General features: G+C 36.4%; 7 protein-coding genes across 22 annotated transcripts in view; 5 read left to right on the forward strand and 2 right to left on the reverse strand.

Annotated features, from left to right (window-relative positions):
* Nucleotides 1-8,089: 8,089 nt before the first annotated feature.
* pax5 (paired box 5) lies at nt 8,090-68,401 on the reverse strand. 3 transcript variants are annotated; one of them, XM_089132347.1, is made up of 11 exons: nt 68,046-68,401; nt 59,094-59,259; nt 54,611-54,808; nt 53,339-53,403; nt 51,151-51,276; nt 41,694-41,794; nt 27,698-27,827; nt 21,601-21,702; nt 13,176-13,262; nt 11,336-11,422; nt 8,090-8,902 (listed from the first exon to the last, which is right to left on the reverse strand). In XM_089132347.1, the coding sequence occupies exons 1-11, from the start codon at nt 68,089-68,091 to the stop codon at nt 8,820-8,822; spliced, it is 1,191 nt and encodes a 396-aa protein (XP_088988473.1). In that variant the 5' UTR covers nt 68,092-68,401; the 3' UTR covers nt 8,090-8,819. The 3 variants fall into 3 exon arrangements, with proteins under 3 accessions (XP_088988473.1, XP_088988471.1, XP_088988472.1); XM_089132345.1 differs by having other exon boundaries at nt 41,613-41,794; XM_089132346.1 differs by lacking the exon at nt 68,046-68,401 and adding an exon at nt 63,295-64,520 and having other exon boundaries at nt 41,613-41,794.
* Nucleotides 68,402-74,473: 6,072 nt separating this feature from the next.
* Nucleotides 74,474-140,947, forward strand: zcchc7 (zinc finger, CCHC domain containing 7). 2 transcript variants are annotated; one of them, XM_039693010.2, is made up of 9 exons: nt 74,474-74,587; nt 76,200-76,798; nt 116,538-116,596; nt 116,774-116,911; nt 117,716-117,886; nt 120,514-120,549; nt 137,908-138,003; nt 139,668-139,785; nt 139,867-140,947. In XM_039693010.2, the coding sequence occupies exons 2-9, from the start codon at nt 76,213-76,215 to the stop codon at nt 140,430-140,432; spliced, it is 1,770 nt and encodes a 589-aa protein (XP_039548944.2). In that variant the 5' UTR covers nt 74,474-74,587; nt 76,200-76,212; the 3' UTR covers nt 140,433-140,947. The 2 variants fall into 2 exon arrangements, with proteins under 2 accessions (XP_039548944.2, XP_039548935.2); XM_039693001.2 differs by lacking the exon at nt 74,474-74,587 and adding an exon at nt 75,784-75,924.
* Nucleotides 140,948-150,244: 9,297 nt separating this feature from the next.
* Nucleotides 150,245-162,431, forward strand: adamtsl7 (ADAMTS-like 7). 2 transcript variants are annotated; one of them, XM_039692933.2, is made up of 12 exons: nt 150,245-150,589; nt 152,703-152,886; nt 154,484-154,659; nt 155,028-155,139; nt 155,637-155,801; nt 156,207-156,336; nt 156,943-157,156; nt 158,229-158,402; nt 158,476-158,652; nt 160,252-160,431; nt 160,520-160,664; nt 162,037-162,431. In XM_039692933.2, exons 1-12 carry the CDS (start codon nt 150,440-150,442, stop codon nt 162,174-162,176), a joined length of 1,947 nt encoding a protein of 648 aa, XP_039548867.2. In that variant the 5' UTR covers nt 150,245-150,439; the 3' UTR covers nt 162,177-162,431. The 2 variants fall into 2 exon arrangements, with proteins under 2 accessions (XP_039548867.2, XP_088988474.1); XM_089132348.1 differs by having other exon boundaries at nt 150,249-150,589; nt 155,634-155,801.
* Nucleotides 162,432-163,592: 1,161 nt separating this feature from the next.
* On the reverse strand, nt 163,593-171,093 carry primpol (primase and polymerase (DNA-directed)). 6 transcript variants are annotated; one of them, XM_039692945.2, is made up of 14 exons: nt 170,958-171,093; nt 170,402-170,599; nt 170,214-170,308; nt 169,922-170,060; nt 169,503-169,650; nt 169,291-169,342; nt 169,014-169,150; nt 167,908-168,070; nt 167,722-167,816; nt 166,002-166,088; nt 165,737-165,845; nt 165,564-165,646; nt 165,223-165,269; nt 163,593-165,119 (listed from the first exon to the last, which is right to left on the reverse strand). In XM_039692945.2, the coding sequence occupies exons 2-14, from the start codon at nt 170,582-170,584 to the stop codon at nt 164,883-164,885; spliced, it is 1,575 nt and encodes a 524-aa protein (XP_039548879.2). In that variant the 5' UTR covers nt 170,585-170,599; nt 170,958-171,093; the 3' UTR covers nt 163,593-164,882. The 6 variants fall into 6 exon arrangements, with proteins under 6 accessions (XP_039548879.2, XP_039548894.2, XP_039548887.2 ...); XM_039692960.2 differs by having other exon boundaries at nt 170,402-170,637; XM_039692953.2 differs by having other exon boundaries at nt 170,975-171,091.
* Nucleotides 171,094-171,149: 56 nt separating this feature from the next.
* ncapd3 (non-SMC condensin II complex, subunit D3) lies at nt 171,150-187,267 on the forward strand. Of its 5 annotated transcripts, none has more exons than XM_039692867.2 (35): nt 171,150-171,480; nt 171,882-172,033; nt 172,149-172,311; nt 172,477-172,652; nt 172,827-172,997; nt 173,291-173,352; nt 174,090-174,177; nt 174,255-174,388; nt 174,533-174,605; nt 175,011-175,136; nt 175,240-175,492; nt 175,614-175,652; nt 175,740-175,847; nt 175,947-176,020; nt 177,042-177,176; nt 178,250-178,470; nt 178,574-178,765; nt 178,966-179,063; nt 179,831-179,940; nt 180,091-180,198; nt 181,474-181,582; nt 181,816-181,917; nt 182,004-182,242; nt 182,341-182,420; nt 182,521-182,658; nt 182,764-182,897; nt 183,790-183,986; nt 184,063-184,173; nt 185,267-185,437; nt 185,562-185,695; nt 185,875-185,942; nt 186,185-186,226; nt 186,327-186,389; nt 186,517-186,580; nt 187,003-187,267. In XM_039692867.2, the coding sequence occupies exons 1-35, from the start codon at nt 171,333-171,335 to the stop codon at nt 187,073-187,075; spliced, it is 4,356 nt and encodes a 1,451-aa protein (XP_039548801.2). In that variant the 5' UTR covers nt 171,150-171,332; the 3' UTR covers nt 187,076-187,267. The 5 variants fall into 5 exon arrangements, with proteins under 5 accessions (XP_039548801.2, XP_039548831.2, XP_039548820.2 ...); XM_039692897.2 differs by having other exon boundaries at nt 180,094-180,198; XM_039692886.2 differs by having other exon boundaries at nt 175,617-175,652.
* Nucleotides 187,268-188,976: 1,709 nt separating this feature from the next.
* wdr19 (WD repeat domain 19) lies at nt 188,977-218,385 on the forward strand. Of its 3 annotated transcripts, XM_039692854.2 has the most exons (37): nt 188,977-189,063; nt 189,462-189,553; nt 189,639-189,704; nt 189,808-189,933; nt 190,039-190,154; nt 190,640-190,755; nt 190,863-190,943; nt 192,761-192,873; nt 193,932-194,105; nt 194,585-194,655; nt 194,754-194,926; nt 196,718-196,832; nt 197,521-197,627; nt 197,721-197,843; nt 198,901-199,050; nt 199,442-199,589; nt 199,896-200,103; nt 200,304-200,463; nt 202,208-202,318; nt 202,392-202,501; nt 205,455-205,512; nt 205,888-206,034; nt 206,493-206,575; nt 206,683-206,766; nt 207,283-207,429; nt 207,612-207,736; nt 208,344-208,453; nt 208,658-208,726; nt 209,377-209,454; nt 210,928-211,024; nt 212,036-212,160; nt 213,666-213,747; nt 214,144-214,294; nt 214,795-214,918; nt 215,195-215,271; nt 215,367-215,508; nt 216,349-218,385. In XM_039692854.2, exons 1-36 carry the CDS (start codon nt 189,058-189,060, stop codon nt 215,479-215,481), a joined length of 4,038 nt encoding a protein of 1,345 aa, XP_039548788.1. In that variant the 5' UTR covers nt 188,977-189,057; the 3' UTR covers nt 215,482-215,508; nt 216,349-218,385. The 3 variants fall into 3 exon arrangements, with proteins under 3 accessions (XP_039548788.1, XP_039548779.1, XP_088988477.1); XM_039692845.2 differs by having other exon boundaries at nt 215,367-218,385; XM_089132351.1 differs by lacking the exons at nt 188,977-189,063; nt 189,462-189,553; nt 189,639-189,704; ... (2 more) ...; nt 190,640-190,755; nt 190,863-190,943 and adding exons at nt 191,221-191,370; nt 191,503-191,636 and having other exon boundaries at nt 215,367-218,385.
* The window catches only part of glrba (glycine receptor, beta a), a 29,166-nt gene continuing 4,724 nt past the window's right edge, over nt 215,370-239,811 (forward strand). The window contains exons 1-9 of the mRNA XM_089132352.1: nt 215,370-215,508; nt 221,328-221,453; nt 221,957-222,063; nt 223,964-224,031; nt 224,756-224,982; nt 227,766-227,848; nt 227,996-228,136; nt 232,793-232,945; nt 234,277-234,425. Of these exons, the coding sequence (XP_088988478.1) occupies nt 215,501-215,508; nt 221,328-221,453; nt 221,957-222,063; nt 223,964-224,031; nt 224,756-224,982; nt 227,766-227,848; nt 227,996-228,136; nt 232,793-232,945; nt 234,277-234,425 (1,062 nt within the window). The 5' untranslated portion in view covers nt 215,370-215,500. The remainder of the gene's footprint in view (nt 215,509-221,327; nt 221,454-221,956; nt 222,064-223,963; nt 224,032-224,755; nt 224,983-227,765; nt 227,849-227,995; nt 228,137-232,792; nt 232,946-234,276; nt 234,426-239,811) is intronic.

The raw sequence follows: 239,811 nt of genomic DNA on the forward strand, positions 1-239,811 counted from the left end.
GGTAGGGGCTACATTCTTTGGAATGGTTTGGAACGACATGAGGGTGAGTAAATGATGACAGAATTCTATTTTTTTGGGTGAACTGTCTCTTCAAATGATACTATATCTCACAGTGTGTTTGTTATTTAAACCTTTATCTCATTTAATTTTTTATAGTTTTTTCTCTCTCTAAGGTAGAAATAGGCTTCCATAACTTCCATTGGGTTCAAGTTACACATTTTCATCAACATTTGCTTCCTGACATCTAAACCCACAACCTTGGTGTTGCAAACATGTTACATGCCCTCAACACAAATCCTTTGTTATTCACTAGAAAATGTGAAACATATGAACAGACCTTTCAATAACAACTAACTTCTTTGGGGATTTAAAAGTTTTAAATAAGAGCTACAGTAGTACTAAACTTTTTATGGAGGGGAATTCACTTTCCTGTAAAGGACTGTTCACCTCTTGGCCTCCCCTAAGGCCCACTCAAGACCATCATGTGTGAATGTGAGAGAAAAAAGAAACTGCAACTCTTAGTAATCAAGTTCCTCAAGTTGCTTGTGTATGAGGGGAAGAGCACATGTGCGTTCTCGTGTAAGCATGTGTGTGTACGTCGATGTGTGCGCCTGCAAGTGTCATCACCTGCACGTCAGCTTTATACTCCTGTCTTAATAAGACTCTTGCAATTACCTTACCAGCACCCTCCATTTCCACTCACACACACACAGAAGTAGCTGCTCTGTGAGTGACGTTAATTTGCATGGCTTCTTGGCCCTCTAATGGCTATCTCTCCCACTTGCGCTCTACTCGCAGAGCAAGAGCAAATAAAATAGACAGGAAAAATAAAAATGTCATGATTATTTATTTAATCAGGCTTGAAGAAGCCAGTCTAATGAAGAGAAAGAAAATGTGTCCAACACAGATGATTCGTTTTAGTTTGTAGACTAAAATTCAGTTCTGAATTATATTTATCTTCATATTGGTGTATGCACTCAATTATTGCTCCCTGTGTCTTATTAAGGCTACTGTGGTGTGGATGTAATTAACAAATGTGGATAACATTCACAGGTTTTCCCTTTCCATATTTACTAAAGTATTTACTTTAAATGCACGTCATTTGTGTAACTGTGATATAATTATCAACTGCATAATGAAAAGTTTTTGATGGCCAAGCACCATTCCTAAAGTCCTTGCATACAGTCCAACATCACTTGAACCTGTTTGTGCCAGCGCCGTCTCATCCCAAGACGTCATATAACGGACCATACGTCAACATCCGCCGTTTTAGGGTACCCTTTAACGTCGGTTAGATGACGTTATCGGATCCTAACCCCACCCCAGACCTAAACCTACCCCGTCACCTAACTGACGTTAAAGGTAAAGCGTCAGTTGTATGACGTGACGTCCCAGGATCGTCATGTAACTGACCTGTTTGTGTTTGTGCAAATGACTGTCAATTGGTGCATTTGGGGAACTTTCTGCATGTTACATCATTACACCAGTAGGAAGCAATGAGTGAGTGAGTCATTGAACAATTTACTCAACCGCTTCACTCAAAACACAAGGCAATATCACACTCCTAATGATGCTGGTGGTCTGAATATTATCTTATAATTTTTGTCCATCCATTGAAAGTCCATGCAACCCAACATTTTCAAGCACCAAAAAGTACATAAAGACATCATACAAGTTATAATATAGGCTTTTATTCACATATAAACACTGATCAACGCATAGCGCATCAAATATGGCAAACAAGCTCAATTATGTATGCTTGAGGCATGAGAACAAATCTCTTTTGTTTGCTTTTTTTTTGAAATTTCCAGCTTATGTTTACTGTACTTGATGTGCTCCGCTATATAAAGCAATAGTGTATTTACGTTCGAGTTTTGGCCAAATTATGTTAATGTGATATTCACATTAATAAAATGGCTATTAATGAATGTGCATATAGCTCATTTGTGACTATTTAAAAAAAAAATAACATTGATTCTTAAATGGAATTTAATGGGGCCAGCACAACAGGAGTCCATGTTGTCATGATGCTGGTCTTTGTTTTCATCAGGGATGTTCAGCTGGTGGTACTACATTGCTTGGTAATTATGCCCATTATATTTGAAGTAATCCCTGAGCAAATATCTGTAAGAAATCAGAAAAGGTGTATTGGCTTGGTTTGGAGAATCAATTTACGAGTTACGTATAAGGTTTTGTGGGACACAGCTTCACATTTAGCTAAGCAACTTCTGGATGCTTTAATGAGCTTTAGAAAGGGCTGCTAGGAGAGAATGATCCACTATCAAGAATATCCAGAGTCACAAAAGTACACACCTGAGGAACTCCTCTGCATTGAAGTGCTCATTCATCATGTTATCTGGCTGAGACTCAAGCTCTGTAGAAATCACAATTTGCCACTGTGCTTCTAATCTGGGAATGCACCCAAGACCTGAAATGCCAACCTGGCAAACTAGGTATTCGGGCAGTGACCCAAAACTGTTACTGAATGTGTGTGAGAGACATGGTAACCTGGCACGCGACCAAATCCCAGCTGGTGCTGAGTGTGTATCCAGCTGGGCTGAAGCTGTTTTTCATGTGTGTGTGGCGTGTTGTTGTTGTATTGCAGTTTGTGGTCCATTATCACCCCGTTAAGACCTCCTGTGGACCAGGCCACAAGCCAAAATTGAAGCGCTGGTAAGCTCCATTCGCGCAAAGTGGGGAGGTTGTTTTTATGCAGCTCTATAGAGGGAAGTAGATTCATTTCAACTTTTGTGTAGAAACACTGCAGTTGTTGCCTTTTAAACATTTTATGAAACCTGTATCATATAGTTCTATAGCCTACATGTCTGTAGCAATATAATTTCACATATGTGTGTGTGTGTATATATATATATATATATATATATTATTTTTTGGGCTCAAATTGTTAATTTCTACACATCATAAGGAGATATGCTTGCATCCTTGAAAATAAGCTCCGTATTAATGGCAGTGTTTTTTTTTTTTTTTCAAGTCATTCACTTTACCACAAACAACCCCAATTCCATATCTAATATACATTTCCCCTTCCCTCTATGTGTGTGAACTACTACATAACTGAGGAAAGACCCATATCATGAAAGCCAAGCTTTTTTGATTAATACTAATACAACCTGTGAACTTAAAAAATTACTTTTATTCTGATGAACCAATAAAATTATGGCCAATATTTACAAATAATTACTTCTTAGTTTCACATTACAATATACGTAAATTGATAATTCACAAACAACATTCACTCATATGCACATACACAGAGTAGCCTATGACCCTGTATCAGGGATTAGGAGGAATGCCAGACAATTGAATAACCCTGAACAACAGTAAAACAAACAAATAAAATCATAATAATACAAATAATAATATAACTATAACAATATAATTCCATTAGAAAATCAATATCAAATCACATTTATTTCCAGCTTGTGGACAGACTTTAATTAAATGAAGAAATAAGCTAAGTCATGAAGAACCAAAAAAGATTGAAATCAAGTGGCATGATATCTTTGGCAAAGTTTGTTCCGCAGTAAATACATTCAAATATTAAGACAACACACGACACGCAGAGAAAAAACACCAAGAGATTTTTACTACTAGAAAATTCAATAAAAAACATATACATTTCTTAAAGAAGTTCATTCATTTACTCATTGCAAATATCTGTTGCCTTCATCTTTCTGACATGTTGTTTATTTCATAATTTGACTTTTTTTTTTTTTTTTTGCACCAGAGAATACTTTTAAACCAGGCATCTCTAACTTTGGTGGATGCTACAGATATGTTATTGGTCTCAATTTTTTTTTCTTTCTTTTTCTTTTTCTTTTGAATTGAACTGATTGCTGTTATCAAATTCGTCAAAACGTTTCAAACTTTCTTAAAATCTTTTACCTTTACTTCAAAAACCGAGTAAAAAATACTTATGAACCCATTGGGAAAGAAACTATTAGCAAGTAATTACAGAATGAGCTTCCGATTGTACACAGAAGGCCACAATAAGGTGATAACCAAGTCCTCTGTTTTGAAAAGTCTGCTTTTTTTAATCTGGGAAACATTTAATGTTGATCTGGCCGTACTGCTTGTAGAATCAGTTACCAAATATATTACTGTTTTAGGATTGTTAACCAATTTTTGTTTATTTCGGAAATATTTTTTGACTCCTGAACTGAGGAAAACTGCGAGACGCTATAGCTAATTAAGGGCTGTTCCCACAAGGCAGGTTCACTGGATGAATGTGTATCTAGCCTCTACTTTGGAAACATTTTCAATTTGGAGTCATATTTAGATAGTAAACTACTTTGTTTTAAGGTATATTTGAAAGCCTGTCATATATTTAGCCACATTTTAGTGAATGAGAAAAATAAGACTACTTAAATGAACATGCACGCCAATTATCTAAAACCAAGATAATTTATGAATGCTATTTATAACTTGAGTGCACGTGATTCAACTGAAATGTGCAATGGGAAACATGTAATAAAAGGCTAAAATAAATTAACTGCTTTTGAAAGATATTGATAAGTTGGGATATTTCCTTGCCACCAAAATTACAATTACAATATAATCTTCTCCGAGAAAATGGGGTTTTCTTATAAAGGTGATCAACGGCTAACTTTTAGAATTTCTAATCCTGATGGCATTGGAGGAAGGGGTTAGGAAGATCTAATGAGATTAAAGGTGCACCAGAGAGGAAACGGGAGTAAAATGGGGGTGGGGTGCAAATAAGAAATTGAAATAAGAGGGGATGAGAAAAGAGAAAGGAGTGTTCTTCGATTTTGCTGGTGCAGCAGGTTTTGATCATGTCGATGGAGTGTACATGACCTGACGAAGGACAAAAGGACTGCATGCGTGTGTTTAATTTTGTATCTCTCTACTTTAAGCCAACAGAAATACACATAGCCACTACTTAAACAAAACATGTCAGATAAATGGACAGGTAATCCCTTCATAATTAGTCTAACATTCATTCTTATTCTCAAGGGATAGGCCCAGCAAACAAATTGAGGTTCTGGGAACATTCTGGGAACGTTAGTTTTTGGTTGCCAGAACGTTCCTAGAACTTACCCTTAAAGGGATACTCCACTTTTTTTTGGAAATATGCTCCCTTTTACAGCTCCCCTAGAGTTAAACAGTTGAGTTTTACCGTTTTCGAATATATTCAGCCGATTTTCTGATATTTAGAAGAATATTAGTAACCAGACAGTTTCTGGTCTCATTGACTTCCATAGTAGGAATACTATGGAAGTCAATGAGACCAGAAACTGTCTGTTTACTGATATTCTTCTAAATATCAGAAAATCGGCCGAATGGATTCGAAAACGGTAAAACCTGGGGGAGTGGTAAAATAAGCCTATTTCCAAAAAAAGTGGAGTATCCCTTTAAGGTTAAGGGAACGTTTCCAGAACATTCTCTTTACGTTATAAAAATGGAACCTAAAAATAACCTACATGGAACGTTCCTATAACGTTCCCAAAAAAATAACCTCATGGGACCAATCGGAACCGTTAGGGGAACGTTCTGTGTTTGCTGGGGTTCACCCTCACATCATTCTAAACCTGTATGGATATACATATCAAAATATATTTTGAAAAATTTGTCATTGTTTTTATTGTCGATGCAATGAAAGTCAAAGTGGTACAATGTTATCTTGGAACGACATGAGGGTGAGTAAATGATGACAGAAGTATCATTTTTTTATGTGAACTTTCACTTTAAGACAAAGGAATTCATTCTCTTGTACACTCCTAGAAAAAAGGTTCAGTGGGGTTCTTGAAATGATGTTAATAAGCTGTTTAATTCATACAATTTAATAAAATAAAATAAAAAATGACGCTTGTTAAAACCCTTTAAAGTTTTATATAGAACCTTTTCTTCTAAGAGTGTACCCTGTTATATCATCCGAAAATAAAACAGCTTTTCGGTCTCGGAATATGTGGATTTTGCTAATCATTTTGCTATTAGTTTACTAAAATGTTTTAGTCTCATTTAATCTGTTTTTAGTGTAAATTACTTGTCAGTACAATATTGTATATAATAGAACAATGTTTATTTTAATGGATAATAATATCTCACTTTCTTTTAGAATATTTAATAGATCATATGAGTGTCATCTTTCCCACTCTAGTTTGTTTGCTGGAACTAGTTTTAATTACTTTGTTAAATTGGCATGTAAAAAAACGCAGTTAAAAATCGTGGGCAGTGGCATCGGTTGATTGATTGGTTGGCTAAGCTCTGATCTCATTATGTCATGCAGACAGCTTCGCAATTTAGTGACGTGTGGTCATTCTTGGATGACTCAGTAGAAAAATAAAGGCACTGTCCTTGATTTCAGCTGGTGTATTTCAGGTTCATAATGCCTCAGACTAAAAGTTTAAAAGGTCAAAGTTCACCAGTAGTCATTAGTGGTGAACGGCATCAAGGGTTTCTTTAGAGTTGCATAACTTGCAACTTATGGTCTACAAACAAATCCTATTACTACTTTACAGTCCAGAGCAACAACATAAAAACATAAAAACTATCAACTTCTATATATATATATATTCATAGGTTTGTCTTTTTTTATTATTATTTCACATCAAAATTTTGGTGCTTGCGACTCACTACTACAACTACAGTGTTCTCCTTTTTCGAAAGCTACTCAGCAATGCACAGTGTATTGAAAAAAAAAAAGAAGAAAACAAGGAAATCAAGAACTGGGAACACTCATCACAGACAATAGCTAAATAAAGCACACTTTTTGTCTTTGCTCGTCTACTAGAATCTAAAGTTAGATATCAATATATTAGTCAATAATGATATCAAAAGCTCTTGTCATTGTAAATGATAGATGTACAGGATATCTTAGACAGACAAATAGGGATGAATGTACAGCATTAATGTTGCTACATAGAGAGTTTGGTAAGGCCTCCACCTTGGTCTCATGCATTGTCTTGGCGCAGTATGGATGAAGGGAATATTCAAAAACAAATGCACTCGTAGAGAATAACCAAAAAAAAAGGTCATTTCCGGATAACAGATTTGCCACTTTGTGCTTTTAAGAGTGTCTATTCGCACTACTAAAGAGTATCTTTGGGGAGGCTAAGGAGACGTTTTGAACGGACAGACAGTATGACATCACTTCCTGTAAGGGACATTAGCATCAGTGTTCCCCTTCTGAAATGTAGCGACTTTACAAAAGTTTGTCAGCACTTCAATACCAGCAAGCTCTGTTAATTGCAACTGATTTGCGTTTGGAATGAAACGTCAGGGGTTTGAAAAGAGAACCAGCTACGTATTCCACGGCAACATCTTTAGCTAGCAGTAGCATTGTAGCATTTGTCTGCAGTAAACTTTTACACACAATTATATATATTACTCTCCATCATAAATAGCTATAAATCTTACCAATGTACAGTTGAATAAGGGTATTCTGTACATACGTAAATAGTATTTATCTACACTGAGGAAGGAGAGGAGTCTTTAAAATACAGTGCTCTCATTCGTGCTTTAATGCTGATATTTTCCAACTTAATGACTGAAATCACAACAGTCCCATTTATATGCGTCGCATCGCACTAATACTAAACTTCCATCTTATTTAAGAAGTCCATTATGCTTGAATGGTACCTAGATTAGAATTTAGGGCTCGAATATTCTTGTGCTTGCGCATCAGGGCTAATTTCAGAATTTTTCAGTAATCTCTCTCCTAACTCTACAGTAATAACACTCCTATTTCAAATGGAAGCATCCCATGATCAATGGTGAAATGGGTCTGTCCTTCACGCTGGCTAATTTTAAAGTAAATAATGCCAATATTCCGACCTGAGATATCTGTCCAACTCTGTTGAATCTCCTTTCACTTGATACTTAAGGTTCTCTCCAAATCAATTCATGGTTTTAGCAAACTAGTAAAACCGTCTAGTCAAGTTTAATAAGACAGATTATGATGCCACATTCACACAGTAGATGAAATGACTCAAATGAACTCAAATCACATAGGTCATCTCAAGCTGCCACTAGTAGATTGTCTGGTACCAACTCCCAACACCTGATCATCTCTATAAGAACAGACTGCATAGAGATGCAAAGACGATAGGATAAGCAAGGCTTTAATGACAGAAGATAAATTAAAAGCAATAACAGATTTAGGGTACTACGTTTACACGACAGCAGTGTACTAAAAACGGAAACGTTTGTCCTTTGCGTTTTTTTTTTTGCGTAAAGGCAACTATGTTGTCAAAACAATTCCTGTTCCGCGCAAATTCCTAAAAAGCTGTATTCTGCAGGCCAGGCCAGTAGTTGGCGATGTCACTTTAAGAAACACTACGCACCGTTAGTCTGAACATGTAATATGCATGCGCATGATGTCACCATTTTCACAAATTTACGTTTTTGTAATTTACACGGAGACGATAATGGTATCATTTTCAAAAGCTTGCGTTTTCAGGCCGTGTAAATGAATGGTCAAAACGCATAAAAAGTCTTCCGTTTTTAGTTGAAAACGGTGTCATGTAAACAGCCCCTTAGTGTGAGGAGAGACCACAGGAATACAGGTGAATGGGTGTATACTTTCCACTAATGGACAGAAATTAGACACATCAGCTGAAGCTACTGATTGGACCATTGATTGTAATTGGCAGGAAAACATTGTCACCTCTTCTTTCTTTCTTTTTTTCTTTCTCCATTCTCCTTCCTGCTGCTCCTCCACTTCTTTTCTTCCATATGTAGGCAGTCTCATGTGAGGGTTATCAATCCATTTTCACTCCTCTTTTTTGTTTTTGTTTCTCCCACTCCTTCACCATTCCTCTTCTCCTCTGCTCGGCTGGTCAGTGACGGTCATAGGCAGTGGCAGTGGCAGTAGCTGCCGTTCCTGGTCCCCGTGTGGCTGCGCTGTAGTAGTATGGAGATCCTACAAGGGAAATGAAAAAAGTCGTCAGTCGTCTGATATACAAATGGCCCCCATGCATCTAATAACTCAATAAAATTTTTTAGAAATAGAAATATTTTGTGGCATTATACACATCTTTACTTTTTTATTTTGATCAATTGAATGCATCTTTCCTGAATAAATAATAATAAAAAAAAAAATTGGCCCCAATAAATAAAACAATTTAACCAAATTGTTTTGGCGCTGCATTTATTTCATGCACTCCTGTTAATTATCTGAAATCAACAGCAGTTAAAGATTACATTAAAAATAATGCTAAATAAAAAGCAATGCCTTCAATACAACAAATACATATGATTAAAGGATGATGGATTTACAGCCCAGGGTACTTTTGATTTATCAGTCCACCACAATCATGTCACCCTTCCACTTATTTGAAATGACACCATCATCATCAGCTCAGTTTCTGCTGGGAAAAGACCATTTCTGCTCTATAAGACACATGATCCTTCTTGATCAGTCTGTGTTGGCATTAAGTGCTGATGGACCCCTTAGACCCAGAAATGTCTTTAGTATCATATTTAGTTTTAGCAGGAATTGTGTTTCTTTATTCCACACAGAGACAGCAGGCATGAGCGAAGGGTATAACAGAGTGCAGGGACAGCAACGCTGCTTAGTCTTTATTGCCGGAGGTAAAGAGTTTGAAATTGGGAGAAATATGTTGGAGAAATATGGCGAATGTGTGTTTGTCTTCCCTGGAAATGAAGCGTATATGAGTGTGATTAAGGGCCAATCCCAATTCTACCCCTTACCCCTTCACTTTCCCCTTCCCCTCCATTTTGCGCGTCCACGTGAAGGGGTAGGGCTGTCCCAATTCTCTTTTGGTTGGAGGGGGAGGGCTAGGGTGAAGGGCCAGATAGCCCTTCAAACGAAGATTTTTCGGGAGCACACTTCAAACGAAGGGGTATGAGAAGTGTCACTGCTAACCCAGGCTGGCTGCCCAAGCGACAAAGGAGACCCATAAATTTAAGTATTTGTGGCTTTAATAAGTATTATAACGACAAATAATGATTTGCTGTATGTTACATTCAATATTGTGTTCATATTTACGGTCAGTTTCTTCACAGAAACGTTTGTAAAAAAAATCGCTAAAATTACTGTAGTTTGCTAACGACAGTCCCGCAACATATTTTCGTTGTCTCCGTTGTTTCCTGCGAACTTCACAAGATGCAAGAAAATAGCTGTAACCCATGCGACTGAGATAACTGCAGCTGTCGACGGCATCTTGGAAGTTGTGATAAACATCGGCGCATCTCCTGTGACGTAGGCGCTAGCGACGACTTATAATGACGTTTAACGGAGGCGTAGTGGTGTCCCATTTCTTAGGGGAATATTTTCACCCCTACGCATTGCCACTCTGTTTCAAGGGTCAAGGGGAAGGCGAAGGGGTAGGGCTAGGGGAAAGGGAAGGGGTAAGGGGTAGAATTGGGATTGGCCCTAAGTACGTAGCTTTTGTGTTTGGGAGCGTGAGATATATCACAATGTCATAGATACTATGGATATATTTCAAATATTCTTTTAAACTATATCAAAGTCCTTTTAGGCAAGTCATGCCACTCGGCCGCCATCTTAGCAACGCCTCCGGGCAGTTATTTCAGACTAACAAGACCATGCTCCTATCTAAATGAATGGGCAGAGAGTCTGAACTGCACTTTCACTGGTCACCAAGACATAAAAACTGTATGTATAGAAACAACAGTAAAATATGATTAAAATCACTGAAAAAGTTTGATGACTTTGCCCAAAATAAGGTTTAAAACTTGCTTGACTGTTAAAAGCAGACATGTGCATACAACCGCCATCTTTGGCGTTATGGGTTTTCCCTATATAGTTGTATTAAGGATTGAAGAAGTGGCATGTCTCTATATAAATAGTCTCTGACTATATTCACAATTATTTTGCTGACAACAAGATTATGCAACATTATGATTATTGCAATGATTAATAGTACTTTTTTGTGACCAGTAAGTTTAAGTAGACTAGTTTCACCATTCTTCCTTGACTCACTACTAAGATGAGAAAATGGAGATTTCAATAAAACGATATATCCCAGCCCTAATAGACACTGAACTTTGGCTAGGAGCACTTCACACAAACACTGTCAAACTTCTGTCAAATCAGGGTCTCTTTCTTGACACACAAAGCAAAAAAATCATGAAATCTCCAAGGAGCCCCTTGTCCATTGGGAACGTTAAGGTCAGCTCTGTGGCTCTCTCTTACACACATATTACTGTTTTTAAGCCTATGCTCCTTCACCTTGCTCTTGACAGATGTGTCAGTCTGGGGTTTTGCTGATCGGGGCAGGTCCTTCTAAAACACTTACTCTGTGCACCATAAATACAAAAACACATGACATACCCACATCCCCCTCTGATGGCATGGGTGTTTTGGTACCTGTGGGTTGTGGGGTTTGGCCGGAGAATAGACCCGATGAAGCTGCTCTCTCCGAGCCCAGTAAAGAACCGTACTCCTGCTGGAACACTGAGGAGAAAGTGCACACAAATACAACAATAAGTTTATAGTTCACAGAAAATGCAGTTACTTTAGAAGCATATCTATGAATGAAGCCTTTGTAAAGCACTCTTAAGCCAATCCATTTTATTTTCCATTTGAAAGAATAGTTCACCCAAAAATGAAAATTCTGTCTCGCATATGTCCATCCAAACTGGTATTTTGTTATTTATAGAATCTTTTCCATATACAGTGGTCATGCTGATTTGGTGCTCAAGAAAAAATCTATTTTTATTAAAGGGATACTCCACTTTTTTTGGAAATAGGCTCATTTTACAACTCCCCCAGAGTTAAACAGTTGAGTTTTATCGTTTTCGAATCTATTCAGCCGAGTTTCTGATATTTAGAAGAATATCAGAAAAGCCTTGTTCACACTGCATGATTTTAAAACGTCGGGCTGAACTGTGCGATTCACACTACATGACCTGCTCTCAGTGAAATCAGGAGTGTTCAAGTTGTTTAGCTGTTCACACCACACAACACAACGTGATTGATCCACAACAGGAGGTAACTCACTACACGAGTTGACAACGCACTACACAGAGATACAACCACGATCGGATGATAAGAGCAAATCATTTGTGACTCTAGAGAGCTGTTTGTTTCAGTACTATGTTACGGTCTAAATCCTGAAAATAATCAAATAAATAACGAGTTGACAACTCTGTCACCCAACGATTCTATCTTGTCTACAAACCACGTTTTGTCACGAAAAACACACAATAAATAAATAAATAAATATTGCGCCAATACCCAGCGAAGAAGAGAACACAACGCGTGAATATGGACGTCAGACAGAAACTAGTGCTGCACACTGCGCGACAATCTGCTCTGAGGGAAAAAAGAAAAAGAAAAACTAAGATTTACCTGGTGTCCTCAAACCATGCATTGCTATGATTGGCTGTACTCATGACATCACTGAGTTTGAGTCGCGCGACGGCTCTGGATATCTAGCAAGCTAGATATTTTTCTGGGCTCGGCGACGTGTCTGCGAGGCGTCTGTAAGCGTTTTCGCTGCGTTGTTGGCTCTTTCATATTAACAGATTGGCAAGCGTTCATCGTCCGCTAATCCCCCGCGATTTGTACGCGATAACACCCTGACCTGTTGGCAAGCTCAAGGATTTGCAAATCGGGCATAAATCGGGCTTAAAATCCTGTAGTGTGAATTTAGCATAACCAGACAGTTTCTGGTCTCATTGACTACCATAGTATATATTTTTTCCTACAACGGAAGTCGTAGACCAGAAACTGTCTGAGCCTATTTACAAAAAAAGTGGAGTATCCCTTTAATGTTGCAAACAGTTTTTTTTTTTTTGAAAACCCTGATATTTTGCATCCTTGGTGAAAACAATATAATAAAAACAAAACTAGGCCTATTAGTTTTGATCAAAAGAGAATAAAAAAAATCATACTGACCACAACATTTCAAATGGTAATGTATAAGTTATACATAAGCTTTATGTGTGAAACAAACAGAAGTTGTTAAATTTTCCGATAATCTTCCTTTTCACTTTTCAGTTATATTTGTAGATAGAGTCACAATTAACATTTAATTTGTTTTCTTATTCTGAGGCAGAAACCGGCTTCCATACGATGGTAAGTAAATAATGACAGAATAATCATTTTGGGTGAATTATTCTTTAAAGTACATTATTACAAAAGCATAGGCTGAGAAAGTTTGCTCCATCACTGTCCTGACAGTTCAGCTTTTAGCAGTTTTTACCTAGTAGACTGGGGTTTGCGAATCTCCAAGAATCATTGTATGTCGAATACTGTGGATGGGAGTATGGACTGCCAGAGAAATCTCCTCCTGAAATTTAAGTAAAGACAATAAAAATATTAGATAAGCATGTAAATTGTTCAGTCAGTCTGCAGGTTGATTTTACATCCCATACAGCAGTGTGTAGGAGCCTAAAAGTTCCAATTGGCTAGGTGAAAGTGTCGATTTGTGACAGTTTTTCTCCTCCATTGCTTCAGTGTAGTTTTCCCTTTATCTCCATGTCTCTTTCTCTCCCTCTTTTCCCATCTCCCTCGTTCTCCGTTTCCCTGGGGAACACTTTCCCTTTGCTGGCTGTCACAAAATCAGAGGCCCCAACTCTCTCGCTCTCTCTTTCCCTCCATCTCTCGCTCTGTCGGTTCTGCCTGGCTGGTTTTGTGCCCCCCTCCCCTGTGTGTCAGCCCCCCTGCTGAAAGAGAGGAAGCAACAGAACGAAAGAGAAGGACAGGAGAAATAAGCGATACACTCTGAGAGAAAGTGGAGGAAGAGGATCCAGTAGATATAGGGAGAGAAGAAAAGGCATACTAATCCATTTTTCACCATAAATCCATCATATCTGAGAGCTGTAAATAAGCATTTAAGGCATTCGTGCTCAGTTTGTTTTAGCTTTGGAGTTTTACCAATAATTCTCATCTTTCTTTTTTCAGATTATTTCTTTTTAATGATATCAATGTACTCAAAATAACTGATTAAATACAAGCTGTGCAAAATGCTAACTGGGGTTTTAAGCAAGCTAACAAGACACTTATGGTTCCATGAAGAACCTATAACGTCCATGGGAACTTTTCAATGTAAAAAAGGTTCTTTGGGTTATTAAATGTTATTCAAACTAAGAAAAATCTTTATTTTTTTAGATTGTTGAAGTCACAATAACAAGAAATGTTAGAAACCGGTAAAAAAATAGCTTCTTTTTATGATAAATTTCAATTGAGAGAGCAAGTTTTCATAATTTCTACAACTAACTACTTTGTTGTAGAAATACTGTACTTTGTTGAACATTTAAGTGAACTTTAATTCAAAAACTTTTTATTTAAAGCAACATCACAATTTGTATTGTTTCTGAAGAGTTAAATAACTAGTTATCTGATTTAAGAGACTAATATTGTTTCTACTGAGAATAGGAAATAAATGAGGGTTTAGTAAGATTATTTATAGATAAATACTTTTATTTAGCATTGACACATTAACCTGATCAAAAGGTAAACACATATAATGTTACAAAATAATACAATTTTAAATAAATGATGTTCTTTTGAACTTTTTATTCATCAAACAATCGTGGAAAAAGGCATCACAGTTTCCACAAATATTTTGCCTTCATTGATTATAAGAAATGTTTCTTGAGCGCCAAATCAGCATATTAGAAGGATTGTGTACATGAATATAAAAAAGCACACGCATACTGTGTATATTACATATAATAATAGGGATAAGTGATGGGGGGCAGGAAGGGTGGGATGACTATGTTGGAAGGAGGGAGGGGTATTATTAAGCATTTTTTTTGTTGTTTCTTAAGGTAAAAAACGAAACTGGAGAACTATTCCACTTCTTGTCAAATGTAACATGCTTCATCCTCCAATAAAAGATTTATACAAAAGAATAGGGATACGTGAACATGAAATTATATGTGAGAATATTGCCTTCAAAGTAATTAAAATGTGACATCAAGACAGAATAAAAACACAATTGAAGGTAAATGAAATGGGATTATCTAAAGTGCATGTCTGGAGCTTTGTTCCTACTCTTAACCTTCAGCATGCTCGTGGATGGGATCGTTGGCATGGTTACCTCTTCTCTGTCAACTCTGCGCCACAGCGTATACACCGTGTCAGGTTGTTTAGGGAAGATGCTCGGGAAAGCGAGGGGGATGACTTATGGACGGAGAAGAAAATAGGGATGGGGTCTCCCCAGCGAGAGAGATGGGTTGCAAGGTCATATATGCTTGTCAGAAGTGGGGGAAACATGGGGGATTCAGTCGGAGGGAAATACGAGACAAGGTTACGGATCTTGCTCTGAAGAGAGGGGACCCGACAAGACCCTACGAGTCACTGTGGCAACCGGGGAGAGCTTCGACAGAGACGCCCGTGTGACAGACTGGAGATACGACAAGGGACATGTTGTTGTTTTGGCTTGGGTTTGTTTTGTTGTGTTCAGGGAGTTGATACAAGGGTTGGCGAACAATCCTTCATCGTAGACCTTTTGTTTTTTTATACCAGTCTATTTGTCTTTTTGCACAAGAGATTTTCCACTATATCACTTGTTACCTTTCACTTGATATTGAAGATAAACAAGCACATATGTTACCTACACTTTGATGAGACATTAAGAGAGAATTGAATTACTGAGTAGCTTTATTAGAACTGAAATCCCTTACAATTTAGCTTGGTAAGCCACATTTGCGAAGAGAACAGTTGGTGATTAAACTATTTTTCATTCTTTTACATATTACACTAAGATAAGTTTTCATTCATGTGCCTGTGTTACTTGTTTGTCCCTTGTCCATTTCATTGGTTGCTACAAATTAGTCTCATTTAGTTGCCTTTGTGTATACTCCCTGTTTTGTTCAGTTCTTTGTCGGTCATCGAATTAGGCTGAATATATGTATATGTATATTAATCTGGATACATTTGAAAACTGTTTTCATTACAAAATTACATTACAAAATGCTCCCTGTCCACACTAGCGTTTGCAGGCATTTTATAAAAGTTTCTCATCCACACTGAAACAAAAATTCAAATTGCTGCGCATGAGAAAAAGCTCACTGAGATGATACAGATGGAAGAGACTTAATAAAGTTCTCATGCTATTCTTCTGGCAGGATCATTTTATTAAGCAAAATATCTCCCCATTCACTGATGTTTCCAGGTCGCACTCACTCACCAATACTGTATGTTTGGTCTAAAACGCAACCGCTCTCATGTTTTGGCCCAGGACAGCAATTGTGAGTACATTTTCTGAGTAACAGATCTTTAGCCACTGGGTGAAATTGAATTGCACATAACAGGCACAATAGAGCTATAAACATGCATATCCATCGGTTCAATGCGTCACATGACTAAACATGCGTAATCGTTTTCAAATACCTCCGTTTTCACAGTCCACACTACAATGCAACGCGTTTTCAAAAAGCTTAGGCTAGTTTTCCGAGGACAAAAACGCCATCTCGGTGAAAATTGGAAAGCCAAAACACAGAGAAAAAGATTTTTTTCCAACAAAAACGTAGTGTGGACAATGCCTTAGTATATTGTATGTGTCGTTTCTCTCCCGAGATTCTCCAGTGTGTTCTGTTAGCTTAACAAAGACAGTCATTCGTGTTTGATTGCCACAGAGCTGTGACAGAATGACCAACCATCAAAAAGAGTATTATAATATGGATTCTCCATTCCAAAACGGTTGTTCTTTTGGAGGGGATAGCAGAGGGGATCCTGGATTTGTACCATGAGGCACGGTGGGATGATGAGGCTCTGATGTTCATAATTTGGAGTGGGTTGGATGACATGGGTGTGTGGATCCTCCTTCACAGTGTAAGTTGTTGATGACACCATCAACTTAGACTCCTGCACGCCTGTACCATCACCAGAAGCCATCTCCTTGCCTGGTCCTGCTAGCCCGGAGAGCCATGGAACTCAAGGACGATCTTCTGCCCTGGACCCAGCGACAATGCCTGAACTTACCAAGGAACCGGAGCCCAAGCCAGTGCTAGCTATGGACCATGGGCTTGAGCCACCTGCATCCATGGAGCTACTGTAGAGTCAGCAATCTCATTCATTCCAAAGCCAGAGCTAGATGCAATGTCCATCCCGTGGCCGGAGCCCATCGTCAGATCAACCCCAGAGATGGTGGTGTTGAGACAATCCACACCTGATCCAGTCAAGGAGCTCATTGATTTTTTACCGTTATTCGCACCCCTGAACTTGCAATCCTCAGTCTGCTCCAAATAAACAGGTTGACGACTCCTTTAAGCTCTCCCTCTCTTTACCACTAGCACGGCTCTGTAAGGTGGGTCCCAGGTCTCCACCGCGGACCGTCAGCACTTCAGTTCTGCCTTGGCTCTGTGCTCCCTCAACTCTACCGTGGTCCGCAGTCGTGTGCAGTAGTGAATTTGCATTATTTGTAAGGATGGAAGTTATCTTAAAGATATGCACAGATGCATTCTAGCTAATGTGATAAGGCATTTTTTTGTTTTTTCTTCAAAAAAATAAAACTCTTAAGTAAATGAAACAGTTTATGTTAGTATGCAAGTTAATTTAGATACCAGTGACATTTATAAAGTAACATTACTAAAGGTTGCACAACTTTTAGCAAGAAATGATTATCTATCATATTTTTTATGTAAAAAGCTCTGATACTGTCACATGTGCACAACAACCACCATGTGCTCTTAAAGTAAAGGCACTCTTCAAAAGATAGTTCTTTTAACTCTTTCCCCACCGTTGACGGAAATTTATGCCTTTCTGTATTTTCACTGTTATATGGTAGGGGGCGTTATTATGCTTCTTCTGAATCTACTAATAAAAAGCAGCAGATGCAAACCATATAATATGTAAGCATATGCATATGTAAAATAATGCGATCGATCATCAACATTAAACACCATATACTGTAAATCAAAACTGATTAATGTTACTGTGTGAAATGTTGACCCAGGACACGCTATAAGACTTGGCAAGCTTGGGGGGCGTTGATGGACTTGACCTACTCAATCTATATGTTTTGATAATCATTCTGAATCCGATCCAGATGTAATCTTTTGACAAAAACAATTTTCTTTTTTGCTCAAAACATTTTTTTATTGAACTATACCCACATTCAAGAGTTGATAAAGTAATGCAAGAAGCTAGAATAAAACATGTTTGTTTTTGTATTTTTTTTTTTTTAAGCAGAGGGTTTAATGGGTTTAGGGTAGATATTCAAATTCATGTTCAGATATTATGTTCAAATTCAGATATTCATACAACAAAATATTGTGGTGGCCATGAAACTTTTGTGAAAATGGCCAACAATGCTGGTGGTGGCTGGCAACTTTTTTTTTTTTTTTTTTTTAACGCTGGTGGCGAAAGAATTAATAAGTTAAATTTAGCTATAAAACAATGTCCCTTTAAGATAAAAATGTTTAATATATTTAATTATTTCTGACTGTTTTAAAAGATCATTTAGCAGCCAATACTGCAACTTTACTGCAATACTGCATCTGTTGGTGCATTCGTCATCGAGGATGTTTCATTTCACGAAAGTGGCCATTATAAAATTGATTGTCATTCCTAATGAGCCATAAATTGCTGTAATTTATTTCGTACTTTAGATTGTAATGGTTATTTTTTCTGAAATGAGGCAGCCTCAATGATGCATGCAGCTAAAAAAATGTGTACTCCAGAGGGGGCGCAGCCTTGAAATACTGCAGGGTGTCAAGCAATTTCGACTACAATTCTCTATTCATCAATGACTAAATGGATCAACCCAAAAATACGATTCAAAATTGTTAAATGTGTTCCAATGACAACACCAAAACCATTTACAATTGACTATAGCCCTTAAAGGGATAGTTCACTTTGAAAATAATTTTTGATATGTTTTACCTCAAGGGCATCCAAGATGTAGGTGACTTTGTTTCCACAGTATTTTCAATTTTGACATTTTTCGGTCAAACCGTTGTTGTCTGTCAGTCATATAATGGAGGTTTAGGGGGTCCACGTCAAAGAACATGCACAGAGAAGTCAAAATTAAACATGATTTAATGACTTGTAAATGTAAGTACACATTGATGGCCTAAGACACGAAACGAGCGGTTTGTGTGAGAAAACGAACAGTATTTATATCGTTTTTACCTCGTGTAATCACATTCACATCCAGGTGATCTGAATCAGTTGTGCAATGCCCAACTGAATCATGTTTAATGTTCCTCCGGAAGTAATCGCTTGCGTCTGTCATTCAATATTTACACGGAGAAGTTTTACCTTTCACTAAACATATTTAGATAGACCTAAATCGTCTTCTATTGCGATTTCCTGTATATCTAAATATGTTTAGATCTTCACAGTGAAAGGTAAAACTTCTGAAATCTCTGTGTAAACAATGAGTGACGTCGACGCTTCCGGCAAAACGTCGGGCATGGTTCTTGGTCGTGACTGTGATTATACGAGGTAAAAACTATATAAATACTGTTCGTTTTCTCACACAAACCGCTCGTTTCGTGTCTTAGGCCATCAATGTGTACTTACATTCACGAGTCATTAAATCATGTTTAATTTTGACTTCTCTGTGCACGCTCTTTGAGATGGACCCACTAAACCTGCATTATATGACTGACAGACAACACCGGTTTGACCGAAAAATGTCAGAATTGAAAATTTCAGAATTGAAAAACACCTACATCTTGGATGCCCTTGAGGTAAGCTAAAACATATGAAAAATTAATTTCAAAGTGAACTATCCCTTTAACCATTAAAAAAAACATAACAAAAATATATATTTTTTTTATTTTAATAAGAAATAGATGCGTATTTTTCATTTAATTTCAAATCATGTCGGATGAAGAAAACATTTGTTCAAGTTAGTATTATTTAAAGCTACATGCATCCATGTAAACGGTATTCAAAGCCATTTGTGTTTGTGAATATGAATATCCAATAATGAGAAAATCCGTGTGTATTTCTGTGATTCTGAAGTGGCATGTGGATTAAAAAAATAGCTAAAAGAAAGGAGGCCGAGGGAGTCTCCAGGAGAATGAATGAATTAGTCAAGGGTCAGCGATGATTCTCATTAAAAACAAATTACTGATGTTGAGAAGGGACAGCTGTGTGACTGGGGTCTAATAGTCCAGCCACTCCTGCTGAAGACTCAAAGCTAGTCCACCCGCCCCACACTCTGCCAACCACCCAACAACACCCCCACCCTTCTCCATCCCAAAACCCCCTGGGAGTGCTGTCAACCTGGCAGATGGGGGGAGACAGGAAGTGGCAAAGACAAGACCCCCTCCCACTGGGACCTCAACTGAAATAAAGCAGAGGTGAAGAGGGGGTATTGGGAGAGTGACTACAGCAGGAAGAGCGAGAGAGGGTGAGAGAGAAAGAATGAGGGTGGCACATGTATGAAAATTAGCTATCTATTAGTTTTGTCATCAATCCCTTCTTCAGCAATATGCCTCAATCCACTATGATGGGAAAAACTTCTCTGTCTGTACACTACAATCAGAAGTTTGGAATAATTAAGATTTGTTAATGGAGCCATCTTAAAAAATAGTCTCGATAAGTCAAACCACGAACGTCGTGCTGAGTGATCTGAACTGTATGAAGTTCAGCGAACTTCTGAACTGTATGATCGGCGTTCAGGGATTGACTTATCGAGACTATTTTTTAAGATGGCGCCGTCTGTATACGCGAAGTGAACTGTCTTCATAAAGTATCTTCTTATTAAACGGTCTGTACACTTACAAAGTTCTCAATGCTTCGTTTTGCATGTATGGAGCCTCATTATGTTACTGCGTTAGTGTGGGGCTATTTTGAGCCTTGTTAGTGGTATAAACTAGCGATTTCTTTTTACTTAGTCAATGCCCCCATTACTAGCGTTATAAGCTAAACAGTTTTTAGAGATAAAACTCTTTACATTCGATTATCATGAAAACAAATCTCAGAGAACGGTTGACTATGTACCGATGTTTTATTAGACCAAAGGTTCATTGTTCGCCGGAGTTCTCCTTTAAGAGTCTCTTATGCTCTCCAAGGCTAAATTTATTTGATCATTTATACAATAAAAAAGTATTATTTTGAAAGATTATTAAAATTTAAAATAATTGTTTTCTATTTGAATATATTTTGAAATGCATAATTACTCCAGTCTTCAGTGTCACATGATCTGATTTGGTGCTCACAAAAACTAACAGTTCAATAATTAACGTTTTTGTTGCTTGATATATTTTTGTGGAAATCCTGATATGCACTACCTTTCAAAACTTTGCGGTAAGTAAAATTGATATTTTATTCAGCAAGGATGCTTCAAATTTAAATTCTTTTTTTTTTTCACATAAATGCTGTTCTTTTCAATTTTCTTTCATCAAAAATTCCAAAAAAAATGTTTTCCACAAAAAAAGATTAAACTGTTTTTAACATCGACCATTTTCGTCATGATTAATAACTGAGTACCGATCATTTCTGAGCACCAAATCAGCATTGATTTCTGAAGGATCATGTGACACTGAAAACTAGAGTAATGATGTGGAACATGCACAGGAATAACTTGCATTTTAAAATATATTAAAATAGAAAACTGTTATTTAAAATTGTAATGATATTTACTATTATTTCTGATATATTACTGTTTTAAGCAAACCGTAAATAGCTTATGTGGTTAGTAATAGTAATTGGTTGAGACTCACCAGGTACCATCCCTGTGAGGGAGGGTGTGGAGTAACTACCCTGCCCAGTTGGAGGAACATGAGGAGGGTAACCAGGGAGCGTGGTGCTGGCCAGGTCACGACCTGTAAATATAGAAAAAAAGAGCATTTCTAGCATGATTAGCATCAACTCCATAGGGAAAAGTTTATTGATCTAACTTGTCAGTGAGTCATTCCAATCACCACAACCTTTTATGAAGCAATTTCTCCTGTAATTGTTCAGTTAACAAGTCCTTAACCTTTTTATCCGCCTGTTAGTTGTGACGCAAAGGAATACTTTTTTTAAGGTCCAAGCCTCTACTCCGTTTTACTGTAAAATACTATATCAACAGACATTTATTAGCACAATAGCACACCTTTAAGCTCCGCTTTTAAAAAAACAAACAAGCAAAAAACAGTCTACAGGGTCAATATTTTATTATATAAGCACTGTTTGTTTTTGAGGTGTAATAGAACGTTTGGAAATGAAACCGATGACGTGAGGTCAGACTTACTATACTGTAACAAACAGAGATTCTGATAAATATCCTACAATGAGTTTCTATGTGGAATCAACATTAAATAATTTTTTTTCATTATAAATAAATACATAAAACATTTGAAAACAACAAAGGCCTGTCATCATGGAACGAAGGTTCTTGTTTTAATTTCCGACCAAAAGTATGAGTATGATATTGCTTTTACGCAACAGTACAAAAAACTAAAAGTTAATATTGAAATATACTTCGTTACTTTGTGAATTTTTGTTCCGCAAATGAACAATTTCCAAATGAAGCCTAACCCGAAGTGACAGTTGTCAGTCTCTGACACAGTAATGATGTTCCTAAATGAATCTGGCGTTTTGAATGAATCTGTTGAATAAATTATATTTAATGGCTCACTCATAAACACGCCACTTTTCGCCACAAATTGGCGTATTAATATAACCTGAGGAACACTCAGGTTGGAGTGTTACAGCACTCTTTGGAGCATTTTTAGAAGTGTGCATACATTTATGACCATTTTTCTTATTAATAAAGTTTCAATTAAAGACTAGTGTAATTTAAAAGCCGCAAGTGTTCACATTTCAAAGCCAATGAAACTTGGATCTATGCTGTAGCTTATTAAATCTGATAAGTGACATCTCATGAGCTTGGTAAACTAGCAACATCCTGTATAACCATTCTGATTAATACAGCCATCTCATTTTATGTCACATCACAAATCTGCCTTTGCCCCAGTAATAGTGTCTCTGGTATAATTATACACTGATGTATGACAGGGTCTGGTTGTCTCTACTGTTAGTGTAAAAAAAATACATGTCCTGTGTCACCCTCAGGCCTGAGAGGAAATAAAAAGAGAGAATCACGTCATTGAAATTGAAAGGTAAAAAATGAAGCTCTTTAGGCACAGGTAACTGACTCACATGTGGCAACAGTCACTATAGACTAAGACAATTGATTAGAGTTAATTAAAAAACAAACAAGGATGTATTATTGAAAATATTAACAAGAGATTTAACTTGTCCATTTTACAAAGATCACTGGGCAGTTTCTAAATTTAATTCTCTCTCTCTCTCTCTTTCTCTCTCTCTCTCTCTCTCTCTTTCTGTTGTATGGATGTATAACTGTATTAGGCTACATGACATGGCTGTCAGAGTGAATCATCTCTCAGTCTGCACATGGTGCTGATCTGTAGACTGCAGCCCATTCATCATAATAAACACCATCACCCTCAGTTCATCCATCCTCTTCAACACGCCACCATTTAAGCCGCTGTAGGGCCTGTGAGGTGGAGGGAGGCGAGAACAGAATCAGAGGAGGGAATACTTTATCAGAGCTTAAAAAACATGATAGAGAAGATGAGAGAATGAATAAGAGCGATTGAGGCAAGGTGGAGAATAACTGGAGGAAAAGGAGCATTAGGATGGGAAGAGGTGAAAAGTGTGGACAGAGAAATATTTCAAATACCCATTTTTGTGTGACCTTTGGATAAAATAAACTCATTGTTCAGTGACTGTTTCTATGTTTGCAGGTATGTGAAGTTGAAAATGATATAACAGTCAAGAAAACATATACATTTTTAAAATATGTTAAAAAAGACGATTCCGGTCCTCGAATCTGATTGCTCAAGCAGAGTTCCAACAGCACTGAAACAAACAGTTTTTCAGTTATACCTCTTTCTGCTGGTTACATCATTACGTCGGTGGGTTGCTGCAAGTGACTGTCTTTACGAGTTGAGTCTACCGATTGTTCAAAAGCGCTAATTCATTCAAGAATGACACAAGGGAGCTGTCTTTATGAATAAGTCATTGAATCATTCACTCAACAGGGGCTGGATTCACAAAACATTATTAAAATTATTCTTATCAGCCATTTAAGAAAAGAACTCAAGAATAGTTCATATAAAAGAATATTTTGTTTTCTCAAAAAAAGACTCTTTAAATCAATTATTGTAAATAACCTCTTAAAGTTAGAATATTATTGTCTTAATTTCTTAAATGAAAGATGTTGTTTACTGAATTTATTGGTCTGTTTCGAATATCAAGGATTTTTTAAATAACACAAATAAGAGGTACTTAACACCAAAGTCATTTTCTTGTTAAGATTAAAATAAAATCAGGAACATTCTGACAAACTTCTTACACTGTAAAAAAAATATTTTTGGTTTATCTTAAAAAAATAAGAAACCTGGTAGCCTTAAAATTTTAAGTTCATTGAAATGGAAAAATTGAGTTAATACAATGGAGATTAATTTAATCACTAGAAACTCAAAATATTATGTTATCTGAACTACATAAATGATCTAAGTTGATTTGACAAAAGAAAAAATGTTGTGATTACAAATCATGAAAATATTTTTTTTTACATTGTAGAATTTCTTAACTTCTCTCTTAAAAAGATTTTCATGAATCCAGCCAGGTTCGTTTACAAATGGGAACAAAAACGAAATACCACCTACTGTGTTGCTCAGAGTTGCACATGTTTAGTTCTTCTGCTTTTAACATTTGAAACTATTTTAATGTACCTAACCAAAACAGACAAACTTGCAATATCTACCAATACAAACTTGAAAATTGAAATTGCAGTGATATTGCTTATTGGGGGTGTAATGGTACACGTATTCTTACCAATTTTTTTTTTTGTTATGGGTCTTTCTGTTTGGTACGTAGTTGTATCGAACGAATATAGTGTGTACAGAACTGTAAATGTTTAAAATTCATGCAAGAATTCCATTTTGCATAAAGGATTATCAAGACAGCAAGCGAGTCTACTGTATGTTTAACTTCGCAAAGACGCAGACTTAAATAAACGAGTGCGCGTCAAATAGGCGAAGCGGATTAGAAGGGGAGCACAATAATTCTAACCTTATCCTTAAATATTTTGCAAACATATTTTGAATCTAAAAGTGTAAGCACTTCAAATCCCTTCCACAATTACAACAGCACCATACACTGACAGACTCTTTTATTAAAAGACAAACATACTGTTTAATAAAAATACTTTTTCTCATGCTGTTCCGAAAACAGCAAGCAGCAAAACTGTAAATGTTTCCAACATTTAAAATATATATGTGACCACTTGTCCCAGTGAAAATGTACCTTGCCCAGACCTTACACAGTTACATAGAGTCTCACTCTCTCTCTGTTCTGCTGGTTGCCATGTTAGGGAGTTATCCATGTTAGGTGACAGGAAGACATTAGTGAAGTCTGGATACTAATCCACTCTGGGTCAGTGGACAGGGCAACAGCGAGGGACCGAGAGAGAGAGATGGACTATTCAGAGGTAGAACAGACAAGGCCTCGTCCTCTGAGAGACATTGTCAGAAGAGAGAAGAATGAAAGAGGGTAGACAGGAAAAAAATGTTCTTGTCCAAAAGAGATCAAATCTGGGTCCGGTGGGTAGTTCACATGCTGTGACACATTGAGCAGTGGTGCTAATGTGGTCAATGCAAGTTTGAGTCCGGCTTGTGTCACCCAGAAAAAAGCAACAACCATTCATTCATATTTAATTGTATTTGCATGACTGTATGATTTGTAAATTGATTTAAAAAATGATCATTTTTATTTTTTGTGATCTGCCAATAGGGGGCGCCATTATGCAAACATGAGGAACTCAATCCAGTCTTTTCACATGGTCCATTATGAGACAAGCTCTGCTTGTAATCCATTCTGGCTCTCTGTCCTTCTACACACACGCTCACACACACACACACACCGTGTAGATGTACAGGTTTCGCTCTACCTTGTCAGATGGTGCACAAATCCCAATTCCATGATTCCCTCGTTAGGGCTCCTGTCCAAGCAGCTCTTAATTAGCGCTCCCTTACTCCCAAATGGAGTGAGCGAGTAAGGGAGAGGAGGAGATGTGTATATAGTAATTACAGGTCTCCATCCACTCCCTCTGTCCCTTAGGAAATAGAGTCTGAATCTGAATCACTGAGCACTGTTTAACAGGTCTGATAACACTCATCTCACCCCTGGGCTGCCCACAGCAAGCTGAACCACAATCAGGTGGTTCTACTTCATGTTTAACACAGCTATTATAACAGGAAAGCCTTGCGGATCTCAGATCAGCACTTCAGCTGTTAGCTCTTACTGGAAGGAATGAGGTTGGTTTTTATTTTACTTTTCTGTTTGCTATAAAAAAGGTCATACACTGTAAAATATATATATTGTTGGTTTAACTTAAAAAAGTAACCTGGTTGCCTTAAAATTTTAAGTTGATTTAACTGGAGTTAATACAATGAAGGAGATCAATTTAATCATCAGAAACTCAAAATAATAAGTTATCTCAACTAAATAAATTATTTAAGTTGATTCGACAAAAGAAAAAATGTTGCGATAACAAATCTTGAAAATACTTTTTACAGTAAACACTGCTTTAGAGAAATGCTGTACCATACCTTTGACAAGTTCTTTTTATATATAGATTTTAATGTTGTACCCTTATCCTGAACTTAAACTCAAACTCAAGTCAAATTATGCAAATTGTGTGAAATTATTATTTAATTGTGCAAATTGGTCTTATTTTGAAATGCAAAAGTAATTTCCATCACAGAATGCTATTACGTAATTTGCTCATAATTTGAGATGTGGTGAAAATGACACTATTGTGGGAATTGTCATTACTCCATGATGCATGTACAGTAAGTGTACTGTTGGATGTTATTGGACAAATCAAATTAATTAATTAAATAAAAAAAGTCTCACTTTTTTAATGAATTGTTAAGTATAAAACATGTTTTGATAAATTTAAGCCTTACCTGGTTTGCTTGTTGAATGCATTCAAATGACATTTATTTTTATTTATCCTCTAAACACAGCTATAGATGTGCATAAACATTAATTACTTGTAGTTACTACTACTAGTTATAGAAATGATCAAATCTGATGTATGCCCTGTCTGAAAGTGCAACTTCCCAGATTTTCAACCCGCTTTGTATTGTTACAATGTCGGTAGTATGTGTAAATGAACAATATTTACTTGTTTACTGGTGGTAACCAAAAGTAAACATTTACTCTTTGAATTCTTGGACCTGGGAACAATACAAGTTGGTACCATCATTACTAAAAGTTTGCTAAGAGGTATTTCCTACTAAAGCAAGTTGGTATTTGACTATGGTAAGCGTATCCATAGCAGACTGGTGGGAGTGACCTTGGATGGCAACTTGCCCAGTGAATTATGAGCATTGTTTTCTACCTATTTGGCAAAAGGTAGCCTATTTGAACCTATTTTTCAAGTAGCAATGATTTCCAAAAGGTTTCCACCTATCTATTGTATACGCAGCCAAGTTTTATTGAAAGCTCATTTTGCCAGCAGTCATGCTGGCATTTCAACATTTAGTCACATGTAAATCAACATCATGGATCAAGGTTGAACCATTGTTGAAGTTTGTTTCGCGATGATATTTCAACATTCAGGTGACTGAAAATGTTGACGGTTGGTAGTGCAGACTGTAGTTAGAGTTTTTCTCATGTAGCTCCAGTTGTGCTCACTGTCGTTAGCAATCGAAATAAACTGTAAAGGTTGGTCACATGCTGACTGGGATGGGTTGCAAACATCTGGAAAGAAGTTTTTATTTTATATAGTTTGCTTACCGGACACTAGTGGATACGATTGAGGTCCCGCAACAGTGGAACCCAACTCTGCTCCTGTCTGATTGGCCAAGCTGTTCTTCATCTCCTCCAATCCACCAGCCAGAGATGCCATAGCCGAGTAATCAGACGTCTATGGAAACAGATTTCATTAGATGGCTATATTGGAAGAAAATCAACTTCATGCATTTACTTTGTATGTTAACCCTCATCTGTTCTGCTCACTGTTTGCATGTGTATCCAAAATATAATAACACACAGGTACATAGTCAACACTAATGAGTAGAGGTGGCACAGATTCAGGTGATGTATGTGGCCGACCTCAGACTGACCCCGCTTGTGTGCTTTCATGACCAATTACTTACAATGATCTCTGTCCCACCCCACACCCACAGCGATTTATCTCCATTGGTGGTAATGGGGTTTGTCACTCAGGTGTGGATGTGGTTTGATGGCAGAGTTTGGAAAGTGGATGTCGCTTCTGTTTTAGTGCAGGAGGAGGTTATTAATAACCCTGATTAGGTGTGAATTAAACTTCAACAAAATCCTGATGATACACCTGCCCCTGCTGTTACCGTACAGTCTGTGCTCTTATACTATTGGAAATAATCTTTTTCAGAACTGATTCCATTTGGGATCAAAAGACAAAATACTTGTACCACATACTTTGATTTCAAGGTTGTGGCTTTAAACACGTTTAAAATTTGCAGTCTTTCTCTTCAGGAAAAAAAAAAAAGTCAAAGTTTTCTTCACTAAACCACAATTCATTGCTTTCATCAATTGTGATGTAACAAATATTCCTGTATTTCTTTTCAATAGGGAGTGGGAGTTTCCTCTAAATGACCTAAGAGACAATTGTCAAATTCTTATCTAATACACAGGTTAAGCAGGATGTTTGTTTATGTTTGTGTATGAATGTATGTGTGTATCCCAGTGACCCCTTAAACACCTCAGTGCTCATCACCACGGCGAGGGCAGTAGACTGTGACCTTACCAATCACAGCTCAGGCCGTCCACTTCCTCTCTCTCTCTCTCTCTCTTTTCATCCCTGACTCCTTCCCACTGTCTATTTCTCTCTGTTTCAGTCATTCAGTCTGAGATAGGCATTTCCTCTCTATTTATGCAGCTCGCACCCACCCCCTCATCATGTGTGTATGTAGATGGGAAGGTTAGCGCTAGTAATTGGGGATTATGAAGTTTGGCCCTACCTCTGACAGCAGCCTAGTGAAGATGGATGATTCTCATTTTAGCCTGTAAATGTTGTCAATTCTGAAGCTACGCAACCCATCAGCGACCATGATGCATAAACACACACACACACACACGCATTTCACATATAGACGTGGCACACATACACCACAGCTGGGGCAGAGATTGGAGCGAGGCCAGACGTAGAGAGAGGATAAGGTTGGTAAAAATGGCTGTCAACAAGGAATGGAGTTTGTAAAATAAATTGAGATGAAAAGAAGAAAAAAAGGGTAAGAGAAATACCAAAAAAAAAAAAAAACTTTAATTGATTTTGACTAAATAACAAGCGCACAGCCTTACTGAAACTTCCATTTCAACTGTATTCCTTGTTCTCACAATTTCTCTCTGGGGTCACGGTTTTCTCGGGGGTCGTTTTTGACACAGCCCCTCTGTAATGGCTCTCCTCTTCGCGCACATCAATAACAGATGAGGCCCCTAATCGCGCGACACCAAAATAATTTCACCCCAACCCGCAGCCACATTTACATAATAGTATTTCCTCTCAGATGCTCTTTCTCTCTTCCATTCCCTCTATCTCCCTTCCTCTATTTTCCCCTCAGCTTGTACGCATTGTCTCCTAGAAGTGCCTGTAAACTGCACTATGTGTGTGTGGAACTGAGACAGAGTGATGGGGGAGGTATTTAGCAGTGCATGCAGTATTAAATGAGCCTGACTGGCAGGGAGGCATTTATTGGTGAGCTCCTCTGGAGCAAAGAGTCGCGGCTCTCAGCATGTATAACACACGCGCACACACAATTTTAAATGCTTTATTTGAGACAATGTTATTTCCATAGCTTTTTGGATAAAGATTATATTTAAAGGCACAATGTCATCATTTACATCATTTACTTTTTGAAGAACGTTTCAGCAGTTTTTGTCCATGAAATGACAATGAAAGTAAGTGGGGTCCAAAACAACATTGGACAACATTGTATAGCAACATATCTTCTTTTTTGTTTGCTGAAGAAAGAAGGACATACAGGTTTGTAAAGACTTGAGTAAATGACTGACAACAGAATGTTTATTTTTTACACACCGTTAAGTATTGACGGTGTTTAATTTTAAGTAACAATCTTTACATGAGCTCACTTATGTTTTCTTTTTTTATTATTACTGTAGAAAGAGTACGGGAAATGATAGAGAGAATAGGATAAGGACACAAGACTCAAACTCCACATGAAGGGCTTTCGCGCCGAAGGAACCTACTCATAGTTCCTAGAACTATTGGCGGAAGTGCCTGCTTTTTGGCGTATTCACACCACAGGAACTGGACACCTTTTGAGGAACTAAATTAGCTCCTAATTCAGAGTAGGGTCTAACCCACCACAGTAGGAACTACCTGTGACGCAAGTGTGCGCTGATTAGCCGAAACACCATTCATTCTCCATTTAAAAAAAAAGCTGTGTACACACACAGATCATAGCTAATATATTTACTCCACTAACTAACTAATCTCGAACATGGAAAACGGTGATAGATGGACCTCTCAACCTTTACACTAGTCAAGTCAAGTCAAATTTATTTATATAGCGCTTTTCACAATACAGATTGTATCAAAGCAGCTTCACAGTGATAACATGAAAGTAGTACAACACAGATCAATAATATTGTTAAATATTAAATATTAAATAACCCCAACTAAGCAAGCCAAAAGCAAGGCGACAATGGCAAGGAACCAAAACTCCATCTGATAGCTCTATAGCTCTTTCTTCTTCAACACTAAGAAGAAAATCTGACGCGACTTTTAGGGAACCAAGCAAACCATGATTATGTGTTTGTGCTCAGCTAGCAACATTTGGCAACAACCACACTGCAAACGCTAATACTTTTTCATATACTGTCTACTTACTTTGTATAACAATTCTATCTAATAACATATTAGACAAGACTGTGAAACAGATCGGTCTTTGTCAGACACGTGGGTTTGTTGTGTGTGACGTCACCGCGGCGCCATTTTTTAGGTATCGCTACTGACTGAGCATTGAAGAGATTACGAAAGTAGGGATAACAAGTAAATAACTCGCAAATCTGCAGGAGCACAAGAAAACTGAGAAAATGCCGTACTGCAATAAACTCAATAAATATGGCAGGTACCGAGAAATTGTCATCTATTCAGAACATAGATCCATATATGAGTGCTGATCCCGCATTGCTTTCTCATTCTCATATTTGAGCATTGTCAACTATCTTGTTTATGGTATAAGTGCATATCACGTTACCAGTGAACAATTTAAAAACTATACATCTCTTAAAGCCCGTGGACATTTCACCAAGTTATTGTATCCTTCGGTAGGAATGTAAATAAATCCTGTAAAGTTAGTAACAGCAAAGATAGGTTTGCTGTATTGATGATGATGATAGTTTCATGTTAAGGATGGTTTTTTTTGAAAAAAAGAATGAAAAAAAACTATTCTCCAACAACAGAATACCTCAGCATCGATACCTTACAAATGGCGGCTACGCCCATAATGCGAGTGTGACGTCACTTGACAAAGACCGATTGTAAAATAAAGATGGAGAATGGGAACACTGAGTTACTACTGGCGGTATGCAACCAGGAAAATGGTTCTGGGGGAACATTTAGTTCTTGGGGAACTACTTTGTTTGCTAGTGCCTAGAACTAAGTTTCTAGAACTACCTGGTGCGAAAGGCCCTATACACATCATGGCTCCGTAACTGCTATGGTGTAGGGGACTGATCATCTGCTTGTGACATGTGCAACACAGGTTCAACGTGCCTATGGCTAAATTTATGCAAAATTATATTACATACTTCTAGCAGGTTTCAAAGTGAAATGTCCTATGAGTGGTGCTCTTTTTAATCGGTAACAGATGTGAACACATTTTTTTAGTTGTTAGTTTTGTTGAAACTTTTTTGTTGTAATGTTGTAAGGTGAGTGGCGCTAAAATATTAATGCTCGATTGCATTTGAAACTGACATGCCACCTACGCTAATTCCTACTCTATACCTAAACCAATAGTGTTAACAAAAGCTTTTTCATCATGACTTGTGTTACAAAGGACATGGGTGCAATGCTGTACCAGGTGAGCTACCAAGCAAGTTTACTACATCAAAATATCTATACATATGGAGCTGAATATGTGTGGCAAATTTATTAGTTTACAAATCATGCACTATGGGTGATCTGTATGTTCACTTATGTTCTAAGTAATTTTTTTTAATTGATATTTTAAAAAAAATGCCCCTTGTAATCATAATTTTGCGAAAAGTAATCAAAGTTGTTGGTTTTTACTGCCACTATGTTGATTTCAGCTGGAAACTTCAGTAAATTGTATTTATAGTTACATTTTTGGAGTTTTGCAAAAATGGAGGCATGACCTGCTTCATGTCCCATTCCCCGGCCCATATATTATCCTTAATCTTGTACTTTTGCTATACTTTCATATAATATAAAAGCAAAAGCCCCCAAAATGAAAATGCTTTGGCCCGAGTAAGTCAAACACAACTGCGTGCATTTTTTTTTTTTTTTGCTCTGATCTCAATATTTTCTATTTTCCTCTAAAGTTTGTTTTTATGAATTAATATATTCTGGTGCCTTTTTCTCTTTGGTCTCTTGGTCTGAGTAATTAGACCAAAAAGCTGAGTAATTAGTTCAGTCTAAGGGTTGTTGGGCTGTTGATGTATCTTTGGCATAATATAAAGAGAAGGAAAGAGGAAATTCAAATGAAAAGACTCTCACGAGCGTGCAGTTTTATATGCCCCCCCTTGAAGTGCAGGACACTAATTAATAGATCTGCCAGTGCTTAATGGTCCTTCCAGCACCACAAACTGGGAGATGGAGAGAGCAAATGAGAGGAGAAGTGAAAAAAATGGAAAAGAGGTGGAGAAAGGGTGCGGGAGGGGAGGATGAAAGATGAAAAAATAAATTTCATCACTATAGATATAGTTTGTGGGTAAATTTATTGGTGGAGAGAAAAGAGAAACAACATTTTATGTTTACCATCACAGCAGATGGGGGATAAATAGGTATTTAATTATACATATATATATATATATATATATATATATATACTTTTTTCTTGCTGTGTATGTAAAACTTCCAATGATCCAATGAGGTATATACGTAGTACATGGAGCTTTTTGATCTTGATGTAACTTGCTCAGCCATCATATCATCCTCACCTGTCACAGTACAGACTCACAGGATCTACTGACTTTAAGTATCAATCAGACATAAATATCAAGTGACCAATTATTAATTGGCCATCCCCTTCCGGTCAACCACCATGGGACCTTTTTTCGGAAAAATATTATATGGTAGTCAATGGCGAGAGACAACAAATATTTTGATCTCGTTTGAATTGTGCCCTGAATTACACATATGATGTTTGTCAATTTAAAACATACATTTTAAAGTAAAGAAAGTCGCAGTTTGATGTAAAACCGTTGAGGTAAGACTGCTACGTGTTATGTCTTCATGACAAGAAGCACAAGCTAGTAGAATTCTCTCAATAAACTTTTTAATAACTGATGTACAAGCAGAATAACATGCAAGCACATGTAAGCACAAGCACAGTGTTCACTCTCCTTCTTCACTCTTTTACTACAGCACATATCTCTCAGCTAAGGCGCTTGAGTGCCACCTAGTGGATTATTAACGTAAGGATATCACATTTTCCCTTCTTAGTTAAATGAATTCTTCCTGTAGCCAACAATTGACATGAAATATAAACAAAGAAAATCCAACCCGTAATGTATCAACAATTTCACAAGTATAAGAATACACTAAGCAACACATTACATGAATACAAAGGTGCATTTAAACAATGTGAACAAAACTACTCAACTGCTATTCAGTCCTTGAATATTTATGCGTGTGTAATGTGTGCAAAAGTCCATGTCAATTTCTGAGACTAATAAACATAGTCCTTTAGCCAACCTGGCTCACGTCTTTGACGTGTCCCACGTGAACAAGCATCAGAAGACACTGAGTTTCCAGACAGTGGAACTTGAGAAGGAATCAGGTTTCCTGCATTTGTGGTCAGTCTATTATCTGTTGCATTAGTCGGCACAGATGCAAGACACGATGCATGCCACTTCTTTCCATCATCCAAGAGGTAGGTGTAAGGACCAACTTTTTCTCTAACCTCAACTGGAGGAGTGAATCGTGGGTGTCCTTTTGGTACATGCACTGACTTTTTTATACGCACTTTATCCCCTTTTCGGAAAGAAGAATGATGCACTCGATGCTTGTTATCGAAACGAGATTTCATGACATCCTGACGTGCTGAAACGCGTTTCTGCAGCTCTTTAGATTCACGGCCAGAAGGTGAGGGTTTCAGAACATTGAGGCGAGTACGCATTTTCCTCCCATGAAGCAATTCAAAGGGGGAAACACCTGTCACAGCATGAGGTGTAGCACGATAGATTTGCAGGAAGTCAGTTACTGTTTCTTTCCATGGTGCTGATTGTAGGATTGCTGATTGAATTGTACTTTTCAGAACTCTGTGGAAGCGTTCAATAGCTCCATTCGCAGCCGGATGATACACTGATGTGCGAATGTGCTTAATATCTCTGTTTTTCAGGAAAGCCGCGAACTCTGGCGAAGTAAACTGAGGCCCATTATCACTCACCAGAGTGGTCGGGTTCCCATGTCTGCTGAAGACGGAGGTAAGAAAAGCAATCACCTGTTTTGTTGCAATAGATGCAGTAAAGGCTACCTCAGGCCATTTACTATAGTAGTCAGTGAGTGTCAGAGCGTATCGACAGTCCCAGACAGCAGTCTCGAAAGGACCCACAATGTCTATTCCCAGCTTTTCCCAAGGTGCAGATGGTAACGGAACAGGCTGGAGGGGCACAGCAGAGGTTTTCGCAGTTTTGTCCAGGGAAAGACATAACTGACAAGCGGTAATCTTTTGTTCCACAAGTGTGTCCATTCTGGGCCACCAATACATGTCACGCAGGCGTTGCTTTGTTCTTACAATCCCCTGGTGGCCTTCATGTGCAATGCGAATCAGTGACTCACGAAGTTCTCCAGGTACCACCAGTCTAGACCCTCTAAACACAAAATCAGCTTGCACACTGAACTCATGTCTCAGTTTGTAATATGGGCGTAGAACAGGATCCAGAGCAGCAGAAGATGGAGGCCATCCACGGGTAATTTGTGTGCGAAGTGCAGAGAGTTCCGAACAACTAGCAGAGGCAGCAGCAAATTCATCCTGAGATATGGCAGTCGGACCAGTGGACAGGAAAGCAACAAATTCGGGCTCTGTATCTGGCTCAGCATCCGAAGTCAGAGGCAAGGGCAGGCGGGACAAACAGTCTGCAGTGTAATTTTGAGATCCAGCACGATACTCAACAGTGTAATTAAAACAGAGCAACCGAGCAGCCCACCGAGCTATGCGCATGCCAGCTCTATCAGTCCCTTTTGTGGTCAGTAACGTCGTCAAGGCTTGATGGTCAGTCCGCAGAGTAAATTTGCGACCCCACAGGTATGTCCGCCACTTCTCCACTGCCCAAACGCATGCCAGAGCCTCCTTTTCGACAGTGGAGTATTTTTGTTCAGCTGGGGTGAGTGTTCTGGATGCAAAAGCGACAGTACGTTCTTGACCATCAGTGCTTATTTGTGCAAAGACACCACCTAGTCCGTAGGCAGACGCATCAGTAGAAATGACCACTGGCAGCCCCGGGTCAAACAGTGCAAGAGCAGGACTGTTTACAAGAAGCTTTTTGACTTCAGCTAAGCTTTGTTGAGCTTCATCGGACCAATGAAATCCACTCTCATCTCTCAGGCAAGCACGCAGAGGCATCACTACGGAAGCGAAATTAGGAATGAACTTGTTGTACCATGAGAGAAGACCCAGCAGGGAACGTAACTGAACAGCATCTGATGGCGCAGGTGCATTGATTATTGCAGAGAGATGTTCCTGATCCAGCTGAATACCCTGTGATGTCACCATATGTCCTAAAAACTTCAAGCTCTTTTTTCTGAATTGACATTTAGACTCATTCAACACCAACCCAGCATCTTTGAGACGTTGCAGCACATTCTCTAGTGCTTGATCATGCTCCTGTAGTGAGCGTCCCCACACGATGATGTCATCTAGATAGTTCGCAACGTTCTGGAGTCCTTTTAGAATGACAACCATCATCTTTTGGAATGCAGATGGAGCGGATGCCAAACCATAAGGTACCCTGCGGAACCTGAAGAGGCCCTCGTGCGTAATGAATGCGGTTAGGTCCCGGCTGTCGTCATGAAGAGGTACCTGATGATATGCACTTTCTAAGTCGATAGTTGAAAATACAGTTGCACCTTGCAGTAATGTCATCATCTCCTCCATGTGTGGCAATGGGTAGCTGTCTACTATAACTGCCTTGTTGGGCCCTCGCAGATCCACACACATGCGGATGCCCCCTGTTTTCTTTTGGACCACAACAATTGGTGAAACCCATGGAGAGGAGTCAATTCTTTCAATTACACCAGCATGCAAGAGTCGTTCCAGTTCGGCGGAAACAGCATCTCTGACAGAAAAAGGTAAGCGACGCAATTTGTGTCTGACAGGAGGAACAGAGTCAGAAATGTTTACCTTGTGTGTAAAGTTTTTTACACAGCCCAATGCAGTACGCTGTGACGGAGGAGTGGAGAGGGCACAAACTGAAGCGGATTGTGGTGGCGGCAGCACAGTGTTTCCGTCAAATCGAAGCTGGAGTCCCTTAATCAGGTCCATGCCTAACAAGGCTGTGCCATTGTCAACAATGAAGAAATGTGCAGGGCAGGTAATGCCATATTTAGACACTGTTGCAGGTAAACATCCAAGCACTGAAATTGGTTCTTGCAAGTAAGTGACTAAACGGGCAGATGGTGCTTGTAATGGCACAGTGCGAAAGTGCTGCTCATACAATTGTTTCGGCAGAATGGACACTGATGAACCAGAGTCGACTGTGAGTTGAAGAGACACAGGTGTAACAGCACACATAGCATTTATAGTTACATCACACATCAAGCGATCAGATGTTCCAGGTAGATGGAGAACACAAACCTCTGGTAATTCAACTGAATGCACTGAACGAGTAGGAGCAGAACGGCAGACACGTGCAAAATGTCCAGTCTTATTACAATTTTTACATTTAGCAGATGCAGCAGGGCAGTTCTGTGCGTTTGCAAGATGTCCAGTGGACCCACAGCGAAAGCATGTCCGAGCTGAAGAAGCAGTATGAGGTTTTGATGAGGTACGTGTTTTGAATTTGGCCTTTGAATGCTGTCGTTCAGACACAGAGGTTGCATGTATGGCTTGTACTGGAGCAGAAGTACTTGTAGTCATCGATTTTGCCTGTGCATCAGCGGCCTCTAGCTGCGTGGAAATTGTAATTGCAGTCTCTAGTGTCAATTTAGATTCCATTAATAATCTTTCCCGAATGCGAGGGTTAGCAATATTCTCTACCAGCTGGTCACGCAGCATATCATCAAGACTGTCATCAAATTCACATGTAGTTGCCAAATCTCTCAATGCAGCAATATATTGCAGTACCGTTTCATCTGTCCTCTGCACTCGTTTCCTGAAGGCATGTCTTTCCACGACCACATTTCGTTTTGGAATGAAATGCTCCTTCAAAGCTTTAACAGCAGATGCAAGATTGTCACCGGTATCAGGCAATGTATAAAATAGTCTCTGACCTTCAGTTCCGAGGCAATGAAGAAGTAAAGCCCGTTTTCTGGCTTCTGGCCAGGAATCTCCAGTAGCATTGATGACTAGCATGTAATTCTCAAACATCCTCAGCCATGTTACAAGTGGTATAGCAGGCTCACCGGGACAAGGCAAAAATGGACTGGGAAACGGAGCACTAACTGATGCCATCCTCAGGAAATCTTGTGAGAATAAATCCCATCCTCGTCGCCAATTTTGTTATGTCTTCATGACAAGAAGCACAAGCTAGTAGAATTCTCTCAATAAACTTTTTAATAACTGATGTACAAGCAGAATAACATGCAAGCACATGTAAGCACAAGCACAGTGTTCACTCTCCTTCTTCACTCTTTTACTACAGCACATATCTCTCAGCTAAGGCGCTTGAGTGCCACCTAGTGGATTATTAACGTAAGGATATCACACTACGTAATTACAAAGACTACAAACCCCAAAGGCGCACATTTCTCTCAATGTAGCTAACTTTACTGAGGCTAATGTCTGTCATTGTTTCTATAGTCTTACGTTATAATCGTAGCGTTACGCCGTCATGCCTGAGTGTTTTGTTCCAAACTGCACACACACGAGCAGCGGATCTTGCTCGTTGTTTCGCTTCCCGGGAGATGTAGTTCATTAAGCGATTTTCACATAAAGCTAAATGTTACTCTTCTGTTTTATGACAAACTGCAACGTTTTTGACTTTCAGTATTATCTTTTAAATTGACAAACATCATATGTGTAATTCAGGGCACAGTTCAGACTGAATAAAAAGATTATTGTCTCTTGCCATTGACTACCACACATATTTTTTCCGAAATAAGGACCCATGAGCCGGAAGCGGAGGGGCGGGACTTAGGCTCTCTATAGGAATTATGCTGCCTTTAAGTGGTATCGGAATTATTGTAAATATGAATTTCTTAGTTGGAAATTGGACACGAATGGACTCTCACGTCGTATAAACTTTGACACAGTTGAGAACTATTGCTATAGTGACTGTTAAGTTATTTTTTTTACACATCTACATTCCTTTCTCTTGCCATTATTACAGTCATGTATATTTACATAATAACCATTTGATGCATGTTGTATGCATTTTATACAGCAGAGAGCTTTATTTGATCTTAGAAACACTCCTAGAAACGATTCCAACTCAAACCTTCCAACTTGAAGGTTTTAAATTTGATTGAAAGATTTTTCAGAAGCTAAGTGGTGGTGACGTTGAAGTCATGTGACCATGGTGTAGTTCATTAATAGACTAAATAGCTTTTACCTCTGACGATTGTATTTAGGGTTCAAAATTCATAAAAACTTTGTTCATTTGCAAGGATTATACGAACAACCTGTGTAAGATGAACTTGTTGGTCACCTGTTCCTTCGCTTTTTGTCGAAGGAAACATAGTGATGCTATTTCCGGGTTGGTCTAAAAAATATGTCATCCTCCAGAATGGATGGATGGGTTAATGAATGGGTGGATGGATGAATATCGCTACATTGAAGTCATGTGACCATGGTGTAGTTCATTAATAGACTATGTAGCTTTTACCTCTGACAATTGTATATAGGCTTCAAAATTCAAACTTTGTTCATTTGCAAGGTTCATTTCTGCAATAATCCAAAAGCCAGTGGGAAAATCCTCTTTTCTTTTTGTCGAAGGAAAGAGAGTGATGCTATTTCCGGGTTGGTCTAAAAAATATGTCATCCTCCAGAATGGATGGATGGGTTAATGAATGGATGGATGGATGAATATCGCTACTTCGAAATGGCTGAAAGACATGCTGTGCCACCATGAGGTTTAGTTACAACATCCAAAAGAAAGGGATAACATGTTGGATTTCTGACATCAGAAAGATGCAGAAGTTTGGAATAAGACTTGAAGTTTGAATTCTGAAAGTTGCATTTCATTTTCATAGTACTCTTATTTTAAAAGAGATGGGAAGATTCAAATATCATGATTTGACTTAAAATGACAGGTGCTGAATAAACAGATTATTTGAGAATACAATTATTTGACAGTAATCCGATTGATTTGGTCATATTAAATAAAATTCATTCATTTTGATGTCACTACATGAAGCACACTCATACCTTATCTAAGAAAATGGTGTAATCACATCATTGTTTTTGTAATTGAGCCCTTATGTAACCAAATTAAAACAGCAGCTACAGGGAAAAAGAACTAAATCAAGTCCCAAGTTCATTTCCTGCCTCTGTTAGACACAAACACACTCAACAGATTCGAGCTCTCTATTATTTCTCTCTCCTTCAGCAACATTCACAGGTTAGACTGTCAGCGGAGGGAAAACAACCTGCCAGTCAATCACCTAAGACCGTTTAGCATACCTCTCTCATACAATCTAATTTCTAAAAAAAAAAAGAGACAGCTCCAGATTCCCAGTTCTCAGTTTGTCTGATCGTTTGTGCCACAACAAACCTGACTCACACACACACCCAGGGGATGTGGATTGACCCTAAGGTTAATGCCCTGCTCAGTAGCCTTTGACCCTGCCAGCCTCAGCGCTCAGTGGTGAAATGGACAGAGGAATTATGGGGTCTTTCAGACAAGTCTATAGAACTCTGACACTGGCCTTGTGTGAGTGTGTGTGTGTGTGCCTGAATGAATGTGGGGGGGATAGCATTTGACTTTTGAGTGACATCTTTGACTGACTGTTCTTGTGGACAGTTTTTATGCAATGTGATCGTTTGTTTGTGCATGCAGCTGTACTTTTGCATCTTGTCTGCTATGTGTTAGCATTTACACAAACCCAGCACTGACCAGAATGGAAACGACAGGCCCATTTTGATCCAAAAGGGATTCCCCTCTCCAAAAATGGCAAAAAAAAGTGTCTAAATCGCTGTGGTATAAATAGTCTATTCACAAGTTGGCCAGCCCAGTGAAGTCACACTATTCGAAGATCATTTGCTATAAACTGCAACTGTTGTCATCACGTACCCTCCCTCATGTCGCTCTAAATTTAGGCCCTAGGTCACTCTTTTCAGAATGTCAAAGCTGCTATTTTTCATTCAATGAATGTGCAGTAGCTCTCCAGTTTATTTGCAATTAAACACTACCGGTCAAAAGAAAAAATATTTTAAAGCTGCATTTTTATTTGACCAAATATAAAGTAAAAACAGTAATATTTTTTTTTTTTAAATCTATCTGAAAATATTTTTTAAAATGTAATCCACTGTAAAAAAATATTTTCAAGATTTGTTATCACAACATTTTTTTCTTAATTTATTTAGTTGAGATAACTTATTATTTTGAGTTTCTGATGATTAAATGAATCTCCTTCATTGTATTAACACACTTTTTCCAGTTCAATCAACTTAAAATTTTAAGACAACCAGGTTACATACTTTTTTAAGTTAAACCAACAATATTTTTTTTTCAATGTGTAATGGCAAAGTTGAAAATTCAGCAGCTATTACTTCAGTCTTCAGTCAACATGATCCTTCAGAAATCATTCTGATATTGCGATTTTGTGCTTGGGTGATGATTTATGTTATGTTTTATCTCAAATATGTGAGTCACCCAGGACTGCCACTAGTGCCTGTTTAAAAATGATGTGGACAGCAGTTAAAAGAAATGATCCTAAAAGCTCATTTATGAACATTAACATTTATGAAACCCTCGTCTTACAGTATGAAATATTTTTGTGATGATAATAATTACAGAATGTACCTAATGTGGACATAGAAACATAATTCCATGTGTGTGAGTAACTTTTGCAAGCTAATAAACAAGTGTTTGCTACTTAACCCTAAACCTCTACACATTGCTGGGACTTAATCTCACCCTAAAACTCGATAGAGGACAGATCAGCACCAGCGGGGTCAAGGCCCCAGAATTAGCTTAAAGAGGTGAAAGGTCAGCATTAGCTTCAGTGTGGGGGCACATAGGTCAACAGCAGGGTTGGGACAGGGTCAAGAAATATTGGCAGCCAGGCAAGGGCAAGCTTGAGTTTTCAGAGGAGGTGCACACAACCACTGTGGCAGGAGACACGCCCCTACCCCCCAGCCCTTACCTGGGCGGGCTTGTAGCTGATGCTGTCAGGGACGGGGTAAATGTCGGGATAGGGCTGTTGATCAAAGACATGGTCCAATACCTCGAGCTGCTGCGGCGTAAAGAGCTCTCCGCGCATCTGCTTCCGCAAGAAGTCCCGCCCTGAATGGGCGTGGCCATTCGCCAAAGGAGAATCCTGTAGAGCTGGAGAGAGATTCACACAGATTTTATGAAGTAGTAATAATATACAAAGTAAAATGGACAAAAGTAGGACATTTAAGAATCAGAGTGCATATTAAGCACAAGCCATGTGTTTTGGATGTAATAATAATAATAAACCAACTTACAATAAGGTTCTATACATGAATTCACCATTATTTTGTTTATTGTTAATCTATGGGTGTTTCAACTTCAGGCACTTTTATGCGCCAGGGTTTGATTTTTATTCGAACCAATAGATTTCAACTTTTATTTAAAGGATCCTTTTATCGTTTATTTTTGCTAATTTATAAATGGCTTTTAAGTTTAGATTTTATTATCGGAGTCTTGTCCCCAGCCCAGACTTTTAATAATATAATAAAAATTCAAATTCATCATAAAAAAATATTATAACATTTTTAGATCTATGATAATCTAAACAAAAGTTGAAGAATTTTCATAAATATTTCAAATATTACAGCTGTCTATTAGTTTTGATGTCATTTCCACCACACCAAAAATTCTGCTCCTATAAAAAAATAAATAAAAAAATAAAGTACTTGTAGGCCAAGGAAACAACAGTCAATAAAAATATGCTTGAGATGAAAAATGAGACGTGGTGTTTGAAGAAAACGTCTAATAATGAAAGTAAGCACATACTTTGAGAAGAATATTTGGTTTCACTTTATTTTGATGTTCCCTTTTACACATTCTGTTATCTATAAGTAATGTTACACCTACATGTCTATACTCGTCTCATTAGAGTGTTATAGAGTATTAATAGACTGGTAGGGTTAGGGATAGAATAAGTTGACATGTACTTCCAAAGTTACTAGTCAGAAGTATGTCTTTGAGGACGCATCATTAAGAGTTGGCAGATAATAAGCAGACAGTCTACTAATACTCTAATGAGAGTTAGTTGACATGTAGTTGCAAAGTTACTTATAGTCAACAGAATGTTCAAAAGGGACCATCAGAATAAAGTGTTACCGAATATTTTTATTGGCACCGTATCCAATCAAAATGTCATTTTTTTTAAATTATGCAAAAATTGTGACAATATTATTTGATTTTGTGTAAATAGTTGAAAAATTTTTTCCATAGGAGATTTAGAATATAGGTTTAGAACGATATTAGGGTGAGTAAATGTGAACTATCATTTGTTGACTTAAATAATGGTACCAAACCATCTTACAAGTCAACCACTTTAATCTAATTTGTTTTAACATAGGCTAATTGTGAGGATCAGAAACTCTAGCTGCATCCTAAATTGTATGTAGTATGTACTACATATACCTATATGAACTTACTTAACCGTTACAATCGCCATGTTAGCATTGTCATGTGACCATATGGCATAATTTGGTTTGCCAATCATGACTTCTCTCCCATGGCCAAATGGGATAGTAAAGTGTCCATTGGATGCACACATCAGAATCGCTCCATAGTATGTCATGGGTACTTTCTCACTCTTTTATGATCACTGCGAATTTTCACGTTTTTTTGCCTGCTATATAGTAGGCTAGAGAAGGGGAGAAACGGGGCCTGACATATGAATTATAATAGTGATTTATTTCTCTTTGTCATCAGGATCATAAAGGTACTTGAACTTTTTTTCAAAACCAACAGACAGAGTCAAGCACACATACAGGCACACAAACAGATTCCTGGACTTGTGTCGTCCTCTCTGAGCGAGTGTTAAGGCAGCGTGTGAGTCAGTTATTACTGGGCTGTTGAGTTTCTGAAGAGACAATTATAAGAGCTGAGAAAGCTACAGCCCTCAAATGATTACAAGGTGAGAAAAGAGAGAGAGAGGGGGGGATGAAAAAAGAAGAATAGAAACGAAAATCCCTGATATAGAGCCAATTCATTTCTTCAAAATGCCTCTGAGAGGTTATTCTAGGGAGTTTGAGTCAGAGGCCAGAGCAATCCCCACAAAACGAGAAAGAGAGAGAGAGAGATGGAGGGATAGAAGGATAAAATTCCAGGCAGACAAAGCTGCTATCCTAACATTCCCCTTTCCTCCTTCATTTGAACACAGAAATCGATCCATTTGAATGTGAATTCAGATCCAGTTTACTGCCGCCTGCGGTTATTTAAAAGAAAGATCTGCTAGTCACTGATGGCGTGAAGGTCCCATGTGTCTCTAATACACCTCAACGCCAGGACTTACTTAAATGCTCTCTCTCTCACAGACACACACACAGAACGCACAGAGAGTGTATGATCTCCAGTGTTTTGACCCTCTTAATCCCAGCGGTCAGTGTGTCTGATAGAATTCAATTGATCAATCATGTCTGTGAGATGGCACCATTTCAGCAGGTTTATTGCTTTCCACTCTTCTCAAAGACTGTCCACTGACGGCACACACACACACACACATACACAAAAGATGGATGAAAGGTTGGATCTTGGTTTTGAAAAGAAGGGCTGTTTGTAAACCCCAACTCTCAGGAGTGTTTGTGTGCTTCGCTTATATTTGTGCACATGGTTGTTTATTTATGCATCAGTAGGGACTAAAACATCTGAGACCACTAGGGAAAAATGCATTTATTTAGCATTCTAATTTCATACAACATTTTCCTCATTACAAATTGTACTATCAGATAAATACCGATAAAGGATTTTGAAGGCCGATACCGATACAAATATTTGTTGGTTTTAAAATCCGATATTCCGATATATTGGCCGATATTTTTTTCCAGAAACGCGCAACAAAACATTACAGTAACAGATTTCCCTAACATTAGTTATTTGTAGTTATTTATGAATTTTAACTAAAATAATTTGATAATGCATTTTAAAAAGAAACTTGTTTTGTCACAACAGAACAGACTGTTGAAAGTGGCATTAGCTAGCTTTGTGGTTAGCTTGTCTCTGATGAGCCATAATTTAGCAATGGATAACGTCACACTGCAAATTGTAAAATATACATTTTCAATATAACAGGCCAAGGAGAGATGATACGTCTCTGTCACGCGCTATTAAAGAAATACTTCAGTCACATTGTCAAAAGTTAAAAGGACAGTCAGTCAACTACACTGTAACAACGTAACGTAACTATTACTAGCTAATTCTGCTTCACTCTCGGCTTATTTAACAGCAGCAAAACTGGACATGATGGTCACAAATTTTGTCATGCTTATTTGAGAACTGATGGGCATGTTCTTTTAATTGTTATTCAAGCAATGTAATGAGTGTTGCCAACAGGGACTGTGTAGAGTGCCCTCTGGTGGACAAACTATACAACTCCAACACTCATGACATGGTTCAAACGTGTTTCGTCCATTTTTATTTTATTTTTGAAATATTCATTTATCAGCCATTATAACTGCCGATACCGATAGTTTGGAAAATGCCTAATATCGGACGATATATCGGTCTGGCTCTAATTTCTTTGTAATTGGGTTTTCCCCTTTTCTTTCAGAGACAGCAGCACTCAAGCTGTCATAAATTCCATAATTTGTTAATTATATATTATATTATATATTTTCTTTTTCATCATAACTTTCTGTTGTGTTTCAAAATCCTAATCAAAACCCTTACAGGTTTCAATAAACCAAGTCTTAGATTTTAATCCCACTGAAACATCTATAAAGATGCAGTCATATTAATGAAATTTCACCAGATTTCACAGAGCAAAAAAAAAGTCTATTGTCAAAAGTGTAGCGATGTATGAAGCACAGCTCACACAGAAGTCAAATTCAAACCAAGCAGCTTTCTATTGGTCAACGTGGCTGACTTGAACCCATTACAAAATCTGTGTGGGGAAATCTTTTGCCCTCATGCGAAATCCCCAATCACATGGATTCCTATTGAAGTCACTGTGTGAAATGTGAAGAACAACAGCAAATGTGACTGCACCTTAGACGTAAGAACATATGCCTATTGTTTCTTCCAAAGCTTCAGGCGTCCACAAACATATCCTAAAACATAGCCATTGAGTGTCAAAACATTATATGGACTTTTTTTAGTTGTTATTATTACACAGATACGTGTTTATCTGTGACTGCTTGCGTGTATATTATGTGTGTAACTTTCACAGTGTCAGCCACCATGTGTGAAATGCAATTTCAGACACATCTGGAGACGCACTCAGCCATATCAGAGCAAAAGAGAGACAGTAAGAAGAGAGGTCGCCGATATAGCTATTTTTCACCAAATTTAAACAAACACCATACCAGCATCATGGTTAACCAACCTTCCTCGTGTTAAGTTTCGAACCCCACAAACCCACACGCACACAAACAGAATCATTGGTCTTAGGTATTCAGATGTTCTCTGGCCTTTTGTCTTTCAGCCTCTGAACCTGCTATAGGGAACCACTCTCTGTAACCAGACACAATACAGCCCAGCTGCATTCAGGGTTAACCCCACTATTCACACACACACACACAGAAGGAGAACGGAGGAGAGGCATCTTCCTTGCTTCAAAAGCAGAAACAATAGCAACAATGAGATCACCGTTGTGCCCCCTCTGTCTTTTTCTGTCTTCCTCTCTCTTTCTCTCAGGGGTGAGGTTGAAGGTTTTTGGTGCAGAAAAAACTGTTTGGCTGATTTCTTATGCAATTGTGTGTGTTTGTGTTTGTGTGTGTGTGTGTGTGTGTGTGTGTGTGTGTGTGTGCGCGCGCGTGTGCCAACCTTGACAGATCAAAGTATAAGTCTCTGAAAGGAGGATACCAACCTTTAACAAATCCCACTGTTATCATCTATCCCCTATCCTCCCTCTCTCCCTCTCTCTCTCTCACTCAACCTCTCTTTCACAATCCCCCCACCTTATTAAAAATTTCCCTATCTTCCATTCAGAATATTCCGAGATAAAAATGACTGAAATGAAACTGGACAAGAAGTGAACATATTAAACAGCAGAGGAAATCACGTCTGTCCTGATGATGTCCACTGCCAATGCAAACATCCCGGTTTGGTTTGTGAAATTGAACAGAATAACAACCATAAATGTGTATAATTTTTCTGTTTAACTTTTTTCCGCCCTTCACTTGTTGAAATTTTTTACATTAAAGGAAGGTTTCTTTATTGTTTCAGGGGGCAAAGAGAACATTGTCCGACCCCTTCTGCCCCGTACCACAGGCCTCCTGTCTTTCTTTATTCTATTTCTCCTTTCCTCCACTCCTCCCCTCGTCTATTCCTCCTCCGTTCTTAGAGAATGGGCAGACACAATGCTTCTGTTCTAGAGGCCCCACGAGTCAAGTTCTCTCTTTCAGATCACTTCCCTTGGGTCAAAGGGCACCAGTGGGCTTTCCCCAAACACACACACACACACACACTAAGCCATCCAAACCCTCTGCCACTTCCTTTCCTGCTTGTGTGCAGCTGGAAATCATGGTGTCTTGCTTCACTAAACATGTATTTGGTCTCCCTCTCCCTTTTTGAAAGCATTACCACTCAGCATAGAAATTCCTAGTGTTACATAGATGCAATTTACTGAAGTACATGAAAAACATCTTTATTTAATTTCTCACTTTTGCAGCCTGGGTATCGATAGAAATTTCCCAATTCAACACTGATTCACAAGCTCTGTTTCAGTTATAATGTCCATTTTGCAAACATATAAGAAAGAAAATTCTCTCTCTGCTAATGCTGTATATTATACAGGGCAGTGATTCAGACTGATTGAAATGAGTAACTGATATTTTATTCATTAAAACCATTCATTAAAACAACCGGCTAACAAAAGTCAATCACTTTCTGAATTGAGCTACTCTGGTTGCGATGTTTTAATTCACTAAAAAGAACCTGTTCATATGACTCATTCATTTTAGGAATCGGTTTACACTTTTCATGCAGTATGTTTTTGATTCACTATAAAGAGCAAGGTTATAAGAGTAATTTTTTGTTGCAGGAATTGGTACACTTTTCACGCTGTATGTTTTTGATTCATTACAAAGAACAAGCTTAACCGAGTCATTCGTTGCAGTAATTGGTCTACACTCACTGTTAGACCTTACCAGGTTTTTTACAGTAAAATACTGGCAACACTGTTGCCAGTAATTTACTGTAAAAATGCACTAAAACTCAAGTTAACTAAAAAACACAACTTATTAGTTTTAGTGCATTTTTACAGTAAATTACTGGCAACAGTGTTGCCAGTATTTTACTGTAAAAAAAACCTGGTAAGGTCTAACAGTACTGGTCTCACTCTATGCTTTTGATTCACTAAAAAGAATCAGCTCATGAGACTTATTCACTTCAGGAATCGCTTACACTGGTCACACTGTATGTTTTTGATTCACTAAAAAAAGATGTCTCATAAGACTCATTTCTTTTATGTACTGTTTTTTCGTGCTGTATGTTTTTGAATCACTAAAATGAGCTGGCTCATAAGACTTGTTCGCTTTAGGAATCGTTTACACTGGTTGTGGTATTTGTTTCTGATTCACTATACTGTAAATAACTGACTCATAAGAGTCATTTGTATGCATGTGCAAATTGTTTGTTATACAAAGTTTTGGCGGTGTTTGAGAAAAGTATTCATGTCATTTGAAAGATGTAGTCAATAGTCATTGAATGCATTTTCTGCTTACTGTAAGCAATGCTAAATAATCCACAATTTTCCCACATAGACTGCTGTTGTGCTGAGTGTGTGAAGAGGTTTAAAAAGGTGATCAAAATATTGAGAAATGGGTCCTATCGATTTGTAAAAGAAGTGTAAATCACAATCTGTAAAGCATCCATCCTACTCTTTCTCAATTTGACAAATAATGACCATGCTCCTTAACACGTGTCTTATACTTCTTAAAATTTGCAAGCAGTGTAGGTTTCTAGCTGCCAAAACTATCGCTCATGTTACTTTATGCCTTTAGCAAACCCATGAGAACGGCCCAGACGTACTCACACACACACACACACACACACACACACTGCAAAACATCACAGCACTGACCACCCGCAGTTTCACCACGTCAATTAAACACACAAATTCATTTAGTAGCCCCTCCCTCCCTGCTGGATGTGATGTGTTGCATTAATTAAAGTGGCAGACGTCGGCCTAATTGGAGCTTGGATGAACGTTGATGTTTGTGTGTGTGTGTGTGTATTCAGCTAAGCCAGTCAGCTTACAAAGTTGTATTGCATCTATACTTTATGCAGTTGCCTTATGCAGTTTATACAATTTTAACTTGAGTAGTATTATTGTATTATGTGTTTGTATTTACAATAATAGTAGATAAGATAGATAGCATAACGATAGATAGATAGATAGATAGATAGATAGATAGATAGATAGATAGATAGATAGATAGATAGATAGATAGATAGATAGATAGATGGATGGATGGATGGATGGATGGATGGATGGATGGATGGATGGATGGATGGATGGATGGATGGATGGATGGATGGATGGATGGATGGATGGATGGATGGATGGATGGATGGATGGATGGATGGATGGATGGATGGATGGATGGATGGATGGATGGATTAATGGATGGATGGATGGATGGATGGATGGATGGATGGATGGATGGATGGATGGATGGATGGATGGATGGATGGATGGATGGATAGATAGATAGATAGATAGATAGATAGATAGATAGATAGATAGATAGATAGATAGATAGATAGATAGATAGATAGATAGATAGATAGATAGATAGATAGATAGATAGATAGATAGATAGATAGATAGATAGATAGATAGATGTCGGCTGGCGAAATATTTATTCTACATATTTACATACATATTATTTCTAAACTGCAAAATGAAAGTGTGCTAAATAGAAATGAATCTTCTATTGTTGATGTCTGGTATTTCATATCGTGTGTGAGAGTATGTGGATGACATCTGGAGTTCCCTCATGTACTGCAGGGGTCTGCCAAGCAATGGCTTTTTAATAGACATGTGTGCAAACACACACATACACATGCACATCCACATGCACACACTGTGCCTCCCCTGGATAGAGATGTTTATCTAAGACGTGCCAGCGGTGTCCAATCCCCCACCTACTCTGATGCATCTGTCAATGTTCAGCAACTTCCATCTGTGCTCTGTGTGTGCTTGTGTCTATGTGTGTGTGTATTAATATGACATTATGCAGAAAGAAAGAAAGAAAGAAAGAAAGAAAGAAAGAAAGAAAGAAAGAAAGAAAGAAAGAAAGAAAGAAAGAAAGAAAGAAAGAAAGAAAGAAAGAAAGAAAGAAAGAAAGAAAGAAAGAAAGAAAGAAAGAAAGAAAGAAAGAAAGAAAGAATACATGGTGTAATTGAATTTTTGTTCTGTAATTGCAGGTCTACATTATGTCTCATTAGTGTCCTGCATGAAATAAAACAGCATGAATAACACTTTAAAGGGCATATTGCAGGTTAGACTAGAGGACCCAACGAGTCAATGTACTCACCCTCATGTTGTTGCAAACCTGTATGAGTTTCTTTCTTCTGCTAAACACAAATGAAGATATTTTGAAGAGTGATTGGAACAAACAGTTGTTAGACACCATTGACTTCCATAGTAGAAAAAAAAAATATTATGGAAGTCGATGGTGCCAAAGAACTGTTTGTTCCAATCACTCTTCAAAATATCTTCATTTGTGTTTAGCAGAAGAAAGAAACTCATACAGGTTTGCAACAACTTGAGGGTGAGTAAATTATGACAGAATTTTCATTTTTGGGTGGAGTATCCCTTTAACCTTTCATATGGTATATTCATACAAGGTTATATATTAATTTAGATTTTTTTGTTTTACCTGTGATATGCTCTTTAAAGGGATTGTTCACTTTGGAATAAATTTTTGATATGTTTTAGCTTACCAAGATGTAGGTGTCTTTGTTTCCACAGTATTTTCAATTTTGATATTTTTAGGTCAAACTGTTCTTGTCTGTCAGTCATATAATGGAGGTATGTGGGGTCCACCCTGGGTCCACCTCAAAGAGCATGCACAGAGAAGTCCAAATTAAACATGTTGAAACGTTGTTGTTGTTTTTTCCGCAATTCCGGCGCTTGTGCAGATCGAAGCGCCCGTGCCTTCAGATCACTTGGACGTGGCTGTGGTTACAAGAGGTAAAAATGATATAAATCTTTTTCTCACACAAACCGCTCATTTCGTGTCTCAGGCCATCAGTGTGTACTTACATTCACGAGTCATTAAATCATGTTTCATTTGGACTTCTCTGTGCATGCTCTTTGAGGTGTACCCCATACACCTCCATTATATGACTGACAGACAAGAACGATTTGACCTAAAAATATCAAAATTGAAAATACTGTGGAAACAAAGACACCTACATCTTGGATGCCCTTGAGGTAAGCTAAAACATGTCAAAAATTAATTTCAAAGCCAACTATCCCTTTAGTTTAGAGTAGATGTTCTGTTCCCGAAAACAAAGCTCACACATCGACTTACTTTCGTCTCTCTTCCGCTTGCTTGCATCGGCAGGTGAGCTAATTCCCAGAATTCCACTGATAGAGTAGGAGGAGCCTGCAGTGTCACTGGTTACTGAGGATACCTGGGTCACTGCCACTGTAGAGGCTAGAAAGTTACAGAGAGTTACACAAATGTCCCAAAACAAAGTGCTGCTCATCGTGCTGACAGGACCTTCCCATTGGAAAGAATAAACTGTGATAAAGAAAACTTCAGGTGTCCTCTATGTCATTTTTTTCTGTATGTTGGTTGTACCACATTATTTTTTGGTTGCACAACATGACTTTTTTTCAAATATTAAAAACCTGTGAGTCCATTTTTGTCATATGCAACAGTCTTCAAAACATATTTCTTGTTTTCCACAGAAGCAAGAAATGCAGACAGGTTTGGAATGACATGAGGGTGAATAAATAATGACAGTTTTTTGGGGGTAACTATTCTTTAAATAAAGCTTTCTTTTCAAGAATATTATTTGAATGAGTTTTATTTTATTTTATTTTTTTGTTATAATAGCAGAAACTCTAACATTTTTACTTTATGCCCCAAAAATATATCCAAATTTTAAATTAAAATATATTCATAGTTCAAAAAGAACATAAATCGCTCAGAATTTGTAATATGATCTATTATCCATTAATATTTTGTATTGAACTGGTGTAACCTGCGATATCATCTTCCATTTTTATTCCATTTTAATCATAGGTTGGATTTCCAGGTGATGCATGGAATGGGCAAGTGTGTATCTGTGTAAATATCCCTGGACAGAATTGGGTTTTATGTGATTCTAGCCTCTGCCTAGTTAAAGCTTCCAGCCCAATGTCTTTTGTTGATATGTGTGGTGTTTTTGAGTTTTGTTTATCCTCTCGTGGTTCTTGGCCCAGCGTTTTCCCTGTTAAAGACCTTTCACCAAAAACTGCTGTCACTCTATTCTAGCAGCGTGCTGCCGCCCAAGGATAAGATGCTAACAAGCTAACAGCTTTTCGACATGTCTGGCTGTCTGTGAGGTCTTGGCAGTAAGGGACGAGGCCACAAAGTCTTCTCTCTGTCAACCCTTCATTCTCCTCTCTCTCTCTCTCCTCTTTATCTCACTTCCTGTCAGCTGACGTACAGCCTGAGTGACAGTACAGTGGCCCCAAGGGGACACTAAGGTGTAGAGATGAGGCTAATCCCACATCCCAACAGACTGTGCTAAAATGGAGAAGGTGGGAAAAAAGAAAAACAAATCGCTCGGAGAAAAGATAAACGCCTTTGCTCGCCCGCCGCTCTCGTTTGCTAACCAGGTGGAAAATGTAATGAATGCATATCCATCCATTTTTTACCCCTGATTTATCGTTTCAATTATCTGATTCTCTTATTCTTTTGCACTTTTTCCCCCCCTCACGTCAAGGAATGGAAACCCGAAGCGAGCGCTTTATATTCAAGATCCCTAAATTTCAATTTTCCGCCTGAGTATGAGAACTATTTATCATCATAATCTGAAGGAGACAGAGAACTGGCAAGCGTTGTGCGTGTGAAATTAATTTAGATTAAGCGGAGGTGTGCGATTATGAAGATTACTGACAGTGAGACAAACACAGTTCAATAGTTTATTAACTGCCGACGGGAGTTTTCCTCATAAACTGGTCTCAGACCATTTTTTAGAGACTCCCCTTTGGTTTTTGGAGGCGGCATTTTGAGTGTCAGGGATTTAAGGATGTAATCAAACGTTGAAGATTGAGGATATCTAAATGTAAATGTTTCAAAATCTCAAATCTCAGTCCCCCTCAATGTCTAGCATTGGTATACGACACTGCCTAGATCATTTTCATAGGGTATACTGGTGTGGTGAAACTTTTTTATTCCAGTTTTCAGTTACTTGATCCTTCAGAAATCATTCTAATAAAGTGTTGAAAACAGTCGTGCTGCTTAATTTATTTTTTTATTTTTATTTTTTATTTTTTGCGGAGACTCTGATACTTTTTTTTTCGGATTATTTTATAACATTTTAAATGCATTTACTGTCCCTTTTAATCAAGTTTTAATCAATCACTGCAGAATAAAAGTATTAGTCAAAATGTTGAATGGTAGGCCTACTTTTTTTATTTATTTTTAAAATCAAAATATGTTTCTAAAATTATCCATAGTGAGGAATTTGAAATATGACAAAAGTAAATGTGACATTGACTCTTACCTAAATTATGGGCAGAGATCGCTCCTGATTGGCCAGGTGGTTGCTGGACTTTAGTGCGAATTATCCTGCGGCAAAGAAAGAGCAAACAGGAATTAGACATTATGGTGTGTTTGAGGTTTACTATGCAAGGTGCTATGTGTAGGGGTGTGTGGGTACTGTATATGCTTTAATATAAGTATGCAAGCACGTGATGTGTGTGTGTGTGTGTGTGTGAAGTGGCTCATGCAGGCTGACATGGCAGCAGAGTCTCACACTTCCTGCATGGCTGCTCAAGCAAAGCACCTTTCCCCTCTCTGCCTCCCCCCTCTCTCTCTTTCTCTCTCTCTCACACACAATCTCTCTCTCTCTCTCTCTCACACAATCTCTCTCTCTCAGAGAAAGATTGTCATTGTACACATGCTGTTGAAGCAGTAAACTGGACACTGCTCATGAATATGTGTCTTTTTATTCCACTAACTCAGTCAGTCCTGTTGTTTTTCTCTATCCTCCTCCATTCTTTCTATCTATTATCCATGCATTTCTATATCCCTTTTCTGAAGTAACCAACTATTTCACGTTTGTACACATACGTTTTTGAAATAAGTCTTATACTCAATAAGGCTGCATTTATTTGATCAAAAACACATATTGTAAACAATAACCAGAAATATTGTAAAATATTATTACAATTTAAAATAATTGTTTTCTATTTGATTATTTTTTCATATGTAATTAGTTCCTGTGATGCAAAGCTGAATTTTCAGCAGCAATTACTGTCTTCAGTGTCACATGATCCCTCAGAAATAATTTTAATGTGCTAAATTGGTGCTCAAGAAACATTTCTTATTATAATCTATGTTGAAAACAGTTGCGCTGCTTAATATTTTGGTGGAAACTGTGATCTTTTTTTTTTTTCAGGGTTCTTTGATGAATAGAAAGTTCAGAAGAACAGCATTTATTTTAAATAGAATATTTTTGTAACATTATAATGGATTTACTGTTAATTTAATGCTCAAAAGTATTCATTTCCTCAAAAAACGCAAATTTTACTGACCCCAAAGTTTTGAACAGTAATTTACAGGCTTTATGCATGTTTGGAAAGTGAAGCAATGGCAAAAACAAATTCAGAAAAACACGCTTCAAACAAGTTCAAAACCCAATCAAATCTTAAAAGGTTCAATCTTAAGTCACTCCCTTATATTTTAAGGAAATCAAATTGACACTTAGGCCTAAACAATTTTGTGTCAAGTTGAATGGATAATGAAAATATTTTAACAGTGCACACACACACACCTGTTGATTGAGCTGACACTGGGCACGCTGTCATTATCACACACTCTCTCAGCCAGCAGTCTGTCTCGGATCTCCCAGGCAAACATGGTGGGGTTTTGGCGTTTGTAATCAGCGATTTTGTCGACGACTTTGGGTGTAGCAACCTTTGGTTTGGAGCCTCCGATCACCCCTGGTCTGATGCTGCCTGTCTCATAGTACCTGTGGAGCAAATGGACTGAGAGTTGTATTTAACCAGGCAAGATAAACAGAGAGTTCTGGCATAGTAGGCCTATAATGCCTTGCGGTCAGCGTGCAGCAGGTTAGCCAACTAGTAACACAGACACCATGAACAACACCTTTCACAAACCTGAAATAAATAATCAATCTGTTCAGCCAATTAAAAAATAAAAAATAATCTTGTTTAAAGGTGCTAAGTGATGTCAGGTGACGTTTAAAGTATTTTCAAACAAAACGGAGGCTAGAAAGACCCTCCCTCCTCCTCATTCGCGCTCTGACCCCCCCAAACCCCACCCCCAGTGCCTTCTTGTCAGTAATTGGCTGGAACAGTTTGTTATGTTTTGTGGAGCAGGTTGCCGCAATTTGTTTTTGTTGCCATTTGTGTTTTCTGGGTTGTCTGCATATACCGCACTTTTTTACAGTGTGTTTAGGGGACAGGCAGCTAGCGGATAGTAAAGAGATGTTTGCTGTATGTGACAAAAAAAAAGTTTTGGCCTAAAACACAGCCCATTCTCACCCCCAAGGCGTCACTTAACTGGGGAAGCATTTGGACATGCTTCAATATCTGACGCTTTAGGCGCCCTTTAGCGTCAGTTAGATGACGCCCTAGGATCGCGTGTACCCTACCCCCACCCCACACCTAAACCTAACCGCGTCCTCTAACTGACGCTTTCCTTTAGCGTCAGTTAGATGACGCCGTAGGATCGCGTCATGTAAGTGACGCTAAAGGGCGCCTAAAACGTCAAATATTGAAGCATGGTCAAAGGTGACGCCTTGGGGTGAGAATGCGTTGTAAAAAAACGTGTGACATTGCTTAGTGCACCTTTAAGCCATACACAGAGGAATTCTGAAATACATCCTGGTCTAAATTCTGATTGAAGCCATGCAGATAAATTCACACCTGTGTCCACACATTCTATATTAATTCATCTATGGTAAGTGTAAACCCCCCAAAAAATCAATTACTCACCCTCATTTCGCTTCAAACCCTTAAGACCAAGTTCATCTTGGGAACACAAATGAAGATCTTTTTGATGAAATCTATGAACTTTCTGCCCCTCCATCGACAGAAACGCCACTTTCCACAAAGTTCATAAAGAGATTGTAAAAGTAATCCGTGTGAATTGAGCGGTTTAGTCCAAATTTTCTGGAGAGATACGATCGGTTTATATGATGAACAGTTTGAATTTAGGCTTTTATTGACATCTAAACATTGATCAGTGAACATAAATAGAAGCTCAACTGAACCTGCTTGACGTGCGAGAACAAACCTCTTGCGGAAGCTAGAACTGCTGCGTAACACACATCATTGGTTCTTGCACGTCAAGCGGCCAGCGCAGTCTCATCCCAAGACGTCATATGACTGATGTCTTGGGACGTCTTTTGACCATACGTCAACATCCGCCTTTTTAGGGTACCCTTAAACGTCGGTTAGATGACGTTATCGGATCCTAACCTACCCCAGACCTAAACCTACCCCTAAACCTACCCCGTCACCTAACTGACATTAAAGGTAAAGCGGCAGTTGTATGACGGCCCTGGATCACTACGTTATCTCACGACCAATTCGTACGAATTCGTACGAGTGATTAAAAAGTGGCTAATTCGTACTAATTCATACGACCTCACTCGTATGAATTCGTACGATTTGTCCAAACCCACGTGATGGGGGTAGGTTTAGGGGCGGGGTCAGGGGTAGGTCATTCGTACGAATTCATACAAATTGGCCATTTCGTAAAATATGTAAGATTTAGCAAAAACGTACTAATTCGTACGAGTGAGGTCGTACGAATAGTTACGAATTAGCCACCTCGTAAAATTTGTACGAATTTAACCGACGTTTAAGGGTACCCTAAAAAGACAAAAGACGTCAAAGACAAAAGATGAGACTGTGTTAAAGCAACCATGCTTGAGCTTCTGTTTACCACAACTGATGTGTGAGTTGATTCATGTTTATATGTAATAAAACTAAAAACTAAATGATAGTTAGTTACTCAATTCTTATGGATTAGTTTTACGAACTCTTAAATAACTTTGGCATCAAAGTGGTAGTTGTGTAGACTGTCAACGGAGGGACAGAAAGCTCTCAGATTTCATCAAAAAGATCTTCATTTGTTTTCCGAAGATGAAAGAAAGTCTAACGGGTTTGGAACGACATGAGGCTGAGTAAATAATGAACCATCCCTTTAAGCAAATCATGGTGGAATAATCATTGAGTTAAATATTAATATATTATTATATATTTTTAATTTTAAGACATTTATTGAAAATATTAAAATATATTTAAAATGAGATCATTTGGTGAATAATCATTATTTAAATAGATTCATATTAATGCATTCTAATATGCTTGTTAATTTTCTTATTATTATAAATTCCGAAAACAGTTGTGATGCTTAGTATTTTCGTGGATTCTTTGATGAATAGAAAGACATTTATTTGAAATAAAAAATATTTTGTAACAATGTAAATGATTTAACTATTTTTGTTCAATCCTTGCTCAATAAAAGTATTAATTTATTACAAATAAAAAATATCTTACCTCAAACTTTTGAACTGTATGTGTGTATATTATGAAATTGATATATGATATAATTCATTATTTAATGCATTTATTAACCATTTGAAAATGTATTGAATATCTGATGATTAATTAATTAATTAATGTAATCTTGAAAATTTGTGTCTCATATATTAGCTTTTTCTTGTGTTTTATGAAGCATCCAGCCCGGCTATGCATTACAGTAATTTCACCAAGGTAAATGGGGTTTTAGGTGCTCTGCTTCATCATGCATGGCTAGATTTAGTTAATGTCCTACACACAAAGATAAAGCGTACAGCACAGCCATGAAAAGTTCACCAAAATTAGCATGCAGAAAATTCCCTCATTACAAGAGAGCCGAGTTAGTCATACGCCTTATTTACTCAAACCTCACTTGCAGCCCACATATTAGTGTGTTTTCTGCCTGAGCAGTAAGAGGGAGGGAAGATATTACCACACACACACACACACACACACACGCACACACAGAGAGCGCTGCAGTAACGGTTGAGTGAGTTGGACCGGGGCTGGGGGAAGAGGGCTGAGGCAAAGGAGAACAATGCGAAACACATTTTTTTGATATAGCTAAAGGCTCTAGCACTAATCCACACCTTTATCCATTCAAATTCTGCCCTCCCCCTTAACCCCTTCCTCCCTCTCCTTCTCTCTTTCCTCCTCTCTCTCTCCCTTTCTCTGTCCTTCCAGCCATCCCTCCCTCCTCAGGAGACGTATGGTGCCCAGTGTCATTTTGATGCAAATGTAAAATGTGATGAATCTTTTCTTTTTTTGTCCCAGAAAGAAAAGACGGCGCTTTGACTTTGGCTTCGGTGCGAGATTTCAGAATTACTGAATTTCAACGTGTCTCCTTTGAAAGGAACCGCTGAGTCAGCCTCAAGTTGAACCAAAGGCAGAGGGAATATCAGCCGTATGGCCGGCATTCATCAGTGTATGGATATTTTGGAAATTGATATTTATTATGGATTATGTATCAGTTGACTTTGATGAAAGAATGGAAGGATGGTTGGAAAGCTTTTAAAGGCAACAAATAGACACTGACTCCACTGTTTGAATGCAATAGAGGACATTAAGCTGGTTTCCCAGGCAATGATTAAGCCTAGTTCTGGAGAAAATAGCACAGGCAATGGAGATTCTCCATTCAAAATCCTCTTCGATTTGGGACAAAGCAAACTCTGTCTGTGGGAACTAATCCATATTATTCACCAATGCAATGTTATGTGAAATAATCATACAATATCTTGAGAAACTGACTTTATACTGACATAGAGCTCTATAGAATGTGTCTAGTCACATGTTGCAAGTTGCATCCACTCTCTTATATAATATTTTAATAGTTTACAGTTTGAGATAAAGTGCTACATACTTTTTAAGTCTCTTATACTCATCAAGGCTGCATGTATTTGATCAAAAATAGAATAAAACAGTATAATAATAGATTATTTTCCATTTTAATATATCTTGTTGATGCTCAAGAACCATTTCTTATTATTATCAATGTTGAAAATGGTTGTGCTGCTTAATATTTTTCAAGTTAGAGTGATTATTTCAAGATTGTTTGAGGAATAGACAGTTCAACAGAATCACACACATACTTTGGTGCTATGATACTGAATGATGTATGATTAGGGTTAGAGTTTATATATATATATATATAAACACACACTTATACATGCTTCTGTTTGACATTTTCTTATAAGCAGAACTCACCTGCCCAGTATCTTGCTGACGCAGCCGTGGCTGACCCGGAGCTGGCGGGAGATGTCACATGGACGTACGCCCTGATGGGCCAACTCCACTATCCTCTGCCGCACCACGTCAGGCAAGGGCCGCCCGTTGACAAACACCCCACCCAGCTGATTCACCCCTCCATGCCCTGTGGACACAGACAGCAATAAAAGGACACTGAGCAAATCATATCATCCTTAAATACAGAAGCTTTCACATAGCAGGCAAAAGGTGTTGCTGTCCCACCCTGGTGTGTGCGCGCGACCTGAAGGTTACGATTCATTATTCAGTCTCTTCCTCTCCTCTTTACCATATCTGCCCCTGGTGGTCACCTAGAGAATTGCACATGACCTCCTCGCTCAAGTTTGTTTTTGTATATGGTCTATAATTGTAGTGGAGTCTTTTTTTGCACAGTGGGTGGTGGGCTTAGACTTTTGGATATTTTCTTTCATTCTTGTACTGTATATATTCATTAGAATTCAGTATCTTATCATCATTTCAGTGCAGAAGTCTTTGTGGTAATCCAGCCCAATCTGCCATATTAACATACTGATTGCTTCAGAAGGGGAACACACAAACACACATTTACACACACAAAGGGACTGGGGGATCTGTTAATCCGAGCTACAGGGTAATGGATCTTAAATACATCCGGGCAGGCGATATCAAAAAGACCTAACTGGCCTTGTGTCCTCATAACTATATATAAGTTCGGCTAAAAGAAAATTAATACCCAGCTATGTGTCATTTTCATTCTCTCAAGGCAGTGAGCTGCTTTTTAATGAAGTTCCTTTACTGAGTGATTTGACCTCTGAGAGGTCTCTAGAAGTCTGATTTCAGTTTCATTTGACCGCTTTTCTATTTCGTTTTGCTTCAGTTTCCTTTTTCTTTAACAGTTTATTATTTAAAAACTTACTGACAAAGTCACAAGGTCAATTAGCTCAGTTGATTTTAAAGATGTACATTAAAAATTAGGTGCGCAAACTTTTTTATGATTAAATGTGTTTGTGTATATATATATTATTATATAATTTTGCTTAATCCCCACAGTTTCAATGTAATAAACAGCATCACATATGTGTCCTTAAGAAATACACACAGTGAAAAGCATCAGACAAACATTTGAAAGTCGAGTATAAAATGATTCTTCCTGTGGATGGCCTTAGGTTTTTAAATTTGGATAACTTAGAGAGTTTTTAGATCAGTTTATGTTGAAATTCTAATACTTTAGTCAAGTCAAGTCATATTTATTTATATAGCGCTTTTTACAATACAGATTGTATCAAAGAAGCTTCACAGTGATAACATGAAAGTAATACAACACAGATCAATAATATTGTTGAATATTAAATGTCCCCAAATGTTTAGTTGGAAACTTTTTCTCTGCAACTAATCACCAGTTAAGCACTGATTTACAGTTAGTTATGATGACATATTATTAATATATGCACACTGATCAAGCATGTATTTAAGTGTAGCCTATATGAGATATGTGTTTGTTTGAATATGAGAGCGTAGAGAAATAAGGCTGCCAAGGATTAAATGAAACAAGCTATTCAGATGTGATCTAACCCAGACTTTTCTTCAGCAAATACTGCAAGCTTATAAATCGAAGTGTTCCTAGAGCTTTGATTGATTTCGAGGCAGGTTCCGTTTAGAAATGGCGAGAGCGGCTGAAAGACATTCATGCTCCCCCATCCAGAAAATAAACCCGATTAGAGACGCTGCTCCATTACGATCCGCTATCGGCCGCCTCGGTTAAACCAAACGCCAGCAAAGCGACGTGACATCAGGCGTGCTTTAACAAACACACTCGAGAGAAAAAAGAAAAGAAACAACTACGGGACTACCTTCATTCATGCAGGGTAAATGCATTGTTTTCGAGAATGAATGCATGCATAATTTGTAAGTAAAATCACAGATATATACATTTTAAAAATAAAAAGAGTCTGATTTATCTTGTAGGCTATAGTAAAAAAGAAAATACTTTTAAACATAGGTTATAAAGTCCAGTAGCCTAAGCGTTTAGGTTTCCTGGATTAAAAAGTTTTAAAGAGATTTAATATGGTCATATAGTCATAAACTACTCTAGACTGTGTACATCATAACAGGTTGATTATTTATATTTTGTCATTGTTTACTCACGTAGCATATCATTACCTATTAATAATTAATGTCTCACTGCATATAGCCTATTATTTATTTTATTCACTAATAATGAATTTTTGCATAATTTACGTAAAATTGTAAAAAGAAAAGAATACTGTTTAAAAAAATAAATAAATAACCGATACCAAAAAAAAAAAAACAAGAGAAACTCAGAGCACAGAAACTAAAGATGACACTTCAGAAATTCCAGCAAAAAAAAAAAAAAAAAAAAAAAAGAATCTTAGCAAACTTCAATGCTTCACTCCTAAGTAAGACTGAATTAGTCATTTTTTTCGATAGACAATGACAATTTCGTATTTATTTATTTTTTTATTTAATTCGTGTTTAAATAAAAACAGATAAAACACTGTTAGAAGTCTTTGGCAAAATTAATAGCCTACGACTGCTATAGCATACGCATTCATAGCTCGTGTCAATTTTGGGTAAAACTTTACCAATTTATACGACCAACTAGTGACCTAATAACAACTGTAACATAGCTTATAATTTACTGCACCAGGTGTTAAATATTGTAACTTACATTGTACGATAGTTTACACTTTTTATGGTTATTTAAAACCTGCAAAGTCGTATGAATAAACATGAGAAAGATAAACAGCCTATGAGTTTAAAACATCATAAAGTCTTCTTCCTGTCTCTGCAACGTCAGTGAGAGTTTCTTTCCTCATAGTCTCGCAGTTTCTTGGCACAGACAGTCCATTCTTAAAGCTTGCACCGTTTGACATTTTCGGTGTAATCGTTTTACCCCGTGGATTGTGTTGAGATATTGTGGCAGAGAGGAAACGTGATTCGTTCTAGCTTCTGAAATGTGTATACATCTAATCCACCGTTTCATTCACCATGCCAATTGATGTCATTTCACATAGACGTGCGTGTGTAAGAGTGGGTGGGTGCGCGCATATTTGAGTTTTGCAGGTTTATTCATCGATGAGAGAGAGAGAAAGAAAGAATGAGCGAGCGAGCGAGGATCAGGAGGAGAGAGAGATCACAATTGCATTTTCAGGGTGCATAATATGTGATTGGCAGCTTGGTTTGGGTAACAAAGACATTGCAATTCTCGGTTTTCAAAAAAAAAATTCTTACAAATTAAAGATACGCTGGTTTTTCATAAATAACTAATAAATATTTAATGATTATTAAAACAATAAAAAGTGTGTCTTGCACACTGAAAATGCTCATTCATAATTAAGTAAAATAATGAAGCTGTTGTTTGCTGCTTGCACGCTGACTGCAACACGTATAATAAAGAGCAGGGAAAGAGAAAAGGGGCCCTTAACGCTGCTATCTTGGGGGACCACCGGTGTCCGCCATGTCACGAATGAGTGACCACACATCTCTCCGCCACAGTGAGCAACTTCAGCTTTCGTTTTTAACCTCACAAGTGGCCTGTTTACAGCTACTCTCGCGCAATGTATTTAAAGGTTACGGAGCCTGTTTGCCATATCCTCAGGCTCAGCTGCGGTTCAAGTTCAGTTTGTGTCCGCTGCTCTGCTGGCCTTGGCCGCGATCTCTTCCCCCTCTCTTCCCCCCTGGGATTGTCAAGCAGGCTAAAGCTCTAACAAAGCAATCCGGTTCTTAGAATGCCAAAACAATCGGACCAAACAGCAAAAAAACGTCACATTGATTTATTTAAGACAGTTGCCTTATTCAAGTTTGCACATGCTTTGATTTCATTAGATGTAATCGGTGTTTACTCTTAAAAATAAAGGTTTCAAAAGGTGGGAACCATTTTTGGTTCCCCAAAGAACCTTCAGGTCATCAGTTCTTCAAAGAACCATTTTTTCTTAGTGTGAAAAACACTTAAAAAAAAAAACCTTTCAAGAACGTTTTGTGGAATGTAGAGATTTCAAGGTTCTTCATGGAACTAATGCCAATAAAGAACCGTAAAGAATGTAGCCTATATTTTGTTATCCTATTTATTTAATAAATAATAATAAAAAATAAAAAAAACATTCTGGGAACTTTGAAAGAAATCAACTATTTGAAAGCAGTTACTGAACGACGGTGAACTTACTGTGCATCGCTGCGAACGGGTCGTGTTTGCAGTGGATTTCCATCGTTTAGCAGGACAGGCCCTCCGTTAAAAAGAAGCAAAAAGTCTTTAATGTCCAGTACTTTTTCTTTTAAAGGTTTGTGCGTTTGTAGTCAGTCCGTTCTGCTCGGAAATGTCTCTTTTAAACGCAGTTTCAGCTGTTTAGAAGTCCAAAGAAACTTTGGTTGGAAAATAAACAATTGACCCTGAAGACCTATGGCCTATCAAGAGTAAAAGTAGGCTAGTTTTTGTGAATTGCGTGGAGGGACTAAAAAATGATAATTTAATAAATAATCATTTATCTTGTCCGTCATAAATTAGTCTACAAAAATAAGCAAAAAGGCGGTCCGGGCACAACCCTGCAGGGTCACACAACTGCTTCTGCGGCCCAACATCCAGAGTGAACTAACTCAGACATCTGTAGGGATTCATCAAAATGGCATATCAAGAAAAGTCCTGGCATGTACCAATTTTAATATTAGTCCGAACAGTCTTCTTAAGCTTTAGATAAAAATGTAGAAGTCTCGTTTCCAAGCTCTATCTTGACATCCTCGCTCCACTGACCGTGACCCGTGAACTGTGACCGAGGTTCGCACTGTCAGAGCGCGTCCCTTCCAGGGATATGTAAAATCCTGGTGAGGTTTCTGAGAAACCCAAACATTTACTTCATGTTTAACGGATCTTCACATAAACGCGATTTCCTTGCATCTTCTAATTGCTCAAATCGCGCCCTCAGACTCTCTTTAAAAAAAAGAAAAGAAAAGAAAGAAAATATGCAGATTACTCCGACAGCACGAAGATCCCCAAACAATAGATATACGACCGTAGACATATAAAATTAAAAAGTACTTGGTGTGAACCCCGAATCAAAATGTTTGCCAAAGTTAAACAGAAAATGATAAATAGCCATTGCGCAAAGCATTTGAACTTGAAAAAAAAATGTCCAAGAAATGTCGTGAAGAAGAAACAGGTTTTATCAAGTTTTGACCCGCGTAAAAATCCACGGAAAGTCTCAGTTGACTGGTATGGCGGTGTAGTTTTTCTCTCCCGTCGCAATTGATGTCCGCCGAACGGTGTTCTTCCAGTGTGAGAAGCAGTGGTCGAGCCTCCAGTCCTTACCGCGCAAACACTGCACGAGCGCACGGCGCGTTTCAGAACCTGCTCTCTTGTGGACAGCGCCAAAGCTACAGCGCTCTGAATCTACTACCGAGCCCGAGCGAGACTGTCAATCAAGAGAAGTCTACCTATCCGAGCGCTGCACCTCTGCCGTCACAATCGCCCTGAGTCGCGCTCAGATAAAGACGACACCGATTGGCTAACACTGAACCAATATGAGAGTGGCGTGCTGTCCCAATTGTGCACCGACAAATAGGGAGTCTTGAATCGAAGTTGGTTCTCTGGCTTCGCTGATCCCATGTCTAATTTCAATTAAGGAAGGTGATAAAATTGAAATTCTTAAATATCCGTTAGCTCTTTTTTTTCAGTCATTCAATTAATAAATGGTTAATAATTGGGTATTGCGTCATTATATGTTTTCAACTGTAAATAACCTTTGTTAAATCATTATTTAAAAAATGCTTGACAACTGACGGATTGCAGCATTTTCTGAGCTACATGGATATAAAAGATAATGATACATAAAAAATAAATGAAAATATTTTCTCACTGTTGTATTTACACATTATTAGAAATTATAAATGATGTCGCACGTGCAGTTGCGACTGCTGTTTGGTGTCTTTGACAAAAGTTTTAATATTGTTATTTAGTAAAAAAAATAAATAATAATAATTAAAAAAGACTTTAAAAGGTTTAACAATTTCATCATTCATAATGAAATCTATTCGTTTTTATTTTTTTATTTACCTATTTATGAGGTTTCTTTCCAACAACAAAATAATCTCCCTACATGTTTGACGGACGAGCGCTGTACCACACAGACTTTTGCTCTATCCTAAATAATTTTTCATTACCAGCCCTAAAAACAGATATTAAGTTAAGTTTAGTTGACTTAGAAACTATGGTGTTTTTAAATAATGATTATACAGTAATTGCCGTGGTGTCTAGCATCATGGTAATCAGTGCAATACACTTTTAATTATTATTATTATTTTTTTTAAGAAACCAGTAGGCTATTATTTCATTCATTCGTTCATTTGATTTTTTTTATATAATTACCGTTATGTAGGCTATATTTATTTGTGTCCTTCATTAATTTATAGGCCTATACAAAAAAGTCAAAATATAAATAGGCCTAAGTCAAAACATAAAACGACTAATCATGTTATTCAACGTGTTACATTCAGATGTTAAATTGCCTATATATTTAAAGGAACACCCAAACCTTAACTCTTCTAAAACTCCATTGTTTTGATTGAGAACACTTTGGGGCAAATTTCCGTGCATATTCTGCGACTAGTCACATCTAGAGATCAAAGATACAATTATGTTATATATGGATTTGCCTGGTCAGAATAATGTAATATTTAAGTCACTGTAATCCTATGGTAGGCTACCTTCAAAATGCATGTGCTCAGCTCACATATTCGCTACATTCTGTGAAGGAGAGATTCCTCCGTGGTGCGCCATAAGTGCCACGAGGGGGCGAACCTTTGGTCTCTTATGAAGAAGCTCCATCGCGCGCAAACACACACACCACACACACACACACCGCGCGCACACACAGCCTATGCGCACGCACACTTATAGACTTGTGAAATTATAGCAACTAGACGTTTTGCAATGTTAAAAAAGGCCTAAGCGCTATTTGCAGATATTTTGTATTCCGTTTTTAATCTCATTAGACGTTTAAATATGTGTGTCGCTGTTTTGTTTTGAAGAGACAAACGCAGCCCTCAAATAAACATTAACTATGGCTATTTTATAACTTTATGATTCATTTTAAATTAGAGATTAAATATTTTCGCATAAATTATTTGAATTATTGTAGGCTCCTTTTGTCTCTCAATTTCCATGTGTTTAACTGTGGCCCACGTGACTAAATGCTCTCAAATTCTGTCTTTCTTGAGGAAATGCTTGCTTATAACAGTTGCCCAAATTTTTTGCTATAGCTTCACAAATTAAATATAAAAACAACTAAAACATAGCTGATCATTTGTAGCCTACAGTTTGCTTCTGTCTTGGAATTTATATATATATATATATATATATATATACCTTTTTTTCTAAATCATTAACATAATCCATTATTGAGATAGGCCAGTGTTTTTTTTTTTTTAAGACAAAATGATTTAGGGTTTAGGATTCGGGTTATTAAAGAAATCACTTAAAAAAACAAATAGCCTAGGCTACATAATAGACAGTAGGCTATGCTAAACAAAACAGACGCACACAAAATAAAACAAGAATGTAGAAGTTTTCAGAATTCGGTGGGCACAAATTTTAAAAATAATTCTGAATTGAGCCTATCAGAGTCAAAGCCAAAGACAAGGCTTCCAGTCCACACCAAGTTGCAGTTAATGATTTACACCACAGAAACTCGTATTCTGTTCCGTTTCTTTTAGATTAGCTGTTTAGTATTATTCGAGTTAAATCAAGTTATTTCTCGGTCGCTATCATTGAGGAAAGGAACCTCTCAGAACATCAGGAGAAAGCATATAGCTGCATTGCTTTTTGACGACTGCAAGTCAGCTTAGTTTAAGTTTTAAAGATAGATATATTTTGACACAAAATGATGAACAACAGGCTAGTCATAGCCTACTATAAAAATTGAATGCTCATAAAAATCAAAAGACAAAAAAAAAAAAACACACACAACCAAATATAGGCCTACTGGGATGTCCGATGTCTCATAATAATTTGATTTAGTCTTCAAGGAAATCTGGGCGTAGCCGTTTTGACGCAGGTGAGTTTAACCACCTCATGGCTCATTTTCTATTTAAGACAGAACTATTAAAGAACGTTGTTTTTTTCGTTGTTATAAAAAAATCCCGTTATGCATATATAGCCAATATACTAACACATTCGACGTGTAAACAATCAGTTTTGACTATAGGCTACTGCTACATCTGTGAAGCTGTGAAGCTCAACCTCACGTTGAGCCAAGTAAGCAGCAACAACACCGGCAGATTAAACGCAGAAATCTCAACTGCACGCGCCATTTCATTGGGAGTTTTAAATGTGACGCGTGAACGAGTGACGTTTATGAAAACACAAACATATTTCTTATTGAATCCAATGGGCTGAACGGTCATAATTTATGCTTCTGGATCAAAATGAAATAATCTGAGGGACTCAAGTCTCAAAGTTTTTTTTTTCCATTGAAACAAACATCTTTCAAGAACCCAATTGTGTGCGTCACTGGTTCCTCATCCATTTTCGCGTATACAGGCCTAGTTTTTAAATATCCTGACGGTTTTGAATTTTGATTTTGTTCTTTGGACTGTAGGGCAGAAAAATAGGCCCAACCCCAGCACACTCTAAGCTCAAAATCAAAGGGTTCGCAAAGGTGTGCCAAAATAAGCTTATAGAATTTTTAGACCCATTACAACGTGGTGTTCTTCATTTGTTTTTTCTCATGTTAAAAGTGTCAAAAGATGGACCACCAACATTCATCTCAATATGAGGATTAATTTTAACAAAAACAGTTTTATAAAAGACATCTAGCCCATTTAGGAAGTAATGCTGTATTTGTAAAAAGTTTTGTAAAACAGAGACCTAGACTACTTTGAACAAACAATAGTTCAAGTGAAATGGATAAACAGACAAGGCCCTACCCGACCGTCCGATGCGCAGAGATGGACCCTTTTGGTCCAAGTCCATGCCGTGGCTAGAGGTTGGACAGAGGGATGAGCGGGGGGGGTGAGAACAAAAAAGTTCCCTCTCCTATATCCTCTGTTGTTGGTCTCTCTGCGCTTTTTTTTTTTTTTTTTTTTTTGTAACAGTGGTTTTGACAAATGGTAGTTTGAAATAATGTGACTCTTCCGCTCCCTGTTGCGCCGTTGCAATTGTTCACTGGAGTGAGACTAAACGTTTTAGGTGGAAAAGAGACTCTGAAGGAAGCGTGAAACGATTATGGGGCAAAGTCAAGAAAGAGCCGCGCGCTCATGCCTTCTTTCTTCCTCTTCCTCTCTCTCTCTCCCTCTCTCTCTCTCTCTCTCTCTCTCTCTCTCTCTCTCTCTCTCTCTCTCTTTCTTCCTCTCTCTCTCTCTCTCACTCACTCACACACAACCGCTCCCCCTCTTCAAATTGACAGTGACGTGGGGTTTAGGCCCTAGATCTGATCATTTGTTGGTAATACTTTTCAAACTTAACTTTCGCTCACTCTAAAAAATGCTGGGTTGTTTCAACCCAAATTTGGGTCAAATATGGACAAACCCAAATGTTGGGTTAAAAAATGTCATTTAAACTTTAACTTTCACTTTCAACTGTAATTTTTTTAAATAACATTTTAAACCCAACATTTGTCCATATTTGACCCAAATTTGGGTTAAAACAACCCAGCGTTGTTTAGAGTGCAACTAGAGGTTAAGTGTCTTGCTCAGGGACACATTGGTGCGTCTCACAGTGGATTCAAACCCGGGTCTCTCACACCAAAGGCATGTGCCTTATCCACTGCGCCATTTTATACATGTGGAAAACTTTTAACCCAATGGCTGGGTTTGTCCATATTTGACCCAAAATTGGGTTAAAACAACCCAGCATTTTTTAGAGTGTTAGTTCACCCCAAAACGAACATTCTATCATTTACTCATCCTCAAGTTGTTCCAAACCTGTAAGCATTTCTTTGCTATGTGAAACATCAAAGAAGATATTTTGAAGAATGTCGGTAACCAAACAGTTGTCGCGGGCATCATTGACTTCCATCGTATTTTTAACCTTTAGCCTACACTCTAAAAAATGCTGGGTTGTTTTAACCCAATTTTGGGTCAAATATGGACAAATCCGAAATGTTGGGTTAAAAATGTAATGTAAAAATTTAACCCAACGGCTGGGTTAGTCCATATTTGACCCAAAGTTGGGTTAAAACAACCCAGCATTTTTTAGAGTGTATGGAAGTCAATGGGGTCATTCAATGGTTACCGACATTCTTCAAAGTAATCCATTCATACCAATTTTGACTGGGCCTAAATGATGACAGAATTTTCATTTTTGGGTGAACTATCCCTTTAAATGCGTCAGGTGATTTTGGGTTCAGTAAAGTGAAATCCAGAAAATGATCTTTAGTTAATAGGCTAATTATAATTACTAAACATGTGCGTGAATCCCAAATACAACAATTTTCAATATTCAATTAATAGAATATTTATTTATTAAAATATTTATTTATAAAATCCAGTGTAACCTATTCATCATAAAATATGAAAATCGCGTGTAGCCTATATGTAGGCTATAGGCTATGTGTGTGTGTGTGTGTGTATACATATATAGGCTAGCCTATATATATATATAGCTATAGCTATAGCTATATATATATATATATATATATATATATATAGCCTATATATATATATATATATATATATATATATATATATATATATATATAATTTTTTCTTTTTTTTACGTCAGGCTGCAATAAGTGTTACCAAACAAATGTAAGCCTTCTGCCAAAATACACACAAAAAAATAACTTTCAGTCCGTGAGGCCTTTTGGTTGCAGTGATGTGACTTTTTAAGGCATAATTTGGTCAACCTAACGAGACTTCTGCTTTTTTTCCGTTTAGCACCGACAATGCACGCGAACGCACGCGCTGGATGACGCCAGGCGATGATTCGAGGTCTCTAGGTTCATGGGCGACACAGACACAATTGAGCGCGGAACAATGCGATGGACGCGCCGTTCAGCACTCTCTGACCTCTTCTCAGAAAACAACAAATGTAGCTCATTTAATCGCGCCCCATAAAGCCATGTTCCATTGATAGAGGGCTAAAGGCAGAATAATGAATGCAGCTTTATAGACCTTATTAATTTAATTCAGAGTGGCCCGTGGCTTGTCTCAGATAATTTTGGCCCAGAGGTCAATTATTTAATTACAACATTTTTTCGCGCATGACGGGAAAAGCCCGTATCCATTTGCAATAAACAAATAAAAGAATGATATTTTGAGGATAAAGCCCATGCAGAGTTCCAACTGCCTTCTGTGAGTTGTGAAGCACTGGCTGTTTCAGTGCAGGTGACTGTTGTCACGGTGACCTGAGGCGATGTAACCGCATCGCTACACACGACTCTCCGCTCGAAGATCAAAGGCCAAGCTTGTCCTACATCAACTTACATCAACGTCCACTCTTTCTCCCCCTTCTTCCTCCCTTCATATCGCCTCCTTTAACACATGCATGAGACCACAGAATTTATTTAGGTTTAATAATAGACTTTAAAATGATATAGGCCTAATTTATTTCCTCTGTTTTGTATTCACGATGGTCAAACCACAGTGATAGCCTAATTCTTAAGACATCAAGGACGATAAAATAGCTCTGAGGTTTTTATTTTAATGGATTTATTTGTCGAATGACACCGTTTCCGCTTAATCTTATTGTAGCTAGGCTAAAAGTCCTGAAAAACTAAATAAAATCTATAGCCTATAAACTGTATCTAATACATGTAAGCCTTTTAATGTAATTACATAATTATTATTATCATTATTATTGCAACAACAATAGCCTAATAATTATTATTAATAAAATCATAAAATAATAATAGCCGACAGTTGTTCCCTGCAGAGCAATACCACTAAAAGAAAGAAAAAAAAGACAAGAAACGTTAGAAAGATTCTCAGAAGTCTTATATTATCAGAATGAATGCTGTCCCTTAATTTACAATTGCTGTAACAAACCTGTTTTAGAAACTAATTTGCAAGGCATAATTTATTAGCTAAATTGCTCTGTAACTAAAAAGTTCATGCTTGGAAATATAGGCTATGTAGACCCATGCAAATGTAAAATAATAATAGTAATAATAATAATAATAATAATAGCCTAATAATAATAATAATAATAATACAGCAATGCATTTTTTTTATTAAAACACAATTCTAAAGAGTTTTGTTGTCTGAAATTCTGACTGCTAATATTTCGATTGGCAGCACTGCACCGATCATGCAGTGTTAACGTGATAAGATTACAAAATGTGATGTTTCAGGCTCCTTCTTGGTTTAATTAATAAAGTAGGCTAATTAAAGCGCGGAGAGTTTTTTGGTAAGGGGGATTTTGGTTGTTGCCCTGCTGGAAGCGGAAATAATCGCTTTTGACCGAGACGCGAGAGTCAAGGAGGACAATTAAAATAAAAAGTAAACAAATACACAGAGAAAATCAACAACATTAATGACGTCTCTGTTTTTATTCAACTCATTTGGTCTGTGATTGGTGTTATAGCAGTCCAATAATCCAATGCTTTTCACCGCAAGCTCCCATAATCAAAAAGTGTCGTTTCAGTAAACATTTAAAAACAAAAACAACCGAAGAAATTCAGACCGAAACACACTTTACGTGTTTTTTAATATCCCGCTCTTTGTTTCCTCAAATATGCTACAATGTTTTCAACACTGTCATCAAAAAAAAAAAAAAAAAAAACTAAAAAATAGATCAAATTACATATTTACTGAAATATTTTAAAATCTTTTTTACCAGTTTGAAGGAGATCCCCTTTTGGATCCACCTATTATTCGTGAGACTATTCTAAGACATTTTTTGGTAAGCAATTACTTTACATATTAGGCCAACTTAATTGACATCTTATCTACCAAAAACCTGACATTTGGAATTTGCTCGGTACCTCATAAAGAAAAGCTTTTGTTGCAGAGCTGTCAAATCTGTGAAAGCACTATAAAGCACTATTAAACAAATTAAACGTGCTAATATGCACTTTCCCCCCCATATTTAAAAAGCATTGATAGTTTGAAATGCAAAGAACATTGATGTGGGATCTTTTTTTATTGTCCTATTAGAGTATTATTATTAAACATGGATATAGCCTATGTGTTAATAACTTATGGAGAAGTGATTGTCAGAGAAACAGAATCCTCATACTGAAAATCTGTTTAAAAGAAGTTTTCTTATTCGGCAACATGTTTGGTGTTATGCCAAAATCTGTACCAAATTGGAAATTATCTAATTGAGTGATTTGATGCATTGTAAGTATTAACCTGCCAACAACTGTGAAAATGTCTCTTGAAGTATGAACCCCAAGCCTCAGCAGGAAATAGTGCCAGTTCTAGACCAGTCAACACTTGGCACAACACCAGACCACACAAAGAGGACATGGGTTTCTTCACTCGATGTTTTGTTCCAGATCATGTGACATGTAGCGACATGCTGGGGTCAAACTGTGCCTTGATATTCTAAGTGGACCCTCAAAAAGGAAAACAATCAAACAGGCGAATGACATCACCCTTTATAATAAATTGTCAGAATCAAAGGCTCTATATTGCTTGCACAAACAAAAGACACACAGAGAGAGAGAGAGAGAGAGAGAGAGAGAGAGAGAGAGAGAGAGAGAGAGAGAGAGAGAGAGAGAGAGAGAGAGAGAGAGAGAGAGAGAGAGAAGGCAAGAGAAAGAACCTTATTTGGAAAAAAAACCTTATTTATTATTTACATTTGTTATTAACCCATTATTTAGTGTACAATCTGGTACACTTTGCGTGATTGTTTTTATTAGGAATTCCCCATCTATAGATTGGTTCCTACACAGAAATAAAGCTATTATGTTTATATATATAGCATCCAAATAGACTTATAACTTTCAATGCCATGATAATTGTATGCTCAAATATTGATCATAGCACAGTATGGGGCAATGTTACACTTGAATAACACACTGAAGGTGCAGACTGGAGACATCAGCGATATAAACGCAGGGGTAGGTGAAGGTGGCCATTTGGCTTCATTTCCCAAATGAAAATCTTTCTCATGCAGAACAGCCATGTGAAATCAGATATTGGAATGGGAAAGCCTGCATCCTCGCTTGTGACTCCATCTTCAACACCCGACTGGTTTGAATTTGTGGAGATTAACAGATGAACAAGCACTTCCCTTTTCCTTTTAAAACAATAATAGTAATAACGATCAACAAATACGTCCAATATGGCAAGAGCAGCCAGGCATTCCGTTCTCCAGCTGCAATCCCTATTTCTGCAGCTTTCTCCCAAAATATGGCATATGTGGTGGGCTTTTGGCTTCATTTAGGAAATGTAACCTTTTGAAAGAAAACAATCCACTGCTTTGATGGCCTTTTCTGACACTGACACGCATGGAGACGTCTTCAGAATCAGATGGCATTCACACCATGATTCCCACATCAGCGAGCTCTGTTCATGTCAGGCTCTGGAGATGATAAAGGTATAGCCTGTGATTTCATAAAAATAGAAAGAAAGAAAGAAGGAAAGAAAGAAAGAAAAGCAAGCAAGAAAGAAGGAAAGAACAAAAATGTGTGATTTATATTCAGATATGTTTGTGACAGATATGCTGCCTGTTAAGATATGTAAATTCTGGACCTCAGAAGTGGCCAAACATTGCAACTGATAAAAGGACATTTTGCATGTTATTTCTATCACAGCAATAAAGATAGCAAGAAGTTCACATCTCAAGTTAAAAGCCAACATCTTGAAATGCAGCTCTTTGATAACTGTTAGCTACAAATGAAATTGTCTTAAATATATAGGCTAGGGCCTAGGCCAACATGTTAAAAATAAAATAAAAAAATAATAAAAAAATTATATATATATATATATATATATATATACATACATGTATTGTATAACATGGGCCTGATACACATATATGTGTTTTGTATTTATTTATTTATTTTTTGTAGCCACGTTATGAGGCAATGCTTTAGGCAATCATTTGGTGTGTGTTATTTTTTTGTGTGTTATTATTTTCTGCTTTCTGACCAACACCAAATCAAACTAATAATAATAATAATAATTATTATTATTACTCATTAACGGCAACCTCTTCACAATGACACTATATTTATCTGAACAAGGTGTAAAAAAAAAGGAAAAAAGAAAAAATGCTTAGGCCTTCGTTTACTACATTTCAGGGTCCGGTGTTTAATGACTTCCTTGTGTTTCTTGTAACTGTAAGTACAAATTCCTACAAACAGCTCAAAGATTTCCAAACCCTCTCCCATTCACACTATGAACAAGCATGGTAACAGTTAAAACAGTCCCTATACTCAACCATACTAACCTTCAGTGTGTGCGCTAAATGTAGTGCATTTATTTTCCCAGGGATGAAGAATAGTTGGCCAACCATTAAATTTCCTTCGGAGTCCGGAAGTGAGTGTCACCGCGTTCAAATCGGAACTTGTAAACAGGTCAGATTTTTCTTCAGCCTGGTAGAAAACTCTTTGAAACGTGTCATTTTGTGTAGTTAAGGTTACAGATGTTTTAAAACACTTTCGTGACCGTTTATTAGTAATACATCCACAACCGACATCCATGTGTACGTGAACACACGTGGGTCATTGAGTAGCACTAATAGCACTGAAGCTAACACATGTTCATAAAATATGTTGCCTAATGTTGCATTCAACGATATAAGGCTGTTAGATGGCAAGTTTTTTTAATGTAGTCTTTGCTTTTATATATATATATATATATTATATGTATATATTTATTATTGTGAACCATTCCTATTTTTACTGAATTATTCAGTCTTCCAGTTTGCAAACTGTCCATAGCTTGTGTTCTGTGTTGTTGTTTATGCATTCAATCTGCGGTGTTCGTGATGTTTGGAATCGTTTTAATGGTTTTGACCAGAAATCTCTCAAACATGCTAAATTGAAACAAATCCACTCGTGCTTTTTGACAAGTGAGACATAGAGAGGATAACAAAACAGAATTGAATATGATGCATGGATCTGGCATAATTGCTATTGTACAGAAGACAAAGCAGTAAACTGACAGTTTGTTAAAAACTAAACAGTAGCTAGCTGTGCTTTGTGTTTACATCATTGCAGTTTGTGTTATGGAAACAGATTGTCTTCGCATGGCTTTCACTTTGAATAAAAAATGTTTGACTTAAGTGTCTATCAATTTATCCATACAAAGTTTACTCATTTAACATCTATTTTTTTTTTTTCAAAATAACGTTAGCCTTATTTGTTGTGCTCTTAAAAGGGCTGAAGTGAAGTTCACCATTTAAGCAATGTATAATGTACTAATCTATACAACAGCAATTGAGTAATTCTCAGTTGTCTCACACAGCATACGTATTTTAATTTAAGTTTTAATAATCAGAATCATCTTGATAACAGTATCAAGACATCGTTGATTTTATTATTCTTGTGAATTCAGGTATTTTAAATAAAGTACTGTGCAGAAGTCTTAGGCACACTAGTATTTTTGCCTCAAAGAAATGGTTTTAAGCCAGTTATTTATATATTTTGTTGTAGTGTCTCTGTAGGAAATAATCAGTTTACATTTCCAGACATTAATTGTGCCATTAATTGTAATAATCCAGTGAAATTTTTTGAATGCACAAGGATTCTGACAACAGCCAATGCTCCACACGGAGGTCGGATCTCACCATCATCAAATGCATCTGAAATTATATGAAGAAACAGAAAAAAACAGAGACTAAGACCAGAAGAACTGTGGAAAATGCTAGTGTGCCTAAGACTTCTGCACAGTACTGTATGTCACAACAAAGGTATCTAGCAGGCTTGAGTTCTGATAGTAATAAAAGAATCAGTTAGAACATAGGGAAAATTATTATGGTTTCTTTTTCTGTTATTATTGCGAATTAAAAACCTTATACATTAATCTAGTTTGTATTGTAAAGTAAGAATGTTTTTAAAAAATAATATAAAATATTTATTTATTTTTGTGGTGGGGCTTGTGCAGATATTGGCAGAATGATGTACTGAATAAAGCAATCTTTATGGGTATTGAATGATGACTCATGATATATGATTTTCTGTTTAGGGATCACCTTGAGATGTTCTCAGGGTATCAGGAGCGGGAGGACTATGAGGACGAACTCTACCGGGATGAGACAGACTCTGGTTTGTCTGACGCTGACAGCGAGCTGGAGTTCCGGCTCTATTCCCAGCTGCACTACAACGCTGAGATCCAGGAGGACCGTGAGGACTCGAGAGAGGTCCAGTCATCAGTACCACGGACTCAGCCACAGCAGAAGTCCTTGCCTCCTGCTCCACCTGTAGATGTTATTGTGATTGACTCCGGCCCAGATACCATCACAGTGTCAGACAACACAGAGGAAGATGACAGCGTTTGTGCTAACAAAGGTCAATCATCAAAATACTGGAAAAGGAAGTTGCATCCCAGTAGCTTACTTTCACCCTGTCCACCACAAGTTCAAACAGGAAGGAGCTCTCCAGACGATATTGTGCTGTTGGATTCTGAATCTGACGAGAGCTCTTCTGAATCTATACCTCCTTTTGTGGAGGATCTGGATTCGGACTCAGACTCAGATGTACTGGAGAACTGGATGATTCTGGGTCAGGAGAAACAAGATGAAGATCAGAGCATCCAACTCAACATCTCCAAATTGGAAAATCCAGGTAAGGATTTTCACTCAAGTTTAAGACAAATACTGAAGCTGTTAAATAAGCTCACCTAAAATGCCCATGTGATCTTTCACTATAAGAATCTAAAGATCTATATTAAAGGCAGGGTAGGCAATTTGTTCCAGAAAAATTTTTTTTATGCTGGTTGAAAGTCTCTTCACATCCTGATAGCAATCACTAAGTTAAGTGGTCTAAATGCATTTATATATATATATATATAAATGCATTTAGATTATTTATTTATTTAATACATACGATTATTTATTTAATACATACGTTTCTCAAATGTATGCGTTTCAATTAGAGCCTGACCGATAAAGAATTTTGAAGGCCTATACCGATATACAAATATTTTTGGGTTTTAAAATCCGATATTCCGATATATCGACCGATATTTTATTTATTTATTTATTTGAAACTGGACATGATAGTCACAAATTTTGTTATGCTTATTTGAATTAAGAGAACTGATGGGGATGTTCTTTTAATTGTTATTCAAGCAATGTATGTATCGTGACCAACTCAACGAGTGTTGCCAACAGGAACGGTGTAGATTCCCCTCTTGTGGACAAACTATATAACTCCAAAACTCATGACATGGTTCAAGCGTGTTTCGTCCGTTTTTATTTTATTTTTGAAATATTCATTTATCGGCCATTATAACTGCCGTTACCGATAGTTTGGAAAATGCCTAATATCGGCCGATAATATCGGTCTGCCGATATATCGGTCTGGCTCTAGTTTCAATGGCAAAACTCAATGCCAACTCAAATCTGCAGCAGGCATTATATACAAGTAAGAGCTCTGTAAGTTGTCTCTCATGACGCTTTTGTTTGCTCTCTGCTGTATGCGTTCATGTGTTTTGAAGGGGGTGTGGCTTTGGAGACGCTCTGAAGGGAGGGTGGGATCTTATGCTTTCAAAGCTAGCTCGCTATTGCTAGCCTCTCTGAAAATTGCCTACCCTACCTTTAAGCTGTTTGTTTGTTTTAAATGTTTTGATGTAAAAATGTAAACAAACCCTTGTAGACTGCACTTTTAAAGGGATATTTCACTCTAAATCATGTCGTTCCAAACCTGTATGACTTTCTTTCTTTTGTGGAACACGAAATGTTTTGAGAAATGTTTTTTTTTGTTGTTGTTGTCAGAACGGTTTAGTTACCAACATTCTTCAAAATATAATTGTATTCCTGATAAGACATAAAATTATACACGTTTGGAAAAACGTGAGGGTAAATGATGACAGCATTCATTTTAAGTGAGTATTTTGTATTGTGTTTGCACTTTTCTTTTCCATGCAATGAATGCCTGACTAGGTTTACATGCAGCCAATAACCCATTCAAAACCGGGATATTAGCAATAACCTGGTCCCGAACGGCCATAAACACCGGCAAAAACCGGGATATTATACCTCCTGGGGTACTCCTTTTCTAACCCGATTTTTTGGTCATGTAAACGCGTATATCGGCATATCCCCATAGTGATTTGTGTTCTGCGCAGGTTCTATTCGCAAGGAATCTTGGTCTTTTGAGTAGAGAAACTTCTTGGCGCATACAAAAATCTGCACGCAGTATCCACAAGTTTCCGAGGGGCGCTCCTGTAAAAAATAAAGTGGGTGAAACTTCCGGTGACGCGGCGGAAGTAGCATTCCAATGGTATTTTGTGTGTTAGTTAGCGAAGAGGCTAGCTGTTTTTCGGAGAATTATTTTACTATTTAAAGACGCAAATCTTTATGAGAGATGTCGTTACGGAGCTCAGGGACAACATGTGCTGCTCGCGGTTGTATGTATAACCGGACTAAACTAATTTAGTGGCTTAAACGGGATTGTTTTGAACACAAGCTGAAAACGAAATCAGAGTGATTCTGCCAGAGCCCGTCTCTGATCCTGCCAACGACTGTAGTTTCCATCACCTCCCAAAAGACGACGAATCTTCCTGTGTACATTTGTTTAAATTCTTAATGTTCTATAAACTCTATCAGCATGTGTTTGGCTGTTTTCTACTGATGTTACACCTAAACTCAGGATCAAAGCCTGTGTTGACAGAATACCAAATGTGCCAGTTAATGTATTCAAGTAGCACATTCATTTATAATTTTGAATAAACTCCAAAGCACAATGACTAAGTGTGTATTTTTTATTTTAATTGTTTGTCAGCTCACACAACTGTCTGTCACCATGCCTTGATGAGTATTGATTATTAATAATGTTATTATAATACTCCCAATCAACTACTGCGGAGGGTAAAGGTACTGTTATTTCACCCTTTTTAATTTCGTTGAGGTTGTGTTCCCACATCGTTAGCTAGTTTGGATCGCTATAACTTGAATGACTGTCAACTGTTGAATGAACGAGTGTCAAGCATGTCAAATCGCGCTTTGTTTACTTCCAACCGGAAGTCGCGCCCACTTTTGACGCAAGGCCTCATGGGGCGTAGGAAACTTGTGGATACCGGAAGTAAACATGGCGAGACCAAGCGAGACACAGCACAGCATACTTTTGGAGCGAGCTCAGTTACATTACCAGCATCAAAGCGCAAACAAAGGTGATCGCTATATGCCCCGAACTATTCATTTTCCGCGTGCTGCTGTTGTTGTTGTCTTTGGATACAGGAAGAAGAATCGGATATTGCGTCTTAAGGCCAATTTATACTTCAGCATCGAGGGTACGCCGTAGTGTACGGCGTTGGCTACGCATGTAGGCGACGCCGTTGTGAGCATTTATACTTCTGCGTTCAGGTCTTGGTTGCTCTGCAGTACTGCTCCGAAACGCTAGTTGGCAGCGGAGGGTTTTAATGTTCCACTGTTTAGATTCCTCGAGTTGCGGCTAGGTTACTACAAGCCGTGACGTGTAGGTACATTTTTGAAGAGGTGCGCGTCGGGCTACGGCGAAGGGTACGCGATATGGGACGCGTCTGTGCGTATGCTACGGCGTACCTACCGCGCGCACCCTACGCAGAAGTATAAATTGGCCTTGAAGGTTGTTTATACGTCTAGACGCTAACCGTGCGTCGCCGTTTACATTGGGATATTGCAATTCCATACAGGAGAAACTCTCTCTGCTTAAGCATGTAAGCGGGTTATTCCTAATGTTTCAGAAACCAGAATAGTGACCCGACCATAACCCGAAAATTGGCTGCATGTAAACGTAGTCTATAAGTTAAAAAAATTACCATTTTAGCCCATGTGACTCGTACGCATATAAGCCGTCAAAGCCAATGGTATAAGAATTCATGACAACTCATGTTTGATCAGTTTTATAAATTATTATTATTAATTAAATTAATATATTATTAATAAAAAAATTATTGTTTATTAATTCATTAAAATCATGTTTTGTGCAAATATGTTTGCCTGAATAGAATCTGCAGACTGTTTGTTAGTATGTTAGTTAGTCTGTATGGATAGGCTGCCTAGAGGGTCAGCGGGCCAGAGCACTTGTGTTAATATAAGCAACGCAAAAATTTGTGTTTATCCCCAAAGCACTCGGCTGTATGTGCATAATCAGCGAATCTGATGTCTCATCTTCATGTATTTATTATAAAGTTACCGTGCCGGTGTACCAATTGAACGACTAGGTGTGTGCGTGAGCACATGCATCCTGCTTTACGTGTGTAAAGTTAATTTGCATGCGTGTGAGAACATGCAGGAAAAGCAATGAGGGAATATTTCTGTGTATGTAGTGGAAAAAACAAACAAAACATAACAAACCTCCTGTCAGAGAGCGTAAGCGAGAGAGAGAGACTTTAATCATAGATGAATAAAAATGTCTTTGCAAATCTCTCCAGATCTACACATTAGGTTAACCTGCAGATCTCAGCAAAGCAGCAAACCCCTCTCTCTGTTTCTTTCTTTACCCTCTTCCTTTTTTCCCTGAATGTGCTGTCCTCATTTCCATTCGTGGACTCCTTCCTGTTCCTATTATTCATTTTCTACTCTTTCTCTTTCTCCTTCTCTCTTTCTTTTTTTTATCTAGTTCTCCCTTTCAAATACAGAGGATTTCATTGTGCGTTTTCTCTCTCTTTTCCTCCCTTCATCCATCCTTCCTTCTCTTGCTCTCTCTGGCTTATTTGAATGGTGACTGTGGAGGAGTCTGTGGGCTGGTATTTCTGCTCTGTCGGTCATGCCTCTCACACTCATGTGCAGAGGGGGCCTTCTCCTGCCCTGGCCTGCTTTTGTTACCCAGAGAGAGAGATTCAGTGGAGGATGAGAGAGAGAGAGAGGAGGGGGACAGAGGGTGGAGGGAGGAATGGGGTAGCTCTCTGTCTCTCTTTTTCTCCTCTGTGTCTCTGATCTCTGGGGCTTGACCCTGCACTCCAGAACATGTGGGTCACACAAGGGAGCGGAGCTGGGAGGAAGTGGCTGAAGAGGTTGCAGTCTGCATGTTCACTTACACATCTAAAAACCAGAGGTTTCCATTGCCAGTTTAACTGTGGTAGAGAGGGACAAAAGGATGGTGGGAGTGAGGTGGGAGTGTAGGTGAGGGTTGGGACCACATTTTTTGCAAAAAATGTGTGGGTTGATTGGACTTTGCGATTGGAAAACGTAAAGCCTACCATAACAGAGGCATCATAATTTTTTTTCCCAGGACCCACAAATTCAATTGGCGGCCTTAATATACATCAATATACATCACTACTGTTGAATTTTTTTTTTAAATGCTTTTGTTTCTTATGCTCACCAAGGCTGCATTTTTTTTCGATCAAAATACTGTAAAAACAGTAATATTGTGAAATATTTTTACAATATGCAATAACTTTTTTCTATTTTGATGTATTATAGGATGTAATTAATCTGTGGCAAAGCTGAATTTTCAACATCATTACAGTCTTTCATATTAGAAATCATTCTAATATGCATTTTTGGTGCTCAAGAAAGATTTTCTATTATCATCAATGTAGAAAACAGTTGTGCTGCTTAATATTTTTCTCGAAACCATGACATTTTTTAATAAGATTCTTTGATGAATAGTTTAAAAGGACAACATTTGAAATTGAAATCTGTTGTAGCAAGCAAGCTTTATAAATGTTGAAAATAAGTATTCATTTCTCAAAACAAATTTCTTCTTTTAGTTTTACTGACCCCAAACTTTTTAACGATAGTGTATACCATATTATAGAATTACAACACTGTTTCTGTAGCTCAAACAGTAACTGGTAAATGTATATCTTGAATGCAATTTAAAAGACGCTTTTAACAAAAACATCTGTCAAATGTATAAATGTACATTCATTGGATTGGATAGTTTGTTATTTGTCATTGTCTTAGGACTACACATGTTGCCAGTTAACAGAAATGTTAGTTCCCCTTTGTGTCATTTTCAACATCTCAACTTAAATACTTCAATAATAAATCCTAAACATTTAAAAATAAAATAAATATTTGAAATCTCAAAATTCAAATATTTGTAAGTGAATTTTCAGTAGTCTTTATTTATTTTGTAGTTTGATTTATGGTTTGGTTGATTTAAACTAAAAATGCAAAATAAATATATATTAAATGTATATATTAGGGCTGTCAAACGATTAATCACAATTAATTGCATCCAAAATAAAAGTTTGTGTTTACTTAAATATATATAAATACACACACATGCATGTATATTTAGGAAAAATATATTATTTATTTATATATATATATATATATATATATATACAGTATATTCATGAAAATATTTCTTAAATATATACAAGCATGTGTGTGTATTTATTTATATATATATATATATATATATATATATATACACACAAAATAATTATACACAGTGCACCCACATATATTATGTAAACACAAACTTTTATTTTGGATGAGATTAATCACGATTAATCGTTTGACAGCCCTAGTATATATCAAATCTTTATTATCATATAACATTCATATAACATTTAGAACGTGAGCATAATATTAGCCATAAGCCATTGCAGTAAGCAATCTACACTTAGTCTAGAATATGAAGCCTAAAATGCTCTGCCTAAAAGGCAGATGTGGTATATATATATATATACATTTGAAATTTTCTTCTTAAATGATGATTTTTTATCAAACTTTTATATTTAAGTTCAGTATTTCACTTAAATAACAATTAATAGGTAATTATCATTGCCATTTAAGTGAAATCACTGAACTTAAATATACAAGCTTGATAAAAATGATCATTCTAGAAGAAAATTTCAAATGGCACTTAGAGGCTTTTGCATCTGAACTCTTCATATATATATATATATATATATATATATATATATATAGGGAGTGAGTCTAGCTGTTTTGTTAGCATCAAAAATACCTCCAAAACACAGCATTGTGCATAGGGGGAAGTAAACACATTTTGATTTGTTAACATGTCCTGTCCTGTCATGGCTATATGCACTCTCCATAGGGGACGCGGAATTTGTGTTTAGTGTGATTGTGTCTGTGATACACTAGTAAAAAGCTTTAGACAGCAGTGACTAATTTCATTTGAGCACACAGACTCACACTCACACACTCTCGCACAAATCCAATTCTCTTCAGTTGCAAGGTCTCAACTATGTGATGTGTCAGCCGAACAACATACAGTCGTATTGTGACACACACACACAACGAAATCCAATTCTCTACAGTTGTTAGTGTTGCTGTTACTATATGGGACACACACACACACAGGTCGACAGAGGTTGATTTGAAGAATGGTACACATTTAGAGGACAAAAAACCTGAGAATGAGAGTGTGTGCACACAAGTGTTTATTATCAATTGAAGTGAGATTTTAACAATATTTCAGCTTATCCATCTACTGTACTCTATCAGGAGGACAGGTGAGTGGGTGGAAAAGCATTACGACGGCACGATGAGACAAAAACATCGCTAAAAACCCTCCCAAAACATCCTATTTGTCCTTACAGTCCAGCACACACAGGTTGTGTCTCTGAATCTATCCGACTTTAGGATGGAGGGTGGCCCTTGGACCCTACTCAAACGGAACAGACAAGAAATATGAGAGCCTCCAAAAAAAAAAAAAAAAAAAAGGAGGGGGAAACTCAGCAAAGGGGGGCTCTAAACTTGAATTCGAGTTGTTGAGCCTTACTCAGTGGTCACACTTTCTTTTTCTTCCCCCTTTGTGCTTTTTTAATTTCCCTTTCCCCCTTTTTATCTTTTTTCCCCCAGTGTTTTCCCTCCCCTTTTTGGTTCTGTCTGGTTTTTCACCCTGTGAACACCAAAGTTTGTCATTAGGTTGGACTAAAGCAGTGGCAGCAGATGGGCATTAGTTTAAGCTGAATGCATGGGTGTTTGAAAGAGAAGTGTCTTTGAGTGTGTTTGATATACTGCAGGGCATATGCAAAGGTAAGACATTAGCAATCCCTCTTGTTTTTGTTTCAAGGGTTCAGAAATGGCATTACAGCTTCTTTAGAGTTGTTCGTAGCTGTTTGTGTGAATCATTCTGTGTTTGGCTCTCTTACTCTGTCTATTGTGACGCGACTGCCATCTTCAAAGTGGTGAACGTGGCCCACCGTATCCTATTGGGTGTTGTTTTCTCTTGCCGTCATCGCCTCGTTCTCTCTTGATCTCCCTCTTTTTTCTTATATTTCCCTCTCACTCTCTTTCACGAGGCCACACCCAGACTTCCACGTATTACTGACAGGTGTCTGTCAATCACATTTGTTACCTTCCCCTTGAACTTTGACTTTTGCTATTATCTACTTGTTTAATGCTTATATAGGCACCATTGTGAAGCGTGTCTTTACATTTAAGTATTTTTATTTAATGAATGAAACTAAATTGTTTTGGTAGCCATTTGGCAACCAAAGCTGCATTTATTTATTCAAAAATACAGAAAAATATTAATATTGTGTGAAATATTTTTACAATTTGAAATAAAATGTTTATTTCTGTGATGCAAAGCTGAATTGTAATGAACCTTCAGTTTCTCACAAACTTCTCACAAAATCATTTTATTCCGATTTGCTGATCAAGACGCATTTCTTATTGTTATTAATTTTAAAACATTTGTGCTGCTTAATATTTTTGTGGAAATCTTGTTTTTCCCAGGATTTTTTTTCCATTCCATTTTCCCACCCATTAGAGTTTATTTGAAATGACAATATAAAAATATTTACTGACAATATAAATACTATTTACTGTCAAAAATGATCAGTTTAATGAATACCTGCTAAGACTTGGCTGTAAAAAATGATACAAAAATAATATATATATATATATATATATATATATATGAAGTATATATATATATATATATATAATTTATATTTTATATTTTATAAAAAGAGATTAATACAAATGTCAAGAGACTTTTTAAACAAAGTTGCTTTATAATATTTATTTGTGGTATGGATGTAAAAACTGCACATTTTTGCATAAGCTTGCATTTATTTTTTAACATTTCTTTAGGATTTTGATGTTCACAATCAATCATGGATTTTGTATTCAAATTCAGTTTGTTTTAAGTGCTCTTTATCACAAGGTTTCGTTTGACTGTTTTCTTCCAAACACAATAAGGAACCTTACAGTTTATATTTCTGTTTTATGTACTTGTTTTCACATTGAGCTGTGTGTGTTGAGGAGGGCTTGAAGGTGAGGTGTAAGTGAATATGGATGTGGTTGTTTTGAATACGGAGTCAATAGAAGAGGAGAAGTGCATCATTATGGATGGGTCACAATGCTCTAGCTTGAGGCGGTGGCGGTCGGTCTGGAGAAATGAAACCGTATATTTTGTGTTTTAACTTCTGTTGCTGAGTGCTATAGAGAGTGAAGGTGTTTTATCTGCTGGATTTGTGAGGACTGCGTACTGCTGCGTGATTCTAGCAGCTGTGTGTGTGTGTGTGAGGCGTGGCTGCGAGGTGTTATGTGTCTGTAGGTCTGTGTGTGTGAGATTGGAGGGATTTTTGGGTGTAAGTTTGTGTAATACAAGTGATGCTGGTGTGTGTGTGTGTTATTGTGAGTTTGTGGACCTGGAGGTGTGTGTGTGTGTGGCAGGGATAGGCATCAACTCTTATCTGGGTACAGCAGTGCCACTTCAGCTGAAACACCACACCCATTTCTCCACACGGTTTGTTTGAACAGACGCCATGTCCTCGCACAAACACACAGATTCGCCATAAAATCACAGCTCGAGGCTGTGTTTATTTCTATATTTTAAGATAAGATATTTATTGGTTGGATTTTATAGTAAGAATATTGAATAATTAATTTACTATGTTAATACCATTACGAAATATTATGAAATTGGCCTTACTGGCATTTATGAGAAATGTCTTAATGCTGTCAGATATTGATGCATTTGTATGAATTTTGATCCTAAGTTTTTTGTTTATTTGAATTGACATTGGTATTAAATTGCTTTTTGAAATGTTAAATATAATTCATCAAGCCTTTCAACTTAGATGCACAATATTTTAAATTATTTTCACTGTATATATTTGTTCTGTTTGCAGCATTATAATTGTTATTGTTTTACATTATTGCCCATGTTTATCTTATTCTGTTTCCGAGCGCACACACAAACCAAAATAGTCAAAGTATCATTACAATACATTGATTAGTGACTATAATTGGATTCACCCGTTTTCAAGGACAGTCTTAACAAGCTCCCAGGGTTCCCATATTTATTATGAAGACTTTTTTTTTTATTCAAACATTATGTATTTTCCTCTATTCAGATCTCAAAAGATCCATCTATAGGTATCAATCTGTCATGTAGTGCCTAAATTCACTTTTAATACTTTATTTTATAAGTGTATTTTATTTCTTTATTTTTACAAACCTTAGAATATTGTCAATGTATCAGTTGTCATCCTTAACATTAAAAAATAATGATTGGCTTATCTGTATCTGTAACATCCCTACGGTCAGATTTTGATCATTGCAAGCTGTTAATATTTTTTTTCCACTTATTTTATTTTAATATATAAAATAAAGAAATATGCATGCATTTAAGTGATCGCAAATGTCGTCTGGAATCTTTTTATCAAAAAAAGTAAGCAGCCCGACTCACTAAACTTTTGCCTTAAATCGAAAGAATCTCATCAAACTTTTCCAAGAGATTGTAATTTTCCATCGGCTCGACATCCGGCTTCTCTGAGAAAAGAGCATTTCCATCAGCTCTTACTTCACGAATGGCCGGTGAACTACGCTATGAGTGTGGGCAGCGTAATCCTGTTTGAAAGGTCTGCGTGTGTTCCTGGTTGGACGTCTGGCGTTTTGGGTGGGCTCTGCATGGGACAGCAGGTATCCTTAATCATGTTACGGGGTGCGGGGTGTATTTTTGAGAAGGGGTTAGCTGGCAAGCTCCCATCCCAATTTCATACTAAATGGTCACACACCAGGTTTGATTAGAGAAGGCAAGGCCGAGGTACCCATTGTCATAGTTTCTGTCATCGGTGCAGAGCGGCAGGTCCGTGCATTTAAAGCCGCCGTAGTTTTTCTGTTGGAGGAATTACTCACTCCATTTTCCGCGAGTTGTACGTATGAAACCAATAAGTATTTTGACTATGGTAATCTGCGTGAATAGACTTAACTTTTTTTCAGGCTTTACTTTTTCCCCACATTAGTCCAATACACTTAATATATACATATATATATAAATAAATATATTTATATACATATATGTATAAATGTAATACATGCATTATATTTATAACAAATGAGCTGTTTTTGTTATATGAAGATTTACCTAATGCTTTAATGAAGTTATCCCAATATGTTTGTAAATAATGAGGAGAATATTCTCCCAGAGCAGGTTAAATCTGAACGTTGTGTCTGTTCCTCTGTGATTATCTTCACCGCACATAGATGCAGCATTGTCCCGGAAAACCTCAAGTCCAACATCTGTGTTTGTTTTCGCAGGTGCTCATTTGGTTTGATGCGAACGTTTTTTTTCAGTATAGAATATTTGTGTGGGCTGTTTTCAGACAAAGTGTAGTGGAAAAAGTCCCCCCCACCCACCCCCCCCCCCCCACCCACTAGCTTCTGTTGATAATTCCTGTTGATTAAATTTATTTGTTTTTCAAATTTTCTGAATTATTTAAATGTGATGACAAGATGGTGGCAAAAAAAAACCCCAAGATGCCTATTTTGTTTTTCTTAATAAGAGGAATTGAGACCTCAGAAATCGTGTGCCCACTTCCATTGGCACTGAAACGATGTAATGAAGACCCAAAAATCCAGAAATGAGATGGGTCGTAGAATGAATATAAAGAGTATTATTTATTCACATACAGAGTAATATTGTAATAAATGTTAAACTTCATTTAAGTGTAAAATTCCTGGCCTGTGGATATTATCGTATCCTCTTGTCTCTTATAGTCTGGGTTGATTATCATTTCTGAGGTACTGGGCCTCATAAGTTGTGTGTCGGTGCGGGGGAAACTTCAATGAGGGGGGAAAGGTAATTGCAATTACCAATAAAATTCATTCTAATTAAGCAGTCATTTAATATAAAATCAAATTATTGCCTCAGCAGCCGAGGACGGAGGCACCCCAGTGAGACCTGATTAATTTTTTCTTCTTCTCCCTTTCAGCACAACTGTAACTTTTAAATCTCTCTGTCTCTTTGGGTGGGGTGTTTGGGTGAGGGGTATTTATTAAAACTGAGCCAATATGATGATTACATGACTGTGTGGGTTATTTATGAGACTATAGATGATTATCATTTTATTACAGTGGTGCAAAATGAAGCGGGAATATTCTGCATCTGTTTCGAATCTTGTGGCCTCTTTAAGTTGGTCTGGTGGATGTATTTCAAAGGGCTAGGAATTAGAAAACTGATTTTTTTATACAACAACATTAGAGCATGGATCACTGTGATGTTTGAAGACAAAAAAATATGATTTGTCTTCTATACAGTCACTGCATTTATATGTCTGCTATCAACCAATTCTCAAGACAAATCAGATTGTACAGAAATATGTAAGTAAAGTGTGTGTCTAGGTTTGGACACATGTATAGTATTAGTTGCATATTTACAAGCAACTAATACTAAACCTGAATAATATTACTCAGTACTTATGTGTGTAACTAAATTCAAACAAAGACATGTTATAAAATAAAATGAAATAGCTTCCATGATTATTATTTTATTTATTTATTATTTATTTATTTCGAGCAATATGTAGTTACACACGACAAAGGAGGATTTTGATTAATCTGTACAAGCCTTTAAATTCCTCATACTTTCATCAACTTTAACACAACTTCAATCTATTGCTCGAAACGAAGTGGGTAGAAGTCAAACTTATTTGAACCCACCCCGGTTACCATTAACAGGAAAAACAAAACAAAACAAAACAATGGTAGCTGCTTTCTTGCACATTATCATAACGCTCAATTACAATTTTGTATATAAATACATATAAGAAAACATGAGAGAGGAAAGAAGGGGAAATCCTTCTCCCTCACCAAAAACAAAACAAAACCTATCCTAAATACACACCATATATGATCTTGATCTTAGGTAAAAATTATAATAATACCCACAATGGTAATCAAATACCTACAAGGTAAGATAAGACAGATTATGAACACATGGATACATCTATGATAATAGCAACAATGGTAATCAGAATACCTACAGGGTAATATAAACAAACAATAAATACATGAATACAACCCACAAAATTAAACCATGTCCGCCATGTATTGCGATAAGACCTTCTATAATGTACTTTAAATTGATGAATATTTTGGCTTTGTTTGAGTTCAAGCCCCAAACTATTCCAAAGTGTGTCTTTATGAACTGACTTTATGTCTTTATGATTATCTTTATGAACTAAAGATATTCAGAAAAATATTGATGGCAACCTACACTCTTAGAAGGAAAGGTTCTAAAGCGCTACGTATTTGGAACCCCTAAAATGCAATGCATGTGAATGATCACAAAATTCAAGAAATGTGGGTTAAAAAATGTAATTAATCAATATCAGACGAAGAGTACCATTTCAGTTTTTGTCCTCCAAAATCAGCATGATTAAAATGTGTGAAGTTACTACAACAGTTTAATAAACAATAATTTAATTACATGCTACAAAATGTTGCAGAATAATGTAATATATGAACGAATAATAGCCTTTAAAGAAGCTTTGTGCCAAAGGGGTTCTTTCTTCTCATTATAGAACCTTTTTTAGCATTAAATATCCTTTGGAGTTGAGTAAAGAACCCTATGCTACATATATAGAACCCTTTTTTCTATGAAAACTGGGTCAATAAGCTTTATATTGAGCGTCACGTGACCAAACCGGAAAACAGGTCTCATCGCATCTGCTTGTCAGAGAAAGTGTTAACGGCCGTAAGACCTGACTACGATATCTATGGATTTTTAAGGTAATCAGCTAACCGACCTAGTTCACTTTGTTATTGGCGTTTTATTCCATTTAAATATCTAAACGTTACTGTGAAGAAGAAAAAGTATAAAACGTTTAAATATCAATCTGCACATGTGAGGGACATTGGTTATGCTAATCTTTGCTTGCTCCTTTTAAGTTATCTTGAGTAAAACCGCAAAAAATTTCATGAAGCACATACAAAAGACCTGGACCGGAAGCGATGCGATCTGTTTTACAGAATGCGGAAGTAAGTTGTGCATAGAGCCTATTGTATCACAGTATTCTGTTTTACTTTCCAAATGCATTTTAGGTGATTGACATTTACTTTTTCAGATGTAGTTCTTCAATATCTACCCCACAAAATTCTTGATTAAATTCTGAAACTATGAAAAAGTATCATTGGAAAGTCATTTTCATGATATTTATATTTTACCTTTACAGACATATTGCCCTATCTCATTTATTTGTCATACTGATCTCTCCACTCATGAGCTTTGAGGTGTTTGTGTGTGTATAAATTTGTATGCCAGTCAGTCTGTGTCTCACTGTTACTAATCTCTCAAGGCTTCTTAACTCCCTTAGGGACCTTCCGGAAAAACGCCACCTCACTATTATTAGGGTCTCTTTTGCATATTAAGGGAGTTGCTTTCAATCGTGTATGTGTGAGGAGAGAGTGAAAGTGCGCCAATGTGCAGCAAAAGTTTTCCTTTTTGTTGCGCCAACTGTTAAACCAAACTTGTGACATCAAAAACAACTTCATAACTGCTTTACTTCTCTATGGTAACGGTTGCTGTGAGAATGAAGCTAAAACATTGTCAGTTTTTAATGCTAGTTAATAAACCATATTTACCACAGTTCTTGCTTTTTAAGTTAAATTCTAAGATTGTTCTAAGATTAGTAAGTTCAGGTAAATCCATAGCTTCATATAACCATTGTCACACACAGTTTAACTTTTCTTAAGTTGTATTTTAATTTTTTTTTAGGAATAAATTTGATATATATAAATGTGTATATATATATATATATATACATTTTTTGTTGTTTTTTTTATATTGGTCATTTATAAATGACACCTTTAAGATTGTTAAAATATTTTTTTATCCTTTTAAAATGATTATTTTTAAATGTATTATTATTCTTTAATCTTTTAATTTTTGTATTTTTAATATAGGTTATTAACACTGCCATTAGAAACCATATTTGCCATAATTCTTGCATTATAACTGGTATTTGTTAAAAGCCTATAGTAAATTCATAATGTTGCTCCATATTGACATAATTACCATGGTTAATGTCACTTTTTAATATTTATTTAGATTTTTTTTTTATTTTTTATGAAATGTTCAATGTGAGACCTTGCATTTTTCAAGTTCTAGTCTCATTATTTTAATTTATTATCTACTTTACTTGACTGCAGGTTGGTCTTTGGTTTGATATGCTCATAAGAATAACGTCTTGTACAATTTTTTTGTTCTCTGTGAAATGATTGAACACTTATTTTACTGCTTTGTTGGTGACATTATGTTAATGAAACCCCGCTTTCACCCATTGGGATTTTAAGCTTGAAAATTTCTAGTCATAACCCGTAATGACATGGAGCTGTAAAGCTTTGAGTTTCATCTGCTATCTAATACAGCCCAAGCATACAGTTGGTTTAGCCGTGATAGCTGACAGTGGAGCTGAGAACCTGGCAGTGTAGATTTTGGCTTCATTGGTGAAATGAGGCCGATATGTTCATGCGGAGACTGTCGGGAAGCCATTTCTCTTATATCATTCCACTTCTTCTCCCATTTACTGTCACTGCGATTGCTGCATACGCCAGGCATATTGGTGGTTTATCTTTCCACTAACATCCTATAATGTTTTTGCTAGCTATCATCCTCATTATCACATAAGCAGGGATTTTTATTATAGTGTTATATAAGATGAAGCCTAAACATTTCTTAGAGTAAATAATAGCTATACAAGCAGGAGGCTGAGTGAAGAATCACACTTTTTCAAAGCGGCATGTTGTTTGTGTGGATTATTTATTTTGCCATTTTTATGACAGGACATCATGAAAGAAGAAGGGGAAATGTATTCTGCATCACCAGTGTGAGCATCGCAGCTCCATGTACGCTTCTAGATATGAAATTTCTTTTGTCCTTTTATACGTAGTTCAATAGTCGCATGATAATTTAACAGATCTGGCAGATGTTAAAGTCGTCATGAAACCGAAATTGTCTTTTCTTCCCTGTTGTGACGCACATGTGATTGACAACGACTTCTTAAATGGATTTTTGTCCATCAGGAATTGTTTGGATCATTTTCATTTGCTAATTTCTGGAAACATTTCATGCTAATGACAGGTTGCCACTATTCCCCAGCCCTCACGCCGGTGTACGCTATTCATATTTAGTTGTAGTCACTTTGTAAAGAAAAATGCACACAATCGCAAGTATTTATTTAGATAATGAATGTCTATTAGCTTTAAGGCCATAGAGTATGTTTAGCATGCTAGTTAACTTTTAGCAGATGTACACATTTAAAGCTACACTGTGTAACTCTTTTAGTTTATTCTTAGTTAAAAACACTTAGTTCTTTCAAAAACATATGTGCTCATTAATGTATATTTACTTGCGTTCAAGTAATAAAGTGTTTTTGTGAGTGTATAATAAGCCATTGAAAATACATACGGGTAAGGGGTTCTAATGTCGGTCGCCATGTTGCCCCTCCATCTTGAAAGTACATTAGCCAAAGAGGGACATACCCGTTAATTCAAGCTTTGCCTTTCGCGTTTTAAGTTTGAGTTAACACTCATGGGCGAGGTTGAACTGGAAGCCATGTTAATCTTGGACTACATTGGCCACCGTAGGAGTTAAAACGAAATCGGAGTTGAGAGGAACAGAAACTAATATTCACTGGATGGTCATATAACTTTTCACCGCTAGATGGGGGTAAAAATCACACAGTGTAGCTTTAAAAGTTTTTGTGGAAAACGGACTTGAAATTGTGACGACCCATCTTGCGCACTACACATTTTATCCAATCAGTTGCTCTATTGGTAAGGGATAATGTACATCCAGCTGTTTGCTATTGGGACCCTAAAGTAGAGGGGTCTTGCATCATCCTGAAGGGGTTTATTCTGCGATAACATTCGGCTTGATTGCTTATTACATGGCTACTTGCTACTACGTTAGTATAATTACACATGAAATATTGATTTGAGTCAAAATATTGTATTTGCTCTTTAAACACAATGCTTCCACAGAGAAAGCAGTTCCTAGTGCAGTAAGTCCAAACTAGACAGACATTTAAGAGATGCGGTACAGTCATACCAGTTATTACACGGCATTTCGCCAATTATAATGGGGGATAATAAGTGATATTGATGATCTGAGATGAAACTGTTTTAAAATCATACCTGTTTGTTATCTTATAATCCATTACAGTGCACAAAACAATAGTCGCAAAATTAAATTAAATAAAAAAAAATTGACATAATTAATAACTGTACATAAAATATTGATTTGAATGGGTTTTATTTTATTAGCTCACCAAATGCAAAACTTCCAGAAAGAAAAAAACGTTCCTAGCAAGCTTATAGCTCTGCTGACTTCAGTAACCCGTGTTTTTTGTTTTTAGCGGTTGTTATTGGGGAATAACACACAGCTGGATTGACCTATCAGAATCAAGTATTTCTCAGAGCCGTGTAATAAAATGAGAATAATGCCACCTGCCTCTAATTGTCAAGCGAGTCATGATTCGTGGCTGTGACGGAACTAATTCCTATTGGCTATTAACGTATGGGATGCACCCATTTTTATATACCACCCAAACTTTTATAAAAGAAAATACACCAATACAGAAAAGAAAAATATTCTTGAAAACCTGTGGTAATTAAGACTTTATCATATGTTTTATAACTCTGAATTGTTTAGGAGTATCAACATGAAATGTTTTGACATATTTTACCCAAAATCGAAATATTAAAAGGATTGCCAATCCATAGGTGAAAATTCACATAATTCCAAATGCATGCATTTCTTATGTTTTGGGCCCCATTGACTTTTACTGTATAAAAACTATAGCTCTTATAGCGGTACATGAATTTCGCTGCTGTCAGAGTAACATTCCGATTCATAAATGTGGCATTGCCGAACGTCTTCGTTTAGGGTGTGCCAAATGAGCACAGTAATGCCCTGCGCCCTCCAGAGTGAGTAGGGCAAAGTGATGCTCACTTTTGAATAGATTTTGCTGTCTATCTGTCTATCTCCTTTCTCCCCTTGCACTCTTCCTCTCTCTCGTTTTCCTGAAGTGTGGTGATCAATAGTAATTGGGTTGCCGCCGCTGACCAGCTTAGTGGCCCGGTGGACCAGCAGAAGGAGAAATGGAGAGTGTTTACGAGGTACTGAGCGTGACTGACTTTCCTCTGCAAATCTCTCCATATTTATTCAGCATTAGGCCTAATCTAAAAATCTTTCTTTCTCAACCCCCTGTTTTATCTATATATTTTTATTTTCCGCTTCTTTCCCTCTCTGTCTCTGTCATGCACCAAAGCGAGAGAGAGAGAGAGAGAGAGGGGTCTAAAATGTAATCCTTTTTGAGGCTAAACCACCAGTACTCTCTGATGGCATATTTAATAGATTTTTCCCATAAAGGCTTTTCCTTAAGTGACTACATTCAAATAGAGAGGTATTAGTGATGGCATTAGGCAATCGTTAAGGTGTATTAAAGAAACCTCCTGTTGTTCATATAAATACGTTCAATTCAATTTGCAGATCCCTTTGGGTGTAATTGGATTTTCTGACGTGTGGTGCAAGGGCACTTTAGGGTTATATATTCACTCTACTTGGTAAAGCAAATTTTATAGTACTCACTTTGTAAACAAAAATGCACACAAACTTGTTTGTTTTTTGTTCGTTTTGTTTGTTTGTTAAGTGACTCGCATGCTATTTAAAGAATTTGCAAATTGAAATGCCAGGCTTGCATGGTAGAATAGGACATAATATGAAAAAATATAAGATAAATAATAATCTACAGTATGATTGTGGTTTAAAAATCACCTGTTTTTAAGCTGCAGTGCTTAAAAGCATGCAAACGATAAGCTTTCATAACTGCGTATAGGACAGCAACGTCGTGTGAGCGTAACCGTGATAAAGACTGTATAACATGGAATGTCATGCAATTTTTAATCTGCAAAAAGAGATATGTCCAAAATCTTATACGATACAAGTCATTTTAGTTCACTTTAAATAAGTGCTTTTTTTATTTGATTCATTTTTAATACCATTTGAATTTCATTATTCTTAGCACCATTTTTAATATCAATTAAAAACTAAAACAGCTTAAACTCTCAAGCTTATTGAAGACAAGTAAACATTGATAAAGAACGAGCAAAGAAAACAAAACTACAATAGAATATGTACAAATGAAAAAATCCACCTGACCACTTATTTCTAGTGACCCACCGTTGGCAATAGAAATAAGAAATACTACATAAATTTGTATAAAGCAATCAAATGTAAAAAAAAAAAAAATGCATAGTCTACTATGTAAATTGAATAAACATTTATTCTCATTAAAGTTACAAAAGTTATTCAGTCAAGAGCTGAGAGAGATTTTTTTCTTTTTTTGTTGTTTGATTAACATTAATAACGACAGGAGGTAAATTTGAAAGCTGTCACTTGAAGACCGACTGCACAGATCCATTATACTCGTGCGTTTTCTTTCTCAACTCATTACATTGTCTTAAGACCTAAATTACCATGTTTGCTTGCAAAAACATGGTTACTTTGACACATAGGTGTGTGTATTTAAAGGGATGGTTTACTGCTTTTTTTTCTTTGCATGATTGTGTTTATGGGGTCCAAAATAACATGTATTAGTGGTTTTTCTTTTTTTTTAAGTCTTATTTTTCATAAATTTCACTAAATCCGCTTTCTCCTCTGTCATTTGAATGACCGGTTTACATCCTGATTCTATGAAACCACTCCCCCAGAAACAGGCAATGAGCTCAGATTGGTTAGTTTGGCCCGGTGTGTTGTGATTGGCTAAACTGCGTAGTGTACGTTGTCCGTAAACTTCATGCCCATTACCTTTACGGGCGAAAGTATGTGTAAGAGAGTCGAGCAGAACCTCCCAAAAAAACGGCTCTTACTAAACGTTTCTGAATGGTATTTTTTTTTTTATTATTATTAATCTATTCTACTATTATTATAAGAATTTGGATACGTTGTTACTTGAAAATGCTACTGCTGCTTATTAGCTTTTGAGATACTGTTTTCTACTGATAAAACATTTAATATGACTGTATAAAGTTTTTTTTAAGTTATTGTTTTATCGACAAAATGAACAACCGTTTATCTATTCACAAAACTAATCGAAAAATTACATCATAAAGTATATATACATGAAAAATAGATTTACAAAATTAGTACATATACAAATTCAAGTCCAAAATGTTTGTACACCTGGCATTCAATAAAAACATTACATCTGAAATTATACATCATGCAAATACATTTTAAATGATTAAGTCTGCTCTGCATTTAATGCTGCCTCTGCATTTTAATGTTGGAACTGCTTCATGTTTAAATAACAGTTTCTTGTTGAATCCAGCATTGAATTCGTGGAGATTCTGGAAGCTGTTTTCCATAAATGCACTGCACAGAGAGATAAATTACTATTAAATTACCATTGTAATTTTCAGGAACATAATCAAACATAAATTGTATCTATTGTAGACGAAATACAACATCTGTGGGAGGCCCAAACACAGAAGACCTGATAGCTGGGTGAAAATAACACACTTTCGATGAGTTGCAGAAATATGGCATGCCTTTTTTGCATATTCCGGAGGGAGGGTTGATGCAATGGGTTAGTTACGTATAAAACCCATTATAGTCCCATTCGAGTCATTTCTGTAGACATTAAACTTAGCAGTTTAAGCAGATATAGCAGTTTAAGCTTACATTGAACTTTCAGCGCTGCAACTTTGCAGATACTGTTTATGCACCAACAGCAACATTACACACTATTTAAAATGAAAAAAGTGAAATCGCTATCAAACCCCCTTTAACTAATCAAGCCCAGTTAGGTTACAAAAAGCAGTCGGTTTAGTTCTCAGGCGCTCTGTTGTCTTAAAATAACCTGTTTTTAAATCACAGTGCATAAAAACCAATGCAAACAATAAGCTTTCAGCAACATCTCATGAGAAAAAAAATCGGTAAGGCTTCCTTTTACAGTCCAGTTACCCATGTAAATACTATGTACTTATTTTAGTAACTACAATTACTAGGTAATAACTAACCCTGAACCTACCCCATAAACCTACCCCTGTTACATGTGCTTTTCTTATCTTAGCCAAGTACTGTACTGTAAAAGGAAGCGGTACCAAAAAATCAATGCATCTTGATTCTTTCTCCAACAATTTGGGATCGCTTCTGAGAATTTTAGAATTGATTCTGAGCTTAGTTTTTAACCGCACATGCGTGATGACGCGGCATGTGCTTTAGAAACACTCGTATTCCGCTTGCATCCAATTCCTCCATTAAATGATATTTCACAAAGTTCGGAAAGGTTGAAGCGAATTACAAGGACATTAGTGGGCTTAATTGCACAGGACATGCACAGTTAGAAACACGCAGTATTCTCACCGCCAGTATTTTCCTTACAAATGCTCCATGAAGGCCTCATTTATGTCCTTTGGAATGCAACTGGATTATATATATTAAAATATGATACTCAACGACAGAAGTCTGCTTTCAATTTCAAATGTTCACACAAGCTTTGTAAAGAGTTTGTGCTTGTGGCCATTTGCAGCTCTGTCAGTGGTTAAATGTATTTGCGCCTCAAAATGATTTTATGATGCGAAATGTCTTATGGGATTAAACAGACAGGACAAAAACATCTTATATTTCAAAAGAGATCTGTGCATATAGTGTGAATGCAGCTAATTAGATCTCCCGCTGTCTATGATGTCATCAGTAATAGTCAAACAACAGTTAAAATCTCTCACAGCTCTGAATGGAAAACGTTCAGATGTTAAATACAGAAGGCACTCTTTGTTTATTACTTGTAATATGTTTCTTTGTTTCTATTTTTTATGTACTACTTTCTTTTATGTGTTGAAGCTATATTAGTTTATATATTTTAAATTCTTAACATGCAATTGTTTTAATTTTTCATTATATTTAAAAGTACTTAAATCACATATGTAATAATAAAAAAAAATGTAATCAAGAATTAAAATCAAGAATCGTTTTAGAATCGGATATTTACTCCCAGATTCATAATCGGATCTGCCTTTTTTCTGGCCATTTCAATTTGAATTGTTTTTATTTTGTTATCAAGAGGAAAGTGCACTGTACATACTTACATATCCATCTAAATGTCGCTCTCAGCAGCATGGAAGGCGTCTGGATGTTCGTTAACAGTATATAACTGCAAATTTCCAACTTCTTTTTACTTGTAAGCAAAGAACATAAAAGAACTTGGCCGTGAGTATATCAGGGCATTTAATCACGTGTAGTCATTTGTTCGTTACATGTGCATGAGTGTGAGCATGAGCAAGAAGTTGCTGGCTACAGTTCACATAACACTAATAACAAGGTTTTTGGAATTCAACATATTACCCTTTTAAGAAAATATATTTTCATCTCATATACAGAAACTCAAAGGTCTTCATTACAACCTGCCAATATAAAAGTTTGGTTTTACTTGAAGAAACGATGACAGAAATACATTAGTAAAATGTACTTCTCAAAGTAAATTAAAAAAAATAATAAAACAGTTTAATAAACAGTATTTAAAGTCCCTGTGAAATCAAAATGGACCCTATTTACTTTGTTAGCGCATATTACTAGTCAAAATCAAAATATGAAAAGTAACTTCTGGTCTGGAATGGTGGATGACGTAGGTTTGGCGGCTTGGGTTGGGAAACGCTTAACCACTCCCCTCAAACCGTTAGTCTGCTATGAGCGAGACATGGAGAGGAGGAGCGATAGAGTAAAACCCTGCCCTTTGTTCAATATTCCGTTTCACTTGGAAATACGTCACAGCACTGGAGAGAAGTCGTTTGCAAATTCCGGTTCATGGGGACATCAAGAATCAAGAATTTACAAGAATTCACAATCAAGAATTTATTTTCCTGCCACATAAATCTTATGCATAATTTTAAAGTTTCTGAAACAAACTTCTCCCCCAAACTCAAGAAACCCAACACTGAACCAATAGGGCAGTTGTATTATTTTCATTTAATTAAGAGTTTTATGCATTTATTAGATTTCCACAGTTTTTTGATGATCAATTCTTATTCAATCTTAACACACTTGTGGTTTTGTTTTGCTTGGTTCTTTTTTTTCTGACCAAAAACATCAACGACAGTTAGCCCTGGTCCGAGTAGTGTTCAGATATCACCGAACCAAAGGACACCGAACTTAAAGGCATAGAGAACCTGATTGGTCGGATTTTATGACGAATTTTTGCGTATTTTGAGAAGGAACTTACCGAACGCCTAAAACAATGCTGTGTGCTGAGATAAATGTGCTCGTTGTATGTGCGTAGCCTGCATATGATGGTATTTTGACTAGCTGAGAACTCGTGAAGAGCTTCAAAGTGTGTGAAGTAGTCAAAACAGAGGCAGGAAACCTGGGTTTTGATGGCAGCATTCACACTTATTCAAATGAACCGCACTAAAAGAGCCATCGAACCAGGGCTCGTTTTAATCGAACCAAACATGCCAAGTGTTTTGTGTGGTTCACTTGAATAAGTGTGAATGAACGCTGCAAACCGAACCCTGGTGCGCACCAAACAAGCGAACTAAGACCACTGAAAAGATTGATCTCGGTCCACATCCAAATGAACTCTTGTGCGGTTTGAATGATATAGGAACGCAACGCAACACAAACCAAATACAGGAAGGTGAGACCCTACAAGGGACAGAATGCTCACGCTAGTCATGGTGTTCATGTTGCCCAGAGTTTAGAGTTCGTTACGGGTGTCCGTCAGAACCGCGTCGCCTTGTTGCAGATTGTTTGTGTGTGTGTGATGATGGAGGGATTCCTGCTGTTGTTTTGACTCCTTTACACATTGTATAAGTTCTCAGCTGGTCCAAATACCATCCTATGCAGGCTACACACATACAACAAGCGCATTTATCCCAGCACACAGCATTGTTTTGGATGTTCGGTAAGTTCCGTCTCAAAATAGGCAATACGTCATAAAAACTTGACTTTTCAAGCCGACTAAGGTTGTGAGTGTATCCTTGTGCCTTTAGGTTCTGTGAAAAAAATGCAAATCTGAACACTAATAGGACCGAATTAGAAGTGTGAACACATAAAAATGAAAACTAAACTTGGGAAAACCATTTTATAGTGCCTATTATTGATAACATTTAAATAAATTGTTAAATTGCTAAATGTTTATGAATTACATTTATTGTACATACTTTTTGGCGATTAAAATTCGATTAAATCCTTAAAACGGATACCAGAAAAAAAAAGAGAAAAAACTGTATATTAGAAAAACTATAGCCCGTTAAGAAGCAGTAGGAACCATTTCAATTTATTCAAGATTCATTTGGGTATGTGATGGGTGACCCACTGTTTATTAAATGTTAGTTTAAAAAAGTAAAAAAAAAATGCCACCACACAGACTGTAGGCCACCTTTTTTTATATTCAGAAACTTCATAATTCAAAGACTTGGGTAGAGTTTCCATTGGAGGTCTGAATAGAAGAGCGAGAACAGGATGCTATGTCAGGTGGGGTCTGAGGACTTGACCCAGTCTATCGTTATCATATTAAACACACATTCAAATGGGCTTGTCAGTTGGGTTCTCTTTTGGGTGTTATTACCTGTCAAAAGCTTGGAAAAACAAAGTCAGATGGAGGGATGACTGGAGTGAGAGATGGATGGGTGGAGAGGTAAATGGTTTCTGAGGAGTAAATCCAGCCCTGTCTGTCATCTTATGCAAACCATCTTATCCTTTCAATTTAAATATGCATTAATCATCACTATAAATAGATGTTTATACTGTGAAATTTAACTGAACATTTAATGATGCTAAATAAAAACAACTTCAAGCAAAAGCCTCTTGTTAATCTGCATAGTCGGACTGTAACGGAGCAGACTATTCCAGCCGAAATGGGCTAACCAACAGAATGAATAAACAAGAGCTCGGAATAGCAAGGGAAGACCCGATAAATGAGAATTACGAGCGGGAGAATGAGCAAGAAGGAAAGGGAGGAATGCCCAGGGGAAGAGAGTAAGGTGAAGATGGACAGGCAAACCCTCTCGTTACACCTTCTCTCTCTTTCTCTGTCGCTTTCTTTGGCCCCCCCTTTACCCCTCTTTCACCCAGCCATAGCCCCACCATCTGTCTTTCCCCTTCCCTTCGCCTCTGCGCCTGACATCTCTCAGCCCTTTTTTTTAATCTTTTTGTTTGATGGAATTTAATGTGATTATTTAAAAATTTGACATATCGTCTCTGTATGCGTTTATTAGTAACGCTAAGCTATAGTAATGAAACTGAAATCACCCTTTAGAGAATTTGCCTTGGTTTTATTTCAGTGACACTAAATAATGGTATTTCGACAGAAATGTTCACTCTAAGTCATACTAAATTTGTTAGGGAACTGAAAGAATCTACTTTGTTTTGACAGTTTAACCCTTATAATATCATCATTAGTAATTTGAGAATTACAATATTTTTCAATAAATATAGATAGTTACATTACATTACAATACTGTATAATTAATTACAGCAGAAGCAGACAAAAATGGCAAAATATTGTGAAATTACTGTTCAATACTACCGTTTTGTAGTTTACAGTACTGTTTGTGTGTATTGTAAATTTCATTACAGTACAATTACTGTAAATTGAAATACAGTAACTTGCTGGCTGCCAGTACTGTACTGTAAAAATACAAGAAAAATGTTAACAGTGCACTTTTTCTCATAATAAAAACAGTATTGTTTTTAAAAAAATAATTACATGTTTGATCAATTTAAAGATCTGCAGTCAATGCACAGAAAATACCAAAATTAATCAAATAAATACAATAATAAACAAAGAGAATGTTGACAATCACGCAACTACTGTGCAAGTATAAGGGGCAAACAATGTTTCACCATAGACTTTGATTGTAAGTGGATTTTGTCAAGACTTTGTTTTGTTTGGTTACGTTAGTTTAACCCAAAGTTGAATTTGTCATGTTTTGAAATATTTTTATTTAATAAATATATCTGTGGCTATTATGGTCTTACTACAAATAAATTATGGATACTATATGAAGTAGCTCGCCATATTGTTTTATCATCTCATGTTTAATTCAGTTCCTCCATAGACTAGCTCATCTGCTCTGTAGCTTTTTTAGGAAACTAAATGTAATTTTTCCTATTTTTGCTTCCTGTTTACCAACAGGGGATTTCGATTTTCTTTATTTTTTTTATTGAAGTATTCCTTGATGCTCCGTTTGTGGAAATGTTTCAATGCAACGGTTATTTTTACACGTGCTGCCTGCTGTCAATTTGCTGTAACTGAACCCCACCCAAACTCATATTTTATTCCAGGTTGTCCGAGCTGAACAGTGCAGTCCTCCCATACCCTCCACACACACACACACACACCCGTGGACTTTTCCCTGGGTGTCTATGGGGAACAGTAGAAGTAATTCCTTTTGTCTTTCATTATAATTCCAGACTGAGAGATATCGTTTTTAATAATGGCGGCTTTATGTTTCCTAATCTAATTTGTGTTGCTATATTTAATGCGTGTGTGTGTGTGTGTGTCTTTGGTTCCCACCTGTTTTATATCCATTCTATATTGTTTCCATCTTTCCTGAAGTCCAATGATGGCTACAGGCAGAAAAGAAAAAAAAAACAAATTAGAATCTTAAGGCGCTATTATTTAATTACCAATGGCTATGGATTTGCTGTGTGTGACTGAAGAGGGCGATAGAAAGGGCAGGATTATTCTGCTTTTTCAATTTACAGAAGCCCCACTGCCCACACACCCCCTAACACCCCAGACCCATAACATACACACAAACACCACACACACACTTCATCAGCACCCCCACCCAACCGCTGGAAGATAAAACAGCATTATGGTAAATTCCACTTAATGACAAATTTTTAATTTGCTGAACACGGCTGTCTCCCGCATCCCTTGTGTGTGTCTGTGTGTGCGCATTCACGTTTTAGTGAGTGAGTGAATGAATGGGAGGCCTAATTACAGTGTGGGTTGGATGGGAGGAAGAAAAGCCCTCCTCTCCTTCCATCACTGCGATAAGGGAAAGGGAATGTAGCCGATTAATGATGGTGTTTATCTCTTTTCATATAATAACAATCATGAAAAGTCGATCTGCCCCTCAGCTTGATAGAAAAACACTCCCAGAGGAGAATTTTCATCAGAATGAAATTGAAGTCGGTTTTATTAAGTATTTCATTTTTCCTTCTCGTGTGTTTGTGCGAATGTGGATTCGAAAGGAAAACGAGAAGGTTTGGAATATTAAGTCAGCTTGTTGTGTTTGTGATAGGCATGTTTCCAGGGTCAATATCAATTAAAAACGTTCTTTAAAACAGGGGAGAGTCTTTTGGATATAGGATACATTCATACAGAACATATAGTGGTGCACTGGAATTTAAGGTTGATACATGCTTTTTTGAGAAGCTAGGCAGTATTTTAAAGCTTAAGTCAGCTGGTTTTGATTTTACAAACATTAAACCATTTGCTCCAGGAAAATGCATCACACTGTAAAATTACAGACAATTTGAATTTACATGTGAAATACATCATGTCTTGGAATATATATAGAACATTGTGACACTAGAAAACAAGTAGAGCTCAGCTCCTAAACTGCTGTAGTGGCAAATCAGTAATATTTATAACTTGTTTGCCCTCTTTAGGATTTTATTCAGGTTTGAGTAACATGAGACATTCCCTAACAACTAAGTATAGTGTCTCAGTCCTGTTATCATTTGTATGACAGAGCAAGCTGTAGACATATTTCTCTGGTGGGCTTTTAAAGCAGGTTTGTCACAGACTATCGCTGTGACGAGTGACTGAGCGAGACTGAGAGCGTTGTGCGCACAAGCTGTTTCTATCAGTGCGAGTGCAGTCTGACTGCCAGTGCACGTTACGTCAAGTATTTGTAATTTGCATCATTATTTGTTGTTAAATTCATTTTTACATGCCCTTTATTGGATTCAGACTAATGATTTAATCTTAAAATGGATGTTAAATTAAGAATTCATACACATTTAATATATCGATATATATAAAACTGGTTGTAAAATTCTTGTAGTTGTTTAGAGTGCATAACAATTCTGTGCATTTATGTCTTGTCTATTGTTTATTTATTTGGATCCCCCTTTAGCTATGTCCAAGAGCACCGTTAGTCTTCCTGCGGTCCACACAACACTTTAAAACATACATTATTTATTATCAGACACAAAAACATTAAAAATACACTCAATAACAAACCAGGGTCCGAAAACAACACACTTGGCATATATTCAACATTAGAACCAATGTAAAAAAACAAAAAACAAATGTGTAACCAACACCTAGTCTAATGCTTATAACGCATCCAACTAACTTCTATGCAAAACCTCCTATAAATATGATAATCCAAGGTGTGACTTTACCTGCCTTTTACAATAATTATAATATGTTTAATAAGTTAGTGTGTTAGAATAAGTATAATAGAGTTTGTCTGGTAACTGTAAACTTTTGTTTGCATGGTCATTAGGGTTGGGTATCGAGAATCGAGTATCGATTGGAACCGAGACTAACTTTTCGTTTTTCCCGGAATCGTTCAAAAGTAAAAATTTCGATTCCTAGTTTCGATATATATTTACAGTCCGCCGAGCGGAAGAAGAAACTGCTGAACAACACCAACGAAGAAGCGTCTACCGGAAGTGTTGGCATAACCACGCGAGTTGAACATGAGTAGCTTACGTCGACGATCCAAAGTGTGGCTTCACTTTTCTAAAAATAACGAAATCTCTGCAAAATGCAAAATTTGTGACAAAAGGAGTATTTTTACAGAAGGAGTATTTCCTTCAGAAAGGCCGTTGGTTAGCAAGGTTAGCTAAACTTTTTTGACCCTGCCTCTTAAAAGAATCGGAATCGAGAATCGTTAGGAACCGGAATCGAAACAAGGAATCGGAATCAGAATCTTTCAAATTCAAACGATACCCAACCCTAATGATCATGATGAATAGCTTCCTTTTTTTCAATTTAATCTGTTCCTGATCAAAAGGTTATACAGTTTATAGTTACTAGAGTCTATTAAGCGTCTAAATATTGCACAAAATCACCAAAAACCTTATTATACTTATTATAACACATTAACTTATAAAGCTTACTCTATTGATTTAATTATAATAATGAATAAATAAAAAATGTTGGGTGGTGATGGCGCAGTGGATAAGACACATGCCTTTGGTGTGAGAGACCCAGGTTCGAATCCACTGTGAGACACCAATGTGTCCCTGAGAAAGACACGTAACCCCTAGTTGCTCAAGAGGCGTGCGACCTCTGACATACTGTACATAGCAATTCGCTTTGGATAAATCGCTTTGGATAAAAGCGATAAGAAGTTTCTGAAGCTGATATCTTTGTGTTAGGAATAGACCAAAACAGGGGAAAACTTTGTTTATTCACAGAAAATATTGTGTTATTAATATCGTGAATGAGATTTGAGAGCTATGATGTGGAATAGAGTTTGGCAAGCTTCTGGTCACCGTTTTAAAAACATTCGTCAGAATTTTTCCTTTATGTTCCATGGAGGATTGGGAAGTCATACGAGTTTGGAACGACATGAGGGTGAGTAAATAAGGGCGGAATTAAATTTGGTGAACTGGATGAACTGTATTTTTTTGTGTGGTTGAAGGCTTTGTTTTTGCTTTTTCATTAACTTGACATCAGATTACCAAGTACAAAGAGTTGTGTTGAGTGTGTGCGTGTGCTTTTCTCAATCCCATGTGACTCTCTTACCTTATCTCCTGTCACTTACCCGTCTGCCACTCTGATTGGAGCGTATGGTTGCCGTGTGGTTGCCATGCTGTTGCCATACCGCGCCCCGCTGGGCAGTAATTGGGCCCCCTCTGGGTTGCAAGAGGCAACGGCACGTTGACAGACAGGTTTGGCCACCTGCCCCACCTCCCCCTTTAAATGAGAAGTCAGGAATGCCAGGAGCGTGGCAGCACGTACTGTGTGCCATGCCGAATGGTGGGTAGGGGCACCGATTTGGCCACATGCCCCAGTGTCATTTTGTACCTGCAGAGTTGGTGTAATATGAGCAGATAGTCAAATCTCTTTACTGTACATCTTCATTATCATGCGTTTGCCTGGCTGTCAAAATGAGGACTTCCATTGTTTTCATTTACTTTTGTCCTAATCGGTTGAAATCGTGGTTTGGTGGGGCCACAGGGATGTCCATGGGCCCTCAGGACCTCTGGTGCCAGTCCTTACTGTTCGTAGTGATGGTTTGTCTGGAAAACTAAAAACAAGCTGTATAGTTTTATGATCTTATGAGGAATTTGTATGGAGGTTTTTTCAAAAATTCTGAAGATCTAAGCAAACGCAAACCCAAAATTATATATAAGTTGTAAAATCTCGTATAAAACTTCATCTGCCAATTCTGTCATTATTCATAGTTATCTATTAATCCTTCCACAAATGAACCCTCTTGTTTTTCCAAACATCTTTGCTGATTTAAAATAAAAGCGGTCATGCAGACTTATTCCAACATATTCCAAGTCATCATGGGTGAAAAATGATTTAAAGTTGTATTACTGTTGTACTTGTGACATTACAACACTATAAACACCTTTTATACAGACCTCTCATTAGCCAGCGAAACCTACAGTAGCAGCTGAAGCTATAACACAGCTTTTCTCTCTTTCAGTATATGATGAAATTAAATTATTTATACATTTTATCGTATAATTTTATATGGAAATAATGTAATTACAGTCATGTTTAGATGAAATATAACTTCTTAAAACGGTTATAAGGCTGCACAGAGAAAGTGATTTTTGCGTACGTGCGGTTTGAGTTGTTCCTATATTTTCCGTAAATTTAGAATAAATTTTAGTTGCCGATTAGTATGCCGATTTCACGCACAAATTTGTGTGCAGTGCGTACGCATGCATGAGACCCAATGTTTTCATAGTGTGAAGATTTACAAATGAAAAACTTTTTCCACTATAAATATATGTAATATCATTACCCAATGTAAAGCTTATTAGCAGAACCAAAAGGAGTTCCTTGAACTAAAATCGTTCCTAGTTCAAAAAGCGGGTACTTTCGCCAATTGTTCTAGGAACTATGAAAGGTTCCTCTGGTGCGAAAGTCTCTATGGTGCCAAAAAATAACTTTTATTTTTAGTTCTTTCACAGTTTTTTTTTTTTTTAAAGCTCTTGATCACTATGAAAGGTTCTTCTATGGCAAGGGTTGCGTAATGATTCTTAAAGGGCATATTGCAGGTTAGAGGACATGAGTCAATGTACTGTATAGAAAAATAACGTGAACTAGATTTTCTTTAAAATTTTACTTTTAAATATACTACAGAAGCTTCTCATTTATGTGAGAATTTTACTTCCACATCTGAAAATGGGCGTAACGGGTCGATTCAAACTACAGGAAAACAATAGATCGCAATGACATTTTGGACGCTGAAGAAATGTTTCATACTTACTCGAATGCCGGTCCACAGCAATACAATTATGAGCCTGCCAAGAGAGCAGGACAGGCCAGGATAATGTTAGACAGAATGGTCAGAGACACATTGAGTTGTGATGTCAGGAGAACCAGTGGAGGAAAGGACAGATGTCTTGGTGAGAGACGTGCTTATAGATATACACGTTCGCTACTGTGCTAACAATATTGTACAGCTTATTATGATCTATAACAGGCCAGCAGACAGTATGTTTAGGGTAGATTTATACTATTAAATGTATAAAAACTATACTTGAGTATATTTGTATTGTACTAAAAACATAGCCTACTCAAGTACATTTTTAATACATATTTTTCACCTGGGTTTTAACAAACAGAAAGTTAAAGATTTGAATATTTAAACAATCTGCTTTTGTTTTTCAATTACAAGTTGTCTCTATTTAAGGCATTACTACCTATATCACACTATTTGATGCCATTGGTACAGTGCTTCGGCATCCCATGTTGAACTCCATCATATCACCGGGATGATAATCACGCCACACACGGCCGTGTTTTTAGAAGCCGATGCGGAAGAGAAATCCCGTCTCTTCACCTGCACAACCCGCACCAGGAACGAAAGATATAGGCTATAGCACCATCCCTTTTCTTGTAATGGAAACTTGTTGACTCGATGCTGGAGGCTGGAGGTTTTGCAACCTCCACAAACACAATAATTTACCATGACGATGACAAATTAAAATACAAAAACTACCGAAAACACACTGACTGACGACCGCTCTCACTGAACACCAGCCTACTCTGCACTGAGCCAAGGCTGAGGCTCCCTAACGTGACATAAAATGACGCAATATTAAAAAAAGTCGTTTTTACGAGCAGTCAAAGAAACACTCACTTTATCTACTGAATTAGTGCCCTTATGTCTTTTTAAAACATTTTAAATCCTGCATTAACTTTTCATAATGGTATTTTTATACAAGGTTATGTCTTAATTTAGTTTTTTTTTTAACCTGCAATATGCTCTTTAAATATATTCTACTTTTGTGTGTGTCTAATAAAGTTTGAAATGACATGAGAGTGAGTGAGACCCCATTTACACCTGGTATTAAAATGCGATCTGTATTCAGATAAGTTATAATAAATAACTTCTTTATTATAAGAATAATAAAAAAACGCATGTTAATGCAAGGTGTAAATACATTTCGATCGGATCTGCCAGACCACATCTGGAGGTAGTCTGGCTCGCATTGTGTTCGGATCTTTACTAGGTGTAAACGCAATCTGGTTGTTGAAACCACATATGTATATTTTACTCCTCCCAAAAATGCTATCCGGATTTATATCCGTTTTGCAAAAACACATTTATGTGGCCAGGTGTAAATGGAATCGGTAAGATCAGAACACTTATTATCCGGATAACTTATCTGGATACAGATCTCATTTTAATACCAGGTGTTAATGGGGTCTAAATGACAGAATTCAGATTTAGGTGAGCTATTCCTTTTCAAAACAATGATGGCAGCAACAGACACTGCAATGAAACCGGTTGTGTGTGTTCATTTTCAGGTGGTTTTTGCTGCTAAAGTTGTGTGTATGTGTGCAATAGAGATATCAGTGTAATCCATGTTGCAGGGCTCCACAGCAGTGCTACAAACACGAAGACTGAGCATGAAATGAAATGAAATGTGCCACTGTAATCCATAATCGACCTGTACATGATGTATTGACCGAGAGGGAGATCTCTCTCTCTCTCTATCTCTCTCATTTCATCTCTCTCTTAACATGTCTGTCTCTTTCTGCTTGATTTCATGTCCTGGTCCTCTCTTCCAACATGGTCTGTTTGTGATCCAACCGGATGCTGGAATTAAGTCGAGTGTGAAACGCTAGCGAGTATGTTTGTAAGCACGCGTATCTCCAGTCTCTTGTAGTGAGGTACCCTCGTGTGTGTGTATTTTGTCTTTGAAGTGTGGCGTTGTTACACACTGTTTGGTTTTCACACTCACATTCACCACTGCTCACCTAACACACTGTGGTCTGTTCACAGACCATGATGCATTTCACTGCACCACTCATTTGAATTCTGCCTTCCGTCTCCTCTGTCAAGTAGAGTTTAATTGCCTGTGTGGATGTAAATCAGGCATTTCTGGTACAAAGGCAACGTTGTTGAATAAAGAAAGCCATGATAGAGGATGGAGTTGTGGCTTAGCGGTTGGTGCTTGTGTGGATTATGAGTGTTTGAATCCAGCTCGCAACATTTCTTGTTCTCATTCCCCCATTCATTTCCTGTTTTCTCTCTACTATCATTTCCATAAAAATGGCAAAAAAAAGGCAATAAAAATAATGAAGAGAATGAAAGGGCTGCGCAGAAGGTATGAAAGCGTTTTGGAGGGATGGACTCCGACAGGAAATGAGAACGAGCAAGGAGATTGGCAGGCCAGGAAGAGAGAAAGACATGCCTTTGGTCAAGCAGCCGCGAACGCTGTGTGTGTGTGTGTGTTTCTGTTTGATCACTCTTTGATTGGATTAAGGCCTACTCCAGGCAGGGTGAATAGGGACGTAATGCATTTGCTCCGTGGTCCATGTCAAGTATTTGTCAGGGGGTCTGTGAAGGCCACTGACCCCCCATGTCTGCCCTTCTGTGGGGCATCTACCTTTCTCTCTATCGCCAGTCTCGCGTAGCCAGACCTTTGACTAAATGGCAAAAGGTCTGGTCCACATTGCTGCTTATTCTGGCCAAGAAACGCCCACTTAGACAGAGAGAGAGAAAGCGACCAGCCACAGTTCGTTTTGCGTGCCATTTAGAGGCGGGTTTATCTGAAATTGATTAAACCAGTGTGGGAAAAAAGTCACTTAAATAATGCTGTGGTAGAAGGGTTTACCACAGCATTGCAGTCTTTAAGAAGGGTTATATGGAAAAGACAAAAAAAAAAGCAGAAATGTGACTATGCATAGATTTTTTTTTTAAGTATTATATACAAACCTTATGTTCTGTAACGTTTCTGAGCAAAATCCACACAATCAGGAATTTCGCATGAGCCAAAAGATTTCCCCGCACAAATTTCACTGCAGGTTCAAGTCGGTCACGTCACGTGGATTTGCTGTGGTGCCCAATATAAAGTTGATTGGTGAGTTCTGTGAAAGCTGTGCTTCATATCGCTTCACTATTGACAAGAGACAATGGACTCCTTTTGATTTTGGAAATCACTGATTTAGTCAAAACAAGGCTAAACAATGATTTTTATTTTTAATTTATTTTTGGATTCTCTGGACAAGCCAATATATTAGGGTTTTTTCTGCCCTGTCCAACATTTTGACTGGCCCTACCACAAAAATTGAGGCAGTTTTTTTTTTTTTTTTTTAAGAAACATTTTATATTATATGGGTATATTTTATTTATTTGCTTAAATTATACTAAACTAGCTCTGAAGGCTATGAATTCATACAGACAAAAAAAGTATTGCATATTTGTAGAGTATTATTGATTTGTTTCATAATTAGACTATTGCCAGTCACTTTCAGGATTTTAATAACCTCATCTACAATGTTGTTCAAAAGTTTGGGGTTGGTATTATTTTATGTTTTTGTATTATTTTAAGTCTCGTGCTCATGAAGGCTGTATTTATCGGATCAAAAATACAGTAAAAACAATAATATATATATATATATATATATATATATATATAATGTAATATATTTTAAAATATAATTTATTCCTGTGACTGTAAGGTGAATTTTCAGCTTCATCACTCTTCAATCTCATATGATCCTTCATAAATAATTCTAATATGCTGATTTGGAGATCAAAAAAATTATTTCATTCATTCATTTTGAAAACACTAGTGCTGCCTAATGACTTTCAGGATTGGTTGAAAGCATTTTTTTTAATGGGTATTTTTGGTAACAATGTAACAGTCTTTACTGTCACGATTGATCAAATGAATGTGTTCTTGTTGAATAAAACATTTGAACAGTAGTACATATAGCCGAATAGGTCAAGTGATAGTTATATGAGTGCCATCAGACTATCTATATTGTTTAGCCCTGCAGTAAGAACCAAAAGAAGTAGGGCTGAACATGAGCAACTTCTCCCTTCCCTCTCTCCTTCACTTAAATGTACACCCTCACACACAAAGGTACATGGGGTCGCCCACACTCGGGCTCCATTGTTATGTATGGCTGTGTTAATCTGACTGCTGGCCTCTCTTCCGCTCTCTTTGTCTCCTCCACCAGCCCAGTCGCAGAAGTCAACAGCACCGCACAAAGGGCCTGCATCCCCCAAAACTGGTTAACGGTGGGGCCTGCTTGAGGCTTTGATCAGCTTTTTCAGGGTTCAGTCCCATGTTCCCCCCTCCCTATGCTGGAGAAGGCTGAATGGTTACACTTGAGGGAGGTTGTTAAGGGAGACGAGTGCGGAGAGAGGTGCTCAGGATTGATACTTGTGTCACTGGTTCAGTAGGGGATGCTATGTGCTGCCTATACAAACACTGGAGGGGTTTTTTTTTCTTAGATTATTTTCTGTCGTTTTGGGAAAAGACAACAGATCTATCCAAATAACTGTAGAAAATTCCTTTTAAAGCTAGTTATTTAGCTAACATGATTTACAGTACACTTACAGGTACAGTCCACCTGCATGTAACCAAAGGTTTAAGTCAGCATGAAATCAAAATTGACCTCCTTTACTTACTTAAAGGATTAGTTCTCCCAAAACTGAAAATTCTGTCATCAGTTGCTCACCCTCATGTCGTTCCGAACCCATAAGACTTAAATTCATCTTCATAACACAAAGTAAAATATTTTTAATGGACCAGATTTCTGTCCATTGCCCCAAAACCTTCATGTTTCCATAAGTTCATAAAGACATGGTAAAAGTAATCCACATGAATCGAGCAGTTTAATCCAAGTCTTCTGAAGAGACTCGATTGCATTATATGATGAACCTATTTAATTTAAGCTTTTATTCATGTATGAACATTGACTAATGCGCATGCATAGTGTACAAATATGGCAAGAGAGAAGTTTAAAAGATGTCTTAATGCAAGGACAGATCTCAGGTTTGATTAAAAATGGCTTTTATTTGGAAAAAAATGTGAAACATTTTCTACTTTGGCTTTTTTGGAACTATTTTCAGTGACAAAAGAGCAAAAAACACATTATTATGTCTAAAATGTAATTCACTCGTTTTTTTAACGTCTTATTTCTTGAACATATTCAGGAAAATGGATCTCTTGCTTTTGTGATGTCACTGTGTATTAACTATATCAATGTTATCATCAATATAAAAAACTCATACTGGGATATTTTTTGCCCACATAACGAATTATTGGGGCATTCTAATTGGCTTTATCACACAGTGATTTTTTTTGGACTCTCAAGACGTGTTTCTGCTTTTTGCAAAGTGAGTGACATACTTGAATATGTCACCTCGTATTTAATTAAAAGAACAATTACGATGTTATAATAGATGATAAATATTGCACTTCCCTACCTCCAGCTTCCATATTTGGGTCGGATGCTGGTCATGTTTCCACTATTGATTGCAAACTGACATAAGGTCTAACTCCATTATGGTATTGAACACCCAATTTTTAATGATCCAATCAATTCCGATACACCAAAGTCCCACCTTACTTTTTTTGTTCTCATTGAATATTCTGCTTCATTTGGAAATGTATCTCTTTACAAGTGCCTTGCTCAATGGTGGTAGCCTCAAATGCCTTCAATGCATGGTGCATGCAAATATAGCAAGTTATAAGCAACAAAGTAAACCGAATTTGATACCAATAGTCAGATGTCTGTGTGAGACTACAATGGTGGTATTTCACACATCAGCCTATGGAAGTCTATATAGTTTCTAGAGGAAATGATCTGTTAGCATTCTTATTCATCTGCTACCAAGATGCTACCTTGCTCAGATCTGCAACCAAGCTAAATGCCATGTGGCTTTAAAGCACTGAAGCTCCTGTCCTGCAAAGTTTAGCTCCAGCCCAGAGTATTTTTACGTATTTTTTCGTACGTATTTTACGAGGTGGCTAATTCGTAACAATTCGTACGACCTCACGATTTTTTGCTTAATCGTACATATTTTACGAATTGGCCAATTCGCATGAATTCGGACGAATGACCTACCCCTGACCCCGCCCCTAAACCTACCCATCACGTGGGTTTAGACAAATTGTACGAAGGTCATATGAATTAGTACGAATTAGCCACTTTTTAATCACTCGTAGAGATGATTAAAGAGTGAGATAGCGTTGGCAGGAAAGTGGTCAGGAAAGTGACGTGACAATACTGATTGGATCATACAGTTTGAATCTACAACCTGCCCAAAATCTTTAAAATGATATGCCACTACACCACTTTCATGTCATTAATTTATGAGTCATAATCCTCTGTTTCTGCGCACATTTAATGAATGTTATAAGAAATTGCAATAAAGCACTGCAAACGATATGTATTTATTTATTATGTTTTTAAAGATTAATTATTGGAATAAGGTATTTCACGTTTTCTTCTTTTACGTTTCATTCAATGTGTTACTTACAACTTCTTTGTAATTATTTGTGAAATAGTTTTCTTTTTTATAAAGCAATACTTTTATTCAGCGTGACATTAAATGCATTAACAGTGACAGACATTTAAAATGATACAAAAATCTGTTTTAAATAAAAGGTGTCCTCTTGAACTTTCTATTTATCGGAGAATCCTGAAAACAAATATATCACTATTTCCACACACATATTTGGCAGCACATCTGTTTTCAACATTTATAATATGAGCATCAAATCAGCATATTAGAATGATCTTGTGTCACTGAAGCCTGGAGTAATGAGGTTGAAAATGTTGCTTTGCCATCACAGAAATACATAACATTGTAAATTATATTCAAATAGAAAACAATTAAGATTATTTGTTTTTACTGTATTTTGAACAAATGAATACCGCCTTGGTGAGAAAGAATAGGAGACTCCTGTCACAAACATGAAACAAATCTTTATCCACAACATTTTGAATGGTAGTTTATATTCACTATGGTATTCTTTGTGGCTTTATGTTTGCTTTAGAACGGGCTCAATGCATTTTCCAATGAGGATCCCATTAACAAGTTTTAGTAGCCGTTTAGTTCAGGACTGTGATTCAGCTGTGAGAGAAAACACTCCGAGAGTCCTTGACAGTTTGTGTTTTGAGATACGCCTTCACATGGCCTGTTCCCTACACACAGAGTACTCTTCAAGTCAGAATAGTATCTCAGTCTCTTTCTGTCTGATGGGAGCTTGTGTTCATGGTTAATTAGTTTCTCCTACACATCCGTTGTGTTCTCCGTGGGCCCAACGGTGGTGGCCGGGCGCACGCCAGCTTTCTTCTCTCTCAGACTATTAGTCAGCTGGAATTCATTAAAACACACACACACTGATGAAGTTGCACCCTGTGCGCACACCTCTTATTTTTATTTGTTGGTTCTATGTTAATTAGCATACCTATGAGACGTACAAGTAGCATCTGTCGCTATTCCGGTATTCCCCCCTCCCTTGCTCTACTTTTCATCCCTCCATCTCGGTCTCGCTGTATGGTAAGCGAAAGGTTTTTTGTGATGTTGATTATGGCTTACTCTCTAGCGCCCTCCCTGGTGGTGGTGGTGTAGAACGTGTGTAGATGCCAATTGGAGAAACTCCCCACACTATTTTATGTATGTATAAAGCCGATTTGATGTAAAAACTAGGTGGATTTATGAAAATATTTCCTAATATTCATATGAGAAGCACATTATAGTATCTTTGGTGTGTGTGTTTGTCATTGTGAATAGGCCTGGCAGGATTACCATAGTGAGGTCCTCCTTTCTCTGGCTTTGTGTGATTGCTGGGCCGTGACTGACGAGGCATTTCCCCCACGTAGACACACGGAGGTGTGTGTGTGTGTGTGTGCGTCTGAGAGAGACAGAAGGGGGGCATCAGGATTAAAGGAAATGTTTCCTGTTTATTGTACTTGGGGTCCTCAGGGATGTTTTGGGGGCATTGTTGCGACGTGTTGTGCGCGTAGATTTAAAAAGCACACACACAAGTTAATGAACGTATAAGGATTCTTTTCATAACCATTTTTATTAGTTTGAATATCTGAATGTATATTTTTGTCTGTTAGAATTTTGTTTCTTGTATCTGTATCATTATCGTTAATGTGACATGCTAAACTAGCATCAGTTTTTGTAGCATCAATAGTTGAATGGCCCTTGTCAGCTCTGGTCAGTTCCCAGAGATTTGTTTTGTTTATTTGTATTACTTTGTACTCTTCTATGGAGATTTTTTTAGTTTTTTAGTTTTTTGGTGACTTTATGCATTATGTACAGGTTTGGCTATGCTTGTGAGGGCCAAATGTCCTTGCTTGTATGGTGAAATATTATGACAACTGACTAGTGAGGGTTACGTTTAGGGGTTGGATTAGGCCACAGAAAATATCATTAACCTGATATAACATCTATGGAAGTCTACGCAATGTCCTCACTAATATAGTGAAACAAACGTGTGTGTGTGTCATTTTTAAAGCTGTGTGTTGATGTGCAGCTGTGTATTGCTGTAGTAACTGTCTCTCTGTCTCTTGAGAATGATCTTAAAAAAAGGTCAAATTAGGGGAGTGGGCCTCTTGTACTATAGACACACACACACACATAATCACACACAATCTCTTATTGAAGTTTCATTTAATTCCAAGTTAATGGTTTGAGTTTGTTTTTCTCATGTACTGATCTCTTTTTTTTCATAGAACATGGAAATGATGGCGGGAATATACAAACCTGGACTATATCAGAAAAGGATAAATGGGTAATGTTACATTTGTCAAATCTGAAATTTATAAATAGAAATTACTGGTATTTTATAACATACTTTTACGGTTGGTTTTAAAAAACTGAAAATAATTGTTATTTTTTAGGATTGTCTTTGATAGGAGGTGATTACCATTTTGTGTGTGTGTGTGTGTGTGTGTGTGTGTGTGTGTAGGCTCAGATCCATAATAAAGGGGTTGGCCTGAGGCGTGTTTCAAACCGCTTCTCAAACCGTTACTACACTGAAAAATCCATCACGTGTCACAACTGCAGAAAGACCGGCCATCTCTCCAAAAACTGCCCCACACCAAAGGTACATCATTATCCACCCTTCACTGTGACTATACTACACTCATCTGCCCCACAGCAAAGGTCCACATTTTCTCATTTCCACTCAACGAATGTGCTGAGACATATAGTACCGGATTAGCCAAAAAGCTGTCAGCTTTAGCCACTGTCCCAAAATGCTGCGATTGACCAATCAGAATCAAGTTTTTTTTCGGATTTTACGCAGTAATGTAACACTTTATAAGTCACGATAAACTCTAGGATGAAAAGATATTTTAGGTAAAAGTTTTTGTGTGACATGTTAAACATTCACATATTTTGACAATATGTATAATTGTTTATTTACTGGATTGTCAAAAATAGAAATACAATTTTAAGATATCTTATATAGATATTTTAAATGGTATTATTTCTTAATGTCACTGTTTTGCAGTTTTATTTTATCAAATACATGCATATCATGCACTAGAATAGTGTATATGTCTATGCTATAAAAATATGCTATAAAATCAATGCTACAAAAATTATGAGCATTGCCATTGAAGATAAAATTATATAAACAACTCTGTTATAAACTATAACAAGTTGTGAGTTTGAAAAGTATTCTTTTCGATTCATTTAAAATGAGGAAAAATGTTTTTATTTTATTTTATTTGTGTGACCATTAATACAATTTGTTTTGCACAAAATAGCTGTTGAAATTCTTTGAAAAGTTTTCTAGTTTTAATATATTAAGAATATGATTTTGTATCAACTTAATAGTGTTTTGTCATTTAGGCTCGTGTCACTAAGTATCAGAGTTGTTGTTACTGTGTGTGTTTATGAGCAGAAGATGCCATGCTGCTCATTATGTGGGCTTCAGGGACACTTACAGAGGACCTGTCCGAGCCGTCACTGTTATAACTGTTCGCTGCCCGGCCACACCTATGATAACTGTCTGGAGAAAGCTCGCTGGCACAAATGCTGCCACCGCTGTGGCATGACCGGGCACTTCATTGACGTGAGTAGTTCTCTGTGGGTGTGTATTGTGTTGCGTTGTGTTTTAGTTTTGGGTGTGTGTGTGTGTGTGTGTGAGAGAGAGAGAGAGTGAGTCTATCTCTTGGGCCGTTCTTTCTCTCATTAAGACAGACGCTTCACAGGCTGTGAGTGGGACACACGCTCCACTCGTCACCCCCAACAACAACCCCACCGAGAGAGATAGAAATGGGGGAGGAAGAGATAGAAGTGACTTTTAGAAACAGCAGGAGAGATGAAAGAGAAAAAGATATAGCTTGTTAAAACAAAGACTGGAATCGTATTTTATAACTAGGGATGGGTCAGGGTCATTGCAATTAGTGCAGTGGATTCGTTTTTTTCTTGCATGCAGATTGAAGCCCCTGTATTCTCTTCCTTTTTTATGCAAGAACATTCACTCAACATAAAAGCTTGTTAAGTTTGTTCATCATCTGTTGTCTTGTGGTTTGGAAACAGTTTTAATGTAATTTTGGCATAGTTTTAATTGAAACGAAATTGGTCCCATTCATGCATAACATGACAAACAAACACATTTTATGATTTGGCTGCAGTTAAACAATCCTGCTGCAAGATATTCTGCAGCATTCTATTAGTCAAAGTAAGAAGTTGTTCTGATTATCTAAACTCCGCAAGTTCTCACATCACACGGTTACAATCATAATGCCCCATCATCCCTTTAAGACTTCTAGTTGTTGACTGAATCTACTGTAGAACTGATAGTAAATATGGAATACAGAGCTTAGTTGATCTTACTGGTTAACTGAACAAACAATTCTTCAGCCGCCACCACAACATGACTTTTAATTATGCTTATAATCTATAATTACACCAGTCCTAAAAACTGCTATGTAGCATTTGTTAATGAACTGTGAGAGTCGAAAAATATCAGCCGGTCCATTTACTTTTCTTTCCGGTTTTGGGCTTGCTGTAAAATACATAATGAAGACCACTGGTTTTGATATTTACATATTTATTACATGTTTGGGATATGTAAATGTCGAGACCGTCTGAACCCAGATTGTTTGCAAGATTTGTATTTAAAAAAAAAATATTAAAATTTTAGTTTTATGACTATGTAAGATTGATTTTGCCATTTATAAAGGCCTTTTCTTAAGTAGACACTTTTTGGAATTTCAATGTTTATGTTCCCCCTATTCCTTTATTACTCAAACATCTTTTTTATTTTTAAGTTGTTATTTTTGATTAACTTTTTTTCATCCCTTTCTCATGTTTGGTGATTTGTAACGCTTTATTGTAACGATTTATGCTTAATTTGCCATAGTTTGGCACAAATCTCATTGGATGTGAGAATTGGCTTCAATATTCGACTATACCCCCTAGATTTGTGTCTAAAAAAATGTCATTTTATCAATGCTCAGGAAAATCTCAGGAAAGTCATGGTTTTAGAAGACTAATAAGCAATGGGTCATCGCTTTGGGTGCCCTCAAACAAGTCTAAAACAACAGTAGAACTCATCATTATATAAAGATCATGGCAGTATGAAAATGTGATTTTAATAGCTTTATTGCTGTATAATCATGTCACAGTGAGCGAGGGAAAGGAAAGCAGATTCTTAAAGATTTTGAACGTCTCCTTCAATCCCCTCAGCAGGGTAACCCTCCAGCCTCTGCCCGGCTCTCAGGTGGGGTTAAATGAAAAGCTAACTGTATAAATGAGTCTGGCTGCTGTGCCCTCGGCACTTTCAATTTTCACAGAAATGTAGGAAGCTCGCAGGGCAAATGCGCTAACCACCCTCGCTCAGTGTCTGTTAAGACGACTTGAGCTGTCAACACCGCACCTCTTTCTTCTCCTACTATTATCCTCTCCTTTTCAATTTCCTTTCCTTTTTCCTGGTCTATTTTTTTTCTTTTTTCCTGTTCCATTTTGTTTTCCTTTTCCCATTTTTTCCCTTTTCTTTTCATTCTTCTTTTCCACTTTCTCTTCTCTCCTTTCATTGTCTTGCCTTTTCTTTCATTTTCCCATCTGCTTTCATGTCAACATCTTTTCATCTCTCATCTTCTCTTGTTTTGCTGGATTTCCTTTCATCTTTATTATCAACACTATCAATCCTTCCATAAAAATCATCCAGTTTATGAATAGTAAAAGTTTTCACTCATTTAGCTTCTGCTGTACATTTAATCCAAAGATGACGAAAACAAAGCTCGGAAATATAGAGCCAGATTTTGTGTTAAACATCTGTGTGTTTTTTTTTTTTTTTTTTTTAACCTATAGACCTTATTCAGAGCAGCGCCATGACAGGTATGAAAGTGAGGCTGTGAGGGATAGACTTACTGTGTTTTCAATGGCATCCGCTGTAAAAAGCGGAATAAAGCTCCTAGATTACTTACAATTTTCCACAGCTTACATTGTCAGGAGTTTTTTGTCAACTGACATTTCATTGAAAGGTATTTTTCCTGTGTTTCATGAGCAGAACAATCCGAAAACACATTAAATAACAATACAGCCCATTGAAGAGATGCAAGTCTATCCCTCACAGCCTCGCTTTCATTCTCATTAAAAATCAAAGATGGCGCTGCCGTGAATAAGGCGTATGGATTGTCATTTTATGTAAACATTGTTTTCACACTGACTTTTTTTTTTTGTTCTCAACAGGCCTGCCCAGAAATCTGGAGACAGTACCACCTTACGGTAAGATTTGTTTCTATGTCTCTCATATAAAATGTGAAGACAGTTTGCGTGAACACCTTGAATGCATACAGAACCTGCCTGAGGGAATTCCAGGTGAACTGACTGTGTTAAGCGTCTGAATTAAGAAAATGACTGGAGTCCTTTGTGACATGAGTAAAGTCGAAGCGTATTTGTGTGCAATAAAACCTCACATGTCTATAAACACCATTAGTCTTGATTGTGGCTTTCAGAGAAAAGACTCCCGCTGGTTTTGTCTTTGTGTGAATGGTGGACTCCTGATGGTGTGTCTAAGCGGAGGAGAGATCAGCTTTCATTCGCCACAAAGGGCTGCTTTAATAACTAGCTTTGTGTTAAAGTGTGTAAAGTTACTTAATACAGTGAATTTTTTAAAAGCAATTTAATATTTGAATGTGACTTTGAGACTCCTTAAAATGACACGATTGGTTTACACGTGTTTTATGGAGTCGCTGTGTGCATTTCTCAGTATTTGCGTCTCTGTGTATGCGTTTTGTCACCGAACAATCTGAAAGTGGTTAATTGGCAAACTCAGTGAGCATTTTCTCCCTAAAGATCCACCAGGGTGAGAAGGCATGTGACAGTCACACACACAGCTAAACGTCAAGGGGCGCGCTGGAACATCTGCACACGCACACACATCCGCGCAGACTCCTGGAATATAGACCTCAGCCTAAGAGAAAAGAGCAGGTTGTTTGTCAATTAAAAGACGTGATAAAGCATGAAATGGGCTGCCAGCATCGCGCTGCGCCGAGCAGTCACTCGACCCGTCACACACACACACAGTCTAATTAGCTAGCCTGCCTAATGAAAAGGCCAGATCGTTAGCGCTAGCCTGGTGCGCTGGGTGGCAGAGTGGAGAGAGGAAAAAAAGAAAGGTGGGATGAAAAGAAAATGTTGCCTCTAGGGCTGTTAAAGAGCTGCGTGGAGGGTTAAAAGTCTTCAAAAATGTTCCTCACTTTCACAGTTTCTCAGCTTTGTTCCTCGGTGTTGACAAAAAAAAAGAAGTGTTTTCTCAGATTGTACTGATTGATATTATTATCACTCCTTGAAAAGCATATCATAATGTCCGACTGATGTTTCTGCCAAAGTACCATTATTATAGTTATTGTTTCTACAGTTAATGTCAGTGGTTAAGTAACATTTAAAATAAAATATATTTCAGAAATAATGTAAAATAATGTCCTATCTTAAACCCCAAATCCACAATTGTCTCTTTTGAAAACTTTTGAAAGCTTCTGTTTGTTTACAAAATACATGTGTGTGTGTGTTTGTGTGTGTGTTTGTGTGTATGTGTGCATAAATACAAAATACATGTATATGACAGGCTGAATTTTCAAATTCCTGCTGGAATATACAGTATAATAATAATTTATATATAATATAATATATATTTAGTTCATCATTTTTATATTATATTGTATTCTGTCTATTTCATGTTAATAAAATAATACATTATTTTAATAATAAATAATGTCTAGTATTTTATAAGAGATATTTACAAAACAAATATTCAGCCCAAATTATTATGTTTAAAATTATTTTTATTCTTTGTAATAATAATGCATTTTAATGTCATATTAAGTATTAATTTGCCCTTCGTAAGATTAATTAAGTTTGATACTGTGTTGGTACGATTTTGACTATTTATTGTAAAATAAAAAATCGGATAATAAACGGCAGATAAACAAAAAAAAGTAAAGACAGACAGAAATAAAGAAAGTGTTTTTACACAGTTTTTGAAGGAGATCGTTTATGCTTCAGTAGTATAATTAGAAAAAATGATTGAATTTCAGTGGAAACTATTTATTCATCACAAAAAGTTGGTTCTGTTAAGCCGTCACTGTGAATTGCTGTTTGCGTGGACGACATGTGGACTGTTGTCCGAGTCTGAAGGATTTATACTGGTGTAAAATAGCGTGAGCTGGTTTCCTTCAGGTCCACTTGGTTCTGCTGGGCTGAGTCCATCTGCTTGTGGATTACTTTCATCCTCTGGGTCTTGCCCTGGTTCTGTTTGTGTGTGTAGGTACTTAAATTGAGTCACCCTCAACAGACGGTCTTTAAGGCCTTTAAACTATCCTGGAGTCTAGAGGGCTCAAAGTTAAATACAGTACAGATACCCCTGTGTGTGTGTGCGCGCGCATGTGTGTGTGTCGTGCTTTGGGAGCTCTGGCCTGTCGCCCTATGCTAGGCCCAGTCAGGTGTGAAAAGGCATTCTGTCAGACCAGTCCCTTTGTACTGGGTCTGTTTATACTATGTGTGTGTGTGTGTGTGTGTGTGTGTGTGTGTGTGTGGATGAGGCCTGCACCTGTCTTCACTAACAAACAACCACTCAACTCTACTAAGTTTGCCACAAAACCCAAAGGAGACAGACAGAGAGAAGTGCGAGTGTTCACAGAAGCTATGCAAAGAGTGAAAGTTTTACCAAGAAAATGTGGCAAATGGGACAAATGTGCTGTTAGGTGCGATGATACTGCATTTCCCTTCACCCTTTTATTAAATCTTATTCAAACTTTATGGTAGCATTGTTATAGAATATGGTCACAGCCTGTTTTACATCATTTTCCTCACAAATCAAATGTCCTTCATTCTCTTTAAAATACAATTTTAAGCACGATCTGTACACACACGCACAACTTGACACATTTTTCATGAGGTCTATGCGTATTTAGCAGCGCACAACATATCTTTTTATTACGGGTCTGAATGGGGGTATGGATTCCAGACATTTTAAAAGAATATATTAGTGAGCAATTACCATTTTTAAAAATCCATTTTTAAATCCCCCTTTCCACAAACTGATCAGCCTAGTAATCCTTTACACTGTAATGATTTAATTGAACCATTAGTATAAGTGAAATGGATTAGGAACATAGTTTTTGCATTCAAAGTTAATGATTCTTTTAAAGAGAAAGTCAACGGCAATTAATAAAGAAAAGGTTTTGCTGTCATCAGAGATGATATGAACATTTTCGGGATTTTATCCAGTAATTCTGACTCCACACGACCTTATAACGAACATTTGATATTTCTTATTCACTATTATGCACAGTATTATGCCGATAGATTGCACATTTAGTTGCACCTTATGCCATCATGAGATAAAAAGGGCTAGAATCAGCCTGTTCAAATGTTTAAACAGGAAGCAAATACTGTATATGGTTTGTAAATGTCTACATAGATGTATATGTGTTGGTGTGATAGACATACAGCACCATCTACTGATATAGATGAGGCACTACAGCAGTGGGACATTGTTCTGGGCTTATGTGCATGATTTTGTGTGATTTTGTGTGACAAATAATGGCTGTAGTATGTCCCCAGAACATATATTTTTATTTATTAATATGGTATGATATGCTTTCAAACTTATCAAAGAGATTTTTGCCAGGTATAAAATGGGCGAAAAACATAAATTTACTTTGGAGGGCTAATCTAGGGATCACAATATCATAAACGATAAGTGTCCCCACTGATTGCCAGGTAAACATCACATATTTTACACAAATGTCACACACCTGTCATAATATATGACTTCTTTCCTATGGTGAAGAGGAACACTGTCCATGAGACACAGAGAAGGATCTGACACAGTTTATTTCGAGTATTTGTATCGATTCGACTCCCAAGGGAACAGCTCAGTGGAAATGTCAAAACACAGTGCTCAGATAAAGTAGTTCTTTCTCACGTTGATGTTGTGCTGCTGAGCTTTTTAAGAGTCTATGATTCCTGTGGAGTTCCTGAGTTCAGAACGGATGAAATCAATTGGGAAATTAATATGGATGAATATGTGCTTGTGAGCTTGAATTGAGGATTTAGTTTGCGGTGTGTACGATTCTTTTGTTTTTGCAAGAAGTCTCTTATATGCTCACAAAGGCTGCATTTATTTGATCAAAAATACTGTAAAACAATAATATTGTGAAGTATTAGAATATAACTGTTTTCTGTTTGAATATATTTTATAATGTTATGTATTTCAATGATGGCATAGCTGAATTTTGTCGCATGATCCTTCAGAAATCATTCTAATACACAGATTTGCTGCTCGTGAAACATTTCCTATTATTATCAAAGTTGAAAACAGTTGAGCTGCATAATACTTTTGTGGAAACGTGACTCTTTTTTAACGATTTTTTTTTTTTTGAAGAACAGAAAGTTCAAAAGACCTTTGGTGTCTTTTGGTCTTTGGTTACTGTCTCTTTTTGGTCAGTTTATTGCATCATTGCTGAATAAAAGTATTAAAGGTGCAATATGTAAGAATTTGTAATAAAATATCCAAAAATCACTTGCACAGTGCGATATATTTCCTGCATTTGTGTGCTTACAATATCCCAAAAGTCTCTAAAGAGTTTTTATTTCAGGGAAATTCCAATTTTAAATAAGTGGCCATCCCGGTAAAAGAATGTCGCCTGTCAATGACGAAATATCCGCTATATCCTCGGTTTCCATTCATACTGCCATAGCCATGATGTAACCATGGCGACAGACGTGAACAACTCTGTAGTGCGTAACGTTTAGCGGCACTCAGTTCTTGTTTCTTTCAAACAGAGACCATAGCAAGCAGAATTTGGGACAAATAATAAGAACTAAAGTGAGGATCAATCTCAGCGTGGCGTTTTTGAGATACCGAGAACTCCACGTCCCCGACTAACTTGGACTTGACAGAGCTTCACGAGTCACGACTTGAGCTCACGACAGGTGAGCAAATGTACATAAAACAAATCAATGTTATATAACGTTAGCTCAACATGATGAAATGTTCGAGTATGGTCAGTATGTTATTCTAATGTTGATCTAGCTTACTGCTAGTTTCATACAGCAAACGAACTAACACGTAGTATAAAATAACTTTACACGGACATTTAAATGCCGTTTAGTGTGATAGTGTACTGTTAGGGTAGGCGAAGCAGCGCTGCGTTACCTCACAAGTTTAATTCGTCTAATAAACTGACTTGTGTGAGTAATCCAGCACTTGCGGGTGATTAAATGTCCTTATTCCTTTTATATCCGCGAGACTCGCGTGATATCTGTCTCTTTAGCAATCACGACCTGCTTCATACCACTGTAATGTTAAAAAACATCCATAAACATTATTAGATCCATCAACATGACAGCAAGTCCCATCATTCAGCTAATCACTGCGTCATCAACCTACGCCTTTGTTATTGTTGTAAACTGTGGTGAGAAAAAACTACTTATTGTGCCTTTAATGTGTATGTGTGAATTGTAATCCAGCGAGACATAACATTTGCTGATAAGTTTTATTCATTAATAGTTTGCCTTTAAATTTAGCTCTTTCATATTATTATTATTTTTGTATATTGCTTTTCTGTTGATGATAGACTGACCATTGTGATTCATAAGTGTCATCATGCTATGTTGTGTGGTGTCGCCACCTGGGGGAGAAACGTCAGAATACAGCACTAGACATTTGTTTTGTAGCAGTATTGTGCTGTTTTCACTTTGTCATATCATTCATTCATCTCTTTCTTGTCTTCCTTCTCCACTCATTGAAACTTAGATAAGTTAAAGACATGGCATGGGCTTTTTTTTTTAAAGTAATTTAATTCCAGCTTATATCAAATGGGAAAGTGAAAATGCAACTGGTAATATTGGGAAAAAGAGGGAAAGAGAAAAGAAGATTCAAAATTGGTTCACACTTATGGTATTTTGATAACATTTATATGACAATATCATTATGCAGAAATCTTAATTTAAGCTAAATATATGTTAATTGTGAAATATGAATTACAATTTTTCCTTGAGCAGGTTGAATTTTTTTTTTTAGATTCATGAAATTATGAACTTTTTAGACACAAACTACTTAATATCTGATACAAACACAGTGCTTACGCTCCCGTTTACTTTCTTTTTTCGCCCATTCTGTCTCTCTCTTAAACTCTCAAACCCACACAGTCTCTCACTCCTCCGCTGGTTTGGACGATGGCTTCTGGTTATCAGTTGGAAGGCAGGCACAGAGTGTGTGTGGCATTGCATGACAGGCCAGGGGTCGATAGCATTACAAGGCGTGTGTGTATGGCCGCACATCCGTGTAAGTGTGTGTGTGCCCCTTGGCTGCCAGTTTCCTGTGTCTGCATTTGAATTACAAAAGCAAGAGGAGCTGGCATGAAAATAGAAAATGTTTTATCTGTTAGCCTCTCTTGCCTTTACGTATACACACACTTCTTACTGAACAGAGAGAGACGGGTGAGTAAACGGTCTGGAGCTTAGACCAGAAATGGGTCAGAGTGTCCTTCATAGCATTTCTTTGCATCTTTTCATTTATGGAATATTTTGGCGTGAAACAAACATGAAAAAGAGGATGTTGACAGGTGGGTCGACATAGAATTTTTGTACACAGGGCGGGGATTAAGTTTCCAGATAAACCTACATATGGTTAATATAAATAGCTGAAATAATTAAGATTGTTCAGTATAAATGTAGAAGAAATGGAAGATTGCTTTGATCTGTTTGTAAATCACATCGCAGGAAAGCATTGTACCTGCATGGAAAAGACTGAGCTACTGCAGCCCTGTCATGTCAATCACTTTGTTTTCTATCCGCTGTCCAGAAGAATTAACATTTGAGCATGATGCATCGATTCCTGACTGTGAATTGTGGTTCTGTGTATATACATTTAGTTCACCTCTATGCCATATTAAAATATTAAGCCAGTGGATATGTTCATGCAATGACAAGACCTGACATTTATATGCTATTGCAAGTGGTATATTCCAGGTTATACTGGGGATGTTATACATGGTTCCATATTGGACATTATTTAATATATTTTATTGGTCAATATTGGAGATATATGCATGGTTTATGGTATTTAAATATGCATAGATATGCACATTAAATATGCACAAATATTTCCACTATTATGACATTTAGATTTTAGATTATCTTTGCTAACACTAAAGGCCATTGAACACTGAGTCTGAAATTTTCATACGTGTTTTTTCGTATATTCGTGATTCAGTGGCTCTGAATTGTCAAAACACCACTCAAACTGCTTGTTACGGATGCGAAAAACGCAGAAAATCGAACCCGTTTAGATTTTTTTTAATGACGGACGAAAGTTTCAGAGACAGCGTGCAAGCGTGATTGACATAACATGAGGTCTTATTTATTTTTTAACATACGAAAATTTCGGACGCGAATTTCGGACTCAGTGTGCAAGGGCCTTTACTTCAAATATAAAGTTTTAAAAACTCTAAATTCTCTGTTAAATGTAAACTTTAGCAAATCTCTAAATATCCACGTTTTGACCTGTAAGTTATAATTTTGTACTGCCCAATTTTAATTTTAGCATTTGAAACGACTAATACAAAACCTGTATAGGATTTTAATATCAGCCATTTATCGGTTATTGGTCCCCAGATGATCATAATAATGTATAACCAGCATTTTTTCCTAATTTCCTTTTTTTCTTAATTTTTTTTTCCTGAAATACATTAGATTGAGATGTGAATGGGAATTTGGCAGGTTCTGGATCCTGTTCTTCCAGCAAATTGAGCCCTGATCTGCTTACATTTAACTTAATCTTTTACTATTTCTCTCACACACTAGAGGCATAAGTAATTTGTGGTTTCTTGTAGTTCACCCAAAAATGAAAATTCTGTCCAAACCCGAATTTCGTTCATCTACGGAACAAAAATGAAGACTTTTCTAATGAAATCTGAGAGCGTTCTGTCCCTCCATTGACAGTCTACGCAACTACCACTTTCAAACCCTAGTAAAGACATCATTAAAGTAATTCATGTGACTCCAGTGTCTGTTATGAAGTGATGCGAGTGCTTTATTTGCGGAAAAACAACATAATTTACCATTTTATTTACAAAATATATATCTCCAAAGCGCATTCACAAGAGCACCATGATGTACAGTACAGGTATACATGCTTTTTTGACTCGAGAGCAGACACTGTTGATATAATATTTAGTAAATAAAATGGTAAATTGCTTGGTAGCACTTTATTTTAAGGTGATGTACTTCACCTACATCACCTTAAGTTACTCTAACCATAACGCATTAGTGTAACGTAACGAGTATAGTATTACTCAGCAGTTTTTTGAGCAATTACAGTGTAAATACGTCACCTTAAAATATAGTGTGACCTTGTTTTTCTGTGCAAACAAAGCACCCGAGTCATTTGGATTACTTTAATGATGTCTTTAGACTCTTTACTACCTTTCTGGGGCTTGAAAGCGGTAGTTGCGTAGGCTGTCAATGGAGGGGCAGAAAGCTCTCAGATTTCGTTAGAAAGATTTTCATTTGTGTTCTGAAGACTTGGAACAACTTGAGGGTGAGTAATTAATAACAGAATTAAAATTTTGGGGTGAACTATCCCTTTAAGTTTCTTAATTCATACTCTTCATTAGTCTTGTCTAATGAGGGTTGTTTTTTTTTTTGTGGGGTGTCATATTTTGAATGCATTTCTGGAATGAAAATGGTGAATCTTCTCATGATTTCTATTTACCCTCATCCCTTTCCTGTCCTTCTGGGGGACTCTCTAGATTTTTCTATTACGTATGCAAAATGCACCCCAAATCTCCCACCTCTCCCTAATCCACCAAGCACACAAAGACTGTTTACACTGTGTGTGCATGTTTGAATTGTGATTACACTGGAAACAGTTTAAATTTGATGTGGGTTTAAGGATTAAGGTTGTGTCCGCCTGTAGCCAAGGTGTGAGGTACTGTTGCCAGGATGTGCAATGTGTGTGTGTGTGTGTGTGTGTGTAAATGTGTTTTATTTGCTTAAACATGCGATTGTGTGGGCACAAGGACCGTTTTCTTTGAGGAGGCAAGGGAGGTGGTGCCTCTTAAAAAACATTGGATGTGAAGATAATCAACAGTATAAGAAATAATATGAAATATGAAGAAATATTGTCTAACAGCAACACCAGCAGAAGAGCTTTCAGAGAGAGGCAGCGTCTCTTGAGCATTTTGTTCTCATACTAAAGCCCTGAAGCATGAGGGGAGAAACAGACAAAAAGCAATGTGAGGGAAGGCAGTACCTTCATAGGTACTTCACTATGATTGACTTACTGAGAGCACAAGTTTATCTCTGAGACATCTATTTGATGTTGGCATTTACATCTGCAAGATGCATTTTTTTAGAGTGTTTGTTCATCTGCGATACGTGCAATACGTTTCCTGTTCGATATCATATAGACATTTAAAAAGATATCATTAAGATGCTTAAGATTTATAATGTATGTAAAACTGCTTTTTCTAATGGCGAGGACATATTTTTAAGGGATACTCCACTTTTTTTTTTGGAAATAGGCTCATTTTATAATTCCCCCTGAGTTAAACAGTTGGGTTTAACCGTTTTCGAATCCGTTCAGCCGATTTTCTGATATTTAGAAGAATATCAGTAACCAGACAGTTTCTGGTCCCATTGACTTCCAGTATATATTTTTTCCTACTATAGAAGTCAATGGGACCAGAAACTGTCTGGTTACTGATGTTCTTCTAAATATCTGAAAATTGGCTGAATGGATTCAAAAATGGTGAAACTCAACTAACTCTGGGGGAGTTGTAAAATGAGCCTATTCCAAAAAAAGTGGAGTATCCCTTTAATGACTAGCTGAAACATTCTAACTCCGTGTCCTAACTACACGCGACGCGCGATAAAAGGTATCTTTTCCATGTTAATCAGAGTTTTTGTCCTAACCAGACGCGATGGCGACACGCGAAGTTTCTAATTTAGAAACGGTTCCTATTTCTGCGACGTCGCGGCTGACAGATCCGCCCACACAGAGATATTAACCTGGTTATGAGTACACATTATTTTTTTTTAGTTAAAAATAGGTCACTGTGCTAAAAGCGATAACGGATAATTAACCTCCAATTTTGAAAGCATATAATATAATGTTCAAAATGAATTCTATACAAACATACATCTGTACTTCATAACAAAATTAGTCAATGAGTATATTTTGTTAATGTTTTGATTTTTAATAATGTTATTTCTTGATTTGATTATGTCCTTACCCATTTCCAATGCGAGTGCGGGCCAGCAGTGCGCTTTCACAGAGAGACTCCGCCCACACACTGTCCTGAATGGCTGGGATTTTTGATTGACGTGTAGCGTCGCACAGTCGCGTCTAGTGTGGACAGACACACTTACTGTCGCTGGTATTTTATCGCGTCGCTTGTAGTAAGGACGCGGTGTAAGACTGAACTGAACACACGTACTGACTGTTTCCAACGACTAGAGCAGATTTAAACACCGACTGAACGCGACTCGGCCCGTTTGGGCATGATCAGTCATAAGTATCAGTCATACAGTCATAATCTGCGTTACAGTCGTTAAGTGTGTCCCCGGCTTAAGACGTCTATCAGATGTTTTTACACAGCAGATCCTTTTCAGATTAACAGGTCTTTAGCAGCATCTTACAGACGTCACGTTCCTGACCTATCATGATTGCAATCAGCCTGAATTGGTCAATCTTTTTATTTTTAATAAATACAGTGTTTGTTGCTTGTTGATTGTGTAAGGCCTTGTCCACACTAATACGTTTTTGTTAGAAAACGCATCTTTTTCTCTCCACTTTGGCCTTCCGTCTACATTACAATGAGACAGCGTTTTTATTAACTGAAACAGGTTTTTGAAAAGACCTACAAAGTGGATAAATTTGAAAACGCAGTTTTCGCGTTGTAGTGTCGATTGTGAAAAACAGAGGTATTTGAAAATGATGATGCGTGTTTAGTCATGTGACGTATATTGAACCGACAGATATGTATGTTTATACCGCCAGTTATGTGCTATTACCTTTCACACAGTTGCTAAAGATATGCTACTTTGCACACACTTCATATCACAGCCCTGCAAAGATGACAGAACAATTTATTCTCAACTGCTTGCATGTTTTGCTGTGTTTTAGATAAATATAAACATATAATTGTGAGTGAGTGCAATGACGCATCAGTGAATGGTGAGATATTTTGATCAATAAAATGATCCTGCCAGAAGAATTGCTTCACAGAGGTGAATTTAGCTTTTTTTTTTTCTTTTTCTTTTTTTACATTTCAGTGTGGATGAGAAACTTTTGGACAACACTAGTGTGGACGGAGAGCATTTTGAAACAAAACACCATTTTCAAATGTATCCGGATTACTGGTTTTGGTTTTTGCTATTTGTTTGTTAAATTCCAGCTGCTGTAAGGTCAATTTTTTATTTGAATCTAGAATCGAGGAGGACCACCTCGAAAACGAGATGGCTCATCTCAAGGGGCTATTCCTCTTTAATAAAAATGTCAAATAAATAAATTAATGTAGACATAGCTTAAAATAAAGGCTGTTCAGTTGACCCATAAACAGTATAAACAAATCAGTCAGAGTCAGAACATGAATTTATATAGCATTAAACGACCAAAATAATCAGTTTGACTTGAATCTAATTTAATTAGGCTAATACACAAATGGAGAACACTTTAACCAGATAAATTACATAAAATAATATATATTTTTTAAAATCTTAACTGTATTTTCAGTTCTAATTTTCATTGTGTTTTTCTCCATTTTTCATTGCTTTCAGTAGAAATCTTTTAGTTAATTGACAAATACAAATATTTCACACACAATGTAAAAAAGCAACATATTTACCATAAAAAATACAGACAATGTATATTTTACAATTTATGACCGTTATACTGTATTTCAAGTTATATAATGTTAATAAAGCAAAATCTGACTTATACCTCAAAAAACCACCAAAATAATACAGATGGCACAATAGAAAGCCATGTGATAAATCAAAATAATGCTATAAATATAAACTAAATGTAAACAGGAATTGTAACACTCTAATGTACATAACTGATTACAAGTATAAGAAACAAAACCATTTAAATAATATGTGTGTCACTCAGGGATTTTTTTTAATAATTTTTTTTTTACTGTACATTATATGGTAATATGGGACTTGCAATAAATACAACAAAATTGCATATAATGTGATGGTAAACATTTACAGTTTTTCATCATATATGGTCCGGTAACAAATGAAACTTTTTTTTTTAACTGTAGCATTTTTTTTTTAAATTGACAAACATTTTTACAGTAAACAAAGTCATAAAAGCTGCTTACTTTTTACACATGAAATGTATCATGTCACGGATGCAACTTGTCACTGCTTGAAATTTAATATTAACTCACCAAATAGTACAGTATTGCTGTAAGTTATATTTTGAAGCTACAAGCAAGATTCACTTTAAAATAGCATAAACCATCTATGGGTGCAAAAATGCTATTTCAGGTGAAAAGAAAAAAAAAAGCTACATTTTATTGTCACAACTGAGGTTAACGTTTTCTTTTCTGAAACTGAAAAATGTGGTACAGATATTCGGGTCTATGAATTCAGTTTTGCACAAGGTCGTGTGTGTGTGTGTGTGTGTGTGTGTGTGTGTGTGTGTGTGTGTGAGAATATGCTCTGTGACTCTTGGCCTGAAACACAAACATATCAGAGGCCACCCTCTGCCCTGATAATCCTTTCAGATAGAGGTGATACACACACACTAAAGAGAGGTAATTAATAGTGCCACAGAGCAGCTCTATGCACAGAGAATCGGATGAAGGAGGGGTCGCCCTGCCGTCTTTTTCTTTTTTTTTCCCTCCTGTCAGTCTTCCTCCCTTTTTACCGGCACATTCGAGCACAAGTGTGATAACAGAAGCTCAAGGTCAGGGGAGGGGGGCACAGTGTAGGTGTGACGGTGGGGATAGTCTTCCTAAACACCAATTTGCATGAGATATCAGCAAGAATGAAAAAATGTAGAGAAAGAAAAATAGATGGATAGTGAAGGTTCAGTATAGAGGAGCAGAGAGAGAAAGAGGTTGAAGGACAAAGAGATGAAAGAACAACATAAAGATTAGAAGGTATGGAGTAAGAAGGAGCAGAAGTTTAAAAGCAGGAATGTGGAAAACTGGTTAAATGGAAGATAATGAATTTTCCAAGTATACAGGGGAAAAAAAAAAGAGAGAATAATAATCCAAAAACTCAAAGAAACATACATCTTTCTTTTGAGTTGTCATCACTGGTTGCACATGACAACAAAGAAACCAGTATAGCCCAGTTTGTGAACAAATGACTTGTATGAGATGAGTCTTTTTAAACGAATCAGTTATAAAGATGTTGGATCTAATGAGAGATCTGTTTGAACTCGTCTAGGGACTCAGCTGGAGTTGATCCTGACTCGCTGGAACACAAGTCTTTGATTTTGCCATGCTGATGCTTAACTCAAAAATGTAAAAACTGTGTACTGTTATGTGTGCTTAAGTAATTATCAAATGGTTGTTCATATGGGAGCAAGTAGAAAAGAGATATACTACTGTTCAAAGGTTTGGGGTTGGTAAGGTTTTTTTTAAATGTATGTAATATTTATAGAATATTATAGATTAGTTTTTTTTAAGAAATGTCTTGCGCTCACCCATTTGATTGACTTTTTAAAAAAAATATTACTACAATTTATTAAAGGATTAGTTGATAATTAGCTGATAATTTACTCACCCCCATACCATCCAAGATGTCCATGTCTTTCTTTCTTCAGTCGAAAAGAAATTAAGGTTTTTGATGAAAACATTCCAGGATTTTCTCCATATAATGGACTTCATTGGGAACCAAACAGTTCAAGGTCCAAACGAGAGTTTCAGTGCAGCTTCAAAGGATTTTAAACGACACCAGACAATGAATAAGGGCGTTATCTAGCGAAACGATCGGTCGTTTCAAAAATAAATAAAAAAGTTTAAGTTTTATAAGCACAAATGCTCACCTTGCTCTGTTCTGTGTTGCGCGCTCGTGACTCTCCTGTTCGAACTCGTTCATGAAAATGAACAAATCTTTTTCCGAGTCATGACACGAAGGGTCTTAGATAAGACCCTTATTCATCGTCTGGTGTCGTTTAAAGCCCCTTTAAGCTTCACTGAAACTCTCATTTGGACCCTGAACCGTTTGGTTCCCATTGAAGTCTATTAAATGGAGAAAATCCTGGAATGTTTTCATCAAAAACCTTCATTTTTTTCGACTGAAGAAAGAAAGACATGGACATCTTGGAAGTAAATTATTAGCTAAAGTTTTTTAAAAAGTGAACTACTCCTTTTAATATATTAAAACTGGTTTCTATTTTAATATATTTTGAATGTGTAATTTATTCCTGTGATCTTCATGATCCTTTAGAAATCATTCTAGTATGCTGATTTGGTGCTCGAGAAATATTTCTTAACATTGTCAATGTTGAAAACCATTATGCTGCTTAATATTTTTGTGAAAACCATGATATATCTTTCACTTTAAAATAGTATTACCAAATCTGAGGGGGAATTTTTATTTTTTATGTTTTAATATCTTTTGTTCTGTTGAAGGTTCAAAAGAACTCCATTTATTTTAAATAGAAACGTTTTGTAGCATTATAAATGTTTTACTGTCACTTTTAATCAATTTAGCAATCATCTGAATAAAAGTATTACTTTTTTTTTTACTAAAAAAAAATAAATCATAGGCTACTGACCTCAAACTTTTGAACTTTATATGTAGTCTACATTCACATTTCTTTCTGAGTTTTTTTGGCGGTGTTCTCCTCAGGATTACAATTTTCAAAAAGTAAAACGTATGTATCCAAATAATGGTATTTCTTTATTCATTAGCATTTTTATTTATCAAAGGCTAATAATGAATTAAGGAACTGCTTTGTGGAATCGAAATTAAAATGAAAACCAATAATCCCCCAACCCCCCCTTAATTTTAGCATCCACCAGGCAATCCATCGCTTGGAAAAGTAACAGCATAGCCAAATGTGTTGTGGTGTCATTTATGTCCATCGCACATTCAGTACAGGACGAGTTACACTGAAGTATAATACTTACAGAAAAGGGTTTTACCAAAACTCTGTTTGAGCAATGGTGATGCTTGATTGGCAAATATCACTAATAATAAAGGCCAGTGGAAGGCAAACCGTGCCGTGAGTTCGGGGGGTTAGAGAGAGTGAGTGAGTGACGGAGAGAGAGAAGGGTGGGTGTCTGGGGGGTAACCGGTGGTGTCTTTGTGATGGAGATGCAGCAGTCTCCAGCGCTGAACTGATAATGACCAACGGTTCTAATAGCATTCACCCCTCCACCCTTTAACCACTCAAGCGGAAAACGGACAGAAAGGAAGAGGGAGAGTGTGTGGAACGGAGGAAGATATGTTTAAAATATGACGTAGTGGGACCGCGTGTGTCCTGGCTTATTGAAAATGCGTGTATATGAGTGTGTGTAGGTCTCGACGCCCCCTTGAGGAGACATTAAAAGACAATATGTGTGTAGTTTTCGGGCACGACGCACACACGCGCGCACAAACATGCTCGCACCAGTCAGCTTACCCTCTTTATCGTGCTGTATTTACGGAGGGCGATGGAGCGTGAAACGCCTTTGGGCTCCCCGGGACCAGATGGAGAAACACACACACATACACACACTCCAAAGGCGGCCTTATCACCAGCGCATTACTGGGATTTGTTGATACCCTCGGTAATCACTCCCTTATATCACCTCAAAGAAAAGAAAAATATACAGATTATATGAATGTCTGTGAGAAAGAGTGGGAGGAGGAGACAGAGTGGATGATTGAAGAAAGAGAGAGTGAATGGGGGTCATCATTCACTAGCGAGATGGGAAATGTAAGTGAGGTTTATAATAACAGAACAGAGTGAAAGGAATTGAGTGAAGTAGAGGAATATAACGCAGGTAGTCCTGACATACACACGCTCACAAAGGGCACAGCTGAGAGGCCGAGTGCTTGACATGAGTGAAGTTGTATTTTTGAGTGTGTTTAGTGAGTGTTCTTGTTGTGGCTGTGCCCAAATTCATGTCCCCCTAATTGGAGGTTTCTTAACCTGACTTCTTGTTAGCTTGTCACACCGTAGATGCTTTTGTTACAAAGGGTTTGTTATGAGTATAGTAGCCTGCTACAAGACGTTCACAGAATGCCAGAGCTGCTCTTTTCCACAAAAGAAAAGCATAAGGCCGTGTGTCCACCAAAGCGTTTTCCCACGCATCTGGCGTATGTTTTCAATTGTTTTCAATGGGAGTGCCGCGTTTTTTAAATGCCATGAGCGTACCGAGGCGCTGAGCATTTTTTTCACGCTGAAGCGCCGAGCGCCCAGCGTTTTTTACTGGTCGCTGGGAGTTGAAAAATGTTCAACTTTGGATAAAACGCAGCGCTCATCACTGTCACATTTTACCCAGCCGTCCAATCACAGTGGAGGAGGGGCGGGACTAATACCACACTGACCAACTGTCACAACATTCAACTGCTGCGGATATTCTATGTCATAGCAACGAAACGTCTCAACTTAAAAAACGTTGCGCTGCCAAAACGCTCTGAAGCGCCCAAAGCACGGCGTCTTCAGCAGAGCGTCTAGCGTTTTCAGCTGGCTAAAAACGAAGTTGAACATTTTTGAACAAAGACAAAGTTGAATATTTTTCAACTCCCAGCGACCAGTAAAAAAAGCGACCGCGTTTTTTCAGCGTGAAAAAAATGCTCAGTGCCTCGGTACGCTCATGGCGTTTAAAAAACGCGGCACTCCCATTGAAAACAATTGAAAACATACGCCAGGCGCGTGGAAAAATGCTTTGGTGGACACATGGCCTAAAGTGACCCGGAATTGTCAAAAATGAACAAAAGCGAACTATAATGTATATTAGCAAAATTGTCTGTTTGACCCGTTCATTGTTGGGGAAAAAGCAGGGATGGTTTTGCAACACGGGAGTAAATAATGAGTAAATAATGACAGAATGCTTATTTTTCTGTTAATTATCCCTTTCTATGAGTGGTTCTCAACCAGGGGGTCTCGGAAAACTTTCAAGAGGCCTTCAAGATGACTTAAAATGATTTAAAATGCGTTTAATTGTTTTTCATTTCTCTTTGAAGAACCAGGGTTCCCTCTGCGATGAGTGTGATTTCTAGACCAGGAAAAGTCAAGTAAATTAATAAAATATAATGTGAATGATTATTTTTTATAATGAATATAGATTTTTTCTAGTAATGGCAATCTTGAAATTGTGAGAAAACATAAATATGGCAAAATTGTTCTGAAAAAATAAATAGAGGAAATGTTGTGGAAAATGGGCGGCCTTGGTGTCTCTACGTTTGAGAACCACTATTTGAAATTGTACAATACTGAGTGTGAATGAAGGAATGTCTTCACTGTATTTCTTTTGACAGACTGTAAATACAAGAGAGTACTTCGGTGCACTTTGTCAGTGGAGGCAGTCAATCTCTATTTTAAAGATTTTGGCAGTGTCATTATTTTAGTAATTTGGTAATCATTCTCCCTTTGCTCTGTTTGTTTCTCTGTAGACCACTTCGGGACCTCTCAACAAGTCCAGTGATCCAGAGGCCTGCAGGAAACCTGCCTACTGTTATAACTGCTCTAAGAGAGGACACTTTGGGCATGTAAGTGGATTGGCCTCATCCATGGGCATCACATGAGTGTGCTGATGTTGTGATGTCACTTTTGCTTTCTGCAATGGATGACAACCATAACAACCCCTCATATATGTATACAAAACATACGGAAATATTAACTTTACTTTTAAACTTAAAAAAAAATATTAACATACTTTTAAAATTCTTGACAAAAAATCTATCTGATTGTACAATTTTTTTTGGCATTATTTGATCTACATATACAACATGCTAATGCTCTGCTAACAAAATTAAAACTAAAGTATACAGTGTGTGAATAGTTATTAAATTTTTTTTTTCCTAAGCACATTTTAATAATTCCAAACCACATCAATCTAATATAAATTGCAGAATTAAGCAATAACAAAAGGACAAGAAAAGTTTATTGGGGCAGCAGCATCACCTATAAAAGTGACGAGAAGTAGAGATATTAACATGACATGAAAGTTTCACTTTCAGTGTTTTTTTTAACATTAATATGAGTTCCCCTAGCCTGTATATGCCCCCCTCAGTGGCTAGAAATTTCAATCGGTGTAAACCAAACTTTGGTTATCTTTCTCTGCCTTTGAGAAAATGAAAGCTCAGACGGGCTGATCTTGAATATCCCCCGTATGACGTGAAAGGTTACCTCCCCTTTTGGCTCGCCCATGAAAAATTTGGCTAGCCCATGAGAAAATGAGCTAAGAAGTCGAGATTTCATGGCTTGCAAACGAGCGAAGCATGGCAGTTGATCCGTGTTTGGATGTACAAATGAACACAAAAGGATTTTTTAGTTACTTCATCCGAATCTCTGAAGAAACAATGGGTTAAATTTATTTTCTTTAAATGCGCAGACATAACTTTCCAAAGTTTTTTTATAGTCCAAAACATTTCACAGACTGTTTCCTCATCTTGGGCCAATACAGAGCTGGCCTCGGTGAACATCTGAAAATAAATCGATTTGAATAATAATGTGTAATTGTTCAAGTTCAGACATGAAATCTTTCTCTCAAATTCGTTCAAAACTGTTTACGCATAAGTCAAGCCACTGACTAAAATATCAACTTCACATCGTCTCTTTTAGTAGAATGAAAATAATCTTATTTAAATTGTGAAAAAATTATACAGAAAGCGATCAAAGAACAATCTTTACACACAGAGCGAGTTTATCTGGACAACTCAATGACGCACAATGAAGCTCTTACTGTATGTACATCATTGTGTGTGCATTGGTGAAAGCATTATAGAGAGTGCATAGACTAAGATCTTCAATCTCACGATTAACAGACTGTCATCTGCTTGCTCAATGCTCATTACGACGACATTTTATGTGATGGGAATAGATATAACTACTTTCTGTGCTGCTTCGGCCATGACTATAGCATTTGGCTCGCACGTCCGTTTTTAAGGAAGTGGGGTTGTGGTGGAAGTGACGTATATGCCGTAAAGCATTCGAATTTTGTAGTTCTCTTTGTCCGAAACCCGAAGTTTTAAAGTAAGATTAAAAACGCTACAGACCCCGTCAGGCTATGGCAGACGTGTCATTCAACCCATTGTAAGTCGATGTACCATCACAAGAGACTTGGAAATATATTATGAAGGTTGAAGAGTTCCCTGGTGTTACTTTAAATATATAATCAAATAGACAAGAAGTTTGTGTGTGTTTTCTGCAGGAATGCTCGCAGAGGAGAATGTATAACGGGACGTATCCCACCCTGCCCTTGATTACTTATTATGACACAACAAAGGACATCAATTGTCGGGAGAACAGACTAAAAAAGAAGGCCAGAGGTTTGTTGGAATCTTTCGGATAAGTTGAATTGATAGACACTGATCAACCTAAAGATATAAGGACATGCGTTTCTCTTACAGATCTTAAGGATGCCGGATTGCTTACCACCGATGGAGGCGGTTTTACATCTACCCCTCAACCGCCCAGGAAGAAACAAAAAACCAGCCACAAACAGTCTCCGTACCCACACAACACTCACACGAACAACCAGCACACACCGAAGCGACGCATCGCACACACGCCCAAACATCACCAACACTTGAGTGTCAAGCAGAACTCACAAACACCAGGGAGCCACGGCAAAGGCAAGTTTATACCACAACAGCAAAGCCAGAAGGAAGCCAAAAAGAAGAACAAGAAAAAATCTTCAGTTATAGTTTTAGATGAAGATGCAGACTTTCCTAGAGGGGGCAAAAAGGGCCCTCACGGGACAGGGTTTTTTTCGTCTCCTCGGAAATTCAATATGAAGCTGAAAAAGGCCTTTGAAATAGAAAAGAACAATAAAAAGAAAACGGAAACAAAAACGAAAAAGAAGGAGAGGAAATTGAAAAAGAGACAGAAAAAAGCAGCAAACGATTCTTCCGTGTACCCATCTGATGAAAACCTTTTTCAGATTAAACAAAGAAAGGGTAAAAAACGTTCCTAAAAACGCCAGAGTATGTGAACCGGACTCACCAATGCTGGCTTTTTCAGGATGGCTAGTTGCTTTTGGTACGTCGTCTTCCATCCACGTTTTCATGTACAGTATTAGAGCTTTTTAAGGAAAACGAATAAACGCGAATCAGACCCTCTTGCCCAAATACAATTAAAGTGCTGTTGAATATTGTGAATGTAAAATGGATCACATCTCATTTTAAAGGTTAAATAAATAGGGAAAACAAATGAATATTGAAATTGCTAATTCACTGTCAGTGTTTGGTGCGTTTCACTTTCACAGAATTGTAAAAGAATTATTAACCGCTTGGCTGCATTACACAATGTTTTTCATGTACTAAACTGACATAAGAAATAAAAAGTGCTTAGTTTCGATTAGATATAGCAAACATCATATAGTTTTTTTAGTGATGCGTGTCTGCTTGTACATGATGAGTTCTCTTATTTTATGAACTTGCAGAGTTCTGTAACATCATGATTAAATTAAAGTTTGTTTGTTTGTTTTGATATCCTGTTTGAGATCTTTTATATTAAAGGTACAATATAGAGGAATTTTCGCCACCAGGGGTCGCTAACCTTTTACAATAACCAAGGCGAATAATGATGACGTATTCCACATTAAGCGTAAGTATGGATCTTGTCATCAAGCTGATGGATCTTTTATGGATGAGTGAATAAATTGATGTTTTTAACATGACTATGGTATAAAGCAGGGCGCGATTGCTAGACGTATACCAGCGCCACACACAACACGAGTCCGGCGGATGTAAAGGACATTTCATTCTACTGAACTACACGCAAGTGCTGAATTAATACTCACACAGGTCAAACGAATTATTAGACGAATTAAACTTGAGGTAACGCAGCGCTGCTTCACTTGCTCTACACTATCACGCCAAATGGCATTTGAGTGTGTTGAATGTTGTTAGTTAGGTTGTTTGTTGGCTGTATGAGACTAGCAGTGAGCTAGATCAACATTAGAATGACATACAGATCATATACTAACATTTCATCATGTTGAACTACATAACATTGATTATTGTTATGTACATTTGCTCACCTGTCTAATAAAGTATGTACGCAATACTCACGCGACTGTCAAGTCCAAGTTAGTCGCGGACGTGGAGCTCTCAGCATCTCGAAAGATGTTAATCTTCGTTTTAGTCCTCTTTTTGTCTCAAAGTCCATAATGTTTGAACAAAACATCAGCGTGAGCGCCTTGCTAGGCATAACGGCAATAACCCGGTTATCCACGTCTGTCGCCATAGTTACTATCGCAGTGCGAGCACAAACCTGGTGGAAACCGAGGGTAACGCGGATATGACACCATTGACTGGCGACTCCTCACCCCTGCTGACACGCCCTGTTTCCATTGGTTAAAATCGCAATTTCCTCACGATTTACAAATAGTTGGAAACATTCAGGATATTGTAATTAATCAACAAAACAAAACATATAACATTGGCCTAGTGATTTTTGGATATTTTGCTGCAAAAGCCCTACATATTGTACCTTTAACATCTATTTTAAAGGTGCGATAGGTGATCTGGGAAGTGCTAATTTTAGCCTACTAGCATTGTAAGCATTACAATCGTGAAACTTCAGTTTGGTTTCATGCCAATAGTTCAAAAGATAATATCCATTCAATTTTATTTTATTTATATATTAATTTTTTTTAGAAAAAAAGGTCTGAAAAATTTGTAAATATTGAAAGAAAAATAGATTCACAATTTGCGAAGTGGCAGTGATCTATAATACACGTGTTCTTTTTGTGTTTTTTAGAGGTTTTAGAGGTTGAAAAATTACCATAGTACATTGGAATAGGATGCCTACCTCATAAATTGTAGGACAATTGTGGAAATGATGGTTCAGGTCACTCAAACCACATTATGGAAATGTAGGTAACCTTATATGGGCAGTAATGAAGTCTGGTTGTCACCTAGTGAAAAAGTTTGGTACTGCGCCCAAACAAAATCTCACTAAAAGCTCATTTTTTTGAGATATCAACCTAAAATTTTAAATACTTGTTCTTGAAACACTTGGAAACTTGTTCAGAGTTTTGGCTTTGATTTCCTTGCAGTTTTAGAGTCCACCAGGTTTTGAAAATATATATTTTATATAAAATATGAGTAATTAAATTTTTACATAAACATAACATTTTCTATAACTTTTTTTTTTTCTGTTTCACTTTCTTAATTTATTTCACTTCTACAAAAATCTGCCAAATGTCTTCTTTAAAACAAGACCAATCTTACATCTATATTCCAAAGCATTCTTGAATTACAACCATTTAAGTTTGTTCTGTGTCTTGTCTATTTTTACTTCCCAAATATCTGTATGCCAGTTGGTGGTGACAAGTGAGTGAGCGAGTAATTTAATCATTCACTCCACCTATTCATTCAACAACGCTGATTCATTCAGGAATGCAACTTCAAACTTTTGCTCACATGTTCTCAATGGTAGATTCTGCTTTTGCGTCATTTGGAACAGTTTTCGTTGTCGGATCAACCCAGATAAGTAACTGGCAATATTGTGCCTTCAATGTTAAGCTCCTCAATATGAGCTTCTTGTTCATTGAACTTGCAATCACGCTGTTCATCTGAGTATCAGCGCGGTCTCATGTTAAAAATCCGTCAAACTAAATTCTCACTTTCAGACAAAAATATGCGCTCCACCTTCCTCCTCTTTCCCGTGATTATCTTCTTGAGCTCCAGGTGTTGTGTTTCGGGCTGTTCAGCTTCGAAGTAATGACAGGCAGAAAACAGCTGGTTAAGTGGTTAAACCATTGCCATTTCCTTCCCTTTCCCTATTTTTCACTTTTTAAGATCTCACATTCCTTTTTATCCTCTATATAGTTCCTCCTTTTCACATTTACGGGTTGTGTTTTTGTTAAGAACAATATTTGAGCTCCAGAAGAGCACAGATTTGTTCAATTGTTCTGTCAAATGTTTTTCTGCTTCGCAGGACCGTCTCTCTCTCTCTGTGTGTGTGTGTGGATGTTTATGTGAAAGTGTGTGCCATCAAGCTTTTATTGCTTGAAAAGTTTTCAACAGTAAAACAGGAGAGATGATTACTTAAGCCAAATATAAATCCAACACCAAACACGGCAATCCAGCCCACATGCAGAAAGAAAATCCCTTTTTTTTTTTTTTCGAAAGATTTGCAGACAGTATGTAAACTCAAGGGTCCCCCAGGGCTTGGCTGAGATGTGTAAGAGAGATACAGTACAGAGAGAGTTGAAGAAACATGTAGTCACTATTGAAACTGAATTTAGTTGCGAGTTACACTGATTTACACTGACTAATTCCTTAGAAATGATTAATCAGGCTTTTTACTGGCATAGTTGGCCACAACACATTCCCAGTAATGTGTCACAACACTCGGTTGCTCTCAAAACAATCACAGTCATCCACTTAAGTGTAATTATTTAACCATACTCAAGATCGTTTTCATTTCAAGGACAGTGTTTGCCTGTAAAATCTTTATTTAGGTCATGCTTGTAAGACTTCTAATTTCTAGTTTCTTCTTAAAAGTAAATTTGCCTGCAGATCTGAATGTTTCCTCTACTACTGTGGTCCATTTCAGCTGTATGTGACATGTCTTTTTCATTAGTCCGGTTCTCAGTGCAGCCCAACTGGGGCGTAATAAAAGCTATATATATTTAATGCACACAGACTATTAAAAGAAACATAAATATGTCTTTAAATATAGCTTTAAACCCATGAAAGTCAAAATATAATGAAAAATGGGAAAAGTTTGTGGTTAAAATAGATGTTCATAGGTTTTTACAGTGCTTTTTATGGTCCCTGCATATGTGCTGATTGCTTGCCAGAAAATGTCACTCAGTGCTGAGAATGGCCAAGTTTTTGGAAACCGTGACCGAGTCTGATTTTTATTTTTTTATTTTTTTTAAGACGTTTTGGTTTGAACTGAAAATGTTATTGCATGTTCAAATATTTCTGGAGCAGTGTTATTTTAGTATTATATACAATTGTATTTAGTAATATTAGTTTTAAATTAGCTTAGTACTTTTAGTACTTATGTTTTGTGATTTTTTTTTTTTTTAATTAGTTTTAGTCTTTTATATCTCTATCTTTAATTTCTGTAATCTACTACATATGGCAACGCTACAATAAAGTCTAATTTGTAAACATGAGTTAGTGCATTAACTAATACAACTGACAATTATCTATATATTTTTACAGCTTTTATTAATGTTAGATAATAAACATGTTAGTTAATTTGTTAACAGATGGATCTTTTGATCTAAAACATTTATTTGTAAATGTTGAGATTGACATTAGATAAGATTAATAGATTTATTTAATTAGCATTTATATTTTATTATGACTGAAAATACTTTTAATAGTTTTATTTTAGTTAACAATAACAACCTTGTAGTTTAGCCTGCAATCACTAATAATTATTCAATAATAGATGCAGGTTTTATTTATTGTTTTTAACTCAGTCAGCCTATGCATCTAACAGATATCAACTCATGGCACAATAACTACCGTTTTTAGAATTCTTTCAGAACTGTATGGAAGCACCTAAGAGGCTATGGATTAATTGAATCAATTTTTTCTTTCATGTTTTCTTGTGATCACAACTTAATTTTCTTGTGATCTCAACATAAAATCTGTTTTCTTGTGATCACAACTTAATTTTCTCGTGATCTCAACATTAAATGTTTTCTTGTGATCACAACTTTATTTTCTCGTGATGTCAACATAAAATCTGTTTTCTTGTGATCACAACTTAATTTTCTCGTGATATCAATATAAAATCTGTTGTCTTGTGATGACAACTTAAATTTCTCATGATCTCAACATAAAAATGTTTTCTTGTGATCACAACTTAATTTTCTTGTGAACTCAACATAAAATCTGTTTTCTTGTGATCACAACTTAGTTTTCTCGTGATCTCAACGTTTAATCTGTTTTCTTGTGATGACAACTTAATTGTTCTCGTGATATCAACATAAAATGTTTTCTTGTGATCACAACTTAATTTTCCCGTGATTTCAACATAAAAAATGATTTCTTGTGATCAAAACTCAATTTTCTCATGATCTCAACATAAAAATGTTTTCTTGTGATCACAACTTAATTTTCTCATGATCTCAACGTAAAATCTGTTTTCTTGTGATCACAACTTAATTTTCTCATGATCTCAACGTAAAATCTGTTTTCTTGTGATCACAACTTAATTTTCTCATGATCTCAACGTAAAATCTGTTTTCTTGTGGTCACAAATTAATTTTCTTGTGGTCTCGACATAAACGTTTTTCTCTATCACGACTCAATTTTCTCATGATTGACATTTAAAAAATATATATATACAGTATATATATAATATAATAAATATATTATATAAATTCCATTTTAATACAACTGTAGATGTACCTCTTTCTGATACAATACTTGCATTAAAGTCTTAAATAACATTGATTGTCAACATTTTATGTTGCTGCCTTGTAAAGAAACGCTGCCTTGTGAAGAAACACACATAAAATGAAGGCCTTGGTTTTTAATGGCCCAAGTAAAATACGACGTTCAGTCAAGTTTTTGTGTGTTGTAATTTTTGAGATAATTTTTTTATCAGCTTGTGTCAGCACAATGTCTTATATGATTTACTGGTGTTATTTATCCACTAGAAACAACTTTTTTGGGACCTAAAGCACCAAGAGAAGCTCGACTCATAGTTCTTTGGCATTTTTTCTCATTGCCACACTAAGTCTCTCAGAAGTTGTAGGTTAGATTCCCGAGATATCTTTGCCTCCAGTATATCATGAAGACTGCAAATGTCAACATCCTTCTCATCTGACATATTGCTTTTTGCATATTAGGGAAGTATGAATATTTGTAGTGCGAGAGAAAGACTGTCTTCCAGGGTTCCCAGGGCCATGGAAAACCTGAAAATAACATATTACAATTCTGATTTCTAGGCCTGGAAACTTTTTACTGGGAGATGCATTGTTTTTTTTTAGTTGTGCTCCTGTCTAAAGTATTGCATCGGCTAGACATTGCTCTTTGTGAGTGCTTGTGTAGAGTAAACTCCCTCGAGGCAGTGCGATAACATCAGTCTCGTCTGTCTTTTGAGGGTCTTATTGAAGATATTTGCACACTAATTTGTACTCTAGGATAATTTGTTTAATTTGCTGTATACAAGTCATGGAAATACAGGAATTCTGTTAGATTTCACTGCTAATAACACAGGCTGTGATCTCTATTGACAATTCAGTATGTTTAGTTTGCGTTTCCATCCTCTCAACAGACTCTTTCCACCTTTAGTACTTTAGTATAATGATTTGGGGTTGTTTGATTTAGTACACTTGGGAGACATCCACTGTTATTATGTTATTTACTGTCCGTACTAATCCACAGCGGGCATGTAGAATGCAGAGCTCAGAGCTGTTATTAAGTATGCTTAGTACTGACATTCCTCTCCAAATCCCCGTACTTTTGGATGAGTCTCTGTCGAGTTTCCAACTATCAGTTTCTGTCTCTTAAAAACTGTCTACGAAGGCTGTCAGAGACTTGTCTGCGTTTAACGTCACTTTGAGATTTCCTCCTAGCAGTCACTGAATAGACTTCTATTTACCATCCTGTAGGATAAGCAAATGCGACTAGTGACCACGTCACACACTATCCGCACAAACACATGTTCAGATACATGTCATCTAAATCACTGCACTGCAACAGGTGTGTAGTCAACATTGTGCGGATTGGGAATGTGTCCGTTTTATGCTTGTAAATCAGAGTAAAGCCTCTCTATACCTCTCCTTCCTCCTCAACCAGTGCTTCATACTGTAGTTTCCAGACAAAAAAAATAGAGGGTTTCATATAGAGGGCTCTTATTGCAGAACACATCAAAAAATAACAACACCAGTGGTGATCACTCAGTCTAAATAGGTCTAATAAAAAAGAGAACGGAGTAAATTTCACTACCAGTAAGTGGAGTTTTTAACCCAGTAGAATTTATTTGAGGGGTTTAAAAAGTGCATACACTCTAAAAAAAAAAAAATGCTGTTTTTTTTCAACCCAAATTTCGGTCAAATATGGATAAACCCAAATGTTGGGTTAAACATGTAATTAAAAAATTTAAAGTTGAAAGTGAAAGTTGAAGTTGGGGTAAAATTTTAAATGACATTTTAACCCAACATGTGGGTTTGTCCATATTTGATCCAAATTTGGGTTAAAACAACCCAGCATTGTTTAGAGTGTACAAAGCTACTGTGCGCTTTAGATAAATTAGGCTTGGTCTTATCAGACTCCATCCATGTTTTTCAAGATTGGAGTATTTAAACAATATTTTCCACTATTCATTTTGTACAAACCTCAAATTTCTAATAAACTTACTATAAATCTGTGAATCGGTTTTGGTTACCATAACAGGTCTCTAAAAAGAATCGCATCCAAGAATCGCATCCAAAATAAAAGTTTGTGTTTACATAATATATGTGGGTGCACTGTGTATAATTATTTTGTATATTTATAAATACACACACATGCATGTATATTTAAGAAAAAAAAATATTTATATAATATAAATTATATATAAATCTATACAGAGTATATACATGAAAATATTTCTTAAATATATACAAGCATGTGTGTGTATTTGTATATATATATATATATATATATATATATATATATATATCAAATAATTATACACAGTGCACCCACATATATTATGTAAACACAAACTTTTATTTTGGATGCGATTAATCGCAATTAATCGTTTGATAGCTCTCATTTTAATACATTTTAAATGTAATAAATTTTAACATCATCATTATATATGTGTAATTACAAATATGTTTGAAGTTGAGGGCTCTTAATATTCAACAATATTATTGATTTGACTTCATTGACACTGTTAGATGAGAACTGAACTGAGCTGGACGATGACTTTACTATTTTCTGTAGAACTGATTTGTAAATGAAATGAACTAATTTAGAAATCTATGATCTTTACAACGGAGCTGACTCAACAACAATCTGTATTGTTTAAAGCACTCTATACATAAATGTGACTTGACTTGACAATATACAGAGTACACGCCTGAAAACAAGTAATACCGTATACTGTGTAACTAGACAAAAATACTGTATTTTGAAATTACTGTATGTTTATAATTTTGAGGTCGAGTGATAGCAAAGTCCCTTTCAAGGACATCGAAAGTCTTTTGTGATTTCGTGGAACGGCTCAGATTTGGCCCAGCTTCCATCATACTTAAAAATTATGTCATTATTTACCAGCGCAGTCTCATCCCAAGACATCATATAACTGACGTCTTGAGACGTCTTGTGACCATCCGCCTTTTTAGGGTACCCTTAAACGTCAGTTAGATGACGTTATCAGATCCTAACCCTACCCCAGACCTAAACCTACCCCGTCACCTAACCGACGTTAAAGGTAAATGTATGACGGCCCGGGATCGTCATGTAACCGACGTTTAAGGGTATACCCTAAAAAGGCGGATGTTGACGTATGGTCAAAAGACGTCCCAAGACGTCAGTTATATGACTTCTTGAGATGAGACTGTGTTATATTTACTCAACCTCATGTTGTTCCAAATCCACTAGACTTTTGTTCATCTTCAGAACACAAATTAAGATATTTTTAATGAAATCTTGAGAGCTTTCTGTCCCTCTTTTGAAAGTCTATTCACCCGAAACTTTTGACGGTTCTAAACAATCATAAAAAGATTGTGATTTTTTGACAGAATTTTCATTTTGGGGTGAACTTTAACCAGAGAAACATAGATTTCATCGGAGATGACTGTCCCTTCATTATCTTCTTGGTCTCAGTCCCATTTCAGTGTCCTAAATTTGATTTTGCGATTAGAGTTTTATGTGTACAATTTTTGCATGTGTGTTAACTACAAAAAAACATGGTGAAATCTGTGCATGAGGGCATTTTTGTGAAGATTAAAAAAAAAAAAAATCACAAACCCCCCAAATGGAATAAAATGGACCATGTGTGAAAACAGGTGAATAGAGTTTAAAGTTTCCAAGAATGTGTCTTTGTTTAGGGAGCTGAAGTAATTCTCTGGGATTGTATGCTAATAGAATCCGTTTTAATGTGTTTGCAATGAAGTAAAACTGTAATTCGCTTTGCATTATTGACCTGGAATAAAGAAACACAAAACCACTGCCACAAGAAACATTCTTTTGGCGCGTCAGCCTGAGCTCCAGTAGTTTATGTCCGTGAACATATTTGCTGTGAACAGAAATGACCGAATGTTTCAGTGCAAGAGTTCTGAATGTTCTCTGTGTTTCTCCTTTAGATCTGATGTCTTGATATTCTCCTTTCCTCTCCTGTTTGATGAGGTGAAGTTCATGTGACCTCCAGAAGGTGTGCAGGTCATAGAAAAACACACTTACCATCTGGACACAAGTGACATACACCCTCATTACTACAAAATTACACACCACAAGACACACTCAAGTATGCAAAGAGACGGCTGTGGACTGCATTAGAGAATGGGCCTGTTTTACATTTGTTTTCTGTTCTAGTGGCTTCTAGAGGGAGAGGGAGAGGGTTTTTCTGTTGCTCTAATTCTCTGATTTAGTTCTGGTTAGGTCAGAATAAGCCTCCCTGAGTGTTAGAAAGAAAGTTAGAGAGACTGTGTCTGTCCATCACAAAGTGATTGTAATTCTAAGCATTTTACAGCTTCTCTCACATGCAGAGAGATTTCTTGGAAGGAATCCTTGCTGCTTATGAAAGAACAAAAAATGGGGTGAGTGGAAAGAGGAGAGGAGGGAGATGTGTGCCAGTGTGTATGTGACTCGCTGTCTGGGGGTGAGACACACACACACACACACACACACACACACTTAAATACCAAAGAGAAAAACCCCCTTTCTCTAAAACTTTCTCTCACACAAACACACATCTCCATTCAGAGACAGCGCCACTGCAGTACTTCTCATTAAGACCAGGACATACACACACATTTACACACTTACTAACTGTCTTGTTCTGCTCATGGCTTGTGAGATGCAACTGCCGACCTGGAGCGGACACCAGTGGCGACTGATCCAGCATTTCCTCCAGATGACCCTATTGCTCGCCCTCCTGTGCCCACCCACAGAGCCTGTTCCCTGGGACAATGACTTCAGCAGTGGCCCTGGAGAGGTAAGAACCATAGAGAACGAACAAATGATTCCAGCCGGCAGAACTAGAATGCGTGCAAGTGTCTGTAACAGTGTTTATGCAGAACAATATCTAGGGTCTTGGAATACTTCAAACTTAATTAGGATAAATTACATAATCTGCACTTACAAATAAATCTATAGTATTAAGTTCATCAAGTTATCAATTTAATTGGTTGAAATTTATATAAATATGACTTGACTTTATAACATATAGAAATGTTGTGGTATAGTACACTAATGTGATGCCATTTTCAAGAAGGTTATTTCCAAACAGTACATTGTGCATTGCATTTTAAAATGATGCACATTTTTACAAAATTGCAATTGTTACAATGACAGTAACAAAAATACTGTTAACGAGTACTATGTACTTTGTAAAGACAAGAAATACACTATACTGTAAAACTGGCACAAACAAAATTAAGGTTTTTTTTTTGTCTCTTGCAATTCCTGTAGCAACCTGTTTACATTTCTGAAAGTTTAATAAAAAATATATAAAATAATAAATAAAATAACTTTAATATATAAAATTCTTGTTAATGTATATTAGTGTTTTTTATGTATTTTTCGAAAAAATATTTAATGTTATCTATGCAGTGCAAAGGATATTTTTTTAAATAGGCCTAAATGTATTTTTATTTATTTAAAAAATATATTATGCTGTATTTGATAAAAAAAAAAAATAATTAAGTATGAAATGTCTATATATATATATATATAATATAATCGTAACCTATTGAATACTGTGAGAATGTGAGATTACTCATAAACTCCTGAGTCCAGAATGGTAAACTCTGGAGCAAACATTGATGGCTCTTGTAAAGATCATCTTGGGGACAAAACATTGCAAAACTATCCAGGATGTGTGTGTGGGACTCTGGGGTCAGGTTTTGTCTACATTGTAGGGAAGAAATGTCCCCATAGGAATAGTAAAACCCCAAATCACCTCAACTGTGGGGATCAGTCAAAGGTCCCCACGAGGAAAAAGGCTTATAAACATACTAAATAACATATTAATAACATTGTAAAAAAAAAATGCCGAAAGGTTTATTTGAGGTTTGGGGGATAGAAAACATTGTGAACTCAGAGTAAAAACAAAAGAAGTCACTGGAAACTCCCCACTATGATAAAAAACAAAACTATGTGTGTTTTGGTGTTATGCAGAATTTTTCCAGTCTGTCAAGTATGATATTCTTAAAACCAAGCCTGTTTCTTATTGTAAGTCTGACAAACTGGGAGAAAAGGTGTGTTTTTTCATAGTCTTAATCAATCCCAGTTCTTATAGATTCTTATGAACTAACAATAAAAGCAGTTTGTTTAAGCAGATGGCATGCAGTGCGAGTAATTCTGAATCATGAAATGATGCGGTCCCTGTCTGACTGTAAAGTGTGTGTTTCTCATTATTGTGTTATGCTAAGAGGGACTTGTGTTATGATGGTTTGTTTTAGGAAACAGTTTACAGTGAATCATTGTGAATATTTTGAATCATCTCTTCATTGAGCATAGTATTTATCTTTGTTCATCTGCAAACATGGGTGAATATTGAATTCGATGTTTACATTCAGTATGCTAAAGCTGTAAAAAAAGTGTACAAGAAATTAAGTTGCATTTAACAAAGCTGAATAAATAAAATATGTATTGCTCATTATTTGGTAATTAACAAATGTTAAGTAATGAGACCTTACTGTTAAGTGTTTTTCATGTAAAATATGCACTCATGTGCTTTGAGTCTAATTTACATATAAATTATAAATGACTGAAAGCATTTTTTAGAGGCATAAATACAGCTCAATGTGAGTGCATTTTCAGTGAGAGACAACAATGCCCTTTTGAAGAGCTACATGTTTGCTTTTTTTGATTAACTCTTGCCAGATAAGACAGCCAACGTTGATGAATTTTCTGAAATCGAATCATCTTAGCTGTTCAATTTTGATTTTAATCTTTTTATTAATACGATCTCAAGCAAACACATCTGCCCAGATAGTCTCCCATTTGAAGTGGTGAAATCCCTGTTTTCATCTGTGTGAAGTCATTACTCAGGACTGAATCTGAAGGTTGACTCATGTGTGTTTATGTGTGTTGTTATCGTGCAGGGCTGTGAGGGTTTCCAGGTGGATGTATGTGGTGTGTGCGCAGGGGAAGGGAGCTCATGTGAGCTGTTCAGTGGGACGCTCTTTCTTTCTGTGCTCTCTGTTGGTTACCACAAGATCCTGGACATCCCCTCTGGAGCTCAACGAATCAAAATACAGGAAACACAGAAGACCAGGAACTACTTAGGTAATGGAACTGAATTCCTGCTGGCTCTTGTTTTTAATTTACTTGAGGCTCATTATCATGGCACCTTCCTCAAACAGGGTGCAATTTAGTGCAATTTTCGAGACATAAAACACGTTTTTGTGTGTGTTCTGAGAAATAAGTGTTAGATTAAAAAAAAAACATTCAATAATTTTATTTTACACTCACCTAAAGGATTATTAGAAACACCTGTTCAATTTCTCATTAATGCAATTATCTAATCAACCAATCCCATGGCAGTTGCTTCAATGCATTTAGGGGTGTGATCCTGGTCAAGACAATCTCCTGAACTCCAAACTGAATGTCAGAATGGGAAAGGAAAGTGATTTTTGAGTGTGGCATGGTTGTTGGTGCCAGACGGGCCAGTCTGAGTATTTCACAATCTGCTCAGTTACTGGGATTTTCACGCACAACCATTTCTAGGGTTTACAAAGAATGGCGTGAAAAGGGAAAAACATCCAGTATGTGGCAGTCCTGTGGGTGAAAAAGCCTTGTTGATGCTAGAGGTCAGGAGAATGGGTGACTAATTCAAGCTGATAGAAGAGCAACTTTGACTGAGATAACCACTCGATTTTTGAAATGACCGACCGTTTCGCTAGATAAGACCCTTATTCAGCGTCTGGTGTCGTTTAAAGCCCTTTGAAGATGCAATAAAACTGTAGATAAGAATAAATGACATGGACATCTTGGATGACATGGGGGTGAGTAAATTATCAGGAAAAGTTTTTTTTTTTTTTAAAGTGAACTACTCCTTTAATTTAGTTCAGTCTGTGGTGTAAAAATGTCAGTGTCTAAATCATTTTTGGTCCCAAATTTGTATAAATTTTACTTGTAGTCCACGTTATGAAGAATTTTTGGGTATAACATGTCACAGTTTACTTTATTTTGCTATCATCACTTATATAAATGAACTATAGTGTCCTGCATCCACTAGTAAAAAAAATATAGAAAATGATATTTAGTGTCTGAATAATTTTTGGTTTGACTGTATATTGCTTCTTTCACCGATAATTTTTAAGCATTTCAGTCCCTATAATTCAAAGTGCCATATAGGGTGGTAACTGGTTTTACTTCTAAATGCTCCAAGCTGGTAGACCACTGCGCACTCTCAGAAAAAAAGGTACAAAAGCTGTCACTGGGGCTGTACCTTTTCAAAAGGTACACTTTTGTACCTTAAGGGTGCATATTGGTACCTTAATGGTATATTAGCACCTAAAATTAACATATCAACACTTAAAATTAACATATCAACACTTAAAATGTACATATTAGCACCTAAAATGAACATATTAGTACCTGAAATGTACATATTAGCACCTAAAATTTACATATTAGCACAAAAAATGTACATATTAGTACCTAAAATGGACAAAAGTGTACCTTTTGAAAAGGTACAGCCCCAGTGACAGCTTTCGTACCTTTTTTTCTGAGAGTGTGTGGACCAGCAGAATAACAGCTTCCACATTCCAGGTGCCAGCTGGTGTGACCTGGTTTATCACTCTAAGGTCAATATGTGTTATGGAACCATGTGTCCTTCTTCCAGCTATAATTTTTTTTTTCCCCTCTCTCTTTCTTCAAGCTCTCAGGACAGCGAGTGGTGAATCAGTGATAAATGGTAACTGGGTAATCGACAGGCCGGGATATTTCTATGCTGTGGGTACTCAGCTCACATACAAACGGCCCAATGAGATACGCAGCAGAGCGGGAGAATCCATCACTGCTCCTGGCCCAACCAATCAGGAGCTGCATCTCTTTGTGAGAGACCACTCCTACTGTATGATATCACAAAACTGCCTTGATTAAAGATACATATAGAAAGCGGATTAGTGTGGAAGATAATCTACACTCTAAGAAAAGTCTTTTAAAATAAGGAACAGTCTTGTGTTTTGTATTACACATTGCATCATGCTGTGTTTAAGGGATTAAGAAAATTAAATTGATAATGTTCTGCATACAATGACTACTACTTTTTCCGTTTTGGCTTATTTTCCTAACAGTGTGATGTATTGTTTTAGAAAGTTAGGAAGTTAGTTTTTATGATAACAAAGGCTTCATAGGCTATACGCTCATATGAATAGTGTGTGAGACTGTTAATTTTTTGTTTTAAACTCCATATTTTTCAGGTGATTTATCAACAGCCCAATCCAACAGTGTATTATGAATACATTCTACCCAAAGACCCCATCACTGACACTTACTCAGATGCCTATTCTTATTCTAGTGTACTTCCTCTGGGTAAGTATTTTAATATATAATATACATTTTATACTAATGCACATATAGAGTACACTATAAAATATTTTTCAAAATAATTTTTTTTTGTTCAACATGGACACATTTAATTGATCAGATTTTTACACTGTTACAAAAAAAAAATAAATAAATGCTTTATGTTTATGTTTTCAACATTGATGATAATAGGAAATGTTTCTTGAGCACCAAATCAGGATATTAGAATGATTTCTGATGGATCATTCTGAAAATTAAATACTGTATTTTTGATGAGCAAAACAGACTTTCAAAAATAGAAAATCTTTAAAAACTTTTGAACAATCGTGTACTCCGAAGAGTTTTGATTCACAAGTATAAAATCAAGATGTTAATAATCATAAACAAAATTATCATACGTTTTTAGATTAATATTACTGTTTCTGTGCTGTTTTGGAAATACATATAATTGGGATAACGTAAAATAACGCAACCATCTTTTCCCCTCTCTCATCCTGCAGTAGAGAGTCATGGAATGTTTCCTGATCCTGAGAATAGTGACGGTACAAGCTCAATGGGCAGCCCTCATCCTAACCAAGTTCCTTCGGACCCTATAACCCCTGAACCAGTTCCTCAATACAGCTGGGTTGCCACGAAAACAACACCCTGCAGTGCCACCTGTGGAACAGGTAGTTTTGTTATTACTCCATACATGTGCATTTGTGGTCCTTCTTTTAATTTGCTCTGGGTAAACTAAATTGTCTCTTAAAAGATTCCTAGAACATGTGTAAGACAGAACTAGAAAATTATTATTTTTGGCCCTGAGATAATATAAACACACTGTTGTGTTGTCTAATGAATAGTGTTCTGAATATGAATGTATGTAACACACACACACAGCATTCATGCATTTCAGGCCATTGCAGAGCTTTTATAATGTCCTAACTGTTTAAAATCTAAATCAAATCCAGAGTAACCATACTTTTGTGCCTGCGACCAAAATAGGTATTCTAGCAGCAGCAGACATTGAACTTTTAAGACAATGTCTGTCCTGTCTGTCTCTGTTTAATCTGTTTGTCTGGTGTGTTTATCAGGCAGTCGTCAAGTTGTGTTCAGCTGTGTGGAAAGGGCCACTCAAACCACTGTACCGGGGGATCTCTGTAGCTACACCAGTCCGCCTGGCCCCCAGGTAGAAGAGTGTCGATCGCAGCCTTGTCCAGCCTTGTGAGTGAACATTGTTTACAGCAGACAAAGGAGACTGAAAGTGTCTAGGAAAAAAAAAAACCCCAGCACTAAAGTTAGTTCAAGATTAGTTAGTCAGTCAGTCACTAAATATATTGCATTCATCTATTTTAAATATACTTAAATTACATACACACTACCACAAGTCTTGGTATCGTCAGAACCACTTGCCAAATATACTTAGAATACTTATTACTTAATTCATACTTTTCTTAATGAAGTACAATTATATGACAAATGTACTTAAACTGTTCTGTCTACTTGTCAGTCTAAGCCAAGCATAGGTATGTATAATTTTTGTATGTATCTTACATATGAATGTTTATACACTTAAAATTAGCTTATTTTTAATTTTTAACAAAGTACACAAATAGCACACTTGAATAAACTTCTTTTTTTTTATAAGGGTAGATTTGAACACAACAAATAACAAGCAGTCCGACATGCCTGCTCATCTTGGAACATCAAAAACTGTCCATATGGGCATTTGGACTTGATATTCAAATGGTCCAAATGAGAAGCACATGTGAATGAAACCAAGCAGTTGTCCTTTAATCAGTGTGTGTGTGTGTGTGTGTGTGTGTGTAGTTGGGATGTAGGGGAGTGGTCTGAGTGCAGTAAGACCTGTGGTCCAGGTTTCCAGTATCGTCAGGTGATTTGCCGGCAGACGCAGGGACACCATGGCAATAGCACAGTCATCGTGGCGACCAGCCTCTGCGACGACACAGAGATGCCAGAGACGACCACTGTGTGCCAGCTCAAGATCTGCAGTGAGTGGCAGATCCGCTCAGAGTGGACAGAGGTTTGTGAATGTATCTGTGTGTAGGGGAGAGTGGGGTGAGATGTGAAGAAGAAATGAGACGGACGTTTAACTAATACTCATAATTGTGTTTTAATGAGATAATCTATCATCTGGAATTAAAAGAATGCAGTATTGAAATATTGACTTGAATAAATGTGATCTCAGTTTGTCCCTTAAAGTCTAAAATATTAAAATATATGTTGTGAGAAATGTTGCTTTGGCAGCTAACTGAAATAAAGTTTAAAAGTTGACATACTGAAATTAAAATAGTAAAAAAAATTATAAATTATACAAAATAACTGTTCATTATTTATCTTGACCTTCCATGAAAATAATAATAATCTCAATCAAAGACTGATAAAGGGTGGTTTCTGAATGTACAGTTTCTTTTGAAGTATTAGTATACTTGAGCCACATTTAAAAATATATTTATTTAATTGCATTAGGAAAATATGGCTTAAGTAAAATACTTCTGGGCTCAGTATATGGTCAGGTTTCCTAAACACAGATGGTGGCTCATCTTACCTCGCTCTCCTCTCACACTACTGTTTAAAAGTTTGGGGACAATAAGAAGTCTTTTTTCTTCATTTTTTCTTAAAAAAAAAAAAAAATCGAATGACTTTTATTTAGCAAGTATCCTCTAAATTGATCAAAAGTGGCAGTAAAATATTTTTGACTGCTAAAAAAATCTATTTCAAATAAATGCTGTTCTTTTTAACAAAAATATTAACACAAAAAAACACAAAAAAATCAGCACATTAGAATGATTAATGAAAGATCCTGTGACACTGAAGACTGGAGTAATGATGCTGAAAATTCAGATTTGACATTAAGAAGTGGCATTTAATTTAATTAATAATGTTACTGTCTTTACTGTATTTTTGATCAAATAAATGCAGCCTTGGTGAACATACGAGACTTTCAAAAACAACCTTTTGGGCTCCAAACATTAAACAGTAGTGTAAATGTGAAAAAGAGGAGTTATTATTTGCATTATATTTGCTTATATTAGTCTTTGGAGGTCAATAGCCATCAATACAAAGTGCTCAGAGAAAACCTCTATCTCTCTCAGTGCTCTGTGCCGTGTGGAGTAGGGCAGCGCAGAAGAGAAGTCGTGTGTGTGGATAACCTGGGTGACATCGTTTCCGATGAGGAATGCAACATGGCGCTTCGCCCCCTGGACCTGCAGAACTGTGACAAAGGAGTGTGTGCCAGCAGCTGGTTCTATTCTCTCTGGAGTGATAGGGTGAGAAATCGTGCGCTTTTCTTCAGTATTTCCCAGTAGCACTTCTAAAACAGCTGTTTATGTCTCTCTGCAGTGCTCCGCAGACTGTGGGGAAGGAAGTCGCAGCCGGTCAGTGGTGTGTATGATGAGTCAGACCAACTCGCTTCCACTGGACAACTGCGACGATGAGGATAAAGCCGAGGAGCTCATGCCGTGTGACCTGGGACCCTGCTCACAGCGACTGGAATGGTACACGGGACCCTGGGGACAGGTGCATGGACACACACATGCAGAAAGTTTAGTTGAAGCTCTGAAATTACTAAAGCTGCAACTGAAATAAAATTAAAGGTATACAGAAACAAAAAGTAATAAAAATGATAAAAAGGACACAAAAAAGTAATAAAATTGAAACAAAAATTAAAGTTAATTTAACCTGTTCACTGTCAGTGTCCCGTGGTCATTATCAGTGTTTTTTTTTTTCCTGTCAAATATTTTAGTAATATCATTATTAATCATTATCATTATTATGATTTTAGTAATATCATGATTCACAGTAGATCTCATTCAAGAGCTAAAATGGGCATGGAAATTGTACTTTAAATCCTTTTAGGTGGCTCCTCCCCCTAGTGAGCGGTGTCATGTTTCACATTTTGCTAAATGTACTGCATTATTTTATAGTGAAATCTTTTTCTAATCTTGACAAATCAAATCACAAATGGTTGGAAAGGTCTGATACTAAAAGTTCTTTCAAAAAGTAAATATTGTTACAGAAATTTTTTAATTTGTCAAAGCAGAATGCATAATTAAAATTTCAATGGAGTGTGAGTCATTGGGTGGCTATTTTTAGCATAGCGCCTTTTCAAAAGCTCACAGGAACCTCCATTTTTGTTTGTGATAATAAACTTTCAATTTGGAACACAACTAAATATTTGGCTTTGATTTTCTAGCGGGTTTAGAGTTCAAAATAGTTTGCAAATTATATGGATGCTTCTTCCTTTTAGGCATGGAATGACTTGCAAAACATACTTAAATTGAAGTCTTTGCCACCTTTGAATACTTTCAAATGTATTTTAAATCTGTTTTTTTTTTTTGTTTTTTGTGTGTGTGAAATGTCTGGCCAGTTTTCCCTGGAGGAAGAGATTGTAATATCTCAATGGGATCTTCCTGGTTAAATATATTGTATAACATAAAAAAAAAAAAAAATTAGTGTAAAACATTTACTTTACAGTAAACTTTCATTTTGTAAAAAGAGATTAGGTCTGGAATCCAAAGCATTCAAGAAATACTGGGATTTAGGTTTATTTAAAGGGATAGTTCACCCAAAAAAGAAAATGCTGTCACAATTCACTCATCCTCAAGTTGTTTCAAACCAATATGAATTTCCTTCTTCTGCTGAACACAAAATAAGATATTTTGAAGAATGGTGATAACCAATCAGTTGTTTGGCACCATTGACTTCCATAGTATGGAGAAGTCAATAATACCTTACAACTGTTTAATTACAAACATTCTTCTAAATATCTTCTTTCATGTTCCACATAACAGACACATTCATACAGGTTTGGAACAACTTGAGGGTAAGTAAATGATAACAGAATATTTTGTGTGAACTATCCCTTTAAGCCCTTTCACATTTATGCTCAAAAATTGAGGTGACAGTAATTCTAATGAACACTATAATAATATATTTTAATACTAAAATAAGTCTGCTTTTAAACTATTCATTGAAAGAGCTGACTCATAAGAGTCGTTTGTATTTTGCTCGAATTGAGCTGCACTACTAAATCAGTGTTTTTGATTCACTAAAAAGGCCCAGATCAAATACTGAACAATACTGGTTTGCTTATTTGTGTGTATGTGTGTGTCTTAGTGCTCGTCTGAATGTGGCAATGGTACCCAGAGTCGAGGTGTGGTCTGTGTTCTCCAAAACAATGACCAATTAGAAGTCACCTCAGATGAGCGCTGCTCTCATCTGCCCCGTCCTCCGAGCGGACAGACCTGCTATTTGAAGAGTTGCGGTGCGCAGTGGTACATGACGGAGTGGAGCTCGGTTAGTTCCTCACACACACACACAGTGCAAGTTCAACCAAGCAGTTTCAATCAACTTGTTTAACGAGAATGTTTTTAACTTACCTCAGTGTTCTCGTTCCTGCGACGGAGGCTTTCGAGTGAGGGAGGTACGTTGTTTGCAAGATGAACTGACCACAAGCCATGACTGTGATCCTGCCCTTGAACCTGCAAATCACGAAAATTGTAACACACACATCTGCACGCCACAGATTGGTAAGATTTTCTTCAGCTGTCACTTTCTTCATTTAAAATTATTTGTATTTGTACTTCATCTAATATTGTTAAACGGTTGCTCACCCTAAATGAAAACTCTTGTTATCACCCAAATGCCATTCCAAACCAAGGCTGGGTATTGATGCAGATTTCCCAATCTATTCCGAATCATTTATTTCTTTCATTTTATTACATATTCTGCTAAAATACATTTATCTCTGCTAATGCTATGATTATTATGGCCAGTGTTTCAGACTTGTTTTAAACTTGTCTGTTTGACAATGTTGTTATTGTTACCTAAACCTAAAACTACTAAAATAATTTTCGGTAATTGAAAGCTGGTAAATATAGCTGTATTAAAATAATATAAAATGTTGAAAAGATGAAAACTTTTATGAAAATTTGAAATGTTGCCTTGGCAACTAACTGAAATAAATGCATACATTTAAGTTGATGTAGTAAAATGACCAAATCTAAAACTAAAATAAAATGGAACATTTATATAGAAATAAAACTAATAAAAATGACAAAAGCACATAATAGAATTACTAAAAGTGTTCTTAAAATTGCTGCAAGCTCTCATCCAGATATACCTCTATCCAATCAACAACTAATGAATACCTTAGATTTTTCCCTCTGATAATCATTCATATACCGTAGCTGTTCATCACAATACAGAAAAGATCAGTTGCTGCATCCGTTACATTGTGACTTTAACAATGAACATCGGTATTGTCAAAAATAAAGATCACTATTTTTACCCAGCCCTTTCCAAACCAATATTTTCCTTCTTCCATGGAACATTAAAGGAGATCTTAAAGCTACACTGTGTGATTTTTACCCCCATCTAGTGGTGAAAAGGTATATGACCATCAAGTGAATATTAGTTTCTGTTCCTCTCAATTCCAATTTCGTTTTAACTCCTATGGTGGCCAATGTAGTCCAAGATTAACATGGCTTCCAGTTCGACCTCGTCCTTGATTGTTAACTCAAACGTAAACGCGAAAGGCGAAGCTTGAATTAACGGGTATGTCCCTCTATGTATTTTCAATGGCATATTATACACTCACGAGAATACTTTATTGCTTGAACGAAGTAAATATACATTAATGAGCACTTATATTTTTGAAAGAACTAAGTGTTTTTAGGTAAGAATAAACTAAAAGAGTTACACAGTGTAGCTTTAAGCTAAATCTTAATTTGCTCTTTTCCAATATGATGTATTAAAGTACATTAAGACTGTAGCAATCAGAAGAAAAAAATAAATTGTAAATTATGTTGTTCTTGGGAGGAAAAAAAACATAGGTTAGGAATGATCATGATGACAGAAATTTTTGTGTGAACTGTACCTTTAAGATGTTTCTCTTTGTAGACGAGTCCTGCAGGGATTTGTACTATAACTGTGTGGTGGTGGTCCAGGCTCGTTTGTGTGTGTACTCATACTACCGCACCACATGCTGTGCATCATGCTCTCGGGTCATTCAGAGAGACACGCTGCATAGAATCAGGTGATCCAGTCGGCTTCTTGGGATGTGACATCACCACTCGTTTTTCCTTGAATTATAATGTCCTTGTCTCATCATGACATCATCACCCACCTGTTTTCAGCTGGATCTGACATCACTGTTCATCACCTCTCTGTATTTTACTTCAAAAGACTTTACGTATACATTACCTGCCTTTCTTTTTTAAAACACAAAATGAGAATGCTCTATGAGCAATTGAATATTTATTGCAAATAAAAACAACTGAGCCTCTTTTACTTCATTTATTATGTTCAGTAATGTCTAAAAATTAACAATGACTTTTTTTTTAAATGAATCTTTTTTGACTATTAATAATTTATGACTATTAACCTCTAAAGGACATCTTTATTATCTAAAACTTTGCTTCTCAGCCATTGTAGAGGGGTCCTTGTATTTTTGATAATTTAAAGAGAGGTCCACATCCAATATTAGTCAAGGTTTCTTGCTTCAAAATGAGTTTAGTTTTCAAAATAATTTTCACTTTCTTTTTGATTCTGAATTTTTAAGTTCAAATGAAATGGAAGTAGCAACAGATCTTCCGAATTTTGAATTGCATGTCTGTGTGAAGAGAAAAAATTGGCGGTTAATGACTCGATTTTGAATGATTCTTATTACCAGAAAGAAGTCTATTGGTTATATATACCAGAAGATTAAACATTAATACGTTGAAAACTTTTTTTTTTTTTGTAAACGAAACATGCACGGATGAGTTATAGTTTTATAATGTGTGTAGAAAATAAACTGGGTGAAATTTAATTACATTTAAGACTTCTGTGTGTGAACACTTGGTGTGTGGAATGAAACGGTGCTTATGTTGTTAGCTGAATACTGACAAATTGTCTTTTTGGACTGGGGAGGTTTTGAGTTTTGATTCAAAAGATCAAAAATAATGTGATTTGTCCTGATATGACCCCTTGAAGAGGTCACTTCAGTACGAATAGTACAGACTAGCCAGAAATGACCCTCTCACTCTGAAAAATGGACACAAGTAAATAAATAAAAAATAAACCTAATGATAAAGGTGAATTCTAAAATATAGGAAAGTGTTCTTTCAGTGAGACACTCTATTTGCTATAAGATGTACAAAAACTAAACTAGTCAAACAAGAACATAAAATGCTCCGAAAATGCTGTATATTCACAGTGGTGTGTATATAATGTGGGAATGGGAATAGAATGAACCTGTACTTCCTGTAAGATAATAAAGTCCATTATTAATAAAATTGTTATTAACTCATTAATACCATTATTATTTATAGGGAAAAAATCCCATAAGTGCAATGTTTCAATATTGGAAACAAGCTTCCAGTGAAAATATTGATATAAATAATACCATTCATTTGTGGAATAAAAAAAAAATCTTAATCTTGGCATTCAAAATGAAACAATGATATAAAACAAAATTATTAATAGGCGATCCACTTACAAACTTTATTAACTAATTTGTCATGTTAAAAACATCTGCTTTTACATTAGTTAACATGAACTAACTTAATGTCAATTTCCACATTTACTAATACATAAATAAAACTTGTGTTGTATATGTTATTCTTCATGTTATTTAATGGACCCGAACTAACATAAAATGGTAGAGTAGGACCAAAAAATGTTCATCCAATCATTGCATTCAGATAAGATTTCCTACCTACACGTCATCAGCATGTTCCGTATGGCAATGCATGTGTTGTAGACAGACGTCAGTCACCGATCTATTGTTCTAAAGAAGCTTTAAATAAAAAAAATAAAAAAAGACCCTTATGCTTCTTTTGGGAAGAACCAAGGTTCTGGGGAAGACCGACTCTTCAGGTTCTCGTATTTAAATTTATACAGCATTTCCAGCCCTGTCCTGAATCTGTGTTCAGAAGTAGACAAATGCTGCCCTCTCGTGGAATATTAGAGCAAGAGGAAAATGGACACTTCTGTACATTACCCAGTATATTATGTTAATAAATCTAATGGTATGTAATTATTGGTAAAACATTTTGTCAAATGTTTCCATTTAACTCTTGTCACAATAATTTTTGTCATCTATACTCGCTTTTATGGATTATCAGTTGCAGAGTTCCAACCTCAATCGAAAGTGGTTGAAAAGGTGCAATCTTGTCACTGCAGGTTGTACTTTTTAAATATAATCTAATTGCAAAATATTTAATTTAAGACAACAATCAAACTTTACCGTTGAATCAAAACTTTAAATTTAAACTAATTTTTAAGTGAGTTAAAACCTTTTACAATGCAACAGATCAAATATTATGTCCCTTTTGAGGATCTCAAAATCACATTAAGATGATTTTGACCAATCAGACGAACATGTTATGTATTTACAATTTATTAAATGTATTGCATTGTACTTAAGCATTTGCATTATTCCTCAGCATTATAAATGTGTATATTTGTAATCTATTTTTCATATTAAATGATTTCAAATAATTGATGCTCAGAAATTAAGTTGTATTTCTCATGTTATTTTTTTAAGTTTGCAGTAAAAGGTCCATATTGACATGTATCGATCTCAGTAAATAAAACCTGTTGTTCCGTTATATACAGTTTAATATCCCAAGCCAAGTCATCTAAAATAATAATGGAAATGAATGAACCTTTGTGTTGAACATTTCAAACAGAAACAGAGTTTAAGCACATATTTTACAAATGAATGTATAGAAAGAAAGAAATTCATGTATTACACAATGGTGTCATTCACACTCAGTCACTGCCTGGAGCAAAAGCTCATCAGGTACCTCTTCAGTGGTCCTTTCTACTTCCTGCAAAGCTTCTAGATAAGCAGGGTCATCAGGCCACTCTCCCCAATCCTCAGTGTTCTCAGGCCGGGCAGCCGACGAGGACTCTGCTGAAGCATTCGTGAGTACAGAGCTCATGGCAAGTTCAATGTTCCCCAGTTCATCCGTCAAATATTCCTGATCCTCTTCGTCCTTAAGATAAAGAAAGGTGTACGAGTCAACACAAAACATAATACTCAGCCTAATGTACGGTTATGTGAGTGACAGGTGTCTCCAGAGGTGAATCCTGACAAACCTTCATCAGTAGGTGGCTCATGCAGACCTCCGGAGGCAGTGGGAAGCCTGAACATAGAAATGCCACCTGATTACAAACAAGCCCTTTTAAAGGTAATATCATTCCCCACAAAAGTTCCATATCTAGCCATATCTTCACATTCTTATTTTAGTATTATTTCTATACTAATATAAAGTTTCTTAACATTTTTAATGAACTTTTATTTTATATTTTAATTTTATTTGCAACCAAAATGACTAAAATCGCTAAAGTTACTTTTAATAGTTTTAGTTAAAAACAACACTGAAATTCAGCCTATCTTTGAGCGCAGTATCATCTATTTATTCCTCTATGGAGCGTACTGGAGGATCTGAAGTTCTGTCTCCTGCAGTCAGGGTCATGGCATCTCTGATACCACACTTCTTCTTTGAGATCCACCACAATTCTATCAAAAAGAAGAATAAAGAGCATGCAATTTGTTTCAAACCATCAAACAGAGAATGTAAAGCAATGCAAGCCACAGTGATAGACTCACATGATGTTGTTGCTCTTGTGGAAGCGCTTCACATTGTGGCACCAGCGGAATTTCTCAATGTCATAAACCAGCAGCTGTTCAGATGCAAAGTAGTTCCATCGCCGGATACCTATTTGGGTTAAATGTGACATTCATTTAGCAAACCATTCAGCTGAAATAATTCCTTTTGTGAAAAACATGCTTTGAGCAACATGAAGATGAGTAGATACTGACAATTTTAATTTGAAAGAAATAGTATACAGATCTTTTTTCTTTCAGTGCTTACTTCCTTGAATGCCATCCTTGCACAAGAGAGTCAGCACAAATACATCCACTTCTTTAAAAGGAGACGGCTTCTGTTCACCTAACAGATCTATACAGAGAGGGTGGAGTGAGAAGTCTCTAATTGTAATGAACTCTCTATGAGGGATGGAAATTAGAACCAGCCAACAGCCAAATGCTGGTGTGATTTTGTGTTGTGGTTGGTAAACTAGACCAACGTTGGTAAATAGCCGAGGTGGCGGGTAAATAAAAGTAGCCTGCTGTTTTACCCGGACACGAGAAGTCACACCTTGAGACTTTATCCTATGGAATAAACGGCTGAAGTATTGTAGATCTTGTAGATCACATGCAGTTACACATTGTCGGTTAAAAACAAGAAAGTGGCTGGTAAAAACGTAGAGTGGTGATTGTAGGAGCCATTTCAATGTTTCTGTCCAGGTTTGACCATTAGGTGGCACTAGGGTTATGACATAGCAATTGGGGCTCATCTACTTAGGAGGGTAGCTGTAATCAAGGACAGGTGTTGCCAGAGGGGAAAGGGCAAACTAGTTTTTGACCGCCACCGAGGCTGTGGTTGAATGTTTGTTACGTGACAGTGTTGGTGAAGATGGAATATTGTACCGTTATGGAAAAGGAAATCCTTGTGTAAATCCAATAAATATTTCTCACAACAGAGAAGAAAACACAACTTAAAGCCTTGTTGTATCATTACTGAAGCAAGCCAAAGGGACCACGGTAAGCGCGTCAACTAGCCTACTTCAACCCTCTGCATAACCCTCGGCTGTTTTAAGCTTAGCGGTTACAGTGGTAGATTTTGGAATCCACCAGCCATAGTGGCAGGTGGACAAAAAACTTAATTTCCATCCCTGGTGTGAACAGTAAAACATGAAATTACATTTATTTCACCCAACAGCCACTAGGCTAATGAATGTTCAATTTCATATATATAAATGCACATTATATACTGTATTTAATGCAAATTTTAAGCAAACCACATTACAGCACTGACCAGAGATGGTTATTTCTGAATAAATTCACTTACCCATCCTTCCTTCCTTTCTTCAATTTGACCCGATACTCTCTCGCTTTTTTTTAAATAGTGTTCATCAGAGTGGTCCAAGACCCTAGGACTTTTGTTGCACTTGAACCACGAATTCACAATTTTTTTTTAACTGGATTCGAGTAGTTTTGTGGTTGAAATTAAAATGAAGTAACAAATCCTTCCCTCGAGGGTCAATTTGACACCCTTATAAATGAATGGAATGTGAGGAATACTTCCGTAAACATAGAAAAAAATGAAAATTTCTCAAAATTCCAACTGAAAATTCTTAAACATTACCACAAAATGATTTTATAATGTCTACATGTGTCTCTGAATCCACAACTGAAGAAATAAACAACAACATGTTATATTATTATTTTTCCAGCAGACACCCAATGTAAGATATTTTTAAATTGAATTAAAGTGGTTATGAATGAAATTGTGTGTTACTTTGAATTTAGTGGAAAAATGCTAAAATTATTACTTATTTATTGATAAAATCTAATAATTTAAAGGTAAATTAAATAGCAAAAAATTGCATTAACAAATAGAAAAAAATATTACCAAAATAAAATAAGGAAAAATATGGGGAAAAAAAGAATAATTTAAGGGCTTCGGGTCATTTTGACCCACGAGGGAAGGATGAGGGTCGCTCTTGGTGATATTAACTTGTATTTCTCACCAGAGCTGTGTGACGGTCTTTGCAGGGTTGAACACAGAGACCCTGCTGTATTCTTCTGTGGTATATCATATGTCAAAATCCTCTGTCCTGTGAAACTGGTACAGAATAGAAATGTGCGTTAGTGTGTGTGAAAGCAAGCCACCATAGTGTGGACAACATATTTACATAATTTTTGCATACAATAACCTGATGTTGGTGATTAAAGAATCTAGAAATATGTGTTCTTCTTTAGTGGTGTGCTTGGAGGGCTTTGGGACAAACTTGTTGTCTTCTGCCACACTGAAGGCTGCATTCTTTCCCAGTTTGGAGGACTTGTAGAGGCGAAAGTTCCTGTTCTTGGTGTAGACGCCTTCAAAAGAGAGCATGGTATTAACATCAGGCATAAATTTCTTGTCCTTTATCTTAATAATCTCTAGTAAAAAAAGAAGTGTGCTTAATTTATATTGAATATACACTTGTAGTGTACTTCAAATCCTTAAACATATATTTTCTTAAAAACTCTACTAACTGGACAGGGCCGTAAAAGGGCAACAACCGAGCAGCAGGATTGGTATTTGCTTTGTGTGAGGAGGAACAGAAGGAGCACGGCCAGAGCCCTACAAAATGATCTACGACAGTCTACTGGTGAGCATGTTTCTGAACAAACTGTCTGAAACGGACTCCATGAGGATGGCATGAGGCCAGACGTCCTCTAGTGGGACCTATGTTCACAGCCCAGCAGAAGACAGCACCAGAATTGGCAGGTCCGCTATTGGCGCCCCATTCTCTTCACAGATGAGACTGACAGACATGAAAGAGTCTGAAGGAACGTTATGCTGACTTCAACACTATCCAGTAAGACTGGTTTTGTGAAGGTCTCGGAGGGTCGCAGAAAGCTTCACATGCTCAAGTTGGATCAGCCATTGTGAGTCATTGATGTGATTTTAAATCCAGCCCTCAATTTGTTGATTACTTTGGCTAACATGGACACATCATTTTGATAAATAAAAAAAATTAATAAAATATGGAGATACCCTGACTAGGGTGTATACAACATTTACATTTAATTTTAAATAATATGCAATTAAGTGTCTGATAACATTACATTTAGTTTGCACTTAAGTGTGTTCTTTTAAAGTATATTATTTCCATAATAAGTATTCTTTTTTTTCACAAGAGACCATTTAATGTGTTTAATTTATTTAATCAACAGCAAAGAATTTGGTGTACAATAGTCCTCTAAAGTCCAGTGTGTAATCGAAACAATGTTTTCAAGACTTTGTAGACTAAAAAAACCAACTTTAAATTCTTACCCAGATCAACAAAAAGTTGTTCCTGCCCATTTTTGCTCTTGACTACTAGAAAGCCAAGATCCTTCTCTTCAAACTTTCGTCTCTTGGTCTGAGAGCCATCCACATCATCTCTGGTCTGTTTTGGTGCCTCTGGATTGCTTTAAACCAAATCAAACCAATGTTATTACAGAAAGGATGTATTAACACTGCAAAAACATTTTTAAAAATGAGGCTGTAAGAAAGCCGTTCAAAATAATGACTTTAATTAACAGCCCTTCCAATGTTTGTCATCTCTCACCTTTTTTGAAGGTGGGTTATAACAGGATGTAGGATATCATGAATAAATCGCCCTGCAGACACACACACACAAATTACAATCACAGATTGTGACAAATGTCGATATATATATACAGTATATATATATATATATATATATATAAACCATCAATAGTGTCACTCAACAGAGTCACTCAAATCACATGATGATGACATGACATGACAATGACTCACCAACATGGGAGTTGTCTTTGAATGCAGCACTGGGAAGCATGAAGATAAGATGTCGACTAAACTTCTCAGAGGTGCTGGAGTCAAGATTAAGGACGTCTTTTGCAGCGCAGCGTAGACTATAAACCTCCTCTAGCTTCTCACACACATACTGTTATTGCATATTGAGGAAATTACATGTCTAGTTATAAAAACCATTTTAAAACTAGAACAGACAAATCCCCAGACAACTTTTCAAAAGTTTTGGGGTGCCAGAACATTTGTGTGTGTGTGTGTTTGAAAAAAGACTAGCAAATGTTGGAATTAACATTAACAAACATTTGTTTAATCAATTCAAAGCGTCTTTGCTAAATAAAAGTAGGCTGTTACTTTCTTTTCTTTTTTTTTAATCGTTCTGAACCCCAGACTTTTTGGTAGCATACCTGAATTAGTTTTGCCACCATAATCTTTCCGTCCAGGTGCGTGTTGGTGCCTTTGTGAAACTCTAAGTCAAAGTAGAGTTTGCAGACGGCTCCTTCCAGAATGACCTCATAGCAGTGCATCAGAGACTGTCTGTGGGTGCTGAAGAGACACAGATCTCTCAATCACCTACAAGACCTCTAAGTGCATGTACATTAGTGAATATAAACAAATAATGTGCAAAGTAACTATTCTCTAGCAGATTCCTTTCCATGAGTAACTTAACACTGATTTATCATTATATGTCACAGTTACCTGTAATAATGCCAAAGTTCATTGTAGCTGGTCACTAGGAAAATCCTCTGTCCAGCATCACTGCCTTCCTTCTCAAGTGAAAATATGTGCACGTCCTGACAAAGACGCAATAAGAGAAAAACGTTTTAAAATCAGCCGATGATAGACTTTACTTGAACGAATATCTAACAGACAGCTAATGTCTAGACCTGTTTTATGTGCTGAATGAAGGCGATGGCTGCGTTCTGCCGTGGGAAGAGTCTCCAGACAGAGGAGGGCTGCCATGGCCGGGATAGACGTGGCTTGTATGGACTGCACAGAGGAGATGACTGAAAGGATGAGGCTCTCTGCTCCAAAGACTTCAGCCTGTCCTGCCACTTTCCCCCCATCATCCTTGCCTCAAAACACTGGGGCAGAGGACAGAGGTCAGGAAAACTGAAGTCAGCTGTGAACAGGTAAAAGTCCAACTGCAAATGTACAGTGAAGGCTTCGGGTACAGCAGATGTAATACTGGTATATTACTGGGCTGGTATATGAATAGTTAAATTATTAACTATCAAGAATGTTGGCCATTTTTTATTCCTAAGTAGACAGAGAAACAAATAAATAAAATTTTACTGTTTATGTAAATGCTTTATGCCAGACACAAAATGTGTTACTAATACACTGTAATCAATAAATAGATAGACAGCCAGACAGGGGATAAAACTGTACAACAAATTAAGGAACATTATAACTTAGATTTATAAATAAGTGCACACACACCTAGTTTGGTTGCTTACTTGTATTCTTGCTTTATAGTCCTTTGTTATTTTGTTTTTTACATGTTGACAGTCTGAAGCACTTCCTCTATCTGGGCACGTACAGTGGGGTTTTTGAGGAACGCGCGTAATTTTGCTCGTCACAGAATGAAGCATTGCGCATGCGCTGGATGCGCCGCGCGCGAAACGGAACTTGTTTAAGATCATGAATATTAATTAAGTTGACATCCCTCATTGTTATTAGAATTTTTTCTCTAGTTGTTTAATTGTTCTATTATTATTATATGTAGATTAGTATCATGTATGTACGTTATCATACTATTATTACGGTTAGGTTTAGTTAAAACGAAAAAAAAAAGTCATGTTCTAATTAATATTCATGAGATCGTCCGTGAATGCCGCCGTGCATGCTGGGATATGTGACGCGACGTCCGCTACAGCGGCTGTGTTGTTGGCGCGTTGTTTTGAACCAAAGATGGAGTTCATACGTGCTCTGCAGTTATTAAAATTAAACAGCGTGTCTTCAGGTATAGTGTCATTTTTTTGCCACAAACATGTATTTGGGAACAATTGATAAATGATTTTTGAGACTCATCGTGTGTATTGTTCTATTAAACCTCAAAGTATGTTGTTGAGCTGCAACTGACACTGTCATCCGGGGGGTTTGTTTTGGTTTCGGGTCAGTTTGTAATATGCGAGAGTTAGGTGTTTTTAGCGACATATTTTGTTCTGCTATATCCAAACTCACTGTCTTTTCTATCTAACGTTTAACTATCCGTTCAAACAGCCATAGTAAAATTATGTAGCAGCTAGCCTAATCATAAATCGCATGCTCATTGTCTATTTTAAAAATTAATGAACTGCCTGCATAATGTTTGCGCATCATTAGCCACAGTGTACATGGTATTGATTTGTTGAAATGTTTCAGACTGGGTGGAATCAGTGTGGGATTTCGAGTTCACCGACACAGATCCTCTTGACCCTGTTATTGAGGAGGAGATAAAGGAAGACCCTGATGTTTTCCAAACGGTCTACATGCAGCTTCTGACCTTCTCCAATGAGGACGCTGACAATACACAGGTATTAACTCAGTGATCACCTCACCAAGGCCTTACACAAATATAGTAGATCCGTTTTATTATTCTCTGCAATGTAATCTACTTATGATTTCTTGATCATGTATTTTTTCCTGTAGAGTGTCTGGGTGGTGTTTAGTGAGAATGGTGTCTCTGCAAAAACTTTGGTGGCTGTCCTGTCCTACTTCATCCTTAGTGCTAAAGCCAAAAATCCCAGTCTTGAACAGAGACTGTGTGGTCTACAGGCAGCCTCTCTATACTTGTTGCTGCTGAAAATACCAGGTCAGATTTCAACGGATTATTAATATAGCCTAGTTAGGGATGTCAAGGACCTGTCATCCACAACCAAAATAAAAGCAAACATGATGTCAGATCCTTCTATTTTACCTTAACACTGTCAGAATGTCTCATTGGTTTATTTAATCTTTTTGTGTGTGTCCATTGCAGGTAGTGTTGCGAATAAAGTGTACCATCAGATCCTTTTTGATACCTGTTTGAACATGCCCCTAAAATGCTGGCCTCAAGACTCTGGCAAGAAACGCAAGAAAGATTCTCTGAAATGCTCCCAAAGTGACTCCAAACCTGGAAAGCGATCCAAACCCCCAAAGAAAGCGTCACAAGAGGTATCTTCATTTTTTGTATTGTTTGTTTGCATATTATGTGATATTTACACTTATCATTTTAAAAGTTCATCCTACTCTGACACATTCTCCAAAGACTTAGATTCAATCTATCTGTCAATGATGTTGACAGTGATGTCATGTGTATATTGTATATTTTTGTGTTTTGTTTCCCAGCAGATGGAGATTGATGATGATGAAGATGACGAAGAAGAGGGGATGTACTTTTCTGCCCAGGATTTGCTGAAACTAAGGGAGGGCATTGTATTACTGGTTCGCACGCTTCTGAGACTCCTAGAGAAAATTTCACTTCGAGACAAACCTCAGAGTGCTGACAGTTGTGTTCAGGTCTGTAAATGATGCGAAATGCGTGTCAGCCTCACCCAGCATTTGTTTGCTTCTTGTGGTAGTTAGGGTTTGGTCTTTTTTTGTTGTTGTTGAGAGAACTCTGTTAAAGAGAAAATGGACCCCTTTGAAGAGTAGATAACGTTCTCAGAGCATATTTGTCTCAGCAGAGAAGTAGTGTTAATGTATATATCTGAGTATGGTTAGAACACTTTCACATGTTGATATTCAAGCCAACATGTTGTGCATTTTGTACAGTTACTCTGAGATTTCTTACATTTATTTTCATTTTTCAGCTTTTCACTGAACTTACCAACTTTGAACCAGTTATTGGAGATCTGTCATTTTCTCAGGAAAGGTAAATGCAAAATTAGAAAGATGAGAAAATGCATTACAGCATTATTTATTTATTATTGTATTAATAGTTTTTATTTACAGTTTTCATTAAAAAATTGTTTGTAATTTTTATTCAGTTTTTAATATTTCAATTTCAGTTTGTTCTCAAGGCAAGATTTTACAAATTGTCTTTGTTTTTTTTTTCTTCAAATGTAAGTTTGTCATCTAATGTTTAAAATCGACTGTTTTGTTATTTTTTTCACCGCTCATGTTTGTTTGAGTAATGAGTGTGTTGCAGATCTGTTTTTTATTGGTTGTTGTCTCCCCTCTACTTTTTTTATTTTGTTTTGGTTAAATATAAAAACTGATGCATTTCTTCTTAAAGGACAAGTTTGGTATTTTACACTTAAAGTGTTTTAAGATCGTTTCTGATGAAATTGAATCGTTAAGATTGAAATTTGGACACATGCTGCTGGCCAGAGAATTTTCGGTTTCTGTGGTTGGACAAAACTACCATGAAACCTGTTCGAAAGCTACTTTTGCAGTGATTTTTATGTGAGCATAGTAGTGAACACCCCAGACCACTCGGTAAGTTTCTCGTCTTTGTAAACTAAAGTTTAATAAGTTTAAGGAACAATCTTAAAACAGGGCTTTAAGTGTAAAATACCAAACTTGTCCTTTAAAGAGTCTTTTACACAAATACATCTGACTTTATATCAAGCTTTGCAGCCTTCTGTCTGTGTGTGTGTGTGTTTACAGGAATGTTGACCAATTAGAGAGTCTGCCTGAGCTGTCCTATCATGGACTGGGGCTGCTCTGCTCAACCATTCATGGTGAAGGAGATGAGGTGTGTGGGGTTACTTCAAGAAGACCACTGTATTTTGGTTGCATGAATGCTTGATAATTGTGTGTTGTATTGTTCAGTGCCGTCGCAGAGTGTTCCGCAAGCTACTGTATGTGATTCTGATGATGAAAGCACAGGAGAGATCAAAGCCAAGTCTTCTTGCTCCATCTCAGGCCGTCTGCGGTGCCAGAGACCATGCCATCCTTTTCATTAGGTTAGTGACTCCCATTCCATTTCATATAAGAAAGGGTTTTTTTTTTTTAAATGACATACAATCTCTAAATGTATTTACTTTGTCCCCCAAGATTTCTTCTGCGTTGATACTGAGAGTTGATTCTATCTAAATTATGTGTTCTAGTCATATTGTTGATCAGCAAAGGGAGGCCACATTGCCACTTTTACGGATCATTGTGCAACACATCTGCCATCAGGTATATTTTTATTTAAAATTTTTTTTTTAAAATAATTTAATTTTTGTCTTTATTTACTCGTAACCCTCATGTCATTCTTTATAGATTTATTATATAGTTATTTTTTTCATGGAACTCAAAATTGTATTTTGATAAGAATCTACATACAGTTGCATATATGACATATTATAGTGACCACAGCTGTTAAGCTTCAAAACAGACAAAAAGCATTATTAAAGAACCATAAAAGTAGTTCATACAACTTGTCTTATATTCCAAATTTTCCAAAGCCACACACAGACATCAGTATTCACTATCAAATCATTTATGCAAGTCATTATGCAGCTCTCAAATCAATTCTAAGAACAACAGCAACTTTCAGTTTTGGGTGAACTAACCTGTGAGGTGTCGCCATTTGTTTTTCAGATGGTGGAGAAGTCTGAATATCGAGCCAGTGGAGCACAGGCTGTTGGGAAGCTTATGGCTAAGATGCCATGCCAAGACTACGCGGCCATTGTTAAGTGGTTGTATAACTACTCCCAAAATAACAAGGTGAATAGTGTGACTATAACCGCCCCTTATTTATGCATAGATTATTTGATATTTGTCAATGCACTGGTATGTTCCTGATTCCTGGAAAAAACCTTCTCTACAGGTGGCATTTAGAATGTTTGCGCTTGATGTTACCATGGTCCTTCTGCAGCAGAGTGAGAGGGACATGGATGACACAGTGGACCCTGAGTTGGCTGTGTTCCTGTCCCACAAGTTCCTGGTCCACAATATAATTTACAATCATCGTAATGACATATCTCCCACGGTCAGAGGTCACGCATTGCACTGCCTGGCACAGTGTCTGGAGCTGGGTTCCCAGAATGCCACAAAATGTGTGCATGAGCTGTTCTCCAATAGTATGTATATTACTACAGTACACTAATTGTTCATCTCAGTGTAAAAATGTTTGTATATGAGGGAATTCTATTCTTTATTTGTAACATGTATTTGAATACTGATTACTCATTCTTTTTTCAGCAGGTGCTCAGACTATGCTGGATTCAGCCCATTCTGAGCGTAAGAATGTATTCTGGTACTTAAAATGATATTAGGTAAAGGGATTTTAATAGTCAATGATGGTTCAATGTGTGTTATGTTTTTCAGAAACAATGAAAGGTCAGAAAACTGCCCTGACCTTCAGAACCATTGAGCTTACAAAGCACAAGAGCATCACTACGACCAACAGGAGCGCTATGAATACTTATTTTCAGAGTAAGTTTAACTCCAGTAGACCTTGTCATTTTAAATATTTTTTTACATCTCTATTTCATTATGATGATTATTATTATATATTTTTTTTTTAACTTTCAGATGAAGAAACTATGGCTCTATTTAAAAAGCATGTCAGTGATCCAAAAACCAATGCTAGAAAAAGTGCACTGGAGGTATGAAATACATTGTACACTTTGTGACATTTCATCCCTATATTATACTTATTACATTATATTGAAATAAATGTTAATTGCACCAACACGGTTCTTATTTATTTTTTTACTGTATGTGACCACTTTCCACTGTGGTCTATAAAATAGGCAGTTTTTGTCGATTTATCCAATAAATTACTGTTTGTGATACTGGTGTAGCTCACAGTAGGGTTGGGTCCCGATTTAGGGTTGGGCAATTAGTCATCCAACTATCAATTTAACTAGTTCATCTGGAGTGTTTTTTATTTTATTTTATTTTTTTTAGTTTGTACATTTTTAACAGTAATGCTTAAATTGGTGTGCTGACCGTATACTGTACTTGCACATTCAAATGTTGTTTTTAACCCATTTTTGTACCTTAATTTCCATAAATAGTCTCTGGAATGGGAAGGGAGCTTTGCATTGTTATTGTTAGATTATGTTTGTCTAGTAAACAGATGTATTTTTAAAAATATATAAAATTCTGTTTTCTGTTAATAATAATACTATACACTACTATTTAAATGTTTCTAGTCAGTAAGATTTCCTTTTTTTTTTTTTTAAGAAATTAATACTTTTATTCATATTGTTGATTAAAGTGACAATAGTGAGTAAAGACATGTGCGTGGTTACAAAATTCTATTTCAAATAATACTGCTCAAAGGATCTTGAATAAAAGAGCCTCACTTTTCCCAAAAACTTTCCAGAACTGTTTATTGAGCACCAAATAAGCTTTTGAAAATTCAGTATGGCCATTACAGGAACAAATTAGGAATCAATTATGGCAGAAAATTGTTACTGTAAATTGTAATAGTATTTCACAGTATTACTGTTTTTGATCAAATTAATGCAGCCTTGGTAAGTATAAGACTTCTTCAACAGAAAGCATTAAAAAAAATCTTACTTTTTAATGGTAGAGTATGCAAGGACATTATTTTCATTGTCAAAACTGTATAAAGCAAGCAGATGTACCTGATCATGTGTCTTTCATGTGTTTGTGTAGACCGTCATGAGTCTGCTGAAGCATGGGGTGGTCTCATGCAGTGCAGAGAATCTGAGTATTCTGTCAGAGCGCTGCAGAGATCCTGCTGTCTCAGTGAAGAAGAAAGCCATGCAGTGCCTTATGGACCTCCTCGCTGTGAGCACCCCCTTCCAACCTCATATTATTGCTGCATCTAATAGATGGATTCATACAAACTCTATCTTTTATGACCAATAAAATGATTAGCTAGTCAAAACCGTCAAACTTTTACCTGTGCCTCTGCATTTTAATATTTACCACTGAGGTCATGTTTAAATTGTAATTCTAGTCTTTTTAAGAACTTGACATTCATCCTGTTTTCCCTCACAACTTATCTTCTTCTGCTGGTATGGTAACTTTCTCTGACAAATAAGATATTAATCATTTGTTTACTTATAAATACACAGTTTTACCCACAAAATAATAACATATTGAATAAAAAAAACACCATGCAAATGGTTATGGCCTGGCCAACGAGGGGTTGATATATCTCTTAAGGCCTGTTAACAACAAGAAAGATAATTATAACTATATTAGCGTCTACACCACCGCACAGTCCTGCATGTTGTCTACTGCCAATTTAAATGTTTAAGGATTCTGATTGGCTGTTAATGGCTGTTAATGTATCTAAAGGGTTTAGATGTACAAAGATGGTGCACTCATATTACTATATATGGGAGAAAGTGCAACGCACAAAGCAGAATATTTCCTGCCTGGTAAATAAAAGAGATCACTGATTGATAAAGTCATTTCATCACTGTATCTGCTGTAAAAAGCTCTGGTTGCTATAGAAACAGTCAATTTTCTGAGAACCATGCATTTGACTGCACACATAAATCTTTTTTTAATGCTATTTTATCATAAGAAACCATGTCATGATTGATTTCAAATATGAAATTGAATCGTGAGCTTGGTAAACAGCTTTTGGAGAATTTTTTGCTTCCTCATTCAAAGATATAGGAGCTATACTTGCAAACTAGTTCAGCGGAAATCCCGCCCTGCAGCCGATTCTAAAGTTTTCATTGGTCATGTCATTAACTGTACTGATTGTCTACACCAAACACTGATTCCTAAACCTACCCCTCACTGTAACCTTAACCAATGAAATTAGCTGCAGGGTGGGATTTCTGCTGAACTGGCTTTGTATCATTGTCCTATAACCTTTTTTCTTTTAATTATAATGTGTACAGGCTCTGCCTGAAAATAGAGAGGTGCAGGAGGCCTGGCTAAGAGGAGTGTTACCGGCTGTGATGGACAGTGAGAGCTCTGTGCAGGAGAAAGCTCTAGAGTGTCTGGACCATGTCATCATCACTCACATAAAGAATCAAGGCAAATATCGGGATGACGACACCTCTCAGAGGCTGGCCTGGGATTTACTGGGACTGATGTGTGAGAAGTGTCAAGACCTCAGGTCAGTTACACACTGTCCTAATCATTTGTGACTAGCAGTGTGTGACCTTTCTTTGCTTTCATTGTTTTAATTCTGTCCTCCTCCACATCCTTCTCTTCTGTAGCCGGTATTTCAGCAAGGCTTTCAGCGTGTGGGCTCCACAGCAGAAGTTTACTCCTGCCTTTGTGAACAGTTTGCTGTCTCACACACAGAGAGAGAGGGCTCCTGCTGCCTGGCTGCTGTTAGCTAAAATTGCCAGTTGCTCTCCTAAACTGAACTACGCCACCGTTCTGGATACCTGGGAGAATACTATCAGGTCAGAAAACAGCTGAGGAAGTGGGATTTGTTGTGTCATCAAACCTTATGGTATATGTCCAGACAGTTATAAAGGATAGAGGTCAAAAAGTATGTAGTATTTTAGTGAATAAATTGTCTTTGAATAATGGTGTCTGCTTGCTTTGCATGTCATTTTGTTCTAAAATATATTTTTAATGATGTGTTTGTTTTAATTATCAGGTCACCAGTTGTTTCAGTTACAATGACCTGTCATATCTTGAGCGTCATGGGTGACATTGCCTCTAATCTCAATGATGACACCAAGGCCAGAATAGTTGGTAAGTGTTGTGTGTCTGAAATTAATTTAAATGTGACACAAAAATTGTGATTATAATTAAAAATAGTGGCCATTTGTGACACGTGGTGTGGTTTTATCTTACTTGCATTAGTTTATTACATCTTTAAGGAGCAAACAAGTAGGTATTGTCAGGCAGTTCCTTTTAACCTAATCTCCTTTTAATCTGACTTGTGGTTCAGCAATTGTGTAAGACCAATAACTTGTTCAATATTTTAAGTCAGGTTGGATTCAGATGAACTAAGATTTTTAAAAAGTCTCTTATCTCCTACTCTGCATTTTTGGGGAAATAGAAATACTATTACAATTTAAACTAGAATAACTATTTTCTACTTTAGCCTATTTTAAAATTGTTTATTTCTGTTGTCAAAACTGAATTTTTTTAGCAACCTCACTCCAGTCTTCAGTGTCACATGATCATTCTAAAATACTGATTTGGTGCTCAAGAAACATTTTGTTTTATCAGTGTGAAATAGACATTTGTTTTGTAACATTATAAATATTATCTTTACTGTCAATTTCATGTATCCTTGCTGAAATATAACATAAATAAATATATTACTTTAAAAAAGAATCTCATTGAGCCCAAACTTTTGGAATGGTAGTATAGGGTTGTCCGTCTAATTACCCACTGGATGTTTATGTAACACTGTTAATTCAGTTAAAGTTACACTTTCAAAACACAGCTTTGTTAGTATTGGAGTTTTAATTCAAATTCATTAAAAATGTGTGCACATTTTACCTGTGTAGATGATCTGATGGACTGGTTAAAGACTTTCAGTCTGCCGTTGGAGGTGATCAACTCCTGTGTGGATACTCTGGTCAGGTTTGGAAGATCAGACAACACTCAGGACACATTGGTAAGATCATACATACTATTGCCAAGAAGCCCTTATTAGATGTATTTTATTTATGCTTTTTAATGCTGTGTGTGTGTGTGTGTGTGTGTGTGTGTGTGTGCGTGTGTGTGTGTGTGTGTGTGTGTGTGTGTGTGTGTGTGTGTTTTTCAGAAGTTCTTGGATCGTTTCTGTGGAGAGCTGGTCTCTGTTTGTGAGAGTTATCTGTCTGGTGTCATTCTAAAAGAGAAAGGAGCTATCAACATCAATGAAGACCTTCTGGTACAGACACTTTATCAAGGGGATAAATCACACTTTTTTTCATTGAGGCCTACTTATCATATTAATAATTTTTTTGCAGCAAAACAATAATAATAAAAAAAACTATTTAATTTTACGTGACTATTTTCCACCCTCTCAGATCCTTATAGTTAAATGGCTGTTTTCTGTTTTTCTTGCTGTTGTGCTTTTTAAATCAGTCTATTTACACCTGGTCACTTCATGTGTTTTCTCTGATCGGAAAAGAAAAGGTGTAAATGTCGTCTGAAATGCTTTCGAGACTGATGGTTTCAGGAGGTGGTTTGAGACTCATTCCAAACAAAACTGGATAAGTGTACATGCATCTGGTTGTTGAAGCCAATATAGTAAAAAAAAAAAAATGTGTTTTAGGCTATCGGCAGCCAGATATGACAGTGCTACTGCAACACACAGTGCCACAGATATGGCCCACCTCAGATGAGTGAGCATTTCTTCAGCAAGCTGATGCTCAAAATGCCACATTAAACTGTTTAAGAGGTAAATGGCCTTCTGGGAAGAAGCTGTTTCTGTGCCTTAAATGTTTCAGGTCACTGGGCAGCAGAATGTCTAGACACAGGAACAGCTTCTTCCCACTGGCCATTTCCCTCTTAAACGGTTAAATGCTTCCCAAGGCACATGTCTGTAAGTGGAATACTCCATTGCTTAGTGCAATATCTTTGTAAACTTAGTTGATATTTATTCATATTACTAATAATACTGTAAATATGTTTGTCTTTTTTATTCTTTTATATTTTTTAAGAAATATTCCTCGTTTATGCTAGCATTCTGATTCTGAAACGAAACTGAAAGTTCGGTGTCACATCCTGAACATACAATAATTCAAAATAGCGAGACTAATCTTTGAATAAACTAAAAAATAAGCTGAATCCGCTCTCTCTCCTTTTGATGAGAAATTAGCTGATAATAAATAATAAGCTGCTCTTGACCAATTTGTATATGGTGTGGAAATTGAAGATTGGATTTATATTTGTTTTGTTTTTAGTGTAAATGGAACAGTTTTCACAAATCGGATGGCTGTATGATCAGTAAAAGTGACCTGGTGTAAACAGGCCCATTAGATTTATAGTGTTGATGTAGTATCAAACTGTTTAAATTTGCTAATCAAACTTAAATTATCATAAATATTGTTAAAAATGAGTGCATTAAACTCAAAAGTGAATCTAAGGCCACAACTTGTTAAAAGCATTAAATAAAGTGATAGTTTAATTTACATTTTGCATTTTTAAATGTGCATTTCAGGTGAAACATCTTTATACACTTGGTGCCGCTTCTCTCCATTGTCCATCTAAAGTGGGGAAGAGAATTTTCCTTCTGGTTCAGTCTGTTCTAACTCCTTCAGAGCAGCTTGGTGAGCCCTTTTTTTTTTTCTTGGTATGGATGCACATCTGTCCCAGTATTCTTATCATGTGCATGTCATTTTTAGTAAATCTGAAACGTACATCCAAGACCTTTTCAGAAATTTGCCGTAGCTGTAAGCACAGATTAAGATACAATTTACAGCTGGTGTTAATATCAAGGTCTTGGAGTAATGCTTTAAAAACAGCAACTGAATGTTTTGTTTTTTATTCTGTTTTCTTTCAGTTCCTGCTGAAGAACATGAACTGCCTGCTAGTCAGCCTCTGTCTCAGTTCAAACCCAATTCCATGCCAACAGTGGTCCGAGCTCATGCTGTCATCACATTAGGTGATAAACATTTTTTATTTTATTTTTTTGAGATACACATTACCCAGCTGGCTGAATGTGATAGAATTGTTCTCTCTGTGTCATAGGTAAGCTTTGTCTGCAGCACGAGGAACTAATGTTGAAGTATCTCCCTGTGTTTGCGCGGGAGCTGGAAGTGGGCACAGAGCTGGCCGTGCGCAGTAACGTGGTGGTGGTGATGTGCGACCTTTGCGTGCGTTACACCAACACAGTGAGCCGATATATCCCAAACATCTCAGCATGTCTGAGAGACAAAGAGCCCATCGTCCGAGAACAGACCCTCATTATGCTCACCAACTTACTGCAGGTACTCGCACAAGACCCTCCAAGCATTTATTATTATTTTTTAATCTGTCTGTGTCAGATTCTTTAAATATCCTATTGTGATGTTTTGATCTTCAACAGGAGGAATATGTGAAATGGAAAGGTGCGCTGTTTTTCCGCTTCGCTATTGCTCTTGTGGACCCAGATCCTGCCATTGCAGAGTAAGAAATATGGCTTCACAAAGAAAAGCTCATTACAGTGCAGTTTCTTTTGCCATTTAATCTAATGTTGTTGTTGTTTTTCATTTGTTTTGTTGTTTAGTCTCTGTGAGTACTGCCTGGTTGACCTCCTGCTTAAGAAGAGTCCCCTTATGTTTTCCCAGCATTTCATTGAGTGCATTTTCCACTTCAACTCGTATGAGAAACACAAGAAATATAATAAATTTCCTCAAACTGAGAGGTATATTCTGGAATTAATCATCGTATGTTAGATTTTTTTCAGTGGTTCAGAAACAATTTTTATGCTAGGAGTTCTGAAAATGTATTTTGGTTTGTTTTCTGTTAGTGAGAAAAGCAGGTTTTCTCTGAGAGGACACCAGAACCAAGGCAAACGCTTCAGGATCTACAGGTTCCTATTGAAAAACTTTACAGATGAGCAACGCTTCAATATCACCTCCAAAATCTGCCAGGACATTCTCGGTGAGAGCTGTTTGTGATAGATTGCTTTCTGTGCACTTTTCACTTTTCCACTTTTCCAGGGGTGCAACAGTGTTTACCTTTTTTTGCTGCAGTACATTTCCAGATATTAAAAGAACAGAACACAGGGGACCCATGACTTGGGCTGAATTTGAAATCGCATGCGTCCCTACTAAATAGTAGGCGAAAAACAGTATGTGACAAAAGTATGTCCAATACTTCTCATAAAAGAGAAAGTACTCCTAAAAGAGTAGGCAAAAGTACCCGGATGAACTACTGTGTCCGGCAAGATTCTGAAGTGTGCGTACGATGAACAGTTTACTATCCCATGAGGCCACAGGAGAGGATTTATAAATGGCAGTAAAGGGATGTAACTGACGCTGGTAGGTCACATGATAATGACAACATGGCGAATGTAGTACATCCAGGTTACGTTCATACTACACGCATATATACAAAATAGAATATATTTTTTAGCGGTCGTGAAGTAATTACTTGTTCATAAGTACCTACTCATGAGAGTAGAGTCTTTTCAAAAAAAGAAAAATGTTTATTAATCTTACAGAAAGTTCTATCAAAGAGGATATTAAAAATTTAAGGACATTTCAAACATTGAAAGCATAATGTTTTAAATATGCTTTTTCCAAACTCTTGATGAACCCTGAATAGAGCACCAGCCCCACCTGATCACAATTTTGTTTATCAATGTTGTTAATCAATGTTTAATCCTTTAACTATCTTGTGTTTTTCAGTAGCAGGATTATTTATCCGTGCCTTATGTAGCTGTAAATCCAATTTACAGGTTGAAAGCAAATGGTTACAGACTCAACAGAAGTTCAGAGAAACACTGGTTTATTACATAGATGTGACCTTTATAGATTCCTCTCTTTTCCAGGCAGTTTTGTGGACTCTGAGCTCCCTCTGGACTCTCAGGGTTCTGAGTTGCTTGCAGATACGTTTGACATCCTCTCCTTGAAGGAGATGAAACTGTCAGCCATGAGCGGCCCAGCAGCAGGAGAGGAACCTCAGGAGGATGAGATGGCCATAGCTAAAGCTGTCATACAGGTGGCCCAGAAAAAGTTGGTCTCACAGGTGAGTGTAAATTCTGGAGGTGATCAAAAAACTATCATCAGCTCTTTGTTAAACTTGCCATCTGTCTTGTGTGCAGGTCCAAAAGAGAATCTTTGTGGAGAATGTTATTCCCATCATCATCAGTCTGAAGAACATGCTGGAAGAGCAACACTCACCTGTCCTGAAACACCTTATGGCGTACCTACAGGTGATGCACACAGACATGATTAGATATAAGGGCCATGCCTCCCCCCTTCCTACTTCTTTAAATAAATTAGTTTTTATTATTCGTCTACATATTAAACGCATCAGACAAATGTTTTGGGCAGTTGCATCTCATAACTGCTATTTAAATGGTAAACTTCCATGGTGGTGAATGAGAATGCATTATGCAAGTATAATTTTTTGTCGCAAACTAGTCCATGATAGGGTTTCTGTGACTTTGCAAAAGAGGGAAAACGTATATAGAGAGATTTTATTATGGTGGTCAGAAAAGAGAATGATTTCAAATCTGTCAAATCTTTTGTCAAAAACAATATATTCTGTGAAAAGGGTCCATTAGTTTACACTGATTCATCAAACACATCCTTGTGGTAGTTGTAGTACTTATGTAGCAATATTTTAATTAACTGACTATGGAAGCTTGTTTCCGCCACAGATTTTTATCTCAAAATTCTGACTTTTTTTCTCACAATTGCGAGTTTACATCTCGCAATTCTGTCTTTATTTCTCAGAATTGCGAGATATAAAGTCATAATTGCATGATTTAAAGTCATAATTGCATGTTATAAAGTAAAAAATTGTGAGTTATAAAGTTGAGATTGCTAGTTGTAAAGTCAGAATTGTGAGATATAAACTATTCTGAGGGGGAAAAAAGTTAGTCTTTTTTTTTTCCCCTTAGAGTTGGCCTGATAAGTCGCAATTGCGAGTTTATATCTCACAATTCTGAGAAAAGATGTCAAAATTTTGACATATAAACATATAAAATTTTCACAATTATGTGTTATAAAGTCAGAATTGTGAGATGTAAATAACAATTGCGAGATAAAAAGTTGCACTTTCTGACTTTATATCACGCAATTCTGACTTTATATCACGCAATTCTGACTTTATATCTCGCAATTCTGACTTCATATTTCGCAATTGTGAGCCAAAAAGTCGCAATTTTTTTTTTTCTTCAGTGGTGGAAACAAGCTTCCATAACTGACAGATTGAAAGCACACAAATTAATTTAAAGCCATTTTATGTCAAGTTACTCTAATCCCTCAACAGAAGTCAAGCCTTTTGTTTGTCTATTGCAGGTGACCATGCAGGACTATCGTTCAGAAGTGAAGGAGCTGTTTGCTGCTGATGAGCAGTTGGCTGCAGAGGTGGAGTATAACATGAAGCAGTTTGAAAAGGAAAAACAACAACAAGAACAACAACAGATGGAAAACCAATTGGCCAACTTCACAATGTCACCCCGACAAAACGTTAGTCAAACATACGCATGCATCGGAAAGTAGCAGACATTTGACAACAAAGCCTTTACTGCCAGTTTTTGACCTTGTCTCTCTTTCTTTCCTCTGTTTCTCTCCCTTGCCAATTCTTCTTTAGGGTAATGCCATGGCTTCTCCTGCCCAGGCAGCAAATGTTGGGAGGCAGACACCGAGGGGAGGTTTTGCCACCCCTCTACATCCTCAAGCTAATAAAGGACCCGGACAAACCCCAAAATCTGCTGATGCTCTGAGGTAAAGCTGAGCCACATCCAAGTACAACAGATAACACGTCACTTTTTAGTTCTATACCACCAATATCAATATAATAATAATAATATCATCAGCAGCACACTTTATCTATAAAAATAAGGCAAAAGTGTTACAGTATGTGTGAATAGTCACATCACTTTTACAATTATTCATTCTCTCAGGCGCCGCACATATGCAGGCATGGTAACTCCAGTCAGGGGCAATTCTTCCCCTACAGTGTTTTCAACAGGTAAAGCATTTTTTTTTTTTGTCAGCAACCACACAATAATATTGCTCATATACAGAATAACAGATCTATCATATCTGGGATTTTTTTTTTTTCTTCTTCTTTTCTTTACATCTACAGTACAATAATTAATCGTACAACTTCAAGGGTATTTTAGATAATGTATTTTATTATTATTTCTAACTGTATAATCAGTTTTCAAGCTCTCTCACTCTCTCTCTCTTTCACTCTCTCTCTCCTTACAGGACGAGGAAAACAGGTTGGGAGAGCCATTAGTACTCCACAGGGTAAGATTAATTCATTTGCACGTAATTTTACATAATTATAGAAGTCCATTTTTAGGGAAACTGCTATTTAATTGAGCTCTTTTCTGATTCTTTTCTTAAGTGAGCATCAATGAAGTGACATTTGGAGAGCAAGTCAGTGCCATCTGCAATGAGTCTAGAAGAGGTATGCTTTTGCGAATGGTCCTTCACATTTAGTCTTATGTTCAGAAATCTCATTTACAACACTATGGTGTTTTAAACCATTCAACAAGTACTTAGAAATTTGCAAAAATGATAAAATGTGTCCTTAGGTACAGGAAGCAAAGATGTGGAGGAAGAAGAGAGTGTTCTACATCTGATGTCACCAGAGCAAAAGTAAGCTTATACTTTTCAGATTGAGAGCTAAGCTGAATTTACAATTATTCATTTAACTTTTAAATTTTAAATAAAGTGACTTGTTGAGGGATACAAGAAGCACTTCATCTTAAATAGGGAATAGACACTAGAAGTGATAGGAATATGAAGTTTTAGACATTGTTCATTTACATTTCAATGACAGGTACACTGTTAAAAAACAGAACTGCATGCATTTTGCAGAAGACATTTTTTTTTGGTTGTGCTTCGGCACTGCATGCGGATGAAAATGGTCATCCTACTACTCATTTTACTCAAATAATTTTCAGCACAGCGCTACAATAACCATAAAGAAATATTAGATGAAGATGAAAAATATTAGATGAAGCATGAGGGTATATTGGTTAAGATTATCTTTTTTCTTTTTTTATTCCACCCTTTAGAAAACCAGTGCCCAGGCAGTGGAATGTGGAATCTCCTCTTGTACAAAAAATGAGATCCAAGAAAAGGATTTAGTGAATGTTTATCTGTGCATTTATTATGATGTAGTATGATGTGTATTGATTCTACCTTTCAGTTCACTGTACCATTACAACAAGCCCTCCCTCTTTATTTCACTGTTCTCTTGATAACTCTCCTTTTTTTACCTTTTCATCGTCTTGTCTTGTTTGTAAAAAGGAAATGTTATTAAATGCTTTTGATACTTTGGATTGTATCGTGTGGATTTCCTCCAAACATGGTTGCTATTTGGAAATGTACTGAATGTGTCTGAAATTCGCAATCTGTCACATGCCATTCATGATTATTATATGGAGCAGATTTATAACCCATTGGTACACAACAGTGTTCTGTTTCTTCATATGAGATATATATATATATATATATATATATATATATATATATATATATATAAATAAAACATTTTGTCATGCAAGTGACTTTTTTAAGGTGTAATCCACTTTAATCACTGAGTATTATCACCTGTGCCTACAGAATGGATTACAGTGTTTGCTGTCTTTATTGCAGATGAAGTTGATTAAATGTATTTGACGAGACATTCTTATGAGACGTTTCAGACGTTTAAATGTAGTTTAATACAGCACCTGTTTTGTACAAGAATAGAGTTTAATGTAGGCTATCAAAATACCAATAAAGTGAGGTCTATGTTTTTATTTTATTTTGATGAACATGACACAAATGTACAGGTAATATGATTACATGAAGAGTTTTTTACTGCTATAAAAACAGATTTCTGAGCATTAGCCTAACAGAAGGTGTCAGAATAAACATGAAATGCACATTGTTGTCGAGAATATACAGTATATGGTTTACAAACTAGATATAATCAGTCTTAATAATGAACAATAAAAATACACAAAGAAAAGCATAACCTTTTGTCAACACTGCACGGGCTGCTCCATAAATACAAAGCTGACATTTTTCTTGGAAGAAAATGGTAAACCATGCTTTTATGAGGACAAAATATCCCCACCAAGATGGCATTATCGGAAATCCTTTTATTTGTGGGGACATTTTTTGGTGCCCATGAGAAAAACCGTGTATAAATCTGTTGTTTGAAAATGTAAAAATGCTGAAAGTTCTCAGTGATGGGTAGGGTTGGTGTAAGGGGCTAGAATATACAGTTTGTACAGTATAAAAATCATGTCTATGGAAAGTCCCCATAAAACGAGGGGAAAAAACATGAGTGTGTGTGTGAAAAATAAATTAATAATGAATAATTTTTGGAGGTTACATTCAATGATCAGTCACAATTGTTGCGTTTCCTGTCACTTCCACATGAGGGAGACGGACACCTTTTGATATTTGTCCTGATCATAGACTGCAAAAAAAGGTCCTGATACGTGATTAAAAATGGAATTCTGACAACAAGAAAAGTAAGTTTGCTGTCTTTAGGATAAAAATTTCAGATTCGGTCTCAGTCAATGGTTGTACATGGATCATATATTTATTTATTTATATACTTTTTTATTTTGAAATAAAAATGTAATATATGAATTAAATTACTAAATTCTGAATTAATAATGAGTTTGATTTGATTATCCATTTAATTATATTAACAAAAATACAAGTAGAAGAACAAAGAGTTGCCTTGTATGTTTTGAATAAACATAAGGTAATATATTCGTGATCGTGAATTGTGAAGGTACATTTTATTTTAAAATGTATTCCTTTTTCAACCATGCATTTTTGCTTAACATATAATTTGGGCAGACAAATAATGTTATTTAGTCATATTACTCATTAAAAATAGCTTTCTATAAATTGTAATACCGTATTTATTAATTAGTACCTTTCTTATTATTATAGTATTATTATACTATATATTATTAGTCTACTATTATTCTGCTCTTTTGTAAATCCTGTTTTACTGTTTGTGGAACGCTGATTGGCTGACTGTTACTTAGAGGTTGCTAAGAGAGATCAAGACGCCTCGCAGTGAAGCACTCTGGGAAGTGAAACGTTTCCAGCAAACAAAAATGAAGGCACGTATGTTTTTGTATATATAAAAACCTTAGTTTATTGGATTTAAACTGAATATCGCTATCTGAAGTACACTTGCTTTTGCGAAGATGTTTTTAAAAGCATCACGTATAGCATTAGCACGATGGCTACCGTTAGTTAGCTCTGCAGCAATGTCTTACTACTAGTGAAAAAAAAAAAAATGATATTATTAATAAATAAAAGTGAACAAACTGCAATACTGATAAACTAAACTTTTTCCTGTCAGCTAATAATATAAATGTTGTCCAAAAAGATTGGATAGTTATTACATTATCTTTCAAGATTGTCTGTAGTTTTGTTGTCATTTCAGCCTGAGATTCTATGACTGCCGTTTATTATTGAACTTTATTTATTTGAGACTTGTTTTATTTCTTTTTAGCGTGTTTTCACGCTGTCAGAAAAGTCCTGGTCTGGATCATGTTTGCAATACAAATGGCAGAAAACAGTAGGAAACTATCTTGCAGTTGCAGGGTGAGGACCTTTTGCTGTTTTATATAGGCAAGAAGTGTTCATCTTTTTAGGCAATGTTTGAGTGAAATATTTTATACATCCACAGCCCTGACAATTTAGTAAAAATCTTTGATCGACATGGACAGAAGGTCAATGAGTTAAATCTCCCTGGGTAAGTGAGCATTCGATTTTTTCTTTATAACTATACAGCAATATTGCAGGACAGACATTCTCTTCCTGCAGTTGCTCATGCTTTCGTGTTTTTGTGCTTACAGGAATTGTCTATCTCTTGACTGGGATAAAGATGGTGATATCTTGGCTGTGATTGCTGAAAAGTCCAGTTCCATTTACTTGTGGGATGCAAATGTTAACAAAACCTCTCAGCTGGACAGTGGTATGAGGTAAGTGATGTGATGAAGGAGGGATTGTGTCAGAAAATAAACTCTAAACTTTTTTTTTTAGCTGGTGCCTTTTTCCCCCCGGTTGTTATTTTCGGGTTGATACAGAGATCAGATGTCCTTCCTGCTCTGGTCCAAAACTGGGCCACTGTTGGCTGTTGGCACATCTAAAGGAAACCTTCTCATCTACAACCAGCAAACCTCACGCAAGATTCCTGTTCTGGGTAAAATAGAATAATAATAAATAAAAGCATTCCATATATTTATTTATTCTTTCAGACATGTGTTTTATTTATATTTATGTAATTTATTCATAATTATAATGTATTTGAATATAATTATATAATATAAAAATATTAAATATATATTAATGGATATGGAAATGGATAAAACTTTTCCAAAGGAACAGGAAAGGTTGCCTTTATCCTAATGTTTTAACTGTTAGTCTCTTGCAATTTTTTAAATGTATATATTTATGAAATGTGAAGGTTTAAACAAAATATATTTTCTATTTAAAAATATATAACAATTTATAATATGCTTCACATATATTTTGGGCAGACACAGAAAGGTATTTGTTGTATGAAATACACTCTGTAAACTCTGGAGTTTAGGTACTCCTTATCAAATATATGTCCCTCTCCATTCTACTATTTATTTTGGGTAAAAAAGATTTAAAAAAAAAACCACATACTGTATATTAATGTAGGTAAGCACACAAAGAAAATCACATGTGGCTGTTGGAGCTCTCACAACCTCCTGGCGTTAGGCAGTGAAGACCGCAGCATGACGATCAGCAACCACGAGGGAGACACCATTCGACAGGCACGTGAGGATCTGTCAGAGCGAGATCCTGTGTTATCGTATCTGTTGGTGCGGACGTATGGATGGCATAGTTTGATATGTTGTTTTCTGCTCTTTCTTGTCTTCAGAGCTCTGTGAGAGCAGATCCTGCAGACATTCAGTTCTCAGTGATGAAAACAGATGAGAGATCATCTCCAGGAGAAAGCACTGTAAGTTGACATGCTCATTTTACCTCATTTTTTACACTGATTGTACTTATAGGTAGAGGTGAACGTATGAGCAAAATCTTCAAATACATTATGAGTAATTTTATATCACAATAAAATCCATTTACTATTAACTATTAAAAAAATATATATATATACCGGTCAAAAGTTTTAGATTAGTAAGATTTTTTATGTTTTAAATGAAGTCTCTTCTGCTCACCAAGGCTGCTTTATTTGATGAAAAAATAAATGACAAACAGTAATTGTTGGAAATCCCAATTAGTCATTGTATTGGGAGACACGCCCACTTCCTTGAGCTTCCTTCACCTGAGGATAATTACCTTACCAATCACCCTCACTAGTGTGTTTCTCTTTGTGCTGACTGTTTGCTCCTCTGCTTGCTGCATGTGTTTGCTGCGTCTATGACTTTGTAAGTTCATTTAAAATTTCTGTATTGATATTAATTTTATAACTGTTGATTTGTTTAAAGATTTTCTTTATGGTGATGTGAAAATATATTTATGTAATTTGTATCAGTAAAGTTAAGTTTGTTTGATTGTAGACACCAGCAATATGCAGCAATTGTGAAGTCATATGAAAGAAATGGGAGAACCAAGAAAGAAAGCAAATGGCAATAAATCAACTGAGAAGTAACTTCTGGACTCATTCCTGTGTTCTAATCGACACACCATTCTGGTAGCACTCATCCTTAACCAGCTAAACACCGAATAATTTACAGTAATATTGTGAAATATTATGATAATTTAAAATGACTGTTTTCTATTTTAGTATATTTTAAAATGTAATTTGAAAGCTGAATTTTCAACATCATTACTGTTGCTGATTACACATCAGTTTTCAGTGTCACATGATCCTTCATAAATCATTCTAATATGCTGATTTTATGCTCAAAAAACAAAAAATATTTTCAATGTTGAAAACAGTTGTGTACCATTTTTCCCCCCAAAATTCTATGATTAATAGAAAGTTTAATAGAACAGCATTTATTTAAAATATAATCTTTTCTAACATTATAAATGTCTTTACTCTAACTTTTGATCAATTTAACTCATCCTTGATGAATATAAGTATTTTCTAATTTCTTTCCTCCAAAAATAAAAAATAAATTCTTACTGACCCCAAACTTTTGAATGGTAGTGATTAATGTTACAAAAGCTTTCCATTTCAGATCAATTCTGTTCTTTTGAACTTTCTATTCATCAAAGAATCCTGAAATAAAAATGTAAAAAAACTGTTTTCAACATGGATAATAATCATAAATGTTTCTTGAGCATCATATTATAATAATTTCTGTAGGATCATGTGACACTGAAGACTGGAGTGATGATGCTGTAAATTCAGCTTTCATCACAGGAATAAATTACACTTCACTATATATTCACATAGAAAACCGCTGTTTTAAATTGTAATAATATTTCACAATATTACTGGGTTTTTAATTTTTTTTTTTTTTTTTTTTATCAAATAATTGTAGCCTCGGTGAGCAGAAGAGACTTCTTTTAAAAACATAAAAAATCTTACCGATCTAAAACTTTTGACCGGTAGTGTACATATATTATTTTTTATAATTTTAATAATCACAATATGGGATTATACTGTGTATTAATTACTTAATGTAAGGTGCTTTGTCTTTTGGTTATTTTTTTTCTTTATTTGTAACTTTTAACTAAGCTTTCTGACATCTACTGTACAAACAGTGAAACTAAGTTTTCTCCTTCTCTGTATTTTTTATTTTTTTACATTGTTTCATAAGTATGCAAATATTTCTACAGATTGACTAAATGATCTTTAACTTGCAGGTGAGTGTGGCTTTGGGTAAGAAGACCCTGTTTCTTTTTAACATTAATGATCCAGATAACCCTATAGAACTGGCCTTCCAGCAGCGCTATGGCAACATCATCTCCTACCGCTGGTATTCGCACACACACACACGCACAAAGATGTAGTTCAGTGTGGGAGTGACTGTTTTAACTCTTTGACCACTGTGCTCAAACAAGACATTTAACCACAGATTTAAGGACTGTCTGTTCCTTCAATCAATTTAGTCATTTTGGAGACTTTTTAAAAAATTTGCTTAATAAACAATATCTAAGAATATTTTTTTTAAAAGAACGTCCTGGTTGCCAGTGCCACGCAAAAGTGTACTGCGGTTTTAGTTACTACTAAAAATACATTTATAATTATTTTTGTGCTGTCTTATTGATTAATTGCATCTAATATAAAAGTTTATGTTTACATAATATGTGTGTATTATTATATTGATATTTATTACATATTATATTATATTTATTTATTGTACACACACACACACACTCATATTTCTTTATATATATATATATATATATATTGAGGCTGTGCAAAGATTAATTGCGATTAATCGCATCAAAAATAAACGTTTGTGTTTACATAATATTTGTGTGTGTGTTGTGTATATTTATTTTGTATATATAAATACACACACACACATGCATATATTTAAGAAAATGTGTTATTCATCTATAAAATATTTATATATAATATAGATTATGTATTTATATAAATATACAGTATTTACGTGCAAATTTTTTTAAAATATATACATCCATGCATGAATTTATATATACAAAATAATTATACATAGCACACGCACAAATATTATGTAAACACAAACTTTTATTTTGGATCCGATGAATTGCAATTCATCTTTGTGCAGCCGTAATATATATATATATATATATATATATATATATATATATATATACACACACAATATATATATAGATATACAATATTATGTAAACAAACTTTTATGTAACATGCGATTAATTGATTTGACAGCACACCATTATTTATAATGAGTACCTTCATTATAGGTTAAAAAAAAAAAAAGTCAACCACAACACAAAGAGAAAAAAAACATCACTCAAAACATAATTGCTTATTATGTTTTTTCATATACTGAGAACACATATTTTTCTTTCTTGTCTATAGGTATGGGGATGGCTATATCATGATAGGATTTTCTCATGGTTATTTTGTGGTAATTTCCACACATATCCGTGAGATCGGCCAAGAGTTGTTTCAAGCCCACAATCATAAAGACAGCCTTTCTAGCATCGCCATCTCACAGTCACTAAACAAGGCTGCGTCCTGTGGGGACAACTGGTAAGTGTTTATTAGTAGAGTAAACCTTTAAGATATACAAACACGGTGTACTCGTATAGATGGGAGAAAGTGCAACGCGCAATATTCCAGAATTGCAATCCCGCCTTCAGTGTTTTGTCATGATTTTTAGGAACAAAATTCATGAGAAAAATACATTTAATTGTAAGCTTAGTGAACAGCTTTAGAGAATTTGATGTTTCCTCATTCAAAGGGACTTTGCTAGTGTGCACATTACAATAGATAACTGCCATATACCACATTTTCCCGGTAAGCTGATCGACAGTTTAGGGCAGTTGTCAAAAACGAATTTATATATACAAAGTCATTATAAATAGATTTAAATGACTGACCTCACCTACAGGTCTCAGACGCACACTTCACTGTTTCGTCCAATCATGACAGTTTTATCTACCACTCTCATTGAACATGAAATTTTATTTCTGTGCTGTTAAGATAACACTATTGTGTCTCTCTGTGAGTATTAAGATACATGACCTGACTGATCTGAAGGAAATGTATGCTATAGTCACGCTGGATGAGGAGACCAAAGGTATGAAATCATTTCTGATGCATATTGATGCCCTGTATATGTGTTTAAAAAAAAAAAAGTGTGCATATTCAGTGAACACTCACTCATGTCTTTCTCAGGCCTTGATCAGTTGTGTTGGACTGATGATGGGCAGCTGTTAGCAGTGTCTTCTCAGCAGGGCACTTTGCATGTCTTCCTCACCAAGCTGCCCATATTGGGAGACAGCAGTGGCACTAGAATTGCATATCTCACATCCCTGCTGGAGGTTACAGTCGCTAACCAGTTGGAAGGGGTGAGAAGATGATACAAAGACATATACACTTATACAAAACATCTTATTGATCATCTTTTTCCAAATTCCTAATAGTAAATACTAAGCATGCATGTAACCTGTCTTGCATTGTTAACACTACAAATGTGTATGATACCGCAAATTGTGTGCTATTACGTTTCTAAGCAATTAGAACTGCACTTTTTACTGGTACTAGAGCTGGTCAATTCAGGATACTTTGAAAAACACGATTTTATTTTTTTCTGAATATACAACCAAACAAAATAACATGTAATTAACTTATGGGTTCTGAAAAGGTTCTGAAAAAAAAAGTTAGTTTCTGCTTTCAATTTAACAAAAATATTTAATTAATCTGAATTAATAATAATAAAAAAAATAGTTTTGAAGGATTCATTGACTCCCTCATAAAGACTTGTGCTGCATCCCAATTCGCCAACTTATACTATGCCCTAAAAGTATGTACTGTTTTTGTGAAGAAAAATTACATTTTAAGTGTTTCAGAATCGTAGGCAAGCTTTGGGACATACTACTTCTTCATAATTGCATCTTTAATGGACAGCTCTGTCACTAAGTTATGTCCATCCTGTCACCATTTAAACTGACCTGTCAATCATCTCGTCACAGTTAAAATCCTCCACATTCAATGTAATATAATATCTTACCGCATTGAAGAGAAATGTAGTAGCACATTGATTCTGCCAGTCGTGGCGGGTCTTTTATGCAGAGGCTCTCCTCATGTGTTTGCATTATGATGCGTTTAAAAGTTAATGACCAAACTTATCTTCATAAAAGTTCTCAATAGAGTTGCAGATGTAATATAATATGGATAACATTGAATAAACATTAAATAAACATGAATCATCATCCAACACGCAATATTAGCCGACAATTATCAGATTCTAACCAGAAATAGTAAACCATCCGGGTATCTTTGGAATACTCATTTCAACATAAGTACTACATTGTAGTTTTGAATACTATTAAGGATGGCTAGTATTCGAATTGGGACACAGCATTCACCCTTTTCATTGATGGATAAATCAGCATTTTTGAACTAGTCTCTTGAATGAATGTTTCAATGACAAATACTTTAATTTAACTTAATAGAGATTTATGAATAAATCGCGTGGGTGTTTGAATCAAGATGGTAATTTTTTAACTATTAACTGTCCACCTCTACCTGGTACACGACGAAACTGTTGAGAACATCCCTTCAATTTTTGGTTGAAACTTTAGCCATATCTAGAGATTTAGGGAGATTTATTTAATTTGGGACATTAAGCAACCATATAGCAACCGCCCAGAGCACCCTAGCAACACCCTTAAGGCCCGTTCACACCAAGAGTGATCACTATAAAGATAACCAATAAGACAGAATTAGCGTTCACACCAGTGGACAATATTGTTCCGTTTCTTAAGCGTGTGCTTGTGTGTCACTTTAAACACTTGAACTCGTTACACCAGGATGGACTCTGATTGCCTATCGATGTTTTTATCGTTCATCAGCTATATAAAATCGTTTGTGATTCAATTGATATAGTTTCTCCATTATTGTTACAGCTGTGGTGTGAACTCGGCTACTCTTTAATATTGAGAACGTTTTTTAGAACTTTATCGATATCTTTATAGTCATCGTCCTTGGTGTGAATGGGCCATTAGAACGACTAACAACTGCATAACAATGCCCTTGCAACCACCCACAACACCCTGTCATTTTGTGGTTTAGCCAGAATGTTTTCTTCCAGAAAATGTAAAATTATAGTTTATACATGGCATTTTATCTCTTCTTAGGAGTCTCCCGTTGCTGTGTCAGTGGAGGTGGAGCCTAATTTCATAGCTGTGGGACCATATCATGTTGCTGTGGGGATGAACAACAGAGCGTGGTTTTATGCATTAGGAGATGGTGGTAATTGAATTCACATTTGAGAAAAAAAGGAAATATTCTGAGTTGTAGCAGTATATCTTTCTTTACACCTTAAAGGATTAGTTCACTTCAAAATGAAAATTCATCATTTACTCTCCCTCAATTTGTTTCAAACTTGGCCGGTCAAGTACAGTATATTTATATAGCGCTTTTCACAGTATACTGTAGATTGCATCAAAGCAGCTTCATAGTATCAATCAAAACATAATAACAATTTTTGTTTCTTAGTGGAAAAATATCCATGTTTGGTAGAGCTAATCAAGGGTATTACTGATAATTCATTAATATCCCCAGCTAAGCAAGCCAAAGGCAACAGTGGCAAGAAGCCGAAAAACTCCATCAAGTGACCTAATTGTGTCCTAAAACTTGTATGTATTTCCTTCTTCTGCTGAACTCACAACAAAGATATTTTATTTATCAAAAGAAGATATTTTGATGAATGTCGATAACTAGTCAGTTGATATACCCCATTGATTTCCATAGAATTCTTTTTCCTACTATGGAAGTCAATGGGGTACTCAACTGACTGGTTACCGACATTCTTCAAAATATCTTAATTTGCGTTCAGCATAAGAAAGAAAGGCATACAGGTTTGAAATAACTTGAGGGTGAGTAAATGATGACAGAATTTTCATTTTCAAGTGAACTAATCTGTACATGTGTGTTTCAGGTGTGGAGCGTGTAAAAGACACTGAGTATTTAGGGACAGTGGCCAGTATGTGCCTGAACTGTGATTATGCTGCTGCCCTGTTTGAAGGGAAAGTCCAGTTGCATGTGGTAAGAAGACAATCGTGTAAAAAGACATAATTGTGAATACATGACTGTCAGCTTTTTCTACTTACTTTTTGTTTTAATGTGTGTGTATGAAAGATTGATGGAGATGAGCAGGCTGTTCAGGAGGACAGACAGACGAAACTGTTTCCGGAACCCGATCAGAAATACCGTATCCTCAGTCATGCTCTCACCTCTGAGTTTCTGTATTATGGGACTGATGTGAGTCATTCACAAATACGTCATCTTTTTTTTTTTTCATCCTTACCTCATTTTATTAAATTGATAGTTATGGTTATGAGTGCTGTTTGGTTTGTGCTAATAGACTTTATAAAACAAACTGTGTAACATTTTAAAAGCCGATATTTGGGCACGTTTCAGTTTTTACAAAAAACAAAAAACAAAAAAACATGCATGAATGACAAAATAAGGTGTAGAACATGCTTAATGTTTAAAAGAGTTAAGTGCAAGAAGCCATGGACATATAGACATCATGCGATCCTGAATTTAGTTCTCTTTAGCGGTGAATTGAGCCAGAGACATTTCAAAATATAGCTATTTTTTGGTGAGTATTTACATAAATATATTCCTTATGTCTTAAGTGAATGTAAACAGTTGGGGGAAAAATCTATGCTTTGATTATTAATATAGTAGTTATTATTGGTCACACTTTAATATACAGTCCTGTTCCACGTGTACATACTATGTACTTCTTATAGTAATTACAATAACTAGGTACTAAGCCTGAACTTACCACTAAACCAAACCTTACGCCATGTAGTTACCTTGTATTGCCCTCAACTTTCTTCCCTCAACATGTACACTGGAAGTACATGTTAGTGCATGTACTGTAAAATAAAATGTAACCTTATTATTATTATTATTATTATTATTAAAAGAATTTGAGAAAAGATGCATCAATAATCGTTTTATAATCTAATCAATAACTTCTGAATTTTAATTCAATCAATTCATGAAGCAACTGAAGCTTTACTCTATTTAATAGTATATTATAGTTGTATTATTTATATAAATTATATTATGTCTTCTAGCAGCAGGATGCTTATTAAAATAAAATGTTAATGAAAATGTATGCCCTTAATATTTTGTAGTTTGATAAAAGCAATAAGGCGAGTGCCTTAGTGAGTAATGTGAGCCCTTTAGTGTGTTCTTCAGCCCTTCAGAGCCCTACTCTGTTCATTATATAACATGGCCTTTCGTACCTTATTACCTAAATGTGTCATTCTTTGTGTTCTTTGTGTTCTCTCTCATTCTGTAGACCGGGTTGATTCAGTGTTTCTATTTTGAGGACTGGCAGAGTGTGACTGAATATCGCCATACAGTGGGTGTACGCAAAGTCTTTCCCGACCCCAATGGGACACGTCTCGTTTTTATTGATGAAAAAAGTGACGGCTTCCTATACTCTCCGGTACACACAAACAAACACGTTTTCCACTTTTAAAGTCCATGTAAAAATAAAACCTTTTCTTTTACTCGCCATCATGTTGTTCAAAACCGGTATGACTTTTTTCAGAATATCATTTATTTATTTAATAATATCTTTAATGATATTATATTTAATAATATAATATCATTTATCATTTATTTAAATGAATATCATTCATTTATTTATTTATAAAATAATATTCACAGAATAATATTTTGTGTTCCGAAGAAGTTAAGTAGGTTTGGAATGATATGAGGGGCTGAGAGTAAATGATGACAGAATTTTTATTTTTGTGTGAACTATGTCTTTATTGACCAGCATAAGAAAAAAAAATTACAAACTTTTAACCAAGTGACATCTGTTTTTTTTATAGGTGAATGATTCAGTGTTTGAGATCCCAGACTTCTCTCCTGCCATTAAAGGGGTGTTGTGGGAAAACTGGATCAGCAATAAGGGTGTGTTTGTGGCGTATGAGGAGGACAAAGTCTACACATATGCCTTCCACAAAGACACCATACAGGGTAAAAGCAGAATGTTTTTTATCATTAATAGGTATGGGAGTTGTAATATTGGTTCTGATTTCATGTAATGATTACGGATACGGATAATGGTTCTGATAGACGTTCTTTTTGTATTTTTTATTTTTTTTTGAGAAAGCAAGGGCAATGTTAAATTTTTGTTTGAACATATTCACATAAGTTTAAAACACTTTTTAAAAAGTCCATTTCTAATCATCCGATACACATTTTGTTTTATCGGTCAATGAAACAATTGCACTGCTACTGAATTTTCATCTGTAGCATGTTTTTGTACATGTTTTTCTCTAGGCTCTAAAGTGATTCTAGTTGGTGCCACCAAGTTGCCATTTTCCCATAAGCCCTTGCTGTTGCACAACGGGGAGCTGACATGTCAAACCCAAAGTGGAAAGATTAACAGTGTTGTTTTAAACACGCATTCATTCCTCAACAACCCACATAGTGACACTAGCAAAGACAAACTCCAATCATTACTGCAACAGGCCATCATGCTGAAAAGGTAATTTCATGCTACATTAGTTTGATTTGGAAGTGTATTGTGCATTCTTAACTACAAGATATCAAGCCAAAATATACTAATCTAAATGCTTCTGGGAGCAAGGTTGTTAAATGTATAATTTATCAATGATTGTATCCACTATCCAGGTTTACATGATTTCTTCAACAATGTTCTGAATGCTGTTAAATGATTGTGTGCAGGTTTTCTGATGCATGGAATACCTGTAAAGCTCTGAACAAAACCGAGGCGTGGGGTGAGCTGGGCAGGGCATGCCTGCACCACATGGAGGTGGAACTGGCCATTAGAGTATACCGCATGATGGGAAACGTCGGCATGGTCATGTCCTTAGAGGACATCAAGGTGTGACCATGTCACTTAGGCTATGTCTACATTAATCTGGATAGATTTGAAAACTACTTCAAAACGCTCTCCGTCCACGCTACTGTTTTTCAAGTTTTTTATAAAAGTTCACACTAAACGTCTTAAAATGCTTAATTACAGAGCAATCTAAAAGCTCACTGAGATGATACAGACAGAACAAGACATAATCATGTTATCATGCAATTCTTCTGGCAGTATCATTTTATTTATCAAAATATCTCACCATTCACTGATCCGCCCAGGTTGCACTCACTCACCATTATTTGTTTGGTCTAAAAAGCAATTGCTCTCATGTTTTGCCGCAGGACACCAAATGCGAGTGAGTTTTTTTGTTATCTTTGCAGGACTGTGATATGAAGAGTTTGCAAAGTAACACATTTTAAAAAATTGTGTGAAAGTGAATTTTGAACAGGCACAATACGCTGTAAACATGAATATCTGGGTTCAATATGTGTCGCATTGCTAAACTTTTTAAATACCTCCGTTTTCACAGTCCACACTACAATGCAAAAAGTATGGACAAAGCATAGCTCTGTTCTAAAAAGTAGTGTAATGCCTCAGTAGGCAGAAGTTTAAAGTTAGCATAAAATGTAAATTTATCATATTTTTTTTTTTTAAATGGATGTTATTGAACTTATTGTGAACAATTGATCCATGCATATATTCTTTTTTTTTTCTAATTTTTTATCAGAATGTCATAAACCGATTTTCCGGCGAAACAACAGACTTCTCCAATTATTTTGTATACATAAACCCTCCCCCTTTTTTCCAATCGACTACAAGTTCATATTAAGATCTACCTCTATCCAATCAAGTACCTGTCGTACTTTTTTTTTTCTATAATCCATTTCACTCAGATGTATATAAGAAAAGATCTTCCACTACTTCCGTTAAATCGTGACTTCATCATATGTGCACTGATTCTTAAAGCTTGTTTTCCAAAAGCTTGGCATCTCATTTCATTACCCTCTAAAATAAAAGCCTTGCATATATTCCATGGAGAATATAATGCCATAATGCACTGTTTGACAACCAATGTGAAAAGAATTAATCCAAGGAGGCGAACAATACAAAATATATGTTTATTATAAATATATTAAAATAACATAATACATTTTTTAATAGTGAAAAAAGGGTTATACTTAACAATAAGTTTTAATTTGTTAACAACTGTAATTACATAACAATGAAAAATACTTCCAAAGCACATATGCTTATTTTAATTTAAATATTTACTAATAGATTATTATTCTAAAAAGTTGTATCTGTTAATATTATTTAATCGACCTCAGATAACGAGCTAACAAACAGCAGTTGTATTTTTATTAACTAATATTAACAAAATTTAATAAATACAGTAACAAATGAATTGCTCAGTGTTAATGTTAGAAATACATTAATAGGACCTTATTGTAAAGTTTTACCAAATATTGTATTAATGTAAAATTTGTGTGTGCCATGTATATTTATTGTTATTCATTATTGTGTTGCCTGTGTTGAAATCAATGCTGAGTATCCAGTGCACAAGGGGCACTTTTATATGACACATTATAACATTCTAAATCAGGTCTTTTATAAGGTTCTATTTCAGTTAGGATGTTGCCATAGAAGGACACACCCCATTTAGGCAGTAAGAAGTGAGGGAGCTCACTGGGTTTTGGAACATAGACATTGTGTGTCCTCTTTTACACACTGAAGTGTTGTTCATTGACTGTGTCTGCAGGGAATAGAGGATCAAAATTTGCTGGCTGGACATTTGGCCATGTTCTGCAATGACTACAACCGAGCCCAGGATCTGTATCTGACATCTTCGTATCCCATGGCAGCCCTGGAGGTAAAATTGGCATGCATGCACACATTTACTTTGTACGTGTTTAGACTTCCCAACTGTACTGTTGTGTGTGTAGATGAGAAGAGACCTGCAGCATTGGGACAGTGCATTACAGCTTGCCAAAAGACTGGACCCTGATGAGATCCCATTCATTTCTAAAGAATACGCCATACAGCTGGAATTTGTGTAAGTCAACTACATTACATTAGTTAATTACACCTAAAACAGCTGTTTTGGAAACACATCACATGCACATTTCACTGCACCTGAAGTGATATGGTCTTGTTTCCCCTTAACTGTCACCGTCCCACAGGTGGGACGTTTGCCACTATATTTTTAAAACAATAATATCTTAGTAAATACCTTAAATAATATTGACAAACTATATATCATTTGAAAGCTTACAATCTCTAGTTTCCATATTTGGTGACTGATTTTCAAAATATATTACAGAGGAGCCATAATTTATCAATATAAAACAAGAATATTTTCATACTCATAAGGCGTGTTCAGACCTTTATTTAAAAATAGCAGTAAACATGAAAAATCATGAAAAAATGGTAGATACCTCAGTTTGTTTTCATGCCAAAAGTTCAAACGATAGAATCCATTCAATTATTTAGGAAAAAAAGGTCTGAAAAGTTTGAAATATCAAGAAAAAAATAATAAATTCACCATTTGTGACGTGGCAGCTAGCTATGACTTACATGCGTGTTCTTTGTATGTGTTTCTTAGAGGTTCAATTCATATCAAAATCTGCCAAACTTCCCATGCTACTTCTGAATAGGATCTCTACTTCAGAAATTGTATGAAAATTGTGAAAATAATGGTTCATATCACTCAAAACAGGAATGGAAATGCAGACGCCCTTATATGGGCAGTAATGGAGTCTGATTGTGCCCTAGTGAAAAAGTTTGGTACTGCGCTCAAACAAAATCTTATTGAAAGCTCATTTTTTGAGATATCAACCTAAAATTTGAAACACAACTTGTTCAGATTTTTGGCTTTGATCTTTCTGCCATTTTAGAGTAGCCCAGGTTTTGAAAATATATATTTTATGTAAAATATGAATAATTAATATTTTTACATTGTACATTTCCATAAACTCAAACTTCTATAACTTTTTTTCTGTTTCACTTTCTTAATTTATTTCACTTCTACAAAAATCTGCCAAATCTCTTCTTTAAAACAAGACCAATCATATGTCTATATTCCAAAGCATTCTTGAATTACAACCATTTAAGTTCGAAATGTGCATTTTCATGTCTATTCAAAAAAAGGGGGGTGACAGTTAACAGGTTAATGTTCTAGATGCACCTGAAAGGAAAAGCCCGTGTAATAGAGTGCTCCAAGGTTGACGTGTTTTTGTTGGTAAACACGGATTTTAGCATTACTCAGGTTCCCTCAACAAAAGAACAATAGGATTTTTCCATTTGCAGGAAATAAGCACTATGACCAATAAAAATGATTCTTTAATAAACTTCACCATTTAACACAACTTTTATGAATTTTGAAGCATAAATACAATCATCAGAAGTAAAAAGCTAAATGTAGGCTACAAACAAACTACACCACGGTTCACACCATTAATCTTCCAACGTTATTTTTTAAAAGCAGACTAGTGAGTAGATATACCTGTTTGTTAGGGTTAGAGTGTTTAAAGGGTTCATGACATGTATTTTATTTTTGTAAATAAAGCTCCTTTAAGGTTAGGCAGTAAACAGTCACTGTTATGATTGGCTAACGTCAGTGCATAGGAAACAATGTCAACCAAGTAAATTTTGAAAACATTATCCATATAAAACCATCATTTACAGACAAAGCACTATGAAATCATTTACTTACGGTTTGTGATGGAGCTGCTGTCAGATCCAATACAGTTGGCTGCTTCATCTCTGAACAAAAGTTTCTTTGCAAACTCGGCAACAAAATGGTCCTCCAACAATAATCCTTCAACATTATCCTGGAACGCCATTAAAATAAACCATCCACTTATTTTCCTACGCCGCGATCCTTCTGAAGTCTATAAACAAGCTGTTTAAATTGGACATTTCAATTCACCAATTCACCAGTCTGTGTCCAATGTAACTTTAAAATAGCCCAGACACATACCTCTATTTTTATGGTATTAAACTCCAGTTATGATTTTTTGGTCTGAGGTTACGGAGAAACTATACATTGTTCTTAAGATTAAAATACCATTTATCCCCTTCTCTCTATTTGTTAGGAGAACTTTCAGAGCTTGATGCTGCCCCACATTACATAAAAGCAGTCTTTTTTTCTTCTCATATTGTGTTGTTGTAAAATACTTAAAATTATTGGATGCGTCAAAAGAAACGTTGTTTTGGTCTTCCATTTGTCTGGTTGACAATAATGGGTTCTATTTGCTTTTGACGAGACGATTGCATCCTGTGTTGGCAAATGTCAGCAGTTAATCAACTGAATGCCAGTGGGTGGGGCCTATGGTGCAAAGATGTATAACTCATTGTTTAATGTCTTTCGCTGGAGGCAGTCATTTGTAAATGTATTTGCCCATGTGGCGTCACAGGTCCGAGGTCCCCCAATATCAAAAAATGCTGTTTTTTGAAAGCTATAGCTGGGCCATTTAGAAAACTGGTGTAGCCAAGTCCGCCCAAAAGCCTGTTATTCCTAAACAAAAACTTGAAACTTCACAAAAACAGGTGAAAACATGACACATATGATTCTAAACAAGCATGCAAACTTTTATGGGAATCAGTGATGGTCCATGTCTTTATCTGTTAAAAAGCTTTACAACCATATTTCCTCTGTAAATTGCCTGTATTGGCAGTAAATGGTTTTTTCCATCAATGATCTTAGTGGTTACAGGCTAATTAAAGAAAACATACCTTTTTACTCTTGTGCTTAAAGGCCTAAAAATGCTTGAACCCCGATAATTGCTGCTCGCATCTATATTCCCTTTTGGAAACACTACTCGCACTATTTATACTACAAAAAAGCATTGAATAGTAAGCGAACTGGAACACACCTATTGACTTCAGGAAGATAAAATTGCTCAAATGCAATCTTGTGTCTGGGTTTTAGCCTACAAAAATATGTGATCCCTAATACAGTACTCCATTGTTTATGTAATGTCATATGTTTTTGTGTCACCCTCTAGTGGAGATTATGTGAATGCACTGGCTCACTATGAGAAAGGCATAACTGGAAACAACAAGGTAAGTGTCTGCATGTGTGTCAAATGATGATCAACCACCTTAAAGGAAATTCTCATCCAGAAATGACAAATTTCTTATCATTTACACATTTAGTTGTCAGAGTGCTTTTCTTTCATGGAACAGAAAAGGAGAAATTGTGAATATTCATTGTGCATATTTCAATACAGTGAATGGGGTGACTAAGTGCTGTCAAGTTCCAAAAAGGGAGTTTTTTTTTTTTTTTTTTCAAGAATAAAAATTTGAGAATTATGGAAGCGGAGAAGATTTTATATGAATAACAACTTAAAATGACATGATTTAATTCCAAAAATACCTCCTTATGGTATCCAGAACCATGAACATAGACAGTAGATCCTGATATGTGTGTGTTTGTAGTTCCAGGATCATGATGAGAGTTGTCTCGCAGGAGTGGCTCGGATGTCCATTAGAATGGGTGACATCCGTAGAGGAGCCAACCAGGCTATCAAACATCCCAGCAGGGCTCTGAAGAAAGACTGTGGAGCCATTCTGGAAAGCATGAAGGTGTGTGTTCATTTAGCCCAAAGTGTACGTCATTTTCCCACAGTTGTACATATAGTGTTTCTATTATGTTTAAACAGGCACATGTGCATTATGACAACTTGCACTACTTCCCTTTAGCATTTTGTAGCCCTGAAATAACTGTCATGAAGATATTTACACATCTTTATAATAGTTTAGGCTGTAGTTGTATGCAAGTTCTTTCTAACCTCCTTTCAAAGTCTCTCATTTACTTAGCCATCCATTTTTGTTTCAGCAATGTTCCTTTCTCTTCCGTTTATAATTTTTTTTTTCTTTAACTACCTTGTGAATCAATGGCCCTGGGGCACTGTTGCCACTTTGTAGATTAACTAATTTGGTCAAAACAATTCAATGCGCATGTTCAAAAAATCGGGCCGCATAAAAACAGAGCAGTTAGTGAGAGTTTTCAGATTTTTTTGCTGTATGAATTTTGTTTACAGCAATATTCAGAAGCGGCTCAGCTGTATGAGAAAGGCCAGTACTACGACAAAGCTGCCTCCGTCTACGTACGCTGCAAAAACTGGTAATACAACTTTACGACGTGATTTAACAGCGTACATCACTGATTTTAACATTGTGCTGGGATCACTGATTTGTAACTAATATTGATCTCTATCCTCTTAATATCAGGGCAAAGGTTGGCGAGCTCCTGCCCCATGTGACTTCCCCGAAGATTCACCTGCAGTACGCTAAGGCAAAGGAGGCTGATGGCAAGTATGTACTAAATGCAATGCAGTCCCTCCAACAACGTAAACACTCATATAATGTATGACTTACAGAGGTCACTTCATACTATTATTTATTTATTAATTATTGTAAAGATTTTTTGCCAAAATGAAGAACACATTTTACATAATTTTACCTTTTTTTAATGTGAATTATCAATTTTCAACCCTGTGACCATTACAATTAGTTTTCATTGTTGTGACTGTTGTGTAGTACAGCCTCTTCACATGTGAAATGAGATACAGCAAGATAAAAAAGAAATTTTTTATCTTGCAAACAAAACATGTTTTCTGGTTGACTGATAATCTGGCTTTTTTTAAATAAATTAGCTCAGCCTATTAAATAGTCCTCTGGGGAGGCATGTTTGTACTCTGAGGAGGATTGTTTCCTGGGTGTTTATCCTGGAATTTTTTCTCTTTGTTTTATGAATACTACTGCAAAACCACATTCAAGAAACACCAACCGAACTGCCACTTTTCAAATTTTGTGCGTGTATGTGTTTAGATATAAAGAGGCAGCAATGGCCTATGAAAGTGCACGAGACTGGGACAATGTAATTCGAATTCTTCTGGAGAATCTTAACAACCCCGAGGAGGCTGTCCGCATCGTACGAGAAACTCAGTCCATTGAAGGAGCCAAAATGGTAGCCAGGTCAGTAAAGAGAGCACCTGTGGAAATGAAAATATTTTTTTTTTATTCTTTTATAAAATGTATTCTCAACAAGTGGTAGAGGTTTTTTATAGATTATTAGGATTGAACATTTGCCTTTATTTCAAGTTCTTTGCTCATCTTGATGTTCTTTTAGTGAAATGAAATGTTCTTTGACTGCACAGGTTTTTCCTGCGTTTGAGTGATTACGGCTCAGCGATCCAGTTCCTGGTTTTGTCACGTTGCAGCGATGAAGCTTTTCAGCTCGCCCAGCAGCACGGGCAGATGGAGGTCTATGCTGACATCATTGGTGAGCTCTCTGATCATCTCATACTTGGGTCACTCCTACAGTACATTATATGTCTTGATAAAATATTAAATTCACATTTTTTAAAAGATGTTAATTTTAGTAATTTTCACAATATCACAATTATGTGAAGAAATGGGCTATATCATGTGAATACTTTGGCTTACACAAACTGGAATTATTATTATTTGTTTTGAATATATTCTAGGCTATTTTTTCTGTCTCTAATCAGAATGTTTCAAACACAACATGTTTTCATGAGGATATAGTTTTAATTGGTAATTATTTCATAGGCTTTCTTATGTACTCTTCAGGACGTTCCATTCTCTTAATCTTTTGTAATATCTTTAAATTTTAAATTGCAAAGCCAAAGAAAGAACATTATTTTTCATGGTTAATTTTTTTGAAGCTATTGTGTAAACTCTCAATCCTTCACTGAGCAAAGGCTTACTTAATTCTTTATTTTCTTTCTGTTCATTCTCTTACCATTTTGTAAATAATCAAGCTATGATTAGTAGTTTAAGTGTCTAAACCTGACCAGTGTATATTTCTAAAAATATGAGGAACCATACCGGTATATAAATAACTTCTTTTAACTACATGTGTCCAGGTTCGGAGGCTACAACAGAGGACTATCAGAGCATAGCTCTGTATTTTGAGGGGGAGAAGAATCATCTTCAGGCTGGGAAGTTCTTTCAGAAGTGTGGACAGTACAGCAGGGTATGAGATCTGTGTATGCTGTTCTCTTTCCCTGCCATGCCTGAAGGCAGTGCCTCTCTGTCTTTCAAGCTCTCACTGTTGTCACACTTGGTTGCCCCGCTCTCATTGCTTATTATCTCCATAGGGATCCTTTACTTAACTGACTGTGCTAATTACCTTGGTCATTAAATGCTTATTAATATATTTGTATCTGTCTGCACACAGGCGCTGAAGCACTTTTTGAAATGTCCTAGCTCTGATGACAGTTTGGCCATAGAGATGGCCATTGAGACAGTGAGTGCAGCTGGGGAGCAATTCATTCACTCTTTACCACATAGAATTCACACAATTTATCACAATACAGTATATTCATGATATTTATTGTATGTATAGTTAATATATATATATATATATATATATATATATATATATATATATATATATATATATATTAGGGCTAATATATTAATATATATATATATATATATATATATTACATAATATATTTGTGTGTGTGCTGTGTATAATTATTTTGTATATATAAATACACACACTGTATGTATATATTTAAGAAAATGTGTTATTATATATAAATATATACATATTTTATATATGAATATAGATTATGTATTTGCAGTATTTACATGCAAATAATTCTTAAATATATACATGCATGCATATGTATATATACAAAATAATTATACATAGCACACACACATATATTATGTAAACACAAACTTTTATTTTGGATGCGATTAATTGCAATTAATCTTTTCACAGCCCTAATATATATATATATATATATATATATATATATATATATCCTAATCAGAATCAATGTGTTTGGCGAGAATTGTGATGATGATTATATCTAGCTGTTGCAGTTATTGCTAGAAAATTGTTGTGATTATGATGATGATGATGATGATTTGTCTGTTTAACAGGTAGGAGAAGCAAAGGATGAAGCTCTAACGAATCAGCTTATTGATTATCTGATGGGGGAAAGTGACGGAATGCCAAAGGTATTTAAAACAACAGATCAAACTGAAACTAAAATTTAATTTTTAATACAAACTTATTTCTGAATTGAAATTTTCCTTTATAAGAAATATAGCTAATTTTATTTGATTTGGATGTTTATCATTTTATTCAGAAAGGATGCAATAAATTGATCAAAGGTTACAATAAAAACGTTTGTTACAAAAATATTAAACAGCACAACTGTTTTCAGCATATAATAATAAGAAATGTCACCTGAGCACCAAATTTGTTTTCTTAAGCCATTTATTTTAATTTGTAATAATATTCTAAATAATTATTATTTGAATGTATTTTTGATCAAATAAGAGGCTTCTTTCAAAAACATTTAAAAAATCTTACTGCCTCAATTCTTAACAGTAGTTTTGCAACTTGCTGGATTTGCTTCCTGTATGTTCCATTACCCCACTAGTCCAGTCATTTTAAGCCAAAATGGGGGTCAACCTTGAACAAATTGCAAGAGAAGCATACTCAAGTGTTGAGTTGCTTCTGTTGCAATTTGTTCAACCTTTTTTCATAAAATGACTGGACTACACTGGATTCATCACCACTCCTTCCTCCAGCACTTGATTTTCACTGGATAGAACCCCTAATTTTTTATTAAATTATAATAAACATGAGTATTGGCTTTCACTTTATCATTTATTGTCAGTTTCTTTCTTCTAAATGCGTCACCTCTTTCATGTGTGGGCATTGAACCCTTTAAGTGCCTGTATTTAGAACAAGCATCTATTGATTTTTCAGTTATGTTCTGTAAATATTTTGTAACTCATTGTCTTGTGCCTGTTGTCCTTACACTCATCATCTTTCACTCATCATCTCTCTCTGTCTCTCATGCGTGTCATTGCATGTGTGTAGTCTCTTGCCGTGAGTAGCTCATTGCATCTGCTTATGCTTCCCCTTGTGGTGACCCAGCAGACAGGCACTCTCTGTGTGTGCAAATGTGAAAGTGTTTTTGTGTTTCAGTTCAGTTCCTCTCTTTAAAGGGTTAGTTCACCCAAAAAATGAAAATTCTGTCAGTACTCAGCCTCATGTTGCTCCAACCCCGTAAGACTTTCGTTCATCTTCGGAGCACAAATTAAGATATGTTTTTTTTTATTAAATCTGAGAGCTGGATCACTCCTCCATAGGCTTGAAAAATAGGGATCGCCATAGAGATCGAAACTGATCGTCAGATGAACGGGGTTGGAACAACATGAGGGAGAGTAATTACTGACAGAATTTTCATTTTTGGGGGATACTAACACTTTAATCACTACATATTCTGACTGTGTATGTTCGTGTTGTAGTTCTTTAAACTGTATTTGAAAATGGTTTGATTCAGCCCAAATCATTTTGAATAGAACTTGGGTGGTCTACGTTTTTGTTTTGTTTAATGTACTGGTATTTAGCATCAGCAGTGTTATCAGAAATATTGTATCAACTGGATAATATTTGTTGGTTCTGCTCTTTCCTAGGATGCAAAATATCTGTTCCGGTTGTACATGGCTCTCAAACAGTACAGAGAAGCAGCGAGAACAGCTATTATAATCGCTAGAGAGGAGCAATCTGCAGGTCTGATTTCAGTGCTTTTTGGTCAGTTATCTAGGTAGTATAGGTTTACATTATAATGTTATTTTATGAAACAGATTGCAGTGGTGGAATGTAACGAAGTACAAATACTTTGTTACTTTACTTAAGTACATTTTTCACGTATCTGTACTTTACTTAAGTAGAATAAATAGTGGATACTTTTTACTTTTACTTTTTTCGTGAAATTTTGCAGCAATTATTATATTTTCTACTCCACTACATTTCTACAACGTTCTGTTACATTTTCTGATCATCTTTTTTTTTTTTTTTCCTGCCAAAACATCATCCTGACCGTCCGCTTGTCGCACGTTTGTCTCACCAGTGAAGTTTTGGTGCCATAGATATATAAACCTGATCACACTAAATACGTGTCTATAGCACGCAGTGTGTTTATTGGTTTATTGTGCAATTTATACGCAAAAATTGTTTTTTACATGCATAGGATACACATGGACACGTTTGGTTAGGATTAGTATGCCAAGCCAAGAGGTTCAGAATTACGCCATAAATTAATCGTGTTTATATTAAGAGTATTAGGTTGAATGTGTTGGAATTAACTGTTTTATTAATCATTAGAATATAGACATTAAGAGAATAAATTGTTATGCAAGTATTTTTACTTTTAATACTTAAAGTACAATTAAAATCAGGTACTTTTTACTTAAGTAGGGTTGTCTTTGTGGTACTTCTGCTTTTACTAAAGTAAATATGTCTGTGGTTATTTGTACTTTTACTGAAGTACTGAGATTCAGTTTCTTCCTCCACCACGGACAGATTGTCATTCAATGTTGTTGCCTTCAGTGCATATATTTGGTTGCATGTTTGCATCTTTACCGGATTTGTATAATTCTTATCAACTTGTTAACTCCAACCAAGCTCTAAACGAGTCCAGACACTGTGCAATTTAGATTATTTCACGACGCAATACATTCTTAGGGAATTCCCACCATGTGTTTTTTGTGAAGCACACTTATTTGTTTGTGTGTGTTGTAGGAAACTACAGGAATGCCCATGATGTTTTGTTCAGCATGTACGCTGAGCTTCAGACACAGCACATTAAGATCCCAGCAGAGATGGCCACAAACCTGATGATCCTGCACAGCTACATATTAGTGAAGGTGGGAAACACGTTTACACAAAGACACGTCTTGACTGTGAATGAGAACATTCTCATGTACATTATTTGAAGCAAACTATAAAATAAAATGACATGCATTCTTTAAATTCTATGTAGCGGGCCCAAAAAGTAAAAATAATCTAATGTTATTGCAGTATATTGAAAAATAGCAAACCAGTGGGTTCAGTATGATAAAAAAAATCATATTTCAGATTTTATATATTAAATTGATCAAAAGTGACAGTAAAGATTTTCACAGTGTTACAAAGCAGTCAAGTTTGCAACTTTCTATTCATCAAAGAATCCTAAAAAAAAAGTTTTATGTTTTCCTCAAAACAATAAAGCAGCACAACTGTTTTCAACATTGATAATAAGAAATGTTTCTTGTGCACCAAATTCGCATATTCGAATGATTTCTGAATGGTCATGTGACATTGAAGACTGAAGTAATGACTGCTGACAATTCAGCTTTCCCCTAACAGGAATAAATTACACTTTAAAGTAAATTAAAATAGAAAACAGTTACTTTAAATTGAAATAAAAGTTGACAATATTTCTGTTTTTCTTGGAGCGCATAAGAGACTTCAACTTTAAAAATCTTACCGACCCCAAATTTTTAAACGGGAATATATTCTGTATAAATTATTATAGTTATATTTATAATAATTTTAATTTGTAACTAAATTCAGTGCGTTCAGTCTATAAGTGTGTAGGTTTTCTTTACAAAGGGACATCGCCAACTACTGACCTGGGATGCATAATAGAGCTTTTTAATCGTTTTCGCGTTTGTGCATCACACGATTTGATATTTGTATCTAACACCGTGTCCTAACTACACATGCGATAAAAGGTATCTTTTCCATTCTAATCAGAGTTTTTGTCCTAACCAGACGCGACGGCGACACGTGAAGTTTCTAATTTAGAAACGGTTCCTATTTCTGTGACGTCGCGGCTGACAGAATGAAGAAATTATACTGGTTATGAGTACACATTATTTATTTTTAGTTAAAAATAGGTCATTGTGCCACAAGCGATAACTGAAAATTTTGAAAGCATATAATATAACGTTCAAAATGAATTCTATGCAAACATACAACTGTACTTCATAACAAGATTAGTCAATAAGTATATTTTGTTAATGTTTTGATTTTAATAATGTTATTTCTTGATTTGATTATGATTTGATTGACGTGTGGCATCTCACAGTCGTGTCACGTCTAGTGTGGACAGGGACACTTGCTGTCGCTGGAATTTTATCGCGTCGCGTGTAGTTAGGACACGGTATTATACTTTAAATTCATACATTTTAAATGTGGTTTAATTGACCTAGAGTGTTTAAATACTTTTTGTGGCCCCAGTATTTTTCATGTTTATTTAATGAAGAAAACTGAATTAACAAACATGTAATAGGTGAGGAAGGATGTTCATATTCAATGTGTTCATGTGCTCATGAGGTGTTCAGTGTTCTTTGAAGTTTTAGATGTTTGTTTTTCATTCATTTTTCAGATCCATGTTAAAAGGGGAGATCATTTAAAGGGGGCACGAATGCTTATCCGTGTGTCCAACAACATCAGCAAATTCCCATCCCGTGAGCCTCTCTTGTACACCCACCCACATACACACAAACACACAATGCACTGTTATGGCTGTCATATCCACCAGATCTTTTCTTATATAGAGAGGAGATGACAACCTCTACGTCTGTGTCACTGGTTTAACTGTCAATAATGGATCACTTGCACTTGTGAGCTAATTACATAATGACCCTGACCTCATTAAATGCTTTAAGAGTTTTACTACAGTGCTGAGTAATGAGCTGTTTCCACAAAATAGCAGTTGTGGTCACCCTGAGCATTGCTCCTTTTTGAGCTAACGTTGTAGGCTCTAGATCTACCTTTAATGTACTGTAACATAAAGCTGTGTGTGTGTGTGTGTGTGTGTGTGTGTGTGTGTGTGTGTGTGTGTGTGTGTGTGTGGCCTACAGACATTGTTCCCATCCTCACATCAGCGGTTATTGAATGTCATCGTGCTGGATTAAGGAACTCTGCCTTCAGTTTTGCTTCCATGCTGATGAGGCCAGAGTATCGTAACAAGATTGATCTCAAATACAAGAAGAAGATAGAGGCCATGGTCCGGTAAGAAGCACAAGAGAAATGTACTAATAATGAATTGCACCCATTAAAGAGATCACCCAGAAATGAGAATTACTCGCCCTCACGTTGTTCCAAACCCATAAGATTTTTGTTCATCTTCAGAATACAAATAAAGATGGAATCTGAGAGCTTTCTGTTTTTTTCTGTACTTTGGATGGTTAGTAAACAACCATACAAAATACAGTGTACAAAACTGTTTATTGAATTCACTCCGCAATTTCTCTTTACCCTTTTCTTTTTTGTTTTACTATAATAATACAGAAAAAAAATCTAATTTTCATTCAGTTTCTTTTCAATCATTCGGTCCATCTATGAACTAGTTAATCTGTCTTTTACAAGTAGAAAAGAAGTTTGCATTTTATTAGTGTTTCCTTCCTGATTTTTTTTTTCTTTAATCTGTTGTATGTGAGGGTTCACTTCTAAACTACTGTAATGTATGAAATATCCTCCTGTTCACTGACCTTTTTTCTGTCTTCCATCAGTCGTCCAGATACTTCTGAGGTGGAGGAGGAGAGCTCACCCTGTCCCTACTGCAGCTTCAGCCTGCCTGACTGTGAGCTGCTCTGTCCCGGCTGCAAAAACAGTCTTCCCTACTGTATCGCCACAGTGAGTACAGGCAACTTAATCTAATGAGTCACTGCACTGACAGCTCTTGCAACCTACAGCTTCAGTTCCACAGTACAGACGTCACAGAGCCTCTTCCTCTGGCTGAAAAACAGACCCAATTTTAACTCCCACTTTAGGTGCAATATTTCATTAATGACTCGTCTGTGACTGTAATGAAGGAAATGACGATAAACTTGACTTGACCTTTAAGTTTGTTAATGCAGACACGCACAGTTCCACAGCCTGTCTGATAGATGTGCGTGTCATCATTTTCAGGGTCGTCACTTGGTCAAGGAAGATTGGAGTGTCTGCCCACAGTGTGATTTCCCTGCTCTCTACTCGCAATTCACCCAGTAAGTCTCATCCATCCATGGTTCATCTATCCATCCATCCATCTAGTCACTGATACATCCATTGATTTTCTGTATTTGTATGTGTTTTGTTTCAGGCTCTTAGAGACAGAGTCAGTTTGCCCCATGTGTTCTGAGACTTTAAATGTCAGTGATGTGAAAAAGGTTTCAGACTGCTCTAAATATCTGCAGCAGGACCAACTGGAGCGCTGAGATCGAGAGAGAAAGAAAGATGAAAGGGTAATAAGAGAAAAAATATCTCTTACTGTTTTTACTCATACAAGGGGGTAACGTCTGAAACTAAGGAAAAGGCTTCTTTTTTGCTGATATAGTTCAATAAAAAATTATAAAATTAAATATATATATATATATATATATATATATATATATATATATATATATTATGCAATAGCATAAAATGTTAGTGCTAATTGATTTTTTTTTTTTACATGGAACCTATTGTGAACATTTAAAGTTTTATTTTAAATCGAAAGTTTACTTTACACACACATACACACTCACACAAATAAAGATTATTTTATTTACATCATGTAATTCTGAACCTGTATGACTTTGTTTCTTTTGTGGAACATTACAAAACTTATATTGAAGAACATTGGTAAACAAACAGCTTTGGGTCTCATTGACTTCCAAAAACACTGAGATCTTTTATGTTCCACAGAAAAAAGAAACCCTTTTTCATTTTGGGGTGAACTACCCCTTTAAGTATTTCTTGTTTGTTTTATATCATTTTAACGGTTCTTAGATTTAGTTTTCTAGGTTTGTGTTTATTTCGATTATATATACTGTTACAGCACACTTTCCAAAAGATATAGAAATGTCAAAAACTACATCTTCTAGCAATTATTTTGGTCTGATGAAATAACATTTTTTGATGAAAATGTGTCCTTGATATTTAATTGTATTAACATTATATTTATATTTATTGTTTCCTTTATTTTTACAAAATAGACAAATAGGAAATATTACAATTTACACACATTTTTTTAAAATATATAAACAGCTAAAATGGATTAATTTGAAAGCATCTAAAGTGCCCCTTATGTTTTCTGTTTTCAGATACAGAGAATTGATGTTCTCAAATTTGCTGACAGTCACACCTCTGATGATGTGTGATGGTCAGTCTTTACAGAATCAATATTGTGGGATCACTATTGTAATTTCAAGCCAGTCATGATTGCATTTTTCTGATATTGTTTAAAATATAAAAATGGTTATTGGTAATAAACATTTTATGATTTATTTACCAATAATATTTATTTACCAATATTGTAGCAATTTGCAATCATGGTATATTTATCTTAAAATACAAGAGAAAAAAAAAAGAATATATGTATATCTGTATAGTGACTAAAATGTACTTCTACAGTGTTTTAAAGGTAAAGTGCATACTTTCATCTGCCACTGGCTGTACAAACGGGTAGTCCCGCCCCAAACTCATTCCATTGGCTAAGTTGCTGTTGCTATGTTGGGCCTTTTTTAAACATTTAAAGTAATGTTGAAAGTACCACAAAGCCTCTGCATTCTTACTTTTTGGGGAAATCAGGCTATGAATGTTATCTTTGCATATTAAACTTGTATAGGAGAAAACTGCACATCATCTTTAATCTGAGTGTTTTGTACTGCTGTTTTGTAGCCTGACCACAAGAGTTCAGCACTGCAGTGTGAGCTAATAAAAGGAGAAAGACAGTTAATCTAACCACCCAAGTGCTGACATTTATTATGAGCTGGACTTTCCATTTACCTTACATGTGGCCTTAAATTTATTAGTGCACATAGATTCTTTCTTTTAAAGTTGAGCTTTAATGCCAATTTGGGCCAATAGTTCTGCATTTTGCATGAGCTTTATCTTTACTGACCTAAAAGAAATGTGATTCTAATTATTAGAGCACGTGAGGCCTGATTTATTTGCATTTTTTGGTGTGTCTGTGCTCTATATGCTTTAAAGAGATTGGTGTATGTTATTTAAAGTGATAGTTCACCCAAAAATGAAAATTTACTCACCCTGATGCCATTCAAAAACCTGTATGGCTTTGTTTCTTTTGCGTAACAAAAATATATTGTGAAAAAATGTTGGTTACCCTAGTTTTTGGTGACATTTGTAACAACATGAGGCTGATTAAATGATGGCAGAATTTAAATTTTTGGGTGAACTATCCCTTTAATATGCATTTTTGGACTATCTTAGGTGTTCCCTTTTTTGTGTGACAGAGTGACACATTTTTATGAAGATATTTTGAGTATTTCAATTAAAAGTAAAAAAAAAATAGGTCAGCGCTCTTATTATACAAAGTACTGTACATAATGAGGATTTAAAAAAATACCCTTGCTCTGTCTTTGGACATGGTGTTCAATCAGTGAACTCAATTCTTTGCTTATTGTGGTCAAAAAATGACCCGAGCTCAGGATGAGTTGTGTTCTTGTCAGCCCCAGCCAGATGGTGTGGGTGTGTGTTATATGCACTGTATATGTGTAGAACGCATGAAAGCATGAAGCCATATTTAGCATAGCATCTGTCTTGTTTTGTAGTATCAGAGCAGTTATGTACTTTATGTCCTTTAATGATCACTTTATAAGAATAATAGTCACTCACTCTAATTGTATTACACAATATTCACCTGTGAAACTACACTGTAAAAAAAATAATAGTAATTTTAATGGTAAAAGTCACGGTAAAAATGCTACAGTGCAAAACTGTTAATTGGTTAACAGAAAGTTTCTGTACTATATACGGTAAATAAATGTGATATAATTTTACTGTAAAATACCGTTAAATTTACAGTTTTTGAAAGTGAAAAAGAACAACTCCTTGTATAATTTACAGTGAAAAAAACGTAAATTGACATTCCCACAATTCCCTGTGTCACACTTCACATTTGATGTATTTTTGTTGAAATAACCGTTTCCTCATAATTTTCTTGTTTTTTTTCTAATCAGTTATGTACATTAGGGTTTTATGTTTCATTTAGTTTTGTTCAATTAATGTTTATTGCATTTTTTTAATTTCACGTGTGTTACCATGATGATGTTTAATGTTTGTGTGAATGACACTGTGCAGCTTCTTTATATAAATAGTAAATTTCTGATGAGCTTTGATCACTACTGTGATGATTAATGGTTGTCAGTGTATTACAATGGTACAAAACAGAAATCAATTATTCAAAAGGTTGGTATATTAACATATTTCAAAAAATGAAATACAGTTTATTACTGTAAAGGTGATTACAGTTTTAATGTATTTTTTATAGAATTGTTCTGGCAACCAAAGTTGCCAGCATTGATCCGTAAATTTTTTTTTTTTACAGTGTACCACATCTGACAAGCTTGTGTGTGTGTGTGTGTGTGTGTGTGATAGAGGATTAAGAGCTGATGTTTTACAGCATCTGAAATGCTGAGGTAAGTTAGTAATTTGTAAAGACCGTCATGAAGCTGTCCAGTGAGTGAGTGTGTTTGTGTGTGCGAGCACAATGAGAGAGTCTGTGTGTGTCTCCTCTGCAGCATGCTGGCGTTGTGCCACGCTGTGAGCAGAATGGCTTCACAAATTCAGAAACACAGTTGTAGTGTTTTATTTCCCAGTTGCACTGCATTTCTTTGCTGTGTGTTATATGTTGTTACTTCATGTATACATACATGCAGAGAGAAAGAAAGAAAATATAAAATATATAACTATATATGGTATAATGAGCAAATGTAATTCATCTTATTCTCTCTCTCTGTATGTGTATAATAAAACACATTAAATACTTATACATACATTACTATATGAGCTATATGATATTATTTATACATATATTAATTATAATTGTTAATACATAATTATGTATACATACACAAATATAATTCATCATGTTCTAATATTGTATAAGTATCTCTCTCATTGCTCATTCTCTCTCATTATTCTCACGTGGGATCGTTTGTCTTTCATGCCACTTTCTCTCTCACTCTCTCTCTCTCTCACACACAGAGAGCTCATCCCATGCCCTCGTTTATCTCTGTGGGCTCAGTGTAAATCTGTTAAGAGAGAGGGGCCGTGATTTAATGTGACACAAAGGACAAGTCGAGGTGAGGCAGAGCTGTTCACAAAACCACCAACATCTCGTGAAGTCGTTCTTGCTTTACTATCAGTGTGCTGTGCTTTCACCGTTATTTCGTTGAATGTGCGTGTACGTTTAACAGCTTAAACGATACCTCTCTTGCTTTTACATAACACATGTACCTTATTGTTTCAAATTCTCTTGATGGTATTGTAGCTCGGTAGATTTCGTAACTTAAATCCAGGAGGAGAAAGTGACGCCGGTGCGGGACAGCGCCTGCTTCATCACGCGAGAGCACAGCAGCCTCACTGCAGCGGCGGGACAGGTGCATGCACGCGCAATCAATAACACACACCGAAGTAACTGAGCCTGGAGTGTGGATATACATACTGTACAATGACAGACGTGTGTTCGCTGGAACTGTGTTTGAGAGGGGGGCACTAATATCATCGGTGTTTTCTTCCTGAGGTGAGGCTATGTGGCTTTATACTGTCATTATGTTCTCACTGTCACGCGCTTCAACATGATTTCGCAAGTTTCAGTGAGACTTATTACGGGTGTCTTTATATTTAGTGTAAGTCTGCACTGAGGGGTCTTAAGAGTGTTTAACGGTGTAATGAGTGTTTTCTGGTGTTCCCACTGCGGATCTCTAGTGCTGGATTCCCGGGTGTTTTTCACTTCGCCACTGGAGCGAGAGCTTTTATTATAGCTAGTTTAATTAATCTGTACATGATTCTCAAGGTCTGATCAAAGCGCGAGGAAGGATCAAGCTGTTCCAGGGGTTTTTGTATTGCTCAAGAATGACATTTCTTATACACAACTAAACCAAACATTTGTATATAGGCCTATAATTATAAACATGTATGTATAGTTCAAAATCATTTTTGTGGATTCTGTTCTCCAAACTAAAATTCAGATATCATATGTTTTGCCATTGTAGCATTTGCAAAATGGGTTTTAAGCGAAATGTTGAACTGAAGTGTTCTCTCAGGACAATATTTCATAAATATGTCAGGGAATGATGACACTACTTATCATTTTTGCTCATTGTTTTAAGTGTTCATGTAGGCTATTGGACATTCCATTTGCAGTTGTGCATTTTTATAAATTAATTTCTTTCATAATTGTTTTACTGTATTATATTTAATCAATTTGTTTAGCTGAAAGGCCTATAATAGTCAACATAATGTTTCATTGTGACAACCTAGTCCTGGACCATAAAAACGAAGACAGCATGCCCCCAGCTGAACGTGTGTTCGGTGAACTGTTAGCTAGCCTTGGCCAGGCCTCCCATATAAAAATAAGTGACTGTATTTATATTTGGTTGAAGTGTAATAGAATATAATCAGTGAAAATTCTAAATTTGAATTGTCCCTGACTTTATTCTCAAACCTTTTCTATTCAAATGCAATGTTAAAATTTCATCTTTAAAAACAGTGCCCTGATTTTACATCACATATAGGTCTAATGCATGAAATTATTATTTGGTTAAATCATGCTTAATATATTATAGACTATATATATTATATACTATAAATATATTATAAAATATTATATTGCATACTTGGCAATATACCATATTTTAATATACTTAGCCTATTCCTACAAGCTACAATTTGTAACTTTCTCATCTCTGCTCTGATGATATGTATACTGGCGTAAGGTCGAGACAAGCTGTCACTCAAAAACCACTATCCAATCAATTGTTTTTTTTCTTATTTGAGAAGCTGTTTCACTTGAATGTACAATATGGAAAAAAGACTATCCAACTTCCATGACGACTTTGTTACTGGGTTGGCCCTAAAGAGTTTTTGAAAGGGAAATTGCATGTATCTAATTTACATTGTTATCTATACAGCAGTAACTTGTTCAAGTGAAATGATTAAAGAATTACTGTTTTGTTTTGCGGCATTATAGTAAATGCCATCTTTAAATTAACCCCACAGTTACATTCAAGCGTTTTGCCATTGTATTTTTGCTAACTAAGGTCTCTGTGTGTTGCAGGTGTGCAGTCATGGTTCTTAAAGGGTTGATCGTGTTGATGCTGTTGCTTCAGTTCTCTGCAGAAAGCACAGCAGACGGAGTCAAACCCAAGAAAGGGAAAAAGGGCAAACAAGTCATCTGTCCCTCGTATGTCTCACTGGCAGAAACCACACACTCTCATGCATGCATATGTGTGCTGATCCCATAATCATTTAAGGTTGCCTTGTATGCTAGGATGCCAGTCATGAAGAATTACAGTGCTGTTAAGCAGAGTGAAAGACTGGCAATGCATTTTGGAGCCTGCCAGACTGGATGTTTCTGTTAGTAATAGTACTGGTCCAGGAACAGCTGTGTCCTTATCACCACTCTCTATGACATACATACTAACAGATCCAGATAAATTGGCCTCAGGCCATTGGCAGGGCCAGTTGTCCATTTCTGTATGACTAAGCATGACTAATTGTCTCTGCTTTTTACTGTATTTTCTGATAACAGACATTATTCCAGAGGAATGATGTATTAAATAGTGAATATTTCTTGAATCTGAGAGGACTGGGATTTCTTTTTGTCATGGCAAGTTACATCCTAGTATGACTGATAAGTGATGCACTGCCAGTATAATGTGCATGTGTCTGTTTTGACATTGCCAGTCAGTTATCAGCAGAGGACTTGGACAGAGTCGACGGAAACTCGACCAGCAACATACTGAACCGCCTGCTGATGACCTATGATTCACGAATACGACCAAACTTCAAAGGTACTGAGATACCAGAATACTACCTTGAAATACTTTCTCATAAAAATGTTTTATTTCATATGAATCTTTGCCATAGTGAAGCAATAACCAAAAGGACTCCCAAACATTTACAGATGAAAAATAAAAAATGCAACTGAAAAACATTGTTAACCCATTACAATAAAGGGGTGGTAAAATGGCATTTTCACAAATGTCAAATAAATATCTAATGTCCTCAGAGTGTGTGTGTGTGTGTGTGTGTGTGTGTGTGTGTGAAGTTTTAGCACAAAATACCCCACCAATATTTATATATAGCATGTTAAAGTTGTCCCTTTTTGAGGGTTTGCAAAAACGCACCGTTTTGTGCCTGGCCCTTTAAATCCCTTCGCTTCCATTATGAGCACGCACACCGCGCGCCTACATTTGAAATAACGAACTTGAGTGGGCAAAAGATGCGATATGTGATCAGGCCCTTATACAACCACTTTTCCTCTTCTCAACATGGACTGCGTGTTCCCGGGGGCGGGGTTTATGTACATTTTGGGGTTGCTGATGTCACTAACCCTAGAGGAATGTCGTGTAGTCCCTACCAGCCATTTGTTGTAGTCCTTTTCTTTAAAAGCAAATATCTTCCTTTGCTTTGAACTTTGAGCGTTGTAACTTTGATACTGTTGTTTATGCTCAAACAGCAACATTACACGCTAACTAAAGTTAGAAAAGTGAAATCATACTTTACCACCCCTTTAAGGTTTAATCAGTAAGAATGTCTAATGACTACTAATACTATAAATATGAAATAAAAATAAACTTCAGTTAATTCAGTTGGTTTGAACTAACAATGACAATTCGTGTAATGTCTTTATTAATATACTATAGGTTAATATTACTTTCTACATACACAAATATATTTTATCTAATATATAAATATTAAATATTATTACATTAAAATTTTAATATATTATGAATGTACATACATTAACAATAAGTTGTAAGTATATTTATGAATCAACCTAGCTGATAAATACTGTAAAAAAAAGTTTTTTTATGATAACTAATGTGTTATCTTATGTTAATGAATTGAACTTGAACTTGAATGTAAGCACTTTATTCTATACAGATTGTTTCAAAGCAGTTACATTGATAAACAGCAAAATAATGATTCAATGATGCAAACTAAATGTAATTCTTCTGTAAAGAAGCTCTAAAAAACATAATAGTTAACTGTCATTATTCAGTGAAATCAGTTCAGCGTTTAAAGTGCTACCAAAAATATTTTTTTCTTTAATAATAAAAATAATAATATATATTTTTTTTAATATTCAGTTTTACTCTGAAATGTGTCAGATTACAAAAGTAAAATTGGTTGCATATGACAGTCTTTTAGGTTCAGATCAGTGGTCTTTGATTTTATAGTAGTATTTTAGTGAAGCTTTTTTTTGTTTGTTTTCCTGTCATAGCCTGATTACCAAACCTCTCAGACCTCTAGCATGTTCATAAAACAACTATAAAATTCAGTACTTGCATTTTTTTTTTCTCTTGGAAAGTCACAAATAGCATAATGGATGACCTCATTGGAATGATAATTTAATCACAGTGTCAGAAAATGGCAAGAGTGTGTATTGTATAGAGTAATATGAAATTCTCCTCCATGGTGCTGCTGAGCATCACTAGACCCTGTGGGATTAGAATGTGTCGCTCTGAACCCAGTAGAAAAAGAATATGTCAGAACGAAACTGTTAGATCAATGGGCTTCTGCTACGGTTCCAAGTTCTTGCTTCCAACGAAGCGCAGAATATTCTCACATATGAGAGTATTTGTATTGCACTTTGGGGAATCTGAAAATAGCACACAGCTTTTATCCTACACACATGGTTGATGTCCATGATTATATTCCTATGGAAGAGTTCTCGTGTGTTTGCAGGTATCCCAGTGGAGGATAAGGTGAACATCTTCATCAACAGCTTTGGGTCGATTCAAGAGACGACAATGGTTAGTGTGTGTGTGTGTGTGTGTGTGTAATTAACTTGTACTTTATATTCCACATTATTCATTTAGGCACACAATCTTGTTAAATAGGGTGACCAACAGTCCTGTTTTCCCAGGACATGTCCTGCTTTCACGTCCTGTCCTGGCCGTCCTAGCTGTTTTTTATAAAGTGATGAAAATGTCCTGGTTTTAAAGGAAAAGATCAGCTCTACAGCAAAATATAGATGGGCAAACAAGGAGGAAAACAGAAAAGAAAAACCAGATAAAGAGGAAGAAAACTAAAGATATAAATATATTTTGCTAATTCATTTTTGTTAGTTTTTGAGAGCTATTTTTGTTCAATTTGGAGGTATTTCTTTTAGTTATTAATTATCTATATATTTATTTTTTTCTAATACAGAAGAAACATTATTTCTATCATTATTTCATTAATTATTTTTGAAACCTGTCATAATAAAACATGTTGAGTAACCTCTGAGAAGCCTATCTGAATTTGTAACAAATTTATATCCATACAGAGGAGGCATAGCCTACTTTAAATGTAGTAAAATTAATAAGGCATCTTTGAGTAAACTTCGAGTATCATTTGAGTATCTGTTTGCTGGGAAAAGTGTCCTGGTTTTTGGTCAAAAAATGGTCACCCTATTATTAAATGTTGTTCATTTGATTGATTTACAAAATTCATTTACCTCTATTGATACTACATTGTACATTGTTTCATCTCTAGGATTACCGTATAAATATATTCCTGCGTCAGCGCTGGAATGACCCACGGCTGCGGTTGCCAGCTGATTTTAAGTCGGACGCATTAACCGTTGATCCAAAAATGTTCCAGTGCCTGTGGAAGCCAGATCTGTTTTTCGCCAATGAAAAAAATGCTAATTTTCACGACGTCACACAGGATAACATACTCCTGTTCATCTTCCGCAATGGAGACGTCCTCATCAGCATGAGGTAGGTCAAGCTATTGTTTTAATAATACATTGGCAATATTATAATAAAACAACAATGTTCAATATAGGTATGCTCCGATCAATCAGCCGCAGATCTGTATCGGCCAGATCAGAATTTACTAGGGCTGTCAAAATAAAAGTTTGTGTTTACATAATATATGTGGGTGCACTGTGTATAATTATTTTTATATTTATAAATACACACACATGCATGTACAGTATATTTAAAAAAAAATATTATTTATATATAAAATATTTATATTTATATATAATATCATCTATATAGAGTATATACATGAAAATATTTCTTAAATATATACAAGCATGTGTGTGTATTTGAAGAGTTCAGATGCAAAAGCCTCTAAGTGCCATTTGAAATTTTCTTCTAAAATTACCATTTTTATCAAGCTTGTATATTTAAGTTCAGTAATTTAACTTAAATGACAATTAATAGGTAATCTTCATTGCCATTTAAGTGAAATTACTTAACTTAAATATACAAGCTTGATAAAAATGGTCATTCTAGAAGAAAATTTCAAATGGCACTTAGAGGCTTTTGCATCTGAACTCTTCATTTATTCATATAAAATAATTATACACAGTGCACCCACACATATTATGTAAACACAAACTTTTATTTTGGATGCGATTAATCACGATTAATCTTTTGACAGCCCTAGAATTTACCAAATGGTAATCACTAAATTTGGCCGATCTCACAAACCGATCAGAATTTGGTGACGTAAAAAACGCAAAAAGTTGTGGACACGCATGTAAACAGTATACAGATGAGGTTTTTGCTCCACGATATGCTTTATCTTCATGAAACTTTAGAGCAGGTTTATTTAGAACAGGTTTTCTCGATCCAAACAAGCCCAAACACAATAACGATGTGCAGATCTTGAGAAAATCCTCACGGAGTGACATGACATGGTGCTTGGTTAAAGCTATAGGACACCCGTGATCCTATTGCGTCACAATCATGATGCATAATTGTCCAAACTCTTTTGAAAGTTCAACCATTGATAACTTATCAGTTACGATGGGTATAGGGGCGATGTGTTGAGACCAGCCGGACACTGTTTTACAGCTGGAGAATGCTTGGATTGGATCGATCGCTCTGATTGACAGGTCTTGATTACCATGTGACATAGAAGAGGAGCGCACGGCTAACAATAGCACTGGAAGATCATCAAAAACTAAACCAAACTTGATTTTCATTTCTAACTGTCAAGCATGAAAAATAACAGAATAATTAAATAATTTGCACTACTTTTCTCAAGTTTTCTTAGTAGTGTTAGTTGCATCTCATATCATATTTACATACAATGGAAGAGCAAAAAACTTGATCAAAATCTATTTTGATAGAATGTGCATTTATCACCAGAGATTTATACCAGTCGGAACTGATTTATAATAAAAGAGGAGGGGATTAACAAAACATTGATCTTCAGCACTATTCTATTTTTCATCACAACTCTATTTTTAATCAAATAAATATGCCAATCCTTGGTGAGCATAAGAGACTTAAAAAAACATTAAAAAATCCTATCGACCCCAAACTTTTAAATTGTAGTGTAGATGAATGACATTGCTGCGTTGTTTTTTTTTTTTTATATTAAATTTTAAAGTTAACCGGGCTTTCCATGCAATTTTAAAACAATCACCGTCTTTTGAACTCTTTTTTTGATCACAAGATTTCATTCAAATCTATTAATCATATGGTATATATTCAAATCTAATAATGAGTATCATCCTACAAACAAAATGTGAAGTAAATTATACATCGGTATACTCATTGCATTCATATCGCAATACTCTACCGTGTCAGTACATACAAAGATAGATCAAATTGACATTACGTTAACCAACCATTCAAATCTAATAATAATCTAATCTCTTTATAATGTTTCAGAAAGTTTAGACTTTTGTGTCAAAAAAAAAAAACATCAGTGAGCCAGGGCTTAATGCATTATTTACCAAATGGTTTGTAGCAGTTGGCCTACATTAGAATTAATTGTAAACTATTTTTAATTGTAAACTATTTTGCGGTAGTTGTAAATATTTTGTATGGAGGATGATATATATGAAGAAAAACTGTTTAACACTGCTTATATAATGGAACATAATGCTAAATCTGGCCCCGGGGTTTACTCATTTCACATACTGAATGAAATGCGTATTGCACCTCTAGCATTGTGTTATTGTTACATTTCCTTAGCTGAAAGATCTGTTGAAATCTGACAATCTGGTTTCTTCTCGCAATCACATTTATCATTTGAAAGTTTTCCAGTATATCTTTTTCTTGCTGTTTTTTCAGGTTCCATCATGCTATTTATTCTGCTCTGATCTTTAACTGCCGCATATTTAGATAGCAGAATGTTAGTAGCCATGGCTATTTGCTCAAGCTGAAAGAGTCTTTGTGGCAGATGAGAGAATATGCTACATCTTTGCTTTATACACACACACTCACGGTGAGAGAGAGAGAGAGAGAGAGAGAGAGAGAGAGAGAGAGAGAGAGAGAGAGAGAGAGAGAGAGAGAGAGAGAGCAAGCAAGCCTTGGGCTGAGAATCCCACCCCACAGCTTCCTTTACACACACTCTCACTCTCTCTCTCTCATCTGCTACTGCTGCTCCACATGTACCAAGACTAATGAACCTTGCAGTGCGTGCGTGTGTGTGTGTGTGTGTGTGTGTCCTCTGTTCATACTCTCGCACACATACCGTCTGTTCTAAGCTCTGGAAAAAACTGGCTATGCATTTACGAATATTCCCCTTTTTTCAGGTTGTCTGTCACTTTATCTTGTCCTTTGGATCTACAACTCTTTCCTATGGACACCCAGCTCTGCAAGATCCAGTTAGAAAGTTGTAAGTTAATTAAACACATACATTGGTGCCTAATGCAATAAAATTGAACTGTTAAATTTTTTTTAAGAGATGGAAAGAAAGACAAGGATGAGGTAAAACAGCCATCGTAATGTGGTGTGTGTTGTTTTTTTTTGTGTGTGTATGTAGTTGGCTACACCACAAAGGACCTGGTGTTTATGTGGCAGTCGGGAGACCCTGTTCAGATGGATGAGATTGCTTTGCCACAGTTTGATGTAAAGCAAGAAGACATCAAGTATGGAAATTGCACAAAGTTTTACTCAGGAACAGGTATGGATTGACATAAATATACACTCATATTTGCATACATATTAAAGGAGGGCAGCAACAAAGAAAGGGGGAATATTGTTTAGAAAGGCAACAACTCAAGAACAGCACACACACACACACACACACACACACAAGTGAGAAATCGCTGAGCTCATGCCTCTTTTACACTCCTAATTCAGACTCAAATGAATCAATACCTCTGAGATCGGTAGCTTGGGCAACCTCAGCATCAGAGCCAGAGTCTTACTATAGTATTAAATTCTCTCTCTATATATATATATACATATACATATAATATACATATACATATATGCATATATATATATATATATATATATATTATATACTTTCTGCAAAGATGCTTTGAAGCAATGTGTATTGTTAAAAGCGCTATACAAAAATACATTGAACTTGATTTGACATTTGCTAAAAAGTTGTATGTTCAACTATAGCCCATTGTACAAAATACTGTATCTGGCACTTTCCACAATCAGGTTACAAAGAGAATCTGTATCGTTTTACATTTCCAAACAGTGAATAGGGATGCTTAAAAAAATAGAATCTTTTGAAAATTAAAAATGTCAGAAATCCAAATTATTTTTTCATCACAAGTGGTGATACCAAACACAAAATCCAAGATGTTTCCAGTGCTTGAAATGTTAGTATTGCATATTGCACACTGTTTCACATACTATATCTAGTATACTGTGCAGTATATAGCAAAAGGTATACTACTGTAGTATTTGATTCTGAACATAGCCAATCATTTGCTTTATTCACAAATCATAGATATAGCTCTCTTAGTTTCTGCTGCACTCTGTGCCTGAGGCAGACTGGCAGAGATGTTAGTGATAATGATACTGTTAATGTTGCTATAGATTGTGCACAGCATGTTTGCCATGTAATGTGTGTAGTTATATTTTTGTATGAATACCTTCCAGGGTTTCCCAGTATTTTTTTTATTTGATGTCTGTACCCCCAACTCCTATCAGTAATCTATCAATATCAAACCTGAAATGTGTTCCTTTTATCTCATTATACTGGATTTGAAATAAAAGGTACTTAGTTTTTTAATTCTTTTTCACATCCCTAATATATTTTAGCTTATTTTTTTTTTATTTAATTGCTTTTTAAAATATTAGCTTGAACCCCTTATAACCTGCTTAAGTACTCCTTGAGGATGTTCCATGAATATACAAATTTGGGAATTGAAGAAAAAATATTTGAAAAAAGAGTGGTGGTGGTGTCTTTATGTGTGTGTGCGCATGCAAATATTAAAGGGGTATGTTCACCTAAAAGGGGTATACCATGAGTAATGTGCCTGGTAGGGGATTCCTTTGCCGAAATTGTCACAGATGAGTACTAGGGGCAATAGGTGTCCTGGGTTAAACAAACCTGGGGAATTTCTCTAGGATGAAAAGGTGCACTTTTCCACCTTGTGGAGGGGGAGGTCGGTCACTCAAGCACTGCAATCGACCAGTTGTCCAAGCTTTACCTGTTATTACCCAAATCTTGGGACGAAACTGGTTCTACATGGAGATTACAAAACCTTGCAAAGGTGTTGGGTGTAGCCTAGCCCAGATGTCTGTCAATGACGCACCATTCGCCAGGACTGAAGAGTCTGCAGTGCCTCTGATAGAGTGAGCTCTAATGGAAAAGGCATGCCTTGGGGTTGGTAAGCCATATGAATGGCATTCACTATCCAGTGGGTAAATCTAGCTCTCTGTGCCTTCAAGGTATATGCAAGGCAAAGCACACAGTGGGCAGAGCAGCAACAGGGCTGGGTCTCCCTCATCACGAGAAAGCGATTGCTGGTTCACCACTGGAACTTTGGGCAGGTAGCCTGGCCGGGGTCTCAGGACAAAATGAATTGAACTCTGGGCATGAATTGCTGATAGAGAGGGCCTGCAGATCCCAGGTATGCAAATTGCCCACTTCCCTGAGAGGGTCAAGGGCAGCCTCCATGACTTTTTTGAAGACTCAAGGAGATGGGGACAACTCAAAAGGGATGAGCTTTTACTGGTATGCCTGACCCTCAAAAGCAGACCGTATAAATGGTCTGTGCTGAGGAAGGATTCTTCAGGTCATACGCCAGTAACGCCACAAACTAATCTTGATGCCAGACACGTCCACATGTTTCTTGGCATGAGCAGCTTGAATAGGAGCCTGTGCCGATTTGGTACTTGCAGGCTTAAGATTTGTCTGAAGTAAGGGCTGTAAACTCTTTTATCTCAGCTGGAGGGACAGGCTCTATCAGGCTCTATCTAGCAGGAGTAGAGCAAAACACTGTACCTGGTGGACTGAGTCGATATGTCGATAAGCCAACATGACGGTTAGGACCGCGCTAACCACACATTTAGACTCCGCACAAGAGGCACCAATGGAAAAACATCCGGGATACCTTGGGTGGGAGGCTCGCGGCGAGGTGGAGCAGGTTCTGCCACATCAGAAGGCCCAGCATCCCGAAGAAACTGTGGCGTATGGTGTAGTGGCACACCTACCTCCAGGGGATGTATACATTTTTTTGGCACACCTAGCTTGCTCCGGGGGCCCACAGTACAGGGGTTGGTGAAGGCAGAGGAAGACAGGCTTTTTCGGCTTGTCACACTTAACTGTCTCTTTGCGCAGGCCCGTGGCAGCAGAACGGGGGAATGCAAAGTGTTCACAGTCACCAGGGTTCTGATGCAGATACTGATGCTGTGGGGTCACTGAGTGCTGAGGCACATGTTTGGTAAAAGTCATAAACGCTCCACTGATTCCATAGCTTAAGTGTTCGAAACATCCACTGGCATTAATCCACAAGTTTCCGAGGGGCGCTTCTGTAAAAAATAAAGTGGGTGAAATTTCCGGTGAGGCGGCGGAAGTAGCATTCCAATGGTATTTTGTGTGTTAGTTAGCGAAGAGGCTAGCTGTTTTTCGGAGAATTATTTTACTATTTAAAGACGCAAATCTTTATGAGAGATGTCGTTACGGAGCTCAGTGACATCATGTGCTGTTAGTGGTTGTACGTATAACCGGACTAAACTAATTCAGTGGCTTAAACGTGATTGTTTTGAACATAAGCCGAAAACGAAATCAGAGGGATCCTGCCAGAGCCCGTCTCTGATCCTGCCAACGACTGTAGTTTCCATCACCTCCCAAAAGACGACGAATCATCCTGTGTACATTTGTTTAAAATCTTAATATTCTATAAACTCTATCAGCATGTGTTTGGCTGTTCGCTACTGATGTTACACCTAAACTCAGGATCAAAGCCTGAGTTGACAGAATACCAAATGTGCCAGTTAATGTATTCAAGTAGCACATTCATTTATAATTTTGAATAAACTCCAAAGCACAATGACTAAGTGTGTATTTTTTATTTTAATTGTTTGTCAGCTCGCACAACTGTCTGTCACCATGCCTTGATGAGTATTGATTATTAATAATGTTATTATAATACTCCCAACCAACTACTGCAGAGGGTAAAGGTACTGTTATTTCACCCTTTTGAATTTCGTTGAGGTTGTGTTCCCACATTGTTAGCTAGTTTGGATCACTATAACTTGAATGACTGTCAACTGTTGAATGAACGAGTGTGAAGTATTTCAAGTCGCACTTTGTTTACTTCGAACCGGAAGACGCGCCCACTTTTGACGCAAGGCCTCATGGGGCGTAGGAAACTTGTGGATATCAGTACAAAATCTGTGCGGCAGAAGCTTCATCGAATAGGTTTCCATGCCAGAGGTTGGGCAAGGCCCCTTACTAGTGAAGGTAAATCTTGATGCTTCCGCATATCAAGACATTTTGGACAATTCTATGCTTTTAACTTGGACAAAGCAAGACATGGTTGGATGAGTTTTGTGTGGATGAACTTGACTGGCCTGCAGAGAGCCCTGACCTCAACCCCATCAGCACCTCTGGGATGAACTGGAACAGAGATTGCAAGCCAGGCCGTCTCATCCAACATCAGTGCCTCACATCACAAATGCTCTACTGGATGAATGGGCAAAAATTCTCACAGAAACACTCAAATTCTGCCGAAAGCCTTCCCAAAACATTGGAAGCTGCTATAACTGCAAAGGGGGACCAACTCTATATTAATGTCTATGTATGTACAATACAATGTCATTACAATCCCTATTGTTTTATTCTCAGGTGTCCCAGTACTTTTGTCCATATGCCCAATGATCACTAAAGTTGCTGTATATTATTCATCATCATTATTTTTTATCATATACTTACAACAACTTATAATAATGATAATACAAATTAAATACATAAGACAAAGGCACATACGTTTTTTATGACTATACAGTACGGACTGTATGTTTATGTGAAAATAATTGGTTTTAAGGCAAATCTTAGCAAGGAAGTTAACTCTTGTCAATGGAGCAGAGCCAGACTCTCTGTACAAATGAAATGTACAAGAATCTGGTGGGACTGGGCCATAATTTAAAAGCCTGTATTTAATTTATAAAGACAGAATTTATATTATAATTTATATTTATATATTTTAAGATTGAAAATGTAAGTCTGGGACAAGGATAAAACAATAAAACCTATACATAGAAAGCATCTTGTAGCAAAGTAAATTATGAAGATATGGTGCAACGTTTTCAAAAAACTTTGTATAATTTTATACATCTCTCTTGTTTCCCCTTTCAAAATGTAAAGGTTATTATACTTGTGTAGAGGTCATCTTTACACTGAGGAGGCAAGTGGGCTTTTACCTGATGGGGGTTTATGCTCCCACCCTACTCATTGTCGTCCTATCATGGCTGTCCTTCTGGATCAACCCAGACGCCAGTGCAGCCCGAGTCCCATTAGGTGAGTCAGCCTTCATATGGACCTGAAATTGTTGTGTTGTGTTCGATGACCCAAATCAGAGATACTATTCTTCATTACATTGCCCATTTAATGATTTTATAAGCCATGGGATTTTATGTGACCAAGGTGATCAGCTCTGTAGACCTTGGTAACAGCAATTCCTAATAATTAAATGTTTTTTTTTTAAGAAGTCACTTATGCTCACAAAAATACATTAAAACACTAATATTATTAAAATATTATTACATTTTAAAAAAGTTTTCTAAAAAAAGTTTTCCTGTAATGCCAAAGCTGAATTTTCAGCATCATTACTCCAGTCATCATCAGTGTCACATGATCTTTCAGAAGTCATTATTTTATGCTTATTTGCTGCTCAAGAAACATTTCACATTATTATCATCAATGCTGAAAACAGTTGTGTTGCTTATTATTTCTGAAAATCATAAAATATTTTGGTAGCACTTTATTTTAAATCCCTGTTCCCTATGTATATGCTATGTACTTATAGTTATTACAATAACTGTGTAATAACTAGGTACTAACCATGAACCTACCCTTAAACCTAACCTTAACCCATGTAGTTACCTTATATTAACTATACTTTCTAAGGTACACAAATAAAATAAAGTGCAACCAACATTTTTTTCCCAGGATTCTTTGATGAATAAAAAGTTCAAAAGAACAGCATTTATTTGAAACAGATTTCAATGTGTTACTATCTTTTCCTTGCAAAATAAAAGTATTAATTTATTACTTGAAAGGTAGTGGAATTGTAAAATTCTTTAGGGGAGATGTGGTGTGGCCAAGGGTCAATTTTGTAATCATTACAAAATTAGTCTAATTTTTAAAAACATTTTTATTTAACAAAAAATAAGATTTATTAAATAAACTAGGAGCCATCAAATCAAAACACATGCATTTAATTGCAATTGCCGAAACAATCTTGAATTAAACACACTACATCACAATATTTTCCACAATGATTCATAGCCATGAACTTTTCACAGATTTAAAAAAAAAAATGTTTGCACTGGGAACTTCATCCGTCAGTCATTCCCATGATTACCCGAAATCCAACCCGTTTTTCCTCTCTCATCTCTCCATATTCCTCCTCTCATAGGCTCCACCTCTCCTTCATTCCTTTCTCTCATTTGTTCATCTGTCCATTCCAGGGATGGCTGTCAAGTCCAGGTCAGTTTTAAAATTAAAGCGTTTTATTAAAGGAAACTCTAAAGATAACTGCTCAAGATCTGGGCACAGTGAAGTGATTTATGTATGCAATTACATGAGAAATTTATCTTTCTTTTTTCCCCATCTTTCTCTCTCTTTAGGTATTCTGTCTGTTCTGTCACTCTCGTCTGAGTGTACGTCTCTTGCATCTGAACTTCCTAAGGTCTCCTATGTGAAAGCCATTGATATCTGGATGATTGCCTGTTTGCTGTATGGTTTTGGCTCTCTTGTGGAATACGCTGTGGTTCAGGTGTGTATGCATGTCTGCTGTTGTCTTGCATTGAAACACTGCAGAACTACAGATTTAACAGCTGCTTCAGCACACTATATGGGTGTTTCACACTTTGGGCCCTGTGGACTAAACTTGCTTAAAATAAACATTTCACACTCTCACCACTAGTTTATTTTTATGCTAACAATACCCAACAGTGGACAAACATGCATCACAAGAGAATTTCAGTCTCATTTAAATTATGTATTTTAATAACGTTCTTCATATATGTATGTGTGTATATATGTTGTCCTTTCAATTTTTTCTTGTCTGACTCACCTGAATGAAAGGCTCATTATTAGGGATGTCTTTGTCTCTCTCAGGTGAGAATCACCTAATTATACATGATGAGGGCTGGCCTGTTCACACCCATTCGCATATTGCCTTGGCAAAATAAAAAAATGTTTTTCACAATATAACCCAATTCACAGTTTTATGTGAACGATTAGGAGGAGGATTTCCAGATCATTGTGAAGAAAAAACCCTAGGCAATAACATCAATTCGTCAAAAGTCTTGTGGACACATATTTAGTATGTGTTTTTGTGGCCTTATTTCAGAAACTTTCATTTTTAGTTTTTACAATAACCACGCATAAACAATATTCTCTCAAAAATACAAACATGTACAAACATGTTGCCCATATATTATGGTTACCCTGTTTCTGCTAAATATAGTGTAATTTCACCTGTGCCATTAATATGTTTATAAGCAGCTGAAAAAAACACATGTCGGGGCATGTCAGAACATCTCAAGGACCCCAAATACACCTTGGTCCTCAGAGGGTTAAAATGTTTAAATGTTCCCCTTTGAATAATAATAAGCTAATGTTTGTAGTCTCTACAGATTTTAATGAAATGTGACTTCCTGCTTATTATGACGCAAAATGATGATTTTTACGACATAATAAGCAGGAAGTAAAACACTTAAATCCTTATTTCTCCCATCTCAGGGGAAAATAAGGGAATAAACCATGACCATTCAAAAATATGACTGGGTTTCTAAAGATACAAAGCTTAATGCAAATGGGTGACGTGTCCCTTTAAAGGAAGAATAGTTTCTGTCATTTTAGTGTGTCTGCATGAGGAAATCACAGCTGCTAACACACATGAGCTCTTGAAACCCCGCCCTCTGCAGCAGATCATTTGCATTTAAAGGGCCATGCACAAAACGATGTGTTTTTGCAAACCCTCAAAAAGGGATAACTTTAACATGCTATATAAAAATATCTGTAAGGTATTTTTTTGCTAAAACGTCACACACACTCTCTGGGAACATCAGAGATTTATTTTACATCTTGTGGAAATAGCATTTTACCACCCCTTTAATACTTTTTGCATCATTTTACAAATTTACAGATTGAATAAATATTTTTTAATACATTAATCTGTAAATAATTGCTGTAGTCTAATTGACAATATATATATATATATATATATATATATATATATAATTTGGAGGAAATATTTTTTTTCTTGTTTATAAAATAAAACAAAAAAAAAAGTACTCAAAAACATACATCTAAATAGTAAATACAGAAAATCTGATAATTTTGCAGTGGCCTCTTTTTATCCAGAGCTATTTATTTCACATGAGTTTTTACAACTTTGGGCATCTTTATATATATTCCTTTATATTTATATCTCATATATGTATTTGTTTGTGTATGCATTTATCTCTTATTCAGCAATATGAGTGAATATTATGAATAATGTTGTTCAGCACCATGGACAGCACCATTCAAAACAGTATGTTGTTTATGTGCAAGTTGTTATTTACAGATCTTTTATGTTGGATCTGTTTCTATGAGATTTCCAGTCTTTCTGCTGAGGCAGAAAAGCAGTCACTAAAAGCAGTAAACCAGAAGAGGTTGTACATTACAGTGATTTTACCACAGAAAAGGAGTGTCATGGCATGACACAAAGTCTAAATCAACACAAGGAACTCACTTTTCTGTTTTTTTGTTTGTTTTTGTTTTTCATTATTATAGTTATTATAGTATATTTTATATAGTTCTTGAAACTGTAAGCTAATATTGATGACCAGTTTGCCACTTTAAACGATTGTTTTCTGCTCATGAAGCAATATACTGATGTTTTCTCACTCTAGTCTTTTAGCTATATGTTGCGGATATATTAGCAGGATTTCTATCCCAGAGTGTTTGACATTGACTCTTAAAACTTTATCCTAGAACCCAAAATTTCTTGTATAGCTGTTCCTTAAATAGGAAAGCAAAAAATGCTGACATGGAAAGGCACTCTTTTTGAGGAGAAAATAGATCAGTAATGAAAGCCTGAAAACAGAACAGCAACCGCAAGAAAAATCCTTACTAAGAAGCAATGAACTCCTTCTGAACCTTGATACAGATATACCTTTCTTGTGGTTACATTGTCCATCAATCCTAAAAAAAGGGAGGGGGGTGGGGGACAGCTCCAGAGCACAGAGCCAGAAAATACGGATATTTACTTTCTTTTTAAGAAATTTGAAAAGTGACCTGACTTGGAGTGATAACAGAGAACCTCCTGCACTGCAAATATTATCAGATTTTGTTGTGTGTGAAAAAAATATTTGTTATAAATATGAATGCAACAAGTAAAATCAACACAGCAGTAATATTTATTTTTAAAAATGGCATCAAGCCACCAGAGATATGTTTGATTCTACAGGAGCAATCAATGAAACAGAGAGAAAGGAGGAGGCTAGAAGACAGCTACCATATGGCCCTAATATTATATTAAACTCGACATTTATCTGGATGGATCTGTTACTTAGACACTTAAGCTAAACTTGTGTGAATGAATTTTATTTTTCATTTCATAATTTTTTTAAATTTATTTACTGTAAACAAACAGGTCACAATGTTGTTAAAGTCCCCGTGTGGTGAAAATCAAGCTGTAAATGTTGTTTATATGTCTATGTGGAGTTTTTAATATGCTTTAAAATAATAGTTCACCGAAAAATGTAAATAAGCCCATGATTTACTCACCCTCAAGTCATCCTAGGTGTATATGACCTTCTTCTCTCAGACGAATACAATCGGAGTTATATTAAAAAATGTCCTGGCTCTTCCAAGCTTTATAATGGCAGTGAATGGCTCTATATATTTTTTTAAAGTGCATCCATCCATGATTAAAGTGCTCCACACAGCTCTGGGGGGTTAATAAAGGCCTTCTGAAGTGAAGCGATGCATTCATGTTAGAGAAATATGAATTTTTAAAACTTTATCGCCTAAAATAACTAGCTTTCGGCAGACGGTCTATGCAAGTCAACTGACGCCAAAAGAGTAACACTTGATTATATATTGACGTAGGATGTACTGTAGGAGTAGTGTAAGCTTTGACGACTCTTACGGTTCAAATAAACAGGGCTTAAGGAATACACATATGACTCAGGGGGATGCATATGGGGAATCACTGTCCAGCCGCAGGTGGACTATTTCAACCCCAGGGGTGGCAAGGTGGCTTGCTGAGGGAAAGTCACATGCTCAGAGGGGCTTACAGTGGAAATACACATGTGGGGGTCGCTCGGGGGAGGGACCATGCACATGAGAGGCACCTAGCCGACACACAGGCAATAGACACTGGCGCTGAGCAACTCAGGGCTTTCGGGGAAGCTCACCTGAGGAAAATATTGCACGTACCCAGTCCGTAGAGTGGAATGGCATGCAAAAGACACCTGAGCAGGTCCGGTACTAGCTGGTTGAAGCAAGTACATGAGAGGACACTGGCTCCATTCAGAGATTATTGAATCTGGCGAATGTGTTGGGTGTCCTTCCTCAGAGGAATCGGCCAAGGAGGTGCTGTCGCGAGGAGTATGAGTTCGGAGAACCATGTCCGGGTGGGCCAGTACAACCAGAATGACCTGCTCCTTGTCCTCCCTGACCTTGCGCAGGGTCTGCACAAGAAGCCTCACTGGAGGAAACGCATATTTGCGGCCCTGCGGCCAGCTGTGCGCCAGTGCATCCGTGCCAAGCCTGCCCTCGGTCAGGGAATAATACAGGGCGCAATGGGTCGAGTTGTGAGAGGCAAACAGATCTATCTGTTCTTTCCCGAACTGGTCCCAAATCAGCTGAACCGACTAGTGATGGAGTCGCCATTCTCCAGGGAGGGCCATGAGAGCTCTTCGGCTGCACGGTTCAGAGCTCCGGGGATATAAAAGGCACAAAGGGACCTCAGATGCTTCTAACTCCATATGAGGAGGTGGCGGTCGAGTTGCGACATACGGCGGGAGCGCAGACCACCTTGGACGGTTGATGTACACTACAGTTGCGGTATTTTCTGATCGGACTCGTCCATGCTGGCTCTTGAGCACAGCTCAGAAATGGCCAGCAACTCGAGGCAATTGCACATGGCCCCCCTGCCCGTGGCATCTGTCATTACAACATGCCGGGAAGCTCGTTCCAGGGGCACTCCGGCCCGTAGAAACCTGAGGCTCATCCACGGGGTGAAGGTCTGACGGCAGGTCGGAGTAACTGGTACTGGGAGAGTGCCAGATTGCCATGCCCACTTCGGGACTCAGACGCGAAGCCAAAGCTGAAGCCATCTCACATGAAGCAATCCGAGCGGCGTTGCCGCGGCTGCAGATGCCATATACCCCAGGAGCCTCTGAAAAATTTTCAGTGGAACCACACTCGGAACCACCAAGTCAGCAGTGACTCTGCGCGCTCTCTCGTAAGACATGTCGACCGAGTCGATATCCATAACGACAAAAAGAGATCTTCTGCACGGAGCAAAGTTTGCTCTTTTCCCAGTTGACCCGAAGGCCCAGACGAGCTAGGTGCCGGAGCACTAGGTCCCTGTGTTCACAAACCTGATCTCGAGAGTGAGCTAGGATCAGCCAGTCGTCGAGATAATTCAGGATGCAAACCCCCTGTTCCCGGAGGGGAACTAGGGCTGCCTGTCCCGTAGCACTGTCGAATTTCGCCACAAGTGTAGACGAAAACCTACAGGCTTCGGACAGGTGCTTAGGATCGCGCCGAGAAGAAGCACTCTGAGGACACAGTACCATCACAGCGTTAAACCCGGGGGGACCCCAGTGTGCCCATGGGCAGCGGCCCCGTGGAGGGAAGGAAGAGCGGAGGAGATCAACGAGGGATCGCTGGAAGACATGGGGGGGGGGGGGGTCTTCGGGGATATTGAGATCTCCCGATGCACATCCCAGAAAAAGGTATTGGAGTGGACACCGACAGGAGTCATCGGCCACATCCATAAACCAATCGTCCTGGGAAACCATGGCAGTCATCTCAGGTTCTGACTCGACAAATGCCATATGCACACCCGAAAGTGGCAGCACTTTAAAAAGACGTGCCGCGTGTAAACTCTTTTGTGAGAGGAGAGAAAACTCTGCGATGTTGAAGCGAGCAGGGAG

This window comes from Pimephales promelas, chromosome 6, assembly GCF_988280905.1.
Source record: "Pimephales promelas chromosome 6, fPimPro1.hap1.1, whole genome shotgun sequence".
NCBI lineage: Eukaryota > Metazoa > Chordata > Actinopteri > Cypriniformes > Leuciscidae > Pimephales > Pimephales promelas.

Excerpts from the sequence above, each read along its gene's own strand:
- zcchc7 (XM_039693001.2), top strand. The coding sequence starts at position 75,827 with ATGAAGAAACAGAAAAAAACAGAGACTAAGACCAGAAGAACTGTGGAA. Across the intron at positions 75,925-76,199 it reads TACTGTATGTCACAACAAAG|GGATCACCTTGAGATGTTCT; the intron begins GTATCTAGCAGG and ends TTTTCTGTTTAG. Across the intron at positions 116,597-116,773 it reads TATCAGAAAAGGATAAATGG|GCTCAGATCCATAATAAAGG; the intron begins GTAATGTTACAT and ends GTGTGTGTGTAG.
- ncapd3 (XM_039692867.2), top strand. The coding sequence starts at position 171,333 with ATGAGATCGTCCGTGAATGCCGCCGTGCATGCTGGGATATGTGACGCG. Across the intron at positions 172,312-172,476 it reads GTTGCTGCTGAAAATACCAG|GTAGTGTTGCGAATAAAGTG; the intron begins GTCAGATTTCAA and ends TGTCCATTGCAG. Across the intron at positions 179,941-180,090 it reads ACAACACTCAGGACACATTG|AAGTTCTTGGATCGTTTCTG; the intron begins GTAAGATCATAC and ends TGTGTTTTTCAG.
- adamtsl7 (XM_089132348.1), top strand. The coding sequence starts at position 150,440 with ATGGCTTGTGAGATGCAACTGCCGACCTGGAGCGGACACCAGTGGCGA. Across the intron at positions 158,403-158,475 it reads ATTCTCTCTGGAGTGATAGG|TGCTCCGCAGACTGTGGGGA; the intron begins GTGAGAAATCGT and ends GTCTCTCTGCAG. Across the intron at positions 158,653-160,251 it reads ACACGGGACCCTGGGGACAG|TGCTCGTCTGAATGTGGCAA; the intron begins GTGCATGGACAC and ends TGTGTGTCTTAG.
- primpol (XM_039692945.2), bottom strand. The coding sequence starts at position 170,584 with ATGATGGGGGGAAAGTGGCAGGACAGGCTGAAGTCTTTGGAGCAGAGA. Across the intron at positions 170,061-170,213 it reads GAACTTTGGCATTATTACAG|CACCCACAGACAGTCTCTGA; the intron begins GTAACTGTGACA and ends GTGTCTCTTCAG. Across the intron at positions 168,071-169,013 it reads ACAACTTTTTGTTGATCTGG|GCGTCTACACCAAGAACAGG; the intron begins GTAAGAATTTAA and ends TCTCTTTTGAAG.
- wdr19 (XM_039692845.2), top strand. Across the intron at positions 200,464-202,207 it reads TGTCCTTAGAGGACATCAAG|GGAATAGAGGATCAAAATTT; the intron begins GTGTGACCATGT and ends CTGTGTCTGCAG. Across the intron at positions 206,576-206,682 it reads TACGTACGCTGCAAAAACTG|GGCAAAGGTTGGCGAGCTCC; the intron begins GTAATACAACTT and ends TCTTAATATCAG.
- pax5 (XM_089132345.1), bottom strand. The coding sequence starts at position 68,091 with ATGGACTTGGACCAAAAGGGTCCATCTCTGCGCATCGGACGGTCGG. Across the intron at positions 59,260-68,045 it reads TCTGCGCATCGGACGGTCGG|GGCATGGAGGGGTGAATCAG; the intron begins GTAGGGCCTTGT and ends CTGTGTCCACAG. Across the intron at positions 53,404-54,610 it reads AGTGTCAGCTCAATCAACAG|GATAATTCGCACTAAAGTCC; the intron begins GTGTGTGTGTGT and ends TCTTTGCCGCAG.